The 288,358-nt window shown below is 41.4% G+C and overlaps 1 non-coding gene and 1 pseudogene across 1 annotated transcript; one reads left to right on the top strand and one right to left on the bottom strand.

The window, feature by feature from the left end:
• Positions 1-1,475: 1,475 nt before the first annotated feature.
• LOC144584519 (U1 spliceosomal RNA) lies at positions 1,476-1,633 on the top strand. The gene has a single exon (XR_013538815.1). It is a non-coding gene; the product is annotated as a U1 spliceosomal RNA (small nuclear RNA).
• A 129,603-nt stretch (positions 1,634-131,236) lies between these two features.
• On the bottom strand, positions 131,237-131,336 carry LOC144584517 (U6 spliceosomal RNA; annotated as a pseudogene).
• Positions 131,337-288,358: the final 157,022 nt, after the last annotated feature.

Raw genomic sequence — 288,358 nt, 5'->3', positions numbered from 1 at the left:
GAACATAATCAATCTGATTTCGGTATTGCCCATCTGGTGATATCCATGTGTAGAGTTGCCTCTTGCGTTGCTGGAAAAGAGTGTTTGTGATGACCAGCTTGTTCTCTTGACAACATTCTATCAGCCTTTGTCCTGATTCATTTTGAACTCCAAGGCCAAACTTACCTGTTGTTCCTTTTATCTCTTGACTTTAGCATTCCAATCCCCTATAATGGGAAGAACATGTTACTTTGATGTCAATTCTAGAAGGTGTTGTATGTCTTCATAGAATTGGCCAATTTCAGCCTCTTCAGCATTGGTGGTTGGTGCATAAACGTGGATGACTGTGATGTTGAAAGGTCTGCTTTGGATTCATATTGAAATCATTCTATCATTTTTGAGATTATATCCCAGTACAACTTTTCCCACTCTTTTGTTGACTATGAGGGCTACTCAATTTCTTCTATGGGATCCTAGAGTGGACGAGTCACCCAGATAGGCGGGGTATATATCAAATAAATAAATAAATAAATAAATAAATAAATAAATAAATAAATAAATAAATAAATAAATAAATAAATCATCATTATCATCATCATCATCATCCTTGCCCACAATAGTAGATAACATAATTGTCTGAATTGAATTTGCCCATTCCTGTCCATTTTAATTAACTGACACCCAGGATGTCAATTTTTTTTCTTGCCATCTCCTGTTTGACCACATCCAGCTTACCAAGGTTCATAAATCTTATGTTCCAGGTTCCTATGCAATATTTTTCTTTGCAGCATTGGCCTTTCCTTCGACTTCCAGGCGCGTCCACAGCTGAGTGTCCTTTCGGCTTTGGACCAACCACTTAATTACTGGCCATCTTTCCCTGATGTTTTACTGAGGTAATTTTTATTGAAGGGTTTCTTGCTGTTGTGCCAGTTCTGCCTGTAAAATTTTACCTCAGAGAACTTGTGGTTTCAAATCTCAACAATGTAATCAGCTTTTTCACCGGCTTCTAGTAAATTTTTAGGATTTTTGTCTTTGACTAAATAACACAATTCCCCAGGCAAAAATAGAATAAAATTGTTCTAACTCAATCACATTTTTCATCTGTTCTAGAGAAGTGACATTTTCACGTTCCATCCATTTGTCCAAATATTGAATCAATTTAGCCCCTACCTGAGAATAGGATTCTTCAGGCTTTTTGGTAAGGAAACAAACTTTTCTCCTCAGGATTTCTGCATTTATGCGAAATCTTGAATATACCATTTTTATAGGCCTCAAAAACATATATGCTAATACCTGTGCACTAGAGGATTGTGGGAGGAATACCCAGCCCCTGATGGGGGTCCCGCGGGGCACCCCAAAACACTGAGGAGCTCTCTTAGCCTCTGGCAAGACTGAGGCTGTGCAGCCCTGTTCTGAGTGGGAGGTGCAGCCAGAGGGTCACCATGCCTTGGGGGGGTAGGGCACAGAAGGGGGCAGGAGGTACAAGGGCCACTCCAACTCATAACTTGAAGGGGAAATACTATGGTCATGAATGTGGTTTTCCCAGGGTGAGGCTCATCCATTGCACTTCAGGTGTGCTGATCCCTATGATTTCCCCAAATGTGGGGAACTGCATAATTTGTGGTAGTGGGGGATTGCATTTGTGCTTCCCCTGGACTTTTTAGAATCTCTTTACCCTTTGGTCCTTGGCTGTTTTCACCATCTTCTGCCATTTAAATTTGCAGCCATAGGCCCATTGGCCCTGCTGGCTTTCCAGGAGGCAAATCCTGGAAAGCCAGCAGCTCAGATGGCAGAGCAGCAAGGTCCAATGCAGCTGCCACAGTGAGCAGCCTCTGGTGCTGGTTTGGAGTCCTTCTGGCACAGTGGTGGAACTGTGGGAGGCTTCTGGGTGGGGGTGGCTAAAGGGGTTTTGAACCATTTTTTTACAGTATTCACTCCATAAGACACTATGGAGTGAAAAATATAGTAATTAATGCGTTCCAATGGGGGGGAAATCATCTTGCGAAGCATTGGTTGTTGTTTTTTTTAAAAAAACTGTCTTGCAAAGCATAGACCAAAACATCATCTTGTGAAAATCGTCCATAGGAATAACCATCTTGGGATGCGCCACAGCGACCGCAAAAACCCATCGTCTTGTGGATTAATCATCCCACAAGGCACCACTGTATTAATATTCTAGCACTTGTCATAAAATTGGAAATCAATTCTTTTGAACAATAATCAAGTTCTATCTTATCAAAAATTGACAACAAAGCAATTTTAGAATTGAATTCTATATCTTTTCCGAATATATCACATATTTCCTTAAAAATCAGTTTCCAAAATTTCTTAATCCATTTACACTCCAACCACATATGATAATTTGTGCCAGTTTCTTCATCACATTTCCAACAAGCTTTACAATAATCTGAATTTATTATATTCAATTTCACCGGAGTCATATACCATCTTAAACCAATTTAATTTTTTTCCTTTATTCTTACCGACACTAATCTTAAAACTCTCATCCTCCAAATTTTTATCCAATCCTCTATTTTAATTTCTGTCTTTAAATCGTTTTCCCAAATTGATTTCAAACTTTCTGTTTCTATCTTTTTTCCTCTTGTTCCAAAATTAGGTCATTCTACTTACTACTCCCTTTGTCAAAGCATCTTTCTGCATGTCTTCATATAATGGTAGAAATTGTTCATACTTAGTACGTTCTCTGCATTTGCCATTAGTTTTCAGCCATTCATTTGTCCAACTATCTAATTGGATATAATTATACCATGATAATGTATTCGTTTGAAGTTTAACTATAATCTGATCCTTCAATCTCGTTTTAATCATCCAATCCTTCAATCTGGCAAATTTTTTGTCCTTAAAAAAAAAAATCTAATTTTTTAAACTATAACATAAACATAAAATACATAAACCAAAATACAAATTAACTGTGTTCCCCACCACCATAGACAGGACCTCTTGCAATAATTCTCTTCTTTCTCCACCTATATTCTTCTTCTTTTATTGTCCTTTTCTCCAGAACTGCATTGATTCTTGATTTGGAGCTTTCTCTTTTCCTCTTGTTAACACATATATTCCAAAAATCTGCCCCATATGTCATAGAAATTATTCTCTTTTATCTCTCCTTTCTTAGCCTTTAAATTACAAGTTACCTTATCATTTATAACTATATTCCATATTTCATTATACCATTCTTCCATTCAAAATTCAGATTTTGATTTCCATTGCCTAGCTATTAATAATTTAGCTGCTGTTAATAAATTAGCAATCAATTCTTTAGTCATCTTATCATATTCCACATTTTCAAATATTGATAACAGAGCAATCTCAGGATTAAATTCTATATATTTTCCACATAAATCATTTAGTTCTTTAAAAATTAGTTTCCAAAATCTTTGTACTTTTTCACATTCCCACCACATATGAAAGTATGTACCAATTTCCTTCTCACATTTCCAACAGACATTCAGATAACTAGCATTAATTTTATTCAGTTTTATCAGTTTCAAATACCATCTTAAACCCAATTTGAAAATTTTTTCTCTTATTCTCACTGACATAAATCTTAAGACCCTCATTTTCCATATCTTCCTCCATTCTTCCTCATTTATTCTTTTTCCTAAGTCTTGTTCCCACACTAACTTCAATCTTTCTTTCTCACTCTCTTCTTCTAAGTTAAGCAGGAATCTATAAATTTTATTCACTGCTCTCTTTACTGAATCAGTGATGTGAATATCTTCACATGATAAAAGGAATTGTTCATACTTAGTATATTCTCTACCTTTATTATATTTCTTTACCCATTCATTAGTCCATCTTTCTAACTGCAAATAGTTCAGCCATGAAATATTCTTATTCTGAAGGATTTGTTTCATTCGATCTTTTGATCTCATTTTATGCAACCAGTCTTTTAATCTAATCACTTTTTTTCTTTAAACAATTCCACATAAACTTTCATATTGACAGGAAAATTCTTTATTTCAGTGACTAGTCTTAATGGAGAATTAAATGGTCATAAATTCTTTTTATACTTATATCAGTTGTTTAACATTGTCTTTAAAAATGAGTTATTAATTTCACTTATTTTCTATTTCTTGATCGTATCAAATAAATTTTTTCAATATCTACCTGTAATTCTGATGATTCCATTTTCCACCAAATTAACCTTTCTGAATTATATATAATTTCCCCAATAAACCTCAACTGATTAGCCAGATATTTTTTTTATATATTTGGTATACCTATACCACCTTTTTTCATTGTTTTATAGCAATTCTTTTTATTTATTCTGGCTCTGTTCCCTTCAATACAGTATTTATTTATCATTCCATGCGAATATTTAAAATTATCCTCTGTTAGCTGTATTGGTAACATTCTAAATAAAAATAATAATTTTTGGCAAAATTTTCATTTTTACCAGTGCAATCCTTCCAAACCAAGAAAGTTTAAAGTAGTATATTCCTGTAACCTCTTTTAGTTTATTATAATTATGTTCCTTTATCTTTTGAATATCTTTTACTAAATCTATACCTAAATATTTAACTGTTTTACATATCTTAAAATCATATTTATCAGCAAACCTTTCTTGTTCTATTTTATTATGATTAAACAACATTATTTCAGATTTTTGCCAATTTACACGTAATCCAATTATTTTTCCAATTTTTTCCAAATTAATTTTAATTCTATCTATACTTTCCAATGGATTTTTCACCATCAATAGGGAACCATCAGCAAATAAATTTATCTTTATTTTATTATATTCTCACATACCTTCTATCAAATCAATTCTTATTGCATTTGCAAGTATTTCAATAATCAAACAAAACAGAACTGGAGAAAGAGGGCAGTCTTGTCTTGTGCCTCGGCCTAGAGCTATCTGTTATGTCATCCCATCATTAACAATTATTGCCGAAGTATTCTTCACTTATAATTGATCTATTACCCCTCTAAATTTCTTTCCAAACCCCCAACCCTTTAAAAGCATCTTTAATGTTGTCCATTCTACACAATCAAATGCCTTTAAAAATCTAATGGTGGTGGGGAACACTGTTATTGTGTTTGAGTTTATATGTTTTTATGTATGATTTGTTTTTTGTTATAGTTATAGAAATAAATAAAAATATTTGGGGAAAAAAATCTAATGATAAAATACCTGCCTTTAAATTATCTTTTTCTGTACTATATACAATATTCAAAACACTCCAAGTTAAATTTCCTATTTGTCTGCCCTTTAAAAACCCATTTTGATGCTCTTTAATATATTTTGTAATAAACTTGTTCATTCTATTTGCCAGGATTGCAGTAAATATCTTTGCATCTTGATTTAATAATGAAATAGGTCTATACAAACTTGGATCTGTCAAATCTTTATTGGGTTTTGGAATAAGAGTTATAAGTGAATGTTTACAAGAGTCTGGTATTTTTTCTCCTCCCAATGTCCCATTATAAAGTATTTTTGACTTGGGGATCAGTATTGATTTAAAAGCTTTATAATATTCTGATCCCATTCCATCAAAGCCTGGAGTTTTACCATTTTTTAGTTTGTTGATGATCTCTGTAATCTCTTCATCCTTTATCTCTTTTTCTAATTCTATTTTATCATTCTCTAGTAGTTTACTCTTAACATTTTCTTTAATATAATTTTCTATATCTTCTTTTGATGTACTATTATTTTATATAAGTTTTGATAAAATTCTTGTAGTATCTTTAATTTTTCCTTCATTACGCTATAATTCTTTCCTGATTTATCTTTGATTACTCCAATTACATTTTTGATCTGTTAGTTTGAGCTATCCTAGCTAGAAGCTTTGAGTTTTAATTAGTATATTCAAAGAAATCCTATTTGAGTACATTAAATCCCTCTGGACCTTTTCCCACTCCACACTTTCTAACTCCCTCCTTTTAGCTTGTATCTCTAATAATTTTTTATTATCTCTGTCTATAAAATATTTAGTTTCTAAGTCTTTTATTGATTCTTTTTTTATTTTCTTCTCTCAGTTTTTTATTCTACAGGATTCTCTTATAGCAATTCCTCTTATAATAACTTTCATAATGCCCCATAACCTATTTTATTCCCACCTGCTTCATTAATTGACCACATTTCCATCCATTCTTTCTGAACTCTATCTACTACATCTATGTACTGAAAAATATTAGAATCTATTCTCCATCTTCTATCTTCTTTATAGTCTTTCCTAACTTTCATCTCCATCATCATCCACATGATCTGTTATTTCTATCACATTAATATTTGTATCTACTACTTTTGAAATTAAAATTTGTGATATAAACATAAAGTCTGTTCTTGAATAACTATTATGTACAGAAGAAAAATACGTAAACCTTCTTTCATCCCCCTTCAGTTCCCTCCATATATATTTTAAATCCGTCATTTTCAATATCTTACTAAAGAGGGCCCTTCTTTTATTCAAATCATTTTTACATACAGATTTGTCTTTTACCTTATCCAAAACCATGTTGAAATCACCTGCCATAATCACAAATCCCTTTCTAATTTTCTCCATCTCTTTAATCACAGTTTTACAAAATTCTCCTTGGTTCATATTTGGCTCTTCCCCCATTTGACCCTGTATTATCAAATATCTACTGTTACTACCTTTTACCACAAATTCACAATGTTTTGATATCAATATTGCTACTCCTTTGGATTTGGAGGTCCCAAATCCTTTTTCATAAATGTGTACATTTTATAATTTCAGTTAATTAACTCCATCCTTTGATTGATGAGTTTCTTGTAGATAAATAATGTCCATCTTGTTTTTCTTTAGTAATAATTCTATTCTCTTTCTCTTTATTACAGACCCTAGGCCTTTCATGTTTAAAGTAGCCACCCTTATGTTTTCCCCCTATATCTGTTCTATGTTCTTTCATTCAGTCCCGCTGTGCATTCCACAATACAAAATTAAAAACAAAAACACCTCCCAAAAATAAATTCACATTGCTCCCTACCTAATCTATCCCTTTTTAAAATAATTTTTTATTTTTAAATTACTAGGAATAGGGTAGGGAATACAAAAGGTAAAAGGAAGTGTAAGGGATGGGAAAAAGGTTTTGAGGATAGGAGAACACGGACTATACAATCATTCACTCTATTCATATTAGGTATACATGCCTCTGATCTATTCATTTTTCAATGCAAAAAACAACTTTGTATTGTTTTATATATATATATCTGTATACTATTTGGTTATCCTCTAAATATCAGCTTATATTCATATTTTAATTTACATCTAAGTTATTCCAACTCTATCAAGAAATCAAGACCAATTATAAAATACATCCCCTCTTTCATTTTCCTTCTGCCTTGGATGTATGTTCAGCCTGTCTGGAAAGATATCAATTTCTGGCACTTCCCATATTTTCTCAGTACCCTTCTCTCATTTCTGTGCCTTTATTTTTTTCCAGTTTTGGGAAGATAAAATTAAATCCAGGACAGTAGTCTAATTTTTAACATCACCTTTTCTAACTATTATAGCTGGGTAGCTCACATGGTAACTCTTAATCTCATCTATGTTACCTGGGATTTCTCTCAAAAAAAACTGTTCTGGAGTTACTACAATTTCACTCAGTTGTTGTTTAACCTCTGATGGTTTCCCTTTCATCAGGTCTTCTACCTGGTTGAGGTGCTCATTTACCTGCTGAAATCCTGTTATTATTGTCATTTGCATGGTAACCAGCCATTCTTTGTCTGGCAACATTCCCAACCGTTGATATTTAACATTTTTGGAGGTCATTTCCATCTTTCCAATACATATGGTTTGTATAAATAATTTTTTTTATTCCACTATTTTACCAGCAAACCAAACTGATCATCAAAAAACCTCCCCTAGGTCTATCCTCCCCTTCCGTGCCCAGACATTATAGCAATATTCTCAAAATCCACACAGTCCAGCCAAAAGAGAGTCCAAAGTGAGCATCAAACAGGAAGCCAGTCTCTCCTAAAAAGAAAAACCGTCGTAGTCCTTTAATAACTCCAGACCTGATTTTCTTAGGTTTTCCGTCTATTCTGTAAAGTTCCTCTCACTGATGAGCTGATAATTTACTGTCTGTTGCTTCCAGGGATTTATTCTTCCTTCCAAAACCAAAGACACTTCTGTTATCAAAGTCCCATTCGACTGGCTTCTCCCACTCTTCAATCTATGTCACCACACTGATGATTCATTGCCTGTTTTTTATTCCCAAAAGCTTATGCCTCCTGTGTCAGCAATCAGCTCTCCTAAGAGATGCTTGACCGTTCAGACAGAGAGTAATTAGAAGCCTATGCTCCTCATTAGGCTGTGTCGAGTCCTGGTAACTTCAGCCAAGGGCCGCCCCAACACTTCTGTTTATAAGTCTGCCCTAAAAAAATACTTCAGCTGTAATGATATGTGTTTTTGAAGCTATAGTGTGTTTATTAGAATGGGTTATGTAGTCATATACCGTATTTTTCGCACCATAAGACGCATCTTTCCATAAGACGCATCAATTTTTTAAGAGAAGAAAACAGGAAAATATAATCTGTTTTCTTCGCTCCATAAGACGCACAGACTTTCCACCCCCCCGTTTTGTGGGGGAAAAGTGCGTCTTATGGTGCAAAAAATACGGTAATTGTCTTAATGGCATCCATTTTGCATCAATGTCTGTGTCTGTGAAAGGAATTTCACAGATGCTGTTTTCAGCTCCCTAGCTCTCAGTCCTTATCTGGTTGCCGAAGAGCAGAAATTCTGGTAGTCATAACATTTCTACCACTAACATAATAACACCTGCAAAGTCTCATGTGAAACTAGGGCGGGACAAGACATTCTTTGCTTGTTCCTGATTGGTTATCCTGAAGAAGAAGGAGAAGGGGGGTAATGGAGTCTTAAGTGGTAAAATGGAGTGTTGCAGAGAGAAGAAGGGCCTTTTTTCTAAAATGGATTCTTTTTCCTGAAATGGAGCTTTTTCCTAACATGGACCTGATGGACTATAATGTACATTACTGTTCCTGATGGATTATGGAATTCCTGGATATGTAAGAATGTAGTTTTCTTTAAGAGAAGGAGGGCTATGCCATCCTTAACTATAGATTAGTATTCATTTCTTTCTTTTATTTTATTTTTAGCTGGAGTTTGTGGAGTATTCTAATGTCTTGATTTGGAAATGTTACTAAGTGACTTATTTTGCAATAAACTGAATTCTATCTAGAACTATAATTTCTTAATAAAACAATAATGTTTAAGATTTCATGTGTTGGTCTCTTGAACAGAATAGCCTGAATAATTTTGCTACCTAATAATTGGCCGTGTGTTTGCTACCATAGAGCCCATAATTTACCTGAGTTCTAGCTCATGGTTTATGTTGTGTTTCTTTCTGTTTCTTACAAAGGGGGTAGACTTGAGGAAGGGGCTTCAGTGCAGTTTCCTGGCGGAGTTTGGGCTCATCATAGCCACATAAGGACTGACTGAGTTCCAGAATCTCTCTATTCCCGGCTTGTTCTGATCTCCTCGGAGACAGAAGGAGCTGACATCAGCAACCATAGAAAATTCCAAAAAAGAAATACACATGAGCTTTGTAGTCAGTAGACTCACTTTGCTCAATCTGGTTATGACTCAGTAGCAATATGTGGCCCTAAAATTCCCCCTCAGGGTAGTATTAAGACAGCTCCACTGTTCAAGAGACCAATTGATTTTTATAATTATTATTTTATTAAGAAAAATATAGAAATTCACAAAATAAAGTCAGTTTAATGCATAAGCAAGCATGTTATCATTTTCAAGTCTTGATACAAAATATAAAAGAAGCAATAATTCCCTTTAGATACAAAAACACTAAAAATCCTAGAAATCTCCAAAAAGCTCTATTAGGGCAGGCTAAAGGCAGTGTAAGGGCAAAAAGCCCCCCTTTCTACCTAGTCCCCTACATCTCTATCAGTCTGTTACCTGCACTGCACAGCAGGCAACAAGACCTAGTCCAAAAAGTCCAAAAAGTTCCAAGAAAGAAAAAATCAGGAAAAGGCTCTTGTCCATAGTAAGAGTTCCTTTTTCAAGCTTAGCTGGAACCACCCTTCTCCTCCATCTCTCACGCTGTCATCCAATCATGGCATGAAGTCAGGTAAACAGTCCTTCCTTATCATCTCTCTTCTCATGAGAAACAGGTGTTTTCCTCAGCACGTCTGCAGCTCCACCATAACAAATGACCAGTCTTCTTATCTAGGAATGTCCTCCTCAGGCCTGTGTGTGTGTGTGTGTGTGTTTAGTCGTTTAGTCGTGTCCGACTCTTCGTGACCCCATGGACCAGAGCACGCCAGGCCCTCCTGTCTTCTACTGCCTCCCGGAGTTGTGTCAGGTTCATGTTGGTTGCTTCGCAGACACTGTCCAGCCATCTCATCCTCGGTCGTCCCCTTCTCCTCTTGCCATCACACCTTCCTAACATCAAGGTTTTTTCCAAGGACTCTTTTCTTCTCATGAGATGGCCAAAGTACTGGAGCCTCAGCTTCAGGATCTGTCCTTCAAGTGAGCATTCAGGGTTGATTTCCTTTAGAACTGATAGGTTTGTTCTCCTTGCAGTCCAGGGGATTCTCAAGAGCCTCCTCCAGCACCACAATTCAAAGGCATCAATTCTTCGGCGGTCTGCTTTCTTTATGGTCCAGCTCTCACTTCCATACATCACGACAGGAAAAACCATAGCTTTGACTATTCTGACTTTTGTTGGCAAGGTGATGTCTCTGCTTTTCAAGATGCTGTCAAGATTTGTCATCGCTTTCCTCCCAAGAAGAAGGCGCCTTTTAATTTCAGGGCTGCTGTCTCCATCTGCAGTGATCATGGAGCCCAGGAAGATAAAATTTGACACTGCCTCCATATCTTCCCCTTCTATTTCCCAGGAGGTGATGGGACCAGTGGCCATGATCTTAGTTTTTTTGATGTTGAGTTTCAGACCGTTTTTTGCACTCTCCTCTTTCACTCTCATTACAAGGTTCTTTAATTCTTCCTCACTTTCTGCCATCAGAGTGGTATCATCTGCATATCGGAGGTTGTTGATATTTCTTCCGGCAATCTTAATTCCGGCTTGGGTTTCTTCCAGTCCAGCCTTCCGCATGGTGTATTCTGCATATAAGTTAAATAAGCTGGGGGACAATATACAGCCTTGCCGTACTCCTTTCCCAATTTTGAACCACTCAGTTGTTCCATATCCAGTTCTAACTGTTGCTTCCTGTCCCACATATAGGTTTCTCAGGAGACAGATAAAGTGGTCAGGCACTCCCATTTCTTTAAGAACTTGCCATAGTTTGCTGTGGTCCACACAGTCAAAGGCTTTCGCATAGTCAATGAAGCAGAAGTAGATATTTTTCTGGAACTCTCTGGCTTTCTCCATAATCCAGCGCAAGTTAGCAATTTGGTCTCGAGTTCCTCTGCCTCTTCGGAATCCAGCTTGTACTTCTGGGAGTTCTCGGTCCACATACTGCTGAAGCCTACCTTGCAGGATTTTGAGCATAACCTTGCTAGCGTGCGAAATGAGTGCAATTGTACGGTAGTTGGAGCATTCTTTGGCACTGCCTTTCTTTGGGATTGGGATGTAGACTGATCTTTTCCAATCCTCTGGCCACTGTTGAGTTTTCCAAACTTGCTGGCATATTGAATGTAGCACCTTAACAGCATCATCTTTCAAGATTTTAAATAGTTCAACTGGAATGCCATCACCTCCACTGGCCTTGTTGTTAGCCAGGCTTTCTAAGGCCCACTTGACTTCGCTCTCCAGGATGTCTGGCTCAAGGTCAGCAACTACATTGTCTGGGTTGTCCGGGATATCCAAATCTTTCTGATATAATTCCTCTGTGTATTCTTGCCACCTCTTCTTGACGTCTTCTGCTTCTGTTAGGTCCCTCCCATTTTTGTCTTTTATCATGTTCATCTTTGCGCAAAATGTTCCTCTAATATGTCCAATTTTCCTGAACAGATCTCTGGTCTTTCCTTTTCTGTTATCTTCCTCTATTTCTTTGCATTGTTCATTTAAGAAGGCCCTCTTGTCTCTCCTTGCTATTCTTTGGAAGTCTGCATTCAATTTTCTGTAACTTTCCCTATCTCCCTTGCATTTTGCTTCCCTTCTCCTCTCTGCTATTTCTAAGGCCTCGTTGGACAGCCACTTTGCTTTCTTGCATTTCCTTTTCTTTGGGATGGTTTTCGTTGCTGCCTCCTGGACAATGTTACGAGCCTCTATCCAAAGTTCTTCAGGCACTCTGTCCACCAAATCTAGTTCCTTAAATCTGTTTTTTACTTCCACTGTGTATTCATAGGGGATTTGGTTTAGATGATACCTGAGTGGCCCAGTGGTTTTTCCTAATCTCTTCAGTCTAAGCTTGAATTTTGCTATGAGAAGCTGATGATCAGAGCCGCAGTCAGCTCCAGGTCTTGTTTTTGCTGACTGTATAGAGCTTCTCCATCTTTGGCTGCAGAGAATATAATCAATCTGATTTCGATATTGCCCATCTGGTGATTTCCATGTATAGAGTCGCCTCTTGTGTTGTTGGAAAAGAGTGTTTGTGATGACCAGCTTATTCTCTTGACAAAACTCTATTAGCCTTTGTCCTGCTTCGTTCTGAACTCCAAGGCCAAACTTCCCTGTTGTTCCTTTTATCTCTTGGCTCCCTACTTTAGCATTCCAGTCCCCTAGAATGAGAAGAACATCTTTCTTTGGTGTCAGTTCTAGAAGGTGTTGTAAATCTTCATAGAATTGTTCAATTTCAGTCTCCTCAGCAATGCTGGTTGGTGCATAAACTTGGATTATTGTGATGTTGAATGGTCTGCCTTGGATTCGTATTGACATCATTCTATCATTTTTGAGATTGTATCCCATTACAGCTTTTCCCACTCTTTTGTTGACTATGAGGGCTACTCCATTCCTTCTACGGGATTCTTGCCCACAATAGTAGATATGATAATCATCTGAGCTGAATTCGCCCATTCCTGTCCATTTTAGTTCACTGATGCCCAGGATGTCGATGTTTATTCTTGCCATCTCCTGTTTGACCACCTCCAGCTTCCCAATGTTCAGGCCTACAGGAAAACATTCCCACATCCCTCAAGAAACACACTGTCAGCATGCAGAAATCATTTATACAGAGAACCAATATGGAATCCATTTTACATTGTTCACTACTACATATTCCATCTTCATTACAAGATTTAATACACATAAATCAATCCATGACATTCTGCTCCAAAGACAAGCTTTTATTTTCAAAGTCCCACTCAAACTGGAGAGAAAAATCCAGACTTACACAGCATTGACAAGATTTCAGTCCCTGTTGAGTAGTATTTCCTCTGGGATTTTTTTTCCAGAAACACAAAAATTTTCCGTCTAACTGTATATCTAAATGACCTTGAGCCAGCTTGCTAATTATAAACTTGCTGTTTATCAGTCAGTTTGCTTTGGAAAAAAAACAAGCTGGCAGACACGGCTAGCCGCTTCCTCTTTCTCCTTTCGGTCAGGTGTTTTCCCTTTAGTTTCTTTTACATCTTAATGAGGTTATTCATAAATCAGAGGCTTACTTTGCTGTTGTGTATTTTCGGCTGTATTTCTGTTCTCCTTCCTCGGAAATTTGGGGGTGGAGTTTCGTGCAGCTTTCTGCCATAAGATGGCCTCCCGTCTCCGGTCTGTGCCTGGGTGAATTTTCAGAGGGAAGACCCGGTTGCTGCCAACTCTTCTGCCTTCTGGGCTCACCATCTGCTTCGGGGTCACCTCTCCTGGCCTCCCCTTCCATCCCCCCATTCTAGATGGACGACAGACCGGGCGGTTCCAACTTTTCCCGGGAGCTGTTGCGGGCAGCTGCTGGCTTCACTGCAGTCAAGCTCCGCCTCCCATACCTAATCGATCCCTAACTTCCCTCTCTACATATAATCTCTTTTCCTCCCTCCCACTTCCCCGCACCTCACTAAAGTTTGACACAAGCTTTGGGAGGGAGGGAGATGTCACCCACACCAGTTCAGGCTCCAGCCAAATCCTCATTCCTGTTTTATCCTACTCCGTTTTTTTCTTTTTTCTCTAATACTCTCCCTTCTTTCATTTAACATATTTCTCTTTCTCTTTATGTCCTTATCCCTTAAATCTTCCTTCTCCAACACCTCTCCCCCAAAAAATCAAACAAAAACCCACTGGGGGGGGGAAGGAACCATGTTTAAAAGAACACCACACACACAATCATAGCAAAAATCCATGGATAAAAAGGAACTATGTTAAATAATAAAATAAATAATAAAAAAAAGACCACGGAAAAAAGAACCATGTTTCAAAAGGGGGGAGGAGAGGACAACAACAACAACAACAACAACAACAACAACAACAACAACAACAACAACAACAACAACAACAACAACAACAACAACAACAACAACAACAACAACAACAACAACAACAACAAAGGGGACACGGGAGAAAGAGAGAAAAGAAAAAAGGGGACGAAGAAAAATGGGGGTAAGGGGGTAAGGGGGAGTCTTCAAAGTTCTAATGATTTCTCTCAGTACAAATATCTTGTCTTTCAAATTTCTAGTCCTTCTGGCCTACCTGCTTGCATCTGGTTCATCTTGATCATCTTGATCTTCTTGCCATAGGCCCCATGCAATCAACAGATCTTTCTCTTCTTCGAAAGAGGAGATTTTTGAAAAGGATTCCTTCCTTCCATATTTGTAAATGACAGGATGACACCAATTATACCTACAACCGTTCTTGATTAGAATTGATGTAATTGGTTTCATCATTTTTCTCCACTGTATAGATTCATTGGTTAAATCCTGGTAGACCTCAACTGGGTTTAACCTGTAGACCAACAATTCTTGTTTATCTTTAGTAACCTTGAAAAATTGCTTTTTTTAACATAGCTGAAAAATTTCAGTATTATAGGTCTTGATCTCTTGTTTCTTGGCTTCCCAACAAAATGAATTATCTCTATATCTTCTTCAACCAGATGTTGGGAGTTCATAATAGTATTAATCCCGGTCACCACTTCCTGCTTAAGATTAGTTCCTTTTTGATGCTCAAAATTCATTATTTTGATGTTGTTATGTCTTGAGCTATCACTTTCTTTTGCAGATCGTTTATCTTCTGTTGTTGCATCCTTGCTTTCTCTTGGAAGTCTTCCAATTGCTTTACTCTGTCCTCATTATTCTCTATGCTAACTTTCATCGTCTGCATTTCTCCCTGAACTGTTTTCAGGTCCTTTCCCATCTGTTGAAATTCCTTCACTAAATAGTCTATTTTGGTAAGAATCTGTTCCAGTTTTTTTTAATCAATCAGGCATAATATATCTTTAGCCAGATCTTTTACACAAGTAGTTAGCTCTGAATTTTTTTCCCATGCTGGTTTCAATTAGACTGTTCAGAGAGGTAGCCCCTCCCTCCTCCTTTCCAACAGCTTCGTAAGTCTTTCTAGAAGCTTCTTTAGGAGCTATGGGTTCCTTCCCCACTCATCTTAGACGCTCGAGACTACGATCTGATGGTTTTCTCTCTGGCAACTCTCATGTCCAACTCTTATATCTCTTATCTCTATTTTTCCTCATAAGCAAGGCAAAGCTTATAGCACAAGAGGACAAAGCAGCTCATTAGCTGTTTACCTTTTCACTGGCGTTCTTCTGAGCGAACGAAAGTACATTCTCTAGATAAGCAGCCAGACTTTTACAGTTTAAAAAGCACTTCTATCTCTGCTTAAACTATTCACAAAGAATTTAAGCAAGTTTAATCACATTTCAAGAATGGAAAAAGATATTTATCAGCTTATTTATATTCTGCAGAGTGAGGAAACGAAGACCTAGCTGCGCATCCTGTCCCGGCGGAAGTGACGTCTCTAAACAAAGCATTTAAATCCTTCAAGTTTGCTGGGAAATTTTCTATTTAAGTCACTAATTTTAATGGTGAGGTAAAGGGACATAACTTCTTTTTATATCTATTCCAGACATTTAATATGTTTCTTAAAAAAAGGTTGTTCACCTGATTTATTATATTTCTTTTTACTATATTAAAAAAATATTTTTCAACATTCCCATTTATTTCTGAGGATTCCATTTCCCACCAAATTAACTTTCCTTTGTTGTATATATAAAAGCCATTTCTTTCTCCAGATTGTTATATCTGACCTCTTTTGAGTTCCTTTTTCTTGCTCCAAGTCTTATCAAGATGCCTTTAAGGAATGCCTTACCAGCATCCCATACTGTCCTCATGGGCATTCCTTCAGTATAATTCATCTGAAAGATATCCTTCATTTCTTCCTTTACTGTCCTAACAATTTCTTCATCTTTAAGTAAGTTTGCATTCAATCGCCACATTGTTGGATGTTTAGATATCTCCAACTCTAATGTTGTTATACAATGGTCTGATATTGTTTTAGGAATTATTTCTGTCTCAACTAGATTCATTATCCATATTTTCAGAATCCAAAAGGTGTAAATTCTGGACCAGGATTGATATATTTTTGAGAAGAAAGTATAGTCTCTAGATTTTGGAAATCTTGTTCTCCATGTATCTATCAATGCAAGTTCATCCACCATCTGTAAAAAGATTTTGGCTATCAAAATTTGACTTTCAGTTCCTTTTTTTGTTCTGTGTCTTAGATGAATCTTTCTCTATCAAAAACAGCATTAAAATCCTCTACTACACAACATTCCTCATATTCTCTGATTGTTGCATCTTTGTATAGTTTTCAAAAAAAAAGCCTTTTGATTGCGGTTTGGTGCATAAATATTAATTAAGAACACTCACTTTTCTTCTTTTTGAACTTCTACTATTAAAGTTCTTCCATTCTCAGATGCATGGATTAATTTAGGATGTAGATTTTCTTTAACATATACCATCCCATACCTTTATTTTTAATCAGTTTTGTATCCTGTCTTTTTATAAGAGTTTCTTGGAGACAGATTATATCCAAATTCAATTTTCTTGAATATTGAAATGCTTTGTTATGCTTTTGATGAGAATTCAGACCATTGATATTCAAAGAGCAAATCTTCCATTTTCCCTTAGACATTTTTTGGTTTTTAATAAATTTTATCATCTTTCTGTTTCTTGTTTTTGTTACTTGCTGCCCTCCTAGTCAGTGGTGGTACTGCATCTCCCATCGGATCCTCTTCTAACTGATATTTTTGATCTTGTGAGTCTACTGGATTTTCTCCTAAATCTGACCCTAATTCTGATTTATCTGAATAGTCAGATTTATCCATGTGATTATCCTTCTCTTCATCATCCTTGATTTTGTCTTTAATTTTTCTTAAGAAATGATCCACTTTCATAGTAGAGGTGATGAAATACCTCTGATATTGATATTCAAATGTTAAGTCCCTCTGGTATAATCCATCTGTAAGGAACTGAATTTGTTCTGTATTCATGAAGGCTCCTCACATTATTTAAACCCTTTCAATGTGTTGTACCTGCTCATAAGGAGTGGAAGCATACTATCCTTACTGTGCCTAGCTCCACTAGTTCTTTCATGGCTCAGAACAGAGCCATAAAAAGATAGTGGAAACTCTTGCCTTTAGATACATGACTTTCCACATATCCAAGGACTCCAAAAGTGATGGTAGAATGGTTGAGGCTAGCATAATTCTACCTCCTTGTATGTTGATACAAAACAGTTCTAAGTGATCGAATAGGGCTTCAGAAACCTGCATTCGCACGGTTCTTAAAGACACTTAATTCCACCAAGTTAAAAAGAAAATATTCTGTGCTGCAGAATAAAATATAAAAGGAAATGGATGAGGTAGAGTCAACTGTTTCCCTTTTAATGAATTTTCCAGAATTTTTTATTATTATTATTATTATTATTATTATTATTATTATTATTATTATTATTATTATTATTATTATTATTATTATTATTATTATTATTATTATTATTTTCAGCAAAACCAACATCTTGTAGTAGCATAAGAGTTCATGAAAGCTAACATCGAAAGAAACTTGTTTGTCAAATCTTCTTAACCACAAGACTCTTTGTTGTGTTCTCTCCTCAGGCACTCTTTCAAATCTGAAGTTGAATGTCTGAATTGTTTTGTGATTATTTTTGGGGAGATAAGCATGGCTTCATCTGTAAGTATGATAGCTCAATCAAGAAGTTATGCTTCTTGGTCCCTGGAGTGTCAATAGATTTAAGGACTAGGTAAAAGACAAAATAGAATGGGCAGGATGAAGGACTTTGTAATAAAAATTGATGCCCCAAATAGTGGGATATAATGGACATCTATCCAAACAGTATTTTACACTTCAGATTCAATGAATATTACTCTTTCCTTAACCCTTTATTGCCCTTAAACCTGCTGGGATGGAACACAATGTTGAGATTTTGATATGGATATGTATTAAATACAAATGTTGTATAGTGAAATTAAAATGGCTGATTTTACCTGAGTCATGTACTGATTATATTCAGGTGTGGGTACCAGGGTTTGAGACTTAATGTTGTACAGCTGTTGTACATGATGTAACCTATGTAAGTAGAAAATGTAGCAATTTATTTTCTGATTGGCCCAGGAGTGTATATAAGTCATGTGTAAAGAGAACATTTTATCTGCTGTAAGTCAGATCATTTATTTCTATGCTATGTATTGTACCATGTCATGTTATGCTGCCAGATGAATATCTATTCTCTCTGTATACATGTTAATAGACTAAGCTGATATTTTATTCTCTCAATGTTATAGTGTCTTTGCAACCTGATATCTCCCAACTCTGCTTATGTCCTGAGAATACACATTTAACCAAAATTCTCAACATACAATTGCCTGGAATTACAATTAATGAGTAGGATAACACAACTAAATTCAGAACATATGTATAACTTGTCAAGATGGATGCACTGAGCCACAAATCATCCACAGGAACAACTTTTGAGTATTGGTTTCAGGTAGAAAATCAGTATTGTGAAAAATAGACCAGAACAGCAATTTCTGAGTAGTAGAGACCACCCAAATTCACCCATTCCACCCAACTAAAGGGCATTGAAACAAAGAGCCACAAGATGCCCCCAGGAACAATGTTCCAGTACCCCGTACTGGGCAGAAAAATCAATATTGTGAAAATAGCCTAGAATAATTACTTCCAAGTAGGACAGCTCAGCAAGAATCACCCATTGCAGGAAACAAAGAAGTAAACAGCTTGAGGGCAGAGAACAACAGTGTATGTCTCTGCAGTCTTCTCTTCTCCAGGCTGAGCTAAGGTGGTGGGTCTGGAAAGGCTGGCAGAAAGCATACCGCCACAAATAGTGTTTCTATGTGTGGACTGTGGCTCCTGTGGGAGGTTGGTGATGTGTATACAGTCATATGTGACTGGTGAATTAGTAGCTGTCACAAGATCAGAAGCTGTTGTTCATGAGCCTTTTTGAAAATATGAAACATAGTCTTAGAACAGGCTTAGAATGTGCTTCCTTGGTCTATAGTGTGGCTGGTTGCATCTGTCCCCTTTACTGCAGTGGAACAGTGAATTGTGGTATACCGTCCTACTTGGAAATTGCTGGTCTGGGCTATTTTATGTAATGTTAGTTCTTTGACTACACTGGAATGTGCTTCATCAGGATATTGTGTAGTTTTTTACATCATTCCCATCCCATCTGATTGACATGTGAATATTATTCCTGGCTATTTTGTGCAATATGGATTTTCTGATGAAGGATTACCAGAATGTGGTCTGCATCAGCCCCCTCTCGTCAGGTGGAACAGGTGAATTTCATTGGGCTGCTTGCTTGGACATAGCTTTTCTGGGCTGACTTTCACAATATTGATTTTCTGCCTGGAATGGACACTGAAACGTTGTTCCTGGGGGTGTTTTCTGCCTGGTTGCATCTCTCCTTCTGCTGCAATGGGACAGATGAATTTGGTTGAGCTGTCCTACTCATAAGTTAATGTTTTGGGCTGTTTTTTCTTTATATCGATTTTCTGCCTGGAAAGTGTGGTGGATTGTTATTCCTGCAGATGATTTGTTGCTTGTTGCTTTGGTCTTACCTAGTTACAATATGTGTCATGCATTTGGTTGGGTTATCCTACTCCAAAGTTGTCATTCTGGGCCATTGTGTTCTGTCCTGGTGGGTTTGGGGTTAATTAAAACTTAATGAAAGAGTAATATTCATTGGATTGAGGTCTAAAATATAGTTCTGATACATGTCCATCACATCCTACTATTTTAGGCAAAAATGTTTATTGAGCAGTCCCCAATCCATTCCACTCCAGCATTTACCTAGTTTGATAGAATTCAGCTTCTAGTAATGTGTTAGCTTTTAAGGTGGTGCTTTACCTTTACTTTTTCCCTCAGAGGTGTAATACTTGCCTCAGATTGCTCCTGAATGGATTAGAGAGATGGCAATTCCTTATCATTCATAAAGAACTTAAAATGTTCTACCTGCAATACAGAGATGAAATCAGCCAAGACCTGGAGGTTCACATTATAGCAGATATGATACAAAATGAAAAAGAAGTGGATTGAAGAGAGGAAACTCAGTATATTCCGGCACCAATATAAAGTTTGTGAATCAAATACAGGAGATCTATATAAATGCAAACTATTACTATCCTTTGCCTTTTTGTTCTACTGTCCATTCGGCACCCAAGAGGCAAAAGCAGTCATGATAAAACTCTATACTCTTCAAATTATCCATCAGTTCACTTCAGATTTTTCTGTATTCTCTTTGGGACATAGTTAGATTGGATTAAATTTTCATAAGAATATAAATTTGATACGCAACACAGATCCCAGGTGCATTTTAAAATCTGCAAAATCTCCCACACAACACCTCATTTCATTTCATGAAAGCATTCTTCCCCTAAATTCTAACCCATATTTTTCTTGTCTTTGCTATTTCTTGTAATTTGATCCTAATCTTTCCACAGCGAAAGCAATTCATCTAAGCAAAGTCTTGTAGAGGAAGAAATGAGATTTGTTTGTTCTACCTATTAAGTGGTAGGAAAAATTCTTTTAGATTCCTCTTTCAATCCAATGCAAACCACTTGTGCAAGTTTGCTTCTCAGTTTTTCATTTGCAGGAGTTTTGCTGCAGTTGACTGCCATATCAGTAGCCTCACTAAGGTTTTTATCCTGTTTTCTTTTTTCACTTCCCGTGTTGTGTAAAATTAATAAAATTAGATCCAAAAAGAAAAGGAAAACATTTTGTATGTTTTCTATACAATCTGTATTTTTATTTCTCTTTAAATAACCATCATATTTTGGCTTTATCAATTTTCTTTCTTGGTCTCTATTTTTTCATCTTAGCACTCATCTTAGTACTAAGAATAAAGAACTAGGTACTTCATTGTTGGTCACCTTCTTGACCCAAAGAATGTTTCGCATCCTGTGATAAATTCACCTTACAAATGTCTCTTTTTATACAAATACTTATATAGTTGCTTCTCTTCCAGTCCATGACTCCATGCAGTCTTAGTAATAAGAATAGAGCATAGAACAAAAAGCCAACAAGCATAATCTTCTGGTAAGTGTTATATCAGCCTAATACAAATCAGGCAACAAATGTGCTTAATGTAAACTAATGGAAAGTGTACTCCCCCCTTTCAGTTTTTTCCCAGGACCCCCCTTTGCTCTAAGGAAGCTTTTAGGAGTCTTGGGTTTGGGTAGGTGGGTGGGTGCTTTAATAGTCAAAATTACTGCCAGATCACTGGTGTTGGTCCTTGTAGCAGGCCAATCTGGTGGCACTGCCAAATTCAGGCCTCTCAGAGTGCCCACCACTCCTCTTCACACTGCTGCCACCAAATATAATTACTGTTTAAGGAGGACAAAGGTTTCTTTCAAACAAAACAGGTTTATTGGGCTAACAAAATAAAATATGCAAATCACTGTTTGATAATCACAATGTAAATCACTTTCTTATTTAATCAATTACACAGACTTTCCCTCACTGACAACTCAGGCTCACAGGCCTTTAAACCAGCTATCTCAAGCTCATCCTTATCCAGTCCTTATCTGTTCCTTATCTCTTCACACACCCTTATATAATTCAGCTCCTCCCCCTTCAGCACCACTCTCCGTCCCCTCATCGGCTGATGATCCACTACCCAGCTGTGACGGACAGGTGAGGTCAGGGCTGCCTGTTACAGTCCTGATCTCGGCAGCAGTGATATAGCAACATTTATGTGTAAATGTTTTTAATTATTTTTTTAAATGATGTTTTAATTCATTTAAATGCTGTAATAATGTATTGCTATTAGCTTTATACTGTTCATTTTCTAATGAACAGCTGCCTTGAATCCTTGTTAGGAGAAAGGTGAGATAAAAATATTTTAATAAATGAATAAATTTGACTGTCAAAGGCTTCCACTTCCCATCTGGAAGCTCCCAAATGCTTCCCTAAAGCAAAGGGGAGCTCTACGAAGCCTGGGAACCTTAAGTGGAGGAGAGACATAATGTTTTCAAGAAATGTAAATCAAATATATCCAGTATCCAATTTGGGTTGCACTAGCATACATTTGCATCTACAGGATTTTGCCCATTGTATTTGGAAGATTCTGTTTCTATCCATAGCTACTATGATAACTGCAAGCAAGCACAAAGGACAATGGGAAATACTTTTGAGGTGTGTGGGAGTGGCAAATGATGTCATCATTTGCTGCTCCCACCCACCTAAAATATCCGCCTGTTTCCCCAGATGAAAATATTCCTGGCATTCCAAACCATGAGGTTTGGAATGCCAGGCATTCCAAGCCATTGGGCACTCCATCATGCCCAAAAGTAGTCTGGAATTTGAATCATGGCAACTGGCCTTCCTTCTTCTTTCTTGTTGTTGTTTAGTCATTGTGTCTGACTCTCCATGGCCCCATGGACCAAAGCACGCCTGGCCCTCCTGTCTTCCACTGTCTCCCGGAGTTTGGTCAAATTCATGTGGGTAGCTTTGCTGACACTGTCCAACCATCTCGTCCTCTGTCGTCTCCTTCTCCTCCTGCCTTCACACTTTTCCAACATCAGGGTCTTTTCCAGGGAGTCTTCTCTTGTCATGAGATGGCCAAAGTATTGGAGCCTCGGCTTCAGAATTTGTCCTTCCAGTGAACATTCAGGGTTGATTTGCTTCTGAATTGATAGGTTCTCTTTGCAGTCCAGGGGACTCTCAAGAGCCTCCTCCAGCACAAATTCTTTCACAGTCAGCCTTCTTTATAGTCCAGCTCTCACTTCCATACATCACTACTGGAAAAACCATAGCATTGACTATGTGGACCTTTGTTGGCAAGGTGATGTCTCTGCTTTTTAAGATGCCATTTAGGATTGTCATCACTTTCCTCCCAAGAAGCAGGTGTCTTTTAATTTCCTGGCTGCTGTCACCATCTGCAGTGATCATGGAATCCAGGAAAGTAAAATCTGTCACTACCTCTATATCTTCCCCTCCTATTTGCCAGGAGGTGATGGGGCCAGTGGCCATGATCTTAGTTTTTTTGATGTTGAGCTTCAGACCATTTTTGGCGCTCTCCTCTTTCACCCTCATTAAGAGGTTCTTTAATTCCTCCTCACTTTCTGCCATCAGAGTGGTGTCGTCTGCATATCTGAGGTTGTTGACATTTCTTCTGGCAATCTTAATTCCAGTTTGGGATTCATCCAGTCCGGCCTTTTGCATGATGTATTCTGCATATAAATTAAATAAGTAGGAAGACAATATACAGCCTTTTTGTACTCCTTTCCCAATTTTGAACCAATCAGTTGTTCCTTATCCAGTTCTAACTGTTGCTTCCTGACCCACCTATAGATTTCTCAGGAGATAGATAAGGTGGTCAGGCACTCCCATTTCTTTAAGAATTTGCCATAGTTTGCTGTGGTCCACACAGTCAAAGGCTTTTGTGTAGTCAATGAAGCAGAAGTAGATGTTTTTTCTGGAACTCTCTGGCTTTCTTAATAATCCAGTGCATGTTAGCAATTTGGTCTCTAGTTCCTCTGTCCCTCAAAATCCAGCTTGTATTTCTGGGAGTTCTCGGTTCCCATACTGCTGAAGCCTACCTTGTAGGTTTTTGAGCATAACCTTCCTAGCACGTGAAATGAGTGCAATTGTATGGTAGTTGGATCATTCTTTGGCACTGCCTTTCTTTGGGATTGGGATGTAGACTGATCTTTTCCAATCCTCTGACCACTGCTGAGTTTTTCACACTTGCTGGCACATTGAGTGTAGCACCTTAACAGCATCATCATTTAAGATTTTAAATAGTTCAACTGGAATACCATCACCTCCACTGGCCTTATTGTTAACCATGCTTTCTAAGGCCCACTTGACTTCACTCTTCAGGATGTCTGGCTCAGGGTCAGCAACCACACTATCTGGGTTGTCTGGGATATCCTAATCTTTCAGGTATAATTCCTCTGTGTATTCTTGCCACTTCTTCTTGATGTCTTCTGCTTTTGTTAGGTCCCTACCATTTTTGTCCTTTATCATGTCCGTCTTTGCACAGAATATTCCTTTAATAGCTTCAATTTTCTTGAACAGAGCTCTCTGGTTTTTCCCTTTCTATTATTTTCCTCTATATCTTTGCACTGTTCATTAAAGAAGGCCCTCTTTTCTCTCCTTGCTATTCTTTGGAAGTCTGCATTCAATTTTCTGTAACTTTCCCTATCTCCCTTGCATTTTGTTTTCCTTCTCTTTTCTGCTATTTGTAAGGCCTCATTGGACAGCCACTTTGCTTTCTTGCATTTCCGTTTCTTAGGTTGATACATTTCACTACTCATCCATGTAGTGAAACATTTCAACCTAATGAAAAAGAAGTCCAGTTGCCATGACTCAACTTCCAGATAACCTCACCTGGATGATGGAGAATCCTCACAGATATAAAATCTAAAAGTAGCTTTTCAATCAAAATCTAGCACAACTCCATTCAAAAATGATGGGACAACAAGGGATCAAACAAAAATAGTTTTCAATCTCATAGCTATCCCTCCTTAACAGCTGAGATTTAGTTTTGATTAAACTGCTTAGAAATCCATTTCCAAATGTGTTGGTTCTTCTAGTTCAAAATATGGTTAGAGGTTCTTCTCTTTTCCCATTTTCTTTACTGGTTTATGAGCAAGCATTAACTCTAGCACATGCATAAATGTCCTGTTGCTTTTCACCAGATTTAATTTGTAGGCCTCGTTTGTCTTTGCAATGCTTTGATGCCTTTTATGTTTAAGTCTTAAAACTTGGGTGCTCAATTGTCACGGCATGGCTTTGCTGCTATGTCTCCTTGAAAGTTTTATATGATGGCAGTGTCACAAGAACAGCAAACCCTGCTTTATATACTTTTCCTCAGGTTATTTAAGCCAGGTTTTACTGTTTCAATGTACACCAAGCACTGTATTTTTCTGCCAAGACAGTATGGTTCTATACTATGTGGAACTTAATTCACTAAAATTCAGTTACATCATTTTGCCTTGAGCTATACAGTTAATATCTAGACCACAATGAATGTCCATATTTTTAATAAATAGCTCTGAGAAATATTTGCAATTTTTAAAAAATGCAGTAGGAGTTAGAATGCATCTCCTGCATCTTTCAACTTACCTAATTCAACCTAAGCCTAAAGGCCTGACTGGACAAGATGCCACTCACATTATTAACAATTGTATGAATGGCTTTGTAAAGGTCAGTAGAAGGTGTAACAGCTCATGCTGGATCGAGACTTTGGCACTGTGGAAAGGAGCTTATTAATGTTTTATCCCTTGCTGCAGTCCTAGTACAAATCATAGACCTTATGACTGTCATTTGAATTGAAAGAAAAACTTTCCTTGGCATGAATTGCTTGGCATGAAAGGGACCGCCATGTTTAGTGCAAATAAACAGATGCATAAGGTCGTCCATGGATTGGTATTAAAACACAAGCAAAGGTTTTTAAATAACCTACATCCTGCTTACAATCATAGAATCATAAAAAATTGAAATTGGAAGGGCCCTAGAATGCCATCAAGTCCAACCCCCTGCTCAATGCAGGAATACAATCAAGATCATCTGAGTTTTTTTTGAATGCCTCCAGTGTTGGAGCACTCACCAACTTCTGAGGTAACTGGTTCTACTGATGTACTGCTCTAACAGTTAGGAAGTTTTTCCTGATATTCAACCAAAATCTGGCTTCCTTTAACTTGAGCCCATTGTTACATGTCCCACACTCTGGGATGATTGAGAACAGATCTTGCCCCTCCTCTGTATGACAGCCTTTCAAATCTTTGAAAAGTGCTATCACATCACCCTCAGTCTTCCTTTCTCAAGCCTAACATGCCCAATTCTTTCAGCCTTTCCTCATAAGGCTTGGTTTCCAGCCCCCTGATCTTCCTTGTCACTCTCCTCTGAACTTGTTCCAATTTGTTAGCATCCTTCTTGAAGTGTGATGTCCAGAACTGGACACAATACTTAAAGTGAGGCCTAACCGGTGCTGAATAGAGGGAGGACTAGCACCTCGCAGGATTTGGAAACTATATTTGTATTAATGCAGTCTAAAATAGCATTAGCCTTTTTTTGTCATTAGTAATACAAAGAAGGAGTCTTTGTAATATGGTTCTGTGTAATGTGGGTTTGAAAGCATTGAAATGTTATCATGAGATTGCTGTTAGAATTGTGCTGCCAGGCACAAAGATAAGGAAGCAAGGCCAAAGAGGCCCAGAGGAAGACGAAACAGCATACTGCTTAATGGGGAAAAGATAAGCCACCTGGGCTTGGAATCTTCTCATGTGAAATATGGGTGGTGAACTGTGTTACACCACTTGCTCTTAATTGGCTAAAAGCTTGGAAGTGTCATAAAAAGGGTGGTCCAGAGGCATGTAGAAAATGATTGTGCATGTATGTTGTAGAATGTGTGAGGTTTGAATTTTGAAGGATCAGAGGGGGAGGAGAAGAGCTTCTAGATACTGATGTAGGGAGATCAAAGATTACTTAGCTTAGATTTAGTTGTTCTTATTTTACTTAGAAACAGTGAACTTATTTAATCATTGTAACTGCTAGATATGCCTAATGCTTATGCCTTTTAAAGCAACAACTGTATTCTAATGAATCTACTTTATTTTCTTAATAAAAACAAATATGATTCTTCAACAGAGAACTGGTCTCTTGAACAGCAGGAATTACACCTAAAACCAGTAAGGATTTGAGAAGGTCACTAATTGCTATTGTAATATTGAGAGTTCCTATCTGGCAAGGCTGTTGTGCTATCAAGGGAAGCACATAGTCAATGGTTAATTGCCTTGTAAACAGGCAAGTGTTCTCTTTTAGGTCGAGCTTGTCCATGGGGCATGTACAATGCAATTCTGTGGCCTAAAGGACCTATCTCAGTCACTAACGGTGGTAGTTTTGCACCCACAGTAACTTCCTACTCAAGATCATTTTCTCTTTAGGGAGAGGTGATTGTGACACTGCCACTCCACCTCCCTTTTTATTCTCTTTGTTCTTTTTGATCAGTTCATATCCCTCAATTGCTGTATTCCAGTCGTGGGAGTCATCCCACCAAGTTTCAGTTATTCCTATCAAATCATACTTGCTGTCCTGAATTAAAATTTCCAGTTCTTCTTGGTTGTTTCTGATATTCCTGGCATTCGTATATAGACACCAGAGGGTGTGTGATTTGTGGCTTGTTTGTCTTTGTACATTTTTTATGAATATTATGATGATTATGATTATGTTTATTGTTATGATTATTAATGTTAATGTTATTATTGTTGCCCTTTTGATCAGTTTGGTCCATTCCTCTTAATATGTCTAAGGCTTCATCTACCCTTAACTCTGTGCTTGCGCCTCCCTTCCCCTTCCAATTCAGTTTTAAGCTCTCCTGATGAAGTTCTTCACGCTGTGGGCAAACACATTCTTCCCAGTCTTTGTTAGATGCAAGCTGTCTTTTTCTAGCAGCCCTTCCAGGAAGCTTAATCCATCATCCCAAAACCCAAATCCCTCTCATTGAGACCACCTTCATTGTGAGTCATTCACCCAGAGGATCTTCCTTTCTCTTTCAATTCCTCTTCCGAGCACCCCATTCCAGCAGAATCAGTAGGATGGAAGAAAAAACTATCTGGGCCCCAAAGTCCTTCCCAGAGCTTCAATGTCAGATGTGATTTCTCAGTAGCTACTCTTGGCTGTGTCATTTGTTCCCACTCGGACAAGAAGAAAGGGATATGCATATGTAGGTTTTTTGCTTAAGCTATGGGTGGATAGGGTAGCATTATTTGGGGACTGTGAGGACACAGAGTTGGGCCTGAAGCCATCTTGAGAGAACCTGAGATGAATCCTTTGGTGGTAGTGGATGGCAGGTTAGATCAAGAACAACTGAACCACATTAAGGGCTTAGAGAAAGAATTCCCTGATGTGTTCTCTGCCACACCTGGTTGCACTCATAAGGTGGAGCATGGTATTGAAATAGTCCCTGGGGTGGTAGTAAGAACGAATGGGAGGACAGGGCCCTGACAACTAGCCCATGTGATTGAAAAAGAGGTGCGAGAGATGCTGAGACTAGGGGTCATTGAACCGGCTAAGGAGCCATGGCACAGCTACCCTGTAGTTGTGCCTCAAACTGATGGGTCAGTAAGGTTCTGCATAGATTACTTAAAGTTAAACATGGTTTCTAAATTTGACGCTTACCCAATGCCGAAAGTGGGGGACCTGCTGGACAAGCTAGGAAGTGCTAGGTACCTCTCGTCAATGACCTGATGAAGGGTTACTGGCAGATTCCTTTAAGGTCCCAGGACAGGGAGAAAACTGCCTTTTTCTCACCAGGGGGTCTTTTCCAATTCTCCAAAATGCTGTTTAGGATGCACGGGGCAGTGACAACATTCCAATGCCTCATGGACAAAGTGCTGACCCCTGTGCAAGACTTCGCTGTGGCATACATTGATGACATTATCATATATAGTTCATCATGGGAAGACCATGTAACACATTTACACTGGGTGTTGGCAGAGTTGAGAAAGGCTGTGCTGACGGTGAACCCTAAAAAAAAAGTAAAATAGCTCTCCCCAAGATAGAATATCTGGGGTTCAATGTAGGGAATGGTGAAATACAACCCCAAGCAGAGAAGGTCACAAAGATAACCCAATGACATTATCCCCAGACCAAAAGAGAAGTACAGCAATTCTTAGGCTTAGTCGGCTATTATCGTCAGTTTGTGCCACAATTCGTCACCCTATCCCCCCCTTTGACAGACCTCACATGGAAAAGGGCACCCAGATGGGTGAAATGGGAACACACTACTGTGGATTATTTCTCTCAGCAGGGACCCTGGGTGAGGAGCGAGGCGGAGTGGATGGCCCTCTTGGATGGGGAGGTATGTAAGACTGGAGGTAAGGGCAAGGTGCCTCTCACAGGAGTGCGATCCCTCCCTCCTTTGGTCGATAAGGAGAGTCAGACTCCACCTATTCCCCCACCTAGGAAGATGAAATTTGATTAAAAATATGATCAATATCTTCCATATAACTACTACAGTCATCCCTATTGGATTTTCCCTCACTATTTCCATCCACTCCACCTCGCTCCTTCATGGATTTCATCTCCTTCATGGATTGCTGCCTTCTCGTGGCAAAGGGGCTTGAGTAACTCAGAGAAGCTATGGGCTATGCCGTGCAGGGACACCCAAGACGGACAGGACATAGTGGAGAGTTCCGACTAAACGCAATCCACCTGGAGTAGGAAATGGCAAGCCACTCCAGTATCTTTGCCAAGAACACCCCATGATCAGAAACAAAAGGCTAAAAGATATGACGCTGGAAGATGGGCCCCTCAGGTCGGAAGGCGTCCAACATGCTACTGAGGAAGAGTGGAGGACAAGTACAAGTAGCTCCAGAGCTAATGAAGTGGTTGGGCCAAAGCCGAAAGGACGCTCAGCTGTGGACGTGCCTGGAAGTGAAAGGAAAGTCCAATGCTGTAAAGAAAAATACTGCATAGGAACCTGGAATGTAAGATCTATGAACCTTGGGAAGCTGGAGGTGGTCAAACAGGAGATGGCAAGAATAAACATTGACATCCTGGGCATCAGTGAACTAAAATGGACAGGAATGGGCGAATTCAGCTCAGATGATTATCATATCTACTACTGTGGGCAAGAATCCCGTAGAAGGAATGGAGTAGCCCTCATAGTTAACAAAAGAGTGGGAAAAGCTGTAATGGGATACAATCTCAAAAATGATAGAATGATGTCAATACGAATCCAAGGCAGACCATTCAACATCACAATAATCCAGGTTTATGCACCAACCAGCATTGCTGAGGAGACTGAAATTGAACAATTCTATGAAGATTTACAACACCTTCTAGAACTGACACCAAAGAAAGATGTTCTTCTCATTCTAGGGGACTGGAATGCTAAAGTAGGGAGCCAAGAGATAAAAGGAACAACAGGGAAGTTTGGCCTTGGAGTTCAGAACGAAGCAGGACAAAGGCTAATAGAGTTTTGTCAAGAGAATAAGCTGGTCATCACAAACACTCTTTTCCAACAACACAAGAGGCGACTCTATACATGGAAATCACCAGATGGGCAATATCGAAATCAGATTGATTATATTCTCTGCAGCCAAAGATGGAGAAGCTCTATACAGTCAGCAAAAACAAGACCTGGAGCTGACTGCGGTTCTGATCATCAGCTTCTCATAGCAAAATTCAAGCTTAGACTGAAGAGAGTAGGAAAAACCACTGGGCCACTCAGGTATAATCTAAACCAAATTCCTTATGAATACACAGTGGAAGTAAAGAACAGATTTAAGGAACTAGATTTGGTGGACAGAGTGCCTGAAGAACTTTGGATAGAGGCTCGTAACATTGTCCAGGAGGCAGCAACGAAAACCATCCCAAAGAAAAGGAAATGCAAGAAAGCAAAGTGGCTGTCCAACGAGGCCTTAGAAATAGCAGAGAGGAGAAGGGAAGCAAAATGCAAGGGAGATAGGGAAAGCTACAGAAAATTGAATGCAGACTTCCAAAGAATAGCAAGAAGAGACAAGAGGGCCTTCTTAAATGAACAATGCAAAGAAATAGAGGAAGATAACAGAAAAGGAAAGACCAGAGATCTGTTCAGGAAAATTGGAGATATTAGAGGAACATTTTCCGCAAAGATGAACATGATAAAAGACAAAAATGGGAGGGACCTAACAGAAGCAGAAGACGTCAAGAAGAGGTGGCAAGAATACACAGAGGAATTATATCGGAAAGATTTGGATATCCCGGACAACGCAGACAATGTAGTTGCTGACCTTGAGCCAGACATCCTGGAGAGCGAAGTCAAGTGGGCCTTAGAAAGCCTGGCTAACAACAAGGCCAGTGGAGGTGATGGCATTCCAGTTGAACTATTTAAAATCTTGAAAGATGATGCTGTTAAGGTGCTACATTCAATATGCCAGCAAGTTTGGAAAACTCAACAGTGGCCAGAGGATTGGAAAAGATCAGTCTACATCCCAATCCCAAAGAAAGGTAGTGCCAAAGAATGCTCCAACTACCGTACAATTGCACTCATTTCACACGCTAGCAAGGTTATGCTCAAAATCCTGCAAGGTAGGCTTCAGCAGTATGTGGACCGAGAACTCCCAGAAGTACAAGCTGGATTCCGAAGAGGCAGAGGAACTCGAGACCAAATTGCTAACTTGCGCTGGATTATGGAGAAAGCCAGAGAGTTCCAGAAAAATATCTACTTCTGCTTCATTGACTATGCGAAAGCCTTTGACTGTGTGGACCACAGCAAACTATGGCAAGTTCTTAAAGAAATGGGAGTGCCTGACCACTTTATCTGTCTCCTGAGAAACCTATATGCGGGACAGGAAGCAACAGTCAGAACTGGTCATGGAACAACTGAGTGGTTCAAAATTGGGAAAGGAGTACGGCAAGGCTGTATATTGTCCCCCAGCTTATTTAACTTGTATGCAGAATACATCATGCGGAAGGCTGGACTGGAAGAAACCCAAGCCGGAATTAAGATTGCCGGAAGAAATATCAACAACCTCCGATATGCAGATGATACCACTCTGATGGCAGAAAGTGAGGAGGAATTAAAGAACCTTGTAATGAGAGTGAAAGAGGAGAGTGCAAAAAACGGTCTGAAACTCAACATCAAAAAAACTAAGATCATGGCCACTGGTCCCATCACCTCCTGGCAAATAGAAGGGGAAGATATGGAGGCAGTGTCAAATTTTATCTTCCTGGGCTCCATGATCACTGCAGATGGAGACAGCAGCCCTGAAATTAAAAGACGCCTTCTTCTTGGGAGGAAAGCGATGACAAATCTTGACAGCATCTTGAAAAGCAGAGACATCACCTTGCCAACAAAAGTCCGAATAGTCAAAGCTATGGTTTTTCCTGTCGTGATGTATGGAAGTGAGAGCTGGACCATAAAGAAAGCTGACCGCCGAAGAATTGATGCCTTTGAATTGTGGTGCTGGAGGAGGCTCTTGAGAATCCCCTGGACTGCAAGGAGAACAAACCTATCAGTTCTAAAGGAAATCAACCCTGAGTGCTCACTGGAAGGACAGATCCTGAAGCTGAGGCTCCAGTACTTTGGCCATCTCATGAGAAGAAAAGAGTCCTTGGAAAAAACCTTGATGGTGTGATGGCAAGAGGAGAAGGGGACGACCGAGGATGAGATGGCTGGACAGTGTCTGCGAAGCAACCAACATGAACCTGACACAACTCCGGGAGGCAGTAGAAGACAGGAGGGCCTGGCGTGCTCTGGTCCATGGGGTCACGAAGAGTCGGACACGACTAAACGACTAAACACACATTTCTTTTCATTTGACATGAGTTACAGCTCTGACAAAATTCTTTTATTTCCTTTCCCATTTTTGGCCAGTAGTAATTCTGAGATATTTGCTGCTTAGTCCCTGCAATACCGAAATGTCCAGATAAGGTGTCTGTGTGATACTTTTCCATTATTTTCTGTCTATATTTAGAAGGAACTATGAGCAGTTTTTCCCTCCCGGAGTTTATTAAGGTCTCCCTATATAAAAGGCCTTTTTCTTCAAAGTACAGTGGTGCCTCGCTTAACGGGTGCCCCGTTTAACGAATAATCCGCATACCGATGAAGATTTTACGATCGCAAAAGCGATCACAAAACGATGTTTTCAATGGGGAAAAATCGCTTTGCGATTTTCCCCCTATGCCCCATTTTCACCCAGCTGATGGGCGGGGCTTCAGGTGGATGGGGAGGGGGAAGGGATTCCCCTCCCCATCCTCCAGAGCTGTGGTGAAATTCCAGCTTCAGCGTCGGCTTCGGAAGGGGAGGGGGAAGGGATTTCTCCCCCTCTGGAGCTGTGCTGAAATGCCGGCTTCAGCGTCGGCTTCAGAAGGGGAGGGGGAAGGGATTCCCCCCCTCCAGAGCTGTGCTGAAATGCCGACTTCGGCTTCCCCCAGCTGACTGGCGGCGGCAGTGGAGGGGATGAGGAGGAAAGCCAGGAGGCATGGCAGGGCCAGGGTGTTCCGGCGGCCCTCCTCCCGGTGGCGCAGCAGTGGAGACGGGGGGTGAGGGGTGCTTCGGGGAGAGCTGGGAGGCAGGGCAAGGCCCGGGTGTTCCGGCGGCCCTCCTCCCAGCGGCGGTGGCAGCGGCAGTGGCGGAGATGGGAGTGAGGGGTGATTCGGAGAGAGCTGGGAGGCAGGGCAAGGCCCGGGTGTTCAGGTGGCCTTCCTCCCGAGCCCTCGCTTGCTCACTGCCCAAGGACGCCTGGTGTCACCCGGGCTGGCTAGCCGGCTGGTTGGCAGTGCTTTGCTATGATCGGTTCCCTGCTTGGGGAACTGATCATGGCAAATCAATGCTTTTTTAACAGCTGATGGGCGGTTCCAAAATGGCCACCGCTGTTTTCTGGACGGATTCCTCGCTTACCGAGGCGGTGAAAATGGCCGCCCCTATGGAGGATCTTCGCTGAACGGTGAGTTTTTGCCCCATAGGAACGCATTAAACAAGATTCAATGCGTTTCTATGTGGTTTTTTGTTCCATTTAGCGACAATTTCACATAGCGACGTTAATCCTGGAACGGATTAACGTCACTATGCGGGGCACCACTGTATCTCTCACGGTTCTCAGGAGTTACTGGATATTTGCTCACCATCTTAAAGCATTGTTCTTGTGATGATTTGTGTTTTTATGAGATGCTAGAATGGGTTTTGTAGTCATAATATTGTCTTGACAGCATCCATCTTCGTAGCACTATGTGCCTAGAGTGTTGGACTTACAAATTGCTGCAATTTCATCAGAAATTGTAAAAGAGACAGCATCAGGAGAGAAATTTTCCATTATGGATCCTGATTGCATAGTACCAACAACACAAAGGGACTGGGCAACCCGCACATTTTCTGAGGTGGTTTTTCTTCACATAGCTGGAGGTGATATGGCTTTAAGTGCTTTTCGTGACTCGGGTGCCAACATTTCTTCGATAAGCACACATTTTCTAGACCCCACCTTGATTCTGAACAATCTGAAGTGTCCTGTAAAAATGTACAGGTCTAAAGAGACTGAGCAGAAGTATGTTCCTTTGGCATATGTCAAAGTAACTTACAAGAATTGGTCAGAGTCCAAACATATTCTAACTCATGAGGGAAAACCTGATTTTCTGCTTGGAAATGATCTTGTTTTTTTGGATCACATGCAAAGTCAGAATGCAGCTTCGGTGCAAGTAGTCACTCGTTCTCAAAGTAGGGAGATGCATGATCCTGAACTGGAGCAGGAATCCACTGAGGATAGCTCAGATGGAGACCTTATGCAACAGCAGCCTCTTGTGACCAAACCTAATAATGCAGCTACTACAGAGACTAAAATGGAGGATGTGACCCCAAAGGGATCAGCTGACTTTAGACTGAAACACCTTAATGATCCCACTCTAGCTTCTTTAAGGTCACAAGCAGACAACTATGCTGAACGTCCTATGCATCAGCAAGTTAGCTTTTTGTGGGGTGAAAATGGACTTTTGTACAGAGAATATTTCCCCAAGTCCAACTTGGATGCCCAACCTATTCAACGGTTAGTTGTGCCTACTGAATATAGACTGAGAATACTAGAAATGGCTCATGACCATCCGAGTAGTGGGCACCAGGGAATACAAAAAACCCTAAAGAGGATTTCTCAACATTTTTACTGGCCTGGTATTTCAAAAACTGTAAAGGACTATGTCAGTTCTTGTGACTATTGCCAACGCACAGGCCATCAAACTGACAAGGTAAAGGCTGAGATGCAGATTATGGAGATTCCTGACCAAGTGTTCCAGTGTTTGCAAATGGATGTGCTAGGACCTTTTGTTCCTACTAAATCTAAGAAGAAATATATCATTTCTTTCATCTGTTCAGCCAGTAGGTGGATCGAAGCCTATGCTATTAGCAACCTTACAGCTACCACCATAGCTAGAATCATCGTGGACTTGTGCTCACGTATTGGAGTACCATCCAAAATAATTTGTGATCAAACAGGAGCTTTTACAAGTGAAGTTATGCGTAAGATCTGCGAGATAAGTGGAATAACCATCAGTTTTAGCACGGCCCATCATCCTCAATCTCATGGTATGGTGGAAAGAGGTCAACAGACTTTGCTTAGGATGATTAAAAGATTGACCCAAGAATATGGAAACATTTGGGATGAACTTTTGCCTTTTGCTTTGTTTGCTTACCGTAGCGCAGCTCATTCTTCGTTAGGTGGCTTTTCTCCAAGTGAGGTGGTATTTGGAAGAAATCTACAAGGACCATTGGACTTCCTGAAATCTGATTGGGAAGGTTGGTTAAAAGTAGTATTGTGCCAGTTGCTGATTTTGTCAGAAAACTTCAAGAGAAACTCTTGGCTGTCCAGGAGTTGGCCAGAGACAATTTGTTGGACGCTCAAGCAAGTCAGAAGTTCTTCCACAAAAAGAGATCCAGACACAGGGAATTTTCTGTGGGTGATTTGGTACTTGTTCTGAACCCACTCAGACCTTCTAAGCTAGAAGTTGTCTGGGAAGGTCCAGGTGAAATTGTTCAAAAATTGGGAAATGTCAATTATCTTGTCAAAATGTTAGATTCTAATAAGAAACCTGTTCTTTACCATGTCAATTGTCTGAAACTGTATAAAGATAGATCTGCAATGGTTTTTCAATATCATGCTGAATATTTTCATGCTGCAAATGAACCTATTGATATGTTGTCTGAATTGCAAGATGCAGGTACATGGTCTGATAATCTTGTTTTAACAGGTACCGTTGATCAGAAGGAAAGGTTGTTTCAAATTTTAGAACAATACCAAGAGGTGTTTTCAGATAAACCAGGTTACACCAATTTGATCAGTCATGTGATAACTACTGAGAACAATGCCCAGCCCATATGGTCTAGCCCATATAGAGCAATTGGTAATCATGCTATCCAGATTGAACAAGAGATACAAAAGATGTTATCTTTGGGGGTGATTGAACCGTCATTCTCCCCTTGGGCTTCTCCGGTGGTACTGGTGCCAAAACGTAACGCTCTGGGTGAAATTCTCGAGGAAGTAAGATTTTGTGTTGACTACAGAAAGTTAAACGGTGTTACTGTTCCAGATCCATACCCAGTACCTAGAATGGATGATTTAATTGAACATCTTTCAAAGGCTAAGTTTATCAGCATTCTCGATCTAAAGAATGCTTATTGGCAGCTCGATTTGGCCGAAGATTCACGAGATAAGACCACTTTCATCACGCACGTGGGAACTTTTCGTTTCCGACGATTGCCATTTGGTTTGAAGAATGCTGGTGCTTCATTTCAAAGGATGATAGACAAACTTTTACAAGGGTTACCTTTTGCAAGTGCTTATCTTGATGATGTTGCTATTTTCAGTTCTGATTTTGATTCTCACATGTCTCACATTGAAACTGCTTTGTCCAGACTTCAGCAAGCAGGACTGACAATCATAGCCAGCAAATGTCAATGGATGCAAGGAAAAGTCATGTATTTAGGTCATTTGATTGGGCAAGGATAAATTCAGACTCTGCAAGCCAAAGTACAATCTATTAATGATTGGCCTATTCCAAAAACTAAGAAACAGGTACGTTCGTTTTTGGGCCTAGTTGGCTACTACAGAAAATTCATTCCTGATTTCAGTCATTTGGCTTCACCTCTGACAGAGCTCACTAAGAAGAGACAGCCTGTCAAGATAAATTGGACACCAGAGTGTCAAGGTGCCTTTGATACTTTAAAAGCTAAGATTATGGATGCACCTATACTGAAATCCCCTGATTTCGACAAACCATTCATTTTACAGACAGATGCCTCTGAATTGGGCCTTGGAGCCGTATTGTTACAGCAAGGAGAGGATGGGAACCTTTATCCTATCTCATACGTCTCTAGAAAACTCTTGGAAAGAGAGAGAAATTACGCAGTACCTGAAAAAGAGGCTCTTTCTATATTTTGGTCTCTAAATTTACTTAGACCTTGCCTATGGGGGCGTAAGTTTACACTCCAAACAGATCACAGAGCTTTAGTTTGGTTGCAGAAGATGAAATCTCACAACCAGAAATTGTTGAGATGGAGTCTAGCATTGCAAGATTTTGATTTTGAAGTTCAACACATTCCTGGAAAATTGAATGTTGTGGCAGATGGTCTTTCTAGAATGTACTGTGAAGATTCTTATGAACCTGAACGTTGAAACAATGTATTCAACAGTGTGTTCTGTTTCAGTATTTCCATAGTTGCTTTGTAGCTGAATTTTGATGTATAACCAGTTAATTACTTTGAATTACTGTTTAGTTACTTATGCTTGATTTCTTAAAATTAGATCAGATTAACTGCTCTGAATTTTAACGATAATCAGGGGGGCATGTGATGATTTGTGTATTTATGAGATGCTAGAATGGGTTTTGTAGTCATAATATTGTCTTGACAGCATCCATCTTGATTTAAAGTCTGTTCTGTAGTAGGAAAGTTTTTCATGCTGTTTCAGAGAAGCTTCGCTCTCTGGTTATCTCGTTGCTAAGATGAGTAGAGAGCAGAGACTTTTGTAGTCAAAATAATTCTGCCACAAAACATGATAACAACTCTCAAGCTCCCATGAGAAAGTTAGGCGGGACAACAAGGCCCAGGAGGGGGTGTTCCTTATGAAGAATTCTGGGAAGAAGGAAGTTGGTAAGAAGTTGGAAAAAAATGGAGTTTGACTGAGAAAGGTCAGACATGTGCTTTTTCCCAAAATGGATTATATCTTTGGTATGGAGCCTTTTTGTCAACATGGACTGATGGAGAACAATTGCAATCTATCTGACCTGTTGGACTACAAACTGTGAAATCCCTGGAAACGTGAGAATGACTGTGCTTATGCATTACTCTAGTTTAGAATGCCTTTAATTATTTTATTTTTCCAGCTGGAGTGGTGGGGGTGATCTGTCTGCCTTGTGTTGAAAATGTTCTAACTGAATTACTTTGCAATAATCTGAATTCTTTTCTGAACCATCCTTTTTAAATAAAACAGTAATGATTTAGAATTGCATGCATTGGTTTCTTGAACAGACTAGTCTTTCTGATTTGGCCATGTGTATTTGCTACCATATATAGAGCCCAGATTAGCCTGAGTGTAAACTCATGGATTTGTCTGTGTGTGTTGCTTTTCTTAATAAAGGAGGTGGATTTGAGGAAGAAGTGTTAGTCAGGGCATAGCTGAGAGTCTTGGGCTCCTCTTAGCTCCTAAAGGACTGACTAAGCTTTGGAATCTCTCCATTCTCCGGCACCCCGTATCTCCCTGGAGATGGGGGATTGCTGACAGTTGTAACGTTGGATCTGCTTCTTGATCCCATTCTCTGAATTCTATAGAGTCCTCCCTTGAGGTCCCTCTCTCCTGATCTGAGGTAAAACATTCCTCAAAATCCTCATTTTCCTCATCTGACCCAGCTGCCATTACACAAGGCACCTGCTCAGTTTTGTTTCCCCTAGTCAAAGGCATTTTCCTTTCCTCAGGCTTCTGATCCAACTTACAAGCCTCGATTTAAAAAGTACACTTTTTTACTGTCAGTGATAGTCTGTGTTATAAAGTTGCTGCTTCACCAGTGCTGGTAATCTAGCTACAGTGTCCAGGCCTCTGCCCCCAGCTAGGCCTCCCGCCACAGACAGAACTTCTCTCTCTGCCTCAAGCCACAAAATCACTGAAAGCCCACAGCTTTACCCTGTCCTAGGTTTAGCTGTCTTGAGTCCCCTCAGCGCATCTGCCCTTGGCTCCGCTTTTGTCCCCTCAGAGTTTTCCCTTGAACTCAGGACAAGCTAGCCAAACTGCCACAGATTTCTGCCTTGGGCAACTCTCTCCACAGAAATGGTTACCACAGAGCCTCCCTGTCTTAGTCCCCAATCTAAGCTCCCGCACCCTTCTACTAGACTTTCTCCCTATGAGACAAGTCCTAGAAGGTTACCCATGCATTAACTCAGATGTCACTGATTAAAGACCCCTGCTCTGGGCACCTTTCCAGTACAAGGCTTTACTGGATCACCTCGTATCCCACACGCTGGGCATCAATTTTATATTGTAGCAGGCCACTCTCAAGCCCTTACTCATCCAGGCCTATAAGAGTGCTCACTACCTTTCACCAAAACTTGCTGCCACTAACCTATTCTTAAAATCAAAAGGACAAGTGTTTCTTTTAAAAACAAAGTGTTTATTGATTACACAAAATAAAAGGGTGAATCACAGGTATAACATCAATTAATCAATCACTGTTTCTCAGACACTAGGTCTCACAGACTTTTCCCTCACTGACAGGCTCTTTCTCACTCACTATCAATCTCTCTAATCACTCATCTCTCAAACTGATCACCTCTCTCACACATCACACACACCTTATATAACCCAGCTCCTCCCACTACTGCACCACCCTCCGTCCTCTCATTGGCTGAGGTTCCTCTGCCCAGCAGTGACAGATAGGTGAGAGCAGAGCTGAACGCCACAAGAGCTTATAGCCTAATAAGGCAGAGAATATATCTCCATAATATTTCATTTAAAACTAAAAGCAATATAACTCCAGAAATATATTTGCGAAGGCTTTCACGGCCGGGATCTAATGGTTGTTCTGGGTTTTTTGGGCTCTTTGGCCGTGTTCTGAAGGTTGTTCTTCCTGACGTTTCGCCAGTCTCTATGGCCGGCATCTTCAGAGGACAGCAGCCTGTACTCTGGTGTAGTTGGCTTGGGTGTGCAGTATTTATGGCTGTGAGATAGGCTTTTGTCTTTTCCTGTAGATGGGTGGTTAGTGTGTATTGTTGTGGGTGTATTGTTGTGCTAAGGGGAAGAGATTATCTGTTCCTGTGGTTGATGGGTGTCATTAGCTGGTCTTTTGTGTGTAGTGATCCCCTGTCCTTGTGAGTGGGTAGAGTTCGTTGACCTTTTGCACATAGTATGTTTGATAGCTGGGAGCCAAGTTTTGTTGAGCTTCATCCTTTCCTCTTTTTTGTTGAAACTGTGCTTGTGTTTGTGGATTTCAGTGGCTTCCCTGTGCAGTCTGACGTAATGATTGCTGGTGTTGTCCAGTATTTCAGTATTTTGAAATAGAATTTCATGTCCGGTTTGTTTCAGGGCATGTTCAGCTACTGCAGATTTTTCTGGTTGTTTTAGTCTGCAGTGTCTCTCATGTTCTTTGATTCTAGTGTGGATGCTTCCCCTTAGCACAACAATACACCCGCAACAATACACACTAATCACCCATCTACAGGAAAAGACAAAAGCCTATCTCACAGCCATAAATACTGCACTCCCAAGCCAACTACACCAGAGTACAGGTTGCTGTCCTCTGAAGAAGCCGGCCACAGAGACTGGCGAAACGTCAGGAAGAACAACCTTCAGAACACAGCCAAAGAGCCCGAAAAACCCAGAACAACCATAACTCCAGAAAGTTTGAAAGTTTTCTTAAAAGCTTTCATTACATGAAAGAATATGAAAGTTCTTATGATAATATAATAAAAAATGAAAAGCATTATTTAGCTCTAAGTATGATGTCAACACACACAGGAAAATATTTTCTCACTAAGCCTTAGCCAGTTAGAACCTATGGCTTTGTTATGTTCATAACTGAATAGATCATTATCCTTTTGCTGCACTCAGCCCTATTCTCCATTTCACTCCATGAAAATGAAAGCTTGTGTTCTTTCCATTCCCTTGGATTACTGTTAATCATGAGGCTAAAGCCTTATAAAACAAATTACACCTTTATTTCCCTTCTTTACTTGCTTTATTTATTTATTTGCTTTAAACAGTTTAAAATAACATTCATCCTTTTCTCCTTTTATAATATTCTGTAAAAGCTTCCATTTTACAATGCATTGTTATTCTCATTTGTTTAACACAGGTTTACACATTTTTGTGATATCTCTTTGTTTATTAACACAACACAAGCAGCATCTTAAAATGCATTTCCTTTTTTTCTCCTGTTGTTTTCTCTGTTTCACATTACATAAGTGCTCAGTTGTTTACTTTTTCCACAGAGGAAGTTGGTAAGTCTAGGGATCTTTTAGCAAACTTGCTCACATGTAAACATGCGCATTAAAAGAACAGCAGGCTATATTGGGTCACTTGAACTTTGCATGTAGGGTTGTAGCATCAGGGCAGGCCTTTTGTGCAACAATTTGGCAGCAGATATGGGAGGCTAGGGAGAGCCTGCAGATCCAGTCAGATGCAGCTGAAAGTTTAGATTTTGGTATGTACTATGCAGGACGATAGGTGCCCAGATATGGTCTCAGGAATGGGCAGGGACAGGTATCCTCAAGGATTTAACTTTCCTTGAGCTCTTCCCAACTGTGGTATCTGTCACCATGTGGCAGGCAGAATTCAGGAACAAGCAGATTAAGTTGTGGCATGACAACCAGGCAGTGATAGCAATAGTGAATAGACAGTCAACCAAGTCAAGGAGAATGATGCGGCTCATATGCAGAACGGTCCTTGTATGTCTGCAAGCTAACATTACATGTTCAGCTACATTTGTCCCAGAATTGGATACTGGTGTTGCAGATGCCCTGTCTCATTCCCAGGAAAGTAGGTTCCACCTCTCAGCACCACACACAAACATCACACTTGACCTATTCCTGGAGGAACTCTGGAAGTTTGGATGTAAGACATGATCTGAGGACTATACAATTCAACTGCCCCTTCCACCTTCAGAGCTTACAGTAATGCATAGGGAGCTTTCCAGTCCTTTCTTAAAAGGAAGGAGAGATATGACACCTCTGGCCACATAAAGGAGAGAATGATATTGCAGTACATCCAATCTCTCCATGTGCTGGGCCTTGTGCCCAGAACACTGTGTACTCATTTGGCAGGCATTTCATTTTTCTGTCAATTTCAAGTCTTTCTGGATCCATGTGGGCCCTTCCTGCTAAAATGCACTATCACAAAATGGGGTTTTGGTTGCACCCAAAACACCAAAGAAGGCCTATCATGTTTCATATATTGAGCATCATATTGCAACAACTGTGCAAAATCTGCTGGTCCAAGTATGAATCCCATCTATTTAAGACAGCTTATACACTAGTATTCTTTGGTGCATTCAGGGTAGAGGAATTGGTAGCAGGATCCAAATGTGAACAGTTCATTGGATCACTGCAGCTATGAGATGTCTACTTAGAGGGGGACAAAATGGTTTTAGGCTTGTGTTCCTCTAAAATAGACCAATGGGGCAGGGGCTCCATTATATCCCTAAAACCAAGGAGAGAAAGTAGTTCTTGCCCTGTCTGGACTGAAGGCCTTTTTGGTCTATCACCTGCTGGGGAAGGGGCCCTTTTTGGTTCATGAGGATGGTGCACTGCTAGCCCAGAACCAGTTTACTGGGGTTCTCCAACCCAGCAAATTATTGGTGATTTCTTTTACTCTGCTTCCACCATAGGTGAAATAAAGGAAAGGCGTGGATAATCGAGCATAGCATTGTTTACTGAGTGGAGAGATATAGGGATGTAATCTTGGACACGACAGAATGGCAAAAATCAGATGGTTGGGTTGCAGTCCTTCTTGTGTTGAATAATTCAGAGTACGGGTCCTTCACAGTTGCTGTTGCTGCAGCTTGGAGAAAATGATTTGCCAGAGGTGAAGGAACTTGACTTGACATACTTGCCACCAACAAAGCAGATTTGGAATTCATACATCACAGTCACCCCATGATCAGCATAATACGGGTTGGGCATGGGACATGGGGCCCTCACAAGATGGATATTGCTAGACAGAAGGTGACCAGAGCAGCTGGCCATTTGATGGCATCACAGGGTGACATCACACCAGTTATTTCCTACAAGTTGGAACCTGTTTTCTAGGTTGGTGGAGGTCACCTATCAGACCAGTGACAGGAGTTGTGGCTCACTGACATCCATGGGGCAATAGCTGGTTGATTGCAGCTGCAGTTGTTTGGTGGGAGCTGTGCAGACCCCAGCTGTTGTGGCAACTTGGGGCATTGGGGCAGATCCAGGTGGTGTTAGGAGCAGCAGGCAGGATCTGTCACCTCTGGGGATTAATAATAAAGAGTGCACTGGGGCAAACCTAGGTTGGGGGCCAAGGCCCACCTCTTTCACCAGGTGGCAGTGGCCATGGAGTGGCATACACCTGCATTATCTCCATGGTATGTCATACCTCGTGTGGACCCTCAGTGAACTACTGATGGGTAGTGATGGCATCTAGAGGCAGTTGGGTCTCTTGATGCACTGGATTCACCCCCATGCTAGGCCAAAAATGCTGTTGTAATAGCCAATAAAGTTGTATCCTTTTTCTTTCCAGAGGTGCACCAGTGTGTTGTTATTCACAGGTCCTCAACCCGGGCATGCTTAGCCCTAGGCCCACGATGACTCACAGATCTGTAGCAAATGGGGAAGCTGAAACTATCCAAAGCCCTAGAGCACAAGTAGAAAATTAGATTTAGGATGCTCAAATACCCAAAATACTTTTTTTAAAAAGGAGAATGATCAGTTTTACAATAAAAAGCCCCTATTTCCATTTCTTTTGGGCCCCTTACTACAGGCACATTGTCTTTTTGTTCTAAAATAATTCATCTCAGGGCCTGTTAAGAACGGAGGGAAATTGGCCAACATTTCAATTCTGTGAATCAATACTTCTACATCCCCTTGAAAGTACATAGCAAAGATATTTAATTTGTCAACAGCAAAACTTCAGTCACAGCATTACCTAATATCTATCCAGGCTATTTCTGAAAGCACTCAGAAGCTTGCCAAGTAGAATATACCAGATGTATGGAAGACACTAATTGATTGAAGAAACAGTCTTGAATTGATCCAGAAATAAATTTAGCACCACATTTTTCCAAAGGCGGCTTTGTATCTTCTACTTAAGACACATTCTACAATTTACTTGACTAAAGAGTTGATTTGCAAATGTAGGCAGCACTTGGAGTTTTTTACAGAGCCATATCTTCATTTCCCATCCCTCTATTGTGTTGGTACAAATCCCATATAGCCAATTTCTAATCTCATAGAATTATCCCTAAAATATATTTCAGCTACCATGGTTTCTGGATTTTGCAAAGCTTGAACCTAATGGAAAAAAATTGCCAGGTTTCCATGACAACTGGAATTTTCAGAACAACATGAGATAACAAAGCATGTGAACATCCTTTGAATTGCCAATTCTCCTTCAAGGTCTTGGCAGAAGATAAAACATGCATTTTGCTTCTGCTCTAGATGATCCCACCTTTCCCAATACTTTTTGACTTTGTCCCCATCAGCCTTAACCTTGAAATATACCATACTCAGAAGGAAATAACATCCTGAAAGATACAATTACTTGTAGGATAGCCATGTTAGCATCATTCCATTTCCTAAGATTTCAGGGTCAAAATCATTTTTAAAATGATTAGAATCAGAAAATAAGTTACATTTAATTATGTATTTAGTCACAAGGGGAGAAATTTGGGTCTGTCCTTTTCTTAGAATAGGCATCCTTGGGTCTCAAAAGACTATGGTAACGTGATCTGTATGGAGGATGTGGAACAGTGTCTAGTGTGGCTGAGAAGGCCAATTTGAGGGTGACAATCCCTTCCACACTGAAGACAAATACAATCTGTCCCCTGTCCAGCTCCCTGATTTGACTGCTTTTGTGACTGCCTCTTTGCCTCGGCCTGCTGGACAAGGGTCTCTTCAAATTGGGAGAGGCTGTGATACAATGCTTGCCTCCAGGCTGAACACTCAGATGTGAGGATTTCCCATCTGTTGAGGCCCATTCCAAAGGCCTTCAGATCCCGCTTGCAGATGACCTTGTATCGCAGCTGTGGTCTCCCTCTGGGGAAATTTCCCTGCACTAATTCTCCATACAGGAGATCTTTTGGAATCTGACCATCACCCATTCTCACGACATGCCCAAGCCAATGTAGACGTCGTTGTTTCAGGAATGTATAAAGGTAAAGGTTCCCCTTGACAATTGTTGTCCAGTTGTGTTTGACTCTAGGGGGTGGTGCTCATCCCCGTTTCCAAGCCATAGAGCCAGCGTTTTGTCCGAAGACAATCTTCCGTGGTCACATGGCCAGTGCAACATAGACACAGAATGCTGTTACCTTCCCACCGAGGTGGTCCCTATTTATCTACTTGCAATTGCATGCTTTCGAACCACTAGGTTGGCGGGAGCTGGAACAAGCGACGGGAGCTCACTCCGTCATGTGGATTCGATCTTATGACTGCTGGTCGTCTGACCCTGTAGCACAGGCTTCTGCAGTTTAGCCCCCAGTGCCACCACGTCCCTAGGAAAGCCCCAGGAATGTATACATGCTAAAAATTCCAGCTCGTTCTAGGACTACTCTATTTGGAAATTTGTCCTGCCAGGTGATGCCAAAAATGCATCGGAGGCAACACATATGAAGGGTGTTCAGCTTCCTCTCCTGCTGTGCACAAAGGGTCTAGGACTCACTGCAGTACAGGAGTGTGCTCAGGACACAGGCTCTATAGACCTGGGTCTTGGCATATGTTGTCAGCTTTTTATTGAGCCATACTCTCTTTGTGAGTCTAGAGAACATGGTAGCTGCTTTGCCAATGCATTTATCCAGCTTGACATCTAGGGAGTGTCAGAGATCGTTGAGCCAAGGTACACAAAGTCATGAACAACCTCCAATTCTTGCATAGAGATGGTAATAGAGGGAGGTGAGTCCACGCCCTGGCCCATGACTTGTGTTTTCTTCAGGCTGATTGTTAGTCCAAAGTCTTGGCAGGCCTTGCTAAAACAATTCATGAATTGTTGGAGGTCTTCAGCAGAGTGGGCAACAATGGCTGCATCATTTGCGAAGAGGAAGTCCCGCATGCATTTCAGTTGGACATTGGTCCTCATTCTCAATCTAGAGAGATTAAAGAGCTTTCCCTCGGATCTAGTCTGGAGATAGACACCTTCTGTTGCAGTTCCAAAGGCATGCTTCAACATGACAGCAAAAAAGATCCCAAAAAGGGTCAGCGTGAGGACACGGCCTTGTTTCACTCCGCTTCGGATGTCAAAGGGATCTGATGTTGAGCCATCAAAAACTAGTGCCTTTCATTTCCTCATGATAGGACATGATGATGTTAAGGAGTTGAGTTGGACAGCCAATCTTGGGAAGTATTTTAAAAAGGCCATCCCTGCTAACCAAATCAAAGGCCTTTGTGAGATCTATGAAGGCCACAAAGAGTGGCTGTTGTTGTTCCCTACATTTCTCCTGCAACTGTCTGAGGGAGAATACCATGTCAGTGGTGGATGTATTAGCTCGAAGTCACAGGCTCATGTTAGGGTCTAAGTGAAAAGTTTGAATGACCTCCGTCTACATGCTTTTGAACCTTAGTAAGAAAGGTCGTCTACCATATGAATCTTACTGAGCAGTCTTCAGGAGCTGCCTTCTCTTTCTGTGTGTTACCACAACTCAAGGCTAAGTGACATCCTCATTTCACTTGTGGAACCCTAGTATGCAGAATGTCCTCCACAAAGCAACCTGCCAAGTGTCAATTCTGATGTTTTTTTCTCATACAAGAAAAGACTTTCTTCACCAGACATTGCAATATATTAAATAAATGAGTTTTCAGTTTTCAGAATTCTACTAGTCTTATTAATAGATTGTTCTGGATTTTCTGACTTTATTGTATTGTGTTTTTAAGTGTACACCAGCTTCAGAGTTTATGCTGAAATGCAACTAACACAATTACTAAATAAAGTAAGTCAGTAAATCTAGTTGCATGGATTTATCTGATTCAGCTTAATTAGATTTTCTAGAATTCAACTGAATCATCTTAAAATACATGGGCAGGCTTATGAATTTATTAACCCTGAATACACAAATTATCAGGAATTTCTGCAGAGTTTTCATTTCAAAGTGTTCAGTTTTCATTTAAAAGAATAGAATATGAATCTATCGTACAGTACTCACAGAGATAGAAACAGAAGCACACACTCAAATTTTAAGCAATTGCCTAGAAAAATATATCTATAGACACATCTTTAAACCAAACTACCATAGGGGCTATAATATTGTTGTTAGGATGTGCAGATTCTCACAAACCCACTCTGTACCTGAATAAACACCATGCACATCAGTCCAACCTCTTGCCCTACCAGACTCTTTAGAAGACATTCCAAAATGTTGTCAGTGACATTATCTGTGCATTTCTGAAACTCTATTTTAAAAAAGCAAATAAAAGAATGCAAACAATTATGACCTAGGAGGGGCTATGTGGCATTCTATTCTGTGACCTATCTACACAAAGTCCAAACAATTAGCATTCTTCCACCATCATGCACTTATTCAGACCAAATCGCTTAACACTATTTCTTTAAAATTACAGTGGTGCCTCGCTAGACAATGTTAATCCGTTTCATTGAAATCGCTGTCTTGTGAAAACATCGTCTAGTGAAAACAGTTTCCCCATTGGAATGCATTGAAACCCATTTAATGTGTTCCAATGGGGAAAATAGTCGTTGTCCAGTGAAGATTGCCCATAGGGAAGCCATTTTAAATCGTCTTGCGAAATAAAACACCTTTCCCTTCCGTTGTTTTTGTGAGTGGGCATCTAACAAAATTAGGTTGAGTCCTGAGGGGCTCTGGTGCCTGGGTGGTGGTGATGCATGTTGTCGGAGCAAGAGGGATGGTGTGCCGTGGGTCAGTGCCTGGGCTGGGAGGTGCGGTGGATGATCTGGAGAAGGCTGGAGGCAAGGGAACAGCTAGAGGCAACTTCTCATAGCTGTCCTTTGTTGCACCGCTCAAGCAACAGCAGCCAGAGAGGGCAAGGCAGCAAGTGCTGGGAAGAGTCTTTGGCTGTTGGCGCCCAAAGTCCTCTCCCCCCCCAGCTCTTCCCGCACTTGTCACTGCAGGCTATGTCTTCGTCAGGCTGTGCTTCCCCTTCACCCTCACCTTAGAGTGTGTGGACTGGTGGGGAGGCTGCACAGGGGTCACCTCTTTCCCAGCAGCAGCAGCAGCTGCTGCCCCTCTATGCTAACGCCAACGCCACCAGCAAAAGCTCCAGCTGCTAACCAAGCAGATTGGCTGAGGGGATCCGGGAAGGCTAGTGGAAGGAATGTGGGGGGGAAGGGATGCGGGGGGGAGAGACGGAGAGCTCGGTGGGAGAGCATGCATGCATGCTGTGCAAGACTCCCTGCTGGGCGGGAGAGGTGCCTTGAGCCTGTTGGAGCCACCTTTCCAGAGCCGGCAGTGGGGCCAGAGGCAGACCATCACAAAGTCTCCCTTTTGTGAAGAATGCCACGGGGCAAGGGAGTGCCAGGGGATGAGTGACGACTGCGACCGACCGGCAGAAAGGCTGCTTGGCTCGAATCACCTGTATGGGAGGCTCTGGCAGGCAAGGGTTGCGCTGGGCTTTTTGCATTGGTGTGCATGCTCCTAATTACACAAGCACTGCACCGCTGTGTGCACATGTGCATGAGCACGAGGGGGTGCCCCGCCTTCACCAGCCAGTCCGCACATGGAAAAAGGAAGGAGAGCGCTGCCCTAGGGAAGCCATTTGCGGAGCCGCCAATCAGCTGTTCAATCATTCTCTTGCTAAGCATCGATCCAGAAAAAAAAGTGTCTGGGGAAGCACGGACCGAAAGCAAAATCCCCCCATAGGAAACACTGTTTTGCGGGTGGAACTTGACTGCAGTGAAGCCAGCAGCTCCCGGCTAACCTCTCCCGGGAAAAAATGGAACCGCACGGCCCGTCGTCCCTCTAGAAACAGGGGGACGGAAGGGGAGGCCAGGAGAGGTCACCCCCAAGCAGATGTGCGCCCAGAAAGCAGAAGACTTGGCAGCAACCGGGTCTTTCTTCCCTCTGAAAATCCACCCAAGCATGGACCGGAGACGGGAGGCCATCTTATGGCAGAAAGCTGTGGGAAAATTCCACCCCCAATTCCCAAAGAAGGAGAAAAAAATACGGCTGAACATATACAATAACAAAGTAAGTTTTTGATTTATGAATAACCTCATTGAGATGTTAAGGAAACTAAAGTGAAAATACCTGGCTGAAAGGAGAGAGGAAGCGGCGAGCTGGCACGCCAGCCTGTGTGTGTTTTTTTTTTCTCAAAGTGAACTTTTAAACAACAAGTTTGCAACTATCAGACTGGCTCAAGGTCAATGAGATAAGACAGCGAAATGGAAAAAGTTTGTGTTTCTGGAAAAAAATCCCAGTGGAAATATTACTCAACAATTTTTAAGGAATTGAAATCTTGTTAATGCTGTGCAGTTTGGACTCTTCTTACTAGTTTGAGTGGGACTTTGAAAATAAAAGCTTGTCTTGGGAACAGGAGGCATAAGCTAATGGGAAGGAAAAACAGGCGACGAATTATCAGCGTGGCGACATAGATTGAAGAACTGGAAAAGCCCTCTAGGAGCAACCGACAGTGAATCATCAGCTCGTGAGCGAGAGGAATTCAACAGAATAGACTGAGGACTCTTTAAAAAATCAGGGCTAGAGTTACTGAAGGACTATAACAATATATATATATTTGAGAGACTGGTTCCCTGTGTCTGCTGTGTTCGGACTATTTGAATTTGCTGTGGATTTTGATAATATTGCTATAATATCTGGATAAGGATACTATTTGGACAATAATGGGACAAGGAGGGGAGGACATTTCTGGGGCGGTTGGTTTGTTGATAAAATAGTGGAATAAAAAATAATAATATTATTTATACAAACTATATATACTGGAGAGATGGAAATGACCTCCGAAAGGTTGGGAATTTTGCCAGATAATGAATGGCTGGTTACTATGCAAATGACAATAATAACAGGATTCCAGCAGGTAAACGAGCACATTAATCAGATGAAAGATCTTATCAAAGGGAAATCAGCAGAGGTAAAACAGTTGAATGAAACGGCCCTAACACCAATACAATTTACACCGAGAGCTATGCCAGGTACTATAGATGAGAGTAAGAGTTACTCTGTGAGCTACTCAGCTATAATAGACAGAAAAGGTGATGTTAAAAATCAGACTACTGTCCTGCACTCAATTTTATTTTCCCAAAATAGGAAGAAAATAGAGTTACAGAAACAAGAGAAGGGCACTGAGAAAATATGGGAAATGCTAGAAATGGAGATTTTTCCAGGCAGGCTGATTGCACGTATAAGACAGAAGGATATTGAAAGAGGGGATGTATTTTATTATTGGTCTCGATTTCCTGATAGAGATGGAATAACTTAGATTTAAATTCAAACATGAATGTAAGATGATACTTAGAGGATAACCAGATAGTGTGTGTGTGTGTGTGTGTGTGGATAGATAGATAGATAGATAGATAGATAGATAGATAGATAGATAGATAGATAGATAGATAGATAGATAGATAGATAGATAGATAGATAGATAGATAGATATAGATATATAGATATATAGATATAGATATATATAGATATAGATATATATAGATATATATAGATATATATAGATAAAGAATATAAAGTATTTTTTTTTTGGCATTGAAAAATGAATAGACCTGATGCATGTATACTTCATATGAATAGATTGGATAATTGTATACTCTGTGTTCTCCTATCTTCAAAACCCTTTTCCCATCCCTTACACTTCCTTTTACCTTTTGTATTCCCTTTTGTATTCCCTACCCTATTCCCAGTAGTTAAAAAAATAAAAAAAATATTTTAAAAAAAAGGAAACACTTTATTAAATCACATCAAAATTGTATTTGCCAAACTTGGCATGGTAAAGGAAGCCTGTGGTAGTGCAGAAACAAGTAAATGGCAGGGGTATCCAAATACCCCTTGATCAGTAAAATGGACAAGTCCCCGGCCCCCAGGTTCCAGTGGTCTTAAAGACAACAGGAACCCAGCCAGCCGCTAATAAACACCCCCAGACCTCCAGACATCTTTAATTGATGACCATTGGTCTGGAAGTGGCTCAGCGCATCTTCCCATCACCAGCCCTGTAAGCAGACAATCTGCAGAGCTGGGAGGTTGGATGCACTGTTGACTTAATTGAGATTACAGTTGGGACACACCGAAAATACCTGTTTTTCTGCACTACCTGCCACCACATGGGGACTAGCCAAGCTCTGTCCCATGCCCGCCACCAAGCTTTTTGAGCTCAACCAGCAGGCCCCCTTTGTCTTCTAAAAAGACATCCAAGCCTGCATCCAAAAGGTGGATACAATTGCTACAAAAAATTCTGACTTATTCAGGTGGTTTCTATGGTGACTAATCACTGAACTGAGGCCGCCGCTACAGACACCTCTACAAATTTCTCTGTTAACACCCCGCCAGACCTTGTTAACATCGCCAATTTTCCGGGTGCCTCGCCAGGCTAACCGCAGAATGATCGTGGACCACACGATCTGCATCACAGGATACCTGGCATTCAACCCCTTGAGGTCTCGCAGAATGTCCAGGATCAAAGCCTTACCCATTAGCCTAGGCAAATCATTGCCTCCCAGGTGAATTACCAGCACATCTGGTGGGAATTGGCCAAATGCCGTCATCCTCCTGAACTGCATCCACTGCATACCGTTGCAACCCCCTCCAGGTAATGTGTGCGTGGGCGCCAAGCCCCAAATCAGTCCCCCACAGTGACGAGGCAGCATATTGCTCACTCCAATAAACAAAGCTGTGACTGGTGATCATTACGGGCCTCCGACATTCAGGCCCTAAAAAACCTGTGAAGACATAAACCATCCCTTGCCTAGAAATTATATATGGTCCTGATGTACCATTGATAGCCAGAGGATGACCATCATCCCAACTGTTTAATTTATTCCATGCTATAACCTAAGGCTGCCACTGTAGATGCTGCTCCAATTCTGAAAGAATGGGTCCCGAATCTCATACCATGTACACCTACTCTATCTAAGGACAAGTCTGTGAGTTTCCAAAACTGATATTTAGTCAAAGGTGACTTATCAGCATGTTGGAAAAAAATACCCTGTCTCCTGGCCTCTAAGCGCAATAAATGCTTGTGTGGCCTCAACGGGACATATGCTCCTAATGCCGCATTGCCCTAAAACCAACTGCTTCCCTTTGCCCATTTGATCCACCTTGGATTGCCTAATGTTGATTTTTAGTTGACCGTCTTGCACAGTAACATCCTGCTGCTGTAAGGCAAGTCGAGAGGTGTCTGCCTTCCCCCCTGCCACTAACTCTCCAATCCTGAGGGCACCAAAAAATGCTATTAAAGCCACTGCTTTAAACAGTGTCATCTCATATTTATCTCTACATAAGCTCGCCCATTGCTTGCATATGTGTATCAAAAGAGAAGGGGAAAGATTGCTGATTGCATAGGCCTCAATCCATCTGCTAGCTTGACAGATGAATGAGATGATGTATTTCTTTTTAGACTTAGTAGGAACAAAAGGTCCTAATACATCCATTTGCAAATACTGGAACACCTGGTCTGGAATATCCATGAGCTGCATTTCCGCCTTCGCGCTGTCGGTTTGGTGCCCAGTATGTTGACAGTAATCACAGGAACCAACATAGTCCTTGATAGTTTTTGTAATACCAGGCCAGTAAAAATGTTGTGATATTCTGCTCAAAGTCTTTTGTATTCCAAGATGGCCACTGCTTGGACTGTCATGGGCAATCTGCAGAATTTTCTCTCTGTACTCACTAGGAATCACTAACTGTTGAATAGGTTCAGCCTGTGCGTTGGATTTAGGAAAATACTCTCTGTACAAAAGTCCATTTTGACTCCACAAGAAGTTCACTTGTTGTTGCACAGGTTGCACTGCGTAGTTGTCTGCTTGTGACCTTAAAGAGGCTAAGGTAGGATCATTCAGCTGCTTCAATTTAAAATCAGCTGAACCCATAGGAATAGGTAAGTCCTCTGGCTCAGTCTTTGTATTGGCTGCACTATCAGGTTTGGTCACAAGAGGCTGCAGTTGCATTAAGTTTCCATCTGAGTGCTCCTCAGAGAAATCATCAGGTGGAACTTGCTGCATCGATTTACTTTGGGAACGGGTAACTGCCTGCATTGAAGCTGATTTTAAGGTTTGCTGGTGATTCAAAAATGCCAAATCATTTCCTAGTAAAAAGTCAAGTTTGCCCTCATGTGTTAGCACGTGCTTATGCCCTTTCCAGTTCTTGTAACTGAGTTGTAGAAAAGCGAGGGGAACATATTTCTCGATTACTTCATTAGAACCATAGGTTCTCACAGGACACCTCAGATTGTTCAAAATCAGTTCTGGATCCCAAAAAACGTTTGTTCACTGAAGAAATATCAGCTGCTGTATCGCGAGAAGCGTTTAAAACCACATCACCACTAGAAAAAATGTAGAACCACGGTCTCAGAAAATTTTTGCAAAGACCAAGAAAATTGTTCTTCAGGTATTATGCAACAAGGATCCATAACAGTAAATTTCTCTCCTGTCGGTGTCTGCTGAGCAAATGTAGTCAAAATTTGAGCTACTTGCAAACCCATTATCCTAGGCACAAACTGATTTACAGCTGCCTGCATTCCACTGGCTTGGGAATAAGTTGTAGTTACGTTAACTCCTTCCTGTCTCTGGGTAGGCAAAATGCTGGATTGGTTAGCCACCTGCTTTTCTGCTGGTAACTGTTGATTTTCCAGTGGCGTAGTACTAAGGTAAGCCACTTTTGGAGTGTTTTGCTTAGATTTCCGTGGTGAAGGTATTGGGGTCTTGCCAACAGGCTTTCTAGCTTGGCTAGCTGGCACAGTCAGTTTTGGGCAATCTTTTTTCAAATGGGGTCCACCACATTGAAAACAAGCAAAGGGTAGCTTAGTTTGGCTAGGGGCCATGCTTCTGCGCTCCCCAGCTAAGGACTGTCTCTGTTCCTGAAAAACAGGCTTCTTAAAATCATACTGGCTCTGCCTCCTAGGCACTTCTGGAACAGATCTAACTTTAGCTGTAGTTTCACCCCTCTTAAAAGACATTATCTCGTCAGTTTTTTAGGGCCAATGTCTGTAAGTCTGTACATTCTTTCTCCAACAAATTACTTCTCAGTTCTGGGGGTACCAAATTCAAAAAATGTTCCATGTACAAATGCATTCTCAGGTCTTTGAATGTGCTGACGTTAGCAGATTCTAACCAACGATCGCCTAAAAGCTCAATCTGATCTGCCAGAGCAGAATAGCTTACTTGAGGAGTCTTTTTCAGTTTTCTAAATTGTTGACGCAACAATTCTGGAGTAAAACTCCCCCTTTGGTACACTAGAAGTTTAAATTCCTCCCAAGTTAAAGTTTGACTAGACTCTCTGGCCAAAAGAGTTGCTAATTCTCCACAGACTTGAGATCTTAGAAGTTTTAGATACAAATGTTTTGGCACATTCAGGTCTTGACAAGAAAATACAAAAAGAGACAAAAATGATAGTACATCATCCCCTTCCTGGTAATAAGGCAGGTTCCTTCTATCAATGCTCTCTAAAGAGTCTCTGGCACACTCTTTCTCTGCAATCTCCCTATGCAATTGCTGCAATTTCATCTCCCGATACTTTCCTGCCTTTAGCTCACCAGCTGTGTGGGCCTCAAGCCATTGCTTCTGGTTATCCATGAAATCTGCCATCATTAATGCAAACTGTTCCTGCATCTTTAAACTCACGTCCCCTGGATCTGCTGGGATATCATCTGCTGGACTATTTCTGGCATCCGGCGCTGCTGCTCCTGCTGACCTCTGGTCCTCAATAGGAATCTCCTCGGCTGGCAGGCCCATCTGAGTTGGAACACATTCTGCCCCAGCGTCCTGCTGCTCCATCATCGCCTTTATTTGGGACCAAGATAAATCTGGGTTCCCTGTAAGCAGCCTTTGGACTTCATCCTCTGTAAATCTGGAAATTGTACTCCCCATTCAGAATTCCTTTGGTAGTCACAAAGAACCACTGGTAATCTGCGGTCTGGCCCAGCTCTGCATTAAAGCACGGTGTTCCATAGCTTCCAAAATCTCTCTGTCTAAAGATTTGGCTAAGCTCAGCTCGGGCAGTGAAGAACACCTGCTGAACGCCATTTGTCTGCTCTCTCACCCTGTAGCTGCTGCCGAAGCAGTTAGCGCAGGGGAAAAGCCATAAAACTGTCGGCTTGACTGAGACAAAGCAATTCCCTCAGGAATCTGTCCCTTCTCTTCTGGTTTTAAGATGGAAATATAAACTAAATTCTTTCATTTATCCTAGCTTGGCTTCTTAACAGACTCCAGCTGAAATAAGGCAACCAAATAAAAGAAATCTGCCACTCTGTCACCTTGGTGATCAGAGCCTGCAATTTAGAACAGCCACTTGCTACAATTAACAGCAACTGGGAGAATTTCCCTATGCTTCAGCCTAGACCTGCCGCATAGGAATTTCTCCAGTCATAAAACAATTAACAGCACAATCAACTGGCACATGAGTCAGATCCTATGCTGCAGCCATGTGAAGACTACAAAACCCAGCACGTAGGACGTCCCAAGCTGCCACCATGTGAGCAAAGCCAGTTTCCTAATAAACTGTTCTGCCACGGGACAGAGAGGATTCTGAGTGAATGACTCCTTTAACAGGCAAAACCAGGTCCAACAATTTTACCCTAGGGTAGTCCTTACACTCATGCACCAAGTCTGACCCGATTTCTTTGAGAACCAAGATGTACACGTGAGTTCTAGGGAATCTAATTCTCCTAGTACCCAGGAATATTCTGGACCCAAGGTAGCGTTACTTTTCCGTGGCCTTGTAAATTATAACCATTTAGGTAAACCAAATAACCAATTGTAGCATTTGTTCTATTCAAGAAGCCAAACTCCAGATATTAAGCACATTTTGTTTTATTAGAAAAATTAAGTTCTGAAAGAATAAAGTTTAAGCAAAGCAAGGCATCTATGTACATTTCCAGACCAGAAACTGGACTCCTCTAGAAGAAACAAACATAAGAAACTTTCTAACTAATAAAATTGGGAAAGGCAAGCTCCCCCTCTATTTCAGTAAAAATCTACATCTTAAAATATTACTGTAAATCCCATTGTCCATAGTCCAATCAAGAACATACCAATCTTCTGGAAAATCCAAGATCCATCAGTCCAATAGGGAAAATCCTCTGCTAAAATCCATCAAACAGAAATAAGTCCCTTCTGTGTCTTTCAACCATCATCCATGTTCACTTTCTTTCTCCTTCTGCCACTTACTCCCGCCTTCTTCTTCACAGCTAACAACCAATCAGGGGTAAGGAAAAAAGTAACTTGTCCCACCCCATCTTCTCATGAGAACTCAAGTTGTTATCATTCTAAGCTCCTGGAATGTTATGGCTTTTCTCTCTCTGTACCAGGCCACCGTTACTAGGTAACGAGATAACAGGTCAGCCTGACCAATTTCTGTGAAGCAAATCTGCCTTTTGGAATTTTCCACTTCCAAGCACACAGAGACCAAAATGGATTCTTTTAGGCTAACTTCATAACCACATATTCCATCAGTAAATCACTTTCTAGCTTTCATAACCAAATTCATCACACCTGTAATGTGAAGTCTCTAACTAAGTTCAGAACACATCATCTGCCATGAAAATAAATTCCGAATCCCAAAGATCCGGCGGCATCTGAGTTCACCTGGAAATCAGCTCTTAAGCTGATTTCAGATCTCCAAAAGGAGACCCCGTTAAACTTCTCGAGGAATTGTTTCCACACTAGAAGATCCTCCCTCATACCCTTCATCACTCTGGTCCTGTGCATTGGCCATTTAAGGCCCAACATGGCACCAGTGAGACGCAGCAGAAAGGCATGGCACGGCTCCACTACCCTGCATGCAAAATTTAAATGTCCCACTATCTCCTGTAATTCCTTGAGAGACACTTTATTACTACTTAACAATTCACTAACCCTAGCTCTAAGATTGACCAATCTATTGTGCAGCAGCCTAGACGTTTGCTGTACCATGTCCAGCTCAATCCCTAGAAAAGTGAGGGACATGGCTGATCCCTCAGTTTTCTCCTCCGCCAATGGCAAACGAAGCTCTTTTGCCAGGACTTGGAAACTCTCTAGAATAACTTTACACTTCTCAGAATTCCTTTTCCCACAGAAAAGAAAATCATTGAGGTAATGAGCCGTTGACGTACATCACACCGTTTGCCTAATTATCCATTCAATGAATGTACTAAATTTTTCAAAAGTAGCAGACAAAATCGAACAGCCCATAGGTAAGGCCCTATCAACATAGTAGGACCCCTGGAATTGAAAGCCTAACAAATTGAAATCAGCTGGATGAACAGGCAAAAGCCGAAATGCTGATTTGACATCACATTTCACCAGCTCCGCCCCCACATCGCAAGTCCTCACCATGCTAACAGCCTCATCAAATGAAGTTTATCGAACAGTGCATAATTCCAGGTGAATGGCATCATTAACTGACGCCCCCTCTGGAAAAGACAGATGATGTATTAGCCGAAACTCACCAGGGGCCTTTTTAGGTACTATCTCTAAGGGAGAAACTCTCAAGTTCTTCATGGGCAGTTCCGGAAAAGGTCCTAGGACCCTGCTTTCCCCTACCTCTTTATCAATTTTACTCTGAACAACAGCCTCCATACCGGCTAATGAAAGGAGGTTACTGAGCCTCAAAAGCCGACATTTTTTCTTGCAGCTCCCTCCATATCGGCCAGGACTCCTCAACAGAGGATGATTGCTGAGTGACACCTGTGGGGCCTGCCTTTTCTTGGCAGGAGTTCTCCGCTTGCTGGGACCATGCCCATTTCTTGAGGTCATTCTGTCCTAATTAAAGCCACAGTCCAAATGGATAAACAATTAAATTTTCCCTCTTTTTTTTTTGAGGGACTATATGGCCACCCCCACAGAGCACTAGGAAAACACAATCAATTTTTTTTACTGATTAGCCAAAACACCTAAGCAAGTGACTCGCCAAAAGGGGGCACCCCTTCAGGCTTGCTGCCAGAAACCAAATATATTCATAATACAATAATTAATTGTTGATACCAATAGCTGGCAGTCCGAAATTGAAAACTCTATCAATTAACTGTATATAATATATTAATTAAGACAGTCAATCCACTAATTAATTCTATTCCCCAGTTAACTGTTGTACCCTTAACTCTAAGTAGATAAATCAATCTATCAGGTACTTATTTATTCAATTACTCTATTCAATTAATTATAATATAATATTCTGATTTCAACTATAATCAAATTATTTATTTAAGTACAATCAAATTATTCCTTAATATTAAACTATAATTAATTCTATGCTATCTGTAATGGCCAATCAATATAAATGTTAATATACTCTAAATCTTGTACTGCCTCCAATGGCTTATAGCAACAGGCAGCCGTGAACTCAAATTAGCAGGGAGGAAAAAGAGGTGCAAATTCGCTTTGCAAATTGCCAATCAGTGTAGTAAATAGCTCAAAGTCGTTTACTATTCCCCACTGTTTTGGCAGCAGCCAACCATTAACTCAAAATGGCAGAGAGGGACAAAAAGAGCGTGAAAACCCTGAACAAAATGGTATCCGCCCATTGCTATAAACCTAGACCCCAAAATGTAAAGCAAATCAGTTCCAAAATGGATGAAAAAATCCCCAATCGCCGGTACAACAGAAAACATCTGAAAGACCCTCTTCCAAAAACAAAAAGTATCACAAAAAGTATCAGTAATCAATCAAACTGGAGCCCCCACCATGGCACAGCAAGCACGAAAACGCTTTTTCCCTTTCTGAATCAATCCATTAATAAAGCAATAGGGAAAGAATGTAATTAAAATATAAAGAAACAAAGGTCTGCTGAGAACAACCCTTGGAGGGAGCAGAAGCTGCCCTCCTATCCAAAGCACACTCACTGCTGACGCCAAACAATGCTCACTCTGTGCACTCCTTCCTCTCGATGGCTGAAAATGGAATGAGGGTGAAGCAAGGGGGAGCACGCCTTAAATACTCACACTCCCTCCACCAACATCAGTCACATGACATGGAACAGTCTCGCCTCATCTGGGATGGTGGGCAAATGCCAGCCATGCTGTTCAAGGTCAGTAGACCATTGAGCAGCTGCAGTCTTCACACAGGAAAAGCAGGAGTCAAAGTGAGATCCTTCTCCTTTGGCAACAACACCTTTGATTTTTCCCCTCCTTGATTCAAATATCTGAATCTTTAATTATAGAAATGCCAAATGGGATATGAAAAACTATTACGGTGTTGCTGCACCCCAGGGAAAGATGGCAGCTTCTCACTTTGCCCCGTAGTCATCCTGGAATTGCATAGATCTGGTTTGACTTTTCATGTTTGTCTTAAGACACTGCACATTAGTGGATACTAATATATAATTATGTCTTCTTTTAAACCATAACTTTCCAGATTATATACGTACATAATTATAGAGATGGGTTATATTGATATCTATCTCCATCCCTCTTTACATCGAACACATCTCTAAATGGCTTGCAATCACCTTTGACAGTTTGCTTATCTCTGATTTGATACAAGCAACAGAGGAACAGGTAAAGGAACAATCTTGTAAAAATGGTGTTGGGGTGCAGAGGGAGAATGTTCTTATCAACAAAGTGCATGATTAGAGATGGGTGAGAAGAGATGGAATAAATGATGACTGGTATCTATTAACCCAGCATTACAACATAAAACTTCCACACAACTTAATATATCATCAGAAATTTGGAGCTGTATAATTCAACCAACTTGCTATATTTATTTATTTTATTTATTTATTTGATTTAGACCCCGCCCATCTGATCTAAAAGACCACTCTAGGCGGGTTCCAATATAGTAAAAACAGTGAAATAATATAAAAACACACACAATTACATAAATCATATTATAATAAACAGAATACAACAATAGAATAGAAAATACATAAGGAGAGAATAAAGAAAAGTCAGATATTAACTGGAGGGAAGGCCTGAATGTATAGCCATGTTTTTAATTGACTTTTAAAAGTGTCCAAAGTGGGGGCCGCGCGGATCTCAGGAGGGAGATTGTTCCAGAAGTGAGGAGCCACCGCCGAGAAGGCCCGGTTTCGTGTCCTTTCTTTCCGGGCCTCCCTCGTCGTTAGGCTCCTCAGCCTCACCTCCTGGCTCATGCGGGTGATCCGGGTAGATCTAGGTGGAAGCAGGCGTTCCATCAAGTATCGAGGTCCTAAACTGTTTAGGGTCTTATATGTAAGCATTAACACTTTGAAGTCAATGCGAATGGGCAACCAATGCAGCATGGCCAGAGTAGGAGAGATATGTTGGCATTTTCTCACTCCAGTGAGGAGTCTGGCCGCCGCATTCTGCACCACCTGAAGTTTCCGCATCAGCTTCAAAGGGAGCCCCACGCAGAGCACGTTACAGTAGTCTAATCTAGAGATTACGAGCGCATGTACTAAGGTAGTGAGCACCCCCTTGTCTAGGTAAGGTCGCAGCCGGGCAATCCGCCAAAGGTGGAAACGCCACCTGCGTTTCCATGGTGAACGTTGGGTCCTGGTGTACTCCCAGGCTGCGGACCCCACTCTTTGTGGCCAGGGCCACCCCCCCCAAACATGAGGGAGTTTCCCAAGCCACCATCCACAGGGATGCAGTCATGACTGAGAATTCCCCCCCCCCATGAAGCATATGGTGAAAATCAGCATTTGCCACTGGATAACATGGGTACATGATCTATGCATATGTGTATTTCAATTACCTCCAGCTTTTGAGAAGGCCAGCATTTCTCAAGGTCTAAAAACATATCTAGCCAATTTATTTTTGATACATTTTAATGATGAAGTCAGGTTTATTTGGCACAAGCTAAAAATCAACCTTCTCTAAAGTGTTCTCTTAAAGTATTTTTATTACTAAAATGCATTTGCACTGCCAAAGAAATGCATAATTTGAACTCTCTCTCTCCCTCATTTAAAGCAAGCAAGTGACAAATAGTTCTATTACCTCATTTCTTTCTTGCTTCATTTGACTAAACAAATGCCCTAGAGTAGGCACACTTACTTGCACAGAAAATATTAATCCATCTTTTTAAAAGAGCCTTTCAATAATCTTCCTAATTTTCTAATGCCAGAGTCACAGATGACTGCTTCTTATACTTTTCAGCTTCCCTCAAAATACATCAGGGTGTCCCTTCTGTCATCTTTAACAATCCAATGAACTGAAGAAAAAACCTCAGTGCTCATCTTGACCATTACAAAATACATAATTGCTTCCCCATCCTTTAATACTTTCCTTCTATTCTTGCTACATTTTGACCTTTAAAGTCCTTTACATCATAGAATCAGTGTACCTCAGAGTTTGCTTGCTCCCACATAAACTTACTCAGATGTTGAGCTCTTCCTGCCACTAAAAGAAATGTGGTGGGTGGCCTAATAGTAGCGGAAGAGCCAATGTCATTGGGGTGGTGAATCCATTCCAGATTTTACTGTAAACTTATTTGAGGGACAGGGTTTAGCACTTTGGATACAGTTCAAGCTGGCTACAGCAGCTTCACAGCTCCAATTATTTCAGAGTCACCATCCTCCATTGCCTGATAGTGGTTTTTTTAGCTGTGGTATCTCAATTTTGCAATGTCCATGCATAAAAGCATTTGCTTCCCACTAAATTTACTATTCATTGCATTTCATAGATGAAGACTGTAATAGTCCAGGCAAATTATTTAAAATGCTGTTTTATGAATAGCTTTAAACTTTTAAAAATCAAAATAAAATCCATAGACTTGAAATTTCATAGAATCGTGATGAAACCACTAGCCCTACTCATGTATTACATCCAAATGGGAAGTACTGTACCAACTACAGCAGGCAGCACAGGGCTAAAACCCAGAACACCCCCCTCATGCCCTTCTGATCAGCCTAGGATGGGGTTTCCAAGCTTGCTCATGGTTCCATGCATTTATGAGGAAAAAGAAATGCCCCTTTGAGAACTACTGCGTCATGAGACTCTACTTTTGATTATGCAGCCAATATGTATTTGACAACAGGGATGGAATTTGTGGATTTTTTCTGAATACATATCCCATAATTCTCCATTTGGGGATTTCTACCTGACAGACAGACACCTAAATGTGGCTCATCGTGGCAAAAGGCCTAAACTAGAAGTCCTTAAGACCTAACTATGCCTAGCTCCAGCTAACATCCTGTACAGAAAAAAGCTTACAGCTAGCACTGTGGAAGGAGATTTGGACAGATATTTAAGTGTTTGTAAGGTATCTGTCTGTCAACTAGAACTCCCGGAATGGAGAGCTATGGGATGTGTAGTTTTTCTTTTAAAAAATCTGAAAATTCCATCCCTAGATGATAACCACATTCAGCTGCCATGAGTTATGCAAACCTAACATGAGCATCTGTGAACCGGCTACAGCCAGCTTGGGGGGAGGGAGAGCTAAGTGCCAGTGTGGGCAGGCCCCCTCAGCAATGGCAGAAGGGTTGTTGGCCTTGAAGGAAACACCTGAGGCAGATGAGGGTGGAGTCCCTAACCCGCCCCCAAACAGCTGTAGCTGTAGTAGAGTCAAGTGAGCAAGGAGAGGGGGAGGAGGAACTAGACATTTGGGAGGCTGTCTCAGAGTTTTTGTCACCTTTGGAGAAGAGAGAAAATAGTCTGCTGAGGGAGACGCTGAAAGGAGCTTCTAAGAAGCCTGCAGGATGGCTGGCTTATCAGAAGGCAAGTTAAAAGCTGAAAGATAGAAGCTCCCAGGGTCAGCCAGTGCTGCACAGCCTCTTCTGCTTGCTGGATGCCATGAAGAGGCACTTGGATGGCAAAGATTGTTTAACAGCCAAGATGAGCTGCCATGGGAGTGAAATAACTCCCTGGGGGCTGGGACAGAATATTCTCTCAGTCCTGGAAGGACTGGAAGGATAGAACGCTACCAATTCTATCCCTGCTGCTTGGGGCTCGAGGCCCCATCCTGCAAAGGACTACAGAGCTACTGTTTTTCTTTGTATGCTGAGTCCAATAAAGCACTGGTCCCCAACCTTGGGCCTCCAGATGTTCTTGGACTTCAACTCCCAGAAATCCTGGCCAGCTGAGGTGGTGGTGAAGGCTTCTGGGAGTTGTAGTCCAAGAACATCTGGAGGCCCAAGTTTGGGGATCACTGCAATAAAGCTTAACTGATCACCAGTACCTGCTGCCTCATCATGGATATAGCGGCTGGGGCTGCTCGCAGCATCAATAGAATTTTAACCTTTAACTTTAAATTAACTAGTATTTGAACTCAGATCTGTACTTATGGCTTCTTTCCTTCTTCTGGCTCTAAATATACATTTGAGGACATGATTTTTGCTGCACGATTTTTGAATTAGTCATTCTCTTATAACTTTCCTTGTCATTTGAAACTTCTGAATCAACAGAAATGGTTTAAAAAATTATTTTGATCTGGCTTCCACTCTATTCAGATGTGGCTGTTCTGATAATATCTGCTGGGTTGGCTGGAGAGAAGGGACTGCTTTCTCCACAAGCCCAGCTGCTCACTTTCAAGGTGAAGGGCATCTCTGTGGAAGGAAGAAGGGTGTTCTTCCTCCCTCAACTGCTTTTCTTTCAACTACAGTACACTTACTTTTCAAGCATACTGCAAAGCTTTTATCTTAAACTGTACTCTGCTCAAGAGCATCTCTCTTCACATTTGCCCTGCAGCATGAGCAAGCTAAATTGCAATGGAAGGCTAGAGGCAACCTCCACTGACCTTACTAGAATCAGAACTATAAGGGCAATTGTTCCTAGGGGTTGTCCTGCTGTTGCACAACTGTTCCTGTCCTTGAGTTTGTAGTATTTTTCCCCTTAGTTGTTTATGCTAATCAGCCTTTTTAAAAAAGAGCAGGGAAAAGGCCCTGTTTTTCAGTTTCCTGAGGAAAATGTTTAAAATCAGAGCAAAATAGAAAATGAAGTGCAATTTGCTTTGGTTTGCAAAATGTCACAATATAGTTATGGTTCTTATTTTAAAAATAAAATAAAGTCTTCCTTTTTCATATCTCTTTTATTAAATACCCCATAAAAGCCTTTGGCAACATGGTATTCTCTAAATATAGTAGACCATAACTTTCAGCAACCCTAGCCGCCATGATCAGCATGCATGGTTATGGTTGGTGGGAGTTGTAGTCCAACACATTTAGGGGTTACCAGCTTTGGAAAAGCTGCTGTAGTGTGACTATAATGGTACCTATTACAGGATTACAAAAAAGGAGGAAGAGGAGAAAAACTGTTTCACTTCTGTGGGATTCAGACCCAAAGCCTGAGTCTGGAAGATGGGTCTTTGCGAAATACAGAAGGAGAACAAGCAAAGAGGGAGTTTTCTTCTTTGGTTTCTCACTGCTGCTACCAGGATGTGCTCCAAATGATAAAATTGGTCCAATGTCAGTGTACCAAAAATCAGAAGGAAGGGGAAGGGTGTGGAGAGAGCAAGAGAGAGAGCACATGCAGTTGGGTCCATTGTGCCATTTGAAGCAACTGACAAACAAATGCTTTCATGGCAAGACAGTGAGGGCCAGACAGCACCTGGGGTTGGGTGGAGATGGATGCCCCCCCCATAAAAATCAAACTTTTTCTTCTCCGTTCTGTTTGTTCTGAGATTTTAAACCCAGTTTGGAGAACCAGAGAAAGTCCCTGAAACATCACATAGTGCCTGGATATCTAGCAAAACTCTTCATCCCAAGAGCCAAATTAAATTCCTGAAAAATTATCAGGAGCACAATTCAGTGGTTGGAAGAGCCAAAGGTAAAACCAAAAATGCCAGGGTATTTGAATTTTAAACACTTACTGCTACTAAGTCTTTAGAAAGGCATTTCAATTGTTTGGGGGGGAGGCATAAAAAAGCTGGGAAACAACCAAGCAACTGTGGCATGGAGAAGAAAGTATGGTCCCTGAAGAACCCCAAAACACCACCCTGGGACACTAGAAGGGCCAGATTCAGAAACAGGATGTGAGATTCCCCGCCACCATGATTCTGTGGATGAGGTCCTGTGCTATTCTTACAAGCTTGCACTGAGTTCAATGGTCCAACCTCTGAATAGGGGTGGGTTTCTGTGTTTAAACAGAAGAACAATAATGAAAAATGCTCTCTTTTACTTAACTTCATTTTTTCATTGATTGACAAATGAGAACTTCTTAAACAAAATGATTTGTGTTTATGAAACAGTTTCATGTTTCTTTTCTGTTCACTCTTTCATATAAACTTTTGTTTCTCTTTCTTTCATTCTTCATCTGAGAAATTATCTAATCATTTTTTCATCCAATATCAGTTATAAGTACTGCCACCCAGCCTGTGTTGGAAGAAAAGCAATTTTGAATCTGTAAAAGGGCTTCAGTTGATTGCAGCCCAGTGAAGAGCCAATGCATGTATAGTCATAAAATGTGGGTGTATTGCTGCTGAGCTCCTGGTGTCCTCTGTCTTGGATTGTGCTGCCTGCTTTATGTGCCTCCATCCTGGATTCTTTCCTTTTTGCTTTCTTCCCCTGATTTTTAAAGGCATCCCCCCCCCCAAAAAAAATTCATTGGATTATTTTTGCTCTCACCTGGCCTGCCTGCTATACTTGAAAGCATCAAATGGGAGTGGGAGTGGGAGAGAGAAATATTCCCATATTCTAATAGTTTTGCTTAGAGACATTTATTGTATTTTTGCCCTTGTTTGCTTCTTTGCTTTCCTTAGGTTTGGAAGAAAATACTGTGTCTTGTTTTTTTTCAACGTGCTATTTTTTTAACTTATGTAAGTGTAGGAGTGTTTTCCCTATTTGATTAATTTAAAAAATTGGCTAGTATCCTTGTTGGATAGCTCAGTGGTTTCGGTATCTGGCTGCACAGCCAGAGGTTGGCAATTCAATTCCCCACTGTGCGTCTTGTGATAAGAAACAGTCTCTGTAGTCATGGGCAAACAACACTGTCCCAGGACTCCCTCCAAAAAGCAAAAAGCAAAAAGCAAAGTGTGCTGCTTATATACAGCCCCATAGTGCTTCAAGCACTCTCTGGGCGGTTTACAATTTAATTATGCAGGCTACACATTGCCTCCCCCAACGAGTTGGGTACTCATTTTACCTACCTCAGAAGGATAGGAAGGCTGAGTCAACCTTGAGACAGCTACCTGGGATTGAACCCTGGGTCATGAACACAGTTTTGGCTGCAGTACAGCAGTTTAACCACTGCACCACAAGGCTCCGAAAAGGGAATGGTAAACCACTTCTGTGTATTCATTGCCTCAAAAACCCTGGAAAGAGTCACCATAAGTTAGAATTGACTTGACAGCACACAGTAATATAATATACTATGTATTTACTCTATTAAAGATGTATATTTTGAGACCTTTGGGTAGAGTGGGCGGCATATAAATTAAATAAATAAATAAATAAATAAAATATTTTGATGATAGTAGATTTATTTTGTTTTATTTGCTTCTGTGGAAATATGTGGATTGGGGCAATGATCCACAAGAGGCTTTCCCTTTCATGTGAAATTAAAGGAGGAGTGCACCAAAAATATGGAAAATGAAATAAGACTCCCCAAAAGAATGTGGAAAAAAAATAAATATTGAATTTTTCACCACACACATGCGAAACTCTGAGGCACAGCTTTTCAAATGGATTGAATGGAGATAGTCCCTATCCTGGAGATAGAAATAAAAGAATACAAGCTTAACTCTTAGCCCAAAGATCATAGGAACATATACTATAGTCAGATTCTAGGCTATAGTCCACTGTCTAGACTATAAATAGACTATAGCCCCCTGTCTATCTAGAATCATAGAATAACTGAGTTGGAAGGTGTCTATAAGGCCATCGGGTCCTACCCCCTGTTCCACGTAGGAATCCAAATCAAAGCAGGTCTGACCAACTTTATCTTGAATGCCTCCAGCATTGGAGCACTCACCCCCTACCAAGGCAATTGGTTCCATTGTCCTACTGCATTAACAGTACTGCTGACTGGGGTGGGTTACACAGATCACATGACTACTACTATCACCCCATTACAGAAGTTTCACTAGCTGAGTGTTCAGCCTGGAGGCAGGCACTGCATCACGGTCTCTCCCAATTTGAAGAGACCCTTGCCCAGCAGGCTGAGGCAAAGAGGAAGTCACAAAAGCAGCAAAACCAGGGAGCTGTACAGGGGACAGATTGGATTTGTCTTCAGTGTGGAAGGGATTGTCACTCTCGAATTGACCTCCTCAGCCACACTGGACGCTGCACCAAGTCCCCCATACAGAGCACGTTACCATAGTCTTTCGAGACTGAAGGATGCCTAACAACAACTAGCTGCCCATCTGTTTCTGGCCACAATTCAAAGTGCTGGTTCTAATCTATAAAGACCTAAATGGCTTGGGTGCAAGCTGTCAAAAAGACCACATCTCCCTCTATAAACCTGCCCAGGCTTTAAGATAATCAGGAGAGGCCTATCTTTCAGTTCCTTCACCCTCACAGGTGTGCCTGCTGGGGACATGGGAGAGGGTCTTCTCTGTTGCTGCTCCCAGACTCTGGAACTCCCTCCCATGGGAAGTTAGGCTGGTCCCATCATTGTCCTTCCACAAGCGGCAAAGACCTTTCTCTTCATGCAGGATTTCCTTAATAACTGGTAGTTTGAGAGGGTTTTTTTAATGGATTGTTGTGCTCTGTTGTTTTAAACATGTTTTAGTATTGATTTTTTAATGTTTTAGATGTAGTACTTGTTTAATTCTTTTTTAATATTTGTGTACCTACTGTTTTTAGCTTTTAAATGTTGTCTTTTTAATGATGCAAGCTGCCTTGGGTTCTTTTTAAGGAAAAAAGCAGGATAAAAATATTTTAAATAAATAAATTAATATGTTTTACTTGATAACCAACCAAAATCTGGCTTCCTGTAGCTTGAGCCCATTATTACATGTCCTGCACTCTGCAGTGATCAAGAATAGATCCTGCCCCTCTCCTATACGTGCAAAATGCTATCATAACCCCCCTCAGTCTCCTTTACTCAAAGCTAAACATGCCCAGTTCTTTCAGTCTTTTCTCATAGGACTTGGTTTCCAGTCTCCTGATTATCCTTGTTGCCGTCTTCTGAACTTTCTTCTGTTTGTTGGCATCCTTCTTAAAGTGTGACATCCAGATCTGGACACAGTACTTGAGATGAGGTCTGTCCAGTGCTGAATAGAGGGGGACTAATACCTCATGGGATTTGGAGACTATACTTCCCTTAATGCATCATGAAATTGCATTTATCTTTTTTGCAGCCACATCGCAATGTTGGCTCATCTACAATTCCAAGATTTGGAATTTGAGTGAAGTATCCCCCATTTTGTAACTGTGCTTTTATTTATTTATTTTTTCCGTATGTGTAGAACTTTGCATTTATCCCTATTAAATTTCATTTGCAGGGAGGCACACATCAGAGGTCCAGAGGGCTCAGAAAGCCATTTCTTGACCTTGGAGGAATATACTCAATTCTGTTACTCCTCACATTCTAATGTATCCAAAAACTGGGGGGATACCCAGTACACTCTAATGCCCTCAAAGTATTTTTTATTAAAAGCTTTTGTGGGTCAGTGCAGTGCTGAAGGGATCAAAACATGATAACTTGCTTCCAACATTCCTTGAAAGTACAAGGAACATATTGAGTCACATTTTTATGAAAATATTTTTATAAATATCTAGATCCGTATTGGTCATTCTGACTGACAACAGGTTTTTAAGCAGGTTTTTCCCCATAACATGTCTTACCTGATCCTGATAAGTGGAAATGATAATGATAGAACCAGAGACACCCTTCATATACAGCACATGTGTTATGCCTAAGCATAAGCCCCTAAAAACAAGCTTAAGCCACAAGTCTGTGAATTCAGTGGAACAACATGACTGAGACCCTATGTAAGATCACCATTGATCACCACAGCTTGGAAAAGTTCTGTTGCAGGCAGTAGTTCCCTGATTCTCCTATCCATTATGGAAGTTGTAATCCAAAAGATAACTATTCCAGTCACTTTTAATCACCATTGATGGACTTATCTTTCATCATGATTTAGCTGAAGACTCCCTTTTAGTGATCTTTCCCCCCTGCTTTCTAAATATAGAAGTTTCATTGTCTCAAGTTCCTTTTTTCTTTTAATTCACTGAAATGTGGTTTATCTTGATTTCTCTTTCTATCAGTTTGTCATTTATTATCAACAGTGTTCATAGGTCCTAGCAATAAACTGGCACTCTCACTGATAATCACCCATAAAATTTTACTTCGCATTAGTGCCTTTAATACAAGTAATGTTAGGAGGAAATGGACAAATGCAGATATTCATATAGCCCATTTCTGATTGCAATAAACCTGATTAAAAACAGCTCTTTTCCTAGTCCCTGCCCAATGTCATCACCAAACCACAGCTTGTACAATCTTGGTTAAACAACAATTGCAAAATACTTGGACAGAATAAACAAAAATGTCTTCATATCATCATGCATGCATGCATGTACATGTAGTTCTTGTCTCAAAAACAAATAAAATTCATTATGTGCATATAAAGAGTCTCTGGAAGTACAATTTGTACATCCATACCATTTTCTAGATATGGACAATTCCATTAAATCCTTTTATAATCATATATTTGGATTTCCAGTGACTTGAGTGTTCATCCCATTTCTGCTAAAGAATTAGTTGCCCTGCAAGATGACCTTTGAGGGAGACTGATGGACAGAATATACCTGTTGGCCCTCCTCGACCATTCAATGGCCTTCAGTACTGTTGACCATGTTATCCTCTTGGGGAGGCTCTCTGGGTTGAGGATTGGTGGTCTTGCTTTATCCTAGCTCAGTTCCTTTTTAGAGGACTATCCTCAGAAAGTGCAGCTCAGGAATTTTAACTATGGAGTCCCTCGGAGGTCAATCATCTCCCCATTGCTGTTTAATATCTATATGAGGCCCCCGTGGGAGGTCATCAGGAGTTTTGTGTCACCAATATGAGGATGACACCCAGCTCTGTTGCTCCTTCCATCCTTCTGGTGTGGATGCCATTCCATCCCTTGAGCGCTGCCTTGATACCATGCTGGGATGGATGGGGGATAACAGACTGAGGCTGAACTTAGACAAGACCAAGATCCTGCGAGTGGGCACTGCTTGTGTCTGAAATTTGGAGGCCTCCCTTTCATTTGGTGAGGCTGCTCTCTCCATGAAGGATGAGGTTTGTAGTCTGGACATACTTCTGGACCCAGTGCTCTTGATGGAGTTTTATTTTGTAAGCCGCCCCGAGTAGACATGGTCTAGAGGGGTGGGGTAAAAATCAAATAAATAAATAAATAAAATAAAATTTATGTCTATGCTGATTTTATTTTACAGTGCATGGTGTGTGTTTTTATTTGTGTTTGGTTTTGCTTAATTTTGAGTTTATATTGATAGTTGTAATTTGCAGTATGTCTTTATTTAGTGTCTTAATTTTTTTGTATTGTAAATCACCCAGAGTGGCCTTGTAGACAGATGGGTGGTACTGAAGCTGAACAAATAAATAAACAAATTAAATAAATAATTTGACTCAAATAAACATTTGTCTGAAGAGAATTTCATGAGTCAGTGAAGTCTTGAACCCATACTTCCCAAATCCTAGTTCAGTTCTCTTACTACCCTACCACTCCAATTCTATGCTTTTAGTGATTGCTTATGCAACAGCCATGTCACCTACTGAATTTTCCCAGCCATCCAAAGTATAAAGGATTCCACTAGAATTAAAAGCAGCAAGTGTTACTTCTGTAACATGGGTCTCATGTTGCTTAGCATATTTCACACACTAAGCAAAGTTACAGACCTGGTTATTCACCTGTTTTCCCTTTCTGAGCTAAACATAGAATAATAAGGCCACTAGTTAGCAAAAGAAGAATTCTAATTGTCTGGTAAAATGTCAAAAATTCAATAGCCTTCCATACATCATCTTCAACTTCACATTCTGATTATACCATTTTGCACTGAACAAGCTTTAACAATGTCTCTTCCCATGTCTTGCAAACCAAAACAATTTTATCTTGGTTCCTTTTATAGTGTCTTTTTAAATTGAACATTATGTATTTTGTCACAAGTTACTCCTGTGGGACCTCAGAAAATGCTAACCTGTCTTTTTTCCCTTTCAAGGAAAATCTCATATTTATCTGTTAACAAAGTGCCAAAGGTGTACTCCATCCAGAATATGTTGAACACAAGCATATTTCACGTACTGCTTAATCTCTATGCTTAATAAACTGAATTCTAAGGGACAAAGAGTTCCTGTTTAAACATTCGTCATTGAACAATCATAGTGTCCTGTCATTTGTGACAAATCAAGCTGAATCCAGTCATATAGCAAGCAGAGGCGGCTTTCTGTTTTCAGTGTATTCATCTGACTACAGAAATAGACTTGCTGCATCCACAGCAGGGATACAAAATGTGGCTACTAGCTGTTATAAACATGCTGCAACTTCCCTATTATTAAACAGATAATTAGACTTTGTCCACAAGTCATTTGGACTAATATGCATTATTTTCTCAACAACTAAGACTCTATAGTCAATCTTACCATTCTAAGGATGGTCTCTTTTTCCTTTAACCTATGGAAGTGCTGATTAAAATAGTGAAGCATCTAAGGAAGGAAGGAAGGAAGGAACAAAAGCAAAGTGTGCTGCTTATATACTGCCCCATAGCACTTAAAGCACTCTCTGGACAGTTTACGAGTTAATTATACAGACTACACATTGCCTCTCCCCCCCCCCAGCAAGCAAGCTGGGTATTTTACCAACCATGGAAGGATAGAAGGCTGAGTCAACCTTGCAACCTTGAGATTGAACCCCAAGTTGTGAGGAGAGATGGGGACAAATATAAAAACGGATCGGTGTACATCTACTACCACGTGTACATCTACTACTACCACCATGACCATCACTTTTCCTCCTCCGGTGGCCTTGGAGGCAGGCAGGGAAGCACAGCTTCCAGAGGTGCCTAAAGAACTGCCACTCCTCTTCCTAAAGGAGTCTGAGGGGTTACGGGTTGTTTCTAAAGATCCCCAGTCTGATTTGGAACCAGTAACGGCAGGGCAGGCTTCACAGTTCCCCCCACCCCTGTCCCCAGAGTCATCTGTTCCCTCCCCCCAGACCAGCAGCACCCCTGGGACAGAGAGTTCTTCCCAGGACAGCAGTCAGGGGCAGGCAGTGGATCCTCATTTGGGCAAACATGGCAGAGGGGCCATATGGGCTCATTTCACGATGCTCGATGACCGATGGCTGGCACGCTGCAATGCCTGCCTTGTGGGGGTCCGGAGGGGGGCAAACCCTAGGCATTTGTCCACCAGTGTCCTCCACCAACATCTGGAGAGGAACCACCCAAGGCTCCTGTACAGGTAAGGCACTTTGTCCGTGCCATCTGGGAAAGAGAAAAGAGCAGCTCCAGGGGAGGCAGGAGGGAGGCAGGAGGTAGCGCCTCCTTTTAAAAGGGCAGCCACAGGGGTTTCTGGGGCTGGGAGCATGAGGCAGGCCACACTCCATGAAATGGCACTCGTTGGGTCTGCCATGACCCTCAGCCGGCAGTCAAAGAGCAAGGCCCAGCAGGAAGCCACTCATCTCATCACTGAGACAATCGCCCTGCTCAGACTTCCACTGTCCAACGTGGAATCCAAGAACCCTTGTTCTCCTGATAGACCTGCCCACCGGGTGGAACTCCACCTACACCATGGTGTCCTGCCTGATGGAGCAGAAAGCCATTTGGAGGACATCATGTCCTTCATGCCCATTCTCCCGAGGGGAGAGAGGTGGTCATCAGTGTCACAGATTGGCTGGCCTTCTCCCAGATGGTGGAAGTGCTCAAGGCCTTCCTGGAAACCACAGACATTTTGTGTGATTATACGGCAAGCCTGGGGCAGGTCATCCCCCTGATTCATGCCCTCGATCATTCCCTGGAGACTGCAGTGGCACCAGGATCCTCCCTCCTTCCATGGACCAGGGCTTTGGTGAAGAGGTTGCAGGCAGGCATGCAGAAGCGACTCCATCCTGTCTACAGCGACAGAGCTTACCGCATGGCCTGCCTGTGTGATCCTCAAATCAAGAGGGGCTTGGCAGCATGCACCTCAGACCTCGAGGAGTGGAGAATGGAGCTCTCCACTGAGGTCTGCAGGGTGTTGGGGACACAACGCTTGTGTGGGGCAGCAGGAATGTCGGGCCACAAGGGGCAGGGTGGTTTGCCCAAACCACCATTACTGGAGCTCTGAGGTGACCTTAGCACTTGCCTCAGAGGAAAGACAGCTGGATGAGGAGGATTTGGCAGAGATAATGGTGTGGGAATATCTGGCTGCGCCCTCTCAACCCCACCAGTCAGATCCCCTCCATTACTGGGCTAGGAAACTAGTCATATGGCTGGAATTGTCCAATGTGGCCACGGACTGCCTTTCCCCCCCCACCAAGAAACCAGACCGAGTGCATGTTTTCCCATCTTGGACACATACGCCGACCATGCAGCTCGTGTTTGGATTCCATTACTGTGGAGAGGCTGTCGTTCATCAAAGTGAACCTTCTCTTATTGGCCTTCCCCTCACTGAACCCAAAGAGGTAGGGTTCCAATGACAATCTCTCCCTTAACATACCGCCTGCCACTCTGCCCACCCACCCGCCTGCCTGCCCACCCTCCAGTCCCCTTGAAAACAAAAAAAAGACCTGCCTATTTGCCTGCCAGCCTGTAAACCTGCCCCTCAGTCAGAAGTCCAGCTGCTGATTCCAGTTGCCTCCTCAGGCCAAGTTCCAATGAACTCGTGCCTGCCTGCCTTCTGGATCAAGTCAGATCAGCAAGCCAAAAACTGTTGAACTCCTGCCTGCCTGCTGGATCAAGTCAGACCAACAGACCAAGAACTGTTGAACTCCTGCCTGCCTGCCTGCCTGCTGGGTCACGTTGGCCCAGTAGGCCGAGTTTGTTCCATCTCCTGCCTGCCCACTGGCTCAAGCCCTAGTGCACCACTGCTGGGTCAAGTCACCCCATCAACTTTGCCAACAATAGTGCTGAAGATTCATATCTGTCTGTTCAATCTGGCCTCCTACGAGTAGCCTTCTGTACTGCCTCAGCAGGTAGGCAGTGTCATGAATTTGATTATGAAAAGTGTAAAAGTAGAATAGAGATGGATTTTGTTTCATAACTGCAACGAAACAACTAGAAGCTGACTAATGTCCAGGTGTTAATTAGGAAGAAAAAAAATGTACAAGGTCAGTTCTTTTTCCAGCAGAAAAAAAAAAGTAAAGAAGAACAAGCTGACCCTTATCTTATCAAAACTCCAATGGACAAGGACACAACGGCTTAATTTAAGAAAGATGGGCGAAGAGAGAGAAAGAAGGACGGAGAAGAGGGATGGGGGAGAGTTTGCTTGCACGACAGCCAGAGACGACACACGGAGAGAGATGCATTTAATTTGAAGACAGCGTAAGAATGTTAATTTAAGATATAGTTAGACTGTTTTTTGTTTTCGTTTTATAGAGGAAATATCTAGTGGTGAAAGCTGGGGTATTGGAAATAATTAATGATTTTATTATGCTTTAGTATGTTTGTTAGAATGCTATCTTGTTTTAATAAAAGATAAAAAGACAATTTGTCTGTAAGTTGGCTCCTTGTTTAGACCACAGCTACTATGGTAAAATTGGCTACTTTAAAAATATATTATTTGATCTGGCCGCGTTTACGCTACCAAATTAGGGTCCTAAAGTAATAAAAAAGGAAGAGCAGACCTTCCAGATTGTTTATTTAAAATCGAGACAGACTTGGGTGAAGGAGTGAGAAGTTGCCTAGGGCAAAATTACAGGACCCGATTTTGCTGGCAATAGGGACGGATCATTCTGAATCCCTCTCTGTTTCGTGTAAAGGCAGTTCTAAGGAACGCTTTTACCACAGGCAGAACTTGGAACAAGCTATGGGAGCTCAGCTCACCAGTGGCCCCACAGATTAACCACTGTCAGTAGCACCTTGGACTCTATTCTACTGCTGGTGCTGATGATTGATGATGATGCTTTGAGAAACTCAGTTGCGTCCTCGGAGCCACCCAAGCCTGTCTGGGCATCCAAGCGCCAACCAGATCTGTCTCTGCCCCACCCACCCAAAGCTGGCAGACTGTTTATTCCAGCTTCCAACTTTTGTACTGCCTCAGTAGGTAGGCAGAACTTGGAACAAACTATGGGAGCTCACCTCACCACCAGCGGTCCCATGGATTAACCACTGTTACATTAGTAGCACCTTGGACCCTATTCATCTGCTGTTGATGCTGCTGTTGCTCTTGAAAACTTAGTTGCCTCCTGGCCTGGGGGGAAACCACTTAGCTGGCTGATATTACTTAAGAAGATGACGACGAAAGTCTGTTTCTACTGCCTCAGCAGGTAGGCAGAACCTGGAACAAACTACAGGAGCTCAGCTCACCAGCGGCCGTTAGTAGCACCTTGGACCCTTTTCTCCAGCTGGTAATGATCCCCCAAGAGGCAAGCTCTGCTCCCCCAAATACTGTTGGGGTGTCCCCGTGCCAAAGAGGGCTGGGCTCTGCCCCACCCAAAGCTGGCAGACTGTTCATTACAGCTTTCTAGCTGTACCCCCACTGCCAGCCAAAAAGAGCACCTTTTACCTCTCTTCTTTGGAGATTGTCTTTATCTCACCTTGATGGCAAACGCCTCCCTCTTCCTCATCCATGTGGCAGATATCTGCCACTCCACCACCAATGCTTTTCCTCAATGCCACCCTATCACCACCACCACCACCAAGAATGTTCAAATCCGATAGCTGTGATCCTCCCTAGAAAGACAGTGCCCAATGTCATGATCTAGGTTATTGAAGCTAAAATGTAATTTCTAAATGGGATTTGTAGTCATGGAATGGAGTAGAAGGAAATCAACTCAGCCTTTGTCATTTTACTAGAAGCATCGAGAACTGTTTTTCCTTTGCAACTAGCTAGGAATGTTATCATGTAGATAGCGTGGCCAAGGCTAAGCTTGGCGAAGAGGAAGACGAGATGTCATAACATTGAGGAAGAATGTCAACAACATCTGCAGTTCTCATGAGAAGAGGAGGTGGAGAGAGACAAGAATCGTTCGTCCTGATTGGCTTACGCCAGTGTAGAGTGAAGAAGGGGGGTTTTCAGCATGTGAAGAAAATGACAGGATGGTACAGAGAGAGAGAGACTCTTTTCTGACTCTTTTTCTAACTCATTTTTGGATTAATGGAATTTACCATGGATTTTTGATTTTTTGAATGGACTTTGGAGTTCCCAATGCTAAGATGTAGTTAGTAGGAGAATAGAAAGGGGGGCCTAGCCTTACCTGTTTTCTAGTTAGTAGAATTTTCTTATTTTATTTTTGTAGCTGGGATTTGCTAAGATTCTAACTACCTGTAGTTATGGAAATGATTTTGAATGCTATGCTTTGCAACAAACTGAATTTATCTAAATCTTTATTTTTCTAATAAAACAATAATACTTAAAAACTTATGCTTGGTCTCTTGAACAGGTAACCTGCTACCATATTTAATTGGATTACTTACAGGCCACAAAACTAAGCTACTTTGAGTCCAGTATTTTCCTGAGTTCTGAGAGTTCTAAATGTCTCTAAGACTCACGGTTATAATTTGGTTTCTTAGTGGTTTTTAATTGGGGATAGACTTGGGAAAAGGTGCCAGTGGGACAGCCTGGTTGAGACAAGGACTCATCTCAACTCAAATAGGGGTCAACTGGACCTGGAACCTCTCTATTCCAACCTTCAGTAATCTCTTAGGAGAGCTGATAGGTTTACACCCAATGGGACAAAAATGCTACTTCACTGCCAATTGCCTTTGCTTCTCCATAGACGCTTTTCCATGGTCATCATGTGGCTGGCATGACTAGACAGTAGCATTACCTTCCCACTGAGGTTGTTCCTATATATCTACTTGCACTGACAGGCTTTTGAATGAGTTCCAGCGACCTGACGCAACCCAGGAGCACCCAATACAAACCTGGCCGGTCTCAGTCCCCCAAAACCTCCAAGGGCTATCTTTGTTGTCCTTTCCAGCCTCCCTGGGCCATGTCCCCAAATCCTGCATCTGCGTGGGGCTTCATTGCTGCTGATTCCGTGCCAGGTAAATGTGATGTTGCTGAAGACAAGTGTCTGCTGCTGCCTTGGGCTTCATTCCCATTATTCATGCCTGTTCATTCCAGCCTCCTAGCCTTTTGTACTGCCTTGGCAGGTAGGCAGAACCTGGAACAAGCTACAAGTGCTCAGCTCACCCTGTTGCATGGATTTGAACTGCTGATCTTCCACTCAAGAAGCCCAGCGGCGTGTTATTGCTGCTATTGCTACAACCTCAGTTGTCTCCTGGGGGCAAACTTTACTAACTTTGCAGGCAAATTGCCTCAGTGCCCTGATGAGGCCAGAACGCCTGCTTTCCCAGCCTGTCTGGGCATTCAAGCACCAACCAGCCCAGGCTCTGCCCCCCTTTTCTCCTTCTAGTAATGATCCCCCAAAAGGTGGGCTCTGCCCCCCCCAAGCCTGTCTGGGCATCCAAGCGCCAACCAGGCCTGTCTGAGCCTCACCCAAAGCTTGTCTGGGCATCCCCTGTGCCAAAGAGGGCCTGTCTCAGGCCCACCCAAAGCTGGCAGACTGTTCCTTCCATCTTCCTAGCTTTTCTACTTACCTCAGTAGGTAGGCATAACTTGGAACAAACTACAGGAGCTCAGCTCACCAGCGGCCCGATGGATTAACCACCATTAGTAGCACCTTGGATCCTATTCATCTGCTGTTGTTGCTCCTGTTGTGCAACCTTAGTTGCCTCCTTGGAACAAACTTAACTAACTGTGCTGAAGAAGACAAGAGTCTGCTTGCTTCCTTTGCCTCTGCCTCTTCCTTTTCCTCTGCCCCACCCAAGCCTGTCCAGGCGTCACCCCATGGCCCCATTGCCCAGCTTCTGAGTGCAGAGCTCATCTGGTTTTTCAACCCATGCCAAGAAGGCCGGCCTGTCTAAGCCCCCCTAAACCTCCGAGAACTATCTTTATCATATCTGGGCGGTCTAAGCAGCCAAGTTGCAGCCCCCATCATTCTAGATCTAAACAAGCATCTTTGTTTTTCTTTTTTGTTTTGAAGGTTGTCAGTGTGATGAGATGGGTTTTTGAGTTAAAATCTTTTAAAGGCATATGGGTTTTGTAATTAAGAAATGAGCCAGAGAGGTTCCATCTTGTTTCTTTGTATAAAGTATCTTTGCTATGCTGACAAGTTGCTTTCTAGGCGAGCAGAGAGAATGTTATTCTGAAAGCCTGAGAAAGGACTCGGTGTGATTAGATAGATGGGAATTGTTGTGACTCTTTGATAAACTACAGTAACCCAAATAACATCTGGTGTGGTATGGGAAAGAAGTCATGTGATGCAACAGGACTGTTTGCCTAGTAACGAACTCTGATTGGATGACATCGTGGGAAGGTGCATTAAGCCCTTGCCAGTTACTCTTGAAAAAGGAACTTTTTGCCTATGGACATTGTCTTTCCAAGACCGACCTTTCAGTCATTCGTGACCTACTCTTCAGCCATTTGGGACTCACCCTAATGTCTTTCGAGACGGACTGGTGGCCTACCTAAATGGACTGGTTCCTATGCTTTGCTGGATTACTTTTGGACTTATGGGATTTTTCCTAAGGACTGTGCATGGACTATTTTCTATGGACTGTTCTATGGAATATTCTTTATGGACTTCTTTTCTTGGAATACTCCATATGGACTATGCTCTTGTAATGTTGTAAGGAATATGGTATATTTACTGGATTTTTCTTTTCTAAGGACTATGGGACATATAAGGGATTTTTACTTTTGTTAAGGGATTTTTATTCTATAGTATCACTGAGGACTATAGCCTTTTTATAACCTATTTGGATTATTTTGTTTTTACTAATGAATTACTGGAGTGGAACTGTTTTTATTCTTTTTAATGGCTTTTTGTGTTTTTGTAAGGTTTTTGAACTCTTTTATATTTTTCATGTTTTCTTTGCCTCACTACATCTGTGTAACTAAACAGCACAATGCTAGTTTATTTGTTTTGGTTTAATTTGGCTTTGATACCTATTAACATGCTTTTTCTTTAATAAAATAAAGATTATAAAACTCAATTGATTTTCTGAACAGTACACTTGTCATAGGGTCATCTGAGAGTGCTGCCTCGGCCTAGCTTACTTAGAGTCCTGTCAGTGGTGCAAGTTAAGTCTAAGGACTACAAAGCCCACTTGACCTTTTCATAATAATATCTGAGAGTACCAGGGTGTTCTTATGTGGGCAGACCTGCGAGAAGGAGTGTTGTATCAAGGCTAGCTGAATTTGGACTCATTCAGCCCATTTTAGCATGTGCAAACTCCTGATTGCTCTCTGTCCAGGCTTACACGTGTGTTCTTGGACCCGTGTTTGCCGGCAGTCAGCAAGTCTAGTTAGACGTTGGTTGAAAGGTGAATCTACTAGGTCAGGCTCTGACCCACCCAAAGCCTATCCGGGTGTCCTCTCTGCCAAAGAGGGCCTGTCTCAGCCCCACCCAAAGACTGTCTGGGCGTAACCCCATCGCCACATCGTATGACTTCAGATTGTAGAACTGATCTGTTTCTGCCAGCTCCGCAGCCCCATGGATAAACTGCTAGTAGTAGCACCGGCCCTGTTCATCTGATGGTGCTGCTGGTGCTGTTGGAAGTTGCAACCTCAGTTGCTTCCTGGGGACAAAAACCTTTGCTTTGAAGGCAAATTTGATGTTTCTGAAGAAGACCAGAGTCTGGTCTGCTGCCTTTTGGCTCAGTGCCCCAGTGGGGCCCAAAAGCTTGCTGAGGTAAAGGTAAAGGTTCCTCTTGACATTTTAGTCAGTCGTGTTCGACTCTAGGGGGCGGTGCTCATCCCCATTTCCAAGCCATAGAGCCAGCGTTTGTCTGAAGACAACTTCCATTGTCACATGGCCAGCGCGACTATACACAGAACATTGTTTACCTTCCCACCAAGGTGGTACCTATTTATCTACTCGCATTTACATGCTTTCGAACTGCTAGGTTGGCAGGGAGCTGGGACAAAGCGATGGGAGCTCCCTCCGTCACGTGGATTCGATCTTACGACTGCTGGTCTTCTGACCCTGCAGCACACAAAGGCTTCTGCGGTTTAGGCTGCAGCGCCACCATGTTCCTTACCGGCTGCCAATTACTGATGGGACAAAACACTGTACTTTGCTGCTGCCATGTGCCTCAGTGCCTGATGTGGCCAAAATAGCCTGCTTTCCTGCTGCCTTTTCCCTCAGTGCCCAATGGGGCCAGAGGAGCCTGTTTTCCTGCTGCCAACTTCCTCAGTGCCCAAGGGAGCCAAAAAGCCCGCTGTGCTGCCAAATACTTCCTTGCCTCCAGTCCTCCTGAGGGCAAACTCTACTTCACTGGCAAATGGTCTCTGGGTGTCTGTGAATGTCATTGTATGGGTATACTGTGTATATATTTAAAATGACAATAAATAAATGAATGAATGAATGAATGAATGAATGAATGAATGAATGAATGAATGAATGAATGAATGAATAAATAAATAAATAAATAAATAAATAAATAAATAAATAAATAAATAAATAAATAAATAAATGTTGTGCTGAGCTGAAGACAAACTCGATGCCTCATGCATGCCTCTGCCAAAGGGACCCCTCATTCTGCTGGGGCTAAATATTTATTTATTTATTTATTTATTTATTTATTTATTTATTTATTTATTTAATTGTATTTATACCCCGCCTATCTAGTCATTTCAACCACTCTAGGAGGTTTACAACATAAGAATAAAAGTTCTAAAAAAATTTATAACAATTAATTAATTAAATGATTCTATAAGATGGGAAAAATAAAAATAAATCAAATAAAGAGGAAAAAAAAGGAAAGAGGACAGGAATTAACTGGAAGGGAAGGCCTGCCTATACATCCATGTTTTTAGTTGGTTCTTAAAAGTACCCAGCGAGGGTGCAGCGCGAATCTCCGGAGGTAGGTTATTCCAGAGACGAGGAGCCACCGCCGAGAAGGCCTGGTTTCTAGTTCTTTCTTTCTGGGCCTCCCTCAGCATCAGGCTCCTCAGCCTCACCTCCTGGCTCGCGCGGGTGACACAGGTAGAACTAGTTGAGAGTAAGCGTTCCGCCAAGTATCGAGGTCCTAAACCGTTTAGGGCTTTATATGTAAGCATTAACACTTTGAAGTCAATGCGGAAATGGATGGGCAGCCAGTGCAGCATGGCCACAGTAGGAGAAATATGTTGGCATTTTCTCACTCCAGTAAGGAGTCTGGCCGCCGCATTCTGCACCACTTGAAGTTTCTGCATCAGCTTCAAAGGAAGCCCCACGTAGAGCGCGTTACGGTAGTCTAATCTAGAAATTACGAGCGCAAGTACTACAGTAGTGAGCGCCCCCGTGTCTAGGTAAGGTTGCAGCCAGGCAATCCGCCAAAGGTGGAAAAAGGCGGTGTGGACTACCGATGCCACCTGCGTTTCCATGGTGAGCATCGGGTCCAGGTGTACCCCCAGGCTGCAGACCCCACTCTTCGCGGCCAGGGCCACCCACCCAAGCTACCATCCACAGGGCCACCCACCCTCAGAACCTCCGTCTTGTCCAGGTTCAGCCTCAGCCCGTTCTCCTGCATCCACTGCTGTACGGCCCCCAGGCAGTGCTGGAGGGACAGGACGGCATCACCTGCAGTTGGGGAAAAGGAAATATAGAGCTGGGTGTCATCAGCATATTGATGGCACGATGCTCCACATCTCCTGATGACCCCACCCAGCGGCCTCATATAGATGTTAAACAGCATTGGGGAGATGATCGACCCCTGTGGAACCCCACAATTGAGACTCCATGGGGCCGAAATACTCTCCCCAAGCTGCACTCTCTGGGGGCGGTCCTCCAAGAAAGAATGGAGCCAGGCTAGAGCCAAGCCACCGATACCCAACTCAGAGAGCCTCCCCAGGAGGATACCGTGGTTGACGGTATCAAAGGCCGCTGAGATGTCGAGGAGAACCAACAAAGAAATTTTACCACTGTCGTCCTCCCTCAACAAGTCATCGTACAGGGCGACCAATACCATCTCTGTACCATGGCATAGCCTGAAGCCCGACTGAAAAGGATTCAGGGCATCTGTTTCATCCAGATGTGCTTGAAGCTCGTCAGCCACCACCCTCTCAACTACTTTGCTCATGAAAGAAATATTGGTGACAGGCCTATAATTGCCATTTCGTCTGCCGCCAAATTAGGTTTCTTTCTTATGGGCCTAATGAGTGTCTCCTTGAGGGCAGAGGGAAACCTGCCCTCAAGGAAAGACCCATTTATTATTGCAGTGGCCCATTCTGTTGTTATCAGCCTGGCTGCTTTGATTAGCCAGGCCGGGCAAGAGTCCAAGGAGGAGGTGGTGGCTCGACAGCAGTCAAGTACTCTGGCCACAGAATCAGGTGTGATAGGCTGAAAGGAGTCAAGGGTTACCGGGCAAGACGGAGCGCTGGACATCTCTGCTCGACTTACTGTGTTCAAAAAAGGAGAGAGGTCTCATCGGATGGCCTCCACCACGACTAGATAGGCGGGATATAAATTAAATAAATAATAATAATAATAATAATAACTCCCTCAGTTCCACGGGCTCATGTGCCATGTGGCAAATTCTCCTAGGGGGACACAATTTGTGGGTGAATAACTTGGAGTTCTGATATCCAATCTTCACCAAAGTTCGCAGGCATGTTGGGGAAAGACATAGCAAGCTCTGTTTTGATTCTGGGGTCTCTAAGTATCTGGGGGAAGCTTTCCTGTGGGATGTCCTCTTTGTGACTATATAACTCGGAGATTCATGATCCAATGTTCACTATACTTTCAGAAGTTGTAGAAAAGCATCTGAGAAAGCTTCCCTGCAAATTTGGTGTCTCTAGGTCATTGGGGGCCAGTGTTATAGCCATTTAAAGTGCAGATGAATTGACAGATTGATCCATCAATTCATCAAAGAATATTCGTATATTTGTATTCATTGATCCATTAACCTTGACGAATAATGGATCAAAACGAATCACCTTTTTAAAATTTGTCCCCATCTCTAGCAGTGAGCACAGTATGGCTGCAGTACAGCAGTTTAACCACTGCACCACAAGGCTCATTCAGAAAGAAAGAAAGAAAGAAAGAAAGAAAGAAAGAAAGAAAGAAAGAAAGAAAGAAAGAAAGAAAGAAAGAAAGAAAGAAAGAAAGAAAGAAAGAAAGAAAGAAAGAAAGATGTCATATGTTATCAAGTCTTGACATCCCATAGGATTGTCTCCATAGGATAGGAGATGTTGAAATAATGGTTTACTGTTGCCATCTCCGAGTAAATTTCAATGACCAAGTTAGGATTGGGATCATATCTTCTGAGTCCTAGTCTCACATTCTACACATTACACAACACTGAGAACCACTTTAGACACATAGGATAGACATACAGACAGACAGACAGAATGTCAGGGACTTTCCTGATGGTGTAAACCTTTCTATAGTGGAACAGATCTCTTGGAAGCAGTGGACTTTCCATTATAGGTTTTTAATCTGTAATGTCACCTAGCATGGGAAATGATAAGTGACATTCCTGGCTCAGCAGTGGGTTAGACTTTTAACTTGTCTTTCAGATCTGATTCTACATTCAATACAAAGAGTGGAAGAAGGACACTGAAATTGCATTCAGACAAAGGACTGGACAGATCCTCTACACAAAGAAGTAGATGAATAAGTTGCAAATGTATTATTCAGAAATTAGGAGTTGTACCCTTCACAGAATTCCCAGACACACAGAAAGCTTATACTTTTAGCCTTCCCCACCCCACCCCAGATCTTAAGTTGAATGCCTGTAGATCAGGAACAGAGACAGCAGCAAATGTGGGACAATGTCTTCCAAGATAAGCATTGTTACAAAAGATTGTTCTTGCAGTATTACCAGGTGAGTCAGACCAAATTTATGGCAGAGTAGAGCCACATGACCTATTAATATGATTAAAGGTACATGGATAAAAGGGCTCTACCTTTTGAGAGTAGTGCCTGTAACCCATGGAAAAGTTGGATGAACAAATGGACAAAATTTAGATTTACCGTATTTTTCTATTTACAAGATGACCCAAAATAATGTATAAGACGAAAAAAAACCCCTTTTTTTCTAACCCCAAATTTTAAAAAGCAGGGCTCAAAGGGCTCCCTTTTTGCTAAGCCCCATGCCTTGGCAAAAGGCAAGGAAAGCGGCTATCAAAGTGATTGCCGCTTTTCCTCGCCTTTTGAGAAGGCCTTCTCAAAAGACGAGGATGCACTGGGTTTAGCAAAAAAGGAAGGGAAGCTGTTGCTCCCTTTCCTTTGCTAAAGAGGCAGGAAGAGGCACCCCAGTGCATGCCTCCTGCTGCCTCCACCACAGGAGGGGACAAGGCAGCGGTGATCGGACAGGCAGGGGGAGGCAGTAGCTGGAGGGTGTGTGAATGCTCCATCATCTATGCCTCCTGCTGTCTCCGCCCCTGGAGGGGACAAGGCAGACACTCAGCTGAGCCCTTCAATCTCACTGGAGGTGGTGTTCGGGTGGGCGGGGGGGGGGAAGACAGGCATCAAGAGGTGCCAGAGCACGTGTGAATGCTCCTTCGCCTCCGTCTCTAACTCCGTCTCTGCCTCCTGCTGCTGCTGCTGCCTCAGCCACAGAGGGGACAAGCCGTGAGCTCTGAAAGAGATAATTGGGCCACAGTGGCAGCAGCAAGAGGCACCCGAGTGCACGCGCATGACTGCTTCCTTCCATTTATAAGACAACTCTCAATTTTTCTTCTAATTATTTTAGGAACAAGTGTCATATTGTACACGGTAAAATACAGTGGGGTCTCGACTTACGGACTTAATCCGTATTGGAAGGCAGTTCTCAGGTCGAAAAGTTCTTAAGTCGAATCTGCATTTCCCATAGGAATGCATTGAAAACCATTTAATCCGTATCTGCTCGTTTCGTCCATAGAAACTAATGGGAAGCTGCTATTCCGCCTTCTGCCACTAGAGGGGGATATTTTTTCTTTTTTCCTTTTAACCTAAGATGACTTAGCTTTTAAAAAAAAGAAAAAAAGAGTTCGTAACTCGAATCTAAGTTCGTAAGTCGAGTCTATATATTCCTATGAGAGCGGTTCGTAAGTCGAAACGTTCGTATGTTGAGCCGTTCGTAAGTCGAGACCCCACTGTACAGTATTTGTATCAATGTGAATATGTCTGCTTACATTCCTTCAAGAGCTACTTACGTAACAGTTTCCTGCTGTTTGTTTCAGTCTTTGCTGCTCAACATACTGTAGTCAGAAACTCAGTTAGAACCAAAGGGTCAAGAGACTCAAGAAACTTCAGAAGTTGCTTTACTGAAGGCCAAGTCAGCTGTTTCTTCTCATTTTCATAAGCAAATGCCAGTAAGCTTGGATGTGGACTCTGTCCAATCCAAAATCAGAAAAGAGTGACTATAACATTTTTCTTCCTATTGAGAATCCTTGTTTATAGGTAACATAATACTGGGCTTCAGTTTATGTGAAAATACAGATACAACCCTACCGACACTTCAGTAAAAGTAATTCTGAATGAACTCATTTGGACTTATTTTGAATAGACATATTAATACCTCTTTAATTACCCTATTAATGCAATTTCTAACTTGAGCTCTGTTGGCATGAATTGTGCTCCAGTTTCCCTCTTCTGAGCTTAGTATTCCTGCCTGCAGTTGCTAACTCCAGCTTAGCTAGTTAATTAAAATCTAATTAGTTCTCCTGAGGAAATACCAGAAGGCCTGATAGTGAAAAACACAGCCCTGCAAAGACCACTGAAAGACAGATCTTGACAATTATTGTAATATTAAATGCCTCATATTGGCACAACCCATGTTTGCCAGCAATCCTCTGGCCCAGTTCATTCAAAAGAGCACAGTCTCTCTGCCTAACAATTGGAGGCAGTAGGATCTTCCTGCCATAGCGCATGCAATTGTGGAAACAAATTTTGTACATACTAATCTGAGCATAAGCAGCACTCCATACAAGCAAAGATCCTGCAAAAGCAAGTCTCTGACTTTTACACATCTTTCCAGTTTGTTTCTACACACAAGCTTGCATATCCCATGTTCACTGGAAGCATACCCATGAACTAAGGATGCTATACCTCACTTGCCCCATCCTTATGCACCAAATAGGAAAATGCAAAGATTTTTTTTTGCCTCATCTAAGATCCAGAAAAGTTGTTATGTTTGGTTCTGACAAGAATTCACACATTTGCAAGATTTGATCTTTGTGCCTTTATATGTGCTCAATTTAACTGCTAGCTTGCTTCACTGGCAAGTAGAAGCTCTGAATGGATCTTGTTTGCATCTTTATAGCAATAGCTTTTTTAAAAAAAACATTTGTATATTGTGTATGCTTTGATTCAGAAAGGGAAGAGGCACTAAAACTATTGCACAAAAAAATCAGAAGCGTAAGGTGGTGGTGGGGAAATCAGTCAGTGTCTCCTTCTGGATGTGAGGACTCTCATAGAAGGCAAGAAATCCTTAACAAAATATCTTTCGATATTGAGGCAGAAGATTTGTTCATATGCCTACTATAATACAGAGACATCTGTAAACATAAGCTCCCATCCTAGTCAAACCATTACCATAACGCTTCAGAGTATAAATTAATCTGACAGAGTATTTTCCCCCTTATTCTAGGTAGAGCTCAGATCACAGATCTGGCCTGAAACATTTTGCTGCCTGAAATGGACCAGCAGGTCATGCCCCCACATGGACATTTCCACATACACATATATATAAAACATTGAATCTCCACCCTCTGTGGAGTTTTTACCTTTAAAGGGGAAAAACTGCACAGAGGGTGGAGATTCATTAATACCTTAGAGGAAGACTAAATTAAAATATTCTGAAAATGCCTGAAACTTCATTCTGCAAATAATTAACAAAAATAAACAATGAACTAATTCTGAATATATTTTTCTTCATGTGGTAGTTATTTTTTTAAAAAGCTCTTTATGTAAAATTAGTGTGGAAGAATTTGGGGATTCAAAGGGAGAAAAGTCTATAAATAATCCTCTCTGCAAAAATTATTTTCCATTTAAATATTGTAATGCCGCCCAGAGTAGACCATTGGTCTAGATGGGCAGGGTATAAATCTAATAAAAAAAATAAAAACATAAAAAATTGAATGAGCATAAGCGTGACTCTCATACACATTTCTGCAAGCAGAGGGCAATACATGCAAGGAAGGGACTGAAGTATAAGAATAAATGATGGATCCCTAGATTCAGTCCAGGGCATCTTCAGATAAAATGTGATAGGAAAGATTTTTCTTAAAGATATGTTTCTACTCCTGCACTAGATTTAAAAAAAACACACACACCATGACTTCCACAAGACGAGCACTATGCCTTGGGATTTAAAAAGGATTTTTGCATGAATGTGCAAGTTTTTGTTGCTTTGAGTTTCCTGCAGGAGAGAAAAGTAATAATTATTATTTTGAAATAATCTGAAAGCAATGTTCTACATTTAAAAATACAATTGTTATGATGATGATACTGCCATTATATGTGGAAAACATACTGTATTAGCAAAAGAGGTTATTTATAGACTTTATTTTCAGTATTCTACTGTATAACTCTGACTGAAGGCACAAGATTGGCCTCTTTTAATTCCTTTTGTGTTTTCACTCCTATCGTTAATCAAGTTTATTTGTATAGCAGATATTTATTTAATTTCACCTGAGCCATACATCATTTAGTGGAAGGTTAATCAATGCATGCACATTTTCTCCTGTCATTCTTTATCATCCAGTTCAGCATCTCAAATAATTTGCTTTATTGTTCAGTATTTTAGGAAACAGAATATAAATTACAATAAGAGAGGCTATCAGATGTGCCAGCAGGAACAAATGTTTGACCACCCAAAGACTTAGCAACTGCGTCTAGTGAAATGACTTGAATGAACACCTTAATCTGCTTTATTTGATGATGGATATACCTGATGTCCCTGCCACCCCTTTTAACCAAATGGTCACACCAGTAATATTCACATACATCAATCAATTAGAAAGCACTTTCAAATTTATACCTGTTAGATTAGTATGTCTTTAAAAATAATGCTATGTAGTATACTGTAGTGCATTGAATACAGAGAATATGAGAAGAGACCTGCTGGGTCACTTAATTCTATCTAGTCCAGTGTTGTGTTTGCCATTAAGATCAACTAAGTTGGAATGAGACATCATAAACAGACTGAAGCAATCACCTCAGGTGACAGATACTAGAGATACTAGAGGGAACCAAGACAGTGCCATGGCCAAGTCTGTAGACATTAAAATAAGAGATAATCTCTGGATTGGGGCAAGAACTCAGTTTGCCTCCTGTAAGGATCTTAATGATCTTGTTTGTTCCTTCTGAATCCACCAGTGAACCCCCTCAGTTGGAGGAGAAGGGTGTCTGCTCTACAGCCTGTCCTATTTCCCTGAACTGACCTGCTGCCAGTTGAATGTGCCACAGTCAAGAATATTGTTCCACTAGTAATATTCAACTATAAGTCCAATTTGCTTCTTAATATGACATGGCAGAAAGTGTGCCTTCTTGTCCTGACTTCAGAGAGCAAAATATCTTAGCACTGAAGTAGGTGTTCCTTAAAACTCTTGAGTAGGATGGGAAAGAAATTCAGCCTCAACTATTTCTCTCTCTCTCTCTCAATTAATATGATGTAGGATATAACAATGCCTGATGTTCTTCTTGCTAAACATTGTCATGCTAAACTAGGTTCATGGACTCTTTGCTGCTTCTCAGAATCTAAGTCTTAAATTAGCACGTACCGGACAGAATAGGGTAACAATTCACAGACTGAGTCTTTCTCCTGACTTCCTTCCTGTCATAGGCAGATAAAAAGTGACCTTAGACCAGGTCAGAATATTTGTCCATCAAATGTGCTATTGCCCTGACTAACAATAGATCTCCAGGGTCATGAGCATTAGCTACCACATGATCATGATCATACTGCTGACAGGGGATGAACCTGGGGTCTCTGCATACAGGGGACTATTGTTTCTGCTATACCATGATCATGTGTTCCTCAGTTCACAGGCTGATAAGTACAACTGAGCTATAGTTAAGCCCATGACCTGAGCAATGTTCTTTTCATGTGGTCTGAGGGAGTCAGCATGATAGGTAGCTGGCACGCTGACAGTGAGCCATTGCACTCCGGTACAAGGGCTGAAAGTACTCAACCAGGGGAAAAGGCTAAAGCTCAGGGAAAGAAGGAGGGACAATAGCTGGGGAAGGTAGAGTAACTTGATGAGGGACACCTTCCTGAGGCAGCCAGGAGCCAGATAAAAGGGGGTGAAGAACTTCAGTAGGCTGCTGGTTGACAGAAGAAGAGGAAAGTGAAGTGACATGAGTTTATGTCCCAGAGGAGCTGCTGCCAGCAGACAGAGTTGGGAGAATGGCCTGACTTCCTTCTCTCTGCAGGACAGCTGCCACTTAACAGCAAAGCCTTCCCCCCACCCTCCCAGTTGTCATCCTGGACAGGTAAGGGGAAGAGGAGTAATCAGCCAGCACCTATGTCTAGGAACCTTCTTTGAGTCAGGCTCATTCTAGAGAACCTGAACTGTGGGATCACTCAGTGAAGGCAAGTGAGTACCCCACTGATGGAGAAGGTGCCCAAGGACTGATGAATGCTCCCCCAACCTGCATCTACCAAGGCTGAAGGGATTCTGCAGGGCTGTTTAAACCCTGAAGATGAGCCTGTGGAGTTTATGCCAGGGAACCCAGCCACTGCCAGCTTCACAGAGCTTGAGGCTGTCCGCACCCACATGTAGTTTAACACACACAACGGGAGAGGTGTTCTAACCCTGCCCCTTCTGACATCACTCTTTTTCTATGCAGAGCAATAATCTGAAACACAAAGTCTCCTCCATTGTTGAACCCTGATTCCCCCCCCTCCATTCAGAACCCAATGAATCCCCCAATCCTGCATAGAGGAGGTACTTCACCAATTTATCACTCTCCATGTGGGTAGCCTGGCATTAGAGTGAAGTGAAACTAGAACACTGCCCTCTTCCTTGCATGTCTTTTTAAACCTGTTAAAATGTTTTAACAGAGCACTAGATCAAGCTGGATTCTAGTACCTGGGCACAAATCAGGTAACAACCATGTACAGATAGTCTCGCAATCATCTGAACAAAAATACCTGAAGTGTGATGTATGAATACCCCAGATAAGTCTTGTGTCAGGGATAAACCTTACGCAAAGTAGCCCTGACCTTGATTCCCCCAGGACAAGCATAAAATGTAATAGGATGCTACACTGTAGGGCACTTAGAAATAATGGAATGCATCTGAGAGACAGAGACAGATTGGATTCACTTTCATTTTATTTTGCTTTCCATTCAGACAAACCTCAGATTTTGTATTCTGCAGTAGCTCTCAGCAGAGGAGGAAACCCATGGAAGCAGAAAAATCATCTATTTCTGCCTGCCTTCATGAAGTCGTGCTGCTTACTGCCCAACTGACATCCTGTGAAGCTGGTGGGGCAGGAGGGTTCTTATTTCCAACTGAATGTGCTGTGGCTTTTCAGCCCACTTAATGAAGTGACTCGTTCTCAATTACAGCATAAATAGTAAGGGCAGAAAATGAGGGGTGGTTCAGAAAAAGACAAACAAATACTCTATGCCTGATATCATTAACATCGACAGAAGAAAGGCAAAGTGAAATAGGCTTGTGATCTGTATTTCCTGGCTGCACTCAATTTGGGTGCTGAATCTATTCCTTGCTAAGAACTAATAAATAGACTATTCATAGTCTATGAATGAGGGATTCCAAGCATTTATGATGAATAACAAGGAGTTGTAAGGTAAATGCTTCAAAAGATCTTGTAATCTAAAAAGCTGCATTTGTAAGTATATTCAAATCTTTTTTAAAAACCCTTTAAATATGGGGGATATTGTGCTTCTGTATTTATGCTTCAAAGTGCCATGAAATGGCCTGAGATTTCTGCATTATATTGTGCCTGCATTGTGAGCAGGAGAAAGGATGGCAAGCTTTACATAGCAAAGGGCAGGCACCAATGGTAGCAGTCAAGATTATCTACAGAATACCCTTTTATCATTGCCATTCACAAAGTGACACTAAGCATGAGAAAATCCAAAAGCGGACTCCTTTTTTCATCAGTTAACTACTCATTCAAAAACAAAGCAATGATCAGAGATGTTCTTCAAGAAATGTGACTAGTACAAGAGGGTATCCTGTAGACTCTTTTGACTGCTGCTGCTAGTGTTGTCAACTTTCATGCTGTCCTTCTATGTAAATCTCTGTTCGGCCATGGAGAAGTTAAATATTGGTTTGAATTCTGATTGTCCGTTTGAAAAGTTCATATTGCCCCAGACCTGGAGTGTATGTCCCCTTTGAAAATGTGTGTCAGAAGAGTGGTCTTAGAAGTCCTGAGTGAATGTTTACTGAAAGTGCTCAGGACTGATACAAACACAATTGTTCTGTCCTTTTTGTAACTTGCATGCTCATTCTTTAAAGATTCATGACAAAATGCCCCCCTTTCTTGAGGACTGTCAATCCATTACTGCAATTAAAGCAAGCCTAGTGATTTTTTAAACTCTTTAAAGAAAATCTGTCTTTTGACTGTATTTGTATGACCTTTTACAATGCTCTGGCTAGTAAGCCTGTGCCACATATGCTCAGTTTATAACAAAGTCACTGTTTTTCCCTTTTGAAAGTTTTTCTTTTTTGAAGATTAGTATTATAGTCCCTGCAACCTGGATTCTTTTCAAATAAAAAAAGTTGGCGGGCCCAATCATTCTCTATTACAACAAGCAATATTGATCTTTTCAATGTACTTGATCTGTTTTAAATCTGTGAACGTTAGGGTCACCTATTTCTGAATTGGGAAGTCAACTACATTGGCACAAAATCACAATCACTCATAATTTACAGCAGAGAGAAAATGTTTTAAAAAATTTTCCTATCTGCAGGAACAAAATAGAAAGAGATATACATTTCTAAATTATTTTGCTTATTTATTTATTTGAAATATTTATATGCCACCTTTAGAAAGAAGAGATAAAGTTCTGTGTCATCAACATGGTGACACCGAACCCCATAACTGTGCACATCTCTCCTGCGATTTCGTGTAGATGCTAAATAGCATGGAGCACAAAAACAGAACCCTAAGGAGCAGTGTAGGTCAACAGCTGAACAGTCAAACAGAAGTCTCCCAGGACCAGCTTCTGAACTCTCCCCTCCAAGAAGGACCATAAAACAGTGTCTCCAAGTCCCATCCCAGAGAGATGGCTGAGAAGGATACAATAGTTAATGAAACTGAAGGTCACTGAGAGATCCAGCAGAACCAACTGGGACAATTCCTGGTGTATGTCATCCACCAAGGTGATCAAAACAATCTCCATCCCAAAACCATGCCTGAAGTCATATTAAAATGAAACTCTTGGAGCTGTGGAATGACCACGCGCTCCAATATCTTGCACAGGACTGAAGCACTAGAGATTGGCCAGTAATTATCCAACAACATGGGATCCAAGAAGGGATTTTTCTGCAGTGGTTCTACTACTGCTTCCATTAAGCATGCTGGGGTTCTATACTACTGAAGGGCAGTATTCCCTACTACTTCAAGTATTAGCCAGTCCCTGTCTGGCCCTTTTATGAGCAAGGAAGAGAAAGGATTCCAGATACTTCATCTGTCCAAGTCAGCTGACCACACTCTTGCGCTACAAAAATTGAAATTTATCCATTAAAAAGGACAATTTTTATCTGTTACATGTACAGTTGTATGTATTTGTATTTGTGTGATGAAGAGTGTAAATGCATGTGTATAATATTAGCACTTACATTTCTTAGACATTAGTCACACATTAGGGGAGTTTGGTTTTTAAAATGAATGGGAAATAAAACAAATTAACTCCTTTTGTTCGATTACTTTTCATTATGAAAACAAATGGAGACTAAAAACAAATTAAATAGAAATGGAAATCCATTCATTGCTCATGTCTTTGGCCTCTTTTTCATTTATTTCTCTTGAAATGATCCTTTGGAAAGTAGAAGAATATCTTAGGGTTTCATGGCAATAGGGTGACACAATAAATTACAAAGGTGAACCAAACTGCACCGAAAGTGAACTATATCCCTATCTGATTGCCCTCTGAGTAGCAGCAGTTGCCTTTTCCATTTATATTGAAAGGTATCAATGGCAATGGTGTGAGTCCTACTGTTCCTATTGGTAAAAAGGTAAGTTTTAGCCAGTAGTTTATCATATATGTCCCAGCAAAAACTTAGGTAGGATTTAGACCTGCCTCTAGCTGCAAGCCTACATTAGGGACACAGTATGGAACTAAGGGAGGTGGTGGTGCTGTGGGTTAAACTGCAGAAGCCTCTGTGCTGCAAGGTCAGACAACCAGCAGTCGTAAGATCGAATCCACGCAACGGAGTGTGCTCCCGTCTCTAGTCCCAACTCCTGCCAACCTAGCAGTTTGAAAGCATGCAAAATGTGAGTAGATAAATAGGTACCACCACGGTGGGAAGGTAATGGCATTCCGTGTCTAGTAGCGCTGGCCACATGACCACGGAAGATTGTCTTCGGACAAACGCTAGCTCAATAGGTTGGAAATGGAGATGAGCACTGCTCCCTAGAGCTGGACACAACTGGACAAATTGTCAAGGGGAATCTTTACCTTTACCTTTATGGAACTGAAAATATGGCTCTCAAAATTAATTCTGAATTATTTCAGAATGTCTAAAGTTAGAAGAAAAAAATCACCAAAACAAAAAATAAAAAAACACTGCAAGACCCATCTGACCAAAGGGGGGGAAGCAAGCAAAGCCTGCAAGACCCATCGGAAATGCAAAAAAAGCAAAGCAAAAAGCAACCAAACCCCAGAAGACCCATTGGAAATGGGGGGGAAAAACCCAAAAAGCAAACAAACCCCACAAGACCCTTCAGAAATGGGGGAAAAAACCCAAAAAGCAAATAAACCCCCAAGACCCATCGGAAATGGGAAAGAAACACCAAAAAACAAACAAACCTGCAAGACCCATCACAGCACAGAAACACAGTCCTACCACCCAGCTCAAAACCATGCTGCAAAACCCACCCAGAACAGTTTTTAAAAAGCAGAAAGCAGCACCTTACCTTACCAGGCAGTCCAAAGCCTCCTCCGATCACACTCACTCTAACCACTGGGACAAAAGAGCTACAAATAAGCACCATCTTCGTCACAAACGATTAGCAGTTTGAATTCCCCGCCTTTCCCCCTGCCTTTTTTTAAATCACAACTCGAAGCTCCGGCCGCAAGTAGAAGCAAAATTTTGCGGCCAGAGCTGGTCGTAACTCGAAATGGTCATAAGTCGAAGCACCACTTAGATCCTTTCTCAAGATGCTGTTGTTAATATGCTGGATTGCTCCATACCACTTGGGATAGAATTAAGGTCATCATCCTAAACATCCTTACCAAAGAGTAAGTCTGTTTTAATTAAGAGGGACTTACTTTATAGCAAACAAGCTTAGAATGGCAGCTCAATAAATGTAATATATATTCTGCCACAGTAAATTCTATGTTAATTGAATAATTAATTATGCATATGCAACAAAGCTGTCTTGTTATACATAATTCCGTATTTTCTATAGTCATTGTTTTACATTACTGTGAGCTCCTTGTTCTTTTCTGCCTTAGCAACTCACACCAAGAACAATATGTGAAATAGTAGGTTTCCATTTATTTGCACAGAAAATGTATAGTCACGTTGTAATTAATTTGTTGGCCTATTGCTTCTGTGTTTTTTTTAATGATCCTAGGCAAGCATTTATGTCCTATTATTAATTGTCTAGTTTAAGTGCTCCAATACTAACTAGTTAAAATGCCAGCCAACAAGCAGAAACTCCATTCATCTTCTCAAGCAACAGGTGAGCAAAAACTAAATGTCTGAAACGAGTACTGCAAGGGCACAAGGTTCAGTGTTAGCGTGAAATCTTCTACAGTCAAATAAATTATCCAGTGTGTTAATTAGTGCTCATCTATATTCGTGTCATTAATGCTCATTCATTTGTAAACTGTTTGATCATTTAAATAATTAAATAGCCTTGATATGACTGAGCAAACAACAAGCCGCCCAAGCAAACACAAGAGACACCATGACAGTAACTGAACCATGGGATCCGATTCCACTCCTGCTGACTAAAGTTCTCCCATCTCAGCTGTGGGAGGAAATGAGCCAAATACTAAGTAGGCTTGCCAGCCAAATATTTCCTACAGTGAATCAGCATTGTCGTTAATGAAATCTGGGTTCCTTTGCTTATGCTTAATGTTATGCTCCTGCTAATTTCAAGAAAATGTGTGTTTTCTTTGTTATGGAATAAAATGGATAGAATCATAGAATAATTGAGTTGAAAAGGACATATAAGGCCATCGAGTCCAACCCGCTTCTCAAGGCAGAAATCCAAATCAAAGCAAATCTGACAGATGGTTGTTGAATTTCTCTTGAATGCCTCCAGTGTGGGAGGACTCACTGTTACATACAGCACTGATGTTACCTGTCTGTCATGGGTTTGGAGGGAAAGTTCCATCCTATGGGGAGTGGAAGGCGGGACATCAGGAGGAGGGGCTGTACTGTATATATATGTGAAGCCTGTGTGGTGAAGTTCAGGAGACGCTGGGGGGTGAAGAAGCAGCAGCTGGGAAGAAGAAGCTGGTGTGGGAGTCTGTGTGTCAGACAGGGTACTACTGTGTGTCAGAGTACCAACCTGATAGGTTCAGGTGTCTGTTGGTTAGCCAGAACTGATAGGTTCAGGGTCTGTGCTTCAAGTTAAGGGTTCTGTGTGAACCAAACTGTGTGTATGTATGAGTGAAACTAAGCCACGTTACTAAATCTTTTTCACCTGATCGTTTTATTTTGCCTGTGTGTTGTTTTAAATAAACCTTATTCTTTTATTGGTTAAAAATCCATCCCTGGTCTGTGTGACTTCTTATAGGGAATGGTTGGTGGCAGCTTAGTTAACGTGTGGCAGATCCCAGTAGGTCTGGGTTTGTCACATTGATTGGTGTCCAGCGTGTGGGATACAACTGGTCCAGTTGTCCAGTGGTCCAGCAAAGCCTTGGCAAGAGTGCCCAGAGCAAGGGGGGTCTAGTCAGGGACAATCTGAGGCGCGTAGGTAATCTTCTAGGTGTACCTCAGGGGGAGGTGCGCTAGTGGAAGAACGTGCCAACTGGGGAGACTAGATTAGGGTGCTCTGAGGCAGCCTGTTTTGGTGGGAAAAAGCTGAGGCAAAACTGTGAAATAGCAGTGAGCTAGCTTGTCTGCTGAGAGGCCCAGCAGAGGGGGGCAGACTCTAGCTCGCAACTGTTGCAAGTAGTGCTGAAGGACAGCAGCAATCTATAGGGAAAGCTGGTTCTGAGGCAAAAGAAACAAAACAAAAAAAAAGTGGTCGTTTTATTTTGAGGCTTGACTTTTTAAAGCAGCTTGTTCTGAGGGGGGATTATGCCCTTGACTCGAAGCCAAATGGCAGAAATGGGTGAAGTGAAAGACCCCCAGGTTGACCAAGGTTCTGAGGATGAATTTGGCTCAGTGCAGGGTGACAGCACAGGAGAACAGAACCCAGAACTCAGAAAAATACTCCTAGCCCAACAGCATGAACTGAGGGTGAGGGAAATGGAGGAAGTGAGAGAACCACAGGGAGACCTAAGAAACTTTAAGTTATCTCTAGAACATGAATTCAGAATGAAAGAACTAGAGAAGGAGGAACAAATTGAACAGCTTAAAATAAGAGGAAGAGAAAGAGCTGAAATCAGTCAGGCAGAGGCAGATGCCAAGGAAAGGGGAATGGCCATGAGGATAAAAGAGATGGAACTGAAACACAGAATTAGAATGGCACAATTAGAATTAACATTCCTCAATAAGAGAAATAACAATTTATCAGTTGAAGAAATTTTGGAAAAAGAAAAGTATGAGGCTCAGGCCAGACAAAGTGAGCAAGATCTTGAAAAATATAATCAGCAAAAAGACATTAAATTAAAGGAAATCAGAGATAAGACTGAAGAAAAAGTAAAAGAGATAAAAGCTAGGGCTGAGGAAAAAATTTTACAGATAAGGGCTGAGTTTGAGGCTAAGCGAAAGGAGCTGGATTTGAGAATAAAAGGGAAGAAATTGCAGCAAGGGGGAGGGGCCCATGGTGAAGGGAAGCCCTCAGACATGAAACCAAGACCTCAGATTTTGGAGGGAAAACTAAAACCAGAGGAGAAAGACTCCAAGTACAGCAGAAAATGTTATTTCTGTCAGGGAAAGGGCCATCTAATCTCAGGGTGTGAGAAATGGAAGCAGATAAAGGGAATTGTGCCTCAGGATTCGAGTGGAACCAAGCCAAAAGCTGTGTTCTGTGTCCAGAAAGAGCAAGGCTCATTGTCACTGAGGGAGCCTGTTGCCATGGCTACTCAATCTGGAACAGCTACCTCTGCTGATCAGGCTGAGGAAAATGGTCCTCTTGTAGAGGTCAGGCGCTGCCTGCTGGTGAGAACAGATTCTCAATTGTTTGAGACAGCAGGGGTGGACGTAGGAATACTTGGACATCAGTATCGGGGGCTGCGGGACACTTGTTCCCAGGTGACCCTGTGCCATCCAGATATTATTCCCAGGGAGTATGTAATCCCAAATGAGAGCATGAAGGTGGCAGGGATTGAGGGGCAGGTAATCTCCCTGCCAGTAGCGGAGGTACCTGTGAACTTTCAAGGCTGGAGGGGAGTTTGGCGGCTAGCGATTTCATCGACTCTGCCAGCAGCCGTGCTCGTGGGAAATGACCTGGCTGAACATGTGAAACGGGTGCTAGTGATTACACGTTCACAAGCCACCACGGAAACAGTTCAGGGGGGTAATGATGAGCCAGAGACGGAAGCAGGTGGGGGGAGTTCAGAAGCTGTGGTGGAAACCTTAACCACAGACAGCAGATTTGGACAAGAGCAAAAGGCAGACGCCACTCTCCAAAAGTGTTTTGAACAGGTGACTGACGCCCAGCTAACACCTGAAACCCCAGTGAGATTTCTGGAGAAAAAGGGGATTTTATATAGAGAGACCCTGAGGAATATCTCAAAAGGGGGAGATGGGATCAGAAGTCAGCTGGTGGTACCTGAAAAGTATCGCCCCATGATCTTACAAAGGGGGCACTCTGACATGTTTGCTGCACACTTAGGGGTGAACAAAACACAGCAGAGAATCACACAGAATTTTTACTGGCCTGACATAGGAAAACAGATCAGGGAGTTCTGTAAACAATGTGATGTGTGTCAAAGGCAGGGGAATAGCCGCGATAGGACCAAAGCAAAGTTGTGCCCTTTGCCTGTGATTGACACTCCGTTCAAATGCATAGGGGTGGATATTGTGGGACCTTTGCCCAAGGCCACAAAGAGGGGGAACAGGTTCATTCTCACAATTGTGGACCATGCCACGAGGTACCCTGAAGCCATACCCTTGACTAACATTGAAACTAACACAGTGGCAGATGCCTTGGTGGGGTATATGTCCAGGATGGGATTTGCCTCAGAAATAATCACAGGTTTGGGAGCATCGTTCACATCGAAGCTCATGAAACGGTTATGGCAAATCTGTGGAATTAAGCACAAGGAAACCACTGCCTATCATCCTGAAAGTAATGGGTTAACTGAGAAGTTCAATGGGACTCTAATGCGCATGATTAGGGCTTACTTGGCAGAGAATCCAAACAATTGGGACCAGAAGCTGCAATCCCTTTTGTTTGCTTATCGATCAGTGCCACAAGCCAGTACCGGGTTCAGTCCATTTGAACTTTTATTTGGGAGAAGGGTGAAAGGGCCCCTTGATTTGAACAAACAAAATTGGGAGCAGATCACCCAGGATGACCCACAGGACGTTGTGACATATATAGACTCTTTAAGGAAGGACCTAAAGAGAAACCTAGAGCTAGCAGCAGAGACCCTGCAAGCTCAAAAGGTCAGAAAGAAAGCTTGGGATGACCAGGAAGGCAGGGAGAGGCACTTTAACCCAGGGGAGGGAGTGCTTTGGCCCAGGCCCTGCAAAGAAAACAAACTGCAGCTGGGTATCCCAGAAACAAAATATTTGGGTCACATGGTAGGGGGAGGAGTGATAAAACCCCTGGAGGCCAAAATAAAAGCAGTTCGTGATTGGCCTAGACCCACCACCAAGAGAAAAGTCAAATCATTTCTTGGGTTGGTGGGCTACTACAGAAAGTTCATCCCGAGGTTTAGCGAGATTGCGGCTCCGCTGACCGATCTGATGAGGAAGAAGGCTGATGACCGCATCCCGTGGACCAGCGACTGTGAGGAGGCGTTCCAGAGGTTGAAGCAGGCGCTCATCAACTATCCAGTGCTGCGTGCTCCAGACTTCGACCGGGAGTTCATCATCTACACCGATGCGTCTAACAGTGGGGTAGGAGCAGTTCTGTGCCAGGAGGATGAGAATGGTGACCAGCATCCAGTGTCCTACCTAAGTAGGAAACTTCAAAAAGGTGAGAGACATTTGGCAACCGTGGAGAAGGAGTGTTTGGCCATAGTCTATGCGATCCAGAAGGCCAAGCCTTACATCTGGGGAAGACATTTTGTTCTGTGCACTGACCATTCACCACTGCAATGGTTAAAGACAATGAAAACCCACAATAGCAAACTTATGAGGTGGGCTTTAAACCTGCAGGACTATGACTTTGAAGTGAAGGTGGTCAGAGGGTCAGTGAACTGTGTTGCTGACGCCTTGTCAAGAAGACCTGAAGAATGAAGACGGCGAAAGAAACATGGACTATGTATATATTTTGGTGAACAAAAAGTTAAATGTACCTGTTTTTTGAACTTGGTTTGTATGAATAAAGGTAAATTGATGTAATGTATATGGTAAATGTTTAAATGCCTAATTGCTATGGTTAACTTAGAATGTAAGTATAAGTAAGTATGATATGGTATGTATAACTGTTGTTGTTGTGTTTTATCCAGGTTGTTTTTTGGGAAAAAGCACCTTAGCTTTCCCCCTACAAAACAACTTATAAAGAGGGGAGGTGTTACATACAGCACTGATGTTACCTGTCTGTCATGGGTTTGGAGGGAAAGTTCCATCCTATGGGGAGTGGAAGGCGGGACATCAGGAGGAGGGGCTGTACTGTATATATATGTGAAGCCTGTGTGGTGAAGTTCAGGAGACGCTGGGGGGTGAAGAAGCAGCAGCTGGGAAGAAGAAGCTGGTGTGGGAGTCTGTGTGTCAGACAGGGTACTACTGTGTGTCAGAGTACCAACCTGATAGGTTCAGGTGTCTGTTGGTTAGCCAGAACTGATAGGTTCAGGGTCTGTGCTTCAAGTTAAGGGTTCTGTGTGAACCAAACTGTGTGTATGTATGAGTGAAACTAAGCCACGTTACTAAATCTTATTCACCTGATCGTTTTATTTTGCCTGTGTGTTGTTTTAAATAAACCTTATTCTTTTATTGGTTAAAAATCCATCCCTGGTCTGTGTGACTTCTTATAGGGAATGGTTGGTGGCAGCTTAGTTAACGTGTGGCAGATCCCAGTAGGTCTGGGTTTGTCACACTCACTACCTCCCGAGGTAATTGCTTTCATTGTTCCACTGTTCTAACAGTTAAGAAGTTTCTCCTGATATTCAGCTTAAATCTGGATTCCTGTACCTTGAGTCCATTATTATGTGACCTGTACTCTGGGATGATCAAGAACAAATCCTGCAACTCCTCAGTATGACTCCCTTTCAAGTCTTTGGAAAGTGCTATCATCTGTTGCCTCAGTCTTCTTTTCTCAAGGTAAACATGCCCAGTTCTTCCAGTCTTTCTTCATAGGACTTGGTTTCCAGTCGCCTGATCATCCTTGTTGCCTTTGCTCTGAACTTGTTCCAGTTTGTTGGCATTGTTCTTAAAGTGTGGTGTCCAGAACTGAACATAGTACTTAGAATGAGGCCTAACCAGTGCTAAATAGAGGGGAACTAGTACATCATGAGATTGGGAGACTATATATACTTCTCTCAATGCATCATGTAATAGCATTTCCTTTTTTGCAGCCATATCACACTGTTGGCTCATATTCAGCTTTTCATCTACAACAACTCCAAGGTCCTTCTCACTTGTAACATTTCTGGGCCAAGTGTCCCCCATTTTTAATTGTGCATTGGGTTTTTTCCCCTTTGGGTGTAGAACTTTGCACTTATCCCTTTTAAATTTCATTCTGTTGGTTTCAGCCCAGTGCTCAAGCCTTTCAATATCCTTTTGAATGTTGTTTCTGTCTCCCAAGCTATTAGCTATTCCACCCAATGTTGTGTCATCCACAGATTTGATAAATGTTGCCTGTACTCCCTCATCCAAGTCATTTATAAAAATGTTGAAGAGCACTCAGCCTAGAACTCAGCCTTGTGTTAACCCACTTGTTCCTTCCCCCAATTTGAGAAGGAGTTTATTATATCTCTTAATTCCTGAGTTTCATGTATTGTATATGTACTTTGTACAAGAAAATATTTTGTTCATACTAGTACAAAATACACATTTTTCTACATTTCTAGAAGCAGAGCGCTATTAAGGTAGAGGTAGGCAATATGAGCCCCTCAGCAGTCTAATTTTTATAGAATTGGGTTGTTTCACCTCAAAACCCCAATTTTATTTTTAAAAAAGAAAGAAAAAAATTGTATGTTTTGAGGAGGGCTGGAACTTCTATGCGCTTCCCCCATCCTCTCATGTCAGATTTTTTTTTCATATACCATTGCAATCCCTACTGCCTACAATGGCATATTTCTCCCTGATTAAAACAAAACTCATGTTTTTAAGAAAAAAAGGAGGGAAGGCAGTAGCCATGCAGGGTGGATTACCACGAGTCCCAGAGATGGATGGATGTGGCCCCTAGACATCTAGAATTTGCCCACCCCAGTTATAAGCAGAGGGAACCATCTATCACAAGCAGCAGTAGGAGCAAAAATTGCCTCCAATTCACACTTTCAAGACAGAGCTAGATATGCCACATACACATAGTAGGCAGACTTTCATTTGGATCCCTGCAATGAGCAGGGGTTTGGACTCAATGGCCTCATAGGCCCCTTTATTTTTCTATGATTCTGTGGTTCTGTGTGCCCCCCAAAGTAGCCTGTGACAAGCCATTGCATTATGAATGTGTTAGAGTTGTAGAGGAACTTTTGATGTGATCTACTGTACCTTAACTCTCCAGAGTAGACCTTTGGTCTAGATGGGTGGAATAGAAATCAATCAATCAAATCAAATCAAATCAAATCAAATCAAATCAAATCAAATCAATCAATCAATCAATCAATCAATCAATCAATCAATCAATCAATCAATTGTGGCCCAATCCTAAACATTCAAATGTAGCAACACCACAAGCTGCCTTATATCAGGTCACGCTATTGGTCCACCCAGCCCAGCATTCTGTACTCATGCAAAGATGTTTCACATGACCTGTGAAGCTCAGCAACACTTTTCTATTGCTTTATTTCATTTTTATCCTGCCTTTTTCTATCTGTTCACCAAGTGGCAGGCTGCAGCTCCAGAGACAACATTACCAGTAAATTCTGGGGATTGAACTCAGAAACTTCTATCTGCAAAGCCTGTGCTCTACCGCTGTGTGATGGCCTCTCTAGAAAACATATTTGCACATATCACCAGTGTGTGTCCTTATGTCACACCATATGACAGGTCTGCAACACTGCCATGCATCAGATCAGAAAACTGATTTTTCACTTCTCAAACCAAAAACACAGGGACTAGAAAAGCACATTTTAGCATTGAGTTGGAGCTGCTTTGTTTACAAACCTTTTAAAGGTGACCTTTTCTAATTTTGCATCCTGTTGCCCTTTATTGTTGGAGTTTATGAAGTCTCTAAAGCTTGCCAATTATTTTTCCATCTGCTTTGTGTATTGTAATCAGAGATTTCAAGACCATTGAGCTTGTACCTTTTCAAAGATGTATGTTACGAGACAGGATTGGGGTGGGGAAATCAAAAACAAATCTAATAAAGGGATAATGGAAGTTTTCCCTGAACTTTTCTCTCTTTCACCATGACTTTCCCAGGACAAAGACAAGCAATTTCCCAGTCAAATTTTGTAAAGGTTCCATAAAGTAATGATTATTCCTCTTCTGTTACTCAAGGCATCAACAGAACAGTCATTTGACTCTTCAAGCACCATTAAATTAAACCCTTAATACCACTATAAAGTGTTACTAGCACATGCAATTATATGTCTTGGGTGTTTATCAGTAGGGCTCTGCACATTTCTAAAAGTGATGCCTCCACCAGGCCATCTCATCAAACTTGCACTGAATCTGCAGTTCATTGATGTAGCCCAAGAGGTGACTGTAAAGGAATGGCCTGGTATTGGCTTTTAAAAGTATGTTGTACTGCAGCTCCAGTTTCACTGAGAAATACAGCACTGTTACATTCAGAATTACTGAATAAAACTATAACCTAGGCTAGTAAATACAGATCAATGGCACAGTGAGCATGTATAAAAATAGAAGAGGATATTGTTATTCATAATAAATATACCTACAGGAAATTCTAAGCCATGAAGTTGAATTTTAATTTAAATTTTTTTCTGACATTTAATGTAAATAATATATATAAATGTCAGTGTAGATTGCAAACCAGTGGGAATATATTGTGATTTCTGCATTTTATACATTAGAAAGGAAAACAAGGCCTCCACAATTGGTGTTTTCGTGATTTTAGTCACACTGTAAAGGGAGAGGGATATATATGCAGTGTGCACAAAATGGCAGTTTGTGTTGCGCATATATATATATATATATATATATATATATATATATATGCATATATATACACTGCATATATATACACTGCATATATATCCCTCTCCCTTTACAGTGTGACTAAAATCATGAAAACACCAATTGTGGGGGCATTCTTTTCCTTTCTAATGTATAAAATGCGGAAACCACAGTGTATTCCCACTGATTTGCAATCTACACTGACATTTAACGGTCAATTTTGTTTGTTTGTTTATTGCTAAGAACCAGGATTGTGCATTTCTTTACTGGATTCTGAAATTGCTACAGTATTTATTGCATTCTGATGACTTTTAGGGTTACATTATAGGTTCATCATTTTATGCCATAACTAGAGATGGGCATGAAGCAAAAATGAATCTGAAACAAATTTGTCACTAATTCACTGATTCATGTTCATCAAATGTGATGACCTGTCAAATACAGATCAATTAATCTTTAGCAATTTTCAAGTTGTTGGTTTGTCTCAAATTTTATAAATGTTTAAAAAAACAAATTTGGAGGCTCCTAGAAACACCCTGACCCCCTTGCCACTGCCCCTCTCACTTCCCTACCTTTTGCTCCCATTGCCTACTCCTCCACTGCTGTATCATGAAATGCAGCCTCACTCTCTCCTGCGGGGAAAAAAAGAAGAAGAAAAGGGGGGAGTAGGGAGCAGACAGGGCAGTGGGAAGGGGATGGAGATGTTTCTCTATGGGAGAGGCCCTTTTATTGGGATGACAAGCCAATGAACCAATCCATGGTTCATCGGGGGGGGGGGAATCAGAAATGCATGTTTTGGGAGTGTCAGTGAACCAAGATGCAACACAAACTGCCATTTTGTGCCCATCTCTAGCCATAACCCAAAGGGATAACATAATCAAAATGCAGGACAATTTCATGAATTAAAATTAAGCACCACAGTTTGGGTGTTGGGGGCACTTTACACTTCAGGTTTCTTGAAAATCAGGTTAGCTGTCCTGTTGCTCACCATAAGAAAACTGTTAACATTCAGCCCACTCTTAACTGGCAAAGAAAGAGTCCCCTTCTCAGTGGGGGGGGGGAGGGGTTGTATGCATGCTGGCTTAGTGCATACATGTGTGCATCCCCAAGAATCACTATGGCAACTTTTGCTGGCTAAAAATGGACTGAATGTAGGAAAAGTATTTCAGCCATAGGATACCATAACTTTTGCAAAAGGAAGGAAGAAGCTGGTGGCAATCAATAACTACGTATCAGTGTGTTAATTGCAGATCAATAAATAAGCAATCTTTACTTTTGGACTGGAAACAAAACAATATGGGGCTTTGTCTCAAAGAATATGAAATTGTAAGCCATACTACTCACATTTTCCCCACAGGTAAGCAGATTCTGCCATATTTATATTGTCCCAGAAACCTGAAAAATGTATGTAACAAAGCAAACACTATTTGTGTGCATCTACAAGAAAGGGAATGGTATCTATATAACAGCTCTCTCAATTATCTTTAAACCTCCAGCCTTAGCTTGGAATAGTGGATGCAGAATTCCACTTTTCCCCAGTGATTTCTGGCCTGCAGTTATGTACACCAGAGACCACCCAACTGAGGCTCCATGGCTATAAAAATATATATTAACTATAGTAATTACTTATAAATTGGCATGTATGAATTTTTTGTCCTGGCAACTCTCCGTTTGCTGTTAGATTGTTTTTCTCAGCAACTCCAGATAGCACAGCCCATGGTGTGATGTGATGGGAATTACACTCCATCACCATCTAGAATGCAGCACATCTCCTCCAACCTGTCTAATGCAAATCCATGTCCTCTTTTATTTTTATTTATTTTATTTTATTTTATTTTATTTATAAGCCATTTCCCCCCTGACAAGGACACCCTTTTGTCCTTTTTTTGGAGAAGTGAACCATTTTGGCCTATCTTGTTCTGATAAGGGCCAATTAAGGATTCTATGCTTAACCTTATATGAGTAGAAGTCATGCCAAAATCTGTCAAGATTGCCCCGAACATAAACTTATGCTAAGTAGGATTGGGTCTAGTTTGTTTGTTTGTTTTAACTTGAATTTGACATCACAAGATAATATTAAATATCTCCAGATACATCTAGGAAAGAATCTTCAGTAAAACCCTGGACCGCTACTTACAGTCAGAAATGGCAATATTAGGCTAGTTGGACTCAAGATGTTACTCAAGAGGAAGCAACTTCCTGTGTTCCTAAAATGATCCAATCTGTATTTTTGTAGATCACCACCCAAGGCAGCTGTGCATCGAATCAAAGTGTTCCTAGTTTTAGCCCCAGCAGATTCTGATCAGCTTCCAAGGAGCTCTGGTGTTCCTTAGAACCTGATCTGATAACTACAATTCTATACTATCATACTGTTGCTTTTCATAAAAAGAGAGCATGACAAGAATATACAGCAAAATGCCACATCTTCACACCAGCTGAGAGTGCCTATTTCAGAACTTGCCATACATTACTTCAGTCTGGATAGCTTTAGGCCTCAGGCACATTGCATGAATACTGCAATGGAACATGGATTTATATACTTAGTCCCTAGCCTATACCTTTTTCTGCAGATAACATAGGGCATTTCAATTTCCACTACTGTCAGATGGTATCATTTACAAGCATTCCATTCATTTAGCACTAGAGAAAACCAGATTCCATGCTTTTTCTCCCCAGAACATTTCCATGCTATGAGATGTCAATCAAAGCTGCTTTGCTGGCAAGCTCTGGACAATTGCTCTCAGTGTTATAAGAACATTCTAAGCTGCTTATCTAAAGGTAGAATTGAAATGGTGAGCCTTTGAGAGACAGGACACACTATGGACAGTGATTTATAAAATTAAAAACAATGAATATGTATTTATTTGTTACATTTACATCCCATCTTCCCTCCAATGAGCTCAATGTAGTCTACATGGCTACCCTTCTGTTCAGTGCCTCTTCATTATAATCTTTATTTTTATTTATTTTTATTTATTTATTTATTTGATTTGTATCCTGCCCATCTGGTCTATGCGATCTTGGAGATAATCTTGGGAGATAGGACCGGATGAGAAACTAGAACTGATCCCAGTTCACTCCATTAAACATATAGTCAGTTGGTAATTTGAACCCAGGTCTTCTGAATCAATTCAATACTCCAAACGTTGGTAGCACACCAATTTTGGGTTGGAGGTGTACATTTTTGTAGTGGCTCCAAATTAAGAATAGTTCCCAAAATTCCAGAATGATTTTGGATTAAAGATGTAAGGTCCTAAAATATTCTGAGCAAAGAATTCTGGAAGAGGGAATTTCAATTGGACCTCTATCATGTTATATCAGGAACAGCACTGTACATCCTTGCTCACCTCATTCTTGTATGGAAGGATGAGGACTTGCAATGTACTTTTCCTCCACAGCAAGGATGGTGAGGAATTTCTTGGTTTTTTTAGTTGCCTGTTGCCTTATTTAAGAATTCAAAGCATTTGGATGGCTTATTTGCATCTAACAATCAGCAAGTCCTTCTGTACTGCTGTTTGTGTGTATGTTTTACTTTTCAAAGGAGAAGGCCAGTAGAGACAGTTTACACACATTACAGAAATCTTGTGGTGTGGGAAGAGTCTTACTCTTGGCTGGAACTGAGAACTCTTGAGATGTCTTTGAGGTATCATTGCATCAATACAGCCTAACTCAGTGAACAAGGAATTTAGTTAGTATTCTTTCAACCCCTAATCAGTAGTAATTAGCAACAATACACCTAACCATAAATGGGATGCTTCCATGCAGACACACCATTATAGTGCTCTTCAAGAGACAGTTGGCCCACATGAACCCCACTGAAATCAAATGCACTGAAAAGTCAGAATTTTCAATATGCTGGATTCCAAAAGGTCATAGGTTTCAATTTTAATTTTATTTTCACTGCATTTGCAGAATTCTTGCTCTTCTTTTTTAAAAAAAACCTCTTACAATGTTTCTATAGTTGTCTTCTCATTGCCTTGACCTAAAAGCAAAATAAATATTACAAAATAGATCAACAACTGAAATGCATATTAAAAATTTGCTCCAGTAGGATAACCATGATAGACTATAAAAGCAAAACCTGGATAACTCTAATGGCAGTTTAGAATTCTTGTGAGCAGAAGCCACTTGAACAGATACATGAAGGGTTAGTCACTGTAGATGAGAGTTTGGTAGGTGGTAGTTAATGATCTTGGATAACCCAGGTGTTTTTGATTTTTTAATTTAATTTTTTATTAAGAATAAGGTAAGGGGCAGCTGGGATAGGGGTACCCTTGGAGGGGGTGGATTTGAACAGATACTTTACAAACCAATATTTTTCATAGTAATTCTATATATTCTCTTCTAGTAATAGTTCCACATATAAAGAAATATAAACAGAAAGTGAAAGGGGAAAAAATCAAATTCAAACAGATATATTGTCATTCTAATGATTGATTATGTAGCTGATGGTCTTTATCCATCATTTATTCTGTCTCTTCTGCAGCCATACTGATAACTATGTATCAGTCCACTATTCTATCTACCTTGTAACCATGTATATAATTGTGATCAAATTTTCCAATGGTTTTTTTTCTTTTTTTGCATCTAGCCAACCTGATAGTCTGTCCATTCTGTGGTTTCAAGGATTTTATCTATCACTTCATCTATTTGCGGTGTTCTAGGTTCCTTCCAGTATTTCGCAAAGACTATTCTTGCTGCTGTTATAATATGAATAGTTAAATATGATTTTTCAGAGTCTAGAATATCTGGCAAGATATTTAATAAGAATAGTTCTGGTACCGTCGTATTGAAGTTTCTAATATTTCTTGTAGCATCTGATTCACTTTACTCCAGTATCTTGGGGCCCAATTTATTTAATGTGCATATTCACCACATGTGATAAAATGTTCCTTCTTTCTGTTTACATTTCCAACGTATATTTAAAATCTGGGTGTTTATTTTAGCCAGTGTTGTAGGGGTCATGTACCATCTGTAGAACATTTTGTATATATTCTCTTTAAATACAACAGATGTTGTTAATTTTATATTTGTTTTCCAAATTCGTTCCCATTGATCCAGTTCAATATTATGTCCTACATTCTGTGCCCATTTAATCATACCTGCCTTTACCACTTCATCTTGTGTTTCAAAATCTAACAGAAAATTATATAATAACTTAATACATTTTTCCTCTGATTCTAGAAGAATTCCGTCAAAGGGGGTATTTTCTAAATAAAAGCCCTGTTGATTATCTTTAGCAAACCGTGATAATAATTGTGATCGCGCCCTCCAAGGTGCTTTTGGACTGCAATTCCTGGAGATCTTGGGCAGCACAGCTAATGGTGAAGGCTTCTGGGAATTGCTGTCCAAGAACACCTGGGTTACCCAAGGTTGGAACTGCTGATATAGTTTAATATTAAAATTACTGGTTGAAATCCTTGTTGTGTTAGAAGGAGGATGCTTTTAGTTATCAGACATCTCCCTCGTAACACCATCCAGTGGCAGTTAGTTTCAGTAAGATGTCCTTCTTCCATCCCAGGGCCCCACAGCTTCCACACAACAAAACAGATTGCACAGGAGTTAGAAAAGCTTCTAATTTGTGGTGAGTCTTAATAATGTCTTCCAGGTCTTCCTCAATTTGTCATTTTCTCTACATGAAGAGTAACATGTCTGCAAAGGGGTTCTTGCTTGCATTTAGGAACTCCACAAAAGCAAGAAATGAAGAAAGGCAGGGTTCTTGATCATAAAGCGCCTGCACATAGGCAGAAACCTAACAACATGCCGCTTTCTATGTGGAGAAAGCAACAATGGAGAGAAGGACTAGGTTTCAAATTGTTTATTTATCTAGAGATAAGTCGGCTAGTTTAGTGGCTTGACTGATGAACTTTATAATTTGCTGATATGTATTTATATATTATTCTGAATTATTCTTTATAGCATGTTTTGTTGCTTTGCGTTATGGGGCAATATATACGTTTAAATGAATGAATGAATGAATGAATAGAATGCTCAAGGATTTGTTTACCGTTACTATTCTACAGTGAGTTTCCAAGGCCAGTTGTGGATTTGAATCTGGATCCCATAGGTCTTAATCTAACACTCCATTCACCACGCTAGCTCTCCAGAAATGACTTGCATTTATATTCCACCTTTCCTGCAGTGAGTTCAAAGAAGGAGACAACAAACCTGTGAGGTAGGTCTGCAAAACCAATAAAGGCCACAATCCAAGTAGTAAATTAATCTCACATAACAGAAATTGAAAAGCACATGCTCAGGCATTCAACCAGGACCATGTGAATAAGCAGTAATTTGCCAGCAAGATTCATACAATTTCCCTTATGCAAGGGCAGATCAGCAATAGGAATATGGCTATCAAATCAGTTTAAAGACTGAAATAAAAATTCTTCTAAGAAAATCTGCATAGAAAAGACCAGCTGTACAGCAGTTTTCCTCCTGCCATGAGATGTATCTCTTGTTGCTGGTCATGTGCCCAATTTTAGAATGAATCACATGAAGGAGAGCCCTCTGAAGGAAAGAAACAGTTGTATGACTGCCCTTCTGTGATCATATAAGCCAATAGGATTAGGGTTTATGAGTCTTTAAGATTCAATTTCAAGGCTAACAAGTTTTATTTAATATAAGCTTTTGTGGACTGTAGCCACATCTTCAAACACAGTGGGCTGTAGTCTCCAAAAGCTTAAGCCAAGTGAAACCTGTAAGTCTTTAAGGTGCCAGAAAACTCTTTGTTGGCTTTGCTGAATCACCCAGCTCTCAGTCCATCACTGTAGCTACTAAACTACATTGACTCTGCAAGTGTATGATATTTCTGTCGAAAGCCCAAATGTACCAAAGTACAGTGGCCATGCACTGCAGCTGTAACTGGCACTACCACAATACTCTTAGCCTTGATACAGTAATTTAACATTTGCTTGCAAAGGCATCTGGTGGGGCCATTCTGAGATACAGGAAGCTGGACTAGATGGGCCCTTGGCCTGATCCAGCAGGGCTCTTCTTATGTCCTTATGTCATGTCGTGGGAAAAGGAGGTTTGTCATGGAAGAGTTCTTAATGAACAAAAGCAAAAAACGAAGAGCTTCCCATCCACTAGAAGTTTGCCTTTTGAGAAGCCTTCAACTCTCTGTAGCTTCAAAAAGTGTGCAGGGAATTTTAAGGGGTGTGTGTGAAATGTATATCATTTGAACTGTTTCTGCCGTGTGCTCACTGAATCAGCAGAAAGATAAATACATTCTGTGTTACAAACAAATGAAATAAAATTGCTAGGCACCCAATTACAGAAACTGATCAGTATTTCAGACATCACCTCCTGCTTCAGGAGAGATTGACCATTATCATTACAAAATGCACACCTCATTCAGACCATGGAAAGTTCCACCTCACCACACTTCAGCTGTATGAGGAAAGATGCTGAATACAAAAAGAGAGAGCCATCCCTCAAAACAAGCACAGAATTTCCCAACAGAATCTATACTTCCCAAATGAGCAACTTTTTATGCTTCTGATTCACTAAACTGAGAAAGACCGGAACCACTTTCCAACATATATTAGCTATTTTAATCATGATCTGCACCACAGCAAAGGCTATAAAACCATATATACAGACTGATGCACCAGACAGTGTTATTTATCATTTATATATCACTTTAGTTATGAAGAATGTTTTCCCATTTCATCCTTTTGTGTTTCACAGGGCTTGCGTTGTTGTTATTCTTTGCACGATACAGGAGGAAATATTATTTCTAAGCTACCCTGTGGAACCTGTTGGATGTTGGGGCATAAATTAAATCAAAATCAATCAATAAAGACATGCAGGACAAATAGCAACATGCATAAGAATGCTTAGGTGTTTCATGACACACAAAAGGAAGAATTTCTTTACAACATATATAGTTAGATTAGGGAGTCCATTACTGCAAAATATATTGACCTCAACAAATCTAGACATGTATGAATCAGAATTACTGAAATTCATGGAGGACAAGGCTATCAATGACTTCTAGTCTTAAGGGTTATATTACCTTCAATACCTCCAGAGGCAGTATGTTTTAACAACCAAAATGCTATTGCTTATGCTGATTGCCTTAACACAATTTGTGCAAATCTCACTGTTGAGTTGCTGCAAGTTGGGTAGGAATTTGCCAGTAAGTGCTGACTGTGCTACTTAATATACAACAGCAAATTATTGCATTTACTCACTTTTGCCAGTGAGTTTTACAACAATTAGTTGCACCAATTTTTATATCTCAGTTGTTCTTTGGTAGTATCAGTTAGGAGGAAGCAAGAGCAAGAGGTTTCTTGCCCCATTTGTATGGGAACAGAATGCTAGTCCAGGACTGGTCTATCCAGCATGGATATTCTTATGTTTCTATTCTTACTTTCTTGCCATAATCCATTTGTTCACGTTCATGGAAAGGTTCTAACTAGAGATGGGGACTAATCGCCATTTTGGCAATCCATCCAGCTTCGTGATCCGTCACCGTTGACAAATCACGAAGCATGAAGCTCCCCTCCATGAAACAATGAAGCACAAATTTATGTCGGTTCATACCCACCACTACCACTGCCCACGACACCGCCATTGCTGCTGCTGCCCCATTGCCACTGCCACTGTGGTCTCCAGTTGGAATCCGACACTATGACCTGCAGTAAGGGACACTGGCTGCCCTTTGCAAAGATGTCAGCTGTGGCTTCATTTAGGGTAGGGAAGCTGCAGCCTCCATCTTTGCAAAGGGCAGCCAGTGTCCCTTACTGCAGGCTGTGGCTGCAGAGGCCACCACACCAGATGCCGATGGATGACAGCGGTGCCGGATGGTGGTAGCTGCTAAGGTATGAAGAGGAAGGGGGTGGGGATAGGCTGTGGGGGTGGGTGGCTGTAGAGGGGGTGGTTGCCTATTGGCCCATCAGTCAGCTGATCAGTGGGCCCATAGGCAGAATGGGAAAGCCATAGGAAGAGAAAGAATGTTAGCCTTCCCTCTCTTCATATGAGGGACAAAAAAATGGAGAAATATTCATCCCTTCGTATTAGTCGTGTTCTCTGGAACTGACAAATATGAAGGGATGAATATTTAATGAATCAGTGATTTTTTACGAATATCATGATCTATATACAAGTAACCACAATCATACAGAGGAAGGCTAATTTGTTTTAATGGTAAAGGGAAATTCACAAAGTTTTTTTTTGCCAGAATCCTGTTGATTATTATAGAAATGGCCTTTAATATTTTATTGAATGGGGAATCTTGAAAGAGGTTCTTTTTTCATTTTCATGTTTTTCATTGTTTCTCCAAGAGAGCTTCTGAAACACAAACAGTTCATATTAATGAAAGGGAACAGCATGAATGTCCAGCAGGTAGGAGTAAGAAATTAGAAACTGTAAGAGGGCTTGCTTCACAGTTCTTCCTTGTGGGTAAGATTACTGTGTGCTGCTGAGCTCCTAATGCCTTCCATCTTGGATTGTGCTGCCTGCCTATCTGCTTACTTCTATGTCTCCATTTTGAAGCTGTTGTATATTTGCCTTTTGCCTTCTTTTTTTGAAGTGAATTTTCACTCATTTCTTTGTTGTTGTCTGCCTGGTCTACCTGCTGCTACCTGATGGAGTCAAAGAAGAAAAGAAAGGGCATCAAATTGGGGGGAGAGGTCTCTCCACATCCTACCAGTTCCAGTTAGGGGGACTTTGTATTTTTTGCCTTTTATTTCTTGGTTTTTGGGAGGGTGCCCTGTGTGGCTTTCTTCTTCTTCTTCTTCTTCTTCTTCTTCTTCTTCTTCTTCTTCTTCTTCTTCTTCTTCTTCTTCTTCTTCTTCTTCTTCTTCTTCTTCTTCTTCTTCTTCTTCTTCTTCTTCTTCTTCTTCTTCTTCTTCTTCTTCTTCTTCTTCTTCTTCTTCTTCTTCTTCTTCTTCTTCTTCTTCTTCTTCTTCTTCTTCTTCTTCTTCTTCTTCTTCTTCTTCTTCTTCTTCTTCTTCTTCTTCTTCTTCTTCTTCTTCTTCTTCTTCTTCTTCTTCTTCTTCTTCTTCTTCTTCTTCTTCTTCTTCTTTGCAATTGGTTTCAATGTCCAGGGGTGCTTTTCCTGTTTGATTGGGTTTTTTTAAATGGTATTTGGTTAATTTACTGCGTATTTATTCTTATAAAAATGTATATTTTGATGGGGGTAGCATTTGTTCTCATACATGGATGACACCTTCGCAATTTGGAACCACGGTGAAGAAAAAAATGGAAGAATTTCTTAACCATCTCAATAGCAGCCACCCAAATATACAATTCACGGTGGAAAAAGAAATAGAGGGCCAACTCCCTTTCTTAGATGTTATGGTCATACACAAACCTAACCTCCTATTGGGACACAAGGTCTACAGAAAACCCACCCACACAGACCTACACAAAAACTCCAACCAACATCCACAACAAAAAAGCGAAATAATCAAAACACTGGCAGACCGTACAGATAGGAACTGTGAAACTCAGTTTCTCAGCACCAAACTCAAACACCTGAATTGGGCCCTACAGGCATATGGCTATTCCAAGAATGAAAACAAAAGACCCATCAAACTGAGAAAACAACACCAAACTGAAGAAGAAAAACAGCCCCCCACAAATAAAGTATTTCTGCCATATATCAAAGGGGTCACAGACTGCATGGGGAAACTTGAAAAAACACAATCTACAAACAGTATTCAGACCCACCACAAAAATATAACAAATGTTATGATCAGCAAAAGACAAAAGGGATCCCATCACCACTGCAGGAGTATACCAGATACCTTGCAGTTGCAGCCAGGTATATTTGGGGACCACAAAATGCAGCATCCACGCCAGAATCAAAGAACATGAAAGACACTGCAGACTAAAACAACTGGAAAAATCGGCAGTAGCTGAACATGCCCTGAAACAAGCTGGACATGAAAATACTGAAGTAATGGATAACACCAGCAATCATTAGTTTAGACTAAGCCATTGAAATCCACAAACACCCGCAGAGATTCAACAAAAAAAGGAGAAAGTTTGAAACTCAACAAAGCCTGGTTCCCAGCACTGAAAAGTACAGCCTATAAAAAAAGATCAATGAACTCAACCCAGTCACAAGGACTGGTGATCACTGCACACAAAAGACTAGCTAACGACACCCATCAATCACAGTGACAGATCATCTCCTCCCCCCATCACAACAATACACCCATAGCAGAAAACACCCTGTGTGGCATTCACCCCTCGTGCCCCTGCCTGACTCTCCAAACACAGAGCACACAAAGGCATCCTAATACTCCTTTTTATCCGCTGCCACCAGTTGATCAATAAATCAACATTAATTATGGAAGGATGAAGATGAAGGTCCAAACTTCACTGTCTTTTAAATAAAACTTGTTTATTGATTACAGATGTTTATTATTCATAGGTAACTTCTATTATCATCAATATCAACCTTCCATTTGTCATAACACTTCTTATTCACTCTTCACTCTAATCACATCTCAGATCTCCCAAATACCACACGCTATCTCCCTCTCCACTCTGACTCTGACTGACTGACCCTCTCTGACTCCGCCTCTTTATTACATATCTCTTGGCTCCGCCTCTTAGCAGCATTAGCCTGCAACATGAATTTGCATGACTATTTAACATAAATAGGGTGAACGCTACACCCTGATCACCATAATCACCCAATCTCCTGAAAAGAACAAAAACCTGATCCCACAGCTACAAATACTCTACAATCCCACACAGTACACCAGAACACAGAGTTCTAGCTCCTGTCCTCTGAAGATTCTGGCCACAGAGACTGGTGAAACATTAGGATGAAAAACCTCCAGAACATGGTCAAACAGCCCGAAAAACCCACAACGACCATCAAAGAAAGCTTTCTCCCCAGGATTCAGGATGTTCCACAATTTAAGAGCAATGAGGGACAAGCCATGTGTACTAGTTCAGCCTTTGGTGAATCACTGAACAATAGCAGCTCGATAATCTATTACCTGGTTAAACGATCCACTTCCTTTGCTCTGAGTGGCTGCATTTGCTGTCTTACCCTAGCCATGCTCTTGATCACTGTGCCAGGAAAATGCATTGTGGACATACCTTCTGCAAATCTACATTGTTCTGAACCTGCAACAATGGTCATAGGCAGGGTTGCAACAACTGCAAGCTACGGAGTCTCTATTTCCCATACTATAGTAGGAGTTTTAGGTTGATATGCTGCTAAATTATCTTGAGCATAACTTTTCAATGTGCCAGATATCTTCTGAAGACTGTCTGCCTCATCCAGATTGCTCCATGGAGTACAGTTATAGATCGGCCTCTAGAGAGACATACAGAGGAAAAGAAAGGAGGGTATTAATTTAAAAAATGCCATGTTAGAGAGACATTGCTACATCTTTGTCTTTGCCACATTCATCAACCTCATCTGTTGTCAAATACTCTTTCTCCTGAGCAACTATTTACATTAAAGTCTCATAGCATCTTGCATATCAGTCATTCCACTTTGCAATACAGATGGCCACCCTGCTAGATTTAAAAGCACATTATCCCTTCCAGGTTTCTCATCATCTGCTTTCTTCTAAAATCTCCCATGCATATGATTTTGCAATCACTGGGGAAAAACTGGAAATCAAATGTGGGTATATTAAGAGCTGGAGGATTTAGTGCCAAAATTTACTTAATACATTTCTTGTGATCTGTCAGTTTTTCCTTCTCCTTTCTTCCTCTCCCTCCTGCTTGGTCCTTCAATTTATTTGATGGTTTGGGGAATCTTTAATTTCCCCTCCCTCCAGTGATAGAAAAATAGACCTTTGCTCTATTGATTGAAGAAAAAAGTGACCACAATGTAGTCAGGATGACACATTGTTTGCATAAAAAGGATGTACTGGTTTCAGTCCCTTCTATCTGAAAATAAAAGGGCCTGAAAGAGCTGATGATTAGAATAACCCCAGCTGCCCAGTTTCTGATAGCCAGAATAAACAATACTGTGCAACTTGGACATTCCCACCTGGTAGTTTCATGTATCTCTACCTTAATGTATAGAGTTGCTACAAGTTGTTTCAAAATGTGAAGGAGTAGAAACACTTTCTCTAAAAAGGTTGGGAGAGACATTCAAATGAAGACCACCAGAAATGTGAACTGAAACACTTCACCTCTGACCTGAGTCTTCAGCCCATATTTTGAAGTTTCTTTTTAACAAATCATATGAATTACTAGTTCCTTTCTATTTGGCACTGCTTAGACTTCATCTTGAATACTGTGTCCCATTCTGGACACTGGACTTTAAAAAGGATGCAGACAAACAGAAGCAGTTCAGAAGAGGGTGACAAGAATGTTCCAGGACTGGATACCAAGCCCTGTGAGGAAATACTGAAAGAACTGGACACATTTATTATTTATATTGTTATTATTTAACTTACATGGCACACTACCCAAAGGTCTAGATCTTAACTGTTGGGTAGTTTCATATGGAAGGAGGCGGTCCTTCCATTGCCCAAGCCATTTAGGGCTTTATATGTCAAAACTGCCTCCAGACTATGGAATGCCCTCCCGACTCCCACTGGGATTTCCTCCACCTATCTTGAGAACTTAGGGAAGGTGTTATAGCAGTTTTCAAATACCTGAAAGGTTGTCATACAGAGGAGGACGAGGATCTGTTTGCAATCATTCAAGAGTGCAGGACAAGGAACAATGGGCTGAGGTCACAGGAAACCATATTTTGGATGAATAGCAGGAGAAACTAGAGCAGTAGAACAATGGAACCAATTGCCTTGGTGAGCTCCCCAATACTGAAGACATTCAAGTGAAAACTAGACAGCCATTAGTCATATACTCTAATTTGAATTCCTGCATTGAGCAGTGGGTTGGACTTGTTGATTTTATAAGGCCCCTTTCAACTCCATTATTCTATGCTTTTATGATTCTATGAATCATCCCTGTGCAGCTGGCTATGATTGTTAAAATGTCTATGTTTCTTCTGAAATCATAGAATCATAAAATTGGCAGGGGGCTGTAAGGCTATCGAGTCCAACCCCCTGCTTAATGCAGGAATCCAAATCAAAGCACATCTGACAGGTGGTTGTCCAATTTTCTCTTGAGTGCCTCCAGCATTGGAGCTCTCACCACATCCTGAGGTAATTAGTTCCAATCTACTTAGTGGTTTTATTTATAATCAAGGGGTTGCAGCGAGAAGTAGTCCTGAGCATGGGCAGCCCGGCAACCAAAGCATCACTCACTGGATGCTCAAGGAACCAATATTAAAGAGGGAAGGTGCTTGCCCTACTTGCCTTCCCTTATATTATTGTGGCCCTGCCAGCCACCCTTCTCCCTTTAAGCCTTCCATATGCCCGCGGCCATGTCACTGCTCCTGTCAGCCCCAAAGCTGGGCTCCAACTCTCCAGCCCTGCAGCACATAGCACCATTCTCCACCATCCCCACCTCTGTGGTGCCCAGCCTGATGAAGAATTAGATAAGGCTGAAAATATATAATAAGGGCTTCACCTACCCTTGCCTTTAGATTGTGTACAAGGAACACATTTTCTCTTTTGTATTGTACCCACATACACATAAGACCAAAGAGAGATTGGGGGGGGGGAGGGTAATGTGCAATCTGACTTCAAGACCCAGGGCTGTATGAGGGACTGTGCAGTCAGGACAGCAGTAGTTGCAGAGCTGGGCACTCTGCTTTATTTTCATTTTGTCCCCCTTTTCTTTCGCTCTTAAGAGAAAGCTCCTAGTACAATCACCAGGAAGAGACTGACAGACTTTAAAAGGGCAATGAATGAATGATTCCATTCATTTTTTTCATATTGGTCCAGAGACAGTGCATGTGCCAATTCACCACTCTCTGTCTCATGTGTATTACATGGCCACAAGGCCAATCAAGTCCCCTTCCTGCTTTCAATTTTAAATACAAGGATACTCAAAATCTAAACTACTGTATTTATCCATGTGGAATCCAGATATTGTTGAACTCTAACTCCCATCAGCCAACCTAGACAATCACAAGGGATGAGGGTAGCTGCACTACAGCAACGTCAGAAGGACCACAGTAAAGTGAACTTTCTTGTCATCATGTATACATGCCCAGTACCCCTATCTTCCATTCAATGGGAATGGTTACTGGCATTTTCACAGTGTACAAGGTTATATCTTGCATCTAAACTACGGGGTCTCCAGGAGATTTTTTTTAAAAAATTATCATCCTGATGACTTTAAACTCCCACTGAGATGATGCAAGACATTTATTAAGTTTCTGACAAGTTAATTATAAGGATGAAAAGAAGTCTTAGCTGCTGCTTTGAAGAGAATGACATTAAACAAATAAAGGATTGTGCATATATACCAGCCAGGAGAGAAAACTTTAACCCTAGGCAATTAGCAAGCCAAATTTCATATTTTTAAGCATAGGAGAAATAAGGATGTTTAAACCCAGCATTGGGAGGTGGTAAGAAGATGGTGAAAGGGTTTGTTTATGAAGTCATAAAGATTTGGAACCTATTTCAGTTTGCAATCACTTATATACCTACCTGGCCATAATAAGCCCTTTTGAAAACAGTGATATAACAGCAAGAAAAGATAAATAGGATTGTACTGTTTTCATGTAGATTTAGAAAGAATTCTTAAAACTTTGCCCAAATTGTAAGCATATTTCCCCTCTGAATATTAAACTATTTTATCTCAAAGAACTTATTCTCAAACATATTTTGATACATTTTGAGAGCTGAACACAACACACAAGCATTTAGAAATTATGAAATCCAGAGGAAAATAAAGTTCTAGCCAGGGCAGCAGCCCAAGAAACTTGGCTCAGATCAGGTCATATTAGAATCAGAAAGCCAACATTCCTAAAGCATTCCTTCGTTTTTAAGTCAGTGTATTGGATCCAGACTAATAGTTCACTCTTATGTGTCCGTATTCAGAAGTGTGATGTTTATGGGGAAAACTATGCAATCTTAACTCAAAGATGCATCAACTGTATGAAGCTTGGTTTAGGTATAAGCCTAAACCAGTACAAATGCCCTTAGGCCAATTATGATCTAATTTCAGAGATCTGCTAGGAATCCAATCTGATGGCAGAATGATGCTATCAGTTTAGGATCTGCAAGAAGAAGAGCCAAGAAAGAAAGTGGATAAAGAGTGGGCTGAGGGAAGAGCCAAATTACAGTGGGGTCTTGACTTAAGAACGGCTTGAGTTAAGAACATTTTGACTTAAGAACCACTCTCATAGGAAAATATTGACTTGACTTAAGTACTTAGATTTGAGTTAAGAACTAAAAAAACCCACGTGGGAGGCAGGGAAAGTGCAAAATGTGAACTTTCAGTTAACTGTTGGCCAGTGAAAAGGGTGCCTGTCTGCTTCCTCACTCCTCCCAGCGTTTAGAGAGTGGATTGGGAGACAATCTTCAGACTGCCTGGTACTGTACTGCCTGGACTGTATTTTCCCTGCCTTCCCTGAACCTTTCTTGACCTAAGAAAAAAAGAAACAAAATATCCCCCTCTAGTGGTCGAAGGCGGAATAGCAGCTTCCCATTAGTTTCTATGGACGGAAAAGAGCAGATACGGATTAAATGGTTTTCAATGCATTCCTATGGGAAATGCAGATTTGACTTGAGAACTTTTTGACTTGAGAACCGCCTTCCAATACGGATTAAGTTCTCAAGTCAAGACCCCACTGTACTCAAAATCTAAACTTCCTCTAGCCCATGGAGACATTCATTGTGTTAGGTCAGAACATGGACAGTCCAAAGCTTTTTACCCGATCACTAAGATGGTAGTTTTTAGGGTTCAACATAGATTCAGATGGCCTAGCATCAGGTCAAGTGTCTTTAGCTATGTTTACTAGTTAAGATTTCAGACCTACTGTTAGGATGATGTGTATACTGTATATGATGTGGTTGCAAAAAAAGGCAAATGCTATTTTAGGCTGCATTAACAGAAGTATAGTTTCAAAATCCTGCAAAGCACTAGTCCCCCTCTATTCAGCACTGGTTAGGCCTCCATAGTACTGTTTCTGGACTTTAAGAAGAATGTAAACAAACTGGAGCAAGATCAGAGGAGGGCAATGGAGATGATCAGGGGACTGGAAACAAAGCCCTATGAGGAAAGACTGAAAGAACTGGGCGTGTTTAGCCTTGAGAAAAGAAGACTGGGGGAAAATAGGATAGCACTTTTCAAATACTTGAAAGTGATAGGATCTATTATCATCAGTCATCTCAGAGTGCTACATCCTTGAAGTTTAAAATGCAATAATACAGAGGAGGGGTAGGATCTGTTCTTGATCACCCCAGAGTGTAGGACACATAATAATGGGCTCAAGCTATAGGAAGCTAGATTTAGGCTGAATATCAGGAAAAAACTTCTTAATTATTAGAGCAGTATGACAGTGGAACCAATTACCTTGGAAAATGGTGAATGCTGAAATGTTGGAGGCATTCAAGAGAAAACCATCCATCAGATCTGCTATTTGGATTCCTGCACTGAGCTGGTGGTTAGACTTTATGACCTTATAAGCCCATTCCAACTCAATTATTCTATGATTCACATACATCAATACACTTACTGGAAAGGCAGTGTACCACAGATGAAGGGATTATATATCTGGACTGGTATATAGATTGGGGTACCAGTTTTCAAACAGGAAGTATTCCAAGAAATTCAGGGATTCCCCAAAAGCTTATGAGAGGTTGCTCTAGGAAAAATACCTTGCTGATCACTGTAGATCTTTCTCTAAATTTTACAGCTGCTGCAGTGTACTAATCTTTTTTTTAAAAAATCATAGTCTAGGACTGACTAGGAACCTTCAGAGACTGCAGCCTGCATTGAAATTGATCCCCATGAAGATGCAAAACTCAGTTCCCAGTCCATCTGGGATCCACCATTTCATATTCTATTCATATGTTTTTCCCCTGCCCACAGGGATGCCATTGTCTCCTGACTTTATAGAAGAGATGCCAGCTTCCTCTAGTGAGCCAGAAAGTCCTAGATATCCATCCCCAAAGGGGTTTCTCACCACTCTGAACCTCATTGCCTTGGGAAGCAATCACCTACTTAGAATCATAGCTTCTTAATAAGCACATACAACACATAAATCAAGTTTCAAGAAAAACTTTCCTAGCCTGACCACAAATCCTTTTCAGGACCTAACTATACATAACATGCAGATAGAACATTATTAGACCAAACTGATGCTGGAGGAGACTCTTGAGAGTCCCCTGGACTGCAAAGAGAACAAACCTATCTGTTCTGAAGGAAATCAACCCCGAGTGCTCATTGGAAGGACAGATCCTGAAGCTGAGGCTCCCATACTTTTGCCATCTCATGAGAAGAGAAGACGCCGTTGGGAAAGAGTGATGGCGAGAGGAGAAGGGGATGACAGAGGACAAGATGGTTGGACAGTGTCATCAAAGTGACCAACATGAATTTGACCCAACTCCAAGAGGCAGTGGAAGACAGGAGGGCCTGGTGTGCTCTGGTCCATGGGGTCACAAAGAGTCAGACACGACTTAAAGACTAAGCAACAAAAATAAATTACAAGCAGCACATCATTAGCAGCAAATCTGCTGATATTCCACAGATGTGATTCAGGCAGATCTTCATGGCTTGGCAATCATATTTACAAACAAAGCATATGCTTTCTCTCCAATGGCTAATCAAGGAAGCAAGCTAGTTTATGAACTAATGGAGAGGATAAAAACTCTTGCTGGGGGAATCAGGCATTTGCACCACTGTGATAAGGTGGACATTCCAGGTATCCGTCATGCTTGTGGTGAGCTGCCAGGACCCTTTAAGATGGCTGAAAGTGAAAGTGAAAGAGGGAGAGAGGACAGCTACGGAAGGTGCAGCAGCCTAATGATGAACACCTGCTTGAGGCAGTGGAGCCAGATAAAAAGGAGTGCAAACAAGGCTTTAAGAGGGTGTTACTCAACAGAAGAACAGTAAGCAAAAGGGACCTGGGTTGATGCCTTGGAGGAGCTCCTGTCACCCAAGAGAGCCAGAAGAGCTGTGTGATGTTCCTCCACTCAAAGGATTACTGCTGACTGTTGGTGGAGCCTCTCTCCAGTTGTCATCCTGGATAGTCAAGGACTGGGGGAGAGAAGGGCTGGGCCGCCCTCTTTGAGCAGGACGAAATCTCATGTTGATGGACCTGAACTGTGGGGACCCTCAATGAAGATAATTCAGGATCCCACTGAGGGAGGGGGTGCCCAAGGATTGGTGTATGCCCTTCAACCTGCTTCTTCCAAGGTTGCAGGGATTCTACAAATCTGTAGTATAATGTAAATAAAGTGCTCATATGTTTAAACCCTAACATTGAGCCCATGGAGTTTGTGCCAGGGAACCTAGTTGTTGCCAGCTCTGTAGTACCAGAGGCTGGCCACACCCATACTGGCACCCAATCTGAGGCAAATGTGTCTATCCAGAAGCACTTCCACAGTGGTTATCCTGGGCTACTGAGATGTAAGAGGGGCTTATTTGCCAGCTTACAAACCAGCAGAACCAGCTCTTTGATCAGGTTCTTGCTGTCCTGCAACAGAATATATCCCTGATGTGGTCCCAAGCCGCCCTAAGGAGTGCTTAGCACTCGGTCAGAGAGTTCAATCACTGCAGATGGAGACAGCAGCCATGAAATTAAAAGACACCTGCTTCTTGGGAGGAAAGCAATGACAAACCTTGACAGCATGTTAAAAAGCAGAGACATCAACTTGCTGACAAAGGTCCACATAGTGAAAGCTATTGTTTTTTCAGTAGCGATGTATGGAAGTGAGAGCTGGACCATAAAGAAAGCTGACCACTGAAGAATTGATGCTTTTGAATTGTCGTGCTGGAGGAGGCTCTTGAGAGTCCCCTGGACTGCAAGGAGAACAAACCTATCTATTCTAAAGGAAGAGTCGGACACGACTAAACAACGACGAGAACTTAGAGATGTCTGCAGTCCAAGTGTGTGTGTCTGTACCACAAGCCTGAGAGGTGGGCATGTGGGTTAATAGGGTTTTTTTTTTCCTTTTTAAGTATTTATTTAAGAACAGGGATGGAGAATACAAAAAGTAAGGGGGAATAAGGAAAAGGGGAAAAGGGTTTGGGGGATAGGAGAACATAAAATATACCATCATCCGATTAATTCATATTACAAATACGAATCAACTTTTTGCTTTTTCACCGTTTGATTACCCTCCTGCTTTTATCTTATCATTTAATTTTAGTTTTATTCTATGTTACTCCAACACTGTCTGGTAACTGCTGCCATTTATACCGTACATCCCATCGTTCAGTTTCCTTTTGAATTAAACAGTCTTTCAGCCCATCTGACAGAATATCCATTTTTTCACTTCCCATATTTTCACCATAAGATTCTCTGGTTTCAGTATCTCTGCTTCCTTGAGATTTTTGACATAATGCTTTTTAATTTTGGAAGCTGCATAGGTCACTGGGTAACTCTCTATCCCATTTATGTTACCTGGAGTCATGCCTAATACAGACAGTTCTAAAGTTTGTACAGCTTCATTTAAGTTTTGTTTGGCATCTACTGTCCCCTCTTTCATCCCTTTCATCAAATCTTCTATTTTGCTAAGACTTTCATTCACTTGCTGAAACTCTGTTATTATTATCCTTTGCATATTTATCTGCCATTCCTTTTCTATTTCTTGTACCACTGTTCCAGAGCTTTGGGACTGAACAGAGCAAGTCTCCATTTGTTCTCTTGAATTTCTGGAGTCCATCTCAGGCTTTGGGGTTTGTATAGATAGTACTATACCCTTAACTACAATAATCACCCCTTAGATATCCTTCCACAGTTTCCACAATTTTGTCAACAATCCAAACCCCTCATCATAGACCTCCCCTTAGATCTCCCTCCAATCTTTATCCAAATATTATAATGTAAGATTAACTTTTAACCCAGCAGGTACAGAGTCAAATAGAACCGTGGCACAGTTTTTTTCTTCTTCTTCTCCCGAGTTCAGCAAGCTCTGTTATCAGACTAACACACAGTCCGCAATCCGACAAACAAAACAACAAAACAACAATCACCAAGTCTCAAACTGTCCACTAGTTGCCTTTGAAGCCTGTCTTGTGATCTTCATTAACCCCTCGATACGCCTTAGTCCAGTCGACCACGTCAGCTCCCTTCTTCTCCCAAGAACTACCAAATTCTATTATTTACAGTTCACAAAATCCAGGGAAAGGCGAAGAGAAACGTGTCCCAGCCAAACTGCATTCACCACACTCAAGTCTCTTAAAACCAGTCAGATGGTTTTACTATCTGGGATTCTTTTCCAGAAACATAAGATTTATTTTTCTGACTCACTCTCTCAGCTTTGGAATCAGCCTGGTGTTCACTTGGAGTTCACTTGGAGAAGCTTTAGTTTCGCTTTTAAGTCAGACAGATAAGATAAGCTCACCGCTGCTTTTCTTCTTTCAGCCAAGTATTTTCATTCTTATTTTCAGCTTAATGAGGCTGTTTCATAAATCAGAGGCTTTGGCTTACTTACTTGTTATATATTATTAGTTTATATTGATTGCTCTCCTCTCCCCCGGTAAAGGGTTCCTTGCGGCTCAGTGCCAAAAATGGCACCCGCTCCGGTCCGTGCACAGTGATTTCTTCAGAGGGAAGAAGTCCAGGTCTGCCTCCCTTTCTTCTCCTTCTGCCGCTCACCATCTGCTTTAGAGAGACTTCTCCTAGACTCTCCTTCGATCCCCATTTCGAAAGGGGGATCCCGGGCTGGACAGTTCCAGTTTTTTCCAGAGAGCTTCTTCTCTAGAGTTACTGGCAGCACCGCAACAAAGCCCCGCCTCGGGGTTAATAGGGTTAAGAATGGGTATTAGTGGATACTGGCTCTGGATGGACTTTGGTTAGAGAGAAAAAAGGGAAGTATCGTCCAAAGTTTTGTTAGTGAAGTGCATATATGGGGATGTTAAGACATATGCCACTGCCTGAGCAATGGGTGCAGGTAGGCAAGAATACCAAGCATCTGAGGGATGGGCATTGTGTCCTAAGTAGCTCAGGAGTTTCTCCTTGGGTGTTACCTAAGAAGGAAATGGTGGTCTTTGCTGCTGAAGTAGGTCTAACCTGATTGGGGTATATGTCCCCAGATCAGGTCTGCCAATCACAGCAGTATGATCCCTATCTATCACAGGCCTTCACCTCAGCTCAACTGGAAGGGATGTGTGGTATGCAAATTTCCTCATTTGAAATGCATGATGGGCTCCTGTACACTATCAAGGATTCAGGAGGCTCAGCTGGTGGTATTTATTTTATTATTTATTTAAAATATTTTTACCCCACCTTTCTCCTCAAAAGGACCCAGAAACTGGTACTCCAGAATTGGAGACAGGTTGTCCTTAAAATAGCTCATGACCTCCTAGTGGCAGGCCACTTGTGAACAGAAAAAAATGTTGGTCTGGATTTTCTAGTGTTTCTATTGGGTTGAGGTGTACAAGGAGACAGCTCAATATTGCAGCACCTGCCCAGAATGCCAGTGGCTGCAGCCAAAAACCATTCCCGTGAGCCAACTGGTCCCCATGCTCTTTGTGGATTACCCCTTTAAGAGGATATCCTTGGATATACACAGTCCCCTGGAGAAATCAACTAGTGGCCATACCCACATTTTAGTTATCATAGATTTTACTACCTGCTACTCCAAGGCAGTACCCCTACATTCCACTTTTGTGAAAATATTGGCTAGGGAATTTGTCATCCTTTTCAATAGGGTATTACCAGGAGATATTGACAGATCAAGACACAAACTGCATGAGTCAGGTACTGCAACAAATGTGGGCCTCCTTGGCATAAGGCCGCAAAGGACCTCATTCTATCATCTACAGACTAACAGGCTGGTAGAAAGGTTCAATCAGATCCTAAAGGGTATGCTCTGTAAGTTAGTGCAGGAGAAACATCGCAAATAGCATTTTCTCTTGGCCTGGCTCATGTTTTTGATCCAAGAAGTCCCTCAGGCCACTACAGGCTTCTCTCCATTTGAATTACTGTATGGACAACAGCCCTGGGAGGTGTTAAATGAGATCAAAGACTGCTCAGAAGAGAGCCCTAACAACTTATGGTCCTTGGTACAATAGGTGCTGGACATGCAGGACCACCTTCCTCACCAAGGAAGCCCTGAGTAGAGCCCAATGAGCCCCAAAGTGTCACTGCAATGCTAAACTGAAGCCGCAGGAATTTCATCCTGGTCAGAAGGTGCTCCTCCTGCTCCTCGATACTGCTACAAAGCTCCTTGACCAGTGGCAGTGCCCTTTTGAGGTAGTCTGATGTGTGGGGCCCATGGACTATGAGATTCGTATGCCCAGCCAGCACAACCAACTCTTTTATGTCAACCTGTTGAGAGAGTGGAAGGATGGGAAGTAGTTTTGGGGGATGTAGAGGATGCTGTGCTAGGGCTTGAGATTGGCCTGGCATAGGGAAGGAGGACAAGTCTCCCTGTATGGCAGAGGGAGAGAGGACAAGTCTCCCTGTACAGCTGCCATTAAGTCCAGCTGCATGGGGATATTCGAATACAAATACCCCCATTTCTAATGTTTACCCAATTCCCTGGGTGGATGAGCTGTTAGAGATGGTGGGGCAAGTGTGCTTCCTCATATTGCTAGACCTCACAGAGGGGTATTAGCAAATACCACTGTGAGAGGAAGACAGAGAGAAAACAGCCTTCTAGACACCCAAGGGACTATGAATTTATATGCCCTTTGGCCTCCATGGCACTGCTGCAACCTTCCAACAACTGATGGACCAGGTTCTAGAACCTGTAAGAACCTTTGCATCAGCATATATTGATGACATTCTTTTCAGCTCACCTGGGAGTCCCACCTTCTGCACTTGAGGCAGGTTTGTTTGTTTATTTATGTATTTAACTTATATGCCACCCACTCTACCCAAAGGTCTCTGGGTGGTTTACAACAATTAAAATACAATAAAGATACACTAAAAAGATAAAACAATTAAATTACAAGTTCTTATAAGATCTTTGCTAAGCTGGGCTAACAGCAATCCTAGCTAAGTGTAAGTTAGCCCAAGGAAAAGTCCAGTGCTTGGGATTTGTGGTAGGGAGTGGTGAAATGTGGCTAGTAACTGATATGGTTGACAAGCTGTCCAAATGGCCATGGCCTTGCAACAATAAATAGGTCCAGCAGTTCTTGGGGTTGGCAAGGCATTATAGACAGTTTATCCCCCATTTTGGAACTATTGCTGCTCCCCTGACTGACCTGATTTGAAAGAGGGCCCCAAGACAAGTCAGGTGGGCCCCCCAGGAAAACCAGTAATTTCTTAGCCTAAAAGAGGCCCTATGTCAGGGCCCCAGTTCTTGGTTTCCTGGACTTCTCTCAACCATTTATATACCATGGGTTCATCTGAAGAAGATCTGGAATCTGAGGGGTTAATCATAGCTGAGGAAAATGCTGGGCAATTAGTGTCACAGACAGATGAATCGACACCAGATTCTCCTCCCCCACTAGCCAGAGTGAGAGATAAGCTTCGGCAGAGACTCACAACACGAAGGTCTGAGGCTCACATGAATGCTTTGCACAGGAACATCAGGTTGACCAGCCCTGAGTTTTAACAGGGTGGAATGTTTCTAGGAGTTAGATGATTGTTGCTGCTATATAATTTGTACCTAGAGGCTTGCATCCATGCTCCTGCTTGTCTTGAACCTTGCTCTATTGACCTTTGGCTTGTGGACTCTGACTTTTAACTATGGTTTGTGTTTTGGCTTTGACAATTTGGCATCTGTTTTGTATCCCCTGGACTTCTGACCCTGGACTGGCTTATTGGACTTTCTCCTCCTGAATCCCCAAGGAACGTGAGATTATATTACAAATAGATGTTTTGGAGAGGCCCTAGGTGCTGTTTTGGCACAACAGTGGGAGAAGGAACACCTGATTCTCTACCTCAGCTTATGCTCCACGAACAAAAGTAGGCAGCCATCAAGGGAGAGCCCATTGCTGTCTGTTCGGCCACTTACTTGCTGTGGTATTGCCTCTTGGGAGTACCTTTTACCCTGGTGGCAAACCTAGAGGCTTGGAAGCTTTCCAATGGCTTACTCACACCCTACAACCTTCTAAGTTCAAGTTCCAATACTGTAAAGGAAAAGCCCATAGTAATGCTGATTACTTGTCTCGGCTGGGAGGAGGAAGTGTAAATAAAGTGTCCATATGTTTAAATCCTGTAGTTGAGTGCATGAAGCTTGTGCCTGTGAACCCAGCCATCGTCAGCTCCACAGTGCTGGAGGCTGGCCAAGCCCACAACCACCTAAAGAATTTAAAACTATTGTCTTGGTCTCGGTTTGAGATAATTTGTCCATATCCCATTAATGGACTGATTGATTATAATATGTATGTCCCATTCTATTCCATGAGATCTCTGAGTAAGATATTACAAAAAAAATGTTAAGATAAGGAGAAGATTCTTATTTGCATACTTAGAGAATAATATATCCATTTGTGGATCACTTTGTGTTTCCTCTAGTGACTTCAAGCTTGCAGTTATGCCAGTCAGAGATTGTCCCATTAAAAACAACCGGATTTTCCACTTTCACAAGGGGTATGTGGGTTCCTCCTTGCATAAGCAGTGAGAACTGGGGAGCCATACACAGAACAGACCATTCGGAATTCAGTTGAGAACCAACAAGATACTGGCCTTTTAAAAAAAGGGAAACCACTTTAAAACTATTTAAGATCATTCTTAAGGGACGTGGTGGCGCAGAAGCCTGTGCTGCAGGGTCAGAAGACCAAGCAGTCGTAAGATTGAATCCATGCGACGGAGTGAGCGCCCGTTGCTTGTCCCAGCTCCCACCAACCTAGCGGTTCGAAAGCATGCAAATGCGAGTAGATAAATAGGTACCATCTCGGTGGGAAGGTAAACAGTGTTCCGTGTCTAAATCACACTGGCCATGTGACCACGGAAGATTGTCTTCGGACAAACGCTGGCTCTATGGCTTGAAGAGCGGGATGAGCGCCGCCCCCTAGAGTCGGACACGACTGGACAAAAATTGTCAAGGGGAACCTTTACCTTTACCTTTTAAGATCATTCACTTACAACAGAACTCCATAACCTAAGCCAAAGCATACCTTAGCTGCAGGACTGCTCTCCATGGTACTGAAACCAATTCCAAGCCCTAGGTTTGTAACTATGGCACTGAGTAATGGTACTCTGCTCCTGATCTACTGAGGTAAAGCCATCTTTCCTACACTGCTACCCATGATTTGTTGCCTATCCTGGGGGAACAGGGGTTTTTAAGTCCTTTCCTTTTGCTGTATTTTTTCTTTTCTTTTCTTTTTTTAAACGAACAATCACGCTCATAGTTTTCAGCCCCACCAGTGATTAATATAAATATTTATGCAAAGAGAGCAGTAAGTCTAATTAAAAAAATGTGTGTCTTTTTAAAGAACCTCGCTTCTTTAAAGTAATGTGCAACTCCATTATAAATGTCTGACATAATTCCACTCAAATGTACAGTTTATCAGAACTAGATATCTTTAGACCATTGCTATGGCTGTCTGATTAGAGCTTTCTTTTTCATCATACTGATTTTTTTTCTCCCTTTGGCAGATAAGATACGTATAATTCCATTCAAATGATGCTCTGTACCCGGCTCCCCTTTCAACATATTTTTATCCACCTGAAAAGAAAGAAACCATATGTGCAGTCTTAAACTCCAGCTACTTTCATGCACATTATTACCAGTACCACTGCCATTTTCTGTTACAAAGATGAGAATTTTACCAATGACAGTCTACTTTGCTTTATGAGACCATTATCCAAATTACCACATTTGCTTACATTATCCAGCATATCTCAAATATATCTTGAAAACCATCATTTGTGAATTTGTGATTCCCCTTCCTTCTTCTTTGCTTAACAATGTTGCGAAGTCAAGGTGACATTATGAGGTGGCTGCAAAGCAGAACTTCTGTGATCACCATTTAGGCAACATGAGACAGCTGCAAGTGAAGATGACCAAAGGCTGATGGAGCTCCCATACCTGGGAATAGAGGGATAAATCCAGCTTTTAGTCCCAATTGTAGTTATCTCATTGAATCAATGAGCTATGCGTAAGTATTTACTTAAATAGTCCTATTTATTTAATACCTCTACTTTCATTGGGACCAATGACCAAATTTAGTCATATATCCTCTCACAAAGACACTATAAGTTCTACCCATTTCATTTAGCAAAGTCATATGATTTTCCTGGAAATTCCAATAAGTCTTCCACCCATCAAAGTAGATGCATATGTTCACCTTTTGGTGAAACTAATATACCATTGGTAAAGAGTATTTTAGAAATGAAAATATATTCTTTGTTTACTTAGAATATTTCTGACCAACCTTTCCTGGTGCTCAAGGCACCTTTTTCAGTTTCAGTGGAATGTGCTGTTTGGTCTATGTTGCTCTTTGGTCTATGATGTTAACCAAAATATCACATCCCACTTCAGTGTCCTGTCATGCTGTCAACTCACTTCTGACCAAAGGTGACCATATTGCAGTTTTCACAGTATTTGGGATGTTCAAGGAGTGATTTACTATTGCGCAGGGGCCATGCTAATCTTCTCTGTATCGTTCCAATTTTAGTATATGTGCTGCCGAAGCGATTTACTATTGCTGCACTCCTCCTAAGAGTGTCTATGGCCAAGCAGGGATTTGAATTCAAATCTCTGGAGCCCTAGCTCTTTCCACTACACCACATTAGCTTTTTAACCAGCTTTATCAACCCAACTAATTTTGGAATTTCCGAGCAATAAAAGCAGATACATTTATGGAAAAGCTTAGTTGCAACACCTAATTGAAATTATAGATTGCTTAAATACCTTCTGTTATTCTTTTTGCCTATTGAATAAATACACAGGCATGCTAAGCTCTCCTCCTCCATTGCCACTTCCTTTGCCTTTACATATAGAGGGCAATGTGTCTGAAATGAAAGGCCTGTGCTACCTAAGGAGACTTTCCATAGGAATTGGGATCATGGGAAATGAGGGCTTCAATTCTTGTAGAAAACCTCTAAGATTTGTCTTTTGTCTTTAGACTGCTGCTGCCTACACAAAAAGAATGGGAGAACTGGAGATGGAGGGGCAAGGATACTGTATTTCCTTTCTTTGCACGTTCACGATAAATGCTTAAAAACAAGTGAAAATAACTTTAGTTTTTTTCAGTTGCATGTACAGATCAGACTTGTGTACAACCTGAATGTTCGTCCACTGTGGTTTAAGATTTTCAACCCAATATGCAGGTGTCAGATCTATTATCAATATCTCCTGCTATCTACAGGCATTTACTCAATGTACAAGGATGTTAATTTTTCTTATTGCTTCCAATCTTTGTTTCATATTTTATCTATCTAAATTCTAACACAAATAGCTCAGGCATCTACAATACTACTGCATCTACTTTGACAGCATGGCTATATTTTCCTTCCAATATTTGCAAAAAGCTATCCTTATCCCATCACTCTTTTTAAAACTCCTGTTCCAGGCACTCACTAAAAGTTGTTGTTGTTTGCAGCATTTTCTGTAGTTTGGGTTTCACTTTCAACTAATCAAGCTTGACTAAAATGGAAATAGCTCCAAAATCTGTATTCCTAACAGGAAGTAAAACAGAACGAGAGAAGAAAGCATTGCTGCAAGAGGAATACAAATGCTACGTTTATTGATGCAAGAGAGGAGACTATGATGAAGTTGTTTAATGTACTATGCAAAGCAGTAGAACAGTTAGTTTAATATATTTAACTGGGAGAGTTAGAACACAGCTCAGAAGTGCATTTATAATTAAACCCAATGGTCTTAGCCATTTTATTGCTTACCCCAACCCCCCTTAGCTGCAATTGTTTGTGTAGACATAATTCTCCTGGATTATTTGTTTTGTTCCCATGTTTACTTCTGGCCAATTCAGGAAGACAGAAAAACTGAAGTTGCCTAAATAAAGGAAGACCATGAGTTCAAACATGAAGTCCAGCGGGCTGAGTCCATAGCTTCTCCATTTGTATGACTGCTTATGAAGCAAAGTTGGACAATTAGAATGAAGTTAATGAGGTTCTTTCACCCCAAGAGTTAGCACATTATGTTGATAGACAAAACTAGCTTACTTTCAAGGTATTGGTAAGAACAGGAACCATAAAATGGTATCAGATTCCTTCTTCCTATTATAAAGAGAGCTTTGCTTCCTTCCACAGCCGACTGAGCATGACCAGGCTTTTTCAGTCAACAGCTTTCAATGATCAAAAAAGGAAAGGGGAGGGGAAGAGCCATCTGACATTTCATTGTCACATTCATCAGTACTGAGGTTGACCCAATTGTCTCCACATTCTGTAAGATCTGCTGCTCTTCATTAGGATTCGTTCCAGGCTAGGACATAGGCAGCTGCTCAAGATAAAGACCAGGAAGCACCAAATGTGCACAGAACAACAGAGAACAGATTCAGAAGGAATCAGAACCAAGAACAGGCCAATGGTTGTATGAATAGGACAAATAAGAGTCCGAGCCCAGCAACAAGCTGAACAATGCACAGACACTGCCAGTAAGACTATGACCAAAATCATATTTTTGTTAGTGCAAGGTGCCACTGCTAATTGCAGCTAATTGACAAGGTGGTGGAACATGTTACTGTTGCATACCTGGTCACACACCCAGTTTCAGACAGTGGTTCCCAACCTTGGTGTCATAGACCAGTCCAATTGTTCCCAGAAGCCTTCACTATCAGCTCTGCTGGCCAGGGTTTCTGGGAGTTGCAATCAAAGAACACCTGGGTTACCCAAGGCTGGGAATCTGGTCTAAGATGTCCCAGAAAGCTTCGTTGTTGAATGAGCTTCATTGCCTCAGTTTCCAACATCCTGGTATGAAAATCCTCTTGTGTAGCTACAAATGGGTAACTTGACGTTGTGCAAGTGGTTGCAAAATTCATACCAAGCATGTCCATGGGGCAGTTGCACAACTACTTGCACAATTGAGCAGGCAATGTGCCTGGCCATTGCTTCCTACAAGGTGACATAAGTGTAACTTCACTTTACACAAAATACAATAGGATTTCAGCTTTTAACTTCATCCCGAAATGCAATGTCTGAGTAGGAGATCTAGCAGCATCCAGCTGTTTACTACTAGAAAAAAAATCTTATTTATTTATTTATTGGACTTATATATCGTCCCATAGCGCTACAAGCACTCTCCAGGCAGTTTACAATTTAATTATACAGGCTACACATTGCCCCCCCCCCCCAGCAAGCTGGGTACTCATTTTACCGACCTCAGAAGGATAGAAGGCTGAGTCAACCTTGAGCCGGCTACCTGGGATTTGAACCCCAGGTCGTGAGCACAGTTTTAGCTGCAGTACAGTGTTTTAACCACTGCGCCATGAGGCTCTTCATGTTTACTCTGTGGCATCAGCATGCCAGTTTCTTGTCACCTTCTACAACAACCTCATGAAACCATTTTCTAGACTTTCTGGCATAATGAATCAGTCTTGTGAATGACTGCACTGACATACTTGAAGATCACAATTCAGTGCAACCTACTTTTCAAGAAATGAATTGAGACCACGTTTATTGGGCCTATCATACCTCAGTGGTATGATAATAGTTTTTACTTGCCCCCAAAATGGTTGTTGTATTTCTTTATATTTTTTATATACTGCATATATATGGTATATTTATATATACTTTGTCTCTCTCTCTCTCTCTCTCTCTCTCTCTCTCTCTCTCTCTCTCTCTCTCTCTCTCTCTCTCTCTGTGTGTGTGTGTGTGTGTGTGTGTGTGTGTGTGTGTGTGTGTGTGTGTGTGTGTGTGTGTAAAATATTTATACTTTGACTTTATGTATTTGATTTATACACTACCTTTCTTTCCAGCTTGGGATTCAAGAAACCCCTATGGGTGTTGGAATTTAAAAGTCAGAAATAAAAACACAAATGCTACCGTATGAAAACACAGACTATACTATAAAAGTGCAATTGAATTAAAGGGACTGGAAACAGAAAACACCAGCTCTTTTTCCAAAGCCTTCTCCTTGAATATGTAACCAGTGTGATGAAGCAGTTACAGGGATGGGCAGGGATTTCAAAGATTCAGGTTTAAATTTTTACTGAGCCATTAAATTCCTTTGTTGATTTTGGGACAGTTACTGTCTCTCACCCTGACTTCCACTTCAGGAGCATTCTAAGCTGAATAGCTAAGTAATTTAAGGTATCTGAAGGCAGAGCCATAGTTTGGGAGTATGATTCCTTTAGAGGGGCTTGACTTGATGATCCAGAGGGTCCCTTATAGCTCTCCAGTTCTAAGATTACTATTAATATAATGATAAAGTAGAAAGGGATGTAGAGGAAAAACAAATAGAGATGGTATATGGTCTGTGCAGAGTTTAGAAAGAACTACTTACAAAACTGTCAAAACACTCCCCGGTATCATTTGGAGCTCACATCCAGAAATACCTAAACAAAAAAGAGCCACTACTGGAGACACTATTGTGAATATTATAAGAACACAAGGGACTTGGTATGAAAGATCCTTTTAGGCCAATATCTGATTTCCAGCAGTGACCAGAATGATGCCTTTAGAAAGCATGGAAGCAGAAAAAAGCTGTCAAGATTCACTTCCTGCTACTGGCCTATTTGCAGAAGCTCCATTTGTCTCATTCGGCCCCCGAAATGTATTGCAACAAGGATTTCATTCAAAGCAAGCTATAACAACTCTATGTTGAGTGAGTCCAGTATTAAATTCCACTCCTTCCTTCTTCCTGACTGGCTATCTTCCTTTATGACTTTCTTCTCACAGATCTAATACCTTATTCTACAGGCTTAATTAAAACAGTTGTGCAATAAAAAAAGGTAATTATTAATTATTTCACTTCATTTCTCCACATCCCATCCTATAGTCAGACTTTTACAATTTTTTAAAAACATTTAATGGCTTAGAGGTCCATTGTGGACTTCCTGAAGGAGAAGCAAACCTGTGCCAACTCTTAGCATAAGCCTCAGTAATGCTCAGTCACTTAGAACTTCTCCATCTGGGTTTTTATCCATCTAGAGAAAATGTATTTTCCAACTTAGTGAAGAGTCAAATGTTTAAGATATATTATTATTATAATAATAACAGTTTTCAAGCCTGCAAAAAAGAAAAGAAAATTATCCATCTATAAATATAATCAAACACCTGATCTGATAACAGGACTTCATGATAAGGAAAATACTTCTTTGGCTTACCATTTCCAGAATCCTACTGTTCTATGCCAGATAAGGAATTTGTAATAACTTTTTTAAAAGACACTTTTCATATTTCTAACCAGAAAAAAAAGCCATCCAGAAGCAGAAAGGGTAGACTTGAAGAGTAGATTTACGTAAACACTGCCATATTATGTACATGTATGTTTGCAAATTAACAAATGTTGCCAAATGATGGAGGTGCCTCTAAAAGGCTAAAACAGCTGTACTTGGAAAAACCCCTCCAATATAGTTTACTGAAACTGTTCAGTCGTTCACCACTTTCACTTAGCCACATTCCTATTATGGGTGTGTTTCATATTCAGAATGTATTCATATAGCAAAGTAAAGCAGGAGTTTTTGTCAGTTTCAAGATTGATCTGAAGCAAAACAAAGAATCCAAAAACGGGACTTAAATTGAATCAGATCTCTTTTGACTGCTGAGTATTGCTTCCAGGATTTAGGTTTTTTTAAAAAAAAGCTGGTGAAGAAAATGAGTCTCATTCAGACTCACGTAGACAATAAAAATAAATTTCAACAGAACCAGGAAGCCTAAAGTAGAAGCAGATGAAAAGGCCAAGCTCTTCTGGAAACTCCAGTCACAGAACTCAGCAAAGGTTCAGATAAACCAGGTAAATTCCCCTGCCCTCATGATTATTCACCTTTTTATGTCTTGGCAAGGCAGGGAAGTTCATTAGAGATTAGTTGCATCACTTTCCATTTCAGTAGGGTGGGTATGCATTGAAGTTTGTTTTTGTTTTAGGCAGCTGTAGATCTCTTTTTGCACCGCAGTTTAGAATCCAAACAACTGAGTGTCTCTGTGTGTGAATGTGCCATGGATCTCTTGAGTCTCTTGGGAGAAGGGTAGCATTATGAACAGGACCTGAGCTATCACCCAGGCTCTATTTTGTGACACGCAAGGCATCAACTCAATGCTCTGTCCACTGAGGCAATAAAGCTTCCCCTATCCTGGGTAGCATAACTGGAGAACAAGCCGGAACCAATGTAAATATTGAAAGCAGTTCTACAACTCCATTAGACATTCTTGCTAAAAAAATTTATATTGAGACAGGTAACCTTCTTCTACTCCTTCACTTATAGGACAGCCAATGGCCAGCCCAATTGGAGTATTCACTTGTAAAGTGTAGTGACACAGCTTAACATATGGGGAAATTTCCAACAGACTTCAAAAAGCACATATTAGAGATGGGATGGGGAGAAGTCCAAAAGAAGAGAGTAATGTGAGAATATTCAGATTAATGTTTGAAAATGCATTCCAAATGTGCCAGTTTAGGCACTGCAGCATGGCAGTCAAATACAGTATTATTTTTATTAGTGTTTAATAGATGTTTTAGAGAAGACAAATAGAGCTACATTTGGACTCTGCTTGAACTAGCTATTATACTAGCTGCTTTCTCCATTCCAGATTATTTTGAATCCTCTTTAAAGACGTCAAACTGTTTTGGAATTCTAGACTGGAAGCTTCAAATAAACAAAGACGCTGCCAGTCCCTTTCTGGAATAGGGCTTGTGTTAGTCTACAGTGCAACTGGTGTTCATCTACTGAAGTGCTTTAATGAAGTGCTCATCTACTGATAGTGGATGTCACAGTCCTTTGGAAGATGAGCACTTCTTTAAAGCAAACACATGCCCTTGATGAAACCCAGTTCAAGGCCACCAACTCTGTTATTCAGCACGATTGTAAACCAAATTCTACTAATAAGCCACTCTGTTCAGTCAAGTCTACTCCGTCTTCAAGTTATCTTAACTCACTGAGTTATGCAGCCAGCTGCATTTAATATTCTTCTCTTGAAATGCTATTCACTTCCATCACTACTTTTCCTCCTAATTCAACCTATTTTTAAAAACTCATAATTGATTGTGTGCTGTTTTCTAATAGCCAACAATAGCAAGTAAGTTTTATTAGGCAAAAATAATAAATTAATAAGCGATTAAAGTAAACCTAATTTGTTAGTGTGACATGTGTGTAAAACAGGAAATGGAATGTGACTATTATTGTGAATCACTGTACAGTTAATTAACAGCGACTTATTGGATTTATGCTAGCAGTCTAAAAGTGGTGCTGCTACCATGCAAATATTTGGATTTTCTGAAAGAAACACGTGCCCCATTTTGAAAATAATTGTTTTTAAAATGTAAAGTCATGGGTTTAAACAGTTATGGACTGTGGCTGATGTTATCTGTTATACCCTCCAAATACACGTTTGAAGTCATACATGTTCTGACAATATACATGATTAAGAAATCTTCAGATAATAGCAATCAATGTTGTTTAACATAGATTGGACTCACTAAATGACACATTCACACTCAATAGGGGAATTTTATTGGGCACATAAGAATTATAAATGTTTGTATTGGGTTTAAGAAAGATTATGGGAGAGATACATAAATGGCAAACAGTATGTTTCTAAATCAAGTGACCAGATAGTAAAATCCATTTGCTTCGGAAACATTCAAGGGAAATGGTTATTCTGGGTTTTTCGGGCTCTTTGGCCGTGTTCTGAAGGTTGTTCTTCCTGACGTTTCGCCAATCTCTGTGGCCGGCATCTTCAGAGGACAGCAACCTGTACTCTGGTGTAGTTGGCTTGGGAGTGCAGTATTTATGGCTGTGAGATAGGCTTTTGTCTTTTCCTGTAGATGGGTGATTAGTGTGTATTGCTGTGCTAAGGGGAAGAGATTATCTGTTCCTGTGGTTGATGGGTGTCATTAGCTGGTCTTTTGTGTGTAGTGATCCCCTGTCCTTGTGGGTGGGTAGAGTTCATTGACCTTTTGCACGTAGTATGTTTGATAGCTGGGAGCCAAGTTTTGTTGAGCTTCATACTTTCCTCTTTTTTGTTGAAACTGTGCTTGTGCTTGTGGATTCCAACAACAATCACGGCCACAGAGACTGGCGAAACGTCAGGAAGAACAACCTTCAGAACATGGCCAAAGAGCCCAAAAAACCCAGAACAACCATTAAATCCCGGCCGCGAAAGCCTTCATGAATATATTAAAGGGAAATATTCACCAAAAAGAAGCAAACACACAAGGCTGGGTGGGTTCCAAGATCCAGGGTGCGATTACAAGACCTGGATAAATTAAAGAGGGCTGGATCAAAGTATAAGAGATAACAGGGATTGAGACTATTCCAGCAAATTGGGGTGCAGAGATTGCTACAAGGATAAGAAGGGGGGAAAGTAGGGATTTTTTCCTAAGCAATGCACACACATACCAAAGAAAAGGAGAAAAGAAGGGAAAGCAGCCATTGTGTAAAGAAAACAACCTCCAGAAATGTATCAGATAATTGCTTGTCTCATTAAACTGCCTCAGAGAGAAAGTGGGGGGTTCTGTACTTCTTCCAGGAAAAAATCAAGGGAAGGAAATTGGTACAGAGACCCCAAAAGAGGACAAGATACTAAGCCAATATATCATGAATTCAGGGGGGAAAAGATGAGATTGTAAATTACTTTGGCTAAATCCTAGACTCTGGATGGTTGAGATAGATATTCTGCATAGGCTACATCTCAGGGTGGAATCCAGTCTTTAGTTAATTCAATTCAAGTGAAAGTATAGAGCAGAAGTTAACATTTTTAATAAGATTTTTCAAGTGATGGTGCTCCCCTGTCAGTTTGGTCAAATAGTGTCTGCCTATTCCTTCTCAGCGAGATTCAACCTGCTTTTAGTCTTACACAGATGGATAATTCTTGCTGATCTTCTTTTGCAAAGGACAGAAAGACATTAAAAAACAATGGTAATGGCTAAGTGGTCCACCTTGCTTCTCAGGATATTACGGCAAATTTTTGTATAAGAAAAAGTCTGAGCGCTGTGGATTGGACTGATTACTCACCTGAGCTTCAAAGGGGAGTGGATGTTGTGGTTGTAGCAAAGGAGTAGATTCATGCTATAAGCACATTTTCATCTGAGGTTCATTTGAGAACCAGTGAAATTTAGTTTCAGCCTGTGATTTTAATCTTTTCCTGTGACTAGACATAAAAAATCTAGGTAAAGCAGCAACTCTGTGTAAGGTGTGTACATGTTTGGCCTGGATAAGGTGAAGAACCAGAGAGAGAGTTAGGACACAAAGATGGAGACCGATAGAACCAGAGGAACTATGGGACTTTGTATTTCTGACTGTAAGCCCTCATAGTAAGAAATGCAACTATTGAACTGTGAATTTGAACTATGCATTCAGTAAGTTGACAAAAACATCTGCTGCTGAGGGAGTAGAGCAAAGGGGATTAAGAAGACCCTGGTACGAGGATCCTCCTGAGCAAGCAGATTCCATACCTGTTCACTAAGTGATGGAAGACCCACTAAGTGCATTCCATACTTCACAATAGGTGATAAGGACCATATATCTAGAGGGAAACAAATAAACATCTAATGTGCATGCCCAGCTAGCAACCTGCCTAAAAGGAACATAAAAAGAGGGGTCTGGGCAACCATAATTTGTCTGATGAGACCAAAAGGCCTTTGGAACTAACTACTTTCTTTGAAAATTAGATAAAGCAAATAAAGAATTCTCTCTTTGGTGAGTATGTATGTGGTGTGAATGTGCTGAATGTATAAAACCCCTTTATTTAGAATTGTAATCAATAGGTAATAAGGTATATTCATTTTGCATTTATAAATGTGTCTTGTGTGGTCCTTCTTGGGATACAAAAGCTCTCATGGTCACCCTTTTGTGACATCTGTACACTACACATACTTTTAGTTAGGCATCCTTCAGTCTCGAAAGACTATGGTAACATGCTCTGTATTGAGGACTGAGAAGGCTTTACAGGTGTAAGTCTTTGAAGACAGATGTACAAAACTAGCCAGATTGATAAAGCTAGATCAGTCTGTACATTCTCAGGTATATAGGGATTACTATCTTCTTCACTGATCAGCAGTGATGATCTTAACCAAGGATTCAGACAAAGTATTTCCCCAATCCACTGACATCTGTTGGTAGTTCTTTTGGTAATTTGAAGAGATCATGGAAAGCACATCGCTAAATTTAATGATGGTCTCCCTGAACATTATTTTGTGTCTGTCTCCACTTAGTGAATCTCGGGGTCAAATATGTATCTCTGACCTGCTTGCATTCACTCCCCTGGGTTTGCTGCTACTTGATTGCAGCTAATAGAACAGAACCATCTCTTGAAAACCAAGCCCTATGAGAAACACCTGAGCAAAGCAAAAAGGTGAAGAGGAAAGGGGGAAATCAGATTGCTGGCCACCTTTTATTTATAGCCTTGGGTCATAAATTCCAAATCACTGGCTCTTGCAGACAGCAAACTACAATTATCTCCATCCAAGAAGCTGTGCCTGGTCCCCAACAGCAGCCATGAAACTTTTGGGACTTTAATATAAACATATTATTTTGAAGCGACCGATGAGAAGTTGGTGCAAATCCTGAGGAAGGTGAATTATCATCAAAAGCTTGCTCTACTCTTTTGGTTTTGGTTGTATTTTCTTAATGGTCCAATAAAAAGTATCACATATCCCAGCATTTGTATTGTTCTGAGGATCATGCGATCTTGTCCTGATTTTTTTGAGCATGTTGGATAGAGTACGGTTTATTGCTATGGTCCTTAGACCAATCACACAGGGGAAAAACCTAGACCTTTTCAATTTTCAAAGTTCCAAATGCTTTGTGAAAACATTTGATATTAAAAGACAATTTAAAATCTCGTATCTAGTTACCCTAAAATTTCCAGCATTCCAGGTACTTCATAAAGACATTTGACATTAAAAGACAATTTGGGTAGGTGTAGCCTGGAGAACTAAAGACTGACAGCCATTTTCCAATTACTGAAGAGCTATTACGTCAAATATGGAGCAAACATGTTTTCTGTTACTTCGGGAGTTGGTGAGTGCTCCAACACTGGAAGCATTCAATAAAAACTTAGATAATCACCTGGCAGATGTGCTTTGATTGTATTGCTGCATTGAGCCAGGGGTTGGACTTCAATGGCCTTGTAGACCCCTTCCAACTTCACTTTTCTATGATTCTATGATTCTATGCAACACCCGGGATCTGCAAAGCCAGTGGGTGGGGGACACATTCAAGCTCTGGACCAACCCTGCTCATACAGTTCATGTGATGACCACATCACAGTTGATGTAGAGAGGAAATGAGGCAAAACAAAATAGTTTATTAGGGTTAGACTACCCATATATGCTGGCATATGCTGGCACCCAATGTGGAGTAGTGGATAGAGTAATGGACTAGGACCCAAGAGACCATGGGTCTGCCATGGAAACTCACAGTGAGGGTGGAAGTGGTAAAACCATTCCTTAAATACCTCACTGTGAGCCAGTTGCAGCTTGCTGGCAAAGCGGTCAGCCTCCTATGGAAGGAGAAATGCTCTCCCCATTCCAAACACCTAGGCCCATGGAGAAGAGCAGGGGCCAGACACACCCCTCAGAGGGGGAAGGTTCTCTGGCTGGGCTAGAAATAGGAGGGGGAGATGAGAGCTCGGGGAGGAAGAACATGCTGACACTTAGCAGGATGCCCTGGAATTCCTCACTGATGAAAATAAAGCCTCATTACCAGGAGAGGAGCTGGGAGGGAGCCAGAAGTCCTTGCCAACCTGGGAAGGCTGATAATGTGGTGTCCAAACCTTGAGAGGGTAAGCAAGAAGGCTGGGAAGGAGAGTCGGTGGCCTTAGCTCCTGTCCTTCCCCAGTTGCTTAAGCTGACTCCCAGGACTAGAGCGAAGAGAGGAGGGGCTCCTGCCTGCCCTAATTGAACAGTTTTCTCTATGGGGACATTTCTGCTTTACTGACCAGGGAGTGAAGTAACTCCTGGCTGGCTAGGGGACTACGTTGCTGGGACTAAGGTCAGAGGCTCAAGGGTATTGAGGCTCCCTGGACAATTCTGCTGTTGCCCAGAGGGGCTTGGTGCTGCAAGGAACCCCAGCACCCTCACACCCTACAGGGGCTGTCTCTGCAAGAAGTTGTGTTTATGCATCATCTTTCCACCCTTCTTTGTTCCCAATAAAGTCCTAATGCTTACTGCCTCATCATGGAGGGAGCAGCAGGGGTCGCTCACACTCGCCTACCTTGAAAACTCTATTAAGGCAGTTCTGACCTGAGGGCACATAACAACACACACACACACACACACACACACACACACACACACACACACACACACACACACACACACACATGTAAATTACATAGCAAATACTTTTGTTGTTGTTGTTCTTGTTGCTATTGTTTAATGGCATGAAGGATGACTAGGCTCAGTACCACGGGAAAGGGGGCAGAATCTGTTCCTCTCTACCTAAAATGTCTCTTCCAGCTCTGATACACACTCCAAATAACAGTGATTAACAGAAAAAAGTCCCCAATGTGTGTAAATAACAGCTGCCCCCAAGGGAGAATGTTTTAGAATGTATTGCAGAATGGGAAGGAAAGAATAAACTGATTATTTTAGAGTGAACAAAATCTAGATAGGTAACAAGATTCATTTTAGGGTGTGACTGTACAGTGAGGGAACTCTGCATTCATTCACTGTGAAATCCCATCAGGCCGCATAAGAATTACAAGTGGCTTAAATCAAACTGCTTGCAATTCTAATTATAGCCCTGCAGGTGGCACTGTTAAAAGAACTGCTTTAATAGGCAAAAAGACAGACTTTTTCTTGTTTCATGATCAGCTTCTGACACCTTTGCTTAGCTGTTAAAAAAGAAATAAAAGAAATAAAATAATAGGATTGTTGCCCAGGAGGAAAAGCTTTTTTTTAAAAAGGAGATTCTTCAGAGAGAAGGTTTGCTGGGCAGAGTGTGTGATGGTGGTGCCCTTTGTATATATATGCTTGCACCTTAATGAGGTAAGAGATCAGGTGGAAGGTGGGAAAGTGCTTTGAATGCATGTGTGCATACCTTGTCTTCCCTTTCTGCATTAGTTCAACATTTTAAATAAAGGAAGGTTCCCTCGGGGAGAGCCAAAGATACGGATTGGGGAGAGGGACTCCAAGCTGATTAGCATTTCCGACTGCATTGTCTGATCAATGGGGAAAAATACATATCAGACCCCAAATCTATAGTGTTTTCTTCTCTCTCTCTTTTTACAATTTTTGCTACTGTGGTTGGCCCCTTAGTAAGCATAATGCATAGCTGACCTCTGAAGGGACTCAGAAGAATCAGGAACAGACCTAGCATCTCTGTGTTACTAAAATGAAGGTTAAACCAGCCTTTTCCAAACCAAGGCTTTTCAGATGGGAGACTACAACTCCCATCATCGCTTGCTCATGCCAACTGATGAAATGATGAGAGTTACCCCAAGCAGGTATCTTCCAATATACGTTACATCACCTCTTCATCCATTAGGCATGATAGCTTGTGGATGAGGGAACTTTTACCAGAACGGCACTGGTAACTTTTCTGTCATTTCTTCTCTTTTACAATGCCTTCTGATGTCATTCCAGGACAAGGGGGATAGCCGCGGAAGTACAGCTGGGTGAGATTGGGAGAAAATTTGATGAAGTGGCTATATTTTTCTAGGCAATCACAAACAAAAGAAGGATATCAGAAATTCTCAGAAAAAAAATTCTCCAGTGAAATTTTGTCACAGTTCTTGTCCTAAATGACACTCAAAATCCACAAAAACATCAGATTGCTGGACTGGCAACTATAAATGTTATGGTGCATCAGTCAGTCAGCTTTGCCTGAATCAGCCTCTCCTGCTTGCTTCCATCATGCTGCAAAGACTGTGTCAGTTTATGAGGTTGTGCCTACTCAGTTTGTTTCTCAGTGGAAGCATTCAGCATACCTTGTGCCACAAATGCCACAAAGAGACCACAAAACTATTTAAAAGCAGGCCTTCTTCTTCCACTTACGTATTAGCATTCTATTCCTAAACACTTCCTTTCTCCAATATTACCTTAGATTAATTGGCAATGTATAAATGATGTTGCAGAGTTGACAATGGTAACCATGGCAGCCTTTCTACTATCTGCACAACAAATATGTAATTCATTCCTCAAGAAAACATAATTAGAGCGGAATGTAATACAGTCCCTTAAAGCATCACTATGCTAAATCTCTTTTGGAGTGGCATTCCTACAGGTTAGCTGACTTTCAGGCTGATGCCATGAAGTTGGTTTTATTTTATTCTACAGCCAAAAGATGGCACTGTGGCATCGGTTATGCATCACACATTCACACAGGGAACTCTGCTCAAACTGTGACACACTACAACAGTTGGCGCCTAAGCAAACGTAACTGTGCATTGTTCACCATTTTGCTTAGCTGTTCCCCAATATCAGGAGACCCCATATAGAGACATGTGGTAATCAAAGAAGCAACTTCAAAAATAACCATTTTATGTAACTGTGGAAATAGCAAAGAAGGAAGAAATAGGTAGTCTTAAATGAAAGGTTCCTGTATTCATTTCTCTGATGATATCTCCACAATCCGACAGCTCCCTTCCAAACTAAATGTGAGTTTTGTCTCAAACAGAAGCCATATTCAGTATTTTTGAAGTCTGATAGAACTGGTCTTATCTGCACTTCCTGGAATAATGTAAAAATTGGAACATGGTTATGTACCTGTTTTCTGCCCTTCCCAAATGTTCCAATGCAGAACAGCATATCAGAATATATCTAGAAGTATGTGCTTTGGGAGAAAATACATTTAGAGATTTGCATTTAAATGCAAATGTTCATGCAGCATAGTGTGGAAACAAGACAGAACAGAGATATGAGTAAAAGAGGGCAAGCCTATAAGTCATTGCTGCCTCAGGCAGAGCAATGGATACTATCATCACCCACTGCTCAAGTCAAGTAAAAATTCATACTTCTCCAAGTGAGCCAAATTATTTTAATACATGAGAATATGTCCTTCATTATAGAGAGCCAGTTAAAGTGGTCAAGAAGTTCTAAATATAAGCCTTTTAAAAGCAATTAGTGGCAATTGAAGAAAATACAGTGTTGGATTAGACAGTTCTATAGATGAAGGCCAGAGAACATCAGGGGTCCAGATGTTATTTCCCATAAGCCCTGGACAACACAAAAAATAGTGAGAGATCATGGGAGTTGTAGTCCAATGAAATCTGGAGATCCAGCAAGGGACCTTAAGTAGGGCTCTCCTTAGAGAGCCTCTTCTCAAAATAAAATACACTGTAAATGTATCTAAAAAAATTGTTCCTTCCCTGCTTCAAATTGTTCACACCCTTTGAAGTTCTTGTCCTTGCACTGTTTAGTCTTCTTGATGCCAGCAAGCAGCAAACATGCAAGGAAAAGAACCAGCAAATATATTCCTATTCCTCCCTTAATTAAACTGCAGCAGTAGCACATACATAATTGTAACAGAGTGAAAGGCATTCGGTAAATTATTGAGACAAGCATATTTTGAGTTCCAGTAATTGGGATGCATGTTTGTTAATAATGATCTAATTGTCACAAAGTCAACAAATGATGGCTGAGTATTTCTTTTGTTTGTTTTTCAGTGATGTGGAGTTTGTTAGTAAAGATCACTGTTTATGGCCAGGACCCGTGCCTGTGTATAAGGCAACAACATGCCTTTTGCTTCTTGGGTTGTGCGTTGACATTGTATTTCTCCAGAGAACCATGAACAACACCCACCAGAGATAACACTTTGTCAGTTGCAGCTGCATGACTGGTAAACATCTGAACTATGCCTAGGGATGTTGTTAGACACAACAGGAAAAGTTCATTCTTATGCCTGTTTATTCAGAAGTAAATCCACCTGCATTCATAGGGACTTTCTCCTAAACAGCTATGAATCACAATTTAACAAAGGCATTTCTGGTTCTGCTGATACTGCTCAGCCAGTTTAAATGTCATACTGTATATGTGAGAAGATCCTGCAAAGAAACCATGGAGTGCAGAGATGTATGATAATAATCAAGTGCCCTCAAGTCAATTCTGTCATATGACAATCCTTTTCAGGATTTTCCAGGTAGTGAATACTCGGAAGTGGTTTGCCATTCCTTTCTTCTGAGGGCAGTTCTGGGATGGTGCAGCTTGCCCAAGGCCACATAGGCTGGCTCTGCTCACAGGAGGCACAGTGGGGAATTGAACTCTCAACTTCTGGTTCCACAGCCCGATACCTAAACCACTGAGCTATCTGTCCAGCCACAAAGTCCTATAGCTCAAATCCACATGAAATGAGGGCGCTATTGTCCTGTTAGGTGGCTCATGAACAAATTGGCTTAGATTGGTCCCTGCCTATTTTCGAACTGCTTCAATGGCAGCATCAAATATTATATACATAATTTAGTTACTTATAAGGAGTTGTTTTGCAATAATGAGTGTAATTAAGTTACGTTTAAAAAGCAATCTATCAAGTAATTATATTGTTCCTCTTTGTGTACCTCTTTCCTAGTTACTTTCAATTTTTTTTCCAAAGGTATTTAAAGAATATTTAGGGTTATTTTTACAGCCCCCTCCCCCAAATCTTAGCCCATTCACATTTTTATCTAAAAGTATGCTATATGTGACAAGGAAAGTATCATTTGCTTCCACATTTCAGAAAGTATTTCAAGGTGCAATATCAGAATTGGCCACTACAAGAAGCTGGAGAGTATTCATTGTGTTAGTTTTAGCAATATTAATAACACATAATGAAATTAATTGCTTTTGTTATCAAAGCAATGACAACTACAGCAATGATCTGTCTGTCTAAAAGGAATGGATAACAAAGAGACATCTTTGTAAAATGTAACATTCCCAGTTTTGGAAGCATCCCTTATCTTCATCACAAGGACAGTTTGGATGGGAATACTGTATTTAGTATAGACGTCTATACTAAATGGTATTTTAGGATATAAAAATCTAGTTTAAATCTCAGAGGAACATTTGATTCAGTCATGTTTGTAACTGTTTCACTAAGGACAGCTCAAGTCCAGTAAAAGCTGGACTTAAGCACTGTTTATTTTTAGTTATGATGGTTCTTGATCTCCTTTAATCAGCTGTCAGGATAAGAAACTAAAAAGATTCTGTTCAGAAGTAGAAGAGAAACTTTTCTTGACATTTGGTGGCACCAGGAAACTGAAAGGAATGGGGGGAAAATACTTCAAAGGATATGAACAGTTTGAAGCAAGGAAAAATTCTTGAAATGTTTTGAGACATGTTTGTTTTCTTTTGAGAAGAGACCTGTAAGAAAAGTCCTAAACAACAAATATTCTCAGTTCCACATAGGAAGAATATGAAGAGTCAAATTAAAAACTTCTAAATTTCCTATAGTCCTCTTTTTGGCAGGCTTGGCAGAGAAAAGAGACATTTTGCTAGACTCCTCACCATTTTAACTAGTAGTCTCCATTTACCCCGACAAAGCCCCAGGAGGACTCTAAGACCGGGATACTGCTGAAGGCACAAAATGGCCATTGGTCTGCAAATACAGGAGGCCAATAGTAACAACTAGAAATCAAAACTTGAGGGTAGCGAGAATGAAGTTGCACCACTCTGCTTTAGCTGACAGGGACCTCATTCCAGCAAAATGTTGCACAAAAATATCCAGCAAAATATTTCCTTCTACTGCAATGTAATTTCGCCACCCACAGATAACATGGAGAATTTCACATGGTTATGTTTTTTTCTTTTTGCATCCGGAAAGAAATTGTAACAGTTTCTTGAAGTGAATGCTAGTTTTTAACTGTCTACTTTCCCAGGTTCTTAAAATAAAACATTACAAATGCTTCATTCCTATGAGCACAAGTGGCATATGAAACCCCTGTGAACATTAGAACAAGAACACATTGCAACGTCTTGGCCCATTCTGTTTGGATGCCATATGAGAATATAAGCTGTCAGCCCTGTGTACCAAAAGTATGCCTTAACAAATGCATTATTCCTTCACTGATATTTCTACCCCTGGATGTGATGTGTACCAACAACAACACAGAACTTCATTTATATAATTACTGCCAGGTTAATATGATCGTATGTATGTTTCAGGGATATGGAGGCGCTGTGGGTTAAACCGCAAAAGCCTCTGTGCTGCAAGGTCAGAAGACCTGCAGTCGTAAGATGTAAGATTGTAAGATCGAATCCATGCGACCAAGTGAGCTCCTGTCACTTGTCCCAGCTCCTGCCAACCTAGCACTTCAAAAGCGTGTAAATGCAAGTAGATAAATAGGTACCACCTCTGTGGGAAGGTAATGGCATTCCGTGTCTAGTCGCGCTGGCTACGTGACCATGGAAACTGTCTACAGACAAACACTGGCTCTATGGCTTGGAGACCGGGATGAGCACCGCACCCTAGAGTCAGACATGACTGGACTAAATGTCTAGGGGAACCTTTACCTATGTATGTTTACTGAAAAAACAGGCCAACTGAAGGTAGTGATATTTATTTTCAGGTAAGTTTGCAGAAATAATCAGTTATTTGGTGTATTGCTGTTGTTATATGCCATCAAATTTCATCCAACATACAGTGGCCTCTAATAGGATTTCCAAGGAATGTTTAAGGAGTGGTTCTGCCATTGACACACCCTGATTTTCCACAGCTGATGGGGTGTTTGAACCCATATCTCCTGACCCTTGACTCCAAGTTCAACAAACTACCACATTGGTTCTGTGCATTTCTAAATTGTTGAACAACTGCCAATAGTATGAAAAGATCTGGAAGAGAATAGCCACTCTTTCAAATGGCACCAGTGTGAATTATTACCATTAGCAATGCTGCCAGTATCAATAGTATGACACATGTGGAAAAAAGTACACTCTTTTTGAATTCTATGGCTTTATATATCAGGACATAATAAAAATCAACCGGATCCTTAGCAGGCATGAAAATTAGGTAAATACAACCTCAGATGAACAGCACATGACAGATTACACTGTGTCATGATTTATTTTACAAAAACAGAGTCAAAATGGAGAAGTTATGCGTGTAAAACTAAGTATACTCTTACTGCTTCCATAGAAAATAAGTGGCTAAGTAGCAGCTAGGTGCTGTTAAAACCAAATGCCCTTGAGTAATTGATCATGAGCAAGTGTGGCCACCTCTATAAAAGCCAAAGTTTTAGCAGTTTGCTGATCTGGAGCATTCAAGTGTGTGTTAACATAAAGCCAAGAAGAAAACATGTCAGCAGTGATTGTAGAGAAACAATGGTTGCTGGCCATCTATCTGGGAAAGTCTAGAAAGTCCTTTCCAAACAATTTAAAGTCCATCATTCTACAGCGAGCAAGATTATTCACAATGGGAAAACATTCAAGATGGTTTCCAATCTTCCCAGGAGTGGATATCCAAGCAAATCCACCCCAAGATCAGATTGTGCAATGCTTGAAAAAACCACAAGAGTTACATCTCAGACTCTACTTCTTAGGCATCCTTCAGTCTCGAGAAACTATGGTAATGTGATCTGAGCTGGAGTGTTCAGGCCTCAGTTAGCATGTCAAATGTTAAAGTTCATGACAGTTCAGTCAGAAAAAGACTGAACAAGTATGGTTGGTGTCACGCACCCCCAGAGACCCCTGTGTATTTTGCCTCTCACACAAGTTCACTTGTTCTTTACCCCTTTTTTTCACTGCCACCAGAGAATATTATCCTCACTATATCAATTAGGAGTCTCACACTCTTGCTGCCAAATAAAACAAGGTTTATTCATGGAGTATTAAGTAAATCACAGAAGGAAAATCATGGAAGTTCTATTATCATTCATTCATTAAACGTGGATTTGATTACTTATAAGCTTGCTTGTACTCATTTACTTTAATCAAGTTCTCAGTGTTTTCTGACTGTCAATATACTTCTAATTCCTTTTAACTCTTTAATATTCTCTATCTAACCAACTGTCCAATATCTAGTCTAAACACTTCACGATCTTCCCTCTAACTGTCTAAACGCTTCACCATCTTTTTCCTAACTCTCTCGCTATCCCACTCTAACTGTCTCTCTGGCACTCCCAGTTCCCTTGATTCCGCCCCTTCTGTCCGGTCATAGGATCCCACATTAGAACTCTAAAATGACTGACAGGAGTGATGTGTGGGCCGTCCGCCACAGTTGGTTTGGAAAGGTTGCCAGGAGAAAGCCTCTTCTCTCTAAAAAGAACACAGCAACATGGCTTAGGTTTGCAAAATTGCATCTTGGACAAGCCACAAGACTTCTGGAACTATGTCCTATGGACAGACAAGACCAAAGTAAAGGTGCACAGCACCATGCTTGGTTAAAACCAAACATAGCATACCAGCACAAACACCTCATACCAACTGTCAAGCATGGTGATGGAGGGGTGATTATTTGGGCTTGTTTTGCTGCCCCAGGACCTGGGAACCTTACAGTCACTGAGTCAACCATGAACTCCTCTATATACCAAAGTATCCTAACATCAAATATGAGGCCATCTGTTTGACGGCTAAAGCTTGGTCGAAATTGGATCATGCAACAGGACAATGATCCCAAGCACACCAGCAAGTCTACAACAGAATGGCTGAAAAAGAGAAGAATCAAAGTATTGCAATGGCCTAGTCAAAGTACAGACCTCAACCCGATTGGAATGCTGAAGAGAGCTGTGCATAAACAAATGCCTGCAAATTTCAATGAATTGAAGCAACATTGTAAAGAAGAATGGGGCAAAATTCCTCCATAATGATGTGAGAACTAATAAAGTCATACAGAAAACAATTACTTCAAGTTATTGCTGTTAAAGGTGGTTCTAAAAGCTATTCAATCATAAGGTGCACTTCATTTTTCATACATGGCTGCTCCATTTTGGCTTTATTTTTGTTAAACAAATCATGGCACAGTATAATATGCCATGTGTTCATCATTGCATTTACCTAATTTTCAGACCTGCTAAGGAGCAGAAGGGTTTGTGTGTGTGTGTGTATCCTGATACATAAAACCATAGAATTCAAAAAGGGTGTACTTTCTTTTTCACATGCATAAACCATATATATATAACGGCATATATTTTAAAAGCATATTTTAAGATATTTATTATGTTCTTGATATATGGGGCGTTGCTGGATAATTCAGAATTTTCATTGTGCAGAGTAGTAACCAAGTCCTTGAATAAAGGGGAAATGGAGGGGTGGGTTTGTAGGTTCATGGATTCTGACAGAAATAAACTCATATGAAGTGGAGACTTCAAGGTGCAAAAGGCACATCATAGAAAAATTATCAGCACACTGCAGTTTTGCATTCTGTGATTAAGAGAGGATTTCATCTAGTAGGAATTACGAAGGAAGTTAAATGTGTTTTCAGTTATTGGAGAACAGTTACATAATGGCTCATCTTGTAATAATGCATGCAGAGGCATACATAATGATATACAATTCAACAGAGAAAATTATAATTTTTGATTACATTTTTCTCACTTGTCTCACATGCCACTCCCTTCATCAAGTACTGTGTTCTGAGACAAAAGCCTAAAACTGTGTGATGTGTGGTATAGTAAAGAAACACCCCAGTGATGGTTAGATGATAATATCTAACGGTTTAGGTTTCAGGCTGTGGAGCAGCTGCACAGTCCCAGGACACCTGCTGAAGAAGTGAATGGTAAACCACCTATGAGTACTCTCTACCTGGAAAACCTCAAAAAGGGTCACCATGTGGCTGTTCTTGTTACACAACATCACTTTTCTCAATGCTTATGGCTTCAAAATCAGAAGTATTTCAACCTGTTTTGTAAATGTCTTTATGTGGTTGTGGAACTGGGGATGATGCAAAAATTTACTCCCAAGGCTCCTTTGAAAAATCTTTCACAAATGGACATTGGACCAGTTGGTCTGCTTAACATATGGAAGCCACACACATATTAAAGGGCACACAATCCCTTCAGATGTTGTTGCACATCAGTTCCCAACAGCCAACATAGCCCACGAGGAAGAATGAATGGAAATGCAGTCCAACTACTGTACCTCTGGAAAGCCACACATTCTCCACCTTTGACAAAGGTAAAAAGTCAAGGTTCCCCTTGACATTTTAGTCCAGCCGTGTCCAACTCTAGGGTGTGGTGCTCATCCCCATCTCCAAGCCGTAGAGCCCTCATTTGTCCGTAGACAGTTTCCGTGGTCATGTGGCCAATGCGACTAGACAGGGAACGCCATTACTTTCCCACCGTGGTGGTACCTATTTATCTACTTTCATTTACATGCCTTTGAACTGCTAGGTTGACAGAAGCCTGGACAAGCAACGGGAGCTCACTCCACCATGTGGATTTGATCCTATGATTGCTGGTCTTCTGACCTTGCAGCACAGAGGCTTCTGAGGTTTAACCTGCAGTGCCACCACGTCCTTACCTTTAGCAAAGACTAATCATTAAAAATACTTTTTGCTTTCAAATTTACACAGAAAACAATGCAGGCTCTGGGTGACTAGCAAGTTCTATATGTGAAAATCCCATATAGATTAGAACAGCTTGACTGTCTTATAAGGTTATTTTTTTTTTCTAAAAGAAGAGGCATCCTGCATCTTTAATAGACAAGTCAGAAATGTTTTTATATATAGCCAGTACCTCTGGAGCATAAAATTGTAAACTACATTCTCCCCAGGCCATCTGCATACAACAATGGGAAGAACTAAAAAGTTCCCCTGCAAAAGGCTGTTTTGAAGAGTCCCAAAACATGTTACTATAAAGCCTAGCTGCATGCACAGATGTTCTCATACTATTGTCATTTCACCCCCAGCTGCATACATAGTACTGCAGAAAAACTAGGAAAGCTTACAATGCTTCATATGGTAAGACCAGCCTAAGGAGTTCATATCTTGTCTCTCACATTGAATGATCATCCCCATTCAATTTGCATGAATTAATACCTACACCATAATTGTAATCTATGTTCCTACTGGTATATCTTGGCATCCATGAATACAAACATCACAGAAGGGTCCATCTGTTAAAAGATGCTATCTTTCTGCACACTAAGTTGACAGCCTGTCATCTGGTGTAGCATTCATGCAGAACGGTTTGAGAGGTTACAATGTGTTTGTTTCTGTGGCACGGCAGGGTACCGTCTGCCCCCAGTACACATGGGAACGTGTAGTGTCCAGAAAGTAGTGCAATATGAACTTGGAAGATTAAACATTTCCCTTGTGAGCTTCAGTAGCTATATTACTGAAAGAAACACTTAGGCATTGTACCAGCTACAACCCTGTCCTGTTCTGGTTGTAAAGAATTTATGATATGTGATTAATTTCTCCTATGATTCAGAAAAAAGAACAGTTAAATTTAACTCTATCAAACGTAACTACAGTACACATTGCAAGTGAGATTGCATGAATATATGTTCAGTAAAGCTGTCTAGCTAGCTCAGTAGTTTGTGTATCTGGCTGTGGAGCCAGAGGTTGGAAGATCAGTTGCTCACTATGCCTCCAGGGGATAAGAGCCAGCCTATACAGCCTCAGAAAAGTTGCACAGACCTGGGAACCTCTAGAAAAAGGAAATGGTAAACTATTTCTGAGTATTTGCTACCTTGAAGACCCTGGTAAGGATTGCCTTAAGTCAGAATTGACTTGACAACACATGATTATTATTGATTATAGACAGAGAGTAAGATAGCTGATCAAGATTCCTCAAAATAGAAAGGATGTAAGCACATACATGGGCTGACATAGAAAATATCTTTTCTATTATGATTTATTCTGTTTTTCTTTCCATCTTGTAGAATTTTTCTAATTGTGTATATATATCTGTTCTTGTATTTGTGTTGTAAGCCTCCTAGAGTGGTCACAATTGACCAGATAGGCGGGGTATAAATGGAATAAATAAAATAATGGATAAATAAATAAATAAATAAATAAATAAATAAATAATAAATAAATAAATAAATAAATAAATAAAATAACCTACTGGTCACAGGACTATCTAGAATTGTCCAAAATCTTGTTGCTTAGCACAGTAAATCACACTAGAGTGAGCCAATTGAGTCAGTGAAGGTTTGGTGAGTGAACTCCTTCCTAGGTTCCATTTTTTCAAATGGGCGTACTCTAAACTCAAATTATTTTAGCATATAAGTTAAGGTTAGAGTAACCCCATTTGAATCAATGGAACTTCCAGAGGAGTTGACTTACTGAAACCTTGTTGCTTCAATGTGCCTAGTCTAGCAGTATTTACTTTTCATTTGAAGGAAGTGCCTCCCACATGTCTAGGATTGAAACAATGGCCCGTGGACCCACTGATTTAAATTGACTATCAACAGTTGCCCATGGTTCATACAGGGTTTTCTTCATCCTTTGGTATCTGGTGCCAGGGACTGAATCAGGTAACCTGTGCATGCAAACCTCTGCATTCTTCACTGAGCTGAGGATGTTTCCATCATTCCAATGGTCCAATAAAAATACTTCCTACAATTCTGAGATTAACCTTAGCATATGTCTGCAACCTCACCTACTTTCTGTCTGGAGCCATGGACCTCAGAGCAATCGCCAGGCACAGAAAGAAATAAGTATGTAGAACATCAGTTGTTGGAAAAATACAGCCTTACTTGTGTCCATGTTAACATCAATCAGCACTAAAAGCATTTGGCCTGGCACTTATATGACCAAGAGAGTAATTCTGTCTGCTGTCCTGAGACCCTCAGGCTTGGGGAAAGCCTACTCCAAATCTGGACATGGCTACCCAAAGCCATCTATGGCATGTCCTGACATTTTTAAAAATGGACAACAGTGACCAGCTAAAAGTGATTATTATGTGCCATCAAGTTGCTTCCTGCTTATGGTAATCCAAATAGGGTTTTCAAGGTATATGTGTTCAGAGAGTGGTTTCATATTTCACACAGTGATTTTCCATGGCCAAGTAAGACTTTGAATCCAGAACGCTTGAATCCCACTCCAATATTCTGTTCACTACACCACAACGGCTCTCAGCAGGAGGTAACTGACAATTTATGATCACCTGGAAGCCGTGTTGTGTTATACTGTAGATTGATTTGATAGCACTCAAGTGTAGGTAATCTGTGCTTTTGCCAAATCTTCATTTGAAAGATTTAGGATGATGGTGAAGGCTAAATTTAATTGTTAGGATACGTTAGCCTATTAATAAAGTCTTAAGCTTTTTTGTTGCAAAAATGGCTAAATAATATTGAGAGATATTTGGTAAGTCTTTTTACTCCTTATTAAAATTTATGTAATTCTGACATTCCCCAGTAGGTTTTATTATTCCACTTCCCATGCAGATAACCTAAGTAGATTGCTCATTATTACACACAGAGCTAATAGCATGTTTGAGCTTCCTTCAAAAGAGAGTGCTAATTTCCTGTGCAATAGCTTTCCACTGCGACACATCTAATGCCAGGATGTATCTATCCAGGAAGACGGACTAAGGAGACACTGGCTGAAATCCTGTTGCTTAGTGTAATAAGTCACAAGTAGAATAGGTCCATTGATTCAGTGGAGACTTGGTGAGTCAACTCCTGCATACAATGAGTTACTCTAGTTAAGATGTACTCTGGTAAGCAATAGGATTTCAGCTGTTGCCTTGACAGTTAGACCACTTTGCTCGTGTAACTGAATGGTACCTGGGACTATGATAAACCATTCCAGATCACTTTCCACTTCTCTGAACAAGCCTGAATACCATCGTTTTATATAAAGAAAAAAGGTAGTCATCATGACATCTATATTGCAAAACATGCAGGATAATAATTCAGATCATTGCTTGCAAGCCTGAGCACCTTTGAAATTTTCACAAGCTCTGATTTACCTCAGAAAGCATCCCTTAGAGTTTGGTCAGGTTATGATTGCAATTACTTATTTGTAATCATTGAAGCACTTCAGACAACTCAAGCAAGACTAGAAAATCTGTTACACATTTCTATGTTCTGGATGCTAAACAAGCTGGGCTGTGAGGTGCGTGTTTCTTTTTAAACAAACATTGAAGAGACTGGAGTTGTGCATGTACTCGTTTACCAGACTGACTCTTTACAGTCCCTTATCTACAGTCTTCCTTTTCCTTCGCACTTCCTCTATTTTTTCAGGAGCCCCATCTTTCTTATTTGATGCATTTATTTAAATACAGTATGTTGGTTTCAACTCCTCTCCTAAACTGCCCGCTATCTAAACTGCCATACAGTCTCATAAAAATATCATATCATATCAAACAGATGGACAAATCTTTATTGGCATAAAGAGAATAAAACATAACCATACTGGTTCATTAAGTGCCCCACACATACAAAATCCAGGCGGTAGGAAAGCAGAAGACCAAACCCTTCTAAAGACATTTAACTGAGAGCAAGGCTTCACTTCCTCACAACTGAGCTGCTGAAAACTGCAATTCTTTCCAGAATGTCAGGCACCTCCCCAGATAACATAAAACAGACTTTGTCCACATCAGATTTCCCCTCCAATTTTAACAGGAACAGTGACACAAATTCGGAACAATCACTCTGGTGGTGTGGACAGTGCAGAAACATGTGGGCAAGAGTTTCCAATGCACCCTGCTTGCATGAGCAATGTCTTTCGAGGTATGGGATTCCTTTGAACCTAGCATATAGTAAGGCTGCAGGCATGACATTGCATCTGGCTAGGGAGAATGCCCTGCATTTCTGTGGACACTTGAGCAGAGAAAGGAAGGCAGCTGGTTTTCCAATCTTAAAGGGAATGTTGGAAAATAGTGTGAGCAGGTCTTATTAGCTAAGTTCTACAGTTCCTGGAATTCAATGTCCAAAATTCTTATTTTGATCATTTGGAAGGCTTGCCCTTGATTTAGTGAGGCCAATGAGTCACTATCTAAGCCAATACATTTCAGTTTTTTAAAAGGGCAGTAGGCCAAAGGGAGGTTTAGATTCCAGTAATAGTTGATATAATAAACTATCTGGGTCAGAGCTGTAGAACAGTTTTGGCAAGAATTGAAATGATCTTAGCCAAGCCATCATTTCCAAAGAGGAAAATCTGGTCTCTAGACAAAGCACCAAGTAGGGAGCACAACTTGGTAGCCCTAGCACTCTAAGTAAGAACTGAGACTGTATCTGTTCAATTGACTTACCCATGTCATTTAACCAGATTGGGACGGTATCTTGGAATACATCCAGCAAGCTGCAGGGGTGGACCATCTTAATAGGTCCAAGCTCCCCGTGGGAGGGAAGTGCCATTGAGAGGCTGCATTAAATTAGGTGGTGATCTGAACATGACAAGGGGGCCGATACCAAGTCAGCCACCATCAGAGCACACTCTCTCTTCTCGGCAGCAAACACCAGATCCAGCATGAGCAGATTCTGCCCATATGAGTAGAACAATTGACTTGCTGGCATAGCATTTCATGGGTGCCACTACTGAAAGTACCTTCTATCTTGTAGAAACCCATCTTGCCTCATTTTGGGTGGAGGCAGATGAAGGTATTTTCCACCCAGAGGAAGACTAAGTAAAAGACTTCAGCGTTTGCAGATATTAAGCATGAGAGAAGGTAATCTTCCTTGAGGTAACCTGACTCAAGCTGTTTAAAACTTCAATGGTTAAAACCAGTTCTCTATATGGGTCCCCCAATCAACTTGGCAATCAATTCAGGACTTTGGAATGGATTCCCATTCAGCCTGGAATACCTATGCTCCATCTGTTTCAGTTGCCAGCAAAGTCAATTTCCTGAGAAATTGCTCGGCCACGGGCAGAGAGGTTCCAAAGTAAATCGCTCCTTTACCAGGCAAACTGGGTCCGTAAGTTTTGCCTTAGGGTAGCTAAAATTTACTCTGGCACCAAGTCTGACCGATTTCATTGAGAACCAAGCCACACACGTGAGTACCAAGGAAATCCATCCTTCTAGTACTCATAAATCAGTTGGACCCAAATTGGTAACGTTAAGTTACGTGGCCTTGTAAAATGCATCAATTTAGATAAGCCAATTATTTATAACAGCTTGGGTCTATTCAAGAAGCTAACTTCCAGCTCTTAAGCATATTTATTTTTATTAGAAAAATATAATTCTGAGAGAAAACAGTTTAAGCAAAGCATAGCAAAGCATATTTACAATTTCCAATTCCATCCCCATTGACAGGAGATAGAATTCCTCTGAAACAAAAATAATAAAACATCTAGCTAACAAAAAGAAAAGGAGGGGCGGACCTCCCCTCCAGCTTCAGGAAAAATTACATCTTAAAACAAACTACAAGTCCTAATGTCCATCATCAAAACAACATTCCATCAGGCTTCTGGAAAATCCAAAGTAAACTTTCTCAATAGGAAAAACTCAGGCTTACTGGCCTTTGGATTAGATAGTCCATGCCGAGTCCTGTATGTTGGCATCCATCTTCAGTCTCCCTCGTGGTAGAATCTCCTCCTTTCTTGTTCCCATGAGGCTTAGGGAAAGTTGTTTAGTCTTCCTTACTCTGTACTAGCCCGGTTGCTTAGTTATGTGATAAGACCATGCTGGACAGTACTGATGTACAGCTAGGAATCAACTTTGGAAATTTCCACTCTCAACTCACACACAGAAACCAGATGAATTCATTTTGGCTAATTTTGTGATTACAAATCCCATCAGCAAATCGTTTTATGAACTTTCATAACCAAGCTTATCACATCAGTTTCCACTCCAAATCTCCCATTTTTAAGACTTGCACTGGAAAATCCAAAATGTTTATAACCTTTTGACTTTGCAGTAATGTACATGAAATCTGGAGATGCGATAGATCCTAAAGAGAAGAGTAAACCTGCCAATTTGCAGACAGCAAACTTTGAGGGTTTGCACACTAAGCACATTTAAAGTTTCGTTCAGCATTCTAGGTACAAAAACCTACTGAGGCAAGATTTACCTGATGCTGGAAACCAGCAAAAGTTTGTTCCATTTGAGTCTCCAGAGAGAGAGTATTCTTCAGCTAGAGTGCTACCTTGAATAACACCTTGGGATTTCAGGCAGGGGGCTTTCCATGTTTTACCTTCCAACTGGGAAACGGACATGAGAATTTTTTCATGCATGCACACATGTCTTATTACTAAAATAAAATCCTTCCCCATTGTAAGTGAGGGCCCTAAAGTCATGGGTAACTACATTCCCCAGAATATTTGGCCACTATGATGCTGTTGCAGAACATAATGCATTTGTCTTTTCATTGCCAGGTAGGCTTCATTGGTAAAGGGCCCATTAAAGAAATGTGCTTAGTCTTTAATTATTCTAGGTGTTTTGAACTAAGGAAGCCTGAACATAGATATCCCCACACTGAAATGTGCATCACCATTTCCCAGTGGATTGCTGTCATCAGTATATACTGAGTTCAGACAATTCATTGGCTGCAATCAAATACCTTTTGATTTTGCATAACAGAAATCTACCTGACATTCTCTACCTGGTAATTTATAGAACTATTCCCTTTAACAGTAATGCAGAAAGAACAAAGACAAGTTTCTCTTTAAAGAAGCTCTTTTAAAACAAAACAAAACAAAATACCAGTTCTTTACAGGCTTTCATATCAGAGCAAATACGAGCTTAAAGGGAGAGATGGAAAACTTGCATTGTCTGTTGATGCACCACACAAGTGGTCCCAGATGTGCCACTACTAATTCTGAGAAGTCCAACAAGGAGGAAAAGAAAGCAGAAGTCTCTTCTCCTAGCAATTTCTTCAGTACAATAGGTACTTAGAGGATGTTTTATCTCATCTTCTCTTTTAAGTCACAATGGACTTATTCTCCAGGAGACGCTTGTTTATTTTGTGCTAACAGCATTAACAGCAGGCTGTTATACATGACTTTGCGTTCATTAGGACACAAGCTTCACTTGACATTGCTGTGTCAAATTTAATACTGTAACTGTCCTCTAACAAACACAGCCTGGGGCATTATACTGAACATTAACCTAGGAATTCAGAAAGAAAGAAACAAATTTGTGTCCACTGCGTATCAGTTCTATTTAAGTCAGATTCTATTGTTGCTTCAGCTCTACCCATTGCCATAAAGTCACAGCATGAGGCCTAACCAAGAGATCTCCCTGCCTAAACGCCAGATTGGTAAATGGGAAAACAGCAGCCAACTGGGACTTGATCTTGGATGAGCAGGCCAATCTGGCTTGCCTCACAGAGACTTGGGTGGATGAGGCTGGGGCTGTCAATCTCATCCAGCTTTGTCCACCAGGGTTCTCTGTACAGCAGCAAGCAAGACCTTGATGATGATCTATCATGGACATATCATCATCTAGTGGGATTTAGACTCACTGGAACTCAGAGCCTCTGGAGGGGTGGGGAACAAATCAATATCATCTGCCCCAGGAAACTGATAGGTACAAATCATGTCCTGACAGTTCTTGGGGAATTTCTTGATGCCTCGGCAGGTGATTCTGTTGAAGCTCTGGTTGATCTCTGGAATGGGGAAATTGCCAGGACTGTTGACACAATCAGTCCTAAGAGTCTCTTCCCACAAAGGAGAGCCAGACTAGCCCCCTGGTTTACTGGAGAGCTGGTGGTGATGAAAGGAATGGAACAGAGACTAGAGCGATGATACCAGAAAACTCAGGGTTAATCCAACCAAACTCAGAAAAGAGCCCATTGCAAGGCCTGTTCCGTGACAGTGATAGCGGCAAAGAAGAATTACACAGCAAAGCTCTTCTCTCTTTTTAATAACATTTTATTAGTTTTTCAATATATCTGCATTCAATTTGTGCTTGTTAAACATCATGTTACATGGGTTGCTTATACTTACTTGGTTTTTTTGCGTCTTAGTGTCTTCTTAGTTGTCCCTTCAAAATCTATACATTTTTAAGCATTTAAACCAGTGGTTCTTAACGTGGGCAATAATGCCCCCCAGGGGGCAATTTCATTTTTCAGGGGGGTGGTGGAACGAAAAGGGGCGGTGTGGGGGCACTGGAGCAGAAGGGGGTGGTAGGGGGGTGCTGGAGCAAGCCAAACCTGTGAAGATGGCTGCAGCCTTTTTACAGTGTGCATGAATATATATTTTCCTCCAATCTTAATTTAGTTTCAGACTTTCTGTCTTGAAATTTTTAGTTCCTGCATTCGTTTTTATGCCCTTTTTATATTTCTTTTTGCGTCCTAAAATTCACTTGCAACTAAATCATTAAATGTTACTTTTTGGGGGGCATTTGATTTTCTTGGAATTTAATTTTGTTTTCAGGGGTCATTGGATTTAAGTGTCTTAAATAAATAAATAAATAAATAAATAAATAATCAAACAAACAAACAAACAAACAAACAAACAAACAAACAAACAAATATATCATCACTGCGGGGAGGGGGGCAATGATAACTTCCTCAATGGCTCAAGGGGGCGTTTCTTTCAAAAAGGTTAAGAACCACTGATTTAAACCATTCATGTGTGTATTTTAGTGTACAATATTGGCTACTATCATAATATCGCTCTCATAGTATACAATGTTCTCAAAATATTCTAATAAAATACCTAATAAAAGCAATTCTGGTTTCAAATCTATATAATTTTGAGGCAATTTAACTGATCAATTTTGTATTTTATACCAATAATAACACATAGCAGATGTTATCTAAAGAATTTTATACAGATTATCTTTATATAATTGTTTAGTCATTTCTATCTCCACATTTTCTGTCATGTCTATATCAATATCATATCTAATACAGTGGTGCCCCGCATAGCGAGGTTAATCCGTTCCAGATTAACCATCGCTATTCGGAAACATCGCTAAACGGAATAGAAAAAGCCCAATGGGCGCCAAACTCACTGTTCAGCGATGTTCCTCCATAGTGCAGCCATTTTCGCGCCCTCGGTAAGCGAGGGCAGGGCGCGAAAATGCTGCACGCTGCCATTTTGGGTCTTCCGGTGGCCATTTTGGAACCACCGATCAGCTGTTCCCCCGACATCACAATGCGAAGATCGGTAAGCGAAACGCTTACTGATCGTCGCAAAGCGATTTTTGCCCATTGGAACCATCAGTATGTGATCACATTAGCGATCCCAAAAAACGGATCGCTATGCGAATTCGTCGTTAAACGGTGCGCTCGTTATGCGAGGCACCACTGTATATGTTAAGTACTTTTTAAAAACTTCATCTGTATGTCTAGCTTCAATTTACCTTAAGAACCACCCTGTTATGCCTTTCCCTGATTTGTGATCCCTTATTTCAGTTTATTTCCCTTTTCTAATATATAAAAGGTAAAGGTAAAGGTTCCCCTTGACATTTTTAGTCCAGTCGTGTCCGACTCTAGGGGGTGGTGCTCATCCTGTTTTTCAAGCCTTAGAGCCAGCGCTTGTCCGAAGACAGTTTCCATTGTCACGTCGCCAGCGTGACTTGGGAACGCTGTTTTACCTTCCCACTGAGATGGTACCTATTTATCTACTCTCATTTACATGCTTTCGAACTGCTAGGTTGGCGAGAAGCTGGGACAAAGCGACAGGAGCTCACTTCGTCACGTGGATTCGATCTTACGACTGCTGGTCTTCTGACCTTGCAGCACAGGCTTCTGTGGTTTAGCCCACAGCACCACGTCCCTCTTTCTAATATTTATTTCCCTACAATTCCAGAAATGAGGTGTATACATGCTTTCAGTGTTAAAGACCACCTTTTCTTCCTTTTCATCTTTCTTTTTTAAAAAAAAACATTTTATTCATATCTAAACTTAAAAACATTAACAGTCTAACAGATAATTCAGAAAATAAACAAACAAACAAGAAAACCAGCTAAGCATCCATCCTTCCCCTATGGATCAGAGATTTCACCATCATCTAGTCATTGGAATATCTTCAAGAGGATTCTGGTGAGCACTCGTTCTCTACAGACTAATTTCCCCCCTAAGCTCCTGTCTTTTTCTGGGCCCAATTATATATCAGCTTCCAGCTTTGCTTTACAAAGTCTCTTGGTTGATCCCGTAGTGCCTCTGAAAGCATGTCTAGTTCTGCAGTATCCAATAGCTTCTTTAATAACTCATCCATGGTTGGTGTATCTACATTCTTCCATTTTTGGGTCCAGAGTAACCTAGCTGCTATGAATATATACAGTAGACAATATTTTATTTTCTGTCAATAATTTCTGGCGTTATATTCAATAATAACATTTCAGGTTTAAAACTTAATTTTTGTTGAACAATCTCTTTTACCATTTCCCAAAAGTGTATCCTTTTTTTGTTTGTTTGTTTTTTCACATGACCACCACATATGATAATAAGTCCCTGGATTTTTTTTACACTTCCAACAAACATTACTATTACCTTCTGACATTTTTGCCAATCTTACCGGGGTAAAATGCCATCTATGAAACATTTTAAGGATGTTTTCTCTAAGATTCAATGACTTAATCATTTTACGATTCTCTTTCTACATCTTTGTCCATTTGTCAATATCGGGGGGGGGGGGGGGTTTATGTTGAGCTTCAGACCATTTTTGGCGCTCTCCTCTTTCACCTTCATGAAGATGTTCTTTAATTCCTCCTCACTTTCTGCCATCAGAGTGGTATCATCTGCATATCTGAGGTTGTTGATAATTTTGGTTTAGGATTCATCCAGTCCAGCCTTCCTCACGAGGTATTCTGCATATAAGTTAAATAAGCAGAGGGACAATATACAGACTTGTACTCCTTTCCCAATTTTGAACCAATCAGTGTTTCCATATCCAGTTCTAACTGTTGCTTCCTTTCCCATGTATAGATTTCTCAGAAGATAGATAAGGTGGTCAGCCATTCCCATATTATCCCAAATATTTAAAAGGCTGCTATACAGAGGAGGGGCAAGATCTGTTCACAATCATCCCAGAGTCTCAATCATCCCAGAGACAATGGTCTCAAGATAAAGGAAGCCAGATTTTGGTTGAATATCAGGAAAAACTTCCTAACTGTTAGAGCAGTGTGACAGTGGAATCAGTTACCTTGGGGTATTTGGTGAGTGCTCCAACACTAGAGGCATTCAAGAAAAACTTAGATAATCACCTGGCAGATGTGCTTTGTTTGTATTCCTGCATTGAGCAGGGGGTTGGACTTGATAGCCTTGTAGGCCCCTTCCAACTTAACTTTTCTATTATTCTTTGATTCTAACCCAAAATGACAAGGTATTATCTTCCAGTTCTGAAAAAATCAGAATTTTTCAATAATCATTCTGAGGTGCTGTATGTGACCTGTATAAGGTGATCCTTCTGGTGACTTCTTGGAAAGACTATTCGTTTTCTTGATTGATTGATAAATTCCTGGGAGAAAAATATCTTTTTTGCAATGACACAGTAGTCTTTGGGAATAAGAATCATAGGTATGATTCCAGGAATGTATTTTTAATTGCACTAGGTTTTTAAAAATACCATCTCTAGAAACGGGAATTTTCTCATCAAACTGGAAATGGACTCTGATATTACACAGATTGATGAACACAGAAAAAAGGGAACAATGGTGTAGTGGAGTGAAGGCTCACAAGATGAAAGTCGCATCACTTTCTGAATATGTGGGGCTATGAATCATCTGAGACCCAATCCAGTGGAGCAGACAGAATGCTGAACAAGAATTCAGGAGACTTGAGTTCCCCAATCAGTGATGGGAACTTAGTGGGAGATGACAATAATAAAATCCCTCCTCAAATGTCTTCATACCTTGGAAACAGGGTTGCCATGAGTCAAGATCAACTTAATTGTATCTCTCCTCAGTCTCTACACACAGACACAGAAACAGACACAGACACACATCAGGCTTGGCCATTTGCATTGAGCTCAGCTGGAGCCCTTGCTGTAAATGGGAGAAAAATCGATTGTCCCAGGAATGATAAATTGTTGCAAACTTTCCCTGTTGCAATATAAGTAATTTGAAGGGGTTGTAATGTAAGTATTTGAACTCACAGTTTTCCTGTTCAAGATCACAAAAACACATTTTTGAAGTGAAAACTGCTTTCCTCAACAAGAAGTCAGAGACAACCCCTTGTTCACAGGACTACGGAAGCCCACAGTTGACCCAAGATAAATGCTAGAGCAATATCCCCAGCTTCAGTTTTGTATCTAGCTCAGATCTTTACTTGACATGAAACAGGACTGGGTGTCTGATCTCCTGCTAAAAATTTGATGTTTCTTTTTGCCAGGTCTTATAATGATATGGGAGTAAAAATATAGAAGAAACTGAAGAAGAATGGCAACGGAATAGGTAAGTTAACTCCAGAAAGGGCCACATAAAATCACATGGGTCAGTAGTGGTTTCCCAGGTTGTCCTCCTGGGAAGATAAAAGATAAAAGCCCAGCTTTTTCCACTACCTCGATGAAAAGTTATTCAGGATCGACAGACATGAGGTTAGACAAGTAGATATGGTGTGATAGAGGAAGGTTCTTACATGAAGAGGTCTACCAGTAATTGTAAAAAAAAATCACCTCTCTCTAAAGAGAGTATGATGTTTGGTCAAGGAATCGCTGTGAGCACAAAACTGCCACCTTTATCTCTGAGGTAGGTCCTTTAAGTCTCAAAGGTGCATAGTGTAAACCTCATGGAGTATCCTGACCTTAAAAGAAACCTTTACTTACTTCCAAAGCAATCAAGCACAGACTTTGTTTCCTTAGATAACACCCCTGCAAAATAGGACCGCTCTATGGTAGCAAGTAGTGACCTTCTCTAATCCACTAGAATTAGATGTAAGCCCTGCTATTTCAAGAGACCAGTCCTCAGTAAGGATTATAGTTGTTTTTATTAAGAAAATAAAGTAAGTTTCATTAGGATACAGTTATTGTGCAAAAGTATTAAGCATAAAACATATTCAATGCTACAATGGTTAAATAAAGCTGCTATTTCTTATTAAAATAAGAAAATACTAAAAATTAAGTTAAGTAATCATCTTGGCTTCTAAGCTGGGCTAATTCCTCCCCCTTCTCTTCTTTTCAAAAAGATAAAGCCTTTTTCTCTTACATTCTGTAAGCATTCCATCACATCACAAACCAACCTCCACATACATAAACAACCATTTTTCTACATGTCTTAAGACCTCCTTCTTCTTGACACTTAGCAGCTGTTAGCCAATTAGGATCATGAGGGCTTAACACCCCTCTCCACCACCACCACCACCTCCTCCTCCTCCTCATCATCATCATCATCAATATTGTATTACAGTCATTAACCAGCAAAAGTAAGCAACATTATTTAAATTAGAAAACATAAAATCAATCTAAAAGCACTAAAAACATATACTAGCACAGATACTATAGCTGCACTTTGGGTGGCCCCCTTCCTTCATGGATTTTGATTGGAGCAGCACAGAATTTAGCTACTTTTGTCAAAATATCTGAATTTTGGTTTAGCCCAGTATATCTGCCAGGGTATCACCCTGTCAGCAAAGCAGTATGTAACGTGCCTCTGATTGTCCAGGAAATGCCCTTCTGTAATGGTTAACGAGGACTTCTCGAATGACAGAATAAAAAGTAGAATAAAAAACACAATGAAGTAACACATGGGAGATGGTTTCAATCTCACCAGAGTTACAGGGGCGTATATGTTGAGTCTAAGGGGTGCTGTTGTACTGTACTTCCCTTCCTGGACTGCTGACAGAAGTGCATTGAAGCGGGGCAGAGTAAGGGCTTTGCATTGTTTAGGTGTTAAGGGTAAGTAGAGATATTTAGCCAGTTTGGGTGGAAGCAGTGTGTTGTCAAGTATGAGCCCCTTTATGATGATACCAAAGTCCTGCCACCTTTCTGTCTGTTTCTAAGGTTACTCTTGGCCTTAACATATCCCATTTGTTGGATACATTCTACTGAATAGCCATATCTGTTGATTTTATTGTATATTGCTCTTTCCACCTTTAATTCACATGAGATACACAGGTGGCTTATTTTGCTTCCAATTAAGCAGTATCCTTGTTTAGTCTCTTTCCAAGCTTCTCTGGCCTTCCCTTCTTATCTCTGTAATAAACTTCTCCATATCAGGCAACTCTGCAACAACAGTCTCACACATTTCATTGCTTTTAACATCATCTCATACAGAACCTAACAGACTCCATCTTTATGTGACTACATATCCCAGCATCTCTCAATATCATTACAGTGATGTGACACCTAATTGATCAGAAACTGCAGTAGACTATTGTCCCACCCCAAGGAACACATTCATCCTTCAAGAAGAAAACCCTTTAGCTTTGCGTAACAAAAGCAAGTACCTAGGGATTCTGAGGAGCCTTTTCACAAGGACTCTGTTTGCCTTCAGAATTCTTCCCCCCCCCCAAAAAAAAAAGGTTGGTGTGTGGAATTCCTTTCTGATGCTTTAATGTTCTAATCCCAAGTAGGGCAGAAGTCATGGACCAGGTCTATTTTTGTCTAATGTTCCTGCAGCCAAAGGAGGGCAGGGGGTAGAACTTCCTGTAATTTCACACTGATTAATTCTGCACAGGATCCAAAAACCTTAATCAAGAGAATTGCTTTGGATTCCCTAGGAGAATAATTTGCACAAGGACAAAAATGGCTGACTCTTCCACACCTCCCACCCCCACACCCAGCGCACAAATACAGCAGTTCTCTTGATTAAAGCTATTTTGGAATGTGCAAACTGTCTTTCTAACAGCACATGCTCCAAAACTTTCAATTCATCCACACATACCCTGTCTTGAGCATCACATGTAGCCACAATGTGATATGGGGACAACATTCTGGGACATATTGAAAGGACTAAAATGCCCTCCTCCCCCATGAGGCATGGGAATCTTTTACTGGTCAGAACTATGGGTCTGGAGAAACTTCAGGTGGCTTTCTCCATCTTGGATAACCCTCTAAGTTGTCGAGCAAAAGGGATGGAGAGTAGACTCAGGACAGGCAAAAGGAAGCATTTCTGCACAGTACGCAGAACCAGATTACAGAATCCTATGTTGCAAGATGCGACAGTGACTGATGGCTTAAATAGCTTTCAAGGGGGGTTAGACAAATGACTGGCAGCAATTGGTTGCTGTTTGCAACTTCCATATTTAAAAGCAGTTTGTCACTGAATACACTTGCTGCTGGGGAAAGGCAAAACAGTCGCAGATGGATCCTAACTTCTAGATAGATAGCTTTTCAATCAAATATTATCTCCCAAAGTGACTCAAACCAATCAAGGGAGAGAGAATGGCACTGCCTTCAAGACAGAACAAAGGGAAGAAAGGGGGAATGAAAAAAAAAACCCAGAAGATGGTGATTTAAAAACACACCGAAGAAATAAAGTGGAAAATAGAGTATATATCCACTTGAGCCCAAGCTGCTCTTCCATTCTGGGTGATCGCACCTAGATGAAAGTGCTGCCATTGACCAAGCAGCCCATCTTCCTCTGAGTGGTGTATGGTACTGGCCCCAATCCCCCAATCCGCACTCATGAGAGTGAGCTCTCCACCTCCCTGAGAGTCAATATGAGATTCCCAACCCACCATTCACCTGTGGACTGGGGCATTGGCAGTGCAGGGGGTGCTCACTTGGTACCAAAGGCCAGAGTATCCCTTCATCTCTGCAGCTTCAAGGTAAACTTATAGTTAATACCCACCTGATGTTTCATGGGCTAATGAATAAATGTTCTTAAGAGTCAGTCAAACAGGCATTCATTCCAGTTTTTGGTGTGCTGCAAGGGTGGATTTGTTCACTCTCTTTTTTGGCAGTCAGAGTACAGATCACTACAGTGAACCAATCTGTCCCTACCTATAGTCTTCGAGACTCTGTCACAGGCTTCTGCTTTTTCAGTTCTCGTTGTTGTTTAGTTGTTTAGTCGTGTCCGACTCTTCGTGACCCCATGGACCAGAGCACGCCGGGCCCTCCTGTCTTCCACCGCCTCTCGGAGTTTGGTCAAATTCATGTTGGTTGCTTCGATGACACTGTCCAACCATCTCATCCTCCATCGTCCCCTTCTCATAAGTGCACTCTAGTTTGGTCCATTTCTAGCACATGTGATTGTTGGGAATTGACCAAAATTAAGCCTTGCAGCTGTCAAGGCTGCCAATGCACTTTTGCTTTGAATTTCTGGTATCATGAAGTGATTTAATAAGCAAGCCACCTCAGGATAATGGCAAATAGAACACTTCCCCTGCAACTCTGCAGAGGGGCAGAGGAAGTGAATTTTTTATTTTTGCCTCTGCTACATCATCACTGATGCCTTGAAACACACACATAGATATCCATTCATGCAATACACATCTTCTGTCTGCACCCACCTACCCACACACCACCTATCTCAATACAGTCATGCCCTGCTTTACGATTGCCCCGCGTTATGACAAAACTGCATTATGATGACGTTTTTGCGATCGCTTTTGCGATCGCAAAACGATGGTCTGAATAGGCTTTTTTTTGCTTTGCAATGATCGATTCTTCGCAAAATGACAATTTTCCTGATCGGCGGTTTCAAAATGGCCACCGGGTAAATAAAATGGCTCCCCGCTGTTTTCTGGGATGGATTCCTCACAAGACAGCCACCGAAAATGGCTGCCCTATGGAGGATCTTCGCTGGACAGTGAGTTTTTAGCCCATTGGAATGCATTAAACAGGTTTTAATGTGTTTCAATTGCTTTTTTATTTTCGCATTACAACGTTTTCGTTCTACAGCGATTTCGCTGGAACGAATTAACGTCGTAATGCAAGGCACCACTGTAACTGTCATTCATAAGGTTATTCTCAGTTTTGGTTCTCAACAAAAGTAGCATGGAAAAGGTATTTCCGAATATGCACATTTGTGTGTTGTGTATGTGTGTGCATGGGGACATGTTTGTTCCTTTGTGTGTGTGTGTGTGTGTGTGTGTGTGTGTGTGTATACACATATATATAGTTTTTTGTTTTGTTTTTTTATTTTGCTCCACAACTTAGATCTTTCATTTCCCCTGACTTTCTTAGTAATGGACTGCACAATCAAACTCAAGCTGTGGGCAACACAGGAAGCATGAGCAGTGCTATTCCTCCATGCTGGAGCCATTATCGACAACAATAAACCAGACATGCCCAGCAAAATAATCCAATACTGTATCTCACAGCTGAAGTCATCCAGGAATTTGTATTAGGTAAGATCCACAGGGAAGTACTACATTCAGAACCATTTGGAGGGTTCCCCCCCCCTTTTCTTTCTTTCTTCATCTGTATCCAGTGCTGAGATACAGAGACTCAACGTGCCACTAATAGCATATTCAGGGCTTGCCTCTGATGCAGAGAGAAATCTGGCAGAATTGTTTGGTCCAGCTGTCAGTGGTCAGCTGTGTTACACTTAGCAAATGAATTTTTAAAGTCATTTGCACTAGGGGGCAAAATGGAATTAATTCAAAGCTTCACAGGCTGAGTAAGATGGTCTTTATTATTTTTAAATGCATTATTGTCTTTCCAACAGGAATAATAAATGAAAAGTATGTGAAGGCTGTAAAGAAAAATGACAAAAGGATAGTTTTAAAGCTAAATCAAACGCTATTGCCATTTCCTTTTAGAAATATTGAGGGAAACATGTATTTCTTATATTTATGCTTACTCCTCTGCCATATGCCAAACATGGTTCTCTTTCAATTTAATCTCCACAACAACCCTGTATAGCAGGTTAGACTGGGAAAAAAAAGCTCAAACCTGAATCTCCCCAACTGTGTCAGACACTCTAAATGAGCATTCTTCAATCTGATAACCTCCAGATGTGTTTGACTACAACTCCCACTGTCCCCGGTGAGGAGGCCCAATGGTAGCATGATTGTGGGTGATGGGACTCCTAGAGGAAACAAGATTAGACTGTGGTATTTAGAATCCTACACTGCATGTGTTGTGTTATATATATAATGGCGTGTACATATTGTAGCTGTGAACTGGCATACTGTAGCTCTGAAGGTTGGAGCACTTGGCTGCATTGATAGGGCTGTGAGTTTAAATCACTATTATGCAACTTAGAGGAGTTGCCAGCAAAATTTACCCAGAGCATGTGCAGCTGGTGGGGTTACATAATCATTGAACACTTATTTGGGTACTAGCCAGATCTATTTGATGAAATCTCTTTCTTTATATACAGTCTTGATTCTCCTTCGCCCATGTTTCTAATTAATTTTTGCAAGACCTCTAGCTTGCTGTCTATTAATTTCTGCCATATACAATATAAACAAAAGTATGTGTGTTTGTGAGAGCTGTAGAAACATATACCTTGCCTATATGAGCATTTTCTGAAAAGCAGCCCTCATCATTTTAATCCTGAAATTATTTTCTTCACATACACATCAGATAAGCTCATGCTGATTTCCACTCTGAAGTTTCTGTGTATGAGATTATATAAACATATGTCCTAATGGCAAGGAGTCTGCTGCCCCTCAGATGTTGTTAGATGACAATTCCACTCATCTCTGGCCTCTGCCCCTGATGGTGGTGGATGATAGCAATTAGAGCTGAGCAATAGCTGAAGAGCCACAGCTTCTCCACTTCTGTGCATAGACAAAGGCTGGCATTACTTAAGAGTAATTCAAATTTCTAGCTAGACGTCCTCATGCTGATTGCTGACATGGCAAACTCAGCAAGGAACGACTTTTCCAAGATGTTTCAGTAACAATGACAGTTGCTTCTAATGACATTTTAAGGCATTCTCACAAGATTAAAAAAAAACGTTTATGACATCTCCCTATCAATCCTAACTGAAAAGGGGAGTTTGTTTCCTTTTATCCTGTGTATTTTCTAAATGGTTTTTAAAGCAGACATCAGAGAGAATCGGAGAGTTTTTCTCTATATTGTTCAGGGTTGCCGCTGGCACCACAAACACAATATATAAATACATCTGTGAACAAAGCAACCATAACTAGGTATGGTGTCATATTTAATATTACAGATCCCAGAATTTACCAGGGATTCCTCCAGCCAGAATTCTGGGCATTTGATCAAGAAATCAAGTTCCTATATGTGTTTTCATGATGATGATGATGATGATGATGATGACGACGACGACGACGACGACAACAACAACAACAACAACAACAACAACAACAACAACAACAACAACAACTGCATGCCATTAAATTGATTATGACTTATGGTGATCCTTTGCAAGGTTTTCTAAATACAGAATACTCAGAAACACAAAGCATTCCTTTCTTCGGTGGGTGCTCTGGGAATTTACAGCTCTTCTCCCAGGAGGCACAGCAGGGAATTTAACTCCCAACCTTTTGCTCCACAGACAGACACCTAAAACACTTGCAGGTGATGAATTATAACTCTGGAGAAGACAGATAAAATAATTAGGTGGAGCTAAGCTTCATGGGACCTGAAAGGAATTAGGGTCCTGGTAGTCTTTGCCCACTAGGCTCTGAACAAGTTGCCTCTCAAAAAACTATCAGAAAAGGTGTTATCCTTTTCTTCCTCCTTAATAGAGTAAAGATAATGTAACTGGAGTTTGCCAAATTCAGCACAGGAAAACTTACAAATAAAATGAAAACTTACAGAGGAAGAATGAGATTGGAACCCTGAATTTTTTTTAAGTGCCCACTTCTGGATGTTGAATTGCTTTTTATTCTAAATGTAGATTAACAGGGAGGAAGTCTCAGGGAAGCAGACAAGAAATGAATGGATATGATAGAGTAACATATTAAATGAATGTTGCCTATTGTTGTTTTGTCATTAAGTCATGTCCAACTCTTTGTGATGCCATGGACCAGAGCACGCCAGGCCCTCCTGTCTTCCACTGCCTCTGGAGCTGGGTCAAATTCATCCTGGTAGCTTTGATGACACTGTCCAGCCATCTCATCCTCTGTAATCCCTTATCTATCTTCTTCTCCTCTCATGAGATTGCTAAAGTATTGGAGCTTCAGCTTCAGGATCTGTCCTTCCAGTGAGCACTCAGGGTTGATTTCCTTTAGAATGGATAAGTTTGATCTCCTTGCAGTCCAGGGGACTCTCAAGAGTCTCCTCGAGCACCACAATTGAAAAGCATCAATTCTTTGGTGGCCAGCCTTCTTTATGGTCCAGCTCTCAATTCCGTACATCACTACAGGAAAAACCATAGCTTTGACTATGCGGACCTTTGTCAGCAAGGTGATGTCTCCGCTTTTTAAGATGCTGTCCAAGTTTGTCATTGCTTTCCTCCCAAGAAGCAGGTGTCTTTTAATTTCGTGGCTGCTGTCACCACCTGCAGTGATCATGGAACCCAAGAAGGTAAAATCTGTCACTGCCTCCATATCTTTCCCTTCTATTTGCCAGGAGGTGATGGGACCAGTGGCCATGATCTTAGTTTTTTTGATGTGCAGCTTCAGACCATTTTTGGCGCTCTCCTCTTTCACCCTCATTAAGAGGTTCTTTAATTCCTCCTCACTTTCTGCCATCAGAGTGGTATCATCTGCATATCGGAGGTTGTTGATATTTCTTCCAGCAATCTTAATTCCATTTTGGGATTCCTCCAGCCCGGCCCTTCGCATGATGTATTCTGCATAGAAGTTAAATAAGCCTTTCCCAATTTTGAACCAATCAGTTGTTCCATATCCAGTTCTAACTGTTGCTTCCTGTCCCACGTGTAGATTTCTCAGGAGTTAGATAAGGTGGTCAGGCACTCCCATTTCTTTAAGGACTTGCCATAGTTTGCTGTGATCCACACAGTCAAAGGCTTTTGGTAGTCAATGAAGTAAAAGTAGATGGTTTCTGGAACTCTCTGGCTTTCTCCATAATCCAGCACATGTTAGCAATTTGGTCTGTAGTTCCTCTGCCCCTTTGGGGACTTTTCGGTCCACATACTGCTGAAGCCTGCCTTGCAGGATTTTGAGCATAACCTTGCTAGGATGTGAAATGAGTGCAACTGTACAGTAGTTGGAGCATTCTTTGGCACTGCCCTTCTTTGGCTTGGTATGCAGACTGATCTTTTGCAATCCTCTGGCCAGTGCTGAGTTTTCCAAACTTGCTGGCATATTGAGTGTAGCACCTTAACAGCATCCTCTTTTAAGATTTTAAATGGTTCAATGGGAATGCCATCATCTCCACTGGCCTCGTTGTTAGCCATGCTTTGTAAGGCCCACTTGACTTCACTCTCCAGGATGTATGGCTTAAGGTTAGGAACCACACTATGTCGATTGTCCGGGACATCCGGAACTTGTTGCCTATACGTGAGCCAATTCCTAGTATTTTGCCGTATTCCTACATGACTTTACAATCACTTTTTTGGACCAGAAGTCGTAGATTCCTCCAGATCACATGGACACCAGATTTTGAGAATTGCAGGCTGAAAAGTTGCATTTTCTAGTCTAGATCTGGAAGAGATTTTAATGGCAGCCATATCTTGCCTGGCACCAGAATCTAAAATCCAATTTCTAAGAGCTTGAGGACTAGAACAAAGAAGCCTTTCCACAGAAAGTTTATTTATTTATTTATTTATTTATTTATTTATTTATTTATTTATTTATTTATTTATTAGATTTTTATCCCACCCTTCTAGACAGGAGTCTACTCAGAATGGCTTACAATATATTGTGCACAAAACTGATTTAAAAAACAATTAAAATCTACAATAATAGTATAATCAAGATGAGAAGAAAAACAACAAAAAACCAAGAAAAGTAAAAATCAAATATTGGCAGGAGGGAAGGTCTGCCTAAAGAGCCAAGTTTCTGGACCGCCCTCAGAGAGTGCAGCTTGAGGAGAGTATTTCGGCTTCATGGAGTCTCAATTGTGGGGTTCCACAGGGGTCGATCATCTCCCCAATGCTGTTTAACATCTATATGAGGCCGCTGGGTGCAGTCATCAGGGGATGTGGAGCATCGTGCCATCAATATGCTGATGACACCCAGCTCTATATTCCCTTTTCACCAACTGCAGGTGATGCTGTCCTGTCCCTCCAGCACTGCCTGGGGGCCGTACAGCAGTGGATGCAGGAGAACGGGCTGAGGCTGAACCCGGACAAGGTGGAAGTTCTGAGGGTGGGTGGCCCTATGGATGGTGGCTTGGGAAACTCCCTCATGTTTGGGGGGGGTGGCCCTGGGCGCGAAGAGTGGGGTCCACAGCCTGGGGGTACACCTGGATCCGATGCTCACAATGGAAATGCAGGTGACATCGGTAGTCCGCACTGCCTTTTTCCACCTTTGGCGGATTGCCCGGCTGCGACCTTACCTAGACACGGGGGCGCTCACTACCTTAGTACTTGTGCTCATAATTTATAGATTAGACTACTGTAACGCGCTCTATGTGGGGCTTCCTTTGAAGCTGATGCGGAAACTTCAAGTGGTGCAGAATGCGGCGGCCAGACTCCTTACTGGAGTGAGAAAATACCAACATATCTCTCCTACTCTGGCCATGCTGCACTGGCTGCCCATCCATTTCCACATTGACTTCAAAGTGTTAATGCTTACATATAAAGCCCTAAACGGTTTAGGACCTCGATACTTGGCAGAATGCTTACTCTCAACTAGTTCTACCCGTGTCACCTGCGCGAGCCAGGAGGTGAGGCTGAGGAGCCTGACGCTGAGGGAGGCCCGGAAAGAAAGAACTAGAAACTGGGCTTTCTCGGCGGTGGCTCCTCGTCTCTGGAATAACCTACCTCCGGAGATTCACGCTGCACCCTTGCTGGGTACTTTCAAGAACCAACTAAAAACATGGATGTATAGGCAGGCCTTCCCTTCCAATTAATTCCTGTCCTCTTTCTTCTCTTTATTTGATTTATTTTTATTTTTCCCATCTTATAGAATCATTTAATTAATTAATTGTTATAAATTTTTTAGAACTCATTATCCTTATGTTCTAAGCCGCCTAGAGTGATCAAAATGACTAGATAGGCGGGGTATAAATAAATAAATAAATAAATAAATAAATAAATAAATAAATAAATAAATAAATAAATAAATAAATAAAAGTTTTTAATTTGCTCTTGAAAACACCCAGAGAGAGTGCCAGGAAGATCTCTGGCAGCAAGCTGTTCCAAAGTCGAGGGGCCACTGCCAAGAAGGCCTGGTTTCTTGTTCTTTCTTTCCAGACCTCTCTCGGCGTCAGGCCCCTCAGCTGTCTTTCCTGGCTATAGCGAGTGACTCAAGCAGATCTTGGTGGGAAAAGGCGTTTTGCCAGGTATCAAGGTCCTAAACTGTTTAGGGCTTTGTATGTCATCATTAAGACTTTGAAGTCAATGCGGAAATGAATGGGCAGCCAATGCAAAGCAGCCAGAATGGGAGAGATATGCTGGAATTTTCTCGTTCCACTTAGTAATCTGGCTGCCGCATTCTGCACCATTTGAAGCTTCCGCATCAATCTCAAAGGTAGCCCCATGTAGAGCACATTACAGTGGTCTGATCTCGAGATTAGAAGCGCTTGGACCAGAGTGGTGATGGCCCCACCATCAAGATAGGGATGCAGCTGGGCAATCCACCACAGATGGTAATTGGCAGTGTGGACCACTGTCGCCACCTGGGTTTCCATGGTAAGCGCTGGATCCAGATGTACTCCCAAGCTGCGAACCTCACTCTTTGCAGCGAGAGTCACCCCCCAAAAGAGAGGGAGTTTCCCAAGCCAACAATGGAGGGGCCACCTACCCTTAGGACCTCCGTCTTGTCCGGATTCAGCCTCAACCCATTCTCCCACATCCATTGCAGTACAGCCTCCAGGCAACGCTGAAGGGACAGAACGGCATCCACTGAAGTAGGTGAAAAGGAGATGTAGAGCTGCGTGTTGTCAGCATACTGATGGCACGAGGCTCCACACCCCCTGATGACTCCACCCAGTGGCCTTATATAGATGTTAAACAGCATTGGGGAGTTGATCGAGCCCTGCAGAACCCCACAATTGAGACTGCACGGGGCAGAGACATTATCCCCAAGCTGAACTCTCTGAGGACAGTCCTCCAAGTAGGATCGGAGCCAGGCAAGCACCAGACCAGTGATTCCCAGCTCAGAAAGCCTCAACAGGAGGATACCATGGTTGACAGTATTGAAGGCAGCTGAGATGTCGAGGAGGACCAACAAGGATATTTTGCCCCTGTCAGCCTCCCTCAACGTGTAATCCAACAGTGCGACCAGAGCCAATTTCTGTGACGTGGCACAGCCTGAAGCCCAACTGGAATGGATCCAGGGCATTGGTTTCATCCAAAAGAGCCTGAAGCTGATCAGCCACCACCCTCTCGACCACTTTACTAAGGAAAGAAACATTGGCGACAGGCCTATAATTCAAGTCAAGTGCTCTGCTTATGCAGGAAATCTATAGCTCGAGTTTCCTTGATGGTCAGTTTTCCAACTCTGTTTCAAAACTTCTAATAAAGGAGGGTCCACCACTCTCCAAGTCAGTCCATTTCACTTTCAAAAAACATTTATCATCAGGTAGTTCTTTTTAATGTTTAATCAATATCTCTTTGTACCCTCCTTAGAATTTAAGGGCCTGCCTTCTGGAGCTGGAGAAAACAAGCTTGGTCTTTCCTCTACAATGACAAGTAATCTGATATTTAACATTTAAATATTTCAAATACATTTTATCTCAAACTTTAGTATGTGAATAAATAACCACAATACATATTTTAATAACTTTATAAAAAGCAAAAGGTTGTGTTCCATTTCTCCTTTTATTATTGCAGTACATAACAATGCCACCTCGTCTTTGTAAAAATGTGTGCATAGCTGGCAAATAATTTCTTTGTATCCTGAGATAATAGGTCAGTACACTTAATAAGCCAATGTTCCAGTCCTTTTATGGGAAGGAGGGGGGCACTTTTTTCTTCCAGTTTGTTGTTTATAGTCATCTTAGCAGCAGCAAGTAGACTTGAGATGAGTTTGATATTTGAGTCATTAATAAATCTTTTTATATATCCCAACAGAGTTAACGTTAAATCCAATGGTAAGCTATTTCCTAACATATCTTTAATAAACTTACTCACAGTGTGACAATGTTTCAGTTAGTTTAAAATTGCATTTTAAATGGTTTTGAACTCTCAGTTTTCTCTGCCCTGTGTTCACTCTATCAAAATGGGTCACCTGAGACTAAAATATGACTGTAGTTGCTGCGGCAATTAATAATCATGTACCACTTTGATTCATGACAGCCTTCTCAGGATTTTCTAACTACACAGTAGTCAGAAATGGGTTACTGTTCCTTTGCTTTGGGGCCACACATGTGTTTCTTCTTCAAGGAGAACTCCCAATGCCTCCTCAGATATTATTCTAGTTTAACTGCAAGACCACCTTCCAGCCATGATTAAACCAGCCATTTTGCAGCGGCGGGGTCTTTCCATAATCCCTTGCCCCAATTCAGTGAGCTAACCAGCCAGCTCACCAGGTCGGGAGTTTTCTTCTAAAAAAGAACCAGGGTGTTGCTAAGACTGGACTCAAAGGTCCACTGAGCAACTTATGCCCATTTAACCTTGCATCGGTTATTCTCCTTATCTTATCCAAAACTGCTGCATAGGGTTGTTCTCAGAACAGCATTTATGGGAGAAAGCGCATGTACCACAGCAAGCTGTTTGGAAGAAAAATGGGATAAAATTATAACACTGTTTTTAAAATAATTAATTCAGCCATTCTTTAATCCAGAAGGAACTCAGAACCATGCCTTTTACTGAAATGAGTAATTAACACATTATTCAGTTGCATTGTTTTACAAAGGAGAGAGCCTTTTTGGAGAGCAGAGTAGAGAGCAGGAGCACACTGCTTTTTTAAAATCACTTATAATTTAAAATCATAATTAAGAAAACAAAATTGTCAAATGCATTTTAGTAGCACAGGAATGTTCTTTTTTTGATGTTCTTCATTTCTCTTGCTTTTTTTTTTTATACCTCGTGCGGCTCTGTACGTTTTTGCTCTTCTGCAGTTTTCATTCCACACTGATTAAGAGGTATGTTTTCCTCTCTTTTGTTTTAAATTTCTAATGAGCAGCTTGACAACAAGAAACCAGCACATGAAAGGTAAATAGGATTTCAATGTGACAGATATATATATATATATACACACACACACACCTGGCATTAGGATAAAAAGTTCTTAAAGAGGCCTGTCTCCCAAGGAACATTTGTAATTGGTTTAAAGTTTTCTTCTCCTTGCCTAAGACTGTTACAATTTCTACGCACGTATTAAGGTAGTTTGGCAGGCTGGCTTCTTCTCACATCATATTTTATGTATTACTACTTACAAATGACAGTGCTGCGTGAATGTGCATATTTTCTGAACATCAGCTCAGCATGATTTGGAGCCTCAGCAATTTTAGCAACTCTCTCTCCATTTCTCTTTCTTGCAGTGATCTATGTGGCTGATTTTCAGAAAGAGTAAAGCCAAACCCACAAGACCTTTAAGCAGACAGAACTAGCTAAAAGTAGCAGGAAAATTATGTAGCTGTGTAACAGGTGTGCATGATCATTCCAGCTGTCTTACACATGCAGGTAATGCACTTGATTGCCTATCTGGTTGCACAACCAGGCATCAACAGCCAGCAAAAACCACTAGCACAACTTCACTTACACACACAGTATTTTGCAATAGGATTCCGGCCATTGGCTTTGTACTGCGGTTGGTTACTTTTTTGCTGTTATGTCCATTGTTGTTGCTGTCATTATTGTTGTCACTGCTGCAGTGGCTGCTGCTGATACCATATATGTAGGTATCTTAGATTCTATGAGATGAGAGAGAGTATTGGAAATATAGGTCTTGTCTTTGTATCAGGTTTTATTTTAAAGCAAGCAATTTCAATGCAACACAACCATAATCAAAACCTGGATAGAATGAGAAGAATCCTCTGAATTAAAAGCACCAACAAAAAGACTAATGGATGCAATCTAAAAAAATATTCCACAAATTCTGTTTGCTTCTGAGGTCAAAGGACTCATTGCAAAGAATAGCCGGCGCGCGCGAGTGGCGCGTGCGCGCCATGGAGCCCCGCGTGTGTGTTTGCTCCCTCAGCCCCGACGAAGACGCAGGCAGCCTGGGTCTCGCGAGATTGGTGCGAGACCTCAGGCAATTTAAGGGAGCTGCGTTGCTCAGTCGGGGCCCTTTCGTTTTTGACGGAGGTCGGGAGAGAGCGTCGCTGGAGCTTAGGTTTGGGGGAGTGGTGGCTGTTGAGCTCCCTCCCTTAGGGCGAAGGGGTTTTAGCAGTGTGTATGGTGGTGTGATTGAGGGAGTGTGTGAGTGTGTGGGTGCGTTGGTGGGAGAGTGGAGGATCGGCGCTGGGCGACGGGGAGCGCGTGTTGGGGGTGGCCCCCGCCCACCATTGGGGTGCGACGAGGTTGATCGGCTGGCCTCCCCTCCGTTACCGGTAGGGTTACGGGGGGAAGCCGATCGTAGAGGGCAGACAGGGCGTTTTGGGACTGGAGGCTGACAGTCCCTAGGAAGCCGCGGGACAGCCGATTCCCCCCCCCTTTTGGGGGAAGGCGCCATCCCGCCTATCAGCTGACCGGCGGTTTGTGTCCCCGCTGGTTCGGCGGTGTTTCCAGTGGCTGCTGGAAGAGGGAGTGAGGCCCGGAGGTTGAGGGCAGGGGTCCACTCCCGCACGTTAATAGGGTGGTGTTTGGTGGGTGACTGGGGGGGCACGGCCTGGCCCAGTGTGGATGTAGAGGTTGGTGGGGGGCCTTGTCGACCCGTCCCCTACCCACCCACCTACCCTCGAGTGATTTCAGGAGGCGCGAACTGTGTTGCGTGGGGTTTTAGCCGAATAATATCATAGGGGTGACTTTGTAAGTGGCTTGGTCGACGCGAGGACACAAGCACACAAGTTAACTGGTTCTGTTTTTTCTGGAGGACGTGTGGTGTTCTGGTTTCGTTTTTGGGAAAGGCAGTGGGTTTTCCTTTGGGAGGCCATTTTGTTGCCCTTGGGAGCGCCGCATGGTGGGTGCACGGCGGCCATTTTGGGTGTAGGTTTCACTTTTCAAAAAAAAAAAAAAAGAGCGAATTCTTAGAATAGGTAATTGGTAAAGGGTAAAAAACAAATAAGAAGGAAGGAGTTATTGAAGGAATAAATAGGTATCTGAAGGGGGTATTCAAAAAAAAAAAAAGAGAGAAGATAATAATAATAATAATAATAATAATAATAATAATAATAATAATAATAATAATAATAATAATAGAGTAAAATTTAAAAAAAAAAAAAAAGGGAAGGAGAGGTAGCTACTATACAGAGAGAGTGGGAAAGGCCAATTGGGGTCTGGCCCGGGAGAACATTCACAATGCCGCCGAAAAAGGGGGGTGGTATTAAAAAAGGAAAGAGTAGGGCGAAGAAACGAGCTGTTCCTCAATTGTCCCCGCCTCAGTCGTCGTCTGATGAGGAATCATGGGCGATGCTGAAAGAATTGCAAGCAAAAATGGCGAGTTTGGAGGCCAGGAATTCTGAAGGGAAGGTTTCTGGGGGCAGTGAGGTTACGCCACGCCGGTCTGTTAGGGAGTCAAGGGGACGCCGCAGGGCTGAAATTAGAGCTATGACGATGGATCTAATGAGGCGTTTCGATGCACTTGATCCTGAGCAGGGGCAGAGTCCTGATGGGCTGGAAATGGAGCAGGATGGTGAAGCAGCACCTGTCCGGGCTGGCATGCGAGAGCGAAGGTCTGAGGTACCAGGCGGTATGGATCCAGGCGAAGGAACGTCTTATGAACAGGACCCTTATGAGGAGCTTCCCTACAGCGGGAGAGGGGCTGTCGCTGCCTCAGGTGAGTCAACAAGAGTGGCGGGTGAGTATGAGGCCTCACGCAAGACGATTAGTCAGGCTACACAATGGCCATGGATGGGAGGCGCACTACAGGCAGGTGCAACACCTAACACATATATGACACCGGGCGCGCCATGGCCGGGCAGTTTCTGGCCCCCGATGGGGCCGCAATGGTTTGGATGGGGTATGCCTATGCAGCCCCCTTCGCATAATACACCGGCGGATGAAGGTAAGAGCGCTGTTATACAACAGCACCCATCGGTGCCGAATACAGGGTACAACACGGTCCCTATGACAGCTATGCCGTACTCGGATTACAGTACGCCACTGGGAGATCATTTGACGGCAGCGGTTAAGGAAAAGATTTGGAGAGGCGATTTCCTTGATTTTTATGAATTGCTTAACCGGGAATTTGAAGTCAAGGAAATCGATAAGGATGATGAGAAGTTAAAGGAGAAGCATAGGCGTAAAAGGCCGGACAGGAATTGGACCAATTGGGTTACGGGTTTCACCATATACGCAGGTGTGTTGGTGAAAATGCAGCCTTGGAAGGCATCGGCCTTGTTTCAATATTTTGATATTATGCGTAGAGCAAAGGCCGAGTTTGAGGGTCAGGCATGGTTGCGTTACGACGAAGCTTTCAGAATGCGAAGTGCGATTAGACCGGAGTTACGCTGGGATGAGACACACCCAGGACTCTGGTTGCAGCATATGTCGCCGGCTAAAACAAACCTGGGCGATAGATTTGATTGTGGGCACTTGAATTTAAAGTATTCGAGTGGTGCCGGTGCCCGCCAGGGGGCGGGACAGGCGGTTCAGCCCCGCCTGCCTTGCTTTGAATTCAATAATAAGGGATCCTGTAATAAAGCCCAGTGTAGGTTTCGCCATGAGTGTATCGGATGTGGAGGAAGGCACCCGCGAAGCAGCTGTGTTAAAGCAGGGGGTCTACGACAGAACAAGACAGGGGGAGCGCAGAGGAAACCCGATGGAGGGGGTGGAACTCCAGGAAAGGGGTCCCACGCCAATCAGAATTGAAGTGTTACAGGAGGGTTTGGCGGCATATCCCAATAAGGAGGATGCTAGCTACTTGTATTTGGGTTTTAAGTTTGGTTTTAGGATTCCCGCGGCGGGTGTTAGGAAGGCATTTATGGCACGAAACCTGAAGTCTTTGCGAGGTTTGGAGGCAGTAGCGAAGGAAAAAATTAATAAGGAGGTCAAGGAAGGTAGGGTGCTGGGGCCGTTTCAGGCGCCACCCTTAATTAATTTGAGGGTGTCACCATTGGGGATCGTGCCCAAAAAGGCTCCGGGTGAATTTAGGTTGATACACCATTTATCCTTCCCAGAGGGGGAGTCGGTAAATGATGCTATCCCAGGTGAGTTATGCTCAGTCCGCTATACGTCATTTGACGAGGCGGTAAGAATGGTCAGAGACTGTGGAGTGGGTGCTGAGCTCGCTAAGGCGGACGTGAAATCGGCTTTTCGGATTCTTCCGGTGCATCCGGAGGACTTTAGTTTGTTGGGATTTCAATTTCAGGGCCAATATTATATAGATAGAGCCCTTCCTATGGGGTGTTCTGTTTCATGTTCAACATTTGAAAAGTTCAGCACGTTTATTGAATGGTGGATTAGGCAGAGGGCTGGATGTAAGGACACAGCTCATTATCTGGACGATTTCCTGTTTTGTGGTAGGGCGAACTCCGGGGGATGTCAAAGGTTGTTAGACACGTTTAGGGAATTGTCGGGCGAGTTGGGTTTACCGTTAGCAGAAGAAAAGACGGAAGGCCCAGCTACTAGATTGACGTTTTTGGGGATAGAGGTGGACACGGTTCAGCAGACTTCAAGGCTGCCACAGGATAAGCTGTTAAATATTAGGAAGGTGATTGCCGGTTTGCGGCAGAAAAAGAAGATAACCCTGAAGGAGTTGCAGGAGGTAGTTGGCCATTTGAATTTTGCTTGTAAAGTGGTAGCCCCGGGGAGAGCTTTCGTACGGCGGCTTTGCAGCGCCATGTCAGGGTTGCGTAGGCCGTTTCACAAGGCGAGGGTTACAAAAGGCATGCGAGAGGATCTTAAAGTTTGGGAGCGGTTTTTTGATCAGTTTAATGGGGTTTCTTTCTGGAGGTCGGAAATTAGGCTAAAGGCGGAAGTCCAAGTAAATTCGGATGCGGCTGGTGCGCTGGGGTTCGGTATTTATTACCGAGGCAGGTGGTGTGCAGGAACTTGGCCGGAAGAATGGCATAGGTGGGGAATTACTAGGGATTTGACATTTTTGGAGTTTTTTCCGATTGTGGGAGCCCTGTGGCTCTGGGCTGAGGAATGGGCTAACACGGTGGTGCATTTTTGGTGTGATAATCAGGCGGTGGTATATATTGTCAACAACTTGACATCAAGATCAGATAGGGTCATGAATTTGGTCAGGGCATTCACGTTAAGGGCCTTGCGATTTAACATTGTTGTGCACGCCCGACATGTTCCGGGTGTTGATAACAGGATAGCTGATGCTCTTTCGCGTCAACAGATCCAACGTTTCCGGGAATTGGCACCGGAAGCCAGGGATCTGCCAGAGGCTCTTCCGTTAGAGGTATGGCGGATTGGCGGTATGAAGCGACAAGAGCAATAGGTATGGCATTGGCCCCGAGAACGAGTAAAAAATATGGAGCGGCAAATTTTGAGTTCTCAGAATTTAGGAGGTTGAGGCACTTAGAACAGTCATGGCCTGCTCCGGTAGAACACATACAGCAGTTTATAGTAGAATTGCACTGGAGGGGTTTGACGCCAGGCACCATAAGAGGTAAGCTGGCGGCCTTGAGCTTTTATGCTAAGGCGAATGGTATCAGGGATTCGTCAAGTGATTTCAGGATTAAAAAGATGATCGAGGGATGGTCAAAGGAACAGGGAAAGAGGAAGGATGACAGGACTCCCATATCTCCGGCAATTCTTATTCGCCTGTGCGAGAGTTGGGTAAGGTTATGCAAGGACGGGTATGAGGAATCGCTTTTCCAGGCGGCTGTGTTGTTGGCATTTTTTGGGGCCATGCGAATCAGCGAGCTGGTAGCTTTGGGCAAGAAGGATGTTTCACGGAGAGCGTTGCAGCTGGAGGACGTGACGGTATGGGATGGCCAGGTGAGGATTAGGTTGAGAAGCTCCAAAACCGATCAGTATGGGTATGGGAGTATGGTTATTTTAGGCCAGTGTAGCTTAGTTAAAATATGCCCAGTAAAGGCTATAAGGGACTTTGGAATTCTGCGAGGGCCGGATAGGGGTTATTTCTTTCAGCACAAGGATGGCACTCCCCTTACTAAGTACCAATTTTGGTCATTAACTGACAGGGCATTGAAAAGCATAGGGGTCAGGAATATGAGGTTTTGTACACATTCATTTAGAATAGGTGCTGCGTCCACTGCAGCCGCATTGGGTTACGATGCTGGAAAAATTAAGAGATTAGGTCGTTGGTCTTCTACATGCTTTAAGAAATACATCAGGCAACTACCTAACGTGTAGGCAGATGTCAATTTTGTTTTTCAGATGGAGAGATGCTGGAGGTCCGGAAGAACGTCTTCATTGTTGGCCATAGTTATGTATTTTGGGCAGCACGTTATGCTGCGTCTTCCAGTTGGGGAAGCGACTTAGGGCTTGGCGCCCGTGCATCCATTCGTTGGAAGGGCATGCGTGGCATGCAATGGGTCCAATTCGGAAGAGTGGCCGCTTTTGGTAATATACCTCCAGACATCTTGGTGGTGCATCTTGGGGGCAATGATCTGCCCAGATTGCCTGGAAAGGCTTTAATATTGGATATTTTAAGGGACCTGTGCAGACTGCACGCACTATACCCAGCCATGCGGATAGTTTGGTCATCAATCATACCGCGATTAATTTGGCGTGGGGCGCGTGATACGTTTAAGGTTTCTAAGGCTAGTCGCCGGGTCAATAAGGAAATTTGTAGAGGCATCAGCAAATGCGGCCTCGGGTCGGTGATTGATCATCACAGACTCCAAATATCCAATTTGGAACATTTCCGTAAGGATGGTGTACACCTGTCTGATGCAGGTCTGGACATCTTTTTGGAGGATATTAGAGGGGGCCTGCTTGTGGAACTCGGTGTTCCTAGTGGGTACATGGGACATAGACAAGGCTAGTCCTCATGTGTTGGCGGGTAGTGCGGGAATAACTGATTGTCACGGTGTCTCCCTTTGGTAATTTACATAAAATAAACAGCGCTACAGTCCTGACGGCACTGAGGATCGTGCGGTCACAGGGCCGAAGGTGACTGAGACGCTTGTCCCCTTACGGACCAAAAGGTTATCAAATGCGATGGCTGGAGGTCCGGGGGGTTAGTGAAGGCCTTATAGGTTCCTCCTGTCGTGGGACAGCGGGAACCTGGGGTCTGGGACTCGCCCATTGACTTATAAGGAAGGATTTGGCGTTATTTCCCCGCACTACCTCAGGCCCCCTCAAGTTTGGTATTGTTTTAATCAAACAATTTAATTTGGTTAATAAAGTGTGGCCCAGATTTAAATCCAATAATGGTTGTCTCGCGTCTTCATTTTCGGGGCTTGGGGAGCAATAGCCGGCGCGCGCGAGTGGCGCGTGCGCGCCATGGAGCCCCGCGCGTTTGTTTGCTCCCTCAGCCCCGACGAAGACGCAGGCAGCCTGGGTCTCGCGAGATTGGTGCGAGACCTCAGGCAATTTAAGGGAGCTGCGTTGCTCAGTCGGGGCCCTTTCGTTTTTGACACCCTCCCGCCCTCCCGATTTTCTAGTGTGCTTTTGGGTCGCCTATTTTTGGGGCCGGATAGGAATTTTTGACCTTCTTCCTGATTGGCAGTTGGAAGGGGGGATTTTTCGCCTATCCCACACTGGAATAGGGTTGTTAGGGGAGTTTTTTGGTAAGGTTTGTTATCGGTCACACGGGCGGGTAGTGCGGGAATAACTGATTGTCACGGTGTCTCCCTTTGGTAATTTACATAAAATAAACAGCGCTACAGTCCTGACGGCACTGAGGATCGTGCGGTCACAGGGCCGAAGGTGACTGAGACGCTTGTCCCCTTACGGACCAAAAGGTTATCAAATGCGATGGCTGGAGGTCCGGGGGGTTAGTGAAGGCCTTATAGGTTCCTCCTGTCGTGGGACAGCGGGAACCTGGGGTCTGGGACTCGCCCATTGACTTATAAGGAAGGATTTGGCGTTATTTCCCCGCACTACCTCAGGCCCCCTCAAGTTTGGTATTGTTTTAATCAAACAATTTAATTTGGTTAATAAAGTGTGGCCCAGATTTAAATCCAATAATGGTTGTCTCGCGTCTTCATTTTCGGGGCTTGGGGAGCAATGTCTCAGACATGTACATCACAATGATGATTTTTCCCCCTCCAAGGATGCATTTCTTCAAAACTGCCATTTCTTCACTGTGTTTACTCTTGATTACCAGTCACCAAACACAAACAAGCTAGTTTGCAACTTGCAAAAATGAATAATCCTCTTATCATTTTAATCAAACACCCACTGCAGCCCATCTAGGAGAAGGAAAACTCCAATTTCAAACCTCCACTGCCTTGTGGCTATATCCACTGATCAAAAAGGCTTCAAGAGTTAACCTCGAGGCAAAATCTGGAGCAGGAGTTCCGGAGGCGGTTCATGCCATTCTGCCAACTCCTGTGATGTCACTGGAACCAGTTGTATTGGCTCTTGCCTTTCCATTGGACTATTTCAGCAATGTGGAGAGGGGGGATTTGCTGCTTGGGTAACAGCCTATCCTCCATATTATTTTACCCAGGCTTCATGCTCTGGAGAGGACACTCTCCAAGTCCTCCATACAGAGCACGTTACCATAGTCTCTCGATACTGAAAGATGCAATTCTCACTGCATCTTAAGGAAGCTTCATTTTTAATTGTATGTGAAGCTGGTATCTTCCATAATTTGGCTGTAAGATGGTCCAACACAGACAGTTCAACATAAAGAACCAAAAATTCCAAACTATAGAATCTTAAAACATGAAATAAAATATGAAGTTGCGACATAATATCACTCTCTTGAATGAGAAATCTCATTATCTAAATCAATATGATAAAGGCATAAAGTGTTGCTTGCTGGGAAACAACAGCTCAATTTTTCTTCAACTTTCTCAAGTTTTAAAAATTAAAGTTAAAGGGCGGCACTGACCAGGAGAGAAAGGACGTTGGTAACATGGTGTAGGTGGCCATAACAATTCAAGTGGAAGAAAATGAATCGGTAATGTTAAAATATATAGGGACGTTCATCCAGGTATATATATACCATATGGCCATGATGCATTACAACAAAGGTGTGGAAAGTATCATTAGAAGTGGGTGATATTTCCCTGGGGTGACCACAGCTCAAGTCAAAACTTGACAGATGCAACCCTGCCCTTTACAATTCTCTGTTGCACTAGTGAAAACAAATATTCCATAGGGACAACACATTCACAGTGAACCCCACAGACAGCTGTTATCAGGATTTTAGGGGCAAGATATACACGTTGAGAATGGGTGAAGGTGTGAGACACACACTAAAGGAGGACCTCACATCAGGGGTGGCTAGATCTCATGCTTACAGGATATATGTATCTTGTTTTTCACTAGTATATCAGTGTCAGATAATGTTGTTGGGTATTTTTAAGTGCTGATTGCAACAGATTCTCTTTGCTAGAGTTTACCAATCACATTGCACACAAATTAATGGGCCCTAAAGCTATATTAAATAGTAATTAAAATATATGTTTTCCACACATAATGAGGGAGAGCACCTGTCTTCTCTACTGTCACTTTTGAAAGATGCAACAAAAAAAATCCCAACAACCAAAGAGTGGAGGCTCTTCTGCCTGTGTAGGCTTTCTACATAAGCCAGAAACCCATCAACAATCTTGTGCTGGCAACACAAGTCAACATTCTTTAAGGCAATTCTAAAAAATGGTAGTAGCCCAAACAAAAAATATATAACTTGGAATCTGGACTTCAGATCAGCATCAAATTTGGCACAATTATAGCAGGTAGACTATACTTGCTCTACACCAATCCTGGGGCTGTTTAAGCAACCGATTTCTGAGTTTTTTAAATAGTAAAACTGTTTCACTCCCACTCCTTTCAGAAACAGGCAAGTCTTAAATCCACTGACTTAAAGTAGCTCATATAAATTGAAAAGACTAATCTTGTTTATCTTGAAAGAGAATAGTTAGCCCACTCAGTTTTTGAAAAATAAATAAGTAAATAGATTTTAAAATTATTTTTAGGAGAAAAACAGGATAAAAATATTTTAAATAAACAAATAAATAAAATGTTGTTTGGAAAGAATTCAGGCTGTAGAAACTGAAATATTGGTCCCCCAAAAAGGCTTTTCAAAAGGGAGAAACAGTGATTTCTTATCACATTGAGTATGTATGAATGTTGAAGTTTGAAAAAATAGATCCCATTGCAGCTTCATGGGTAGTGAAGGGATATAAAATATAATTAAGGAGCTGTAATTGGCTTTGAACAAAGGAGAAATAAATTAAAAAAGAAAAAAAAAGGATATATTTGGAGAGTATAAGGCAAGGAAAGGTCAAAGTTTCTTTAAAGATTTAAAAAAATCCAGACTTACTTTAAATAAAGTAATGGAGTAAGAGTCCTCCAGAAAGGGCCATTTTGGCATGTATCTCCAGGGAATTAGCATACAATTTGGTGAGGCATGTTCAAAGTAATTCTGCATTACAGAAGCCCAGATCAGTTGTGTTTGTCCAGTAAACATTCTTTTGTTTACTGGACAAACTTCCAGTAAACATTTCTGAACCCTCTCTGAGGATGTCAGCAGCAGCAGAGGAGGAGGTGGCAGCAGCAGAAACAGGTAGGGAGACAGCAGGGGCAGTGGGAAGGGAGTGGGTGGGCCTCGTGGTGGCTGCGGCGGCACTGGAAGAGGAGGAGGCAAGAGCAGGTAGCCCCCTCTCCAGTATATATTGGAAAAGAAAACTGTGAACTGGTTCATTTTTCTGGGGGTTTGTGATGATTCATGGTTAACCACAAACCACGAACCATAAACAACCACTGTTTTTCTGGTTTTTCGTGCCCATCTTTAGTTTTTTCTGGTCAGTTCTGTATTCACATTATATGTGCATGGTAGGATAGCCTGTTTACTCATTTTTTTCCCTCTAGCAGAAGCTTGGCTTGACTGAGCACTCACTTTGCTGCCTTTCTGACTGCCTGTGGCATTGATAAGATTCTCCTCCAACACTACATTTCAAATGAGTTGATATTTGTTCCTGTATTCACTGTCTTTCTTTCACATAGTATGATTTTGACCTTTGTTTCCAGTGAATTTTCACTAACCTCTCCATTTTTTTAATTTTAAAGGGCAGAGGGATGTCTTGGAAAATGTGTTCATAACATGTCCATAAAACTTTTGGTTTGGTATAACTTTTTTTCCTCAGGTTGCCTATACCAAAGAAAGGGTCTGGAAACTGGTACAGTTGGAGCTTTTAAATCTGCATCACATGGAGCGGGCATAGCAACATTTTTCTATTAAAGGGTGTGTATGTTTCTCTTTTGTATGTGTTGCGCACACATTTTTGGTCCACTAAATCCAAAACAGCCCTTTAAAAATAAAAAAAGAAGCTGTTCTTGCTTCTTATTTCCCCCAGCAACCAAAATACAGATTATGTGTTTATCTTCTGAGATCCTCTAGTACTGGGAAGTATCTGATGAAATTTGTGTGTACTGTATATGTACATAAACTTGGGTTTTAAAAAGCTAGAAAATTTAATTCTTCAAAGATACCTTTGTTTTATGATTGTGAGTGTTGTGGACAATGAACATAGGAGCTTGTTTCTCCAGTGAAATATTTGAAGACAATAGCTAAAAATTAGAGAGGGCTTAAGAACTGAAAGTATATTTTTGCTAGCAAAGACATCCTGGTACAGTCCCAGTACAATTTGGAAAATTATCCAGGAAGCACACCTCCTGGTCAGTCTTTTAATCTTTTATGCTGTTCTTGTTGTTTAGTTGTTAAGTCGTGTTCGACCCTTCGTTACTCCATGGACCAGAGCACGCCAGGCTCTCCTGTCTTCCACTGCCTCCCGGAGTTTGGTCAAATTCATGTTGGTAGTTTTGGTGACACTCTCCAACCATCTCGTCATCTGTGGTCCCCTTCTCCTCTTGCCTTCACAATTTCCCAACATCAGGGTATCTTCCAGGGAGTCTTCTCTTCTCATGAGATGGCCAAAGTATGGAAGCTTCAGCTTCAGGATCTGTCCTTCCAGTGAGCACTCAGGGTTGATTTCCTTCAAAATGGATAGGTTTGTTCTCTTTGCAGTCCAGGGGACTCTCAAGAGTCTCCTCCAGCACCCCAATTCAAAAGCATCAATTCTTCGGCAGTCATCCTTCCTTATGGTCCAGCTCTCACTTTCATACATCACTACTGGAAAAACCATAGCTTTGACTATGCAGATCTTAGTTGGATGGGGAAGACGCTGTCTAGGTTTGTCATAGCTTTCCTCCCAAGAAGCAGGTGTCTTTTAATTTCATGGCTGATGTCACCAGTGATCATGGAGACCAAGAAGGTAAAATCTGTCACTGCCTCCATATCTTCACCTTCTATTGCCAAGTGGTGATGGGACGAGTGGCCATGATCTTAATTTTTCTTATGTTGAGCTTAAAACCATTTTTGTGCTATCCTCTTTCACCCTCATTAAGAGGTTCTTTAATTCCTCCTCACTTTCTGCCATCAGAGTAGTATCATCTGCATATCGGAGGTTGTTGATATTTCTTCCGGCAATCTTAATTCTGGTTTGGGATTCATCCAGTCCTGCTTTTTGTACAATGTCTTCTGCGTATACGTTAAATAAGCAGGGGGACAATGTACAGCCTTGTCATACTCCTTTCCCAATTTTGAACAAATCAGTTGTTCCATATCCAGTTCTAAATGATGCTTCCTGTCCCACATATAGATTTCTCAAGAGATAGATAAGGTGGTCAGGCACTCCCATTTGTTTAAGAACTTGCCATAGTTTGCTGTGGTCCACACAGTCAAAGGCTTTTGCATAGTCAATGAAGCAGAACTAGATCTCTTTCTGGAACTCTCTGGCTTTCTCCATAATCCAGTGAATATTAGCAATTTGGTCTGTAGTTCCTCTGCCCCTTTGAAATCCAGCTTGTACTTCGGGGAGTTCTCGGTCCACATACTTCTGAAACCTACCTTGGAGGATTTTGAGCATAACCTTGCTAGCATGTGAAATGAGTGCAACTGTACAGTAGTTGGAGCATTCTTTGGCACTGCCCTTCTTTAGGATTGGGATGTAGACTGGTCTTTTCCAATCCTCTGACCACTGCTGAGTTTTTCACACTTGCTGGCATATTTAGTGTAGCACCTTAGCAGCGCCATCTTTTAAGATTTTAAATAGTTCAACTGGAATGCTATCGCCTCCACTGGCCCTGTTGTTAGCCATGCTTTCTAAGGCCCACTTGACTTCACTCTCCAGGATGTCTGGCTCCAGGTCAGCAACCACACTATCTGGGTTGTCTGGGATGTCCAGATCTTTCTGGTATAATTACTCTGTGTATTCTTGCCACCTCTTCTTGATGTCTTCTGCTTCTGTGAGGTCCCTACTATTTTTGTCCATCATGTCAATCTTTGCACAAAATGTTGTTTTAATATCTCCATTTTTAACAGACATCTGGTTTTTCCCCTTCTATTATTTTCCTCTATTTCTTTGCACTGTTTGTTTAAGAAGGCCCTCTTGTCTCTCCTTCCAATCCATTGAAGTCTCCATTCCATTTTCTGTAACTTTCCCTACCTCCTTTGCATTTTGTTTCCCTTCTCTTCTCTGCTATTTGTAAGGCCTTGTTGGACAGCCACTTTGCTTTCTTGCATTTCCTTTTCTTTGAGCTGGTTTTTGTTGTTGCCTCCTGTACAATGTTACGAGCCTCCATCCAGAGTTCTTCAGGCACTGTCCACCAAATCGGGTTCCTTAAATCTGTTCTTCACTTCCACTGTGTATTCATAAGGGATTTAGTTTAGATTATACCTGACTAGCCCAGTGGTTTCTCTTACTCTCTTCAGTTTAAGCTTTAATTTTCCATGAGAAGCTGATGACCAGAGCCACAATCAGCTCCAGGTCTTGTTTTTGCTGACTGTATGAGCTTCTCCATCTTTGGCTGCATAGAATATAATCAATCTGATTTAGGTATTGCCCATTTGGTGATGTCCATGTGTAGAGTCGCCTCTTGTGTTGTTGGAAAAGAGTGTTTGTGATGACCAGCTTGTTCTCTTGACAAAACTCTATTAGCCTTTGCCCTGCTTTGTTTTGAACTCCAAGGTCAAACTTACCTGTTGTTCCTTTTATCTCTTGACTCCCTACTTTAGCATTCCAATCCCCTAGAATGAGAAGAACATCTTTCTTTGGTGTCAGTTCTAGAAGGTGTTGTAAGTCTTCATAGAACTGGTCTGTTTCAGCCTCTTCAGCATCGGCGGGTTGTGCATAAACCTGGATTCCTGTGATGTTGAAAGTCTGCCTTGGATTTGTACTGAAATCATTCTATCATTTTTGAGATTGTATCCCAGTACAGCTTTTCCCACTCTTTTGTTGACTATGAAGGCTACTCCATTCCTTCTACGGGATTCTTGCCCACAATAGTAGATATGATAATCATCTGAATTGAATTCACCTATTCCCATCCATTTTAGTTCACTGACACCCAGGATGTCAATGTTATTCTTGTCATCTCCTGTTTGACCACAGCCAGCTTACCAAGGTTCATAGATTTCACATTCCAGGGTCCTGTGCAGTATTTTTCTTTGCAGCATCGGACTTTCCTTTCACTTCCAGATGCCTCTGCATCTGAGTGTCCTTTCGGCTTTGGCCCAAGCACTTTATTAGCTCGGGAGCTACTTGTACTTGTCCTCCACTCTTCCTCAGTAGCATGTTGAATGCCTTCCAACCTGAGGGGCTCATCTTCCAGCATCATATCATTTAGCCTTGTGTTTCTGTCATTGGGGTTTTCTTGGCAAAGATACTGGAGTGGCTTGCCAATTCCTGCTTCAGGTGGATCGCGTTTAGTCCGAACTCTCCACTATGACCTGTCCATCTTGGTTGTCCCTGCATGGCCTAGCCCATAGTTTCTCTGAATTACTCAAGCCCCTTCACCACAACAAGGCAGCAATACCATTCCATAAAGGCTACAACAAAAGTATTAGCATACATATTACATATAAAAAGTGCTCTACAAGCACCTTGAAAACAATGCAACAATAAATAGCAGCCAACATGGATTTGTCAAGAATAAATCCTGCCAGATAATCTTATCTAATTTTTTTGAATGGGTAGCCTTCTTGGTAGACAGTGGGAATGCTGTAGCTGTGATATATCTTGAAGTCAGCAAAGCTTCTGACAAATTTCCCCACAATATTCTAATTAGCTTGATAGAACAGTTATCTAGTGGATATACATCTGGTTACAAAATCGTACTCAGAAACTACTTACCAATGGCTCCTTCTCAAACTGGGAGGAATTAATAAGTGGTGTACCACAAAGCTCAATCCTGGAGCTAGTGTTCTTCTATGTTTTTATTAATGACAGATGAGGGAGTGAAGGGAATACTTATCAAATTTGCAAATGACACAAAACTGGGAGGAATTGCTAATACCTAGGAAGACAGAAAAAAAAGTCAAAAAGATCTTAATAGACTTGAGCACTGGGCTGAAAACATGAGAATGAAATTTAACAGGGATAAGTGCAAAATTCTATGCCTAGGGAAAAAACCTCAACTGCACAGTTACAAGACGGGGGATACTTGTCTGGGTAATACTACAAGGGAGAAGGATCCTGGAATTTTTATCGATCAAAAGTTGAACTGCAAAAAAAGGGAGCAATTTTAAGATGCATTAGGAGAAGTATAGTCCTCAGAACCCGTCAGGTACCGATTCCCCTCTATTCATCACTGGTTAGGCTTCATCTAGAGTCCAGAGTCCAGTTCTAGGCATCACAGTTTAAAAAGGATGCCAATAAATTGGTGTAAGTTCAGAGGAATGCAACATGAACAAGACACGCAGAACAGCGTTTTTCCATTTCCCCAATTTTAACAGCACCGGGATATTGTGTTTTTCTGTATCCACCACTCACACTTGTCAAAAAAACGCCATTATAATTGTATTGTGTTTGAGTGAAAAATGATTAACTGATTAAAAGGAGTCAGATTCTGAGATTTTCTGTTGCTTGGTTCACTTTGTTAATGATAGTAAGCAGAAGGGTTTATCCTGTAGACCATATGCTATTGGTGTTGTCAACATTCAGGCTGCCCGTTGCTATATAAAGCTTGGCATTTATTTTTCCTTTTCACAATGCACAGTGCCATTTCCTGGCATTCTGAATTGTGGCTACAGAAGCACAATATCTCATATTCATAAAACAGAGGGCTTGAGGGTGTTTGGTTTCGTTTGGTTTGTTTCATTTTGTAAGAATTGAATCAATATTTACCAGGATACTGGCCATTGGTGGTGATGATGGTAGTTTAATCCAGTTCTAAGAACAAGAAATTGAAATGGGTAAGCAAACCAAGAAGTCTTGAACTTTTGCAAAAAGTTAAGATGGAATGGAAAGTGAGGAAAGGATGCAGAGTAGCAGCTGTGCATCAAGCTTACTTACTTCCAAAAGGAGTATGCCAAAACAGAAAAAGGCCCTTCTCTGGTGACCATATGTCCTTCATTCTCAAAGCAACAAAAGCTGGACAGGAAACTCTGAGAATGATCTTAACTGGCAGGCAATTTTAGAGCAAAAGGTAGATAAACAAATGAAAGAAAAATACATTTTCAGTTTTTTACCTAATATTTCTATAACCTTTTATTTTCTAAACCTACAGATGAAGTTGATAAATATTTGGACTCTTACTGTCCCAGATTCCATTTTCTTTGATGCCAGAGGAAATTAGTTTTCTCTCAGAATATTAATCACAGCTTATATTAATATTCACCACAAACTTTCCATGTGATTAATTTCACTGTTTGCACAGTCCTGGTTCATACTGAACTTTTTGTCAAGGAACATAAAATAATTAGGTTTGCTTTGCAAACTAAAGAAGCACAATTTATTTCACCGGAGTTTTTTTGGGGGGGAGGAATCTTAATTAAATAATAATAAAAAACATTCTTCATCTAATAAAAAGTGTTTTGTGTCCCCAAAATATTGTTTATTTACCACTAGATGTGATGAAGGCTGCAGTTTTAAAAGCAACCATATATCTTTTGCTAAGAGTGGGGCAGGAATGGCAGCAATTTGATAGGCTTTCCTTGAAAGTATTTCTGGCAGAATGACTACACTCCACCACACCAACGACTCCATCTGCCAAAACTGGTTAGCTATTGAGACAGAATATTTTTGAATATGATTTTGTTTACCCTTTTTGACTGTCTGTAACCCAATAACGCCATGTTCTTTATTCAATATACCAAAATCAGAGCTTGGAGAAATTAGTCCTTTGGACCATGGGACTTCCCAAAATCCCTGCCATGACTCATGTGGCTGGGAGATTTGGGAGGTTGTAGTCTTTAAAACTTGACTTTTTACCAAGCTCAACACAAAGGTATTATTTTTAACATCTTACAATAATCTGTAAGTATTTTATAATCTCTTCCTCTACTGTGTCATGGCTAAATTATGCCACTTTTGAGTTCAGTGGGTCTGACTAAACCTAAATCCAAGCCTGGAAATATTTGCTTGGTTTGCAAGCCTTTTCTAGTTCCCATCGATTCCCTCATTGATTCTGTCACTTTGGGTTGCACCCAATGATTGTATTTAGGGAAGAAGCTTTAAGTAGTATAGGGCCAACACTACCAAGAAATGTAAACAAAGAGGTGTCTGTGCTCCTGCTCTTTCAAGAAAAATGGTTTGTTTGTTTTTTGTCATATACTGTTTCAGAATTTTGCATCATCCAACAAAATTGCTTGGTTGAAAATTCAAGATAGACAAAACACAATAGTTATTCACACAATGCTGGTATTCAGAACCTAGCTTCTCCCCAATCAGGGTTTTATACTCTTACCTTCCCTTTCTTTCTCTGATGCACCTACGAAAAGAATATTATAGTTTAGTATATTGCCCAGACTTTGAAGTGAAGCCAATCTTAATTCTGGTGAATGAAAACAAGCCAGCTTCATAATGATGAGTTGAAATCAGCCTCTTCTAACCATGGCTAATTACAGTTTGTCTAAGTTCAGAGAAAACTATAAGATGTGGCTGATATAAAACAAAAATTGACATTTCAAGACTTATGACTGTGCACCAATCTGAAAAGACTTCTACAGACCTTCACTTTAACTTGTCACCACCTGCCACCATAGTAGGTTACGGTCAAATGGCTGATTACCAGTTATGTGTCTGACCATAGACTAGCTACTGACTGAACCACAGTCATATGATTGGCCATTGTATGTGCACCGAATCATATGACTGGTCATTGATTTAACCTCAGAACTGCAATGCAGAGGACAAAGCAAGAGAACTCTTAACAACAGTGCCTCAGGCCCTTTTGGCATCCCAATTTGAAGTGCTTTAAGATGCAACATGTCCATCTGCGAACATGCACATGCCTGCTTATTGTCCAATGCGTAGTGGTGCACTCTAAGAGTACCACTACAAACCATCTATCTTTTTCAAACATGACCAGCTTAGACATCAAGTTAAAAGGAGTACTAAAAATTTAGAACTTGCCTCAGGAAATAGGAACAGTCCTTTTGTTTGTCAGACTGTAGCACTAAAAGTACAACATACTATGTATCAATAGCACAGGAATCATGAGTGTTTCTGTAACTATAGAGCTCAGTTATTACCGTATTTTTCCATGTATAAGATGCCCCATGTATAAAATGCCCCCCACTTTTCTAATCCAAAATTAAGAAATCTAAGTGGGGCTTAGCAAGTGTAGGGGGAAAGGGATAAAAGCCCTGCAGGATCACTTTGATCCCTGCTTTCCCCTCTACTTGTTTTTGTTCTCTCCTCAGCTTACTTCCATGTATAAGATGACCCTCAATTTTTAGTCTAAAGGTTTTAGACAAAAGTATAGTCTTATACAAAGAAAAATATGGTATTTTCTCTCTAACCTGCAGTGTGTGGCTGAGCGATTGCCAAATTCATTGTCCCTATAACAATAATAATGTGCCATCAAGTAAATTCTAACTTATAATGACACTTTTCAGGGTTTTCCAGGTAGAGAATACTCAAAAGTGGTTTCTGATTCTCTTCTTCTGGGGGCGCTCTGGGACTGTGCATTTTGCCAAAGGCCATATAGGCTGGCTCTACTCACAGGATGTACAGTGGGGAATTGAACTCCCAAGCAGATACTTAAACTACTGAGCTATCCAGCCAGCTGTCAATTGTGCTTTTTACTATAAAAATAATGCTAAAATAAAAGAGCATGTAAAAGGAAATATAAAGGCAACGATGACAGCAACACGTACAGTGTTACCATATTTTCAATTCAAAAACCTGCTCTAGATACCAAAAGTGTAGATCATTCCCAAGTACCATATGGATATTGTCAACGATTAGACTAATGGTACAATCATCTATCTAATATTATGCCCATTAAAACTTTGGAATATGAAATTAAGTGCCTCAGAATGTTACATTAAATATCAGACATTAAACTGCTTCTACAGAATTACAAAGCCTGAATAGTTAAGGAATTTAATGTGTGTTTGTGGGCATGTGCGCTCATGTTCCCACACTTGTCTGTGTATTAAACTCCTAAATATATTTTATCTGTGTTTCTTTACCCATTAATTGGAAGAACTCCATGACATCTAATTCACAGCTGGAGATAAATGTGTATAATCTCATGGCTGTCTCTGTATTCTCTCCTTTTTTTCTACCTTCCTTTATTACTTATTCAAACAGCTTAAGAGGTGCAGTTTATTCAATGTATGATATAAAGATGGTTGTTAAAATACTATACTCACATAGATGTTATACTCACACAGAACAATTTATTGCACCATGAAAAAAAGGATAAAGAGAGGGGTTTCTCTGCATTGATATTCCAGTGGAATGGAAGAAAGACTTTAATGCCTTGTATCATTGCTCACAGTCTCTTTTTGAAGGCATAATAGGTCACTTGCATTGATTTGTTCCTTTCTTTTAAAAGCAAAACATTCTAGCTATCTTCCCAAACTACAAATCCCAACATTCATTGGGCAGAGATCTGCTTATTTCTTATTTCTGATTCCCTTCTTCTGCTCTAGCAGTTTTTCTTCTCTTTTGTTTATTTATTTGACTCATTTCCTGCCTCCTCACCCCCAGACCTGCAACTTATGGCAGTTCACAAGATTAAAATCAGAACAACTAAAAATGGCAAAAGGTTATGATAAAATGTTTGTGCACAGTCAAATTAAAAGACCATTTGGAAATCTATCAAGGAGAAAGTATAGCAGCCGTAAGCTTTAAAAAGATCAGTAGTTGAGGCTCTTTTCTAGCAGCCAGAGCTGCTAAAACCTCTCTTAAACAACAATGTTACTCTTGCTGTCAAGAAGCCACGTGATTTCCCAGGAAAGTTGACCTGGCCTTTAAAGATATATGTAGCTGTCTTGGGAACTGGAAATTTAAAGGACAATTTTTTCCCATAGGAACCTAACTATATCTCACAGTTCCTCTGTATAAATACTGTGTTCCCATCAATAGGGAATAAAAATAAACTTTTTTTTCATTTCAATGTTACTTTTACATGGTAATCTTTTACATGATAATCTGACATCTCAGGGGAATGGATGTTGCTGACCGGACTGCTTTGATCTGTTTCAATGGTTCCCTTTGCCATACTGTGGACCATCCAGAGACCTACTAGTTATGAGGAGCAAAAGCAAACATTCATTGCCCCCCCCACCCTTGAATAAAGAGGCGAGACACAGGTGTTGGATTAATTAGGGCCACACTTTTTTTTTAAATTTGATTTATACCCCGCCTATCTGGTCCGAAAGGACCACTCTAGGCGGCTAACAACCATAAAAATAATATAAGACAACGAGAAGAGACATTTCTAAAAAAGGAAAGCACTACGTTAAATCATATAACACGCAAAGCAAAAAACAAAAACAAAAAAGAGGGGGGTCAAGAGGTGTATGATGGAAAGGCCTGCCGGAACAACCATGTCTTCAATTGCTTCTTGAAGACACCCAGTGAGGGAGACCTGCCAATCACAGGAGGTAAGTTGTTCCAGAGGCGAGGAGCCACCGCCGAGAAGGCCCGATTTCTTGTCTTCTCCTTCCGGGCCTCCCTCGGCGTTAGGCTCCTCAGCCTCACCTCCTGGCTCGCGCAGGTGACACGGGTAGATCTTGGTGGGAGTAGGCGTTCCGCCAAGTATCGAGGCCCTAAACCGTTTAGGGCTTTATACGTGAACATCAACACTTTGAAGTCGATGCGGAAACGGATGGGCAGCCAATGCAAGGCGGCCAGAGTGGGTGAAATATGTTGGTATTTTTTCACACCACTGATTAATCTGGCCGCCGCATTCTGCACCACCTGTAGTTTCCGCAGCAGCCCCAAAGGTAGCCCCACATAGAGCGCATTACAGTGGTCTAATCTCGAGATTACGAGCGCATGTACCAAGGTAGTGAGCGCCTCCAGATCAAGGTAGGGTTGCAGCTGGGCTATCCGCCTGAGATGAAAAAAGGCGGTACGGACCACCGACGCCACCTGGGATTCCATAGTGAGCGCCGGGTCCAGGTGGATCCCCAAGCTGCGGACCACATCCCTGGCGGGCAGGGTCACCCCCCCAAAAGAGAGGGGGTTTCCCAAATCCCGAGCTGCGGGGGCGCCCACCCTCAGCACCTCCGTCTTGTCCGGGTTCAGCCTGAGCCCGTTCTCCTGCATCCATTGCAGTACAGTCTCCAGGCAGCGCCGAAGGGACAGAACGGCATCTCCTGCGGTTGGCAAAAAGGAGATATAGAGCTGGGTGTCATCAGCATACTGATGACACTTGACCCCACACCCCCTGATGACCTCTCCCAGCGGCCTCATGTAGATGTTAAACAACATTGGGGAGATAATCGACCCCTGCGGAACCCCACAATTGAGGATCCACGGGGCCGAGACACTCTCCCCAAGCTGAACTCTCTGAGGACGGTCCTCCAAGAAGGAACGGAGCCAGGACAATGCCAGGCCACCTATTCCCAGCTCGGAGAGCCTCCCCAGGAGGATACCGTGGTCAATGGTATCGAAGGCCGCTGAGATATCAAGGAGGACCAACAGAGACACTTTGCCCCTTTACGGAATGGGGAACTTTAACTCTTGTTGTTCCCAAGCAGGGGGGCCTGCAATAGTGCGGGATGAGCCTTGAGGCTGAAGGTGCTGGGAAAGTCAACTTGTTACCCTGCCCATTATTTGTGCTCTCTTTTAGACTGGCACACCTAGGTGTTTGCTACACCTTTTGGATAACCCATTAACAATCCTTTTATATGGGGAGAGGCAACACATGTTAAAAGCTGAAAACATTCACTGTATAAAAGATTTAGTAGCAGGAAAACATGGCTTATCTTCATTATTTTTTTGTTTATTTGCTTAAATATAAGAGATTACAGAATACATGTTTTGCCTTTTCATGAAAGCTGTTGCTTAGGTAAAACCAAGAAAACATGAGCATCAAATAACTCAAGTAACCATATTTATGCTTCAAACAACAGGTCAGTTTTGAAGCATGGATACAACTGTACTTTTCAGTTCACAATTTTCTACAAGACCTAGGAAGCTGCAGAAATGAGGGATAATAAAAAGCCAGACTCCAGTCTTGGAACCTTTCTTTCAAATTAATTTAAAACCACACAGATGGATCTATATGGGGTGAAACTATACACAGGATTTGGGGCTCGCTAACTGAAGCTGATGGACCTTCAACCCGTCAGGAATGGGCACCTTTGGAAGGCTCAGGGATCAATTTTTGTGTCCCTGGGATCCCAAGGTCTCACCGCCCCCCTCCCCAACCACATTTGGTGAGTCCCACACCCAATCACCTACAGGCGCTTCAATAGAGCTGCAATAATAAAGGTTTTCCTGTCTCTCCATGTGGCCCCTTAAATCAAAGAGAACTGGATTCTCTGGGGCAGCTTATCAGCAAAAGAATGTGAGTAAATTTGTATTTCACTCACTGTGTAGTCACACCTTGTGTAGGTAGGATTGCCAAGTGGCTGGCTGGCTGATGGCTGGAGTAGACGGGTATTCCTAGAGGCTAGTTTAGCAATGGTATGGCACTACTGCAAGTGTGTTACAGTTAGCATGGGTGTATGCTCATTTTTGTTTAGTTTGGTTACTTTTATTTTTCTTTCCCCTGTATTGTTGGTCAAGCTGGATCAGAGTCCCATGGCACTGGATCACCCATTTGCAGCAATAGAGGAGGAGTGGAAGGTGGTAGGATGAGGTAGAGAGGCATTTGGGGGCAGTTGGAAGGGGGTAGGACCAGGCTGTGGGGCTGCAAATGGGTGGTCCAGTGCCATCCACCACTGGATCAGGGCCCTGTGGTGGCAGAGCACCTGTTTGCAATGATGGAGGAGGAGGAGGAGACAGCAAGACCAGGTAGGGGGCAGTGAGAAGAGGATGGGGGCAGGCTATGGGGTTTTAGTTTACTCTCCCCCCCCTCCAGGCACACACTTTTTAAAAAGTTAATCCATTCATTTTTTAAAAATGTTCAGATGGTTGATGGGTAGCCAGAAACCACCTTGAATCACCATTTTATGGTTCGTGCCCATCTCGAAAATGATTTCATTAATTGGTCTGAAATAATGGTTTACCAATCCCACCTTTGACTTCAGGGGGAGCCAGAGAAAATGAAAAGAAATGAAAGCACTCAGGAACATGCATTAAAGTGTGGCAGTTTCATAAATACAGATGCAATGACCGTAGCAAGTGTAATTCAATAATCTAATTATGCCTAAATGGCGATTGTAAGCTCCATACTTATTATGATATGCTTTCCTTACCTGGAAAAATCAATATAACAATAGCTTTAAGAAGCAGTTTCCCTCAGCATGGCTGCTAGCAATGTTTTCAACTCATTAAAAGTACATTGATAAACTCTTCTCATTGCATAGAAATTGGGTACCAAAATTTTCAGCTCCCTTGTTATATGAAATATTCTGTTGCTGCAATTCACATCATATTGCCTTCCAGGAATCATGGAGGATGCTTTCCGAAATGTCACCATGCCTATTGGTCTCCAACACCTCATTAATGAATGATTGTTAATGTAACAGAGAAAGCAGGAAAGGGTAGCTTTAAACACAACATTGGTTCCAATCAAGGTGACTTATTCATTCCATTTTCTTCACATGTAGCAAAACCATCATTACATTCAGTAGCAAATCCAGAGTTTATTTATGCAGATGTTCTCAAAGTCTACATTAACTTGGGATAGATAGAGGTGAATGCCAGCCATTCTGAGGTAAAAGTATTTGAAGAATAGCTTTGGAAAATTCCTGCATCTTCAGAAGGCACTCAGAGAATATGGTCGGGCAAATATTGCTATGAAGGCTGCGCCCTCAGCTTTCCAATTGGAAAACAATCAAGCAGTCATGATTTTGTGACTTAAATTGTATTTTTCATTAGTCAGAAAGGGGACAAAAATGAGGACAGCATTGCACAGACGTGGTGATGGTGGGCATTGTGCTGAACGCATAGCGTTCATCCCCTGTAGGGGGATGTTGGTGTTTGAAAAAAATGACTCTCTTCCCTTACTTCTCTGTATGAATAGAACCAGAACACTTCATAAATTCTGTTATGAAATTCAGCCTTCTGATATCTTTGTGAGGATGAGGTTCAAAGAGTGAGACAGAGGAAGAGAACAGCAGGAAGCTAAGATTTCTCTTTGACAGTGGAGACCAGAGAACGTATCAGATCAAGAGGTTCTGCGAGGGATGGGTTACAGCTCAGTGTCCACACATATGGCTTGACCACAGAGCTTGGGAAATATGTTGCCATTGTTGTTGTTTTTCAGTTTTTTTAAATAGTATTCTCTCTCTTTTTTTCTTTTCTTTCCTTTCCTTTCCTTTTCTTTTTTTTTTTCTTCTAGAGTCTGAGGATGTTGCTCATGATGGCTGGGAGATTAGGGGGATTCTGGGAGATGTAGACAAAATAATGAACTTATTCAGGCTCTGATTAACTGCAAAAGGCCCTAGGCTTAATTCCTCAGTATATCCACTTGAAAGGATAACAGGTGGCTAAATCAGGTATGATATTTATCTTACATACTGGACTATCACTGGCAGTAACACCAAACAAAATCTTTCAGACCAGTGATTGGACCAGCTGTTTTATTCTGGTTAGTTGATAGCCAAGAGTTTTCTTACAGATTCAGCAGGACATCTATTTTCTCATCCTTTTAAAGCCAAAGCTTGTCTGCTAGCAAGTATTTTGGATCCCTACCAGACATTTTCTAACTTTACAACCTGAGGGAGACTTTGCTCAATATGACCCTTATCCTGAAGAAGAATCTTGTATGTCTAAAGCATTCCTGTACATATGTATACAAATTATTCTGGAAATTGCAGGTAACAGAAGGTATCTTGCTGAGCCTTTGGTTCTATTTCTGCATTGTTTTTCTACCTCTGCAAGGAGTTATTGCAACTTTTAAAGGAGTGATAAATTAGATGCAGCCCTTTGAAGCCAAAAACTGGCCGTGCAGTTTTTGTTTCCCCTCCTAAAGTTGAAAATTATCTGCCTTTTCATTTCCAGGCTATTGGCAATGGCCTATGGTAGATTAATATGTAAATCAACATGTCATATTCTAATCTAACCGTTATGTACCAGGAAAAATAGAAGTTAGTGTAAGTGTATAGCAAAGCTGCTTCATAAGAGATCTGGCCAGCTTTCTCCACTAATGAAAACCACTGTTTTGAATCCAGTGGTTTAAAAATTCTTTTACCAAGGACAATCTGTCCCCATTAGATAGACATAACTTGCTTTAGCCTGCTTCCCTGCCTGCCAAGCTATTACTTTTCTATTGTTACCCAATTGCAGCCATCAGCACTATAGACACAGCAGTGGTAAAAATGTGCCCAGCTGACATTCAAACTGATATCCAGCTGCCTTTGATCTGCATAAATATATTTCCCTCTCGCTTGGTCTCTTTTTATAAGCATCACTATCAGTGTTAGCTCTACTGGGCTAGTATCTGGTCCTTCTATCCCTGAGTGCTACGTCTTAGGTTTCTCATTGTGTGAGAGAAGCTAGGAGGCTGCTCAGTAGTGGAAGAAGATTCCTGGAAAGCTTTGCTAAAGAAGCAAGAGAAATATCAAGACAAGGGCTGAAATGACAAGCTCTGGAAAATCAAGGTGGAATTTGCAGGGACTTCTGTTGCTGCACATGATGTAGCTTTACTCCAGTTTACAAATGAGCTGGCACAATAAGGCTTGTGCCAGTTTTTCCACCCCTCAGAAGGGTTCAGGGAACCCATTTGCTGATGGTGAGAAGTCTTCAACACTTGTGAGGGAGCATGGTTAGGCACTGTAACCTGGCACTGAAGGTTACTTTGAGAGTCACTGTGAGGTTACCAGGATGTGGTAGGGTTGGAAGCGTTTATCTCGTCTGACTTAGGAGCAAGCATTATCAGTTCTGTTTTTTCTTTGCCTTTGTATCACTTTCCATAGAGGCTGAGGATTATCCATCTCTGGATTAACAGCAGGAGCACAACCATGTTCTGCTCTAGTGTTCTGAGACTTAGTCTGCTTGGTTGATTTAATGTGAGATTTGCATTAAAAGAAGATGTGTGCTGAGAAGGTTCGTGCCTTTTGGGAGCTAATCTGTTGCTGTGGATTATCGCAAATATGTAGTTCTAGCCAAAAAAGTCAGGAGGCAGTGTTGTACCATCAACAGCCGAGTCACTAGCAAGGGATTCAATAACTAGTTGGATCCTATTGAGATCATGATAACTCCATTCTGAGCATGCTTAGTTTCTTGTTTCTTTGTTCTTATTAGGTCTCAGGGAGTAAAGGTCACATTCTTATGTTTTATAGGTCTGTGTTTCTACTTAGACTTTGCACTACCCATATTCCTACTGATGTACCGTATATAGTTTACCCTTTGTTTTTAAATCCAAGACCATGAAGAGGGGGAAAAAAGTGAGCAGTTAAGGTTTGATAGTATCAAGAAGTGGTAACCTGGGACAGATGACACAAAAGAGCCATCTGCCGTTCTTGAATATAGCTCTTTGTGACAATTTTTACGGTAGTAACCTCAGGATGTATTTCAAACGATACCCATCTCCCTTGATTCCAGTGTTTTCTGGAGTTAGCAGTGCAATTTCCCAAATGAATTACCGTTGTATGGCTAGGGACATAGGCGGGCTCTGCCTTCCCCTTCCAGTTCCTTCCTCATTTTTTGTCTCAGGATAAAGGAGAGGAAGAGCCCCATCAGTGGTCAAGTTAGAACTGTATGCTGTGCAGATGAGGCAGACATTCTGATTCCTCTGAGATTAGGTTAGACAAAGTACAGCCATGGACTTCAGGAGACACATACATGAGGCTCCAATGTGCTCCAACCACCCTTCAATCTGCCTCCAGTCAGAAACCCTTCATGTACTCCCTGGGGGCATTGAGACAAATTTGACTTGTTTGGGGCCCCATCAGCACCCTTGGACCTGCACCCTTTCTTTCTTTCTTTCTTTCTTTCTTTCTTTCTTTCTTTCTTTCTTTCTTTCTTTCTTTCTTTATTTATTTATTTATTTATTTATTTATTTATTTATTTATTTAAAGGTTCGAGGGACATTTCAGCATTTAAGAATTAAGAAAAATATTTTTGGATTGGAGGATATATTAACAGATTCATCTCTCCAATAGCCAGAGCTGGCTATGTGGATCTCCTATACCTCCAGAACTTGCCTGATCTTGCTATGAGATCCTGATGTTTGGATCAATAGAAACAGCTGAATCTGGTCTTAGTAACTGGCTAGATCACAAACTATGGCTTCTTCTCGTCTGCTTTCATCTGGGACTGCTCTATAGCAGTGGTCCCCAACCTTGGGCCTCCAGATGTTCTTGGACTTCAACTCCCAGAAATCCTGGCCAGCAGAGGTGGTGGTGAGGGTTTGTGGGAGTTTTAGTCCAAGAGCATCTGGAGGCCCAAGCTTGGGGACCTCTGCTCTGTAGGATACCTGGGAAGTAGCATGACAGGCTTCATCATCAGACATTTTGAACATCTGCTTAATTTATGTGGGTCTTTGCCTAACATCATCAGACATCAGCTCTAGGTTGCTTGGGTACAAATATTTGTTAAACATGCTTGTCTAAAAAGACAAAAAAGGACAATCTTATGCTTGATTGTTCCTAAAAATATGATACATTTTCTACTCCCTTTTACATTCTTTGTCTTGATACTGTTTCATTACCTCCTTGCCAAATGCATGTATTTCCCTTCAAATACTGCAAGCTTCACTACATAACCAATTTATTTTTTTCAAGTTCAGATGCTTTTTAGCAACAAATAAAATGGACCCAATAATCTCAGAACAAAATATAAATGACTTCTTTTCCAACAACACTTGGCAATATTGTCATTGTCTGTACATCTGGCTTATCATTTGCTTGGCTTGTTATCATAACCAGCTTTAATTCCCATCTAAATCTTTCTCAATCCTCAGCAGTATAATTTGCTAAATTCCACAAGCAAGATGCTTTTAAATACTTGACGAGCTGCTTAGGTTGCTTGTTCTCAATGCTTTGCTTTATTTAGATTTTTAATCTCTTCAATATACTTTTCACTCCTGCTATCATGCTTTGTGACTTTGGCTTCATTTTACTATATCAATTAATAAGAAATGCTAAGATGAATCAATTCATTTTGTAATAAGTACTTTTGAACATGTAGAAATTTCATCTTTTCCATCCCACATTGAATATAGAATACCTCTGTTGTAATTTTCATCAACTCTTTCATTGCAATTATTTTTTTAAAAGCTGATTTATTTACATAGTTAAAAACAAAATTGGTTATCAATGGGAAAAGCTGTAAGAGAAATTGTGGAAAAGAACTTGGAGAAAAGAGAGAAATGGTAGGAATATGATAAGCAAAGCTTGATAAGCTTCTTTTTATTCTACAGCTCGCAAAATTTCAAAGTTATCATGCTTGTCAGTGATATAATGAATTTAAGAATCAGGAAGTAATAAAAGAAGTGGGGTACGTGTGCAAATCTAAGCATCTATACGTTTTGTTATCTCTTTTTAGTTTTGTTATCCCTTTTGTTTTGTTATCCCTTTACATACCACCTGTTGCAGTCACTAAAGTGGTATAGAGGAGCAGAGATGAGAACAGAGCAGAGCAGAGCCAGACAAAGTCAGATTATTCTAAATTAATCATCATTGTAGGTCTTATATCTCTGGCTGAAAATAGGTTCATAGAACTCAGACTTCCACATGACTGTCATTGGTCTTGACTACCTCTTTCGGGAAGAAGTAATTAGGGAAGAAAAATAGATAATAGACAGTGTCTCTTTTGTTTTAAGTCATTTAAAAGAGAAATTAAATTGCACAGGAGGAGGATGAAAAATTAAACAAGGCTAAAAATGTAACGAAGGAAAAGCATTAGAAGAACCAATTACATCCAATTATTTCATTCAGTTAAAAAGACATCTACTTATGCCTAATTAGCTTTTAGAAAGAGATTTTTTAATGTTTGTTTTGTTCTTCTAACTCCTCAAGTGAACAGATTTTACTTGTGTATCTATCCTTAAAGGGAAAGTACACCTGACATAATTAGGCTGAGAATCTTAAGCCACAATAGTTGAGGAAGCATGGGTTGGATCCAGCTGTACTCTTGCAAAAGTTTTAAGGAAGCAGAGCATGGAGGCCTTGATATTGATGAGGCTTTTTCCCAGACGCTGCAGTTTGGTCATGTCCTTCCTGCTTTGATCAGCCTAGAACTGGATAGGGCAAGATCAAAAAGGAAGTGGAGTTATGTACTACTGGCCTTACTACCTATAGAATTCAAAGGAGTCAGAAGAAAATCCTCTTAAAATCAAATCCTCCTCAAAAAGAAAATTATTCTTTGAAGCAGATTAAAGTTTGGAGGAACCTGTGCACTCTAACTGGTCTCATCTACCAATTCATCTGCTGCAAGACACACCACAAGCATCCTGTCATAGGGCTATATGGCAGAGGTATAAATATAAATGAGTACTACACTCCCACAAAGTTGTATAGAATAACCATAGGATCCCAGCCGTGAAAGCCTTTGAGAATACATTGATTTTAAAACAAAAAAGAAGAAAGTCTAAAACTCAACAAAGCCTGGCCCCCAGCACTGAAAAATAAAGGTAAAGGTAAAGGTTCCCCTCTACAATTTTTTGTCCAGTCGTGTTCGACTCTAGGGGGCGGTGCTCATCCCTGTTTCCAAGCCATAGAGCCAGCGTTTTGTCTGAAGACAATCTTCCATGGTCACATGGCCAGTGTGACTTAGACACGGAACGCTGTTACCTTCCCACCGAGGTGGTCCCTATTAATCTACTCGCATTTGCATGCTTTCGAACTGCTAGGTTGGCGGGAGCTGGGACAAGCGACGGGTGCTCACTCCGTCACGTGGATTCGAACTTACAGCTGAAGATCTACAGATCTTACAGCACAGAGGCTTCTGCGGTTTAACCTGCAGCGCCACCACGTCCCTAGCACTGAAAAATAAAGCCTGCAAAAAGGTCAACAAATTCTACCCAGTCACAAGGACTGCACACAAAAGACTAGCTAACGACACCCATCAATCAGAGTGACAGATCATCACCCTTATCACAACAATACATCCATAACAAAAAACACCATGATCACCATAATCACCCAATCTCTTTAAAAGAACAAAAAGCTGATCCAACAGCTACAAATACTCAACTATCTCACACATTACACCAGAACATAGATAGCATTCTAACTCCTGTCCTCTGAAGATGCCGGCCTCAGTGGCTGGTGAAACGTTAGGAAGAAACACCTTAAGAACATGGCCAAAAAGCCAAAAAACCCTACAACAATCATTTCTAAAATCACTTCAGTTCAATACAATTTTGTGGATGTGTATTCTGCTTCCATTTTATTTTGTGTATTTTGCATGGCAAGGGCACTGCGATTTTTCCTTTTGATTTTTAAAAAATTTCTTAGAATATTTATTGCTGCTATTTAGGGACGTGGTGGTGCTGTGGGCTAAACCGCAGAAGCCTGTGCTGCAGGGTCAGAAGATCCGGCAGTCGTAAGATCGAATCCACGCAACGGAATGAGCACCCGTCGCTTGTCCCAGCTCCCGCCAACCTAGCGGTTCGAAAGCATGCAAATGCGAGTAGATAAATAGGGACCACCTCGGTGGGAAGGTAAACAGCGTTCCGTGTCTAAATCACACTGGCCATGTGACCACGGAAAGATTGTCTTCGGACAAACGCTGGCTCTATGGCTTGAAGAGCGGGATGAGCGCCGCCCCCTAGAGTCGAACACGACTGGACAAAAATTGTCAAGGGGAACCTTTACCTTTACCTTTACTGCTTTATTAATACATTTGGCATTGCAACCACCTACCCCATTTTCTCCATTCTGGTGATGAAGTAACTGGTAAAGCAGCAAAAGACCAGTGGGCACAAAGCAGGTACAGAGCATCCTCTGTGTCCTGGTATGCCAATTCTGCACCTGCAGAGTGAGCACACCAGGACACAGAGAATGGTCTGTGCCCACAGAATGATTGTGCCAGGACATGGAGGGCAGTGGACATGTCAGGAGCATTGCTAGGAGATATTCAATTTAACAATGTATACTTTTTCTTTTAAAAATTAAAGTACAAGTATGCTCTGCAAACAAAACAGAAACCATAGAATCATAGAATCACAGAGTTGGAAAAGACCACAGGGGCCATTGGGTCCAGGCCCCTGCCATTGCTCCTTGTCCTCGTGTCTGGAGCCATGGAAAACAAACCTGTCCCTTCCTCGATATGACATCCCTTCAAATATTTAAACATGGCTATCACGTCCCCTTTAACCTTCTTTTTGTAAGGCTAAGCATTCTGAGTTCCCTTTAGCCACTCCTCATAGGACATGACTTCTAGACTTTTGATCATTTTGGTCGCCCTCCTCTGGACATGTTCCAGGTTGTCAACATCCTTCTTGAATTGAGGTGGCTAGAACTTGACACAATACTCCAGGTGAGGTCTGACCAAAGCAGAATAGAGTGGTAGTATCACTTCCCTTGATCCAGACACTATATTCCTATTGATGCAACCAAGAATTGCATTGGCTTTCTTGGCAGCCGCATAACACTGCTGACTCATGTTCAGTTTGTGGTCTACCAAGACTCCTAGATCCCTTTCACAGGTACTGTTGTCTAGCTAAGTGTCTTACATCCTATATCTGTGCTGTTCATTTTTTCTGCCCAGGTGTAGGACCTTACATTTCTCTCTGTTGAAATTCATTTTGTTAGTTTTGGCCCAGGACTCTAATCTGTCAAGGTCATTTTGAATTTTAATCCTGTCCTCTAGGGAATTAGTAACCTCTCCCAATTTGGTATAAATTGCAAATTTAATCAGCATACTCTCTATTCCTTCATTCAAGTCATTGATAAAGATGTTGAATAGCGCAGGGCCCAGAACAGAACCCTGAGGCACCCCACTAGTTACCTCTCTCCAGAATGAAGAGAAGAAATTGGTAAGCACCCTTTGGGTTTGGTCAGTCAACCAATTACAAATCTACTGAACAAAAGCACTATCTAGCCCACATTTTACTTGCTTTCTTGCAAGAATATCATGGGGAACTTTGTCAAAGGCCTTACTGAAATCAATATATGCTACATCCACAGCGTTCCCTTCATCTATCATGCCTGCAACTCTATCAAAACAAGAGATCAGATTAGTCTGGCATCACTTGTTTCTGAGAAACCCGTGTTGACTTTTAGTGATGACAGCATTGCTTTCTAAGTAATAACAAACTGTCTGTTTAATGATCTGCTCTAGAATTTTTCTGGGAATTGACGTCAGGCTGACTGGGGGATAATTATTTGGGTCTTCATTTTTTCCATTTTTGAAGATAGGGACAACATTTGCCCTCCTCCAGTCTGTGGGGACTTCTCCTGTTTTTCAAGAATTCTCAAATATTATTGCCAATGCTTCTGAAATTATTTCTGCCAGTTCTTTTAATATCCTTGGATGTAATTTTTCTGGTCCTGGAAACTTGAATTCATTTAGAGTAGCCAGGTATTCCTGTACTACTTCTCTACCTATTCTGTGCTGCATTTCCCCCACTACATCACCTGCTCTTGCCCCTCAGGATGAGCACTATTTTCCTTTTTGGGGAAAACTGAGGCAAAAAAGGTGTTGAGAAGTTCAGCCTTTTCCCTGTCCTCTGTTAGTACTTGGCCATTTTCTCCATGCAGCGACCCTATCATTTCCTTGTTTTTCCTTTTGCTGCGGGCATAACTAAAAGAGCCCTCTTAATTGTTTTTAATCTGTCTGGCAAGCCTGAGTTCATTCTGCACTTTTGCTTCTCTTACCTTTCCCCTACATATACTGGCTTATTGCTTGTATTCCTTGTCAGCAAACACGGGACCGAAAACACGTGTAAGCCTGGACAGAGAGCAATCAGGAGTTTGCACATGCTAAAATTGGCTAAGTGAGTTCAAACTCAGCTAGCCAAGATACAACACTCCTTCTCACAGGTCTGCCCACATAAGAACACCCTGGTACTCTCAGATATTATTATGAAAAGGTCAAGTGGGCTTTGTAGTCCTTAGACTTAACTTGCACCACTGACAGGACTCTAAGTAAGCTAGGCCGAGGCAGCACTCTCAGATGACCCTATGACAAGTGTACTGTTCAGAAAACCAATTGAGTTTTATAATCTTTATTTTATTAAAGAATAAGCATGTTACTAGGTATCCAAGCCAAATTAAACCAAAGCAAATAAACTAGCATTGTGCTGTTTAGTTACAAAGATGTAGTGAGGCAAAGAAAACATGAAAAATAGAAAAGTGTTCAAAAACCTTACAAAAACACAAAAAGCCATTAAAAAGAATAAAAACAGTTCCAGTCCAGGAAATCATTATTAAAAACAAAATAATCCAAGTAGGTTATAAAAAGGCTATAGTCCTCAGTGATACTGTAGAATAAAAATCCCTTAACAAAAGTAAAAATCCATTATATGTCCCATAGTCCTTAGAAAAGAAAAATCCAGTAAATATACCATAGTCCTTACAAAATTACAAGAGCATAGTCCATATGGAGTATTCCAAGAAAAGAAGTCCATAAAAAATATTCCATAGGTAACAGTCCATAGAAAACAGTCCATGCATAGTCCTTAGGAAAAAGCCCATAAGTCCAGTATAGTAAAGGTTAGTCCATGTGTCACGAATGACTGAAGGATCGGTCTTGAAAGACAATGTCCATAGGCAAAAAGTTCCTTTTTCAAGAGTAACTGGCAAGGGCCTAATGCACCTTCCCACGATGTCATCCAATCAGAGTTCGTTACTAGGCAAACAGTCCTGTTGCATCACATGACTTCTTTCCCATCCACACCAGATGTTATTTGGGTTACTGTAGTTTATCAAAGAGTCACAACAATTCTCATCTATCTAATCACACCGAGTCCTTTCTCAGGCTCTCAGAATAACATTCTGTCTGCTCGCCTAGAAAACAACCTGTCAGCATAGTAAAGATACTTTATACAAAGAAACAAGATGGAACCTCTCCGGCTCATTTCTTAATTACAAAACCCATATGCCTTAAAAGATTTTAACTCAAAAACCCATCTCATCACAAGCCCCTGGAAGATTAACAAAATTCTCAAACAATTTAAGTTTTAATTTTGATAACTGAAAAAGATGAGATGTCATAATTACGCAGTAACAAAATAGAGAAAGATATTAACTTGAACATAAAGTAATACATTTCAAATATGATTCTAAAATAGCAAAACAATTGTTACATGAGAACTATTATAATTATAGTATTTACCATACATGAGAGAAAATTGCGTCAGACACTTCTACTAGTCTGAAAAACAGAAGAATAAACAAGTTAGCATATTTAATCAAATACATCACTCTGCATATGCTCAGATAATACTCTAGTCATCAAACAGTAAAATAGTGAAACCAGGGTTAACATCATAATAACTTGTTAAACCAATATACTGATATGAAGTAATAATGGATAAAACACTCTATGTATGCTCAGGAACATTGTCATACAGAATACCAAGAAAATTAAACATCAGAGCTTTAACAATTCTAGCCATTTTCTCCCCTTGCATCTGCACTAGGTAGATGTTCAACATCAAAATCATACTTTTGCAATCTGAAATACCACTGCATTAATCTTGGGCTTCAATGTCTCTGCTTCTCTAAGAATGTCAAAGCATTTTGGTCTGCTTGAATTGGATCAGGGCTGTAAATTACAAGGTTGTATACATAGCCAATCATGTAATATAAATCACCAAACAATTCATCAACCAATTTCTGAAAAGTAACATAGGTATTTTCCATTCCAGGTGCTAATTTTCTGAGTTGGTAAATTCCCTGAGGGCAAGTAAATGATGTATAAGGGCGATGTTCCTCTTTAATTAAAATCTGATAAAGCCCTCCTTTTATTCCAATCACAGAAATGTATTCAGCGTTTGCAACAATTTCAACTAACGTGTCAACATTGATTGTAGGGTTAGTCTCTGTCTCAGTGAACTTATTTACCTGGCTAAAATCCAATTCCACTTTAGGATTAGCATCCTGTTCGCCTTGACACATTGAAATAGTATTGAATACAGTTGTTCTGCATGGTTCAATCACTCCTTGTGAAACAAGACTTTCAACAGTTCCAGACACTAAATTGCCCTTAGTCCCTTCTAGGTCCATAGGAACAGAAACAGCAGTCAAACTATCATTGACTGTAATAAAATGTTTCACCACATGAGTTTCTCCCGGTGAATTTGAGAAAATGTTCTGGTGATTAGCTAACACAGACTCCAATATCTGTCCTGGGCTAAATTGATCAATGTCAAGCATTCCACTATCTACCTCCACATCACTTCCTCCACCTTGTTCATTATTCTCTTGGTCTACCTCTGCAACCACAGGTACAATATTGGGAACGCCTTGGTCCAGAAATGCCACACCCCTGAAAATCTGTATTGCTGAATTAGCTGTTCTATCAGGTTTGGTCACAAGAGGCCGCTGTTGCATCAAAGTTCCCTCGGGAGTACTCTGCATAACCTCAGAAACAGTATCAGCATTCTCACCACTTCCCTGGAAAATAGGCTGTTGAAAATAAGTATGGTCCCAAACCTCTGCTTTTCTTTCTAAAGATCTTTCTGAGAAGTTTAACTGTGGTACTGGGCCAAAGTTTCCAGATATGATTTCAGTCTCTGGAGAAACATCAGTACTTTGTAATCCCAAAAAGTTAGCGCTTCCCCCTTCATTGGTTGTGTTAGAAACAGTCCCACAATCCGACAGGTTTAAATGCAATTTCTTATCTTTAAGCAAGCTTACAGAATTAGCCCCACATTCACTTGTACTATTGAAACAATGTGAAAGTCCATGCTGCAAAACCGCTCCACGATCAACTTCTATGGCACTTGGCAATGACTCTGAGAAAACCTTCACTCCTCCAGCCTTCTCAGCAGACTGCTCCTGTGCACTGAGTAGGCCACCCCCATGGTAAATCTCATTACTCCCAAACTGCCATGAAGTACACGGGGTCCCTGCCAACCTAACAGTGTCTGATTTCACTGTTCCCTCTGGGCTAAGAGAAGGGGGGTTGTTTGAGATCTGACATGCATCAAGATCTGCTGACACAAGTCCTGGCAAAGAATTGAGCTGAGTCTCTATTACATCATCCTGCTGGTATCTTACTCCCCCTTGAACTGCTGTTGCTTCTAAGCTGATGTGAGGGCTCTCAGTCACAGCAATTGCTTGACTGCTTTGGAAAATCCCTTGCTCTCTCTCTTCTGGCAACCCCATAGTCTCATCCCGAATTATTTCAGAGCTTCTCACCTGTCCTGGGCTCTGAAAAAGAGCTGAGGGTGGTGCTGAGTTGCATCCCAATGCACTGAAATTCCCTGGAGCACTGCAGTTTTCCCTTGCGTTGTCCGATGCTAGTTCCTCCACGGAAACAGCTCGGTGAAGCGATGTTTCTTTCTCCTGCATTCCTTTCTCTGCGCGCGACTCCAGGGCCTGTGAATCCTCTGTTTGGATGGGTGATAAATCGCTGTCTCCTCTGGAATGCTCATTAGAATTCCACTGGGCCTCGTTAACTCTTTCCACGCAAGCATCTTGCATCTCAGGATCGCTCCCAATTGTCTGGAGCGTCTCGTTGCAGTAATCCCCAAATGAACCCTGCTGAGCTTGGAAAAACCTTTGCATCAAGCCAGGTTCTGTGCTTAAAAAACGTTTTAAAAGTAAGTTTTCCTGGTACAGTTGTTCTATAAGCGAATCTCTTTCCCAAATCTTCTGCTTGGCTTGCTTGAAAAATCCCGAAGCCACCTCCAAGATTCTGTCCACGGCTGCCGACTGTTCTTGCTGCCCCATGTTCTGCTGGCAATCTAGCCTAAGCTAGGTCAGCAATAAAAACAAAACAAAACTCCAAGAAGAAGAAAAAAATTAAAAATCTCCTCTGCACCTTCGACCAACTGCTGTCACTCTGCTATCCTAAGATATGCAAAGGGGACAGACAGCTGCCAAAACCAAAATAAAATTAAAAATCTTCTCTGCACCTTTGACCAACTGCTGTCACTCTGCTATCCTAAGATAGGCGAGAGGATATACAGCTGCCAAACCAAAATACTGAAAAATCCAAAAGGAAGAGAAAAGAAAAACTGTGAACACTCTGTGAACCCTAAAGTTACAGAGATGATCAATGACTGAGCTGGGTGCAGATAGATACCACTAGGGCCAGGTCATCCCGACAGATCCTAAGATCATAGGGCATGACTCTAGGCCAAGCCAGATGCAGCTAGGTACTCCTGACAGATCCTAAGATCGTAGTGGGAGTACGCTTAGGCCAAAACAAGCTGAATGCAAGTCCCAGAACAAGGTAGCCAGAGTCATTTATGCAATCCTAAGATTGTGAAATGACCTGCTCAACTTGGGTGCTATTACAGAGGCAGGGTCATCCCCAACAGATCCTAAAATCTTAGGCATGACCTGAGCCAGCACTCCAAAAATAAAGGACATGCATCTTAGAATTACTTCACTACAATGTTGTAACAACCTGCACATGCCTACTGATTAAATCCAATTGTTTCCTAACAGTTTGCTTGTCCCACTGGGAATCTCTTTCTTAAAAGAGCACCCCAGATTCTAACACACATTACCACAGCCTGAAGATTTAACACCTCTCACCACAGCCTAATTGCTGGCAAACAGCGTTTCCTAGGAAGCTACTGTTCACACTCAGGGATGCACCTAGCTCCTTAAAGCATCAGTGTCCCACTGCAATCAAAACTTAGCTTGTGGATTAGAGTCACTCAAGCTGCTAGACAGAACAAAGATTGGTCATCCTGAGGTACTACAAAACCCAGCACGTGGTCCATCGCGCAGCTGCCACCATGTCAGCAAACACGGGTCCGAAAACACGTGTAAGCCTGGACAGAGAGCAATCAGGAGTTTGCACATGCTAAAATTGGCTGAGTGAGTCCAAACTCAGCTAGCCAAGATACAACACTCCTTCTCACAGGTCTGCCCACATAAGAACACCCTTGTACTCTCAGATATTATTATGAAAAGGTCAAGTGGGCTTTGTAGTCCTTAGACTTAACTTGCACCACTGACAGGACTCTAAGTAAGCTAGGCCGAGGCAGCACTCTCAGATGACCCTATGACAAGTGTACTGTTCAGAAAACCAATTGAGTTTTATAATCTTTATTTTATTAAAGAATAAGCATGTTACTAGGTATCCAAGCCAAATTAAACCAAAGCAAATAAACTAGCATTGTGCTGTTTAGTTACAAAGATGTAGTGAGGCAAAGAAAACATGAAAAATAGAAAAGTGTTCAAAAACCTTACAAAAACACAAAAAGCCATTAAAAAGAATAAAAACAGTTCCAGTCCAGGAAATCATTATTAAAAACAAAATAATCCAAGTAGGTTATAAAAAGGCTATAGTCCTCAGTGATACTGTAGAATAAAAATCCCTTAACAAAAGTAAAAATCCATTATATGTCCCATAGTCCTTAGAAAAGAAAAATCCAGTAAATATACCATAGTCCTTACAAAATTACAAGAGCATAGTCCATATGGAGTATTCCAAGAAAAGAAGTCCATAAAAAATATTCCATAGGTAACAGTCCATAGAAAACAGTCCATGCATAGTCCTTAGGAAAAAGCCCATAAGTCCAGTATAGTAAAGGTTAGTCCATGTGTCACAAATGACTGAAGGATCGGTCTTGAAAGACAATGTCCATAGGCAAAAAGTTCCTTTTTCAAGAGTAACTGGCAAGGGCTCATTGCACCTTTCCACGATGTCATCCAATCAGAGTTCGTTACTAGGCAAACAGTCCTGTTGCATCACATGACTTCTTTCCCATCCACACCAGATGTTATTTGGGTTACTGTAGTTTATCAAAGAGTCACAACAATTCCCATCTATCTAATCACACCAAGTCCTTTCTCAGGCTCTCAGAATAACATTCTGTCTGCTCGCCTAGAAAACAACCTGTCAGCATAGTAAAGATACTTTATACAAAGAAACAAGATGGAACCTCTCCGGCTCATTTCTTAATTACAAAACCCATATGCCTTAAAAGATTTTAACTCAAAAACCCATCTCATCACATTCCTCTTTGGTGTTTTCCCCAGTTTTCCATTTTTTGTACATGGTTTTTTTAAAAAACACTTAGCTCAGTTGAAAGTTCTTTAATCAACCATTCTGGTTTCTTTAGACATCTTCTGTTTTTCCTACTTATTGGAACAGTTTTAGATTGTGCCTTTATTCTCTCCCTTTTAAGAAATTCCCATCCATCCTGAACTCCCTTCTCTTTCAGTATCCTTGTCCATGGAATTACAGCCAGTATTTCCCTACGTTTACTGAAACTGGTCTTCTTGAAGTCTAGAATCCGTGTCTGGCTGCACTTGGCTTCCCCTTCCCACTGTATAACAAATTCCAAAAGAGCATGATCACTCCCACCTCAGGATCCCAGCACTTCAACCCCATTAACAAGATCATCCCTGTTGGTTAAGATCAGATCTAAAATAGCTGATCCCCTTGTAGCCTCTTCCACCTTCTGGACCATGAAATTGTCTGCAAGGCAAGTGAGAAATTTGCTGGACCTTATGTTCTTGGCAGAGCTTGACTGCCAACATATATCTGGATAGTTGAAATCTCCCATTACTACTGCATCTCTCCCTTTTGAATGTGTGGCCATCTGCTCCAGGAAGGCATCATCCAACTCCTTGGGCTGGCTTGGGGGTCTGCAGTATACCCCCACAATGGCACCTCTCTTCTTTCTCTCCCCCTTAATTCTTACCCTGATGGCTTCCTGGATTTAAGTCCTGGATCTCTTCACAAATATAAACATCCTTGACATATAAAGCTCCTCCTCCTCCTTTCTTGCAAGGTCTATTTCTCCAAAATAGTTTATACCCCCCCCCTAATTATATTCCAGTCATGAGTTTCATCCCACCAGGTTTCAGTGATACCTATTATACCGTATTTATTTTGATGTATTAAGAGTTCCGGTCATCTTATTTATTTCCCATGCACTGTGTATTAGTGTAGAGACATTTCGGATCATGTGTGTTTTTCTTCCCCTTATTGTTCTCTAGTATTGCTTGCCCTGCTGGGCTTTTCTCACCAGCACTTGCTGAATTTCTGCCCTGAAAACTGTTGTCTCCCTCCCCTCCCCAAACTCAGTTTAATGTTCTCCTGATGAGATTTTTGAGCCTCTTAGCAAAAACATTACTGTCAACACTGTGAGGTACTCCCCATCCCCTGTCAAAATATGATCTTTGTGAAATTGCAGACCATGCTCCAAGAAGCCAAATCATTTCTGGTGGCACCATCTATACAGCCAGTTGTTCACCTCCATTATTCTTCTCTCCCTTCCTGGCCCATGTCCTTCAACAGGGAGAAGATATGAGATTACAACCTGTGCACCCAAATTGTTCAGCTTCCTACCCATATCCTCATAATCCTTTGTTTTTATATATATATATATTTATTTAAGAACAGGGATGGAGGGTACAAAAAGAAAGAGGGGATAGGGGAGAAGGAAAAATGGTTTTGGGGGATAGGAGAACATAAAGTATACCATCATCCAATCAATTCATATTACTAATACATATCAACTTTTTGCTTTTTCACAGTTTGATTACCCTCCTGCTTTTATCTTATCATTTAATTTTAATTTTATTCTGTGTTATTCCAACATTGTCTGGTAACTGCTGCCATTTATACAATACATCCCATCGTTCAGTTTCTTTTTGAATTGAACAGTCTTTCAGCCCATCTGACAGAATATCCATTTTTTTCACTTCCCATATATTCACCATAAGATTGTCTGGTTTCAGTATCTCTGCCTCCTTAGGATTTTTGTCATAATGCTTTTTAATTTTGGAGGCTGCATGGGTCACTGGATAACTATTGCATTCATGTTACCTGGTGTCATGTCTAATACAGACGATTCTAAAGTTTGTACAACTTCATTTAAGTTTTGTTTGGCATCTACTGTCCCCTCTTTCATCCCTTTCATCACATCTTCTATTTTGCTAAGACCTGCATTCACTCGCTGAAACGCTGTTATTATTATCCGTTGTATATTAATCTGCCATTCCTTTTCTATTTCTTGCATCACTATTCCAGAATTTTGGGATTGAACAGACTGAGTCTCCATTTGTTCTTTTGAATTTTTGGGGTCCATCTCAGGCTTTGGGGTTTGTATAGATACCCCAATAATCACCCCCTAGAAATCCTTCCACAGTTTCCACAATTTTATCAACAATCCAAACCCCTCCTCATAAACCTCCCCTTAGATATCCCTCCAATCTTTATCCAAATATTGTAATATAAAAATCAACTTTTAGCCCAGCAAATACAAAATCAAATAAAACTGTGGCACAGTTATTTCTTCTTCTCACGAGTTCAGCAAGCTTCTATTATTAGACTCCCATGCGGTCTGCAGTCCGACAAACAAAACAACAATCACAGAGTCTCAAACTGTCCAGTAGATTGCCCTTGAAGCTCGTCTTGTGATCTTCATTAACCCCTTAATGCTCCTTAGTCCAGTCGGCCATGTCAGCTCCTTTCTTCTCCCGAAAACCACCAAATTCTATTATTTATAGTTCACAAAGTCCAGGGAAGGCAAAGAGAAACGTATCCCAGCCACACTGCATCTACCAAACTCAAGTCTCTTAAATCCAGTCAGATGGTGTTGCTGTCTGGGATTCTTTTCCAGAAACATAAGATTTATTTTTCCGTCTCAGACTCTCAGCTTTAGAATCAGCCTGGTGTTTTAAGAGTTCACTTAGAGCAGCTTTAGTTTCGCTTTTGAGTCTGACTGATAAGATAAACCCGCCGCTGCTTTTCTTCTTTCAGCCAAATATTTTCATTCTTATTTCAGCTTAATGAGGCTGTTTCATAAATCAGAGGCTTTGGCTTACTTACTTGTTATATATTATTAGTTTATATTGATTGCTCTCCTCTCCCCCGGTAAAGGGTTCCTCGCGGCTCAGTGCCAAAAATGGCGCCCGCTCCAGTCCGTGCACGGTGATTTCTTCAGAAGAAAAAGGTCCGGGTCTGCCTCCCTTTCTTCTCCTGCTGCTGCTCACCATCTGCTTCAGAGAGACTTCTCCTAGAATCTCCTTTGATCCCCATTTCAAAAGGGGGATCCCGGACTGGAGGGTTCCAGTTTTTCCAGAGAGCTCTTCTCTGGAGTTGCTGGCAGCACCACAACAAAGCCCCGCCCCACTGTAATCCTTATATCCTCATAATCCTTTGTGATGTACTGAAAGCTATGCCTTGCAGTGTCATTGGTTCCCACATGAACCAAAAGGAAGGGGTAACAGTCATTGGGCTTAATGAGTCTCGTCAGTCTCTTTGTTACATCATGAATTTTGGCTCCAGGGAGACAGCACACCTTGTGATTCATTTTGTCAGGCTTGTAGATTGTGGCTTCTGTTCCTCTGGTGGTTGGGAGTTCCCAACCACCACGACTCACCTCCTCTGAAGCTTGGTAGGGGACACTTGATGTACAGATTGTTCCAGGGTCCTCTGGATATTCTCTGCAGGCTGACACTGCTGCTCTTGCTGCTGTTCCCTTTCCTGATTAATAAGTGTGACAGATAGGTCAGTAACCACTCCTGTCCATCACAATGGGACCTTGATATATCAACCAATGGTTCAACAGAAGAGGTGGGGAAAAAAGAAATATAAGAAGAATGGAAGATAGTTAAAGATCAGTTAGAGTTAGAAGTTAGGGATGAGTTAGAGATATGAGTTAGAGTCAGGGACTTCAGTTAGGGACTTCAGTTAAGGATATCAGTTTGAGAGAAACAGTTTAGGCAGTTAGGACCAGTATTGTGTTAGAGAAGAATAGAGAGATAGAGAACATGATAAGGAAAGAATAAATACATTGATTAACATGATTCTACATAAGCAAATATAAATGTTATCAAAGCACATTATTGAATGAATAAAATAAGACCATCCATGATTTACTTTATATGATTTACTTATAAACACTTAAATAAACAGTGTTTTATTGAATAACAATAACACTGATTTAAGAGTCATATTTGATAAAGTGAGGAATAAATCCTCTGGTGGCAGCAAAAAGGGTTGAAAAGTAAATGTCATACCCGAAAGTGAACCAGGGTTGTGTGGCAGAACAAACGGGGGAACTGGGGGGTGTGACAATAAGAGAGAGAGGTTGGAATCTATTCTCTCTATAAGGTTCCTGGGCCTTCTACTTCTGTGTGTGACATTCCTCTACATTTCTGCCTCTCATATTTGTGAACTGCCTTCCTCCTCAATAATGTTTTCCATGTGTTCTGTATTGAAGATGGGCTTTACTGCTCCCTAGTAATCTGAAGATTAGAAACATGGGCCTCCAGCTGCCGGGCTTTATCTTCCAAGTGGGCCACCAACTTGCAGTTGGTGCATGGGCAGCCAGGCACATCCTTTGGCAAGAATACAAACATGCCACAGCTGTTGCAGGTGACTGGAGTAACTCTGTCATTCTCCATATTGAACGATTAGGTCAGTTGATTAAAAGAAGAGAAGAAGAAAAGAAGTCTGATTCTCTCCCTAAAATTTCCCTGCTAAACACTGTGTAAGCACCCCTGTTTGCCTTGCCTGTTTGCCAAGCACTGAGAGCACATGGTCAGAAACAAACTTACCTTTAAAAAAAAAACACGCACAGCTCTCCTTTTTCTCCCTCTGCAGAGACTGAGCTTGAAAGCTGCCGAAAGCACTTGTATGGAGCTACACTGCTACCTCCTCCCCCAGGGACTCAGAAGAAGCCCCACCCCAGGGAAAGCACATGGTCAGAAACAAATGAATCAAAGTAATTTAAATCAATGTGAATGTGCCTACTGAATTATATGCCACATGACTTTACAGTGATTTTTAAAAAGTTAGGACTGGAATTGACGGAAATTGGCCATGTGACTGAGCCCTGAGCAAGAAAGATCTACTCCTTTTCACATTGGCAGACACATATGTCTATAACCCAAATACCCATCCTCCCAACCTGTTTATTCTTTCCTCACATTTTCCCTCATGTAGTTTTGCTAGGTCTCTCTCTCTGACTAATAGAACAGGAACAATGTAAGGAAGAATTTTCTGGTGTCAAGGAAAATCAAGTGGATACTTTATCATATGGTGATACCAAAGCAATCTGTTCAGTCATCCTGTAAAGGGACATGTCAGTTCTCAAGGTGGCAACATCACTTCCTGAATTCCTACTCTGGGATCTTTCTGTAGGTGACGTTTTTCAAGGTGAACACATAAGATGTACAGATTCATAGGTATCCTCTGTGATACGGAGCAAACTGATTATATCATCAGATTCAGCTATGTCTTGACACAACTCATCTAAGCCCATTTCCATCTGTAAACCCAAAAGAGTCTTCAAAGTGTCTAATTACAGAGCCTGGGCAATAAAATATATTCCCAATGACCTTCATCATTATCTTCTATATCTTCCAATGTTGTCAGCAAAATATGAAAAATCCTGCTCTTTAGAAGGTAGAGCAATTCAGTAGTAACCAATAGGAGACAGCCGTTTTCTTCTTGTACGCCTCATCCACAAATCATGTCATAAATTGATATCTCTCTTGCAATCAATATTAAAGCATACTTCTTGATTGAGGATCAAGGTTACAATCAAATCTTATCCACCCAGTTCTGTTTGATTTACGAGTACAACAGAGAAGTATCTCATTCTCTGCCAGCCTTAAGACACAAGGCTAATGCAACAAGATAAAGCATGATCTTTTATGTTATGAGGCTATATTAATCCAGACTGCTATACTAAACACACTTACTAAGAAGTAGGAGTATTGAACTTGATGTAGCCTTCTTCTGAGTAAAAATGTATACAAATTCCCAGTATTTCTTTTTCTCTTTTCTCATTCTCTCTTCATCCCTCTCTTTTTTTGCAGCTGTGGTGATTGCCCTTGTGGCCCCTGCTTATTTTCCAAAACACAGAGCTCACAAGGTACCTCAGCACACCCTCTGATACACTGCCACCAGTTAATCTCTTTTATCAACTTAGTTTACTTAGAAAAGATGAAGGTCCATCCAGTACTGACGTTTCAACAGAACAAGTTTATTAATTACAGATGGTTTCTGTAATAATTCATAAGCATATTCTTCAAGATTCATCAATCATCAATATTAACTTTCTATATTAAGTATCACAGGTTACACTCTAATTAATTACTCCTCAGACCCCAAAACTATCGTTCTCTCCCTGATTCCAGACTCAGATTCTCTAACTCCTCTCTCAGGCTCCGCCTTTTAGCATCTCTTTCAGACCTGCCTCTTAATCATATTAACATATAACATGAATAATGCATAACTTACAATGCATAACTTAGGGTGAACGCTACATTAGCTAACCATGGTTTGACAGAGCCAGACTCACTTCAACATCATCATGTGCAGACAGCTCAAATATAAATAGGAGATGTCTACTGGGTTATACTGACTGCTGGTATCCTCAACTTTTATGCTTTTTGTACTGTCCATAAGCAAAGCTTCATCTCTTTTTTGGGCTCATGCCAATAGAACATTCACATTTCTATGAGTCTCTTAAATTTATATGACAGCTAGTCTTTGTTTTAATTTTCACCCAAAGGATCAGCTCCTCCCACTTTTATCTACCTTGGCCCTGAGATCATCTGAGAAGTCTCTTTCCCGGTATCTCAGGCAAGTTAAGTGTAGTGAATGACTACATGAGGAAAGGCCTTCTCCATGGTGGAAACTAAATTATGTGATGGACTTATCTGACACCTCTTTTGATCAGTTCCAAAGGAGAGGAGAAAGCATTAGGAAGAAAAAATCTTCCAAAATGCTTAAATTGGTTCACTTGTAACCCCCTGAATTTTAAATCTGCTATATACTTCTAGCAATGTTGACTATATAATTATATTGTTTTACTTTCCCCCAATTTTTGTACATTGCTTTGTATTGCCTAAATTATTGATTTTCTTTTGTATTTACTTTTGAGATTGCTGTGTTGGACAATGGCCGCAGGAGTGGCAGTTGGGTGTTGCTAGAAAGTGACTTTCCAGGAATTATTTTTGCCTCATTGGCGGGTGCTATGACTGGGGTTGAAGGTGGAACAACTTGGAGATGGTGTTCGGGTTCAACAATTAAGCAGTAGAGCCATCAGTCAATTCCAAAATGAACAAATCTCATTGGGTTATGCACTAGTTAGGGCCTCGTCCTTCGTTACCCTACCCGGTTCTGCCTATGGGACGGCGGCATCTTGGGAGGGTGAGATAGATAGGGCCAATGGTTGTTAATCACATGCTGTAGCAATACCGTGTTGAGCATATAATTCTGGGATTTAGAGACAGGGAGAATTTGATGCCAGTCTGGCCTACTCCTGCAGACCATCTGCGATATTTGCCAACAACAAGCTATTCGTGTACTGGTGCTCTGGCCTTTAGGGAATCTAAACAATTGAGGATTCATAGCAGGAAAAACACACCCCACCCCCCATGCAAGGATATGTATTGTGGATCACACTCTGAGCTCTGTGAAATGGTATCTATTGTAATTGAGCAGGGTAACTATAATACAGCTATTGCTGTTGATGCATTTTGCTGAATGTCAATTCCTTCCTGTTCCAAAGAAGGCGATCAAAGATTGTCAGCTACCTAGTGGGCTTCTGATGAATTCCATTGCTATATAACGACTATTGTATGCATGCCTAACAATTCTTTTCAGTTGCCAACTGCCATAAACAGTTGAAAGGAAACAGAGACAAGAGTCAAAGTAAGGCAGCAAACAAGAAAACCTGCTTCTTTTAGATGTCTTCGAACAATACCAGGTCTGCTTTGTAACCTGTGATTATATGGTAATAAAGCTGTATTAGGCACAGTGTATGAAACACAGCATGGAACCACTGGGCCAGGAGAACACTATTACATGGTCAAGCAACATTGCTTTCCTCTAATGCACAAAATTATTTCAAACTAGCATGTATCTGATATGAAAACTTGAAAAATTCACATTGTAAGACTATGGCTGCCATCTTCTTTATTTATTTATATTATTTGGGATGAATATTTTTATCTCTGCCTTTCCAGAAGAATCTTGTTGAAAGCAGCTTTTTATGCAAACTAATAGCCCGGAACAGTTGACTGATTAGAGATAATGGTTAGGAGGCAATTCTTCATACCTGGAGAGCTCTCTTGAGTGTCTTGATTGGGGTAGTCATCAGAACTTGAGGAGTGATCATGTTGATGATGTAGATGTACATCTTAGGAATCTGGGACAAGACTCCTAAGTACTATGAATAATCTCTAAGAGTTTGGTGAGACATTAGACATGCCCCCCCCCCGAAACAGTTAAAACCAGATCATATGTTATGAAGAAACTAGTTCTTTAAACTCATAAGCAGTTGATTCTACAACCCTGCAGATAAGGATGTGCCATTCATATTTTTTTAGTACTCCAAATCTCAGAATTCTCCAAGAATTCCCTGAGCAGAGTTTGAGGAAGGAGGGGGTTCAAACCACAAACACACATCTGTAGATACCTACATTTCACTCACCTGGAATAAGGCTAAAGCCTCTTCTAGGCATTACTTTCTGCATCATTACCTTCTGAGGAATGATGGTTCTTCAAGGGACACCTTGGAGAATAAAGTGTAGAAGACAACAAGAATGCCAAACTCAGAAAGCATTGTAGCTGCTTCCTTCAGGAAGTACAAGTGCAGAAAATAAGATCAAGAAGAAGGCCTAGTAGAGGCAGTCTTTCTGCAGATGAGTGGTGTACACATGTAAACATTAGGAATCAGGAATATTTGTGAATGAAGGGTGTTTGTGAACGGAGACTCCCAGAATTCTGCCTGGGGAATTCTGGGATTTAGAGTAAAAAAACAAAAAGGCTCATCCATACCTTACGTCCCCGAAAATAAGACAAAAAATGCAGTAGGGCTTATTTTCAGGGGATGTTTTATTTTTTTCCCATGAACAACAATCTACATTTATTCAAACACAATCATGTTATTTTCTGGTTGTTGCACAATGTTGCACAATGGTGGAGGGCAGGGATTCACTTAATTAGGGCTTATTTTGGGGGTGGGGCTTATATTACGAGCATCCTGAAAAATCATACTAGAGCTTATTTTCAGGTTAGGTCTTATTTTCAGAGAAACAGGGTAGTTGCAGACTTGGTCATGAATTTGGGTCTTCCCTCCAACAAGCACTGCCATACTGACTGAAAGACTTCCCCAACCTGAGAGTTTCCAGATGTGTTGGATCCTACCATCCTGAGCTGTACTATGGGATTTCCAGTTATCTGGTGGGAAGTTGAGGAAGGTCACTTCAAATGAAGAAGAAGAAGAAATGAAAAAGAAAGAAAAGAAAGAAAAGAAAAGAAAGAGCACACTTTAGGAGGAGCTATGAACAAATGGGCCAGTAGGGGGTCAATGATGACAAACTACATGTCACTCTCTGCTACACCCACTGTTAATTCCCAAATGCATGGCTTAATTGACTAGTAAATTAATGCTAATTCAAGAAATCAAATGCTTTTGTCACCTATTATTAATGACACTGACTTAATTTTCCCCTTTCAGTAATGAATTAATTTTTAAAATTCACATTCTCAGGTCTGTCTAGAAGAATTAGGCAAATCTTAAAAAGGGGTGTCAACAGAGAGCTATTTTCTCTTCTTATTATAGGTGGCATGTTTTGAAGGATGACCCATGAACCAGGGATACTAAGCGTGATATTTCTGTTACAGCTAAATGAGCATTTATCAAACACTTATTAAGACAACTGCAGAACAAGGTGAGAAATGATGCATCCCTCATGAAGAAGGATTGTGTTTTTGGCTTTGTCTAATGAAGGAAAATTCATCATCAACCTCCTCTCCTGTTCTTTTCCTTTCTCCCATTTCTTGCCAAAAAGATGCTTTGAAGAGAGTTGTTTTGGTTAGTCATCGAAATCTATCAGATGAAATATGAGGAATCAATATTTCTGCAGGGAAAAAATCAGATCCTTAATATTTACATTTGTTTCATCCCTTTCTTGCTGTTTCCACTATACTTAACCTTCCTGTAAAAATATGCAACTATACCTCTTGTTAATGTATCCAAAGAGATGCTAGCCATTAACTTTCATTACCACTTTGGGCATGTAACCTGAAGCATCAGCCTGAAAGCAAAGAAAATAGAAGATTTTTTTTCAAGTTGTTTTGATAATGAAGAGAACTGGGGTCTCTATGCTGCTCTTACTATTCATTTTAGTCAGGGATGTACAGTACTTCATCTTCAGGATTTATTTCAGAAACTAAGTGAAATATAAGTTTTGTCTGTTTCACACTGACCCAAAGTGAAAGCAAAGCCCAAACTAGCACTCAAAATCAAATTGGATTCTCTGAAATGCCAAATTTGGCTTCAGTGATTAAAAATCCATATCAGCAGTTTTCCATTCAGAGGATCCAGGGATGTCTGAAACCAGGGATAACAGTGCTCAGATAATCAGAAGGGCTTCGTGGAAATATGGCCACTGGGGAAGGAACAAATTACGTGGCTTCTGACAAGGCTGAGAGAGGGAAGAATGCGAGGCAGGGATGGAGGAAGAGAGGAGAAAACTGGTGGGAATTTTGACTGTACACAGTGGATCAAGAAGTAGTTGGTGGCACTGGGTTTCATTTCCCTTTGCAAGTAAGAGCCAATTGTTTTTTCCCATTTTTACATCCCCCCACTATTCAGACAAACACAAATGTATATGAACACTTCAATAATATCTGGATGCAAACTGAATTGGATGGACCATGAACCAGCTCAACATGAATTATAAATCATTTGAACAGAGCAAAGCAAATGGTGTTCATGCACCCCTAATTTGAACATCAACAGCTCACTGACCGCAGAATGTGACTGTACAAATTATTTGCAGCAACAATGGGTATCTCATGTACTGGATCAATTTCCTTTCTCCCACCCAACTTTAGCAAGATGTAGCAAAATAGCTGGCAGGCTCACTTGTAAGAAAAAGAAAGTTCAAGGTGTGTATTGCATCAATATTGTATTGGTTGACATTTCATGCATTATGATTTTTTTAGAATACAGCAGTGCCCATCTGAAAGCTCCCATAACCAGATCCTAAGGAGCATCCATAAGTGCAAGAAGCGACATTGCTCCATAGATAGATACAGTCATGTGAAAAAGAAAATACACCGTTCTGAATTCTATGTTTTATAACATATCAGGACATAATAACAATTATCTGGTACTGAAAATTAGGTAAATACAACCTTAGACAGACTACACTGTGTCATGATTTATTTAACAAAAACCAAGCCAAAATGGAGAAGCCATGTGTGAAAACTAGGAAAAAGGACCTGAGTAAACTGACAAGACAGACAACGTGCATTGGTGTTGATGAAGCCACCTCTCTTCTGCAGAACCCTCTGAGAAAATATAAAAGCTTCCTCAGAGATAAAAAAGAATTTTTTTTTTTACTAATAACTGGTAATCCCTGGGCCATGCCCTTAGAAAGGGGAATGAACCAAAATTTTGGAAGCTGAAAGGGAGGGGCTTCTCTCAGAAAGCCTTTGAGATTGCCAATCCAATTGCGCCAGTAATATGGGTCTCCCATTTTAGGGGTACCTTTGGGAGCAACACGTATCCACAGAATGCAAACGAAATCTGACATAATCTCCCAGAATGACTGCCTGTCTCTCCTGCAGAAATTGGGGTCCTGATCTCAACTCTTCAAAATGGCAGGGCCCCAGGTGAGGATATGAATCTCACTGAGGTGTTCACCATTGACACTGACTGGTGGTTCCCCTATTTTAGCCAATCTATTTAGCTACATTAACTGCACAGGAAATCTTCCCCCAATCTGGCAAACCAATATCATTATGCCACTTTTTTTTAAAGGCGACCCATCAGACCCCTGTAACTATAGGCCAATTAGCCTCCTTGATGTGGCTTCCATACTTTACGCATGGTATCTTCTGAACAAGCCACTTGAATAGGACAATAACATTCTGTTACATTTGAAGAGCAAGCAGGTTTCAGAAAGGGCAGAAGCACAAAAGATCAGGCTTTTGTCTTACACCACTTCATCATAAAATTCACCGACTTTTCATCAGCCTTTGGTTTGATAGATAGAGAGCACCTATGGCACAAATTGGCACAAACAAACATTGATAGAAGACTCCTGCGGCTTAAACAGTAGCTACATCAAAACAATACACTGCAGATGAAAACTGGCTTACAAGGTGCTCTTTCAGACAAATTTGTATCAACTGAGAGGTGAAATAAGGCTGTATCCTAGCACCTTTCCTACCTTAATGACCTGATCCTGGGAATGGCTTCCCATTCATTCTTCCAGGTATTAATAGTCGTAAGATCTCAGTGCTGCTCTATGCTGATGATTTGGTTTTGTTATCCCAGAACAAAATTGGCCTTAAAAGAATGTTAATCAAATTTGGCCAACTCGGCAAGATGAACCATTAACAATAAACTTTTCAAAAACTAATATAATGTTCTTTGAGAAGAGAGCCCCCAAGTATAACTGGTAACTCACTGGACATACCCTTGAGCAGGTGCAGTCATTTAAATATCTGGACCTGCATTTCAGTGAGAAACCTCCTTGGAAAACATCTAAAAGCCATAACCTTACTGAGTGCCAGATCTATAGGACAGCTGAAGGGGGGGGTTGTGTCAGAAGGGGGCAGCTCATTAATCCTGCCTTCAAGGGTTTTTTTGTTGTTGTTTTTTTGCTAAAATTTTGGCTCAAATGCTTTATGGGGCAGAAATATAGGTGTATGCTAAATAGTATGGAGGACCACTCCCTGACCAAGTGCTGCTGGCTGGAGCAACGGCAGATGGCAGGATGGGCACAGTGGTGGCAGTATTCAGAGTGGTAGACCAGACCAGATGGGCAGGATATAAATAAATAAATAAATAAATAAATAAATAAATAAATAAATAAATAAATAAATAAATAAATAAATAAATAAATATTCTTTCTGTGGAAAGGCTTCTTTGTTCTAGTCCTCAAGCTCTTAGAAATTGGATTTTGGATTCTGGTGCCAGGCAAGTGTTACATACAGCACTGATGTTACCTGTCTGTCATGGGTTTGGAGGGAAAGTTCCATCCTATGGGGAGTGGAAGGCGGGACATCAGGAGGAGGGGCTGTACTGTATATATATGTGAAGCGTGTGTGGTGAAGTTCAGGAGACGCTGGGATGTGACGAAGCAGCAGCTGGGAAGAAGAAGCTGGTGTGGGAGTCTGTGTGTCAGACAGGGTACTACTGTGTGTCAGTACCAACCTGATAGGTTCAGGTGTCTGTTGGTTAGCCAGAACTGATAGGTTCAGGGTCTGTGCTTCAAGTTAAGGGTTCTGTGTGAACCAAACTGTATGCATGTATGAATGAGACTAAGCCACGTTACTATATCTTATTCACCTGATCATTTTATTTTCCCTGTGTGTTGTATTTAAATAAACCTTATTCTTTTATTTGTTGAAAATCCATCCCTGGTCTGTGTGACTTCTTATAGGGAATGGTTGGTGGCAGCTTAGTTAACGTGTGGCAGATCCCAGTAGGTCTGGGTTTGTCACATTGATTGGTGTCCAGCGTGTGGGATATGACTGGTCCAGTTGTCCAGCGGTCCAGCAAAGCCTCTGTGCCCAGAGCAAGGGGGGTCTAGTCAGGGACAATCTGAGAGCACGTAGGTAATCTTCTAGGTGTGCCTCACGGGGGGGTGCACTAGTAGAAGAACGTGTAACCTCAGATTGGGGGCTAGATTAGGGAGCTCTGAGGCAGCCTGTTTTGGCGGGAAAAAGCTGAGGCAAAACTGTGAAATAGCAGTGAGCTAGCTTGTCTGCTGAGAGGCCCAGCAGAGGGGGGTAGACTCTAGCTCGCAACTGTTGCAATTAGTGCTGAAGGACAGCAGCAATCTAGAGGGAAAGCTGGTTCTGAGGCAAAAGAAAAAAAAAGTGGTCGTTTTATTTTGAGGCTTGACTTTTTAAAGCAGCCTGTTCTGAGGGGGGATTATGCCCTTGACTCGAAGCCAGATGGCAGAAATGGGTGAAGTGAAAGACCCCCAGGTAGACCAAGGTTCTGAGAATGAATTTGGCTCAGTGCAAGGTGACAGCACGGGAGAACAGAACCCAGAACTCAGAAAATTGCTCATAGCCCAACAGCATGAACTGAGGATGAGGCAATTTGAAGTGGAGGAAAGATTAGAGAGAGAAAAAATGCAGGAAAGGGAAAGGCAAAGACAATTTGAAATGGAGAGAATGGAGAAAGAAGAAAGATTAGAGAGAGAGAAAATTGCTCTGGAAAAAGAAAGAATGGCGTTTGAGTTAAGGAAATTGGAACTGATGAATCAGAACAATAATAACAATAGGGATTCTGAGGGAGGCCAATTGTCTAAAGCTGACCTGAAGAAATTCCCTGTGTACCACAAGGGAGATTGTCCTGAGGTGTTCTTTTCCTTAGTGGAAAGAGCGTTTGTGGACTTCTCAGTGAGGGAAACTGAGAAGATGACCATCATGCGATCTTTAATCAGTGGTAGCCTGGCTGAGGTTTATTCAGAGATGCCACAGGAACTGATGAGAGATTTTGCAGAGTTTAAAAAACTGGTGTTTGCAAGACATGGGATAAATGCGGAACAGCTGAGGCAAAGATTCAGGTCCCTCACAAAGAAACCAGAGCAGACTTTTACCCAAGTGGGGGCTCAATTGGTGAGGCTGCTAGAGAAATGGCTATCTCAGGAGGGGACAGAGACCTTTCAGCAGCTCAAAGACTTGATAGCGCTGGAACAGTTCTATTCAGTCCTGCATGGGGAACTGAAATTCCAGGTGAGGGAAAGGAAACCAAAATCTGTGGCAGAAGCAGCCGAGATCGCAGATTTTATTTCCCAAATAAGAAAGCCCTTGGGTGAGGGGAAATCTGTGGGAAAACCTAAAGAAACCTACAGCAAGTACTCTCAGGGACCAGGGAAAAGCCAACAAGGGGGAGGGGCCCATGGTGAAGGGAAGCCCTCAGACATGAAACCAAGACCTCAGATTTTGGAGGGAAAACCAAAACAAGATGAGAAAGACTCAAAATACACCAGAAAATGTTATTTCTGTCAGGGAAAGGGCCATCTAATCTCAGAGTGTGAGAAATTAAAGCAGCTAAAAGGAATTGTGCCTCAGGATTCGAGTGGGACCAAGCCAAAAGCTGTGTTCTGTGTCCAGAAAGAGCAAGGCTCATTGTCACTGAGGGAGCCTGTTGCCATGGCTACTCAATCTGGAACAGCTACATCTGCTGATCAGGCTGAGGAAAATGGTCCTCTTGTAGAGGTCAGGCGCTGCCTACTGGTGAGAACAGATTCCCAGTTGTTTGAAACAGCAGGGGTGGACGTAGGAATACTTGGCCATCAGTATCGGGGGCTGCGGGACACTTGTTCCCAGGTGACCCTGTGCCATCCAGATATTATTCCTAGGGAGTATGTAATCCCAAATGAGAGCATGAAGGTGGCAGGGATTGAGGGGCAGGTGATCTCACTGCCAGTCGCGGAGGTACCTGTCAACTTTCAAGGCTGGAGGGGAGTTTGGCGGCTAGCGATTTCATCGACTCTGCCAGCAGCCGTGCTCGTGGGAAATGACCTGGCTGAACATGTGAAACGGGTGCTAGTGATTACACGTTCACAAGCCACCACGGGGACAGTTCAGGGGGGTACTGATGAGCCCGAGACGGAAGCAGGTGGGGGGAGTTCAGAAGCTGTGGTGGAAACCTTAACCACAGACAGCAGGTTTGGACAAGAGCAAAAGGCAGACGCCACTCTCCAAAAGTGTTTTGAACAGGTGACTGACGCCCAGCTCACACCTGAAACCCCAGTGAGATTTCTAGAGAAAAAGGGGATTTTGTATAGAGAGACCCTGAGGAATACCTCAAAAGGGGGAGATGGGATCCGAAGTCAGCTGGTGGTACCTGAAAAGTATCGCCCCATGATCTTACAAAGGGGGCACTCTGACATGTTTGCTGCACACTTAGGGGTGAACAAAACACAGCAGAGAATCACACAGAATTTTTACTGGCCTGACATAGGGAAGCAGATCAAAGAATTCTGTAAACAATGTGATGTGTGTCAAAGGCAGGGGAATAACCGCGACAGGACCAAAGCAAAGTTGTGCCCTTTGCCTGTGATTGACACTCCGTTCAAATGCATAGGGGTGGATATTGTGGGACCTTTGCCCAAGGCCACAAAGAGGGGGAACAGGTTCATTCTCACCATTGTGGACCATGCCACGAGGTACCCTGAAGCCATACCCTTGACTAACATTGAAACTAACACAGTGGCAGATGCCTTGATGGGGTATATGTCCAGGATGGGATTTGCCTCAGAAATAATCACAGATTTGGGAGCATCGTTCACATCGAAGCTCATGAAACACTTATGGCAAATCTGTGGAATTAAGCACAAGGAAACCACTGCCTATCATCCTGAAAGTAATGGGTTAACTGAGAAGTTCAATGGGACTCTAATGCGCATGATTAGGGCTTACTTGGCAGAGAATCCAAACAATTGGGACCAGAAGCTGCAATCCCTTTTGTTTGCTTATCGATCAGTGCCACAAGCCAGTACCGGGTTCAGTCCATTTGAACTTTTATTTGGGAGAAGGGTGAAAGGGCCCCTTGATTTGATCAAACAAAATTGGGAGCAGATCACCCAGGATGACCCACAAGACGTTGTGACATACATAGGCACTTTAAGGAATGACTTAAAGAGAAACCTAGAGCTAGCAGCAGAGACCCTGCAAGCTCAAAAGATCAGAAAGAAAGCTTGGGATAACCAGGAAGGCAGGGAGAGGCACTTTAACCCAGGGGAGGAAGTGCTTTGGCCTAGGCCCTGCAAAGAGAGCAAGTGTCAGCTGGGTAGCCCAGAAGTAAAGTGCTTGGGTCACATAGTAGGGGGAGGAGTGATAAAACCCCTGGAGGCCAAAATAGAAGCTGTTCGTGATTGGCCTAGACCCAACACCAAGAAAAAAGTCAAATCATTTCTTGGGTTGGTGGGCTACTACAGAAAGTTCATCCCGAGGTTTAGCGAGATTGCGGCTCCGCTGACCGATCTGACGAGGAAGAAGGCTGATGACCGCATCCCGTGGACCAGCGACTGTGAGGAGGCGTTCCAGAGGTTGAAGCAGGCGCTCATCAACTATCCAGTGCTGCGGGCTCCAGACTTCGACCGGGAGTTCATCATCTACACCGATGCGTCTAACAGCGGGGTAGGAGCAGTTCTTTGCCAGGAGGATGAGAATGGTGACCAGCATCCAGTGTCCTACCTGAGTAGGAAACTTCAAAAAGGTGAGAGACATTTGGCAACCGTGGAGAAGGAGTGTTTGGCCATAGTCTACGCGATCCAGAAGGCCAAGCCTTACATCTGGGGAAGACATTTTGTTCTGTGCACTGACCATTCACCACTGCAATGGTTAAAGACAATGAAAACCCACAATAGCAAACTTATGAGGTGGGCTTTAAACCTACAGGACTATGACTTTGAAGTGAAGGTGGTCAGAGGGTCAGTGAACTGTGTTGCTGACGCCTTGTCAAGAAGACCTGAAGAATGAAGACGGCGAAAGAAACATGGACTATGTATATATATTGATGACAAAAAGTTAAATGTACCTGTTTTTTGAACTTGGTTTGTATGAATAAAGGTAAATTGATGTAATGTATATGGTAAATGTTTAAATGCCTAATTGATATGGTTAACTTAGAATGTAAGTATAAGTAAGTATGATATGGTATGTATAACTGTTGTTGTGTGTTTTATCCAGGTTGTTTTTTGGGAAAAAGCACCTTAGCTTTCCCCCTACAAAACAACTTATAAAGAGGGGAGGTGTTACATACAGCACTGATGTTACCTGTCTGTCATGGGTTTGGAGGGAAAGTTCCATCCTATGGGGAGTGGAAGGCGGGACATCAGGAGGAGGGGCTGTACTGTATATATATGTGAAGCGTGTGTGGTGAAGTTCAGGAGACGCTGGGATGTGACGAAGCAGCAGCTGGGAAGAAGAAGCTGGTGTGGGAGTCTGTGTGTCAGACAGGGTACTACTGTGTGTCAGTACCAACCTGATAGGTTCAGGTGTCTGTTGGTTAGCCAGAACTGATAGGTTCAGGGTCTGTGCTTCAAGTTAAGGGTTCTGTGTGAACCAAACTGTATGCATGTATGAATGAGACTAAGCCACGTTACTATATCTTATTCACCTGATCATTTTATTTTCCCTGTGTGTTGTATTTAAATAAACCTTATTCTTTTATTTGTTGAAAATCCATCCCTGGTCTGTGTGACTTCTTATAGGGAATGGTTGGTGGCAGCTTAGTTAACGTGTGGCAGATCCCAGTAGGTCTGGGTTTGTCACAGCAAGATATGGCTGCCATTGTTGTATCAAAATTCTTTATTTGGTATCCTCAACTTCAAGTTAATCATGCAAGACTATACTGCTTTGAGGCACTATCCTTCCCACAGTCCATGGAGCTTTTACAGAACTCAATTTCCAACAGATGCTCTCTGAATATCTTTTTTTTAACATTTTATTAGATTTTCAATCTATCTACATTGGTTTGTGCTTGTCAAACATCGTGTTACATGCTTTGCTTACAATTATTTGTTTTTTACATCTCAGTGTTTTCCCGGTTGTCCCCCCAAATTCCAAACATCTTTCAAACATTCAAACCATTCATGTACATATTTTAGTATATAATATGACTACTATCATAATATTACTTTCATATTGTACAATATTCTCAAGGTCTTCTAATAACATTCTTATTGAAAGTGGTTCCAGATCCATGACCCAGCTTTATATCTAGTTTAGTTTACCTAAAATGAAAAAAACACCATATTACATCTTTACCCTGTTAGGGCTCCCTTATTTCAATTTAATTCTCCTTTTTATTATAAAGGATATACCCTTTTACAATTCCCGATGTTAAATATATACATGTTTTTCAATATTAAGGGGTGCCTTCTTGTTTTCCCCTTTTTCATCTTTCTAGGTAATTCCCTCTCTGATTTCTCTTTTTTCACTTTGTATTTCTGTGTCTCTACGCATTCGGCCATCTTTCATGTCCTCTGAAACCATTTTGTACATCAGATTTATGTCCACTAACTCTTTATGTACTTGGTCTATCTTCAATGGATCTTCCAGGCCTTTTTTTTTTTTTTTTTTTTTTTTTTGGTTAATTTTGCTGATTTTGTCCCTTTGTCTTCCCTTGGTACTCTCCTCTGATCCAAGACTAATATTTCTCTTAGGTTAATTTCCTCCAGCTCCTGTTTTGATTGGCATACATCATCTGGATCACTCTCATTTCCTTCTTCGTTGTTCCCTGTCGCTTGCTGACTATAATTCTTCAGATGTTGATTGACTAATTTTGTCTCTTGGTAATGGGATCTCATTATTTCTAGTATTGTTTGAAGGGTAGCTTTTGTTTCATCCCAAAACCATTTCCAAACAATTTAAAGTTCATTATTCTACAGTAAGGAAGATTATACACAAGTGGAAATCATTCCAGATAGTTGCCAACCTTCCTAGAAATAGAGGTCCAAGCAAATTTACCACAGGTTCATACTGTGCAATGCTGATAGAAATTGCAAAAAACCCAAAACTTACATTTTAGACTCTACAGGCCTCAGTTAGCATGTTAAATGTTAAAGTTCATGACAGTACAATTAGAAAAAAACTGAGCAAGTATGGTTGGTTTGGAAGGGCTGCTTCTTTCTAAAAAGAACATGGCAGCACAACATAGGTTTGCAAAGATGTATCTGAAGAAACCACAAGAATACAGGAACAATGTCCTTCTATAGACACAACCAAAGAGGAGATGTTTGGCCATAATTCAGAGTGAAACGTTGGGTGAAAACCAAACACAGCACATCAGCAAAACATCTCATACAAACTGTCAAACATGGTGGTGAAGGGATGATGATTTGGGCTTGTTTTGGAGTCATAGGACCTGGGTACGGAGAGAGAGAGAGAGAGAGAGAGAGAGAGAGAGAGAGAGAGAACATAGGTGTTTTCATGTCCACCAGAACCAGATCCTTTGTAAAACTAATGGATTTTAGTCATGGATTCAAGATAAAGCCATGGAAAAGTATTTTCCATCACAACAAAAATAGCCCACAAAAGTTTATTGTTGCCGGAAAAATAAATTTCCCCTCTTACTATTCTAAAGATTGAAACTAAACTGAAGGAACAGAGAATCCTGTATGAGTTTGCACAATAGGGGAGGTGCTCAGTGGAGGTCCTCTTTCATGTCCCACAACAACAAGGAACGTTGTTGATGTATGCACACAACAAGACTTTTCTATAAAAAACTATTCAGTTGTGGAACTTGCCCCCAATGAAAATTTGACTGGCTTCATTCTTGTTGAGTGATCAGTGGCTGCAAAATTACTCTTCTTGGTTGTGATTGGGTTCGTTAGAAGGTGGAGGCAACTCTTTTTTTGGGGGTGGAAAATAACTATGAAGAGTAATTTTGAACATTAACAGATTTATTAGACTTAACTTCTGGAGAATCAACAACAACTTCTATAGGTTCAAAATGACCTCATTCTGGTAAATGTCCATAAGAATCAAGCAACATTTGTAAGAAAGACTTGTTCAATTTTACTTCGGAGTTGGACCAAACCGCTCTCTGTTCATCGGTTTCCGCAACAGCGCGTTCCTCACGGCACAGATTGTGCCCAATCTCCCTCGAGTGGTGGCTGGTTGAAAGAGACGTCTGGCTGGATCACCCTCCTCCAGTGACCCTGTCCCCTTGGGAAGACCACCACAGTCCATTCTAAAGTCTCTGTAACAGTCACTCCTTCCTTCTTTTGAGTCGGATCGGGCAGTAGTCCTCCAACCTTCAGGATTGGGGAAATCTTGCAACAGATTGTGTACTTTTCTATATTCTGTTTCTCCTCCTCCTTTTATCTCCTTTCCCGGTACTCTAAATACTCTCAGCCCTTCCTCCTCCTTTTTATCTTCCTCCCACAGGGACAAAGTTAGCTCCTCCCCCTCTTTGACTTTTCCCTCTTCCACTAAACAAATTTCTATCTTCCCCCTTTTCTCCTCATTTCCTTTAGCCATCATCCCTTCTGTCTCCTCTTTTACTGATTCCTGTATTTGAGGAGATGGCACACTCTCAAAACCTTCCTCAAGACCTACTCCTCCTTCACATTGGTCTTCAACAATGACCTTTCTTCTGTATATAAAATATATTTTAAAATATATACCGTATGTCACTTTGGGGTCCACGAGAGCCAGAAAAAACATTATTAAATACAAAAATGAATAAATGACATATTTATTTATTTATTATTTATTTATTTATTTATTTATTTATTTGATTTATATCCTGCTCATCTGGTAAATCTATACCACTCTGAGTGGTACAGGCCAAAAAGCCTCTGATGTTTTGACCCTCCCAACCCTTGGTAAACAAAGAACTGTAGTACTTGGTGGACGTTTCCTCACAGAATGTCCAAAACGCTACCAATAGTGTTTCCCATGGCTAATTGTAGCTTGCTCACTTATTTTATTTTATGTATTATATTTTTATACTGAACAAACACTCTCTGGGAAGTGCACAAGCAGCCACGACATAATATTACAAATAACAACAGCAAAATCAGCAAATTAAACATACTAATAATCAACAAATAGAAAAAACATAGTAATAAAGAACAAGTGGCATAATGCAGAAATAAGGGTAATTGCATTAAATTAAAACCCTAGACCTAAAATGCGTTAAATTAAAATCCTAATCACCTAGATTAACAAGGTGAATGCTATGACATGTGCTCACCAGTTTACAGGTGTAAAGACTATTCAAAGCTGTCCCAAAGAGTTTTTACATCTTTCTGAAGGTAAGAAGCAGTGTTACTTGGTGAACAACCAATAGTAGCTTGTTCCACAAGTAGGACCTTGTTCCAGAACTGGAAAGGTATAATCAAATCTACCAATACTTCTAATAACAATTATCTTAGAACTGCAGACCTGGAAGGAACCCTATGGATCATCAAGTCCAGCACCTGTCAATGGGGCACAGTGGGGAATCGAACTCCTGGGTCTGCAGCAGATACCACTGCAATTGTTTTCATGGGCAGCCCTATGCAGACAGTACTCCTGCAATCTATTTTTGAGATTACCAAAACATATAGTACTATTTTTAGCCAGATGCTGTCCAGATAGGTGCACAGCTTGAGCAATCAACTGATAAAAGGTCCTCCTAGTCACTGATGAAATCTGAGCCTCCATTGATTGGGCCAGAGTCAGGTACACATGTAAGCTATGTACCTGGAGTTTCAGAGGGACTGTAACCCCATCTAGACTAGGCAAAAAAGAAAGAAAGAAAAGAAAAGAAAACACCCCACTTCTCTAGCCAGGCAGTTAAGTGACTCCAGAGGAAAGCCCATGCCTTGTTGGAATTGAGTTTCAATTTATTGGCCCTCATCTACTCCATAATATTGGATAAGCAGCGATCATCAGTCTGCAATAACTGAAATTCTCCCAGTTTAAACAAGAAGTCAACATCCTGAATGATGCAATCAGTTTTAGATTTAAAATGGACAATTTTAGTTTTCTTCATTGGGCTCTAAATATTGTATGGATCTGAAGATGACTAACCTGTGGATCACTTGGAATAGTTTTGCCTGTTGGTTGGCAGCTGCTGTTATCACCTGACTATAAAAGGCTCTTTTCAATGTTCTTGATGTGTTACAATATTTCCCAGATATTGCCCTGGCTGCACTTAGATTGCACTCTGTGGGGGGTTTCTTCCATTTGCTCCCTAACCTTCTCCTTAATAGTATCATTGGGCTCCACAACAGAGATGGTTCTCAGAAGCGATTAAGTCAACTGCCAAGGTCAACTTTGAGTACCAGAGATCGGCCTAGGTTTTGATAGGCACATCAACCAAATTAACTAGAAACCCCCCTAGGACATTCTGGAAACCATGGATTCATATGTCTTTGAGGGTGGACCATTCCAATAGATCTTCCCTTCCCATGGAGGGGTTTAATTGTACACAGTCTAAATATCAGCAAGTAATGATCTGTCAATGACAGAGGGCAGACCTCAAGACCTACTTCTCGATTATCCTCTCTCTGCCACCACATCCAAAGTGTGGCCTGCAAGTTGCATGGGCCCGATGATATGTTGGGACAGACCCATAGAAGCCATGGCTTCTATGAACTCCTGAGCCAGTCCAGAGAGTTCCATTTCAGCATACATTTTGAAGTTCCCCAACAACAAATGCAACATGGCCACCTACACAGACTCCATCAGCAGAAGTACAGAGTGTGTTAGGTTGGAGGAGAGGTCAATATACCAACACAATACCAATCTGTCCTGCTGGACGAGCATAAGCTGAAGACACTGTAGGCCTGGGGATGTGTGGGCAGAAATCATCCTGATTCTGATACAGTCTCTATGGACCAGTGGTTTTCAACCTTGGGTAAGCCAGGTGTTCTTGGACTGCAACTCCCAGAAATCCTGACCAACATAGCTGGTGGTGAAGGCTTCTGGGAACTGCAGTTCAAGAACATCTGGATTACCCAAGGTTGAGAACCACTGCTATGGACTATTGAAACACCCCCTCTTCGCCTGTCTGATCTCCCATGATACTGGATTGAATAACTTGGTGTGGACATAACTGGGAGAGAGCTACTCCTCCCTCCTCACTGACCCAAATTTCTGTTATGCATGCCAGGTAGGCTTGCTCATCCTCATCAGGTAGTTTATTAATGCTGCTTTGTTTTGCACTGACCCAGTGTTGATTAATATCATATTCAGATTGGAAGTTAGGTTAATGAGGTTGCATTGATATCCACAGTTTGCTAAGGTACCAGAACACAGAACAGATATAGTGCATATGGATTGTGTTCTTCTATTATGGCCTGTCCTCCTCCCAGCATCATATCTCCCTCTACCCATTACCACTGAAATGTAAAAGCTCCTATTAATACCACCTGTCAGATGATTTACCACTTCCTACTACCTAGGACCCAGCAGTTTTATTCAAGTTCATACACCAAAGAACACTAATTGAAATTCACTGAGCTAGCCAGATATGTAGAACCAATTATCATAATTTAATTAATTAATATTAATCTGATTTACCTCTTCAATTTAATAATGAATTAGATGAAGTGCTAAATATCTCTTAGTTGTGCAGTTGGGTGAATGACCAGGAACACAACTGATACATATCCTGGATATTGATTATACCAGGTAAGGTAATGTAGGTGGGGTCCAACAGCTCCAGGAATAACAACACTCTCTACCCCACCCCCACCAAAAACGAACTTGGAAGAAAAGCACATTTTAAGGGAACATATAAAGTAACATCCCAGGGGCATAGGTCTTTTGGCACTGGAAGAGACTCCCTTTTAAATTGGTGGAGATGTTTATACCAGAGGTTGGATATCTGTATATTAGGGATACTTTTTTTGTAGCCAGTCAAAGTTAGCTGGTGATTCTGGGCTTTTGGTGGCCATAACCCAGCTCTCATTTCACATTTAAGTTGACTGAAAGTGCTTAATATTATTTGCCCAATATTTCTAACATTAGAATCTCTTGATTAAGGGAAATGTTTGAAAAATTAAAATACTATACAATACACACACTTACTGTAGCACATGAGGATACATGATGGCAGTATTATTTGCAACTGTTATTCTACTTATTAAATGATTTCAGGAATAATAAATTTTAATGAAGACATTAAGGAATATGCTTTTGCTAATCAAACCTAACAATGCCAGATTTTGTAAGCCAACCCCAGCTTTTGCGATTTTCCCTTACTTAGTATCTCTTTGTAAATGGAAGTGAACACAAGAGGGTATCCTGTAGACTATCTTGACTGCTGCTATTCATGTCATCAACATCCAAGCTGTCCTCTGGTTTGTAAAAGTATGGTGTCTTTTTTTTGCTAGCAACACAGGCATGATATTGTGCAGCACAATATCCCACATTCATAAAATGGAGGGTTTTTGAAAAATTGAATTCTTGGCTTTTTAAAATAGAAGTTTAAGTTTACAAACACTACACACACATTCCAACAGAATCTTCCCTTATGTAAAATTATCTGGTGCTAGAGGATCTCATAAGATGAGCTCATGAGCCATACTACAGTTGCTGAGGGAGGACAGAAACAAGAACAGTTAGGATGCAGCTGCAGTCCCTATTTGTTAAAATCCTTTGAAGGGCTGTTTTGGATTTAATGAAATTGTGAAAAAGAAGTTACCTACCTATAACTCTGGTTCTTCGAGTGGTCATCTGTGAATTCACACTAATGGGTTAATCTGTGCCTGCACAGAGCAGCCACTCGAAGAACCAGAGTTGCAGGTAGGTAACCTCTTCTCCGTGGTCTCTGTGAATGCACACTAATGGGTGACTAGCAAGCTGACATACCAGGTGGAGGGACTTCACGAAAGAACAGATGCTAAGACAGTCTGGCCAATGGCTGCCTCTGCTTTGGCCCTGTCATGAGTGCAGCCGAAGACCTGGAACCAGAAGGGTTAACTGAGGCTGAGGAGAATGCTGAGAGATCAGAAACACCTGAACCACCTCCAGATTCTCCTTCCCCAGCAGACAAGCTTCAGGTCAGGCTTCGGGAAAGACTTAGGACAAAAAGGTCAGAGGATCGCTCAAAGGCTGTCCACAGAAATATCCGTTCAACTAGCCCTGAGTATGAACAGGATGGAAAGGTTTCCAGCAGCTCAATGAGCTGTTTTACTATAAAACAGCTCCTAGCCAGCCAGAATTTCTGTGGAAGCAACGAGTCAAAACCCCTGCCTTGCATCCATGCTTCTTGAACCGTGTTCCTGACTCTGGAGTACGCTGTGTATTGGACTCTGACCTTGGACTGCATTCTGTGAGTTGGTTTATGGACTTTGGCTTTGGCTTTGCATTCTTGGTATTCCTGACCTTGGACTGGTTTATCGGACTTTGGCTGTTGTAACCCCCTGGGAACATGAAGAACCTCCGATCACACCTATCCTGCCTCCTTCAGTCTTTGCAGCTATAACCACTCACTCCTCCCTGGCTGAAGAGATTCAAGCCAGTCAAACTCGAGATCCCTGGGCCAAGCAACATCTGCAGGAACTTCAAGTGGGCTCTGTCAATGACTTTACCAACCACCACGGCCTCCTGTTACATCATGGACGCTTATATATTCCTCCGGGGCCCCTCCGAACCAATGTCCTCCATCTGACTCATGATTCCCCTCCTGCAGGACATTTTGGTCAGTACAAAACTCTGCACTTGCTCAAACGAGAGTTTTGGTGGCCCCAGGTTTCAGCTGCTGTTGCCCGATATGTTGGTTCCTGTGAGGTTTGTCGTCAAGCCAAGGACGTATCAGCCAAACCTTCAGGTCTGCTAAAACCATTACCTGTGCTGGCCGGCCCTTGGGACACAGTATCTTTGGATTTTATCACAGATCTCCCGTGGTCACAAGGGTATACCTGTATCTTAGTAATAGTGGATCTGTTTACTAAGATGGCTCATTTTGTTCCATGTCCCAAACCTCCCACAGCTCCTGACACCACCCAACTCTATCTCCATCATGTTTTCCGTCTACACGGGCTCCCGACGCACCTAATTTCTGATCGTGGTTCCCAATTTACTTCCCGGTTCTGGCAAGCCTTACACTCCAGTTTGGGTACCCAGGTGCACTTGTCGTCGGCATATCACCCCCAAACAGATGGACAGACCGAGCGTACCAATGCCACTCTAGAACAATATCTCCGCTGCTACACCTGTTATCGGCAAGACAATTGGGCTACCCTGTTACCCCTGGTGGAATTTGGTTACAATAATGCCGTACACACATCTACAGAACAGACACCATTTGAAGCCAACTATGGGTACCATCCTCACTTTTTCCCGGCTACTCTACCATCAACCATGGTTCCTGCTGCCGATGCCCATATACGCGAGTTGCAGGCCCTCCAAGACTTACTCCGAGAGCAACTTCAGCAGGCTAAAGAAGCTTATAAGACAGCGGCCGACCGAAAGCGACAAGAAGGGGCACCTCTGAAACCAGGAGATCAGGTCAGGCTTTCCACCCATTACCTCTGCTGACCTGGCCGATCCCGTAAGTTGGACCCTCGGTTTATAGGACCTTATGTAATCCTGGAACAAATCAAGCCTTGTGGCTACAACTTCCAGATACTCTCCGTATCCACCCGGTTTTCCATCAATCTCTCCTTGTTCCTGTCTCAGCACTGGACCCTGAGTGACCTTCTCCCCCGGCTCCACCTCCACCTATTCTGATCGATGGCGAGGAAGAATACGAGTTCTGTCAGATCCTAGACTCCCGAATCCACCGAGGAGGTCTTCAGTATTTTGTAGATTGGGAAGGTTACGGTCCTGAGGATCGATCGTGGGAACCCGCCAGTAATCTACACACCTCTGATTTGATACGGCAGTTCCATGCTACCTACCCCGATCGACCCGGCCCATCTGAAGGGGAGAGTCCTGGGGAGGGGGATAGTGTCATGAGTGCATCTGAAGACCTGGAACCAGAAGGGTTAACTGAGGCTGAAGAGAATGCTGAGAGATCAGAAACACCTGAACCGCCTCCAGATTCTCCTTCCCCAGCAGACAAGCTTCGGGTCAGGCTTCGGGAAAGACTTAGGACAAAAAGGTCAGAGGATCGCTCAAAGGCTGTCCACAGAAATATCCGTTCAACTAGCCCTGAGTATGAACAGGATGGAAAGGTTTCCAGCAGCTCAATGAGCTGTTTTACTATAAAACAGCTCCTAGCCAGCCAGAATTTCTGTGAAAGCAACAAGTCAAAACCCCTGGCTTGCATCCATGCTTCTTGAACCGTGTTCCTGACTCTGGACTCTGACCCTGGACTACGCTGTGTATTGGACTCTGGACTCTGACCTTGGACTGCATTCTGTGAGTTGGTTTATGGACTTTGGCTTTGCATTCTTGGTATTCCTGACCTTGGACTGGTTTATCGGACTTTGGCTGTTGTAACCCCCGGGAAGGTGACAGGCCCGAACATCCAGGTGGTAGTGGGTCATGAAGCTTAGTGGTGTGGCCGACGTAGCAGCCTTGCAGATATTTGCCAGGTCCACCCCTCTGAGGAAGGCTGTGAAGGAAGCAATGGCCCTAGTAGAATGGGCTTGAACCGTGGTCGGCAATGGTCCATCAGCCAGTTCATATGCTAGGCAGATTGTAGTAACTATCCACCAGGAAACTGTTTGTGCCAACACCAGGAGACCCTTTGACTGCACTTGGAAGGATACAAATAGCCTGTGTGAGGAACGAAAGGATGCAGAATGGGAGACATGATATGAAAGTGCCCTTTTGACATCTAAAGAGTGAAGAGCTCTCTCCAGCTTTGATGTTGGAGCTGGAAAAAAAGTAGGTAATACTATAAGTTGATTTAGGTGGAAGGCTGTAGCTACTTTTGGTACAAAAGAGAGATCTGGGAACTGAGTCACCGTATCAGGGTAGAATTGGAGGAAGGGTGGGTCACCTCAAAGGGCTGTCAGTTCACCAGCACGTCATGCTGAGGTAATAGTGAGGAGGAAGGCTGTATTTAGTTGAAGGATGTGGTAGCCATAGGCTCAAATGGTGGACCCATGAGCTTGTTTAGCATCAACTTCAGGGACCACTGAGGTGTGGGTGGTTTGTAGGCCGGTCACATGTTTTTGAGTCCCTTCAAAAACTGCTTTAGAGTTGGATGGCAAAATAGGCCTCTGGACTCTGAAGCAGGTGGTTGATGGCTACTATTGCGGCTATGTACACCTTGGTAGAATGCGACAGGCCTGACGAAAGAGAAGGAGGACAAACTGCAGCAGTGCATCAAGAGTGGTAGGCCTTGTGGGGAAGTGATTCTTAGCAGTGAAGTCGGAGAACACCTTCCATTTAAAAGTGTATGTGGCGGTTGTGAAAGGCCTGCGGGCTGTAAGATACAGAGACTCCAGATCCAGGTGTAGTGTTCTGTCCTCATGTAGAGATAGGAGGTGAGGAAGTGATGGGAACCAAAAATGGTCCACAGAGTCTTGGTGTAGGGCAGAGAACTAAATTCTCCAAGAGGTGATGAAGATAACATTCTCCTTCTCTTGACAAGCCTTGATGACTGCTTTTTGGATTAGCAGAATGGGAGGGAATATGTAGAGGAGCCCCTCAGTCCAAGGGATCATGAACGCATCACCCATTGAGTGACAACCAATCCCTGCTTTGGAACAATAGTGATCACACTTCCTGTTGGCAGAAGAGGTGAATATGTCCATGTGGGGTGTTGCACAACGCTGGCAGAGAGAAAGGAATAGATCCAGTGACCACTCGTGGCTGCAGTTTTGGAGTCTGCTCAACAGATGTGCCAGGATGTTGTCTCCTGAAGCCACATGTACAGCTATAGGGAAAATGTGACAGGTGTAGCACCACTCCCAAATCTGGATCAAGGGGTACAGCAAGTGAAGGGAATGTGTGCCACCCTGTTCGTTCAGGCAGAACAGAGCTGTGGTTGTCCAATGCCACCAGTACCACACAGCCACAGAGTAGACACTCGAAGGACTGAAAGGCCTTGTAGGTGGCTAGAAGCTCCAGAAAGTTAATGAGCATATGTTTCTCCTCCCATGACCAAAGTCCGTGTGCTGTCAACCGTTCGATGTGCGCACCCCAACCTGTTGGGCTTGCATTTGTGGTCACATGTATTTCCGGTGTCAGAGGTCCAAAAGATCTCCCTATCAGTAGATTGGGAGGGAAGGCCCACCAGGTCAGCTGTGCTGCCAGGTCTGCTGTAACCATCAGCAGTTTGGAAGGAGGGTCTAGCAGAGGATTGTATAGTGACAGGAACCAGGCCTGAAGCAATCTCATTTTCAGCCTGGCATATTAAACTACTGCGGTGGTGGAGGCCATTAAGCCCAATAGCCGCTGTTCCTGAAAAGCCTGCACTCTGGCTCCCAGAGCGAAGTGTACTACCATTGACTAGATCTTTATAATTCTGTCTTCGGGAAGGAACACCTGGCCCAAGGAGGTGTCCAGCACCGCCCAAATATGAGACCCTCTGACTAGGGCATAAAGTAGACTTTTCTTGGTTCACCTGGAGCCCAAGATCAGATAAAGGGGACAAAGTAAATGAAATATCTTTTTTAAAAAACATTTTATTAATTTTCCAATCTATCTACATTGTTTGTGCTTGTCAAACAAGCAAGTTACATACTTGCTTGCAATTATTTGATTTTTACATCCCAGTGTCTTCCCGATTATCCCCCCAAATTCCAACCATCTTTCAAACCATTCATATACAGATTTTAGTATATAATATAACTACTATCATAATATTACTCTCATATTATATAAAGTTCTCAGGATCTTCTAATAACATTCTTATTGAAAGTGGTTCCAGATCCATGACCCAGCTTTATATCTAGTTTAGCTTGCCTAAAATAAAAAATCACTATATTACATCTTTACCCTGATTCGGGCTCCCTTATTTCAATTTAGTTCTCCTTTTAATATAGAGAATATACCCTTTTACAGATCCAGATGATAAATATAAACATGTTTCCAATATTAAGGGGCCCTTCCCTGTTTTCCCTTTTTTCATCTTTCTAGGTAATTCCCTCTCTGATTCCTCTTTTTTCATTCCCTGCTATATCTCTAAACATTCTGTCATCTTCCATGTCCTCTGAAACCATTTTGTAGTTCTGATTTATGTCCACTGACTCCTTTTGTACTTGGTCTATCTTCAATGAGTCTTCCAGGCTTTTTTTTTTGGTTAATTTTGCTGTTTTTTCCCCTTTGTCTTCCCCTGGTACTCTCCTCTGGTCCAAGACTGATGTTTCTCTTAGGTTAACTTCCTCAAGCTGCTGCTTGGTTTGGCATACATCATCTGTGATACTCCCATTTCCTTCCTTGTTGTTTCCTGTTGCTTGTGGACTATAGTCCTTCTGATGTTGATTAGATAATTTTGTCTCTTGATAATGAGATCTCATGGTCGTTAATATTTTTTGAAGCATAGATTTTATTTCATTCCAAAATTGTCCTTGTTGTGCCATTCTATTTCTGCTGCCTAGATGCTTATAAACAGATATTCCAAATTTCCAGAGTCATTTCAAGAGTTCCGCTTTGGCTATGTAAAGTTGAACCAAATTTGACCCAAGGAACAGTTTTTGAAAAGTCCACTTTAGGGTTAATTCCAGCCAGAAGCTCACGAGGAAATAAACAGTTTTTCAGACTTAAGCAACAACAGTATATTCAAGGTCACGTCTTCTGGGAATCATTCCAAATGCTCTGGATAGTCAAAACAATGTCCGCACTTAATTTGCAGGAAGGTCTCTTAAGCTTATAACACCAGATTGTAAATATTCTTAAAGTATAATTTTAAAAAGTTACTTTCTTCAGCTATCCTTCTCACCAGATTTTCCACCGCTTTAAAAAGTTACTGAGATAAGATAGCAATTATTTTTCTCCATATGTAGGGGTACGTAGGCAATTAGTTCTAAAAAGATTCTCACCCGATGGAAAAACAGCGATGCCAGGTGCTGTTCCTTGCTTCTCTCAGCCAGCTGCCAGCGACTTGGAAGCTCGCCGAAGCTGCTTATTTCTGTGCGTTGGCTAATTAGGGAGTTTCCTGGATCGAACCGGGGTGGCTGCCACCCCCCCGTGATCAACAGGTTTTCTCCCCCAGTTCACCACCCTTCCAGGGTGGTTCCGACACCCTACGGTGTTCCAAAATGGGTCAGAATTCAGCCCATGGGACCGAGCTCTGCCCTCCTGCTGCTGTCTCGTCGCGATGTCAAGCCGGAAGTCCGAAATATCTTGAAGTAATAAGGTACATGAAGGTGCCACCAGCAAGCAAACATCTATGTATGGGAATACTATTAAGCCATGCAAACAAAGATGGGCCACCACCAGGGCTAAACATTTCATGAACAGCCATAGCACTGTGGACAAACCAAAGGGAAGAGCCTTGAATTCCTAGATTACTCCGTTGGGCAAGAACCTCAGAAAGCAGTGGTGCTCCTGTTGAATACTGATATGGAAATATGCATCTCTGAGGTCTATGACTGTGAACCAGTCTTCTTGTCTCAACATTTGGATAGCGCTATCTAGCGATGTGATGAGATGGGTTTTTGAGTTAAAATCTTGTAAGGAATATGGGTTTTGTAATTAAGAAATGAGCAAGAGAGGTTCCATCTTGTTTCTTTGTATAAAGTATCTATGCTATGCTAACAAGTTGTTTGCTAGTGCAAGCAGAGAGAATGTTATTCTGAGAGCCTGTGAAAGGACTCGGCGTGATTAGATAGACGGGAATTGTTGTGACTCTTTGCTAAACCACAGTAACCCAAATAACATCTGGTGTATATGGGAAAGAAGTTATGTGGTGTAACAGGACAGTTTGCCTAGTAACAGACTCTGATTGGATGACATCGTGGGAAGGTACGATAAGCCCTTGCTAGTTACTCTTGAAAAAGGAACTTTTTGCCTATGGACATTGTCATTCGTGACTCATACTAATGTCTTTCATGACTGACTCTTCAATCTTACGTGACCAACCCTGAAGTCTATTGTGACCATTCATTACATGGACTGATTTTTATGCTATACTGGACTACCCTTGGACCTATGGACTATTTCCTAATGATTTTTTAAAGGACTATTTCCTATGGACTATCTCCTATGGATTATTTCTCTATGGCCTTTTACTTTTGGAATATTTCATATGGACTATGCTCTTGGACTTTTCTAAGGACAATGGGACATTTACTGGATTTTTCTTTTTGGTACAGGATTTTTATTCTACAGGATCACTGAGGACTATAGCCTTTTTCTAACATGTTTGAACTATTTTGTTTTTCCTGATGAATCACTTGACTGGAACTGTTGTTATTCTTTTTAATGGCTTTTTGTATCCTTGTAAGGTTTTTGAACACTTATCTATTTTTCATGTTTTCTTTGCCTCACTACAGAGTTGTAAATAACTAACACAATGCTTATTTACTTGCCTTGGCTTAGTTTGGATTTAATACCTAGAGACATGTTTATTCTTTAATAAAATAATGATTATAAAAATCAATTGGTTTCCTGAACGGTACACTTGTCTTAGAGTCATCTGAGAGTGCTGCCTTGGCCTAACATACTTAAGGAGTCCGGCCTGTGGTGCAAGATAAGTCTAAGGACTACAAAGCCCACATGTTTTTCTTTCAGTAATATCTGAGAGTACAAGGGTGTTCTTATGTGGGCAGACTTGTAAGAAGGAGGGTTGTAGCTCGGCTAGCTGAGTTCTCGGACTCACTCAGCCCATTTTAGCGTGTGCAAACTCCTGATTACCCTCTGTCCAGGCATTCACGTGTGCTTTCGAGCGCCATGTTTGCTCACAAGCGAGACCATTCGAAATCACCAAGGTGTAATATAGGAATTCAAGGGGTGAAGGTCATGGATGGGGCAAAGTCTTGCATCCGTTTTAGGGATGATAAAGTAATGGGAGAAAAAACTATGTGGAATATCCAGGGTGTGAACCAGTGTAATGGCATCCTTCAGAAGGAGTGCATCCACCTCCTGTTGTAGTATGGGGGAGGGAGCAGTGTCTCTAAGTAGCACCATGCAAAGTGCAAAATCAAATTCAATCGCATATCCTGTAGCTATAATCATGAGAACCCATGTGTCAGAAGTGGTAGACTCCCAAATGTGAAGGAAGGGTGCCAAGCAGGTCAAGTTGTGAAATGTTGCTCATGGGCCAACAGCTTTAAAGGTTCTGCCTAGGCTTATGGTCCTGGCAGTGGGCTTGTTGATGAGGCCGCTGCCTGCCAGATTGTTGCCAGGACTGACCTGGTAAACCAGATGTGGCCTTTGGCAGTCAGGGTAAGACAGATACATGAAAGGTCTGCACCAGGAATTTCTTGGACGGGATTGTGCATTGTAGGACCTGGCTGTCTTATGCAGCTTCAAGAGATTGCTGAGAATCTCGTCTATCTTTCCATCAAAAAGACTGACCCCCTCAAAGGGTAGGTCTTTGATTCTGGCCCTGGCCTCGTCAGAGATGCCCGCGGAGTGCAACGAAGCATATTGACGTAAAATAATAGCCATAGTGATTTGCTTGGCGGCAGCATCCACAACATGCCCGATGTCAGTCCTTTCCTGCCTCACCAGGGTCATGACCTCTTAATGACAGGTGAGGCTCAATGACTTAAATTCCTCAGGAGCAGCCTCCAGTGCCGGCAAAACAGCATTCCATAAATGGCAATGGTAAGCTCTCATCGCTGCCATGTAATTTGCCACTAAAAGTATGAAGGACACTAGGGAATAAACCCTACGTCCAAACACATCCAGTTTTCTCCCCTCCTTATTGTTAGATGTGGACGCAAATCTATTCCTAGCCCTGTTTCGTGTGCCATCCACGATGAAGCAATTGGACAGGGGATGCTTAGAAAGGAAGTCAGTGTCCTTGCCGTGAGTCTTATAAAGGTGCTCAACTCTTTTGGGGATTTGATGGGACGTTGATGGCTTGTCCCAAGGTTCTTTTACCAGGTTTAGAAAGGAAGAAATAAAGACTAAATGAAGAGGGGGGAGCTGGTTCTTTGTAATATCTTCATAAACTTTGTCCACTTGTTCTGCAGTGGACTGTACCACTGCAAACTCCATGACTTCACCAATATTCTTAATCAGGTTGGAATACACCATATAGACCTCAGAGGGGGATGGTGGATGACTCTCCGTGACATTGGAACTTGAGGTCGGAATGTTTGGTGGAGAGCCGTTTTCAATCTCCTTGTCCAACTCCTCCAACTCAGTCTTCAAAGTCATGGTCACAACACTAGGAGAGAGCCGACTGGCCTCAAGCCAACCAATATTGATTAGGATGGATAGCTGGGGCCTCAATTGCCTCCTCCTCTGGCTCCTGTAAAGCCATTCCTGATGAAACCAGCGGTAAAGGAGCCGGCTCTGAATGGGGTCAAAGGATCAATTTTGGGCCCAAAGATGGTAGAGGCTCCTGAGGTGCTGGCCACTTAGCTACTCTACGTGGCAGAGGTTGAAACTGCTGGTCTTCTTTGAAGTAAAAGAAGTCATCAGGTTGCCTTCGATACCAAAGTGGCGAAGGGTATATCCTGTAGTACAGTGGCCACTGGTGAGCCCGAAAATATGATCCTGGATCGTAAGGTGTTGGGAGTCGTTGGGCATCAAGGTTGTAGCTCCTGGGATCATATTTCTCTGGGATCTTCACAGGGAGGCCTTCAAAACTCTCCGCAAGGAGGGTATCCCTCGGGAGGTAATGGATGCTGAACATGCTCAGGCTCGGGCTCCAGGTGTCTAGTCTTCTGCCTCTTTTTTCGAGGTGCATCTGCAACCAAAGAAGGAGGCAGAGAGGGTGACGCCTGCCTCGACACTGAGCCCGGAGCTGACAGGGGGCTGGCTTGAGCTTCAAGCTGCACCTCCACCAAGGTATCCACCCAATCAAGAGAAAGACTTATGCGTTGGAAGGTCCTATTTCTGGCCTCAAGGGAGGAATATCGTCATTTCCCAATGGTATACTCAAACATACCGTCTCATGCTGGGCATGGGTTGTAGGCACTGATGACGGCAAAGGCTCAGCCAAGGGCCTAGAAGTCTTTGAAAATACCTTTTTCTTTTTCCTTGGCATCGAGGCTGAAAGCAGCTTCGATACTGAGACTGAGGAGGTTGATCTCGAGCCCGACAACAAAGCTTGTGGGCATGCTTAGACGAGCGAGTCGCAGTTGAAGAAATCTCAGAAGGAGGAGCTTGTGGCAGTTCCATGGCCGAGGCTCATGCTGGACAGAGTGATTTCTCCCACAAGTAGGAGCAAAAGCACTGGAGCCTCTGCTTCAAGGCAGGCTTAGTAAAAGTCTTACAAACAGAACACAAAGCAGGCTAGTGCTCCTCCCCGAGATAAAATAAGCACTGTGAATGGCCTTCAGAGAGCGCAACTTTGTTTGAACAGCATGAGCAGCACTTGAAGGGGCCTGAAGCAGCCATAAACCCGCAGGTTAATACTCAAAAATACTGTACAATTCTATTCTTTATGTTAGACTCACAAATCCAGAAGAATGGTGCAACAAGCCAAGTTGAAAAAGCCAGGAGGTCCAGGAAAATGATTTAACAAGGTCAAAGGGAAAACAAACACGAAGCTCCAATATGAGTAGCTGCAGTAGCGGCAGCAGAAATGGAACTGAGGCACTTGGTGCCGGGGGCAGGGTTATAGCCAGCATGTGGAAGGTCCTGGCACAATGTGCCTGAGCGCTAGAAGATTCTGAATTAGTGTGAATTCACAGAAACCATGAAGAAGCAAAGGTGTGAGTGAGTGTAACACAATCAATGGAGAAACATACACCCCCTTTAACCTCTCAAGTAAATTAATGTTGCCATGCCTGCTCTGCAGAATGCAGACTAAACATCTATCCTCCAATTTCTGAACCCTTTCCTTGAGCTAGGCAACCTGAAGAAGAAAAGCCATGTAACCCCAAAAGTTCTACCACCATGTTGCCTGTATGTCACCAGCCCCAAGATCTATAAACTTGTCTTTTAAAATATAAAAAGGTGGACTTAGGAGCTAGCTAAGATTATTACTAGAAACCAAGTAATCATAGTATCATTCATATTATATAAAAGAATGATAGTGAAGAAAGATGGCGGGGGGATCAACTCATTTGAAATGTGATGCTGGAGGAGAACCTTAGACATGCCATGAAACCACCAAAACATACACGTAAGTGGGTGCTCAGTCTTGTCAAACTTGAACTCTCTCTAAAGGAAACATGAGTAAACTGAGGCTATCGTACCTTGTACGTATAACAAGAAGACAGAACTGACCAGAAAAAAAACAATATTGCTTAGAAAATGTTGCTGGGGGTGGGGGTCAGCAGGAAGAAAGACCCATCATCAGTTGGCTTGTCTCAATAAAAGAAACCATTGCTGTTAGTTTGCAAGACTTGAGCATAGCTGTTAATGATGGGATACTTTGGAGGTCATTAACTCATATAGTTACCACACATCTGAAGTGACTTGATGACACATAATATCTTTGAATGTGCTCTCTCTGTGTGTGTTTAAATTACAAAAAGAATTGTATAGTGAGAAAATGGGTAGAACTGTTGCAGTATCCAACTACGAACTAGAAATTTGCCAGGATAAAGGCACAAAGGCTCTACTAAAAGACTAAACCTAACAATGCCAAATTTAAAAAAAGATGTTCCCAGCCACAGGGTCTAGAAATTTTTCTTTTGAAATAAAAAGGGAGCAACAAAAGATCAGATATGTGGATGTTGAAGCTTGACTTTTAAAATAAAAAAGTTTGTCAGACTGGCAGTAAGCAAAGATTTTAGACAATCCAAGAAGACCAAGTCTTCTGTTATACCTTCTACCTATTAGCAGTAGAATATGGCTTAGATATAAAACAAACATGTAAATAAAAGAACAAAATAACAATAACAAAAAAAATAAAAATATCATGTCCAAGCCCTGCCCAGTGTGCAGAGGTATGTGCCATGTCTTTAGACAATGCTAATTTACATCTCCTCTAAATTTATAAGTGAAAAATTATCCATTATTATCCATTGAATCCACAGCCAGAAAACACCGCTACCCCCCAAATATCCACTTGGATTGTCTAGATTTCCCAGGTTAAACCAATTAGCTTCTGAATATTCATTGTCTAATCTTTCTGTTTGTTATCTACAAGCAGTCACAGAATCCCCTTGCAAGCACAAATCCCAAACAGCCCTTTTGGCCAGGAAAGAGTTAACAGGTTCTTATCCTAGCTGATATTTGGGCCTTGATTGACAAATACAAAAATTCAGATCTACTCAGTCAGAAAGTCAGTTTACCATGTGAAAAGAAGTCCATAAAACTGAGCAAACAAGAGAAGGAGACAAAGCAAGACAAGGAAAAACTCTTAACAATGATTTCTGCCACTTTGCTACAACTTGCAAAGGTGATGATGGTGAAAAAAAGCGAGTACAGGTGAGGCACAGGGCAATCTAGAGAGTGCAAGAAGCAGAAAAGAAATCAAGCAAAGGGCAACCAAATAGCACCAGGGACAGAGAAAGAGCTGCTAGTGGTCCCTCAGCAGCAGTCTGCAAAACTGGCTCAACTTCCCAGAAGTCAGAGAAGGCCCATTGCTCTGGGACTGCACTCTTTTTGTAGATTTATCACTCTGTTACTTTCTTTAAACCAAGTCCATTTTTACTGTCTTAGTACCTTTCAGTTTGGGTTGTTAAGTTCACAGCTTTCCTGATAATTCCCTTTCCCCCAACTGCCTCACCCCAACTCCAGCTCTAGCCTTTGCTGAAATCACTCTTCCTAGCAAGCCTGTATCACACATGCTCAGTAATAAGAAATCACTGTGTCTCCTATTTAGAAGGCTCTGTTCTTGAGGACCAATATTTCAGCTGTTACAGTTTGAATTATTTCCGAATTTTTTTAAAAAATGGGTGGGGGTAACAATCCTCTTTCAAGATAAGCAAGATTAATCTTTTTAATTCATGTGAGCTATTTTAAATTGTAGTAGCTGGGAATTGTTTATTTCTGAACCTGAGGGGCAAAACAGTTTACTTTTTAAATATGCATATCCTGAAAATTCTTTGCCTGAAATTGCAAAATTTCGCATAGAGTAAGGGCAGACTTTCTGTTACAACTGTGCCAAATTTAGAGGTGGGGCTTTGTTGTGGCACTGCCAGTAACTCCAGAGAAGAGCTCTCTCTGGAAAAAACTGGAACCGTCAGGTCCAGGATCCCCCTTTTGAAATGGGGATCGAAGGAGAGTCTAGGAGAAATCTCTCTGAAGCAGATGGTGAGCCGCAGAAGGAGAAGAATGGGAGGCAGACCCGGACTTCTTCCCTCTGAAGAAATCACCGTGCACGTACCGGAGCGGGCGCCATCTTTGGCACTGAGCCGCAAGGAACCCTTTACCGGGGGAGAGGAGAGCAATCAATATAAACTAAGAATATATAACAAGTAAGTAAGCCGAAGCCTTTGATTTATGAAACAGCCTCAATAAGCTGAAAATAAAAATGAAAATATTGGGCTGAAAGAAGAAAAGCAGTGGCGAATTTATCTTATCAGTCTGACTTAAAGCGAAACTAAAGCCTCTCCAAGTGAACTCTTAAAACACCAGGCTGATTTCAAAGCCAGGAGAGTGAAACGGAAAAATAAATCTTATGTTTCTGGAAAAGAATCCCAGATAGTAACACCATCTGACTAGATTTAAGAGACTTGAGTGTGGTGAATGCAGTTTGGCTGGGACACACTTCGTCTTTCCCTGGATTTTGTGAACTGTAAATAATAGAATTTGGTGGTTCTCAGGAGGAGAAGGGAGCTGATGTGGTCGACTGGACTAAGGAGTATCGAGGGGTTAATGAAGATTGCAAGATAGGCTTCAAAGACAACTACTGGACAGTTTGAGACTTGGTGATTGTTGTTTTGTCTGTTGGATTGCGGACTGCGTGTGAGTTTGATAAAAGAACTCAGGAGAAGAAGGTAAAAAATTGTGCCACGGTTCTATTTGACTCTGTATTTGCTGTGTTAAAAGTTAATCTTATGCATTAAACTGACTTTATTTTGTGAAACTTTATATCTTTTTAAATAAAATAATAATTATAAAAATCAATTGGTTTCTTGAATGGTATAGCTGTCTTAGTATTACCCTAAGGGGGAAATTGGGCCACATTTAGCTACTGAGTCTCACCCTAACTGAGCTCAGTGAGTCTAAAGACTACATAGCTCATGTGTTTTGTTTTGGGTTTTTTTTTTTAATTTTCTTAAGGTTGCTGAAGTATCCTTTTAGGGCAGACTTGTAAGCAGAAGTTTTGGGGCGGCCCTAGGCTGAGGTTACTGGGACTCGGCCCAGCCTAATGAGGGAGCACAGGCTTCTAATTATTCTCTGTCCAAACGGTCAAGCATCTCTTAGGAGAGCTGATTGCTCACATGCCCTACCTCATTGGATGCCCTTCTGAGGTTTCTCCTCCTACTTTTCCAGTGTGGGCTATCTCACTCTACGTTCAGAGTCTACATTTCTGCAATTGTTGCCCATCAGCCTCCTCTTTCTGATGCAGCCAAGTTGTTCCAACACCCGACACTGAAACAGTTCCTTAAAGGCCTCCACAATATGCACCTGGTCTACAAACCACCTACACCTCAGTGGTCTCTTCAGCTTGTCCTGTGAAAATTGATGTCTCCACCCTTTGAACCACTGGCTTTCACATCTTTGAGACTACTTACCTTCAAGACGGCCTTCCTTCTGGCTGTCACTTCAGCAAGACGTGCTAGTGAACTCACAGCCCTGCAGGTGGACCCACCTTTTATACAGTTTCATCACGACAAAGTCACTCTATTTCCATATGTCTCCTTTCTCCCAAAGGTGTCAACATCTTTCCACCTTAACCAGCCGGTGGTCCTTCCTACCTTTTTTCCTAATCCTACCACCAACCTGGAGAAGTCACTACACTCTCTGGATGGCAAGACGACCCTGGCCTACTACATCTCCAGGACTGAGTCTTTTTGTTCCTCTCAAAGACTATTTGTGTCATTCCAAAGACACTCTAAAAGGTCTCCCATTTCACCTCAAACCTTTTCCAGATGGGTGGTTTCGACAAACAAGCTGGCATATGAGATTGCTTACAAACCTTTGCCTACCACTGTGCCAGCTCATTTGACTAGAGCAGTGGCTTCCTCCATGGCTTTTCTTCGTGGAGTTGACCTCACTGACATCTGCAAGGCTGCGACGTGGTCCATGCCTTTCCCCTTTGCAGCACACTATCGCCTCGATGTTCAGGCTAAGGCTGAGGCCGCCGTGGGAAGAGCTGTACTGGCCTCTGTCTTATTGTGATGCCCACCACCTAGTAAGTCAGCTTGCTAGTCGCCCATTAGTGTGCATTCACAGAGACCATGAAGGAGAAAAAGAAGTTACTTACCTGGAACTCTGGTTCTTCAAGTGGTACTGTGTGAATTCACAGGTCCTGCCCTCCTCTCCGCTTTTCGTCACATATGTCATTAGACATGCTATACGGAGGCAGACAGTTCTATTGAACTGAGGCACCCAGTGCTGGGGGCAGACATATAGCCTAGGTGGGAGGTCCCAGCACCAGGTGCTAGAGCTCTAGAAGTTTCCGAAGCTGCTCTGCTCAGGCACAGATTGACCCATTACTGTGAATTCACAGAGTACCACTCAAAGAACCACAGGTAAGTAACTTCTTTTTGGGGGTTACTGAATCATTTCCTTTCAATACAACAAGCACCTAGATCTTCTCATTGAGACTGACCGAAGTTAACTGGCGCATTAACACAAACTGCAGAAAAACTTTAAAAATTAAAAACATTTTAAAAGGACATGCTCAGTGACAGTAATTCAAAAATGTTGTTATAAGATTGTTCACACATGTAGCAATGCAATATTTTATTTTAACAGATCCACAACAAAAAAGTATTTCTGGCCAAGCGAGAAATAATCTGCAGTTAGCACACTTGCTGGGTAAGTTATTCTCTAATGGCTGTGCATCATGTGACCACATATTCATGATATGAATTCAGTGGGGGACAGAGAGGCAACACTGGGCTCGTGTGACCACAGCCTAAACCAGATGTTGATCTCTAAGTTTCAAATGAACATAGAATGTCATGAAAGTTTTGATCTGACTTTAGTAGTTCTAGTCAAGGCTGTGATGAAATGTATTTTTCTAATTAGAGATGGGTTATGTAGTCATGTCTTAATCATAGAGGAATCCATTTTGAGTCTGACACAGGCTAAGTTCTGGAAAATTACTAGTAGTTATTTTCAGCTTTTCTTATCGCCGCAGCTGGAGAGGAAAACACGGCAGAGTCAAAATATCTCTAACCTGAATGATAAACAATTCTTTGGTGTTGGTGGGAAAGTAGGGCGTACCCTATGCTAATTCTTGCCTTCGTGATTGGTTGAGTATGTCAGGAGGGGGCAGGTTGGAGAAATTTACAAGAGGTTGGAGAAAGTAACTTGAGAGGGAGAGAGAAGAGAGTTTTGGGGTTTCTGAAAACATGGCGTCGCATTTCTTTGATCCAAGCGAAGGAACCTAATTCAACAATATGGACTGCGTAAGAATATCGTTTGCTTACCTTAGTTTATAGTTTAGTTTTGTTTTGTTTAATAGTCAATTTTTATAGAAGGTGCTGAACCGTTATGCTGTTGCTTAGAAATGAACCTGTAGAGAAACGTTTTCTTTGTTCACTTAAATAAACTTATGTTGTTTAATAATTGGCCTTTCTAGTCCTTTGAACAGAACAGTTTCCCTATAGATAATTAATTTGGCTTACGTTACCAAAATTGAGTCATTAAACAGTAAAGATACGGTATTAAGTGGTTTCTTTTTAATAAAATCGAAACAGACTTAAATGCAGGCTGCCAAGAGTTCATGTCCCGGGAACTGTGTTGACTCAAGCAGTTTAATTTCGAATGGGAGTGAATGGGGCCTGGATTTTCCTGTTTCGTGGTTTTTGATCTCATTTATGGGACCAATAACTCACATGGTGGCACGGTGTTACGATCCACGGGCCTGATTTGCAACCTGAGTTCAGTAGTGTTACACCCGGGCTTTCTCTTTACACACAGTTTGCTTTGGATTTATCCAGATGCTGTGGTGAATTGAAGCTGAGGGTCAGGCACGGACTGCTTTCAGTTTGAAACAAGGCAGCAACACAGCGTGGGTTGTCCTGCTAACTGTTTAAATATTTTTTTTTCCTCTGCTCTATTTCTTTTCAACTGAAGCCCTAGCTGAAAAGGGTCAGTTGTGGGGGCGGATTCTGTTAAAGGACTAGGTGTAAATTTCTAAAGTAAGCTTTTTCGTTGCTAGGCACAGCTAAGGCACAGCACCTTATCAGGGTTTTCAGGGCAGTTTTATGGCTGGCGGTAATTTATTGCCGAAACAGTGGGAGTTTTACAGCTTAGCGGCTGTAAGCAGTCAGCATGGCTCAGCATGTTACTGAGAGGAGAACTGGCCGCAGGAAAACATCCCCCGAATTGAGGTTGTTGATGGATGAATCGGAGGGGGAACAATCAATTGTGGAAGATTCGGTTGAAGAAGACCAATTGGATTTACAAATGGCTGGGTACCCCCAGGAGTTTGACCCATTGCCTATTCCAAGCCGGAGAGATTCCAGAGGGCGAGCGGAGGAGCAACATCCCCGACCGACAGAGGAAGCCGTTGGTGAGAATCCGTCTGGTGCGGGGGGGCGGAATCCACCCACACCGATGCCAGCGACTGAGGAACTGACCCAGCTGGTTGCAGATCTAGTGAGGACCCAAAAGGAGTTTGTTAACACTTTGAATCAGGCTGAGAAAGTGAAGAATAAGTGCAGGGAGCAAAAAGTGCAAGAGCTGCAGGAAAAGAGAAAGGCCAAACAGGCAATTAAAGACTCTATAGCCAGTGTGGATAGGGGAAGTCTACCTAGATACCAGGAGGGCGATTGTGTGTTGAGCTTCCTTAAGAATTTCGAGCAATCTTGCCAAGATTTGGAGATACCTAGAGAGTGGCTTCCGAAACTCCTTCGTCCACAAATTTCCGGTCAACTCGCCACAATCGTGGCCAAAGTGGCTGAGGAAGATTATGATTGGTCTGAATTAGTTTGGGTTATTAAACAGCGTTATGGATATACAAGAGAGCTATTGAGGCAGAATTTTAGGAAAATCAAAAAACTGCCTAATGAGAGTTATGCAGCTTTAGCTGACAGGCTGGAATTTTTAGGAGACCAATGGCTGGACTCTTTGAAAATCAGATCTGTAGCAGATATGAGAAAGGCATTATTCATGGAGCAATTTATGAACTTGGTCCCTTTAGAGTTGAGGAGTTCTTTACTAGAGAGAGAATTTAAAGACCTCCAATCCCTTGCGCTGAGGACTGACGAACTGTTATCGTTTAGAAAGCCTGAACCAGCGCCTAGAGCCAGAGCAGAGGCGCCTAGAGCAGAGGCACCTAAGAGACAAAACCAGCCTGACTTTAAAAAGCCTTACCATCAAGAGTATAGGCAGACTTCAACTGATCAGCGCAGGAGTTTAGCTGCAAATCAAAGCAGACCCACTTTTGCTTGTTTCAAATGCGGTGGCCCTCATCTACAAAAGGACTGTGGACTATCTCAAGGACCCCCTAGTCAAGCTAGGAAGTCAGATGTTAGGACACCGGTACCAGCGCCACGCAAATCCAAGGGAGGCACACCCAAAGTATCTCTGGTAAGCCCTAACACCCCAGAGAGTCAACAAGTACCAACTCAAGGCCAGACTGTCATGGGCACAGTGCCTAGACAGAATCAACCCAGTGGGAGTACTACCGCTTCACTGGCCAGTGATAGACAGGCAGCGGTAAATTACTATGTGCCTCAAATATTAGATGTTCGTGGAGGAGAACAAGCAGGAGTTATAAGACAGTCTCCACAGGGGAAAAAGTATACCCTAATGGACCCGGGTTGCGTAATCCCTGAGTCTCAGAAAGAATGGGCTATGAGGACTTATTCTGAAGAAGTGATTTTGTATACTGATAAGGAACAGGTGGTTCTGAATGCTTACAGTGATTCTGGTGCTGAACTTTCTTCCATATCCCGAAAATTTTTGCACCCAGAACTGATTTTGGACAATTTAAGGTTACCCATTAGGACCTATGGTTCAGGAGAGGCGGGAGAACAACATATTCCTCTCGCGTTTGTGGAATTATCGTTCAAAAATTGGCGTGGTACTAAACTTTGCCTCACTCATGAGGGGAAACCTGACTTCTTGCTGGGAAATGACCTCACCTATTTGAATTTTAAGCAGAGTCAGGAAGGTCCTGCTGTTAACGTGGTTACCCGTTCCCAAACCCAGAAAGCAGAGACTGGGAGTGTTTCTGATGAAGCTGTCCCTACTACAAACTTAGACCAGCAGCAACATCTAGTGGCAGAACAAGATAATGCAGCTAATACAGAAGTGGAAATAGAGGAATCAGTGCCTATGGGGTCAGCTGAGTTTAAAGTGAAGCAAATGACTGATCCCTCACTAGCTTCCTTGAGAGCACAAGCAGATGACTATGCTCAAAACCCAATAACACAGCAAGTTAACTTTGTGTGGGGCCAGAATGGACTTTTGTATAGAGAATATCATCCCAAATCACACTTGAACATGCAACCCACACAACAGCTGGTAGTACCACAGGAATACAGACTAAGGATTCTTGAATTAGCTCATGACAATCCATCTAGTGGTCACCAAGGTGTGCAAAAAACTTTAAAAAGAATTTCTCAGCATTTTTATTGGCCTGGTATTAACAAAAATGTGAAGGACTATGTCAGTTCATGTGACTATTGCCAAAAAACAGGTTATCAGACCGATAAGACGAAGTCGGAAATGCTCTTAATGGACATACCTGATCAAGTTTTCCAATGTTTGCAAATGGATGTCATGGGACCTTTTGTTCCAACTAAGTCTAAGAAGAAATACATCATCTCTTTCATCTGCCAAGCTAGTCGTTGGATCGAGGCCTATGCGTTGAGTAATCTAAGAGCTTCCACCATCGCACGCATCATCATAGACTTGTGCTCACGTATTGGAGTACCATCTCAGATAATTTGTGATCAGGCGGGGGCGTTTCGTAGCTCCTTAATGGACAAAATTTGTGAACTTAGTGGAATAGAAATAAAATTTAGCTCCGCCTATCATCCTGAAAGTCATGGGTTAATTGAGAGAGGTCAACAAACCTTACTGAGGATGATCAAGACCATGGTACAGGTGTATGGTAACATTTGGGACGATCTGTTACCATTTGTTTTATTTGCTTATCGAAGTTCTGCTCACACTTCTCTTGGTGGTTTCTCTCCAAGTGAAGTGGTATTTGGGAGGAATCTACAAGGACCTTTGGATTTCCTGAAATCTGATTGGGAAGGTGTGGTGAAAAGCAGCACAGTTCCAGTTGCTGATTTTGTCAGAAATCTGCAAGAAAAACTGTTAGCTGTGCAAGAATTGGCCAAAGACAATTTGCTAAATGCTCAATCAACCCAGAAACTCTACCATGACAGACATTCCAGACACAGGGAATTTGATGTGGGAGATTTGGTTCTTGTTTTAAACCCCCTCAGACCTTCTAAATTAGAAGTTGGCTGGGAAGGTCCAGGGGAAGTGGTACAGAAACTGGGGAATAACAATTATTTAGTAAAAATGTTGAATTCTGATAAAAAGCCTGTAAGTTACCATGTCAATAGGTTGAAATTGTATAAAGACAGAACTGCAATGGTTTTGCAATATAAGGTTGCTTGTCATCAGTCTGAATATGAGCCTGTTGATATGCTAGCTGAATTAGAAGATGCTGGTGATTGGGCTGACAACCTTGTTTTGACAGGTACCTCACTTCAGAAGGGAAAGCTGTACCAAATCTTAGAAAAATATCAAGATGTTTTTTCAGATAAGCCAGGTTATACAAATTTGGTCAGTCATGAAATTATCACTACCGATAGTCAGCCAATTCGATCTAGTCCATACAGAGCAGTTGGTGATCATGCTCTACGGATTGAACAAGAGATACAAAAGATGTTATCTCTGGATGTAATTGAGGAGTCATCATCCCCATACTCATCTCCAGTGGTTCTGGTTTCGAAAAAAGATTCTACTGGCAAGATTCTTGATGAGATAAGGTTCTGTGTGGATTACAGGAAGTTAAACAGTGTTACTGTTTCAGATCCTTATCCATTGCCAAGAATGGATCATTTAATTGAAAAATTGGCCAAGGCAAATTTTATCAGCATAATTGACTTAAAGAATGCTTACTGGCAGCTGGATTTAGCCGAAAATTCACGAGATAAGACCGCTTTTATCACTCATGTAGGCACTTTTAGATTCAAAAGGCTACCATTTGGATTGAAAAACGCAGGAGCATCATTTCAGAGAATGATAGATAAAGTTTTAAAAGGTCTACCTTTTGCTAGTGCTTATCTGGATGATGTTGCTATTTTCAGTTCTGATTTTGACTCTCATATGTCTCATGTTGAAACTGTATTGTCTAGAATTCATCAAGCTGGCCTTACTGTCAAAGCTAGTAAATGTCAATGGATGAAAGGGAAGGTCACATATTTGGGTCATTTGGTTGGTCAAGGTGAAATTCATACTCTGCAAGCCAAAGTTCAAGCTATCAATGATTGGCCTATTCCAAAAACCAAGAAACAAGTGCGTTCATTTTTAGGTGTGGTTGGCTATTACAGGAAATTCATCCCTGATTTCAGCGAATTGGCTACACCTCTGACAGAGCTAACTAAGAAGAGACAGCCTGTCAAAGTTAATTGGACCCCCGAGTGCCAAGGGGCTTTTGAGGCCTTAAAAGCGAAGATTATTCATGCCCCTATACTGAAATCACCTGATTTTGATAAGCCTTTCATTTTGCAAACCGATGCTTCAGAATTTGGATTAGGAGCTATTTTGTTACAGCAAGGGGAGGATGGGAATCTATATCCTATCTCATACTTCTCTAGAAAGCTCTTGGAAAGAGAGAGACATTATGCAATCCTTGAAAAAGAGGCTCTTTCTATATATTGGTCTCTTAATCTTTTACGACCTTATCTATGGGGGCGTAAATTTACACTCCAAACTGATCATAGAGCCTTAGTTTGGTTACAAAAGATGAAGTCTCAGAACCAAAAATTGTTAAGATGGAGTTTAGCATTGCAGGATTTTGATTTTGAAGTTCAACATATACCTGGAAAGCTAAATGTGGTGGCAGATGGACTTTCCAGGATGTACTGTGAAGATCCAGATGTTCCTGACCGCTAAAGAAGATGGAAGACGGTTGGAGTAGTTACTGTGGCTAATGAGCTAACATGCTTGTTTCCTTTTTGTATATCTGAATGGTGTGCCAAAAGATTGTATTGCTGTTATTGTTTGTTATAATCCATATATAATCATTTACTTTTAGTTGTTTTATCAATTTACTTCAAATTAGCTCAGAATAACTGTTCTGAATTTAGAAGAAATTTAGCGGGGGTGTGTGATGAAATGTATTTTTCTAATTAGAGATGGGTTATGTAGTCATGTCTTAATCATAGAGGAATCCATTTTGAGTCTGACACAGGCTAAGTTCTGGAAAATTACTAGTAGTTATTTTCAGCTTTTCTTATCGCCGCAGCTGGAGAGGAAAACACGGCAGAGTCAAAATATCTCTAACCTGAATGATAAACAATTCTTTGGTGTTGGTGGGAAAGTAGGGCGTACCCTATGCTAATTCTTGCCTTCGTGATTGGTTGAGTATGTCAGGAGGGGGCAGGTTGGAGAAATTTACAAGAGGTTGGAGAAAGTAACTTGAGAGGGAGAGAGAAGAGAGTTTTGGGGTTTCTGAAAACATGGCGTCGCATTTCTTTGATCCAAGCGAAGGAACCTAATTCAACAATATGGACTGCGTAAGAATATCGTTTGCTTACCTTAGTTTATAGTTTAGTTTTGTTTTGTTTAATAGTCAATTTTTATAGAAGGTGCTGAACCGTTATGCTGTTGCTTAGAAATGAACCTGTAGAGAAACGTTTTCTTTGTTCACTTAAATAAACTTATGTTGTTTAATAATTGGCCTTTCTAGTCCTTTGAACAGAACAGTTTCCCTATAGATAATTAATTTGGCTTACGTTACCAAAATTGAGTCATTAAACAGTAAAGATACGGTATTAAGTGGTTTCTTTTTAATAAAATCGAAACAGACTTAAATGCAGGCTGCCAAGAGTTCATGTCCCGGGAACTGTGTTGACTCAAGCAGTTTAATTTCGAATGGGAGTGAATGGGGCCTGGATTTTCCTGTTTCGTGGTTTTTGATCTCATTTATGGGACCAATAACTCACAAAGGCGACTTTTCTATCCAACTCTCAGTTTCATGCCCATTTGCTATGAAATGATTACCATGAGATTAACATAGTTGGGTTCATCTCTAAAACGATTTAATTTGTGGATTAAATCTCGCCAAAGATATCTGTACACCAAGATGACATACAACCTTTTTGTATCAACCTCCTGCATTTCTCTCCAGCACTCCTGTAGATAGGCAAGTAATTGATAGATTTCCATATCAAGATTCAAAAGCTACAGTCTTTAGGACTAAAGACAGCAGTGAGAAGATTTCCTCAAACATATGTCCCTTTGAGTTATATTTCTTCAGATTTTGATATCTGGGCTTGAATATTACCCCCCAAAGCCTGTGATCTGTACAAAGCTAATTATATGCAGCTATTAAAGCAGATTGCACGAGATGCTGACAGTTGGAAAGGCCTAATGACCAGCTGGGATGGAAAATTTCTGTGTTGTCAAAGGGTATTTCTGCCAAGATTTTTAATGCTTTTTTATTTGCTACTAACATGAGTACCTAAGCCCTGGTTTCTCGGCATTTTGTGTGGATTTTTAGAAAGAGATATATAATAAGCAGTCATTTAGGAGTCAGAGTTTATTGAGGGGGGGATGTACTGTAATTTCTGCTTCAATTTTGGCTCATCAGTTTTAGAACTCTATAGAAGTTGCAGAATTTCTTCTTTTCACTCCCTGCATGTTCCAGGGATGCCTAGCTGTCCATAGAATGATAACTTCGCACAAAACAAAAGGAAAGGAGTTATGTTTCATCATCAGTTCTACAAAGAGAAAAAAGCTTCCTTTCCCCATATTATCTGTGATTTCCAATGCATCTTTCAAGAAGACTCAAAGTGCAAGATCTGTTTTATGGTGAGCTTTTGCTGTGTGTATGGTTCTGTACACTTAGGGAGCTCTACAGAGAGCAGAGACTCAATTCAAATCCCATCAGTGGGTCGTAGGCTCTCAGCCTATGATATCCCTTGGTTTGCTATGAGGATAAAACTGGCTACCTGCTATATTTGCTGTGCTGAACTTCCTTGAGAAAGGTTGAGAATAAAGAGGTGGTGGTTACAATGATAGTGAGACAGGGCTACTATGGAAATTATCTCCATGCAGCAACACAAGAGTGGGTTACAATTCAACCCCAGCCTGAAAAACACAAACCATTTAATGTAGCCTATACAGATCTCAACAATTAGTCTTGTTTTTCTGCCTGCCTAGATTGCCAGGCCATAAGAGATGCCCATCAAACTCTATTTCGTTTGAGAAATCAAAAGCTTTGTTTGAATTATTTTAAAAGTATTTATTTACTTAGCAGATGTATGACTGGCCTTGTTTGATTTTTGTTTAATTTATATTCTACTTTTTTTTCCTGCAATGGAATCCTAAGGTAGCTCAAAGCATGACTGAAAAACAAGTAAGTATAAAATCATATAGTAATTATGTGGTAAAATTAACACCATTGAGTTTTAAGTGCAACTACACTGAGTGGAACACATACCTTTCTAAAGTGATCTCTGCTGGCTTCCACTGGTGAAATCACTAACCACACCAATATAATCAAATACCCCATTGCAAGAGTCTATGCTTTTGCATTGTTTCAAAAATGTCCACATCTTGAGAGGGAAAGAGAAAAGAGCTCATGCAAGAGAAATAGTGGGAAAGGAGGTGGGTGCATGTGTGGAGCTAAGTGGGGTTCGGTCACTTCTCTCCCTCCATCCATCATCCAGCTCAACTAGTTGGGAGACCAGGACTGGTTGGTTCCCTGAGAGAGGGGATTGGGAGCAAAGTGAGTCCCTGATATGTGGTAACAAGCAGCTGCTGTAGGCCCACTTCCAACTGTTGAGGGGAGACCCACATGTTTCCCAATCTGCTGCCACTACTGCTGAGGGAAGTGAATGAGTGGGTGGGCTGCATAAAAAGGGATCCTTTGCTACTGCAAAGGTGTCTGGTTTTTTTCCCCCTTTTTTAAAACCAAGTGTGTGCAAAGAGTTGCCGTCCACAATGCACTTCCCAATCGGTTCAGTTTCCACTGGGAAAACATCCTATTAACACTACTCTCTTCTCCATCCCTTCTCTTTGTGATGTCCACTCTTCACCCTCTTTTTAAATATTTTTTTATTTTTCCTAAGTGACATAGCACTTACCCGTGCTAAATTTAACAAACATAATTTTTAAAAATTGAAAAATCTCTTTGGAGGAATGTGAGACAACAGGTGTAATTGAGCTAATAATCCTGCTGTAACACACCTCACTGTCAACAATACTGAAGAAACCCCCATGACTGCTCCTTTGCTTTGGAACAGGTGACCACACGTGCCAGAAAATGAAAGGCAATTCCGGCTGAATCAGTGCAAAATAAACCACATCCTGCCAGCTCAACAAAAACAAATTATTCCCAATGAAAAAAGACTGGGCTTCCCCACACGTAGCTGTATGTTGTGTAGTCACCAGCGCATACTCCTATTTTAACCAAGCCAGCTTCAAAGCAAACTATGGGATAAACTGCCAATATACCTGCACCGTGAATTAAAATATTGGTCAGACTCCTATTAGTGATTTATGCTTGTGTAAAGGAAATGATGTGAGTCATGGCACCAAAATGCCATTCATTAACAAGTTTGCACTCCTTTGTGGCTGTGTCACCTACCACATGCCCATCACAATCAACACTTATTTAACAGGAATCAATTTACCACCTCAGTTTACAAGATTTCCTTTATGTAAGCATAAATTGTCAATAGAATTCTGGTCAACAATAATTTAAAAGTACAGCATCCACCCATTAAAAATCCTGCCATTAGGAAACAATTGCTTGTTTGTTGGTAGAAGGACAATAAGCAGGGAGGCACCATAGTCTACCTTAGAAGACAATTCCAAATCCTGGGAGAAGTCATCAAGAAGGGTCTCATCCAAAGAAATGGAAGAATTTAAAAGCTTGTTAATATTTATATGAGGAAATCAAACAACTGTGATCTCACCTTAAAATTAAGCCCTAGAATCAATGCAGTCTATACAGATTAAATGGCTGTTCAAAATTTATTTTCACCTTATGACTGCAGCTGTAGATAGATAGACAGGCAGACAGGCAGGCAGGCAGACAGACAGACAGACAGATACTTTAGTACAAAAAAGACATGCACAATCACTTGTCTGATGGACCCTTGGCCTTCCTGGCATGTAAAAGTTCAAGAGAAGGAACTGGCAGAGTGGGTCCAAGGGGTTAGTGAATGCCTCCTTGTAGCATGGTAGGATCCCAGAATGCTTAAAGGAGGCAGTAATAAGCCATAGTAAAACCATTATTGAAAGAACCCTTCTTGGACAACATGGTATGGTATAATTTGTGGCCAGTCTCTAATATCACATTCTTGGGTAAGGTGCTGGAGTGGCTTGTGGCTTCTCAGCTCCAGAGGTTCCTGAATGAGATTGAAATCCATTTCAGTCTGGCTTCAGGCTTGGTTATGGCACAGAAACTGCTTTGGTTGCCTTGGTGGACAACCTATTCTGGGGAACTGGACATGTGGGAGTGTGTCCCTGTTGGTTTTGCTGGACCTCTCAGCAGTTTTCAATGCCATTGTAACAGGCAGCCCTGACCTCACCTGTCCATCACAGCTGGGCAGTGGATCATCAGCCAATGGGATGACGGAGGGTGGGGCTGAAGAGGGAGGAGCTGGAAGAAAAGGGGTGTGAAGGGAGTGTGAGAGATCAGATCAGGAGGGTGTGAGAGAGAAAGAGCTTGTTTAGAGGCCTGCGTGCCTAAGTGGTCAGTGAAGGAAGTCTGTGATTGATTACATAAGATACAGTGATTGACTAATTGTGATTTACATATTTTATTTTGTTATTTCAATAAACCTGTTTTGTTTTGAAAGAAACCTTTGTCCTTCTTAAATAGTCATTACAATTGGTGGCAGCGAGTATGAAGTAGTGTGGTGGGCATTTTGAGAGGCCTGAGTTGGCAGTGACATCAGAGTGGCCTGCTACGTCACAACCATCAACCACTGTATCCTTCTCGGACATCTCTCTGGAATGTCTTACAGTGGTTCCATTTCTTCCTGGAGGAGAGAACTCAGAGAACAGTGCTGGGGGACTCATGTTCAAAACCCTGGGCACTGCCCTGTGGTGTCCCTCAGGATTATGTGTTGTTCCCTATGTTATTTAATATCTACATGAAACCATTGGGAGAGGTTGTCCAGAGTCTGGGGATTTGGTGTCACCAGTATGCAGATGACACCTTACTCCTCTCCTTGCCATCCAAATCTGAGAAAGCTGTCGCAGTTCTAAACCAGTGTTTGTTTGGTTTCAGTAATGGACTGGATGACGGCGAATAAATTGAAACGTAATCCAAAAAAGACAGAGATGGGTTGCAGCCTGTGCTGGATGGGGTTACACTCCCTCTGAGAACACAGGCCTGAAGCTTGAGGGTGTTCCTCGATTCATCTCTGAACCTGGATGCCCAGGTTTCAGCAGTGGCCGGGAGTGCCTTTGCACAGTTCGAACCAGTGCACTACCTGCACCTGTTTCTTGAGAGGTCTGATCTGGTCACCATGACACATGGCCTAGTTACATCTGAACTGGATTACTGTAACACACTCCTTTGGAAAGTGTTTGGAAACTCCAAAGGGTCCAAAATGCTACAGTCAACTAACTGGGGCTGGTTACAGAGAACATATAACTCCCTTGTTACAGCAGCTCCACTGGCTGCCAATCCATTTCTGAGCACTATTCAAAGTGCTGGTTTTAACTAGAGATAGACACAAAGCAAAAAACAAAAAACAAAAAACAAAAATCAGAAAATCTGTCAAAAATCACTAATTCATCACTAATTTGTCATTTCATATTCATCAAACAAAATGACCCTGATGAATACAACATCATTTAGCCATTCTAAATTCATCTCAAAAAAAGGGCACCAATGAAGCGATTTGTGGTTCCTCAGGAAAAAAATCAGAAATTTGTGGTTCATGGTTCATGAACTTCCACGAACCATGAACCAAGACAAATGGCCATTTTGCTGGTTTGTGCCCATCTCTAGTTTAACCTATTAAACCCTAAAGCTATTTAAAAGACCTCATCTCCCTCTATGAGCCTGCCCAGGCCTTAAGATAATCAGGGGAGGCCTGTCTCTTGGTCCCAGCACCCTCACACATGTGCTTGGAGGGCCTTCTTTGTTGCTGCTCCCAGACTCTGGAACTCCTCACACAGGAAGCTAGGCTGGCCCCATCTTTGCTGCTCTTCTGCAAGCAGACAAAGATTTTTCTCTCCAGGCAGGCTTATCCTTATTGACTGAGAGGGAATTTTAAATGGTTTGTTGTGCTCTGTGGTTTAATACTGATTTTACTTCCTGCTTTTAATATAACACTTGTTTAATTTTTAAAAAAATATTTGTACACTTATTATTTTTAGCTTTTGAATAGTCTTTTCAATTATGTAAACCACTTTGGGTCCTTTATAAGGAGAAAGGTGAAATAAGGAGAAATAAAGAGAAATATTTTATATAAATAGATAAATAAAAAAACCAAGCAGCAAAATAAAGCACGAAAAGGAAAACACTATTAATTCCACTTTTCAAGAATTATCTTGCTATATTGGCAACTAGAAACCTGGCTCTCTGACTTTCTCCATTAAACAGGAGTACCATCTGTCTAACTTAAAAAAATATCTTGCCAAATCTCAAATCCAGACAGTTTGGATGAGTCACAAGAGAAAATATTTCAATTTAAGATTTGCCATCCAGATACTTTAAGCTACTGATCGACAGGATTTGAAATCTGCGCTCGCTAGCCAAACATTTTCTAAAACTAATACCTCTACTGTTATAATGGCACTCGCCCTCCCCTGGCTGTAGTGTTATTTCTGATTGCAAGCTACAGCCACACTGTTGATCATTTTACTGTAACTGCTTTTGCCAGTTGGACAAACTGGCTTAAATTGGCTGCCAGTACTATAAGTGCAATACTGTAAGTTTTCATAACAGAAGGCTGACTTCCCCAAAGGATGTTCTAACTCCATCCTTGATTTCTTGTCAGTGTCAAGAAAAGGGTAGATGCACAGTTTAGGACTACAAGCCTCTAGAGGAAGAAATGGCTAATTAGTTCAAGCCAGTATACACGAAATTCAGTCATTATTCAGCCTTGTAAACATCGTGTGTGTGTATAGAAGAATTAAGATAATTATTAGAAGAACAATCTATCAAGACCATCACAGATATCAAATTATTTTTCAGTAGGGCTTATTAGAAAAGGACCACTGCAGTGAAGCAAAATCTCTCGTCCCAGAGGTATCAGCTATGGAAATAGCCCGTCATGCCTTCCAACCTTCCAACACAAAGGATGGCTACTAAAGAACAGAGTTTTAAAATATATGGTTACGATCCATTTGATGAAGTCATCCTGCAAAACCAAAAGCCCATCAAACTTTCAACATAAAATCTATGCCTGCTTAAATCAAACGATTTTCAGTGCTCATTGTTAAGGCCCTCTCTGCAATTGCTGAGTAATGTACATTCATTTAAGTAGGAGAGAGAACAATTTGTCATTTAATGAAACTGCTCCAATTTATATGTATAAGAGGAAAGAAGAATGATGCGGCATTACCCTCACTATTGTGACATTTCCGGCAGTTAACAAAGGTCAATGTGCACATAGGCTTTTTCTATGAAACGCGAAAATAGATGCAGTGTTAGTTACTCTTGGTATTTGCTGTTTTACTGATATTAACAGTAAATGAATTCTATTCTACTACAAGAAGGTAAGGGTTATCCACTCTTCTATGACTGACAACAAAGTTTCTAGTCTATGCCTCTTTATAGGATCATTCTTGTGATTAGCATGGTGTTCATGTCTCCTAATTTGCAAAATTTGCAAAAGAGAATCTTTTATTTGAAGGTACAGTCTCTTCAAAAAGTTTTCTGCTTTAAAATAAGGAGCAAGAACCACCTGTCCATCACAATGGACCACTGTTTTTGCAACCAATGGTTGAGCAGGAGGGCGGAACCAAGGGTAATATAAGAAGAGAATGGAGGACAGTTAAAGTTCAGTTAAGGATTTCAGTTAGGGATGAGTTAGGGTTAGAGTTCTGGCTTCAGTTATTAATGAGTTAGAGTTAGGATTTCAGTTAGTCAGGAGTTAGAGAAAGAGCTAGATAGTCAAAGTTGGAAGTGAGAATAGTAATGTATTTACATGAAACTCCCTGGGAGCCCGCAGACCCCCCTCGGAAAACTTCAATGGAATTTTCTGGAAGTTAAAAGAAGAGTGCGCAGAAATCGCCGTTCTGCCACTCACCGTGGAAATCGGCTAATGGGCCCCCCATCAGAGGTCTGGGTATTCAATAATCTGTTTTCCCCCATTGTGGACGCAATGTCACTGGAGTTGCCCGCATTCTCCACCAGATGTTAGCATCTGATTTCAGGTTTTAATTCTCCGGCAGGGAATAACAGATAAAGAATGCGCATCAATCAGTCTATGTAAGTCAATTTATTAAACATAGAACTGGACCCCGTCCTAAAAGGCGGATTGGGGGCCCCATTATCCATGTGGTAAAGCATTTTATAAGATTCTTACACAAAATACAATAAGCACAGCATCCCCTTATTGGTCTCCTGAACCTTATAGGTGCCTGTTAGATCATCCTATTGGCCGTGGTAGATGTGAGAAAAATATTCAAATTGCATCCCAGGGTTAGTGGCTGCCAAGTTTGTGAATGTGTGAACCATTGTGCAGCTTATCTTTAAATATGTTAATGACTTACAGTCTTTGCCCTGAATGTGCTGTGAATTTGTTATTCTGAGTTAGCCTTGAAGGGGGTGGTGGTTCTCACAAAGCTGTGTGATAGTGTAGGAATGTTTCTGTGAGCGCCAAGCGGGAAGGGCCAGGAGATTCAATACTTTGAGATGAAATGAGGATACAAAATACATTGACTATAGAATACAAAATACATTGACTATATCATTATAGTAAGGAAATAGTAAGAAATCATATTTGGCCCCTGTCATTAGTTTTAGGCAAACTAGTCTCCTGTCTGTCTTCTCTCCCCTGCTCTGCATTTTAAGTTTTAGTTTTTTGTTTTGTTTTGTTGTGTTTGACATAGTGAAGACTGGATTGAATCAAGAGGAATAAAGCTGGCAGATGCCATTACAGGCCAATTGGATTTTATGATACACTGAACCTTCTATTGCACTATTACAATTTTTGAGAAGATGAACATCTCACCATACTGAACATTCTTTCCTGCTGCTACTTCCCTCAGCATTTTGGGAAAGGAAAGGAAAGAAAACTGCAGACAGCTGACATTGTTGAGCTAATTAAGATCCAAGATGGGTTGTGGATGAGAATTTCACTCAATTTATAATTGAGGCACTATTTCTGAACTAGGAAAGTTTAATTTCCAATTCTGAAATCTGGTGCCATCCATAAATCCAGAGCTACCAATTTTCAGTCACATCTAGTGGCAAAGGAACCATGAATTCATTTCCATTACAGATGAAACTAAATATATATATATAACACAATGTTTTCAGGAAGACAGGCTTATTTTATATTCAAGAGGTGGAAAGCACAGCAATTGAAAGGGTAAGTAAAATAAAACAAAATCTAATATGATTTATATACATAGGTACAGAATATGAAAGCAACTTTCTCAACATATTTTAAAAATAACATACGTTTTACACAACCAGTCTCAGATGAATATTGATGACTGGAAACTTTAATTCCACTCAGCTTGTTAAAAGATGCTTTGAGCTGCTTCAAACAATCCATCAAATCATCATTATGCTTTGCAATGAAACATTCTTTGTCCTCCAAATTGTAGTTTGCAAATGTTATACAGGCATAAGTGGCTCATGACTGGGGGAGGGGGACATTTTCCTGCACAAAATTTTGGAGTGAGGTACCCTACCTGCTTAGTCCATGAACTCCCCCTATTAATTAGGATGCAGACAGGAAAGAATTTCAACAATCTTACTGCAGCTTTTGTCTAACATCCATAATCTATATTGCTTTGGAAACTCACAAGAAGCAAGTTCAGTGATTGATTAAATGTTTTGCCTTTAGTGGCTGTTGCTTGGTCCCAGAAACTGTGCATTGTATACTACAAAGAAACAGATAAAATCTTTTAATTATTGATTAATCCCAACAGAGTCCAACCAGCAATTGTTACAGGATAATCATACCAAGTTCAGCAGTTTCAGGCAGCAAGATAAATTTCCTGAGTTTGACCAACTTTTCAGGTTTCTCTCCCAAGGCTGTCCTTTTTCTTAGATGCACACTATGAAGACAACATGTGTCTAGCTGACCTACTGGAGCTATCATGTGACTTACCTGTCAGCTTGATTTACATAAGCCTTATGTGCTGAATATGAACTGAGGATAGAGCTGAATAAAAATATTCCAACAATTGATAAATTCTGAACTGTGTTAACTTGGATTGCAAGATTTCCTGGATTGTTCTCGTTCTTCACTGTAATTTTTGTTTTTACACCCCTTATGCCAAATAAAGGTTTGCTGAAGTCACAATCTCTTTGTTGTTAAGTTTCATATTATGTTGTTTTGCTGTGGTGAAATTCCCAGTTCTGAAGATTTTCTCCCAATATATCTAGCAAAAGTGGCCTCCTGGATATTGGCACACAGTAGTTCACATCAGCCTTAGCCAGCCTTAGCCAGCACAGACATTGTTGCAGGAAAATGGGAAATGAACATCAGCATAATGGCTAGAGGTTGCCAGTACTGGCTATACAGTATATCACAGAAGTGAGTACACCCCCTCACATTTCATAAATATTTTAGTATATCTTTTCATGTGACAACACTGAAGAAATGACAATTGGCTACAGTGTAAGGTGGTGAGTATACAGCTTGTATAACAGTGTAAATGTGCTGTCTCCTCAAAATAATGCAGCACACAGCCATTAATGTCTAAACTGCTGGCAACAAAAATGAGTACATATCACATGCAGTTCCCAATTTCCATTTTAGAAGGCTTTGCTAATGATATCAGTTCTTTGGACAGAAGATAGCCCAAATCTCTAACGTTCAAGGCTGTCAAGATCACGAAGAAAATTATGTAACATTTTTAAGACTAACAGCTTTGTATATTTGATTAGCTTTCATCAACAGACAATCCAATAATATCTGCAGTATTTGTAAAGAGATCTAATAAGAGATGGCCAACACAATATAAAGCACTGTCCGGAAGATGCTCTAAAACACACATTTCAAACTTGGACCTAAATTCAGTTGCTAATCTTAGCTAGAATAAACCCACTGAATCACTATTTGAATGCTGTATCAATACTTATGAAATCCCATTGATTCCATGGGTCTAATCTACTTGAGACTAGTAACTGTATTTAGCCCTTGACATCCTCCAGATGTTATAAACAACCATTCTAGACATTCCTGATGGAAACTGAAGTCCAACATATCCAGAAATTGCTCCACTGTGTAAGACTGTTCTAAGTTGTAGTTCTAACAGCACGTCACATACTGTCATGGCAACCAGAATCAATGGTTTCTGGTGGCAGTTCCTACCACCTTCCAGAACTATCAGCCTATTGTCAGTTGCAATCCTTAGCTATGTTTCATCATGGTTCACATATCCACAACAAAGAATCAGGCTACTGGTTGCTTTCTCTTTTTGCCAGCATCTCCTTTCCCCAGGGAGGAGACATAATGGCTGTCCGGCTTGCTCAGCTGATAGCCCTGACTGTGTGGAGCAACATTTGCCAGTTCCTGTTGGAAGATTAGTAGCTTCTAATGGCTCTCATTAGTTTCTATGGCTATAGTCAGAGGCCATTAAGCTTCTGTTTCAGAATATAAAAGGAGCTCATAAAATGTAGAGGAAGTATTATTTAACTTAGCTTTATTTTTCATTACAGAAATACTGCAAACAAATTAATGGCTAAAACTTCCAGAGGTCAGACAAAAGCAAAATTAAAGACAAAGGGAACATGGAGAAGTCCAAGCTGAGCTTTTTGAAGTTCCTTTGGTTTAAATGAAAATGAGCTGTGCAGGTGCTCAAAATCTCTCCCACTAAAATATTCAGTAGTTTAGAGGTGCTTCAATTGAACAAGACTATCTCCTATTTGTTCCTCTGTGATCTCATGTATGAATCCCACAGGAAGAAAGATCTAATTTTGCAATTTATGGAACTAATCTGACTAGATATAAAATAAACAGATGTGCAAGTTTCACTTTCTCATATTTCTAAATCTTGGGTTCAAGTCATCTGTAATTTGATTATTATTTTTAAACTGTGCATGAAAATATGTATATATTTTATGTGTATTTCTTCCCACCATGCCTTTTTAACAGTTATATTCAAAGCATACAAAATCCTGATATACAAAATCCTGATATAATATTACTTTCCTAATATAATTTGTCACATCAATGTAATGTACCCATTTATATTTTTTGAAAAATAGGGATGTTCACACTAAAATTCAAACTAAATGTGTTTCAGACCCAAAAACTTCCTAGCATTGCCCAAATCTTGCCTCAAAAGAATACCTGTGGTATTCACCTCCCTCAGAACTGGATAATACACAATTCACAAACAGCACAAGTACTTCCACATAAGGGTTTTCTTTTAAAAAGAAAGAAACATTAATCTTTATTTCAGAGATCTCATTGTGCTTGTAATAGATCACAGTTATCAATAAAATACAGTAAGACAAATCACATAAATACAACAAAAGTGCTGGCCACTTTTTAAAAAAAGACCAGCAAAATAAAATGTTGTAACACAAAGCCAAGTTCATCTGGAAGCAGTTCTCAACCTTGCAAATACCCCCACCTCCAACAGGAAGGTTTAGACATTACAAGAACTGGTTAGAAGATCCATCTGCGGTAGCCACCACATGAATATAAGATGTCAGGGCACCTGTAACAGAGTATTGCGACAAGATCTTATCTTGCATTGTGCAATTTCCCACCCTCCTGCCTTTCCCCTTCTTCCTCACTGTAAAGGTTCCCCTTGACAATTTTTGTCCAGTCGTGTTCGACTCTAGGGGGCAGTGCTCATCCCCGCTTCCAAGCCATAGAGCCAGCGTTTTTGTCCGAAGACAATCTTCCGTGGTCACATGGCCAGTGCGACTTAGACACGGAACGCTGTTACCTTCCCACCGAGGTGGTCCCTATTGATCTACTCGCATTTGCATGCTTTCGAACCGCTAGGTTGGCGGGAGCTGGGACAAGCGACGGGCACTCACTCCGTCACGTGGATTCAATTTTACGACTGCTTGGTCTTCTGACCCTGCAGCACAGGCTTCTGTGGTTTAGCCCACAGCGTCACCACGTCCCCTACCCCAAAATATTTTCCTGCCTGAGAAGTATGAAATGGCACTCCTTCCCCAATCACAAGCAATGTTTTGGTTAAATCTTACAGCAATCTCCATGACACCTCAGGATAGTAATCTAGGTTAGGGATTGTAGGTCTGCCCTCCAGCATCTCACCACTGCCCCCAAGTGCTACTGCCTGAAATACTTGCATCAATCTGCTTCTGTGTGTACAATCTATCACAAAGAGATCAAGATTCTGTGTATTGTGTTTGATGCATTTGTATGAAAGAGAGATAGCACAGGGTTGGCTAACTCAATTTAGATATCAACCGAATTTGAGAGATTTTCAGAAGAGGAAAATGGTAGACTTTGGATGGCGAAAGACTTGCCACCCCTGCCTTGGAAGATCACTAAAATTATGGGCAAAAATTCTGTTGTGAAAACAAGGCAATCACCCAGCAGTCTTCCACTTCTGGCAGACTGCTCTTTGCACGATAGGTCACACAATCAGTCTAATTTTCCACAGGTTCATGCACTACAGCCTATTCGAGGGAGAGAAGCATTTTCTTTTTGCATTTTCTGCTCTGCATTTTGCCAAGAGGTTTTGGTTGCAATGTGTGAACTTTGCATCATAGATATTATGTACAGTTCAATAAAAGGTTAAATCAGTTTTGCTACTGCAGTCTTCCAATAACATACCTGTGAGAGGACTGGGGGTACGATGAAAAAGAAATGTATTTAAAGGCACCTGACAGTATGCCTTCTGTTCTGGTGAGGTGCAAGTGGTCACCCTGCCCAGAAGTGACTATACCCACCATCATCACAGTTGCTTGTCCCCACAGTCCAGGTGTTACCCAAAACAGCAGTGCTCAACTCAATCAAGAAATGAGAAGTCTGCTTTCAATTGCGAGAGGTGGGTGTGCCTTTGCTTCATAACCTACCCAGTCATTTCTGGCACACACTCAGTTTCCCCTGCAAAACCTCGCCTCTTTGAGATGGTGCAACACATGTGGATCCAAGAACCTAGAGATAAACACCCATCCCAGAATAATTAATACCCCTCCAAGGTCATTTTTAGTACACATCCTTTTCATTAATTTGCCACCAGAACTTGGGGAGAGTAAGTCTCTCTCTCTCTCTGTGTGTGTGTGTGTGTGTGTGTGTGTGAGAGAGAGAGAGGGGGGGGGAGGGAGGGGGGAGGGAAAGAGAGAGAGATTCTGTGTCTCTTAACAGCAGCTGCTAAGCTGTTACTCCAGCAGCCAAGCAAATTAGCTGGCTTTGTCACAGCTCCAAAGAGCAGTGTTGTTCTGTAGGGTCCAAAGAGAAACAACCCTTCCTAAAACTGTCAGAGGCAATGGTGTTGCCATTCCAATGGAACAGGGCAGAACCAGAGAAATTGCTTCAATTTTCATGCACCAAAAACAACTGGATCATCTTCAACTCATACGCAGCTGCCCTCCCTCCCTCTCTGTAGCTTATTTCTGGCATATGAGAGCCCAACAATTCACCTCACCAAGCATCCTTGGAATCAAATGAATGGTTTAAAAATATTTCATCTGTTTATGCACGCCTCTGTTTCAATGTGCATATGTGCACATTTATGTTTTAATCCTTCCCCGCCCCCATAAAATACAAAAACAAGAGAAAATTTATCATGCAGATTATATATTCATCATGGAAGTATCTTTTCCACGTCGGTTCCACAATGTCAATTGTCAGTCTCCATGCAGGAGATGAAATATCACCATCTGTGAGAAGTGGGGAGGGGGAACCCTTAATTCAGGGAAATGAGTCATATAGCCAGCTCTGGTGAGATAGCATATTCAGTGCTGGACTGCAGAGAAAATTACTCAGGCAGGGCAAACAGAAAATAGCACACCCACAATTTTTTTAAATTTATATGCAAGCAGTGTCTTTTTGACTTCAATGAGCATGTCACCTAACAGGCATGCTATGCACATCTGCAAATTTTATGATACTTTTATGGTACCTTCTAAAGCAGCTGCAGTTCAGTGAGATGGGTTTTGCCTGAGGGTGTCACAGCAGGTGGGGGCAAGAACGCCTTGGCAAAAATCACAGACACAAATATCCAGACAAGTTCAGATTGAATGTAAACAATTAGCAGATCATTAACAAAGACTTAGCCAACCTTTGAAGCCTTATCCTTTTGACAGGATTGTGAGTCAAATCCATCAAAGTGCAGCTTTATCCACATAAAGCATCAAGGCTGTCAGACCAAGGCAGAAACAGACAAGATTCTCCACCATCAGTTCCCTTTTCCCTTTGCACAACACAGTGTTATCTAAATTAGATCAGTTTGGACAACCAAGAATAGACGGAAATTCATCTTAATATCTAATTAAACCATTAAACCACAATTCTCTTAGAATACATAATCTTCCACTATCTAAACCAGCTTATAAGTAAAAGCAAAATTAAAAAAAAACTTTAAAAAAGACAAAAACACGGTGGTACTTTAAAGACTAACTTTTACATTTTTTTAATGTGAGCTTTTGTGGACAAGTCCACTTCATCAGACATAAGACAGCTTCTATTCACTACCACTGCCCCTCCGAAGTCATACTGTCTAAACTTGTGATTCTCTTCATCAAGATAAATACTGTTCAGAACAGTTCTGGATTCCAAGTAGTATGGAATATGTGGGTTTTGCTAAAGGATGAATATGATTGCAAGTAACTTACAGATTTAATGGCTTAGAATAAGGAGAATCAATCCTCCTCTGTTTCACCACAGAAGTCCTGGAGGGTGACACAAGCAGAATCTGAACCTATCATACCACCTGCACCCATATAATCTAAAGAGCGCTAGCTCTGCTCCATTTCTACTCTAATAATAATATTAACTATGAGCCCTCAAAACAATTCTGACTCCTGGAGAACCTTTCCATAGTTTTCTAGGTAGGCAATACACAGAAGTCATTTACCATTCCCTTCTTCTGGGGGCGCCCTGGGACTGTGCAGCTTGCCCAAAGCCATCCAAGCTGGCTGTTCTCCCAGGAGGCACAGTGTGAAATTGAGCTGCCAACCTCTGGCTTCATAGATTCCTAATGCACTGAGTTACCCAGACAGCTTTCTGTTTTAAGGAAGTGTCTAAAGGAAGATTCCATGGTTACAGCATCAGCCTTTTTCAGTACAGAATATTCAGAAGTGGTTGACCATTCCCTTCTTCTGGGGGCACCCTAGGATTTTGCACCTTGCCCAAGGCAACCCAGGCTGGCTCTTGTCCTATAAGGTATAGTGGGGAATCAAACACCCATCCTGTGGCTCCACCATCTGGTGCTCTGACTCATTGAGCTATCCAGCAAGCTGTGGTGTCCTCTGTTTGAAGGGCTGCCCACTCTAAAGCTGATTTCAAGTTAAAGAATCACACAAAAGAAAGAAAGGGAATCCAACAACATATAGGACCAGGATGGTAGAGTCAGAAGGAATAAAGTTCACCTGGCCACATTGCTCCATCCCCCACTGAAATATATTCGTATTTGTGGCATCCGCCCAAGTCATGAATAGTAAGTAATAAGCTATTTGAATGTACCAATGAGAGTGCTGGAGAGGTGGAGTCACCAGATATTAGAGTCTCTGTAGGAGGGGGAGTGGAAGAGTTGACAAGGGAGGTTTTGGGAATTGGGAGTTTGGAGGAGAGAAGGGGGGGGTTGGCGGTTGAGGGTGGATGAAGTGCGATGTTTGGTTAAGAGTTAAAGACATTGATTTTACCTTCATCACCTGTATTAATAAACAACAATTGGTTCTGTTTAAAATGACACATGGCCTGGACCGCTACTATTAATAATACATAACGCTGATGTCATCAGCTGGTGGCAGCTGAAAAACACATAGCTTGTGCCCTTTGTTTGGTGAAACAAGGGACAAGCGGGAACGTGACAGTGTTATATTTATAATATACAAAGGAATGACCAGGGTTGTTTTCTCCACATGAATTATATAATTCATATAGTAACATATAATTATATAATACATGTGAATTATATAATACATCTCTGGCTTCCTTGCCTCTTTGTTTGTTTGTTTGTTACCCTGACTTTCAAAAGCACCCAAGGCAGTTTTAATTTTTAAAATACAATACAGTATTTGAAACTGAAAACAGTAAGTATACAAATATGAAAAGGATCAAACAAATGGCACTCTGAAAAATGGCAAACAAAAGCAATAGTAAAAACACATTCAAAGCAGTGAGGCAGAATAATTCATTTTTTTAAAAAAAACTACTCAAGCAGCCTGTTACTGAGGGAAAGCTTGCCTTGCCTGCTTGCAGAAGGACAGCAAAGATGAGGCCAGCCTGGCCTCCTGTGGGAGAGAGTTCCAAAGTCTGTGGGGAGCAACTGAGAAGGTCTCGTCTGTCCTCCTGCAAAACACATTTGTGAAGGTGGCAGAAAGGCTTCTCCTGATGATCTTAACACCCAAGACTCATAATGAGAGACATGGTCCTTGCAATAGCTTGGGCCCAAGCTGTTTAGGACTTCATAGGATAGAACCAGGACTTTGAATTCCTGTTGGAAATGGATCAGCAGCCGGTGGAGCTCCTGTAATGGGGGGGGGGGGTATAAGATTCCTGTAACAGCCCGAATCTAGCTATTGTGTTTTGGACCCACTGATATTTAGTCCAAACCAGGATAGATGGTTTACATAAGGATTGACTTACCAATCAATATTCTGACCAGTATATTTAGAACTCAGTTATTGATCACTTTAATTTATGGTGGCTTTAATCTGCAGGAGTGATAGGCAAACTGCAGTCATTAGGATGTTTTTGTGGTCCCCAGCCCAACTTCAAGCCCTCTTTTTCTGGCAAAAAGGTAGAACTTCACTCCTGAGAGGGTCAGGAGCTGCAGTTTACCTATTAAATATGACATGCTCTCTTGTGCTACTTAGAAATGAATGTCAAAAGCTCTTGGAATCATCTTAAATAGACAGATACAGCATAAGCTGACGTCTCATGTCCAACAAGCTGGTACGTATTAGCAAGGAAAAGAGCCCTCTTGTTCTGGTTTGTAATTTTATGGTAACTTTTATGTTTATGTGTTGAAATGTTATTATTTATTTCTGTGTTTGAAGTACAGTATTTCTCATGTTTCAGTAATATCAGATATGGAAAAGATAAAGAATGTTCCTTAGCAGCAGATTTGAGACAGTGTTTAAAACCAACTTTAAAAGCCCTCATGGCAGGTTTTTAACTGCAGTTGTCTCTTACATGTTAGCAGTATCCAAACAAGGAGGAGCAAGAGGAGCAAAATCAGATTGTGATTATCAGAAGAGGGGGTTGTTATCACATGCAACACCTCAGAAATTGAAGTTTAGGTAAGAAATTAATCTTTGGTTCTGATGAAGCCTTTTTCTGTGAGGTGATACTGAATAGCTTGACAGCCATTTTGAGACATGCCATGGCCCTGAAACTCAACAGCAGAGTATTCCCAGTAACCTTTATTTATCTTACTGATTGTTAAATATAAGATAAATGATCTCCAGGATGTTGTTTAGTACATAGGATATAAATACTCCAAATAAAAAGAGGAAACTTATGCTGTATTTCATTTGTTAGCCTTTATATTGTTTCCACGGCAACTGGGTAACATGACTACCTCTCTGGAAATGAAGCAATTGACTTGAATCCAGACTAATTGAGTTGCACCTCAGTCCAACTGAAATCATTGGGACTTTCGTTGCGATCAACTTTTAACATAGATTTCAATGAGATCTAAGTGCTACTAACTTAATTTAAATCCAAGCCAGTATCATTGTCAATAAAATTTTCAACAGGCAAAGCATTTTATCCTATTTCCTATTAGGATGCCTTATTAGGAACTACCTATCAAACCTCAATGGAAAATATAACGGCTCATATTCCTGTCTCAGTTATTAAGACAGAGTGTCTCTGAGCCATTATTAGTGGGCTCAGTAAGCTTTGTAGATGCCATTAACGGGGGGGGGGGGGGGGGGCAAAGTTTTACACTTGTAAAGTGCTTTTAGGCAGGATCATAAAGTAGCTCTTCCTCTACCGATTTTCAATCTCTCTCTCTCTCTCTGCTAAATCCTTTCCTGCAAACTTTCCAATTGATCAGTTTTTCTTCACAATAGAACTGCTGAGTATTTGGTGTCCAAAGACACTTAAATTTGACTTAACATCTCTTTTAAAGCACCCCTTGTTAGGACCCAAAATCCATCTAGTCCACTATATAATACAAAACCAATGTGGCCATTGCATTCCAAGACCTAGACAATTCTCCCAGTTTCTCCAGCTTCTTCCCATATATGGCAATGACATGACTGAAATGTAACCCATTGGGTAACAAAGTCCAAGTCACCAACATTCCTAGTTATGATTCTGCAACCAGTTGTCTTCAGAAAGCCAGCTAGGAGGGCATAAAAGCAATAAAAGCATAAAAGCAATGCACCTAATACTCATTAGTATACTCCTCTATATTGGAGGCTCCATATAGCCATCATAAGCATTGGTCACTGAGAGAGAACAGCCTCCATAAATTTGCCTATCCTTTTTCAAAGCCACCTTAGTATACAGTGTGAGCCACCTTTAACAGCGGCTGATCTGTTTCTGCATTTCAGTATTGCTATATTTCCAATACGTACTATACTCGTGCATTGGTAGTAAACCTCTACATACTATGGTGCCATTTAAATGCTGGTTCTGTACAGCATTCATTTTTAAGAAAGTCTAATTTTTCAGGCTAAATATCACACCAAGTAAATGGCAGGATTTACTCATGTGTTCCTAGCACGTCTACAAAGTCATAAATGGCATTTAAGGCTCTGTGCCTGGTTATGCTTTTATTAATTCCAAATGTTTTATGAATTCTACACAGTGAAAGGAACTCAAGATATTATCACCATATGTAGACTTCTTGCATAATGGCTCAGTCAATTGTACAGCATAGGAGAAATATCCCATCAAAGCAATTCTTCCGTTACCTTATTGTGATGGTTAATTCATTATTCATTAATCCTTTGAGTGAAGAACTTAAGAGCAGCTTTGCAGGACGATGCAAAAGACCCATCTTATCTAGCATTCTGTTCCCAGTGGCCAACCAGATGCTTTTGAGAAGGCCACAGGCAAGACATGAGCACAGGGGAACACTCCTGTGTGGGTTTATTATTACCTGGAATTCAGAGGTGAGTTTATTTCAACATCTGAGGAAGTGGTGAGCACCCTCCAGAGGTCCAAGGGGCTCCACATGCCTCTCCCTGAACCTTGGAGGACTGCAATCATGATTCCAAACCACCTATCCTCATTTTTTTTTTTTACACAAATGCTTTCCCCCCCCTTACGCTAGTGACCTTTACTGACCAAAAACTGTACATCTTTTTTAAAACTTGGGAGGGAGAATTTCAGGGTATGAACTTGTGGACAAAAATGAAAAAAAAAAAACCCTGAGGCTGCTGTACCTTGGGAACATCATGAGAAAGTAGAATTTTCTGGAAAAGACAGTTGTATTGGGAAAGGTTGAAAGCAGCAGAAAAAGAGGAAGACCAAATAAGAGATGGAGCAACTTGCTAAAGAAAACTGCAGAATTGAGTTTACAACAGCTGCACAGGGCTGTTGAGGACACAACATTCTGGAGATCACTCATTCATAGGGTCACCGTAAGTCAGAAGCAACCTTACAGCACATAATAAATTCAACAAACTTGTGGTATTGAGTTCTATAACTTAAGAGCCTTGTGGCGCAGTGGTTAAACTGCTGTACTGCAGCCAAATCTGTGCTCACGACCTGGGGTTCAATCCCAGGTATCCAAGTCAAGGTTGATTCAGCCTTCTATCCTTCCAAGGTTGGTAAAATGAGTACCCAGCTCGCTGGGGGAGGGGCAATGTGTAGCCTGCATAATTAACTTGTAAACCGCCCAGAGAGTGCTTGAAGCGCTATGGGGTGGTATATAAGCAGCACGCTTTGCTTTTTGCTTTGCTTTAACAATGCGAAGTGTCATTTTGATAAAAAGATATTTGATATTCTATGAAGCAGCCAGGCATCTAGTCTAATTTATGTTAATAGAACACTGCATCATTTTCCAAATGAGCTCTTTCAGGATGCTATTTTAAAAGACTCTTCTGTTATGATGAAGAAGGTACAAGCATGACAGTAATAAAAAAGAAACAAGGGGGGGAAAGCCATGTGATCCATGATTGGCAACAGAATTCAGTGATGTGCTGTAGCTTTATTGAATCACTAAAATATTACTTATTTGAGGTTTTGTGTTTGTAAGTACTCTTCATCATAGTAGATGGAACCAATTATAGGGAACCAGGAAAGAAACAAAAAAGTAAAAAAAAAAAAATCAACAACATACTAGCAAGAAACTGACATAATCTCATTTTGTTGTTGTTGTTTAGTTGTTAAGTTTTGTTCGACTCTTTGTGACCCCATGGACCAGAGCACACCAGGCCCTCCTGTCTTCCACTGCCTCCTGGAGTTGGGTCAAATTCATGTTGGTAGCTTCGATGACACTGTCC

This window comes from Pogona vitticeps, chromosome 11 (genome assembly GCF_051106095.1).
Source record: "Pogona vitticeps strain Pit_001003342236 chromosome 11, PviZW2.1, whole genome shotgun sequence".
Classification (NCBI taxonomy): domain Eukaryota; kingdom Metazoa; phylum Chordata; class Lepidosauria; order Squamata; family Agamidae; genus Pogona; species Pogona vitticeps.
The sequence above is the reverse complement of the archived record's forward strand: the minus strand, read 5'-3'. Positions and strand labels throughout refer to the sequence as shown.